General features: G+C 43.9%; 6 protein-coding genes across 9 annotated transcripts; 2 read left to right on the forward strand and 4 right to left on the reverse strand.

Annotated features, from left to right (window-relative positions):
* Positions 1-13606: 13606 nt before the first annotated feature.
* Positions 13607-36690, reverse strand: LOC146199568 (perilipin-5-like). Its single transcript, XM_084592783.1, has 5 exons — positions 36446-36690; positions 24506-24978; positions 16588-16899; positions 14771-15016; positions 13607-13957 (listed from the first exon to the last, which is right to left on the reverse strand). The coding sequence occupies exons 2-5, from the start codon at positions 24974-24976 to the stop codon at positions 13868-13870; spliced, it is 1119 nt and encodes a 372-aa protein (XP_084448909.1). The 5' UTR covers positions 24977-24978; positions 36446-36690; the 3' UTR covers positions 13607-13867.
* A 69670-nt stretch (positions 36691-106360) lies between these two features.
* On the reverse strand, positions 106361-108608 carry LOC146199569 (uncharacterized). The gene is made up of 4 exons (XM_084592151.1): positions 108503-108608; positions 107625-107774; positions 107348-107547; positions 106361-106869 (listed from the first exon to the last, which is right to left on the reverse strand). Exons 1-3 carry the CDS (start codon positions 108606-108608, stop codon positions 107369-107371), a joined length of 435 nt encoding a protein of 144 aa, XP_084448277.1. The 3' UTR covers positions 106361-106869; positions 107348-107368.
* A 1326-nt stretch (positions 108609-109934) lies between these two features.
* Positions 109935-113637, reverse strand: LOC146199570 (uncharacterized). Of its 4 annotated transcripts, XM_084595079.1 has the most exons (8): positions 112943-113637; positions 111603-111660; positions 111429-111542; positions 111269-111349; positions 111016-111204; positions 110710-110855; positions 110209-110537; positions 109935-110070 (listed from the first exon to the last, which is right to left on the reverse strand). In XM_084595079.1, the coding sequence occupies exons 1-6, from the start codon at positions 113267-113269 to the stop codon at positions 110761-110763; spliced, it is 864 nt and encodes a 287-aa protein (XP_084451205.1). In that variant the 5' UTR covers positions 113270-113637; the 3' UTR covers positions 109935-110070; positions 110209-110537; positions 110710-110760. The 4 variants fall into 4 exon arrangements, with proteins under 4 accessions (XP_084451205.1, XP_084451206.1, XP_084451204.1 ...); XM_084595080.1 differs by lacking the exon at positions 110209-110537 and having other exon boundaries at positions 109938-110070; XM_084595078.1 differs by having other exon boundaries at positions 109944-110537.
* Positions 113638-147098: 33461 nt separating this feature from the next.
* On the forward strand, positions 147099-161284 carry epsilonCOP (coatomer subunit epsilon). Its single transcript, XM_084595082.1, has 9 exons — positions 147099-147309; positions 148567-148733; positions 149916-150018; positions 151671-151720; positions 151870-151923; positions 152602-152683; positions 153294-153449; positions 159356-159424; positions 161098-161284. The coding sequence occupies exons 1-9, from the start codon at positions 147211-147213 to the stop codon at positions 161212-161214; spliced, it is 897 nt and encodes a 298-aa protein (XP_084451208.1). The 5' UTR covers positions 147099-147210; the 3' UTR covers positions 161215-161284.
* Positions 161285-165964: 4680 nt separating this feature from the next.
* On the reverse strand, positions 165965-187213 carry betaggt-I (geranylgeranyl transferase type-1 subunit beta). The gene is made up of 9 exons (XM_084595083.1): positions 186967-187213; positions 186599-186720; positions 185035-185099; positions 183263-183411; positions 181247-181379; positions 176765-176810; positions 175438-175622; positions 172812-172920; positions 165965-171349 (listed from the first exon to the last, which is right to left on the reverse strand). Exons 1-9 carry the CDS (start codon positions 187053-187055, stop codon positions 171168-171170), a joined length of 1080 nt encoding a protein of 359 aa, XP_084451209.1. The 5' UTR covers positions 187056-187213; the 3' UTR covers positions 165965-171167.
* Positions 187214-187349: 136 nt separating this feature from the next.
* Positions 187350-224174, forward strand: LOC146199573 (uncharacterized). The gene is made up of 9 exons (XM_084595084.1): positions 187350-187475; positions 188394-188547; positions 189041-189926; positions 199378-199820; positions 201493-201661; positions 203588-203689; positions 204250-204361; positions 205305-205387; positions 218182-224174. The coding sequence occupies exons 1-8, from the start codon at positions 187375-187377 to the stop codon at positions 205360-205362; spliced, it is 2025 nt and encodes a 674-aa protein (XP_084451210.1). The 5' UTR covers positions 187350-187374; the 3' UTR covers positions 205363-205387; positions 218182-224174.
* The last annotated feature ends 29559 nt before the right edge of the window (positions 224175-253733 follow it).

Below are 253733 nucleotides of genomic sequence, written 5' to 3' on the forward strand. Positions count from 1 at the left end.
TGAAATATTAGGCATAACCCCCCCCCCTCTTTTTTCTTTTTTTAATGGGGCTCGGCAGTGTTTACAAATTTACCAGGAAGCTCGTACGTATTATAACCAGTGAAAGAATAATTGTGATGTATTCTGTTTCAGTTTCTGTTGTTAGTATGTGAATGTAGGTCACAGTAATAATCCGATTACATCCTTTATGTACAATTTCAGCACATCGTTTGCTGTTCGAGCTGGAGATAAAGTGGTTTGCAGCTCGAAGTGTATCCAGACCTGTTCTCTTTATAAGCAATGCACTAGAAGTCAGAAGCTTACTATGCCGTTGAGCGCGGGTTAACATAGCTTGAAACAAAGACGCCCCTGTGCATGTTTTATAATTATCCGCGGTTCTTAACTGGGCATGGCTGTTTCAGGTTCACCCACCGAAATTAAGTGTTGGTAGAGCATATACAACAGAGCTTCATTTATATGTTCCCGGTTCATATGATTTCTCGTTTCATACGCTCAAAATCATGGCAATAAAAAAACCCTCCCAATAGTTACTATTTTTCTCCGGGTTAATGCGTTCCCAGGTAACACGATTTCTGGTTACTACGTTCGAAAATTTGACAATTGTGGTCATATAATATGTTTGCGATCAACCGGACATGTGCTAACGAAAGCTCGCAACATGAAAAACTGATGAGGTGCGCTCACCCCTCTAAGTTGATTTCTTGCACAGCCAGTTGCAATGTACGAAGCTTAAAGAAAGCCAGCGAGCCAACATGTGAGCTGCATGTTTCCGCGTAAACTTGACTTCGTGAGAAGAAACGTGGTGGCTTCTTTGCGGTGTCTTATAGATATAGGGGTGAACATTGATAAGTACAACTATTCGCTTACATACGAGCGGACTGAGTATGAGGAACGTGCCATACGCAAAAGCAAGGCTACTGTAAGCCATTAGAATGGCTCCGCCGCATTTTACTAATGTAAGGAGGCAAAGCATCCTAAAACACTCAAGGAAGCGATCGCGGCTGATCACTGCTTTGTACGATCCGATTTTCTACTAAATTCCTTCCGCGCTTAAAGTAACGCAAATAAGATCTGAATTATGCGAGAGCTAGAAAAATGGAGCTGTCCATACTTGATGTGTATACTCTCATATACACTTTATGCAGTGAAAGTCTCAATTCTAAATACCTTTGTACCACATCCAACAGTTAAATTTCTCAAATCAGGCAGTGGGATCATACGTTTTACTGATAATACGTTTTTCCGCAGTCTTAAAGAACGTATTAACGATGTTTCTTGAACACCAACCAACCTATGTGGCAAAGTAAAATTGATTTTGTCGAGTAGAGAAAGGCATATCATAACTATTATGACTTTATTGTTTTATTCAAAAAATATTCAGTATAAATGAGCAAGTTAATTTATGCACACATTTTAATAACCGCTTCGCAATGACATATTTGTTTCGATGAGTAGTTTTCGTCTTCTTTCCGCCGACGATGACGTCAGGGCGCGATGTGGTGCTGAAAAGTTCAACTGTATACTATTGTATATCCGCGGCTTGCGTCGTGTTTAGGCTGAGACCATTGTTTACTGGCGCATGCAGCCCGTTTCGGATTGTACCGACGACGGATGGTTCACGCCTAAATTGAGAATGCGAACGTAGCCGGTCACCTCTCCGAAGGAGAAACTCCAAGCGCAGACGCTACGCACACAAACAACGCATCCGTGTGTGGGAATACAGACAGGCGCGCAAGGAAACCCGCGCAAGTGCAAGAACCTATCTCCTGTAGCTATAATAAACCGCACTTGTGCGTCATATTCCTATCTTGACCCGCCGAAGTTACGTCAAAGCAAGAAAACTTCGTATCATCTATGAAAAGAAAGCAGGAGCTTTTCTTTAGAATGTCTGGTACACCTCGTATGCGCTCAAGAGGCCTCATCTGTGATAAAGGGGTGACGTTTAACGGTAGCCATTGGTTTTCACATTCTAATACTGTAGTAGTATGCTGTATACTATGTGATACTCTGCTATACTCTGCGACACTACAGTGCTTTAATAGAAACATATTGTAATCTGATGCTATACTTTAACTAGCAGAATCCTTAATGGTTTCGCGCAGCAACCCGTCACCACGTTTGACGCTGAGTAGCTGATATACAACCATAATTGCCAGGAGTATCCACATTATTCATTATCAGCGTAAGCTCTCTCTCTAACGTCATATATTGACAATTAAAATCCCAAACATCTCGGCCGTCGTCTCGTTCATGATTAAGACTGGCACCGGATGTGCAACTTAAGTCAGTTTATTCGACAAGGTCGCCTAATTCTTCGAATATTAATGTCCTTCCTTGAAATATCCTCAGACTGAACCTTACTGTAGAACCGACTCAAGCAAGTTCACCGTATTTGTAAGTTATGTTTTGTTCTTGTGACTTGCGTGCTGTGGGTGGCTAGTGATAAGCCTTTCAAAAGGAAGAGCCGGTATTTGCCAGAAATATTTTCGGGAGTGAGTGATTCTGCTTTAATCCAAGGAACCAACAAGTAAGTGCCTGTAAGTGCCGGGCATCAATCTTCATGCCAAAATATGTCATTGTTTCAAAAGCTGAAATGGTTATTTCAACATGCCTGACCTTCTTGTGCCTCCTTGACTTACATCTTTAAATCTCCGAAGAAGAACTAGGCTCCCGCTTCCTGGGCAACCGGAAAGGCGTAAAAAGCAAAACAAGAAAGAGCATAAATAGCTGACAAGCACAAATCTAAAGTGCGGGCACCAACCCGCATAGGTCCAGAGGAGAAACGCACTGCACTGCACAATGGTGGGGTGGGGGGCATTTCAATCCCAAAAGTTTCCGCGAGCTACGCAGGACGCCGTGTTGGAGGGCTGGCGATAAATTTCGACCCCACGGGTTTATTCAATGTAATCTGGCATTGCACTGGAAATGGGCGCATTTCGCCTTCACTTCAATGCGGCCGGAATTCAAACTCGTGGCTCGGCAGCGTGTAAGGTTCACACACTCCCTGGATATTTAGGGCATTAGAGCAAAAACACGCTTACGTCATGTTGCATCTGTTAATTAAGCGATGCATTTGCCATCGGGCGTAGTACATAAGACAAATGCCATCAATTATAGAAAACGAAAACAATTTGTTCTGCGCAATATATTTATGTAGGCACTAATAAATTATTTCTAACATTTCATAAGGAATATCAAAGGTAGCCAAAAGGTAGCCAGAAATTCAACCCAAATATTTATAGCCGTCAAACGCTGTACAGAATAGCCAGTTTGGCACAGTGTAGCCGCCAACAAAACGCCAACCTCATCTACCGCTGTCACTGTCAGCTGAAATGTATTTTCCGAACGTAGACAATGAAACCGTAAATTGTTAACCAAGAACAGCGAATTTATCCAAGAAAGTAAATATTCCCACGTGACGACAGAAAACTCTGTTAGCTCGCTTTGCATAAGTGTGCTCCAGACACAAATAAACTCGATCATACTTTCAGTACACGTTGAGAACCACATTATACTATGAAAAGCGTCTGTACAGGGTGACAAGTGGTATGCCGGCTTGTTTATTTTTGTCCAGTATGTTCATTTGTGTTTCCAACAAGACTTCATTTTTTTTTTTACTACCGTATGCTTAGAAAACCCATCGGCAAAAAACAAATGCGGCTTCGTTCTCATAATTCCCCAAAACAAAGCGCCGTCGTAAGACAAATTTACGACACTAGACAGGAATGGACAACAGCACGTTTCGATGTTTGCTAATTGCGCTCGACTAGCCACTTCTAGGAACCTTCGGAAAAATATATAACCACCACCTAGATCGCGCGGACAGAGGAAAGGTTGTCTGTAGAGAGACTTGTTGGAGTCCTCAAGCACAGCCATCAAAGAGTGACACGAAACTCGGCTTAAGGAAATCAATAGTGCATAATGACATCGCGTTGCCAGTACATGACGTAATACGGCGTCTGTGTCAGTTTTTCCTTGATTACTTTTGGCCGCTTTGTATCTCGTAAAAATCACCATAATATGACACTATGGAATTCTGCACGCTATCTGCATATTATGCAAAACATGTTTGCATTTCGTGGTGTCGCCATGACAAACGTAGGCTGCGTGCGTGAGTTTGCGGATCAATCATTGTAATACGAGCGTTGCGATAAGAAGTTCGAGATGGTCGAAGATACACATATGCAGACCCTAGACTATATCAGTCTCACGGAACTGTGATTTGTTAAAATGTTTACGGTATCCAAGTACAGTTACAGCATTTATTGCTGAACTGATGGCACTGGTGGCTTTTGCACGCCCCCCCCCCCCCCCTCCTTCCAGCAATCGTGCTTCAACCGACCGAGAGAAGCCGACAGGAGAGGTACTGCCTACGCTCCAGTATAATGTTTCTGCTAGTAAAAGGTCGACAATTAGACAGCGGAAGTACGCCAGTGTGAAGCATTGTCGATCAACCTTAGTCGACCTAACGTCACGCGGCCGCCGCGAGGCATCGGGATGCCCATCCGGTCTTTTAGGTCCGACAGCGGCCGCAGTCATTTTCGAAAACCTGTACCAACCCTAATTTCCCCCCCCCCCCCCCCTGTCTTATGTGAATATAGGAATATAGTATATCACAGCCCTCCAAGCTAATGAACTGTGAGGAGATGCCTTTTACTTACATCAAAAATTTGAAATGTCAGGTGGTCTTTTGGGCCTTATCTGTGGACTGATTAGTGAAGGCGATAACCCGTGAACATTTGAAACCAGTGGAACACCTAAGCGTAATCTGGAAATGCTAAGCAGCGCGCACCAGCGAAGAATTTCTTCTTGTCATTTCTTGACTAGGTCACGATTCAGGACGAGAGGCATGAAATTCAGGCAAATATGTTCGCTTTGGCTCACTTTTTTTATATTAAGATGTTCACATATAAGGTTAAGACGTCAACAATTCAAAGTTTGGGATCGTAAGCAATTGAACTGCTTCTTGTTTTATTGCTGTAAGATGCGAATCTATTTGTGTCGCGTATGAAAATAATTTTCATAAAAAATAGCATCTGAAGGCCGATCACTGAGGCACAACACATCAGCAAAAGGGTTCCACACTACGTCGCCCTTGCAAGTTGCGGTATAATAGCTAACCGAACGTCGCTTGAACATTCCAAACCAGTTGTTATACCTGCTCGCAAGCACGAAAGACTCTACTGCACCACTGTCCAGTCACGTGCGACAAATATCACAGTGGAAGCTGTAAGGTCCTTGTGGAAAGTAAAAAGATCACGGAGAACTTGACAGAAACTGACAGCGAGTTGTGCGTTACGGACTTCTGCAGTAGTTTAAGCACCGCAACGTTCTAGAGACTGGGAATGGTTGCGCCTTCTCTCAATAGCTTTATATCATCAGATTTACCGCATGGGCTACAGAATACGGCCTTATAACCTCAGCTTCAGTCGACCATGCATTGAGGACTCCACCTTTGGCACGCTATGCTCGACGCATAATAAGGTGCCTACATAAAATGAACTCGAAAACACCTGAGTAAACTTCGGGGAGAGGTGACTGTGGGAATTGTGTAATTCAACCGGGACTCGACTTAATGTCCACTAGTGCTCACCTTTCTGTCAGCTGCAAAGGGTATCAGACACACACTTTGTCGGCCGTCTCCGCCCATGGCTCCGGCGATACTGTATCGCACACTCCTGGTCACTCCTCCAACCTGAGGCACCTGAAGATTCATGGCGATCGCACAGCACCGCTTCTCGGGCCGCGATGGCGACGATACGGGGCAATGTGGACCAAAGAAGACGACGGCACGAACGCGACTACCACAACTGCACGTCCACCACAGTCACTCATTTCTCGCTTTCTTGAGCAAATGTAGCCAGGAGAACGCCCTTCACAGGCTCTCCCTGAAACGGGAGGTGACGCCCTCCGTGGCGTGCGAAGTTTTCGCAAAGCGCGGCATTTTCTTTTCTTTTTTTTTTTGCGACTCGGTTTTGTTAAAACGCACTCTTCTGTTGTTGTTTTTCTCTTGTATCAATGTCGACGCTGCGAGAAACTTGCGAACTTTAACCTCAGTGTAATGCCACGCGATATCACAAAGCAAGCTGTTGCGCACACTATCCCGTTCGCAACGAACCGAGGACCACGCACTCCTGGTTCCTCAACTTGAGCAGTGCAACAACTTCCACGAAGCCGCCTTGGGCTTCCGAAAATCAGCTGCTTCCCGCAGAAGACAAAGTAGACTGACGCTCGCGGGACCCTTCAGAGGAGCTTGTTGCGCGGTGACGCAGAAGCACCTGCCGTAGTCGCCGTAATCCATGGCCGGGGTACGCCGCCGCAAGCGCCGTTGGTCGTGGTGGTGATGGTGTTAGTCTGGAGCGCGAGTCGAAGACCGCGCGCGCGCGCGCACAGCTGCCTGCGCTCGGCGCCGGGCTTGAGACGAGACTGCTGGTGGTTCCTGAGCGGCGCTGGGATGAACCTGGGGCGCGCGCGGTTTGCGATGACGGAGGAGGAGGGTTCACCGCCGAGGACGCGATTGCGGCCCGGTTGGGGAAAGGGAGATCGATTGCGCGCCGTGCCTTACTTTCCCGGCTGGAGCGCGGGAAGTGCGTGTGCATGCGGGGAGAGAGGAGGATGGAAAGAACTGGGCACCTTTTTTTGCGTTAAAGGGAGGAAGTGGAGAGTCTCAGGAAAGCAACAGAGGTGTACCTATGCCGGTGCGCATAACGTTCATGTGCTCGCCTCTCCCTCTCTTTTTTTTTATCTCTCCTTAACTCTTTAGCCTCCTGGTTTATTCCTCTTTTTATCTCTTCTCTCTTTTAACACAGCTTCCTGGCTCTTGTGCGCAATGGGGGGTTCTAACGGATGCAGTCGTCAGTACGTGCCTGCAGAAACGGGACCATGTTTGTTTTGCAGCAGCTTTTCCCTCCGAGTTCGAAACTTTGGCTGGTGTTGCTATTGCGTGCGTTTTATTCGAGGATATAAAATGAAGTTGTACTATCGCTTCAGAGCAGCAATATTTGGAGTTTTTCTATCACGGCTTCCGTCGTCTTGGGAGCGGTTACCAGGCTGAAACTGGATGGGAATACCAAAACAGCTCGAACCCTCTGGGGGATAACCAATGTCGTTTTCTGGCCGAGATTTTCGAATTACATAACGTTTCGTGTGCCGGAATGGACGCACAGTGATTTTCGTTCTTGGGGAAAAGATCAGAGAAGGCGCCCTGCTGTTTTTCCTGAGAAAATAGCTCCTATTTGTGTATTTTCATGAATTATTTGCTGATCTTGGTTACTTCAGACTCCACCTTAATTTCAGGTGTAAGCACTTGCCTGTAATGGTCACTACGTCTCGCCGAATAATGCCGGTTTGAAGTTCGTTTTATTTCATTACTTATTTTCATTTGTACTTAGCTATTATACTATTTACTCGCACCACAGCACGCAGATGCCAAAACACTAGACAAGCAGCTCCATTAATGAAGTTTCGAGGCCATGTTTTTTTCTTTTTTTTAACATCGCCCCCCATGCATGCATCAGCGCTAACTTTCGACATTCATGTGAATATTCCCCGAAAAAGGAATATTCGCTGTTCTTAATACAGATAACAGAATAATGTGAAGGTGTCCTAGCTGATGTCCCGTGGGGGATTAAGTTGGATAGTTTTACTAGTTACAATAAATAAATGCCCTGATCGCAGTTAACTAGACATTCATGTCGCGGATTATGATGTAGTACATGGAATGCGCAAGTCGGAAAGTATTTTGCGATGGCATTTGTTACCACTTTTTGTTTCTTTTAGGTAGGAAGTCCAGCTCCTCCGCTTCGCTCCATTGAAATTGAATAATTTTTCTGGTCAATTGAAAGAAGTAAACATTGAATTATGGAGGCGAGCTTCCTTTACCCAGCGATCCACGTGAACTGAAGAAACGCTGCTTCACTACTAATTAGCATTCCAGCCCTGTGAAGGTGAAAAACATAACACGCTTTGTCTATTTCAGTATTTTGGTATGCCTTGGACTCCCAAAGGGATCTTCCGCATCAGGGACACTTGCAAAAGCAGGATGCCTCCCGCTAGATTTGATTGCCGTCCAAGGAACTATGCGCACCCATCTCCGACATGTCCTCCAAGGGAGGAAGCATTTCTTGCATCGTGTCCACCAAACTCACAGCAACTCTGGCTTTGGTCAAGCAGTACAGTTTCTGCCCCTCCCTACTATTATTCAGCCACGTAGTTTACTACCAGTCACCTTTCCTCCATGGACACTATTGTCTTTAAAGGTGAATATGTCTGTTCCTGGCGTGGATGCGAAAAACCGCATGCCACAGGCAGCACTTCTACAAGCCGCTCTCGCCTACATAGTCAAGGAATATACGCAGCACACCTACATATTCATCGATGGTTCAACTCCTCAAGACACTTCATCTTATGGCCTTTATGTACCCTCAACAAACCATGTCCTATCTTACCGGCTGCAGCGGAAGACATCATCTACAACAGCTGAGCTCCATGGCATTAAAGAAGCTCTCTCCTATATCCTGCGCCAAACTCTCGGAAGATGGGTTGGTTATCTTCACTGATTCCAAATCACCTCTACAAATCCTGAATAACCTGCTAAAGAAAAACAATCATCATCCTATTTCCCTTGAAATCGGGTATCTTCATCATTTGGCTATTGCCGCAGGCCACTGCATAACATTTCAGTGGATACCAGCTCACCGTGGCATTAAAGCCAATGAAAAAGCAGATGAAGCGGCTCGCAAAGGCCACCAACATCAAAGAAACACCTTCTTCACGAAATCTGATGCATCCCAACTGGCTAAAAAATTTGCTTCCGAAACAAAGTATCGACTTTGGAGCTTGCCGACGAATCACTACCAATTTCTTTATTCAGTTGACCCATACCTAAAATCAAGACTTCCTCCGAAATATCCTCGCCAACTAGAAACTCTTTACCACCGACTTCGTCTAAACTGTGCATACACAAATGGATTGCGCTACCGTTTCGGTGAAATGAAGAGCCCGTATTGTGACAACTGTGGCTCGATTGAAACTGTGGAACATATCCTACTTGAGTGCACTGCGTACGCTGACGAGCGTGCAAACTATGAACACAGCATGGAGAAGCTCTCCCCAGTGCCTTTAACAATGAACAGTGTTTTAGGTCCCTTAGCCTGTCCTAGGGAACAGAGACTCTCGATGAACTTTTTATTTACATATTTGAAAGACATTGGACTCCTTGACAAACTCTAAATTCACCTCGCATGTTTCCCTCAGGCATTTTGCAACCTGTGAACTCTAAGCACATTAGTCGGATCATGCATTTCATTATTTGATTTTATATCATTACTCTGCGAAGCACCTTAACACATATTTAATGGCCGTGTTTTATCTCCCCCTTCAATTCTATTATTTCCCTCACCATTCTTTTTTCAATCTTTCCCTCCCGAATTCCCCTACCCACACAGAGTAGCATGCCAGCGAAATCTAAACGTCGGCAAAATTCTCTGTTTTTCCATTAAAAGCTCTCTCTATCTCACTCTCTCTCTCTCTCTCTCTCTCTCTCTCTCTCTCTCTCTCTCTCTCTCTCTATCTATCTATCTATCTATCTATCTATCTATCTATCTATCTATCTATCTATCTATCTATCTATCTATCTATCTATCTATCTATCTATCTATCTATCTATCTATCTACCTATCTATATATCTATCTATCTATCTATCTATCTATCTATCTATCTATCTATCTATCTATCTATCTATCTATCTATCTATCTCTCTCTCTCTCTCTCTCTCTCTCTCTCTCTCTCTCTCTCTCTCTCTCTCTCTGGTAAGTCTAAGGGCTTAATGACAATATATACACAGACTTAAAGTGAATTTTATTACCGTTAGCAATAAATTTAGCACTTTCTAAAACAAAGGTTAGCGTTGCGCTGCTCACTCACGTATCCCCCCCCCCCCCCTTCCCCTGAAAAAAACACTCTATAGTACAGCTTGAAGCAAGTAAACTTAGGCCGATTCAGGCGGTCCAATGCTTCCGAAGATATTATTTCATGCTGTGCAATATGTCTTCTAGCGTGTATTCGTCCCTAAAATATCAGCTGCCGTTGCGCGTCTTCAAGCGTCGCCAGCCAGTGCCGGTTCTAGTCGCTACGGCCACAATTGAATATTTCCGCCATCGAATCGATGGGCATTTCGTGGTTAATTGACAAGTACAATTGTCTATATCAGAAAGAGGTCTAGTGAAGCTCGTGGTATAAAGTGATTCTGAACCGAGTGAATCTGCCTCAGGAATACCAACTGGAAATTCGATCGTCCATCTGTCTTTTGCATGTTATGCTATTCGGGCTAGTTTTGTCTGATCATGTGATGAGGCGAAACTAATTATATATTGATTTCACTTATCGACAGTGTCACGTTTACTAGGGGCTGCACTTTTCTTTTCTGTCTAAAGTGACGACAAAACATTTTGGGGCACTTAAGCTCCCTCCACCTTTAAGGATATGACTCCAAAGCGTTAATGACTTCCATCTGTGGCTCCCTCTGCGGATAAGGGTTACAAAAGATGTCATATTCTGGCTACTACAGAGGTCACAGCTCAAGTGACTTCAGGCAGCGCAAGAACAACATGTTATATAAAAACAGAGGTATTCTTCCGTGTTAAATAATATTTCACAGGAAGAAAACATTAAACCGTGTTTCGAAAAAGGGCCGTAGAAATTTTTGAAAGATAAAAACTGGGAATCTCAACTCGTACATGTAGCTAGCGTTCGAATAATGAAAATACCGTACCACGCAATATGCATCCCGAATATCATGAGGGGCGACGCAAAGCACAAGCCACGACAAGGGATAGGAACTACTCAAAGGATAAAGGAGCCTTCTTTGTGGATGCAAAGGCATCACAACAGCAGCTGTTATTCCTCTAGGCCATACGGCAGCGGGACTGACGGCTAAAAATAGACGTCGCACAGAAGGGGGAGGCAGAGATTTGCATTAGTCGCAACACACACCGATTCCATATACATCGTCACCAACTCTCAAACCACCTACAAAAACTACATGCGAGGTCGGGTTTCTCCCTTGGCCTGTAAAACATTATCCCGAGCCAGACACCAGACCACAGACGAACACTTAATATGAGTACCTGGCCATCAAGGGGTAGAGAGAAACGATTGTGCACACGCCGCAACGATTGTGCACGCGCAGCCCGAGCATTCCTCTCCAGGAGTCCCTCCCCCTCAAGTGACCACCCTCAGCCCCTCACTACATATCGCGAGATACTAGAACACGTCCGCTTAGTGAAACAAACATTCCCAGCACCTGCTAAAGGGCTCAATAAATCAGAGATCTGTCACCTCAGGCGTTTACAAAGATTGTCGTGCAAGAACCCAGTTAGACTTCACGCAATTAGTCCGGGTACGTTCTCAGCTGAATACACGTTTTTTCGGCCATAAAGCAGACCTTCATCATATGGTATAGGCTTGCTAAGAAAACCAAGCCGCACCTCGTAAAGAAAACCCAAATTGGGTGCATGTGGAGGTGGCCCTGTTCAGCTCCGGCCTTACGGCACAAAGGACTTTGCTAGCGAGAGCTCGGGCAGCGACATCAGCCAATGAAGTCCCGGACTTAGGACCAGTCCAACTGTGCCCTTAACGCCATAGTACATCTTCCCAAATAAATGTTTTATACTACGACCACCCGCATCGGCTAAAGCTAGGCCCTCATCCGAAAGTTCTTGCATGGAAGTGTTCAATGCTTACACTTCCCTCAGCAGCCGAGAATGGTCTATAACAGTTGTCAACTACGTACTATGTTTGGATACTCTTGTGTAGCCTTCTCCATCGCAGTGCGCTTAATCCTTACAGGCTTCACTCATTATTGTACTCAAGACAAACCACCTCAAGGAATTCAGTTCATTGATTTTTCCAATGAAACATGCCAGTGGTTCATTTTCGTAGGCATGTGCAAAATTTCTTACAAATCTTTAAAATATGTGGAAACTTCAGTCAGAAATTCAATATAGAAATGACATCAGTAGTCGCTACGAAATCTGAATGCAATAAAACTACAGAAGACAGTATACCACGCGTGCTGTTTTGATAAATATAATTTGCAGCGTTCGATAGTTACTATAAGAAAGCATACTATTTGAAGTGCGAGGAACAGTGAGTTTGAATAGGAATAGTGAATAGTGAAGAAAAATATGGCTTTTTTATTTTATTGTCGCGAAATGCGTGCAACGTCGAACAAGAGAAAACGGGTTACTGTCAGCACGGAAGAACTATTAGTAACTCCGTTTATTTCTACTTTTCTTAAATCCCCAGTGACACCTCCTTCTATTCACGCGATAATGGTACTGCTCGTGCTCGGATTACATACGGAACAGTGAGTACGGGATGAAAAGCAAGGTTTACGAGGCCTCAGGCGCCTTCAGACTTCTCCAACTTGCTCCCGCAAAGCGGGCTATGATGTTCTTTCGCGCTGAATACGGCAGTTTGCCGTGTTTTGCTTCGCCTTCAGGCAGTGTTGTTACGGTGGTTTGGTCCTCGCTGCGGTGGCGTTGCTGCTGTACGTGTTTTGAACATCACCGCTCGAGGCACCAATAGGCGCTCCTGTTGTAAAAGACAGTTACTTTTTTTCTCTTATGTGTTGTTCGGATGCTCGATGTTTATGTTCACGGATGTCTGATTTTGCCCTGAACAAAATGTTTCACGTTCTAAGTATTCACGCATTAGTGAGTAAATTTTCTGCGACTTTGACCACACACATTCGTTTCGCTCGCCAGTGATTTGGTAAAGGTTTGAATGTTTCATGGTGATGACTGTTAGTACGCTAGCGGGAAACTGAGGAATTTAATATAAATTTGCTTGAAACTGCCAGAAATAAATTCATTCATATAAGGTTCATATGCTGATGTATTTCACGTCAAGCGCTTGAAGGTTTATTTTTCAAGTCTGCAAGTGTGGCGGTTGATTTTATTCGGTTATAAAATATTTGCTCCTCGAAACAACCGTACAATAGAAAGCGTTTTTTTTTTTTTTTTTTCCAGCACCTGTTACCTCTCGGTGGCGTCAAAATGTTCTCTCTCGTGATGAGAGTATTTCATTTTATTCAATATAGTACAGTTTACATTCCCATTAAATCCATATCACATAAATCATGAGATAAACTTACTCAGCGGCTTACACTTTATATTCAGATACAGACAAGCAAATATCAAAGTTTTTTATCTGTAGCTTGCCAAAGAAATCTGTGGCTGTCGTCTGTAATGAGGAGCTAGTAGTCAACTAACGCAAGCATCGCATTGTTAAGAATTGTGAACGTCAAGGTTATTATAGTTGGTTCCTGATCGTCCATACCTTTTCTTTGTTTGCGTCGAAATTTCTGTATAGGAGCTGAGACTCAACTATTCCTGTTCGAAATCTCAAACAACTCGTTCGTGAACTTTTCATAAACAGACACTGCTTCCTAGTGTTCTTCTATGACGTTTCCACCAAGCGTATGCATAGTTAGTCACTGGCAAATCTGAAAGTCAGCGATTTAAATGTTTCGTTGCAAAACGGCTAGCAAAGCCGAAGAAAGAAAGGAATACAAGTAGAAAGGTCACAAAAATAAGCATGGCATTTATTTTTTTATTTTGCAGCGCAGTCCTTTTATTGGGCATTGAAAAAGTATCGAACATTTGTTTCGATTTTGAAATCAGTTTTTGTGATTTTCGTTGTTGTTTTTTTTCAACACAAATACAAGGTTTTCTGCGTGTCAATTTCTTACTCGTTGAGGCTCAAGTGCCTCGATTGATTGATAAAATCTCTAGTAGCCCTACGCGTGCGGAAGTATATATATACACTTACTAAAACGTACACAAACAATCGAGACTGAATTCGTCATTCATCTGAATCTGTCGACGTCTCGTCATCGTCATCCTCGTCGATGCTCTCATCTTGCTCTGCAGACTTTCTGACGAAAGGTGCAGGCTGTAATGGGAAGTGACAAAAGAAATTAAGAACACTAATTCAATTGTATGAAACGACCAAATCCGTGCTTCAAACGCGGCGCTAAAACAAGTGTCTCAACACGCTTATAGAAAATCCGGTCGACCTTCATTTAGAATTCACCAACAGACGAGTTGCTTGTTTCTAAGTCAGGTATCATCAGCGCAGAGCATGCATCCTGAGCCACAGTATGCATCGTGACCTATATGCTGGAACAGGCTGTGTTCTAAACTGGAGTTCGATAAATATTGCCATCTTTTCAGATTGCCCACAAACATGCACCGCGCGTAAAGCTAGCTGCACTTCAAAAACGTAGTATGTCGGCAAATGTGCCCACACGTGAGCTCGCTATTTTGTATATCGGCTTAACATTGGAGATATTTGAAACTATCCTCAAGCATATAGCAAAATATGTTTCATAAGCACACAAAATTCCCTCCTTTTCCGCCCTATTTTACAACCCTGACTACGTTAGACATGATTTCCGAGGTTCGCAGCGCCCAATATGAACGCAACGAAAGGTCACGAACTCCTTACTGATCACGCTTAACAACTGGAACTTTGTGTTACGTCTCAATAGAGCTCTTGTATAAAAGTTAACGTCATATCGGGCAGTGAGGTCCTTATACTGCGTACGCTATTTGGGTTGAGAACCGAGTCCTGCCAAAAGGGGGTTATTATCACGCAACCAAGTTATCTTTGCCCCTTCTGGCTCAAGATAGACAGAAAATTCGTAGTTTTCCTTTACTGGGTTCTTTACTTTGTGTTGCAACACACTGATGTGTTTCAACTTACCAGGTGATTCAGGAGAGCGTCGAGGGCATCGCGGAGGCTGTCAGTGAGGTAGACAAGCTGGGCGTACACCCTGGCTACCGATTCGGAGGCAAGGTGGCCGATGGGCGCGAGCCGCTTGTTCAGTTCGGGCGAGATCTTGGAGTACGTCTCCTGGATTCCACGGGCCAGTTTCGAGTGTTCGGTGACGACGGCAACGGCTTGATTCACGGCGTTTTGGGACACGAGCAGGACTTTGCCGGGCAAGGCCTGTGGCGGGGTAAGAAAACGAAACATGCCTGCGCGTCTAGAAACCGCCGTCGATTGATGCCGGAAGCGGCAACGCGTGATACTAACTATCCCCTCGGATATAAAGCTTAAGACATTATGAATGCGAAAGCATTTTCTTTTTGGCTCACGAGTGACGCCGTCAGAGCGTGTCATCAGTGCGCATCACCAAAGCCTGTAACCACAGTCCGTCGTGATTAAATGACACTAAAGGGAAAAGAAATCTTGTCCACGCCCAGGAATAGAACCACTGTACTTCCGTGTCCCAACGAGCGAGCTAATCACTGCACTGCGTCGATATGGTTTGTTTGTTGTCTGTCTGTCTGTGTCTGTCTGTATGTCTGTCTGTTTGTTTGTTTGTTTGTTTGTTTGTTTGTTTGTTTGTTTGTTTGTTTGTTTGTCTGTCTGTCTGTTTATCTGTTTGTTTGTTTGTTTGTTTGTTTGTTTGTTTGTTTGTTTGTTTGTTTGTTTGTTTGTTTGTTTGTTTGTTTGTTTGTTTGTTTGTTTGTTTGTTTGTTTGTTTGTTTGTTTGTTTGTTTGTTTGTTTGTTTGTCTGTCTGTCTGTTTGTTTGTTTGTTTGTTTGTATATTAACTCTACGCCGACTTCCTGCGAAAGTGTCCATAACTCTCCTTGTCTAGCATAAGGACTCCAGAAGGAGTTGAAGCAAACAAAAAAAAAGATAAAGCCATTTAAAAGACAAATTACTATGAATAAAAAAAAAACGAAACAACAAGGAAATGACGCAACAGCAACAACACCCACGATTTCGCATTTCTCCAGTTCAGGTTCTGCAGTGCTCTCAAATTCTCTTTAATTGTCTTTGCTCCGTGCACCCCACGCACGACCAGAAGTTTGTGCTTCGAGAATATTGCAACACCACCCGAGTGTTACGAAAGAGGGAGGGTGCACCCCCAAGATTCGGCGATTGCTTGAAGAATTACCTTACTACGAACTTCGTGCCGATGGGAACTCGTTACTTTAGTTAACATTTCATAGTTTCCTCGAAAGTTAAAAATAGTACATGCGTCGAAAAGGCTTTATCGATTGAAGTTCTTCGAGAGTGGGTGGACACCTAATAACAAACATAAAGGAGGGGGCGAGCTTCAAAAAGCGATACAAGTACAAAGGCACATTCGACAGTATCGGCAATATCGCTGTGTGAATTGACAAATAATGAGGTAATCGCTCAAAACAATAAACACACCTTATCTTTCAATTTCAATTCAGCTGTTTGCTGTTCATTAGGCACTAAATTTTTATTACAAGCGCTGAAGCGCTCGGAAATGAAGTTCATGCCAAAACTTCCGTACTATCGGTTTAACGGGAAATTGTGTTCACGCAGTATTTGTTCTCGGCATTCTCTATACCATAGAGGTGGTGGCTTCTATCATCGAAATTCGCATAGATTCTTAAGTCCCATGTCTTGATTTCTCAGCTGGCACCAGAGATGCAGACTGCTTTCGTGCTTGGTTACAGGGCACATACACTATGATTATATACAAACTATACATCTTGCTGTAGTATACGTAGATACAGTGTACAGTAAGAGCACCTTGACTGTCTCCGGGTTGGGGTCGTTGAGCAGAGCCTTGAGCCAGCCGGCGTCTGAGTGCAGTTCGTCGAGGATGTCCTTGAAGCTCTTTGTGTTGTCCAGTAGGCCATCCTTCATCTTGTTGAGCAGCCCCAGCGCTTGCTGCAGCTGGGTAGCCAGCTGCGAGGCGCGCTGCTGGAACAGCTGGTACTGCTGCTGGCTCTTGAGGGACACGTACTGGCGCACCTTGTTGCTCACATTGGCCACGCGGCGAGGTAGCTCGGAGTCCTCATAGCGGCTCTGCTCGACAGAGGCGCCCAAGGTAGCAAGCTCCTGCGACGGGCAACAAGCGACGAATATGTAAAAACTCATGCGGGTCATCGTTGACAAAATGCATAGCTGCCGATCATGGCGTGCGGCCATGGACAAAACTTTCTGGGGTGTGGATTCTCGTTACAAATTTACTTCTTCGTGGTTAGGAAAAGTAGCTCAATGAAATTAGCATGCACGAGGAAACATGTGAGCTTCATCAGCTGGGTTGAATAACTTGTTGGCTACAGAGGTCACGCAGAAATCATTTCTTTTCCTCAAATTCGCATCCCGCAAACATTTCTTGATGACTCTACACTTTGTTAGTCGCTGGTTAATTACAAAAAAATAACAACTTTCAAAGGCATTTTCCATTTCAAACCACTAAACCAGTCGAATAAGATTAATCCGACTCCATCAGCCCGAAAAAGAAAATTATCGAAGTAGCAAGGCCACTAGGAGAGATCACAACTGACCGCTCAGTACACCTCCGCTGACTACAAGGCGAACTGGACTCAGTGCGTCAACATTAATGCACAGAAGTAATAGAATGAAATATACTGAGAGGAAGCATCACTATACACTGCTAGCGAAGGTCTTTTTTGGTGACACGATAGCCTTGTAAAGCGCCGACTGTGGCGTTCGAACGACGAACGCCGAAGAAACGCTCTATAGAGAATAAAATCATATACCCTAGGCGCTAGGATTTTTAAATAAATAGTTCTAAGAACTCGTACATGCACCATCAAGTCACTTATTAGAAGAATATCTAGGTAACGACCTGTTTGGAATTAACTGCTCCATTTTCTACCTAGCATGGCTTCTAAAGGTTGAATTCAAGGGCCGGAGTGAAAAGCAGTACGTCGAGAAAACGCCCCCTCCCCAACTCCCTCCTCGCCTCCCGCAGAAAAAATACCTATACGCAAAACTATTCCAAGTACTTTGTGTGAGGACTCACTGATTAGCGGAAAAGTGCCCTAGGGCATGCTCTTCGTAGTTTTGATGGCCGGCCATGTTTCACTCCTATGCAAATTAACCTATGTACTGCTTTTACCAGCAAAGAAGCCGTGTGTAATTCCAAGCACAGTTCATATCAGTGCCACTTTTTCAACCCGATAGATGTCAGTAAAAGCAAAAAAAAAATGCAACTTATTGAATGCCAAAAGGTTAAACAACTGCCGAATAGGAAACACCCCACAGGGAAGAGAACACGACATGACTATTAATATAAACAGCGCGAACAAGAAGACACAGGACAAGATAACAGGAAGCCACAGTACAAGCGCGGTTCCTGTGTCTTCTTGTTCGTGCTGATGAAATTAATAATGGATGTTTACCAACTCGCCCAACAAAGTATCTTGGTAACACAACACGAGGCAGTTAGTTAGGCGGATGTTAGACGTAGGCCATTCGCCAACCTCGTATCGTGTTCTCTTCTTTAGGCAATGTTTCCTGTTCCGCTGTTATTTTACCTTTAATATGAACCAACTAGCTCAGATCCAGACCGTTCTGCATTATCGAATGCATCCAAGGCTAGCGTTTTCATGTGGAAGAGCGAGCATTAATGTATGAAGGCTTGTTTTTCACCCTAAGGCCACTATATTTGGACACATTCGATAGGTTCCCGGTAGCCTTGCCATGGATAAGCTTCTGGAAGACGCAGGTGAAAGTTGTAGAGCGTTATTCAGCAAAAAAAAGATAATCGTTGATGTTTGAATAGCAAAGCGATAGCGCTGTTTTCGACAACACTGGCCTGATACTGTCTGCACTGGCCTCATGTATGCACCTAGCTACGTATTCACATTCTGACGCACTCCGAAACGTATCCTTCACGTTTTCTTTACAGCCGTTTTCGAATCATGAATAATCTTCTTTGCGCGCTATCTGAACTGCCGACTAATGTGGCATACTTCTTTTTGGTTACTTCCCTTTACGATGTCTTAAGAAAATTAATTCCGTTTCACCGGAGCGTATATGGCCATGCAGCGCAAAATTGTGCTGGAACAAGATCGTCTTTTGCCATGCCAGAGATATGAAAAAATGAGCAAGAAGGAAAAACTACACCGGTCATCCCGGTAATAGCATTGATCCAGCTACCATTTATGAAATATAAGTCTGCCTCTTCGAAAAACATGTAGTTCTTCGCCTTGCGAGCCCTCAGTAAAGAGGAGTAAAGATTCGTGGAGAAATGTGGGGAATTAGATGCATAAATTTCCAAACTTTCGTACAGAGCGAGTTCTGGGATCCTCTTCAATTATCTTCTCCGCCTAACCTATTAGCACAAACAGGGAGTCGTATCGCTTTCCCGACGACAAATCAGTGAACGACTTAAAATTGTCTCGGCAACTTTTTTCATTATGGTTGTCATTAGGTGAAAAGTAAGAAGACTCAATTAGCTCCTTCATTACAACCTGCCTCGAAAACTTTCTAAAAAATAACCTATAAATTGCTTGATTAGAAGGCTCAGGTGTGTCCACGAAAATGGATGCCACCCGAATTAGATGTGGGAACTTTTGCTACCTTTTCAAAAAGAGAACCACGATCCAAAAAACTTTAAAAAGGTACTTTTCGACAGAATCTCAGTGCAGTCTTTTAAACGAAGTATCTAGCGAGTATGTGAGCGAGAATGGATAGCAAGACAGCTGGAAAGCAAGATAACGAGTGTGCCGGCACGACGTCGATGGGAAAGCTCTCACATAAAAGATATAGGAGAGCGCGCCACTAACGTCTGAGGTCACGTGACAACACGTCTACTTGAGCCAAAGAGCAAAGCCTTCGCTCCGCCTCGTGTTATAACACCACTTAAAACGTTTCCCTGGCAAAAAACTTCTTTATCAAACCGAATCTTTCTTCCTGTCGCAAACGCCGACAACTGCAATTACGTAATTAATATGCACGTGCGTGCCGCTTTAAGTTCCTAATTGTTGTGCCTGATATGGATCATCAGCGCTAACTATGCCAATCAGTTTTACAACCATTGATGACAGCAACATTTTTAAACTTTTTTTGTTTGCTTCCGTACTCCCTTTACATGCGTCACTGCCGATGATGTGAGAAGTTAGATAACTTGTTATTCAATATACAACTAGGACGCATTCAGCCGCATTACATTCGAATTTATTTCACTATCACCATGTTTGATGTAGTCACTTGTAGCTGCTTATCAGATAAATCGACTCCACAACTTACAGAACCTGGTGGTTCTTTTTGTGAATACCAAAGCAGTGAGAATTTTGCTCGCTGCAAATGGCATTCCTTTCACATTACCCTGTTATATTTTATTCCTTGTTGTAAGTGCGTGTTGCATTGTACTTTGTTATATTAATAAGTAAAGCTTTTTATTCTATTTGCTATATTGTTTGGTATATTAGTGGGATGCGGCATATCACAATGTGCTGCATTCTATTGCGTTGTGTCATTTATACTGTGATGCAAATAGAACTGTGAAATTTGGGCAGAAAGCACTTCTGTATGTCAATCAAATAAGGAATCAACATTGCAGTGTACTGCATCACATTGTATTATACTGTACTGTTCGTTAGCCGCTGATGATCTGCCTTCCTGAAATTGAATGAAAATTCAGAACTCCACGAAGCAACACAGACTGGTAAAAACGGGTTCGCTTAGAGTAAGAAGAGGCAACACAAAAGCGCAGTGCTTAGCCGTGAATCCTTCCCAACTCGCCCATCTAGCAACTGCCTTGAAAAAAAAAAAAAGAAAAAAAGAAAAGCCCCGAGAGAGCCGCCTCGACTCCTTTTAAGCCAAAAAAGACGCTATGACGTCAGCCTCTCTCTCTTCCCCTCCATCTCCCTTCCTTTCGCTGCAGACGCCAGTTACAGAGAGTCTATTCCTGTAAGGTCATTGTATCAGTCTCCATAGATAAGGACGATGCGGGATCATGCAGCCGACTGACTCCATGTGGAACAACGGTCATTTTCTTTGTATTCCGCCCTGAAACTACGCACAAAGCAAATTCCTCCACGTGCTCTTCCACTCCTCTCTATGCCCGCTTTGATCTCACCGAGAAATGCCAACCTTTCTTTGTGTGCTTTGTGTGCATATAAAGAAAGGTCACAAATTCTTTTGATCAGGGAGTAACCAGCCCGTAAGGCAGAGAGTATCTGCCTTTATGCCTGTTATCCAAGACCATTTGTGTCTAAAAGAATGTCCCAAATTGCATTCAGAACTGTCTCTTAATTGATAATTACTTCTAAATTTCTAAATATCACACAATGTATATACTTCCGATAGTTCCATGAGGCTGTATAAAGTATTAATCTCGTTTACTTTGTCGCTCGTCCCGATGATAAACGCTTTGTTTCAAGTATATAACCTACCTTGTTCTCGCAATAACATGAACTCTGATTTACGGGGAGAATTAATCGGAAAATGAAGTAACTATCCCCTAAACCGGTTTTCATGTAATGCTGTCGGTTCAGCGATTGCTCTAGCGTGTAATGCTGTCACATAAATTGAAGAACTTTGCGGGGTCTAGTTACGCATGCAACTATACTGTATGCAACCTAGCGTGAGCAGGGCGCGTTGATTGATGCGCGTTGCAGCAATGCGCAGCCAACATTGCATACGTTCGTACGTGGGTGAGACGTGGCAAAAGGCTTTGCATGGTCGAAACACCCATAAATCATAGTGGATTGCCTGTCAAGCATGACTCGCTTCAATCACGCAAGTTGCCTCTTTCCGAGAGTTTTCCCGTCGCGTGTCTCTATTTCTGTGTGGATGCTTGGAGAAAAACTGCTCAATCATGCGGCCCGGAAGTCCCGCTCCTTTTTGTTGTTGTTGTTGTTGTTGTTGTTGTTGTTGTTGTTGTTGTTGTTGTTGTTGTTGTTGTTGTTGTTGTTGTTGTTGTTGTTGTTGTTGTTGTTGTTGTTGTTGTTGTTGTTGTTGTTGTTGTTGTTGTTGTTGCTGTTGTTGTTGTTTTGTTTTGTTTTTTGTTCGGGCAAATATTGTTATAGTAGGACACACCTTAAGTAATCGTAAAAGAGACGCGAGAGCGGCGATAATGGTAGTTTTGCGGTATAGAAAAAGTTTCGATTTCATGTCCAAGCCAAACGCGAACGAATCCGAAATGATGTGTACTATTACAAAGTACCAGGTTGTATGGTGTAGCATTAATTAACAAGCACCTGTCCACCTCGGCATAAGCGGCAGGAATCGCACCTGCTAACTGCCAGCACTTAAAAGAGCGTTCACAAAGCTGCAAGTAAGTTGTGTTACAATTGTAAGCTCTCGGCACACTTCAGCAGCCACATGAGACCGCAGTAGTAATGCGGTATAAAATTTTACATACAATCCTGCAGCCTCTTGAGTATGTCGGGAACAGCACATTTTTCTGCCTCGCTGAACACGCGGCCCAAAGAAACTTTACGGAGGCTGGACAAAGAACTTTCGTTGTTTCTGGGCAAATTACAATGCAAAAGTTCTATGAGAAAAGCCATTTGTTAACGTTATTCTCTAACCATACTGGTGCGTGATAATTACCCGCTCTTCACACCTGAATTTCCCCGAGGTATCCTTGCTTCCGTAAAAAGCAAGTTAGAGCAGGCGCATAGCATATCTCTTAAAGAAAGGACTTCAATAATAAGGCAACTTAATTATGCAGCATTTCTGTTTTTCATGCATAGAGTAGAGACTGAAAAACTGTAGAGCACCTAGGCGCCTCTCACGTTTTCGCCCAATCAGCTCCATACGATGAAGATGGAGACGTTAAGAAAAGCTACACACAGCAAAAAGGGGACGGGTGAGATCGGGGCTCAGCCTTAAGTGACTCCCTGATCCCGCGAAGCCGCGTAATTGATGGCTTCTTCGCTAAGGCGAGGCGCTTAAGACGTCGTAAAACCCGGGATCCGCTTTACCCTCCAGCGAGTGATTAAAAGCGCCGTCCGTCTCGCGTTGAGTGTCGCGATAAATGAGCTGGTTCCGGAAGGCTGCTCGCACACGGTTGCCGCGTGACGTTCAGTTGACGCGCACTCACCGCGGAAATAGGCGTCTTCCGGAGAGCACGACCGAACGCTGGACTTTCAGCTCATCGATACGTATTTTGCGCTATAGCCTCCGTAAATGAGCATGTCAGTTCGTTCACCCGCAAAGAGTCGTCGGAAAGAAGAAAAAAAAAGGGGGGGGCTTAGTAGTCGTTGAAGCTTTATAGACCAGTGCAAACAAAGCAAGAACAAAGATGGTTCACTGTTTACCGAGTATGTGCATCGCGTTCAAGGCCATGAAAGTTCCCCAGAATGGCAGATTGTGGGATTAGTTGGTACATGATGCCCGGGAACAGCAACACCTCACAGGGCCCGCAGTACAAGAAATTCATCTCAAATAACAGATTGGTTAGTGCCTCTGTTTCTGGATGCCATGAAAGTGTTGCTTCTATGTAATAAAAGGACTCGACGGCGAAAGAAAAAGCCTTATAGTCATATTATTACCGAACTCTGCACGGAGGTCACGTGTCAAAATTATAATCCTTGAACGGCATTCAGGTCAGGCGTTGACTTTTTGTCGTGCCACTTGTGGTAGTAAAACGGAATGGTCATTTCCTCTCAAAACGCATGTAAGATGAAGAAAGAAGGATGCAGCGAGTCGCTGACTATGCAACTCATTCGCACCACCGCCTTCTAAGAACTGTCTTCAGAAATCAACCGGATCGGTATTCGGGAATCGAAATTGCGTGCGAAGGCTATAACAACAGGCCATTGGCTGCCGCTTATTCGAGGCATTCACTGAAGATGCGTGACTTTTGATCGTGGCTTCGTATTCACTTTTCCGAAACACCGAAACGCGTGGTACGAATAAATTACACTTAACGCTGCGCTTGCACCCCTGCCTTTTCCAGGAGGTTTCTATCGGCCCAAGGCGACCAACAGCGCAATATCCTACAAAGAGATAGATTAATTTAGAAGCGGTAGCAGACTAGAGCAATAACTACCCGTTGTATAGATACCCGTTGTTTTCCCATATACTCCGAGTTATTTCCCAAAGTTCCGAATAGTACCAGTGAAACCCTGATTTCCTTGCAGATTTATGAACCGAACACGGTGAACACACCTCGTCAAAGCAGGCCTCCTTAATTTATTCTGAATATACGCGCGCCTTGACTCTGCATCGTGTAATTCCTATCACAAGAAAAACAAATAATCGCTCTAACTTAATGGTTGTGCTATCATGCCATGTTCTTTTCTTTATGCTCGGCACGCTACATTTATAGTCCAATTTCTTGCCGCACTTTTATACGTAAACTTGAATTGTCATTCTCATCTGTCTCCACGTTCTTTCTACTTAGGTTGCGCAATATTTAAGGTTCTGAAAGAGTAATGCGCCACAAAACAAAGCTACAGTAGCGCCCCAGCAAACTCCTGCCAGATCTCCATGTAATTATCCTCCCCAAGATTCTCAAGCTTTCGCCATCTCATCTCCATCGTCTATGCTGCAGTTTTCAGCTAGAGCTGTGCAGCAACCAAAGCGGTAGCCGATGGCAACTCTTGCCTTTCCAGAGAACCCTTGTATTGTGTCCTCGTGTCGCCTCGTCCATACACAGCCATTAATGTAGCCTTGCCATCTAATCTCCGCATGTGTATACTAATGTTACTAACACCATTTAAAACAAGATGAATACCTTGTCCAAGGTGTCTTCCGCCACGGCCAGCGCGTTGATGGTCTGCGTGCGCGCTTGTTGGCTCCAGGCGTTGTACGCGTTGGCCAGCGTCTCGCGAGGGTGGCTCACAGCTCGAACGGCCTGCGAGGCCAGGCTGACGCCGTACTCTCGCGCGTCCTTGATGATGGCCTGCGGTGAGTTCTCCTTGACGGCCGGGTAGCTTTGCTCGATGCGGTCCAGCCCCTTGCAGGCCAGGCTGTCCACGTAGCTGATGGGCCCTGCCAGCTTCCCAAGCAGCGGCAGCGAGTGGCCAACGGCGTAGGCCGCGGACTTCTCGGCCGTGCTCAGTGTGTAACCCAGCAGGCCACTGCTGTCCTTGACGTGGTTGTAGGACTGCTTGGCCGTGTCCAGGGCACTCACCACGGCGGGAAGGCTGGCCACGCGGCTGACGAAGTGGCTCCGAATCACCGGCTGGCTCGTCGTCTCAGGCATGACTGCGGAAAGGAACAGTTCAGTATTGCTGTTGCTACTTCTGCTGCTGTTTAGTCCATGGTCGATTAAACTCAATCATTAAAAATGTTTTCTTTGTCCCTTTCTTGCCCAAAAACGCACCAGCTGGTCTGTTCTACTATATCTGCGCAATTATTGTTCATGCGATGCTAGACACTTGGCATAGTGTCTATCATCAAATCGTCACAAAACTAACTCATTATTTACAGAATGTATCGTCAGTGAGTTGAGCTTTTACTGATTGAATAAGTACCATACCGGAGAATAAATACACATCAGGTTACTGAATCTTCAGGCAGTAGCATGAACAAATAAAGTGGCTTCTTCAATGTGGTCAAACAAGTAAAAATCAGACTTCTCATAGCGTGAGCAGGTCCTTGAGCACCAGCTTTTAGTGTTCAAAATGTGCACGCTTTTAACGAAGAAATGAGAGGCCATTTTTGGGTGTGTTACCGAACTAAGAAGATTTATTTTCTAAACGCTTGTAATCATATTCTTTCTAATTCTCCTTTTCTTCATTGTAGTACTATTATGCTTATCGATTTTATTTGGTACTCATAATTATGTGGATATTTTATTTTACTTGCAGTTTGCTGTATTCTTGCATATGTATCCAATTGTAGCAGTAATGTTGCGTTTATATCATTATTGTTCCTTTCAATCCTTGATCCTCTATGGCTGAACCTGAGAGTAATATTTGTATTTGGACCAGCCACTAGCCTACTGAGCTATCAGTCCAAACAGGGTTTGTACATATTTGATTTGGTCAATAAATTTCGTTGAAAAAAAAAACATAAGTGCTGACCAGAACACATCATTCGGAACACAATTCGTTCCTTAAGATCTAAATTAATTTTTTTTTCGGTGTTTCCACACACTTGCGTTGGGGAGGGTTGTAAAAGGCAGCCACCTTTTCGCAGAAGAAGAAAAAATTGCGATAATGAACTGACCACGAGATACTTCCCACAGCACAGCTCCGGCTTCGAATGTGCACAACATATTTTGAAAAACAGCGAGTTATTACTAGTGACTATAAATGACCGCAACCAATATTACAGCCAAATCAAGGTGCTCCGCCACGGCGGTGCAGTGGTTAGGGCGCTCGACTGCAGATCCCGAAGGTGAGGTTTTGGTCCCTGGCTTGGCAGCCACGTTTCGACGGAGGCGAAACTCAAGGCGTCCGTGTGCTGTGCGATGTTAGTGTAGTACGTTAAAGATCGCAAGGTGGTTAAACTTTTCTGAGCCCTCCACTGCAGACTAGCATGACCTGCTTTGGGACGTTAAACTCTAAGAACCAAACCAAACCAGTCATGTCATGACAATCACATGCAAAAAAATGGAAAACATTTTTATATAAAGCCACATGATAGTAGTTTGTTTCGTGTTTATTTCAATCAATATAAAATCATGTGAGCTAATGTGAGTTATGCTGGGGAATTCCAGACGTTACCCGCCATTCCGGAGATACGAATAAGCCGCAGCAGCAACCCCATTGCTCTGTAGTCTGTAATACTAGCTGAGAAGCCTTGACGGTATCCACGGTAATAATGTGCTATGAATTTAATAGCGAGCCTGGATATGCAGCTCCAAGAGACGAGGACAAAGCACGAAAAATAGACAGGACTGCAGATGTAAACTAACGAGAATTTTTAGAGAGAGGGGAAGCCTTTATATGCCATTTATAAGCCAAGCTTAACTTAAGTTACCCCAAAAAATTCTATAAAGAACAGAACTTAGCAATTTTATTTCTTTTGTTTTCAGCGAGCATGCAACAAATCAGCGTACATGGACAAAGAAGGCGGAGTCGGACAAAGGTTGATGAACTACGGCTAGTTGTTCGGGAAATGTGAAGGTGAACTAAATTAAATGAACCTAGCCTGGATGAAAACAGTGACGTCGTAGGACGACAACTCCATAAAGTTTCAATGAGCCTAGCGCAGAGCCATGGGTTGTACAGTGAAGATAAACCACCAAATGCTTTAGCTGCCCATTTTCATTAGCTATTCAGGAAAAAGATAACAGCGCATACCACTGCACACGATAGTGTATCAGTCGTGAAAAACAATAATAAGAAATAACCGCAGTATTTTGTTGCACCCTGCATAATTACAAATTATTCAGAACAAAATAAATGAAACACCACTTATTTCTGATGCGTCAGTTATTGCTTACATAATTATTGTCCTGCCTACACTAAACGTTAATAAAATGCACATAATAGTTATGGTTCTTTTTATTACGGCATCGTATTCTTCCTCCAGAAATTCATCGATAGTATACTGCGGCTGGAATTAGTAACTATAGCCATGCAAATAAAAGTATTTATTGCCCGTAGGGTGTGCACAAATTGCAAATTGCGAGGCACAGCCGCTTTTCCCAGAACAGCACAATCAGCAAAGATTATCAGAAAAAAAATCAAATCATTCACAAGCTGGGCCAGTTAATAATTTTTAAAAAATGTATTTTCTGTTAGGGAACGCACTTTGCAACAAAACGGTGGTCCCCATTAGCTTCAGTCATTAGTTAGCGCAGTCGTGTCCGTTAGCCCATTTTACGTAAGGACAATTTGTCTGCGACTGACCCAGAACTCGGAGTGCTGGAAAGCGATCACGTGCATTACGTGTGGCTTGTGGAGTGAGATCGGAAGGGCCGCCGCCACTTCACAGACTCGGCGAAAAGGTACAGCGTGACAATAGGGCTCGCTGGTTGATAAAGCGAAGCTGGAGTCCCATGCAGCTAGGCGCAGCTTAACGTGTAGCCTTTTTTCCATACTCCCGGCGATAACCAATATCACCGCTCTTGCCGCAATGAAACTTCGCGGAAAAAAGGAGGAACGGCCTCTCAACGGGCACTCGAGCGCCCTCTTTACAACGCGCCGCTGGAACGGCAGAACTGGGTCTCTATTCCTGTTTTGATCGTTTTTTTTTCTTGTCCCCTCACCTTTTATCTCTCTCTCTCTCTCTCTCTCTCTCTCTTTCCATTCAGACATCGTCTATTTACAGCCAGAGCAGAAAACAAAATGTTTTGCGTTTCGCACTTTGTCATCCTTTGAAGTCATCTTCAAATTGAAAGGGGTAATAACTAGCTTCGCATTGTTCTGCCGATAAAACCGTAAAGTGAAACATAATGCACAAAAAAGAAGCCACTTAATGTAAAGCAAAAGAAACTGCGTAGAAAACTGCAGGAGCTAGAATCTTGAAGGAAAGCGCCAAGGGCAAATAGCGATCTGTTCAGCTTTGCTGTTGCTTCAAAGAAAGCACTTTAACGTAAAATTACTAACGATCTCAATTCTTTTTGCGCAGTATTAACGCCTTTATTTTTTTAATCGCACTTCCAAATTTGAAGATGCGCAGCTTCGTTTTCTTCAAAGCCTGTTATCTCTTCTTCGATCTTTTCTTCTAGTTTTTCCTCCAGCGGAATCCAATCTCCAGCACAATAGGTTGGTAAACAAGGGTGAAACAATTGAGCTTCTTCCAAAATACGTGTTGAAGAAGGTGGTTTCATTCTCAGAACCGAAACCATTTGGAAGAGCGCTAAGTGAAAGAACTCTTGAAGTGCAACAGTCAGTAAAATTATAGTTACTCTCGCTTTTTCAGAAAGAGTTTATGGCGTTTCATCATAGAGACGCCAAAACCGGTTTTTAAGCTCATAAAAGTGTTTTTTGGGGGCTTGTTCTTCTTTTTATTGAAATAATACATTTACGGCGAAGTCTCACACGAAGCGATGTCCATTTTTCTGTACTATACCTGACTCTAGCACAAACTTTCAAGACGAATAAATAGTGTCCGTTTAAAGATTTCTTTAAGACGGTTATATCAGCGAACAAAGAAGCAACTCTCATACTCATGGCCTCAAGTGAAATTCGATCTGACGGCGGCACTTACCGCTGCTTTAGACCACTTGGCTATCACCGTTTTTTTTTTTTTTGTAGTCAAAAAGGCGCGATATACTGTGCACTAGAAGCGTCAGCTGCATTGGACTGAAGTATAATAAATAAATTCTCCCAATTTTTTTATAGACCCAAAACTACTTTATTTCCGTAATATGCATAAAAAGAGGCTCAACTGATATAATTCAACATTGTTCCAGATGCAGCAACGGGGAAAATCGAACAAAACTTACGGTAGCGCAGAGGCAGGACTGGTAACAAGGGTGGGATTGCACAGAATGAAATGGCAATACAATACTAAATACAAACAAAACATACGTATTGGCTAGGGCATTAAAATACTGCTTAGGCATTCTATGGGGGCTGCTGCAGTCATGAGACATTGACAGGCAAGTTACTTTTTTCTGTGCACAGGTTTAACGTTGCACCATATCCGCAACAAAAATCGAAGGAGTGACATGCACCTGCTCTCTCATGCAACGCAAGACGCCGGTAGGAACCGTCCGAAAGGATTTTCCCCTCGCTTCCGATAGTCCAGTTGGGTGAAACAGCGCCGTTAGAAAGAACATAGTATACGCTTGGCCGAACCGATCCCGTTCCCTGGCCTCGAACGTGAGAGCAGCTCGGCGCCCCTTATCCAGCACCCCCTATAGAGCTCTTCGTCTGGTTCGATCACGCTCCGTGCCCACTCGGCTTTGGTAACAAAGTGCCGACACGCAGATTTCCGATTTTTCAGGTCCTCCATCACGTCTGCGAGCGCCCACCGAAGGCAATGGAGTGCCCGAACGAGGACGCAACTTGACGCAGTGGAGGACTCTCGCATGGAGCATTGAAAATAAGTAGGCCTTTTTATCCCATGTTAAACTGCTATAATAGGATACAACTCAAGTCTGCAGCAACCTCCACACACAGTCCCTCCTTGACAGAAAGTAGTTCGTTGTTAACGCTTTTCTGGTTACCTAAATAAAAGCTAACCATCAGACCAAACTATAAGCTCAAAATTTTTTACTCATCTGGCTTGTTTGGTATAGGCAAATAGTAAAAATTAGTTACTTTAGCTGTTCAGCGGAGGAATACACCTGCCGCTTGCCAGTGCCCATAGTTAGGAACTGCTGTCTTTTTTTTTTTCTTACCCAATCGTCGTCTCCACCCACTTTCACACGGGTGGAATGCTATCCAGACGAAAGAGTACGTAGCTACTTGCACGTTCCTGCACTTTACAGCTTTTCATCAGACACCTGACTAAACTTGTCATATCATTTCAATGAACTGGGAACTATTCTGGACGAACTTTTTTAATTCACAACTTGATAAGCATACTTCAATTGTGTGGGTTAAACCACCACCCTCCCGCGGTGCGGTACTTGTTGGCGTAGTTGCGGACAAAGCGCGCGGAGCACCCCACAAATCCTTGGCGCACGTTTATTTAACCGAGCGGGAGGGCGCCCCGAGTGGAAATGCTCACGAAATTGGGGTCCACTTGCTAACATTTTTCCCACCGCATCAGTCGCAGTGGTCTCCCGTAAATTTTATTACATTTATTAAAGAATGAGCTTTTAAGCAATGGAAAAATGGGAATGGGCTAAACTTGCTGAACTTTCGCAAATTCGTGTGATGTAAGAGCGGACCAGATAGGCACCACTGATGTTCTGACGGACAGGAGGCATATGGAACTGCAAGAGCAAGGATATGCGAACTTATTTTGCGTGGGCGAAGCTAAATGCTTGGTAAAGAAAGGGATCAGTAAGCATTCATCTTCCGAAGTAGACCACTCTCATAATTTTCGCACTAAAAGAGGCCTTGAAGGAGACCTCATGCCCACGTTTTTTATTTTCGTCTCAGGCTTTTTCTCTCGCTATATTCGTTTCTAACGGTCTAGAATACACAGCGACGAGGCACGAGAAACCACGTATTCACTTTAGCATATTCGCATAATTTGATTTCCAATGATGCTACATGATTGATGCTTTCACAATATGATCTACGTGAAGAGACTGAATATAACGAAAACAAGAGCCAAGGATAAGATGCTTCGAAAAACAGTGTCGGGCAAGTTGGTTCACTTGCTTCGCGTCTAGTGATAAGTGATAAAGAGACCTGGAATGGTTGCAGTAACAGAGGCACATTATAGTATGGTATTGTAAGCGCTGGATGCTTATTGAAAACAAAAACCACAGGTACATACAAGGGCATTATAAAGGGGCAGCAGCATTTAAAAATTTGTCATTACTTTAATTACCGATATTTATCGGCTTTCGCACTAGTACTGGCATTCACTTTTAGCGAATTAGCATAAAACCGTTGTTGTTGGATGGTGCTTCGAAGCCACATAAAAGCATAACAGCAGTAGCGGTAGTAGTAATAAATTATATTTCGCAGCGAAATTAAGCGCCAAGAAGGTCAGTGGCCTGCTGAATAGTGTCAGTTGATACAGTGAAGAGGACTCCAGCCAGGCGTGCCCAGAAAAAGGGGCAGGTTCAGGACAATATAGGGGCTGAATTACGACAGCGGAAAAGGCAGCGTTCCATATTAGCCTAATTCGACGGACACTCTGGAAAGGATATGTCTGGATGGAACTGGTAGAGGAAGAGTAGCGTGAAGCGATGCAGGGATTTGTTTGCATTTCACGGAGGAAGTGATAATTCGATACGGACAGGGAAGGATCAATAACACCTAGACTGAAGGATGCTGCATGGAAGACGTGTGAGATCATCCAGAAGCTGCCTGTAGACGGTTTTCGAAATAATTGCTTCATCATTCATCGGTGAGCAGTCCCAGGTGTGTGCAGGAGTCCAGTTGTGGAAATCGTGAACGACCTAAAGAAACAGTTCACATGCGGAAATGCTTCAATGCCCAGGTATTTTCTTTAGAGTGGCCTGGATGGGGTGTATTGTTCAAAAGGAATCGTGTAAATCATCCCGCAGATAGAGGACATTCTTTTGTATTTCATTTTATTTTTTTATTTATTTTTTTTCTTTTCAGAATATGGGGAAGCGTTTAGAGCTTTGGGGCAGTCCAGGATTCTTTTCTGCGAGTACTGGCTGACTAGTGAAAAACAAAAAGTAAACGTTGACTGCCTCTGCTTTGTCGCAAGGGCGTTTTCTTAGCATCGGTAGAGCTTTCTGGTGGTGCACCAGTATGGAAAACTGCAACATATTTTAACGCACTGCAGTGAATAAACGTAAACATTCATAAGGAGTTATGCATTTTGTCAGAAGTAAGGAACTTGGGCGTTGGGATTGAAAAAATCACGAGCATGGCGCTGGCAGCTAACATAGCCGTGCACTCACTGTACACAGGACAGCCTGACGTTACTTTTAACAGAAACTGCCAACTCGGGCCTCCCTTGAGTCTTATCATATGGGAGGGTGATATCAGAATAAACCTCTGTCAGGACCGTTGCATTTGTGTTATCCCTTGGCCACGCCGGCACGTTCATAAGGAGTGGTTAAAGCGGGGCTTTATATGTGGGCTGGTGGCCTACGCTATCGCGTCATACCCTTGAAAGCGGAGCGTAAGTGTCCCCCGTAATTTTTGGTTGCGTGAGGACGCGAGACTTTTTGTCCTTGAAAACATTTTGGCTGTATACGTTTGACAAAGGTTCTAATGCGAAAGCCCTGCTTGGCTCTAACGCTGCAAAAATGTTCTCAGGAAATGCTCACACGAACCGACACTGAAGAAAAATCTGTCTCCGCCGGAAATCGAACCACTATCCCTCCTATCTCCAGCCGAGTGCGCAAACTACTGCACCGCGCCGGGCTTTTCGTTTGTTTGTTTGTTTGTTTTTATTGCATGGGAAAACTTCCGAGCAATAGAGACTAAAACAGCGCATGCCTTAAATCACTGGACTGCATAATGCAAGTGCGTTATGAAGTTGTAATTCCCTATTGTAAAAAAAAAAAGTCAAATAAAAAAATATCTTTTTGAATTGCACACGCCCTCTGTTAAAGCATGGCTTCACGCTTAGATGTTGGTGCCATGCTCGGTGCATTTCCGCTTGTGTAACAGGCCAGAGTCCATTGACCACTTGTTTATTCAGCATCGTTATTATGTGTTTGTTTTTTTGGAGGGGGAGGACATATTGCAGCGGACGCTAAAGAAGGAGATTGAAATCACGCCATAGAGCTTGCTTTTTGCCGGTACAGAAAACCCGTGGTGTGCATTATGATATGTTTGTGTTGATGGGTCTATTCAGTTTGTGGAAACTTCGAATGATGAACTGTCATGCTGAAGCACCACGGTCATCAAATAATTTGTTCCGAGAGCAGTACGCTTTGTTGCGGGGAGTGTATGCTGCGCGGAAAGTGCCGCCTAGTTGGCTACCTCGTCTCGATGCTAGTGTGTGCCTCCCGCAATTTCGACATTCGCGCCACACCGGTCTAGTGAGAAACCAACCACAGTTCTCCTTGCCCAGCGTGATGATGACATTAGCGATGAGAATGACGATGCAGTAAGTGATAATGATGATAATAGGATAATAAGGACACTGCAGTTAGTGATAATGATGTTGTTAGAAGCAATGACAATGACGGGGCATTAAATTTATAATGATTATGGCAGCTATAGTCATGGTTGTGATGAAGAAAATGACAGTAAGCATGACAATTACGATGCAGTTAGGGAAAACAGTTCTGTAAAATGAATTTCACTATTACCGCTATTACGTAGACCTAATCACCGTCTTGTAAAATTTATCTATATAGAAAGTAATGTGTTAAATGAGACAGTTTATTGTTACTTTTGTTCTTCCTCCTTAACTGCCTCATTCCGCATTCTGCCACGCATTTGTTGCGAATGTGGCCGTCAATGATGCTTCGAGTAAAGAGGGTGACTACTGTTTCACATTCCTCCCTTCCTTTATGGCATAGTACATGTCTACGCGGAAAATTGTGACAGATACTGCGTCTTTTCTATCCTATAAATCAATTTCAAACGCAGTTGATGTCTGCTGTACGCCTCCCATCACTGTAAGGCCTATCAGTGTAACGTGCTACATTATTGGGGACAATTAAGCTCATCCTTTAAGGGTATGACGCGAGAGCGTAAGCTACCAGCCACCATATAAAGTCACGCTTTAACCAAGCCGTATGAACGTGCCTGTGTGTCGTATATAGGGGTAACGAGAATGCAAATGGTTCTGGCAGGCTGATTCTGATATCACCCTCCCATATGAAAGGAGCGACCCGAGTTGGCAGCTCCTGCCTGTGGCATAGGGAAATCAATGGCAAAAGCGTGACACTTTTGCTTACAACGATGAGCCATTAAAGACTTTCGCCTTCATAATAAAAAAAAAACTACCAGCCCGTCGAAGGAGGGTCTGCGGACGTGTTTTATATTATGCCCTCTTACAATACGTGAAAAAAAAAATTCAAAAACTTTTGTCCATACTTTTCCAAAATTTCTAGGTATAAAAGCTATTAGCAAATGGCTTGTTACTTGCTCGAAGGTTCATATTTATGGGCCTTCGCTTCACATCATCACAAACGATTGGCGCTACTCAGCACCTGCCTCTCACCCTCGAAAGAGTGAGAAGCAGCAACAAACGATTGGCGACACCGGATCGTCCGCACTTAATGTGAAAGCTTATAAGCACCAACCCTTCAACAACAAAAAATTAGTTGTGGTTGAACTCTGGTTAACCCTAGTTGAATTGCGATAGCAACGGCAGAAGCTTCTTTTGCCTGCTACCTTATTCTCCTATCACGCCCTATCAGTGTAAGGTGCTACATTAATGGGGGCACTTAAACGCATCCTTTAAGAGTATGAAGCGAGAGCGTAAGCTACCAGCTCCCACATGTAAATGAGAAGGGTTCAATGCTGCTGAACTGAATGTGGAGAGAAAGCACTAGCTGCGGGTGGCCGAGCGTTCTTCGTCTTCATCTTCTTGTTCGCGGCTGTTCAATATCAAACGTGGCCCTTCCCGAGACTGCGCGACGGACCGAAACCTGGCGTAGTATTGCTATCGCAATAATAAATAATTTCGTAGAACGAATCTATTGTAATGTTAACCGTAGCACCCTACTGTGCTTTCTGTTCAACCACTAACCTTAAGAAGTAAGCTTGAACTGCATGGACAAGTCCTTTTGCCAAACAATGGATGCGAAATAATTGATGCAAACGAAAGCTTACGGTCTATAGCACGTATTGAAAAGGTTGTTGAAATTACAATGTTTTCGAGACGCATTTGGGTCGTAAGTACGCGCAATACATGGCTTTAAATGAAGGCATAGGGATGGTTGAAGCGCGTTTGGAGCAGTGTTACAACGGAAACTTTTCTAAGCGGTGCTAGTTGTGTGAAGTATGCGAAGTTGACAAACATACTCTCCTATAAGGGAGCTTTCGTTTATACAGCACCTACGTAGGGTAAAGGAAGAGGAGGTTCTTAATTAAATAGCATATGTACAACGACAGCTCTACTCGCACCTGCGTCACTCATGAAGACGCGTTTTACTGCGTCTCGCAAATTCACAGTCGAGTGAAACTCCGTGCTTGAGGGGATGGCTTCCACGGCTGACTGGCGAACGCGGACGAACTGCAATCACCTCGCGCTACCGGCTTTCTCGAAGGTGGGTCGTCATGCACTGGCTGTTCTAAAAGCATCACCTATATTTTGGGGTAGCTTCACAACGTTCCAAAAACAACATATAGATAAATATTGCATCTGTCTTTCCAACAGCGATGGCAAACCGTCACGTAGTTCATTTTGTAGGCACAGCTGTCCTTCTGAGACTTAGGTAGGACGACAAACTGTCATTGTACAGACTGAGACTAGCTGTCTGGAGCCATTTTCCAGGGAGCATATCGCCCAGACTTGTTTTGCCCTCTTGCACTCATTTCTTCTTCCTGTTTATATCCCTTCATCCCTTTTTGCCCCCATGCAGAGTATTAAACCGGTTTCTTTTGCAGGCTAACATTTCCTTCTCCTTCAGCCACTTGCTGTTCTGTGGGCACTGCGCATCTAGCGATTGGTTGCAACCGGTGGTCGTGAAGAAAGGAAAATTGCACCAACCACGCCGCGACACGAGGGAAACAGAGAAAACTCGTGGTCACCACACTAGTCAATAGGGATTGTTCCATGCTATACTCGTTTCTAAGGCTACTGTTGCGCAACTTGCCGTGCGCTTCACACGCAGCCTCGTGTCTTCTCGTCCTTGCGCCCGCGCGCGTGTGTGAGTGTAGCTGTTATTTTACTTTAGATATTAACCAACTAGCTCAGTCTAGATTTTCCTACACACAGAATACGCCCTGACCATGGCTAGCAGCGCGTGTCTTTTAAACGTTCGAATATTTTCAGATACAGACTTTTTACAACGCAGCAGGACTGCTCATACTCCGATTTTCTCGTAAACAGAGTATCACAAAGCAAATTCGTTCACTCGCCCTCTTGAGACCACGCAAAGCAAGAATCGCGCGAGGAGACGGTTGGACAGCTTAGTTTTACGACGTACTAAACCTTGCCTTTCTCTCTCTCCCCACTGCATTGCTCTGCGCCTGCTTAATCCCTTTAGGCACGCACCGCTTACCTCTGAGCTCGAAATTACAACAAATGCAGGCGCACTTACTTTATCCAGTAGCAGTTGAAGCTCCCAACGAGAGGACTTGGAAACAACTTGTGCGTCCTTATCTGGGCGGGCGCGACACTTTTATAAAGCCGGCCTCAGAGCTCCGCCCACGCTGGGCAACACACTCGTCGTGTGGGGGAAACGCAAAGGCGTCAAAGAGGAGAGGCGGCACTGGGATCGCACTGGGGCTCTATCGATGAACTCGAGCGTCAATCGCGTCTTGCACCAAACTTTGTAGTGGGCAGCAGAGTGAGCAAAACTTCATCTGCCTTTACTGCCGTGCCTCCATCTCCTCTTTCTCTCTCACTTCCGTTCTTTCCTTCCTTCTTTCCATCTCTCCTCTTCTCGCTGTCAGTGTGCATGTGGCAGAGAGAGGAGAGAGCGAAAGAGAAGGGGGACAGCGATTAGTTACCCCGTCTGAGTGAGAGAGGAGAGACGATAGGCCGCGTTCAGACGCCCTTATCTTGGGGCTAGGAATAACCTTTGGAATGTTTTGAGCCTCGGCGTGTCGGACACCGAGCCCCTCGTACCCAGATATCGGCGCTGGGCCCCGACGTCCTTGGCGCGCCGCTAAAAAAAGCAGGCGGCCGGTGAACGTGCAACCACGCTGGACGTGCGGCGTTGCATGTTTCGCAACTCGCATCGCGTCGTAGTGGGCGATGGTTCGCGCATCGTGCGATGGAATTCCAACCCGCTTGCTTCGTGCGTTCATTATCTCGCATTGTTTCCATGCACCGCTAGAACGTGAACGCGTGCAGTAGTGCTACGTCAGTGGTGGTGGCACTTCAACTATATAGTGAGTAACCGAGGAGCAGAGAGCGTGGTTTTTTGAGGCTATTTCAAACCTCGCTGCGCGGAGTATCCCAGGCTGCATCGCTTAGCTCTGATCCAGGCCGGCAACACGCCATCACGGCCTGGGCCAAGGGGGTCGTCGAGCGCCATCGAGCGGTGACCACCCTTAGGCGCCTTGAGGAGAAGCGTCCTCCCACGAACAAAGAACACATCAATTTCTCCTCAATAAAGTTTCCTCCTCCTCCTCATCCTACAGTCACCCTCAGTCGAGGAAGAGCGGCAATAACTTTATTTGGTGTCTGGCAGGGTTTAACGTGACCGGACCTATATCTCCCATGTGGGAACGCCGAGCTCTTGTCTCAATCGATCCCCAAAAACATTAACCACTGTGGTAGCTCTGTACCTATGGCTTTCATACTATAGGTTTCGGGATAGATTCCCGGTTGTTACAGCAGCACTCCTGCTAAAGCTAAATTTTAAAATGCTACTCTAATTAGCTTAACGTGCGCTACAATTACTAGTTAAGCAGCCGTGGAGGACCCTAGTTGACCTGGAGTTCTCCACTTTGTGGTGCTTCATAATTCAGTGTTCAATTATGGGAATAAAAATGAATGAATTCTTTAGCGGTTAAATCAGCAAAAATGTCACGGTTCGTGTTAGGTCGTCACTGGCCCACGTCCTTCTATTGGCTAGTCGAAAGAACCACTGGCCAGTCACGTGACCGTCCCAAGCTTTCCTTTCATTGGCTATTTCACTTAGAACCGCGCGAGAATCATTCACAAGCCAGTTGTAGGTAAGCAAACGCGTGCGATTTAGGAAGCATTTCATTATCGTAAGCAAGGCAGTCGTGTCGACGGCTCTAATGATAATCATGTGCTTCCGCGGAGACCGCAATCACGTAGCACTATCTAGTATAATTAGTTCGGTGGAAAACACCTCTGGCGTGCATCTACAAGACTCAGTTAACTTTGTGCAACATTAGCTGTACCTTTACTTCGTTAATTTAGTTGGTTAATTATCAAATTTGACATGTTCGAAGCATAGTCACGCATAGATGTGTGGCTGTCTTCTTCTTGTCAGCGTTCACCCTTCGAAAGCTAGCAGGCGGGAAAGGCTGCGTACAAACGAAGACCAAGCACCTTTTTTTCTTTTCTTTCATTTCCGGGAAGCATGTTGCAACACGGCACCAATCCCTGCTTTTGTTCTGTCCCAACAATGCTTCATATTCGCCTGACAGCTCTTAATTCCTCATTTATCTGTAGCATTTCATGCATGCTATCATAATTATCACACGGGGCTGAGGTCGATTAATTCCTGCATGCCCGTTTCCAGCCCTAATCTCAACTTTATGTGTTGCAGTGTACAATGAATGCTACGAATGGCAACTGGTTTTGTCGGTGCGTTTAAATTTTTTTTTATCAGACTTTGTATTCTCACCTTCAAGAAGTCAACATACTGATTATCTTCGCGACAAGCAGTCACTACACTCATGCATTATGCGCCTTTTGCGTGCCACCATGTTTTCTTATTGACACCTAGCTGTTACGCATGCTTTTTTTTTTTTTGCAATGCTATGAGCGGTGAGGTTTAGCCCGGACATGCTTAGTAGCTGCAACGTGATGCATTGTTCATTTGTTCTGAATGCTCCAACTTACAAGTTCTTGTATACGTTATATATATTTTCTCATTCATTTACACCAACCTTCCTGCACAGGAAGCAATGGTGGAAACCGTTCCTACATTTCTAGAGCCTCGGGTGCGAAATGCGCAGGTCGTGGACTCGGATCCCACCGATGAAATGTGGTTGTTGGTTTCTCTTTCAACTAATTGTATTTCGGCCATACAATTTTTACATTATTGTTTTCACATTGATCAATATCTCAGAAATAAAACATATAATAAGTACTCTCATGTTTTCCTTCGTATCAGTGGTTGTTGGCACACTTCCTTAGTATGTCATATCTAGCCCGTCATTTATCAATATGTTCTGCTGAATACGCAGCCCTCATGCTGAAAATGACGTCATGCGTGTAATTAAAGTGACTAAATCATGGTGTGCATTTCAACATAAAGGCCAGTCGCTGCATGCCTCAAATGATTTAACTTTATATTAAAGACTTTCGTTTTATATATTTTTATTATTTGGTGTATTTGAGCTCACGGCCCTTGGGTTGAGCGTCGGACCAGCTACCGGCTAGGTTGTTTTTCTTTTTATTGGTTGATCAGCAAAGCACGTGCACGATTAAATATATCTAGCTAAGTTTTAGCTGAGGCAGTGGATTTAAACATTTTCATCACAACAAACTTGTCATTAATTTCAACTCATTTGAGTGACTGAATCACTATGGAAGACGACTGTGGCGACTTTCTCACTTTCTATGAAATTTGCTCATATTAACGGTATGTTCACGTCAGTGTTCATGGCCGCCAGGCGCGTTTTCCGGATGCTCTGAAGGCCCAGTTGCGTCACCATGTCGAACGGGCCTTGTCGCATTTCTGTGTGTACAAACCGGATTCCCTAATAATTAATAAGTGATTATTAATCCGTAAGCATTAATTATGTGTCATAGCGAGTTTGTCCGCACGATTACGTTATAAGAAACAGAAGGGTTGCATTAGATATATGATGAAAAAATCTCGCTGGGGAAAACATTGGTGCGTTGTGGGTGAATTACGTAATTGAATAGAGCCAATCAAGTCACTCAGACGTCTAAATATCCGGGAAGAGTAATGGGAACATCCAAATGTGATGACGTGATATTCGACTTCCGGTGACGTAGGTCTAACTTCCGGTGGCGGGAAATTTTAAAAGTTTGACCGTAAGCGAGCGGAAAAGGGCGTGATTTGCGTGCACAAATGGGTGGGAATGGTTAGAAAGTGTATAAAGAGAAATAATCAACCAACTGTAGTCTGAAATATTCTTAGAGCACTGCAGAATCTACAGTGGAGAAATGCGACAACCTAAGCGCTGCTGCTGCATACGGTACATCGCGCGCCCCTTGTCGAACACAACCAGCGTTCTGTTGAACGTATCAAACTTCACCAGAGTTCTATAGTTGTTTTACAGGAAAGGAAATACGCAGTACCTGTCCCTCCGGAATCCCGCTGAAAAATCTCGCGGAGAGCACAGCACCGCTCAGGCTTGCACATTTCTCCAATGCAGATCTTCAGTGTTCTCAGAAGTTTTTTCCTCTTAAGTTCTTTGTAGAATACCGCAGTGGAAAACAGGGTTCCTGCAATCTATAGATACGTCTTTTTTTTTTCTTTTTGCATGGTACACAGTCTATGGTCCAGGTATGAAAATGTATCATTTGGGTAGTTTGGTTTGGTTTATAGGGTTTAATGTCCCAAAGCGACGCATGCTGTAAGAGGCGCCGTGGAAATGTCCGGGAATTTCGTCCATTTAGGGTTATTTAACGTGAACTTACATCGCACTTAAACACGGGCGCCTTGCTTTTCGCCTCCATCAAAGAGCGGTCGCCGCGGATGTCAGGATTCGATCCCGCGTCATCGGCTACAGCAGATGAGCGTCCTAACACCTGAGCCACCGCTGCGGGGTGTGTTTTTCGCTTACCCATGTTTTCATAGGCAGAAAACTAGAATTATATTTTTAAAAAGTAAACTTTAACGGACATTCTTGGCATCTTTTTAATTGGTTTCGGGGCAACTTGTCTTGTACCTTCATTGTAAATGAATCGGAACAAGAGCGCGAACATAATATCTATCACGTCTTTATGCATTTCTTTTTCAGAGTACAACACTAACATACTATAACAAAAAATGTGCCTTAATACTTGAAAAGAACAGAACTTATCTGATAAAACCAGTTACAACATGAGTTGAGACCGCAAAGCTAGACACCACTAATTCTGGTAATAATTTTTCTAAGCGGGCTTCCAACACTGTCCGCAGCAACAGATCAGTTTGATCACTCTGAAAAAGAAACCTTGACAAAACTTGTCCCTTTAACAAATTGGAATGCCCAAGGTCGCCTCTTTGGATTGAAAGAAACCAATTTATGCAGCTGGCTATTTCTCAATTCGAGCTCCAAATAAAAACAGCAGACCCTCAGTGCAGTTCCTGCACGCTAGCATGTGCGAAAACGGCAAAAAATATCAATTTTGGCTATTAGATATACGTTGCACAGATTTGCAGCGCAAAAATGGATACGCCGCGTCCTTTCCATCCAGGCGCTTCTGATTTACTTTCTGCTCTGTTTTTATAATGCTGCACGAAAGCTCTAAGTCCTTCACAGGTAAGGTCGTCCGCTGCATGTTAGCAAAAGTAGCTGCTGTAGAGCGAAAATACGAAGCACTTCTTGTTAATTTCTCCAGCAGCGTCTTCTTTGACGCTTATCTGGTCTGCACAAAAACGGTGATGTCATCGAAGTAACCCAGTATTTATACCTACACATACTGAAGACCAAAACCGCAGATTCTATCATTAACTAAAAGAGATCCGGCTCAACGTAAATCCCAAAGGGCAAAGGCGAAAGTGGACAGCTTTGCATAGCTAAAGACCTTGAACGCAAGGCATGCGTGTACAGCTTGGGAGCGAGTGGGTGTGTATACCCATGTCGTGAGGTCAGAGAACGTTGCAGTAGAATTCTCGGGGAGACATTAATGGTTGAAATTCATAACACGCAAGTAGTTTTAAGTGTGCTTCGTAAATTTTGTTAAATTAATCCCGATACGGTACAGTGGCTCGGTAGGAACTCAAAAGCGGTACTTTCTGTTAACCGCCATTTCTCATTCAGCACTCGAGGCCGCTCTTATTAATAGCAGTATGCTCAGCAAACGTATAATAACTTTTGAATTTTCAACGTAGGCAATCGAACGACCTTAGGATACCAAAAATAACGTAAACGTATGTATCGCATCATCCATATAGGCGTATGTTTCAAGCCAAAAATATTTTACTGTTCCAGAACAGTACTCCACTTCAGGAAAATAGCTTTTTTTTGTACTGCAAAAACACAAAAACATCGCCACCATCGAGGAACTTTAGTATTGAATTGTGGTCTAACTTTCTCTACCTTAAATATGACTTTTAACATGTTCTGCCGTCAAGCATGCGTATTACCATGTTAACTATGTAATTTTGTCATCACTGTGCTAATCTTTGTAATAATATACTGCTAGATTAGCGCTTTCAATACTGCCGGTACTATTCATTTCTCTATATCCTACGTGACGTCGACACCGCATAACCCATAACTTCCTCCACACATAACTAAATACATGCGGGCTACGCAAGGCACAAACTTCACCAAGAGAAAGTCATTATTATTTAACAAGTTAATAATATATTTTGAAGAAAACTAATAATTTCAGTAAGTAAAATAAAATATTAAAAGGCACAATGCGCGTTATCCTCAATTACATTTTCTAAATCTGCCTATTCTGTTCCTTCTTCTGGCCTGACCATTCGTAAGCATTCTGACTTTGATGCCACCAAAAACTTAAACTAAATAAGCTTGCCGAGCTTCCAGCTATGACAACTGAATGAATTACGCACGCGCGATATCAAAACGCATTACTGGTTTTTACTATCTCTTACGACTTTATGACTGCCCTTTAAGCTCTATGCCGCGAAATAAAGGAAGCGCATGGACACATTGGTTTCTTGTCTTTCGGCCAAATCCGAACTGGTCGACTCTAGCCCAGCACTGAAATCAAGGGAGCACCATTGATCTCAGTGAAGGTGTATACTAGGCCACACAAGACCCAAGTAGCGGGAAAAAAATGGCTGCAGCGGTAGAAGTACGACACTCTGAGAACGGCCGCACCGGGTCGGATACGTGACCCAACTGTTTGAACGGAAGCTGGGAGCGCGTCGTTCGACAAGAAGGGACAAAGAAAGGAAAGCCCACTCGAAATCTAGGCTCGCAGACAACAGTGGCAGGAAAAACACAGCCGTGTGGAAGGCAAAGTGCGGGTCTGTTCGAGACCTGAGCAAATTGTGATCTGCGATATTTAAACCCCTTCTCGGAAAGAGACAATTTCTTCCACTTCGGTGGCCTTTCGAATTGTACCCGACCGCCTGCTCTGATTGACGGAAGATATAGCGCGGAAGGAATGTCGATAAAGGGAACACACGGCAACACAGGACGAGCGCTGATTACATTCTGTTTATTTTTCGTAAAACAAGCACGATAAATACATTCACGCCGAACAAGTTTTGTAGTTGGGCACATGGCAATGCGATGGGCGCCTTGAGAAAGAGAAGACTTCAGTACCGAAAGAGAACAACATCGTCACCTGTGTGGCTCAAACATGGGAAACACGACAAAGGCAGAATGATGTAAAAACACCGGCTCGTGTGCACGCCCCTCAAAGAACGTATGAGGGCGATTGCAAAACCAATTGAGCGTAAATAACGAACAAAAAAGCGCAGGAAGCGTAAAAGACGACGCAAAAATAAGTAAAAGACGTGAAAAAATGTGAGGGCGAAAAAGTGATTTAATGAAAGTAAAAGTGGAGGGGTGTGTACAGCGTGCGTGCGTGCGTGCGTGCGTGCGTGCGTGTGTGTGTGTGTGTGTGTGTGTGTGTGTGTGTGTGTGTGTGTGTGTGTGTGTGTGTGTGTGTGTGTGTGTGTGTGTGTGTGTGTGTGTGTGTGTGTGTGTGTGTGTGTGTGTGTGTGTGTGTGTGTGTGTGTGTGTGTGTGTGTGTGTGTGTGTGTGTGTGTGTGTGTGTGTGTGTGTGTGTGTGCGTGCGTGCGTGCGTGCGTGTGCGTGCGTGCGTGCGTGCGTGCGTGCGTGCGTGCGTGCGTGCGTGCGTGCGTGTGTGTGTGTGTGTGTGTGTGTGTGTGTGTGTGTGTGTGTGTGTGTGTGTGTGTGTGTGTGTGTGTGTGTGTGTGTGTGTGTGTGTGTGTGTGTGTGTGTGTGTGTGTGTGTGTGTGTGTGTGTGTGTGTGTGTGTGTGTGTGTGTGTGTGTGTGTGTGTGTGTGTGTGTGTGTGTGTGTGTGTGTGTGTGTGTGTGTGTGTGTGTGTGTGTGTGTGTGTGTGTGTGTGTGTGTGTGTGTGTGTGTGTGTGTGTGTGTGTGTGTGTGTGTGTGTGTGTGTGTGTGTGTGTGTGTGTGTGTGTGTGTGTGTGTGTGTGTGTGTGTGTGTGTGTGTGTGTGTGTGTGTGTGTGTGTGTGTGTGTGTGTGTGTGTGTGTGTGTGTGTGTGTGTGTGTGTGTGTGTGTGTGTGTGTGTGTGTGTGTGTGTGTGTGTGTGTGTGTGTGTGTGTGTGTGTGTGTGTGTGTGTGTGTGTGTGTGTGTGTGTGTGTGTGTGTGTGTGTGTGTGTGTGTGTGTGTGTGTGTGTGTGTGTGTGTGTGTGTGTGTGTGTGTGTGTGTGTGTGTGTGTGTGTGTGTGTGTGTGTGTGTGTGTGTGTGTGTGTGTGTGTGTGTGTGTGTGTGTGTGTGTGTGTGTGTGTGTGTGTGTGTGTGTGTGTGTGTGTGTGTGTGTGTGTGTGTGTGTGTGTGTGTGTGTGTGTGTGTGTGTGTGTGTGTGTGTGTGTGTGTGTGTGAGGGGGGGGGGGGCGTCCAGCGTGCCTTTCGGAAGTTAGCCGCTATCCTTCAAACTGTCTCTTCTACCGAATACGAGAGTAAAGGGCTATAGAAGCTAATGTAACCACAAATTAATCGCAATTCTTTTGAGGCCCAAAACCAATGCACGAGGAAGCGGCGCTTACTATTCGAACTATTCGAACACTGTCCAATTTCCATTGTCTTCGCCCTCTGTCGATGGCGCAACAAACTCATGTCTTTTCTCTAACTGAGGTGCACTGCTCTCACTGGACGTATGTGCATCTAAAGGCAAAGACGGAATAAGATTTACAAAATAAATTGTTATGTCGTAAGAATAGGTCGTGACTGACACCATTCCATACGCTCATCGGCGACTCATTCCCCTTCTTCCTCGTCCTGTCAGTGAAGTAGACACAGTTCACCTATACTGGATCTGACCGTCTCTGAACGCCGCGTGAGAAAATAGTCTGTTTCGATGCGGGCCGCTCCCAGGTAGACCGCCGGACGTGAAAGATTGGATCTGGAGGAGCCCAAATACCGAATCTCGCCAAAATTGCTGCTGGAATCAGGCATGCATGCACCCATATCCATACTCACAGTGCATCACCAACTCATCAGACAAGACAAAACGGAGACAAACAAGCACTGACTACCAGTGAGATCTGTTGAAAAAAAAACATATACTGCTGACAGCTATGTCTGTGTCTCCTGTCTATCCGTTCTATCCTGTCTTCGATGCGCTGTTGACATGTTATGCATGCTTACCAACACAAATGTCAACTTTATCTCTATCTGTAAACTATTCCGCCATGCCAAAATGCATGCTGCCGCAATAAAAAAATAAACCATTACCCACAATGCTTCCCATGCTTAACAGCGCTACCATAAAAGCCGAGTGATCGAGAAATGCACACACTAAAAATATGGGCCAAAGCTGTCACAGCTCTTTCGTATATTGGTTTATAGGAAAAGGAAGGTGCTATGTCTGTCACAGTCCTCGGTGGGCACCTGAAGCGTACCGTAAAGGAAGGGACACTGCCCCAAATACACGCCAATAAACTCCTGATAATTATCCTGCCACGTTCCAGACACTTCCCAGAACTCCGGACAACACCCGACCCGAAACTGGGGTACGGTGGATAATTTTCGCCCGAACGAGCTATATACGCCCTTGTGTTTTAAAAAGGCTTGATAATCAAAGCCCAGTGCAACTAAATAGGTCTGACGTTTGTTGTACTGCGTAGACGTCTTGGTGAATGTGGACAGTCGGTGATAGTACTCGATGATGGTCGATTATTGTTATTCCTGATCATGTTTCCTGCTCATTGTTCTCCGCAAAACCTAATAAAAAGATCAGGACTGCACTGGCATATTTTCTTCTCGTTTCTCCTGCTTTACTCGTTCGTATCATAAACGGCTCATAAAACCTTGCACAGCTCTATCACTGAAAGTCATCCCTTTCACTTCGTTCACTGATCAAAATCCGTAGGTTTAGGCCCCCTAACAGAAGAGATACGAGGCTTTTCCGATAAGTGCTCCACAAGATTTGTATATGTAAAAAGCGGTGCCTTCTGCACCGGTAAAGTCGGTAATGTGCCTAATCGTGAGTCATACCTTTTGTTTTCGCCCCCTAGATCGGCAGTGAGAAAATATTTCATTCCGTGATATGCAGCTTCGACCCGTATTGAGAATGGAAATGTTACATGGTTAGCCGGTTTACGAAACGTTTGCCACCCGGATGTACGGCATAATTATCAGAAAGAGCTCAAATGAATGTCAAGGCTTTCGAGAACGACAAGTTCAAAGGCGCCTATAGGTAGGGTTAAAGAGCAGAATACTATAAGAGGATACTGGAGAGCATAAAAAAGGAATTGAAAGGTACCTAATTAGTATTACTTGGAACATTTCGATAACACTTGTGTTATCGCAGTTCAGAGCTGCCATGGTAGACCATACGTACCATAGGCACCGTGCATTACCACGCACATAATTGACATAAAGGGGATCACCTCACGCATTTTTTGTTAAAGAATATTGCCACGTAACGATAGTATGTTACAGCTCTTAGTCGCCTCGAGCATTTCATAAAAGCAACTACGGCGAGACTTTCGAAAATTCAGGGTCTGGAAACTCAATCGCTACAACACGCGCGGCCCTCGATCACGTCTCGTGTAGGTTTCTCATTTTTTAACGTATATTGCATCGCGTGGGTCTGGAAACTCCCATTGCTGTTAAAATATATACCTGTATGTCTCCATAGGACTGCCGGCAATTGCAAAACCTGAAATCGAACTTGAAAAATATGCAGGCGCAGCGAGAAAATAAAAATTGACAAAACTGCAACCATCCGAAGAGGTGGCAGCATGCGCTATGCTCGGAAAAGTAGGTTTGTAAAATGTACTCGAGCTCCGGGAGAAGAACTTTGAAGAGAAGTGAAACGTCACTGTCATACGCTGCCATACTTTTTCTCCCTAAAGTCAGAAGAGCTCAGAACCTCCGGACACGCGTAACTTATCTTTTTTTTTTTTTTCTTTTTTTTTTTTTTAACGTAATATCATATTCGATGCTTTGCGGATAAGCGAACTCGTACAATATAAATGCCAGTTTTTTTAGCCACAAACATAAAGTTAAAACTGCTAAGAATTTGCCTATTGCCCACTATTACTTTGTTTAGTGCGATTCATTGAAGGATTTTTCATTTCAATAATTTATGTCATGACTCCGTTCATTTACAAGTAGGGTGGCACATGTTGCCTCAAAGAACCCACGATGTAGAAATATTTACCTGGCCCAACATATGAAACACTCGGATGGTCTTGCTTCTTTAACAGCGGAAAGTGCTCTCCTACGTTTTTTTTCGGCAAGACTGTCGTGAGTAGGACTTTATTTCAGAGCTAATTCTTAATTAGAAATAAATGTTTTTCATGCAGTGATCTTTCGCTCTTTCTCCCTGTGCACTGGTTGCACAAGGGATGAGCCAGTCAGAAAAATGCGAAGCAGTTCTAAAATATTCACGTACATCCCTGCGCAAACGTGGAGAGCCCATGAGAACCTGCAATCATTAATTTTCTGCATAAGAAAGATGCACCTAAATAATTTACTTGGGCAAGATGGCAAGAATACTAGCGAGGCTACTTTATGCATAACTTAGAAATAACCGCTTCACTTTGAGAAAAAGCTGGCGAGCAGTTTTGTCATAACGCGCGGTCATTCAACTTTTGCGCAAGGGTGTACATACGTCAACTACGGAGACAAAATGTAATATGGGATGTTAAAAAGAAAAGGAAAGAGAAGATGAAGGAAAGGGAGTGGAATAAATAATAACTGCACGGTAACGATTTGAGTGCAGTTTCCAGTCTTGTGCGGAAAGCGGCAAACTTTCGTAACCTTTTTGCACTTTCACCTCCTCAGGCTTCTTATATGAGCAAGCACTACCGCGGAAAATGTCTTTACTTCTTCCTCTCTGCTTTAGTAGTTTTCTACCATATCTGTCCTACTCGAGATCCGCAGCAGAGTTCCAGATACCGAAAGCCGCAGTTCTTGCTGCTTAGATAAGCAGGAAACTCTCGTCGCCGCGCTATCTAAGCGATAGAGAGACTACGAGAGGTCCGAACGCGAGTTGGCTCGTTGGAGGCAGGGCAGATGGCGGGTACTTCATTACTGGCTACTGCACTACAATAACTGTCAACGAAGCGTGGGTCAGGGAGAAGGGAGAAAATTCACGTTGCTAGGAGGGCCTCAGTAAACAAAGAATACGGGCGCGACGATAAGGGAACGGTGCTGATAAGACGAAGGTCAGTGACCTCAAAAGATAGCGGCTCCTGAATCGAGTGAAAAACAGCCCATAGCTTTCCGATCTGCCAAATTCCGTTACCGCTGCACCAACGTGATTTCCTAATGGATATTACCCGTGGGCTTTTGCAGAATACGGAGAAACGGCGGGTCATAAATTAACCTAGCCATGTAGGAGCAGCACTAAGGATGCTGCGAAAATCTGCCGATTGCACGTTGCAATGAGCCCATTTATATGCAAACGAGGTGCAGCAAGGGTGTACTGCGTTCGGACTGGAGCTCCAACGATGAAGCCTTCCTTCTAGCGTCCTGTGATTTTTGGACTGCGATGCGGTCATTGGCTGATCGTTCTTTCCCTGGAGCCGTTTTCAGGGTACGCTCGCCGGCTGAATGAAAACGTGATCTAGCGTAATTTTGCGGCGATGACGCTTGCAAGCGTTAAGGAACCCCGGCAAAAGCATGCTTCGACGCATCGAAAGTGAAACCTATAAAGAGGTCCGTGAACCCTGATTTGTTGTGTTGCTGCGGCAGTGGATCGGCCGTTTCGCAGTCCCAACATTAGGTAGAAACAAATTAAATACACTTGTACTCGGTTATTTATGAACTGTGCAGCAATGTTAACCAATACATCTTATTATTACTGTTATTGGCGTAAAGCTTACTACAGGATTTACGCCCTTATCCCATTCCCAAATCACTGTAGAATGGAGCTGAGGGGCTTCATCAGTTAAGTAAATAAAATGCTCGGTATCTAGATTCTTACTGCTTGTTTTGCTCAAGTTTCAGTCATAGGTGAATCTGAAACGATCTTAACTGCCGTTAAGGCCAACTGCCGTTTTCCTTAACGTCCGTTAACGTGCCCGTGTAACAGGGGTATAGGGACCGGACAGCTGAACGGGTGGCGCCGCCTCTCGGCGCATCGCTCAATCGCAGGAATGCGCCGGCCCCGGCCGGCACATTGCCAACGCATTGGAGGGTACTGTTTGTCGTTGGTTTGTGTGGAAATTGGAAATCCTAAGGTTTAGATGACGTTATGCCTGAATATATCCTCAAGAGAACAGAAAGTTGGGCTAGTTAATTGTGTGAATATGTCCAGTGAAATGAAGTCTGGTCGAACAAGGCTGGCGAAACGTGGTGCGTTGTTGGCTCCACTGGCAGCTACGCAAACTCGTCGGACGTTTTTAAGTCGATTCATTTCTACGGGTTTCCACAGAAGCATGAGTGGCGGGTGACCTGAGCATGGTTCTTTGAAAGGCAAAGGCACGAATCTACGTATTTAGTTACCGTGTGGTCATGGAAAGCGTCGAATTTTTAAAATTCCGCTTGCTACCGGATGCTCTGTGCCTTCTGTTCCCCAGAGTGACGGCACGAGAGTCTCGGAGCCGAAGCCGCACTCCTTCATCTGTATTCACTTTATTGACAATTGGAAATGGAAGTAACCCAACAGCGTAAGTTACAACGCTAGCATTTCCTCGCCTGTGTACAAGAAAATCCCAGCACGGAAAAAGAAAAGGCAGCTCCACCATCGTCGTTCGGGCTGCGTTACGATCTTCACTGATGGGCAGAGACAATGTTTGTGCGGATACTTTCGCTGACATAGTCAAAGATAATTTACTTTTTTCTCTTAACTGAAAGAGCAGATAGGAGACATGAACAATTCCTATTGCCATGATCTAGTCATTTTTCTTCTTTTCGTTTGTCAACCAATAAAAATGCACTGAGAGCTCTGGTTGATACTCTTAGAATTTGTTAACATTTGTTTGTGGCATGTCCATTTCGCCTAATAAAATCACTCATTTCACAGCTCAATCAATACCGCATTGTCAGAAAATCTGCTATCGGCTTCATATAAAAGTCGAACAAGAAAAAAAAAATACAATTTAATTTGTGGAAACGAGCAAAAACGTAGTATTTTTTTTTTAATTTCGAAGGCCGTGTAGCAGTTTTTTTTTTTTTTTCGCATTCACGTTGCACCTGACACGGCTTTACGTATTTTCTCAGCAGTGTCTATTTCCTGGCCCGCCTAAATACATGTGTTTCTCACCGGCGTTTCAGTGAACGTGAGATTTCCTGATTGTGGCGTAGTATGACAAGACCGTTTTACCTCTCTCAGAAATTGCTTCTAGGTGTGGCCAATGTAAACAGATTTAGCAGCAGTCCGGCAAGCTGCAGTGACAAAGTTGTAAAAGGAATGGCTTTCAGTTATCCGGATTCCTTTACGTGCAAATAGAAAACTACATACATGGTCGTGTCCTCTCACACTCATCAGGTATCGAGGTTAGCTAGGTATCGGCCCCGCAAGTTCGTGGTACGCTGAGAAAGTACACCACCTTAGCGAACGAGCCATCAGAGGGATTCATTTAACAATAGAACGCTCTCTTAGTTGTCGGTGGCTTATCTTACAACACATCACACTGTGCTTTTTTTTTTTCGATTGTATTTAACAGTTTGACAGTATTGGACTATTGCCTTCAGATGTTCAAGGTAGGTGCGGTCAATCGCATTGAACTTCGTGCGCTGTGAGAACGCTAGCAGGAAATTTAATTTTTTTTTCTTTTCACAACCTCCGCAGCATGTCGGGAGAAAGGCATGCATAGTATAATATTTTCTAAGTCAATTATATGTAGCAGCTCCGACGTGCTCAACAAGAACATTGCCGTATATGTAAAAATGATGCTGAGGTGGTATTACTCATTTGGCTTATATTATGATTAAGTTTGATGGTCTCAAGACCGGGTTCAGTGAGCTATTGTAGCGTAATTGTGCTGGAAGTCCTGGAAGTATATGTGTGTTTGCTATTCCAACCATAAATAGGATCCTACTTTTGTCTTGCTTGTTTATTTTTCTCCTTTTACAGCTCTCGTTGCAAGGTTGAAACTGGAATGTCATTTGCTATTATTCTGCTCTGAATCGTTTGAGCCTAGCTATTACCAAAAAAGAGAGGTGCAGCATCTTTTTCATTTTACATGAACGCTGACCATTACAACTACCACTACTACACGGCTACACGGCTCGGCGGTATTTGATCTTCAGGCAGATTCCGACTAGACCTAATATAAGACAGACGCGCAGTGCAGGCGCAATTCCCGTCTTCGAAGGTGTTCCTAGCGCATGGTGAAATCACGCGCGCGGCATTTTCGAGTATATAACAGAAATAACATGCGCCGGGCGGTTTAAAAAAAAAACACACGCACGCCCTGCCGAGAACGGCCCTTTTCTTTTTCAAGATTTCCCCGTCAAAAAATACTCCTTGCGATTACTCAAAGCAGCTCAAAGCTCTCAAAGCCACACCGCAAAACGACGGGTAGGGACAGGCTCAAAAACGCCTCGCAGAACGGAAACGACTGCGCCGCTCAGCTGCCTCGCCATTCCGCTGTTTCGGCACTCCGCCGCGGGCGGCGCTGTTCCACCGAGGCGACAGTGGCGCCATACAACGGGCGCCCGGTCCCTATAAGGCGATACTATTGCCGACGCAGTTACCTCGCTGAGCGTTTAGTTTAGTTTTAGTTTAGTTCAGCGTTATTTCTTAGTTTTATTTTTAGTGTTTTAGTTTATTAGTGTTTTATTTTTATGTTATTCTAGTGTTTTAACTGTTTGTGTTTTAGAATTTTAATTAACTAGCTTTTAGTTCTTATAATAATAATAATTGGTTCACAGGAAGGGAAAGGCGCTGTATCTGTCACACTTGCAGCTTTTCGTTCTTTAGTTTAGTTTTAGATTAGTCTCTACTTTCAATTTATAGTTTAGCTTTGTTAAGGCATTTTATTTTAGTTTTTAGTTTAGCTTTTAGTTTGTTTATTTTTTAGTCTAGCTTCTTATTTGAGTTTTATAGTTTAGTCTAGTTTAGTTACGTTCCTTAGCTAAGTTTTATAGTTCAGCCTTTTAGTTAAGTTATAGATTTTAGTTCTTAATTTAGTGTTTAGTATTATAGTTTAGTTATACAGTTTATTTTTTCATTTATTTCCTTATTTCAGTTCTTTAGTTCTTAGTTTCGTTCTCAGTTTGCTTCAGTTTACTTTAGATCTCGGATTCGTTTTAGAGTAACTTATTCTAGTCTTAGTAATCTTTTTAGTCTAGGTACTTAGTTTCGTTTAGCTTAATTTTTAGTGTTATAGTCCAGCTTATAATTTAGTTTAGTTTAGTTTTGGTATTTAGATTAGTGTTATAGTTTAGTTCTATAATTTGGTTTATAGTTTACTTTCTAGTTCAGTTTAGCTTTTAGCTTATCTCATATTAGAAGATAGTGTAGTTTTCATTGAGTTCAGTTTTTTTTTTCGATTAGTTGAGTTTTTATCTTATCTTAGTTTTATTTCAGTTTTATTTCTCCACTCTAGTTTAGATTTTATATCAGTTTAGCGTTTAGTTAAGCTTTAGTTCAGTTCAGTGTTTGTTTAGTTCTTCGTTTAGTTTTTATTTTAATTTTGTCGATTAAATTTGTAGTTCAGCAGCTCACTTTATTTCTAGCTTTGTTTAGTTTTTGTTTACACTTATAGTGTACTTTTTAGTTTATTTCAGGATTTTTTTTAGTTTCGTATAGGTTTTTAGTGGCCGATGACTAAATAGAAACAACTAAATAACAAAATTGTCTAAGGCGAGGGCACAAAACACGCTCCATCGCTTTCAGCCGCTCTGTCGAACGTTTCAGCCACTCTGTCGAACGAACGCTAAATAATATATGTAATTGAATTTTCTTTCCTCACCAGTTTTGGTACCGGTTTTATCAACCGAGAGTTAGCTGTGACGTAGCATTCAAGTCTGGTTACGCGCGGTTTCAAACAATATCAATATAATCGCTCACTGTTCACTTTTTTTTTTTTATTTCTGTTCTTGAGGCAGGCTAACTTTAGCTTTGTAGTGAATTAAAATGCGAGAGGAATAATTATATCGCTGTTGCTTTTTTTTTTTTTTTTCATCCTTAACATGACCTAGGCTTGACTTTGACGTCACAGCCATTACTCAGCTGTTGAAACCGAAACAGGTGAGAAAAACAATTTGATTATAGATCATTCACCGGTAGTAGGCAAATATAACGTTGTGGTCAATGTACAGTAATATCTTGCGCACCATTACCAACAATTAAACATGAACCCTGTCCATATTCCTTTAAGCTCTGAGAATGGTAATGTTTTACTGCAACTTGAATCAAGAGCGCAGTGTTTTGTTGGCCATGAAAAATTGTCCACCCCCCCTATCTTCGGTCCACCGCCGATCAGCAGTCTTAATCTCCATCTCCCAGATAAGCTCTGGAGCAGTTTCTCGCTCCTCCCCATTCAAATCTACGGAGGGCTCAACAATGGGCACAATCACCTAGTTAAACATTACAGCGCCTGTTCATCCGGCAGCTATTAAAGATATTTTTGGCTGAAATGGTACAGTCGCCTCCGAGTGGCCACTTAGCAAATCCTTTACTTTTCACTTTTCACTTAGCTAATCCGTTTCAGCCCCTCCCGGGGAAAGGTGCCAGATAGATACAGGTCTTTGTCAGTGATCGGCTATGGCATGAGGGCAGCCTTTATGTTATTTCATGTGTCGTTTGTTATCTTCGAGAACCACAGAGTGCTCAGCAAAGGATCCATGCGATGCAACTTGACATAGCTGAAACAACACTCAATGAAAATACTTCGCGCCTAGTTCAACTCATTAACATTGGTACATATCGGCAATAAAGAAAAATAACTCGATACTATGGAGTTATTCGATAGCTAAAACTCTTGACTGTGAGGTTGAGGGAGGGCTGACTTGATTGCAGGTTGAGGGTGATGGAAGACTCGCAAATTCTAAGAACTGAGGGTTAGGGTGAGGGTGGCCTAACGACTCAAAGGTGAGGTTGACGGATGTAAGGTGAAAGTGAGAGATTTTGCCCATTCTTGGCGCTAACATCGTCCGTTTATATTTTCTGCGGAAAGTCTCGAACCCAGTGCGTAACAAAAGGAGACAACGTATGTGCGGTATGATCTCGATCTTGACAATTAATCGAGCCAGACAAATTTTGTGTGTTTTCTGTAGATTAGTACACTTTCCTGTGGACATTACTTCTTTCATTAGCCTGTCGTCCAGCCTTGTACTGCTTTCAGTGAAATGGCGAAAATACGAGTGATCTTCGTGCAGTGTGGCGTGGTGTTTACACGACCGCCTTGTCCTGCCTTGTTAATGCAGATAGTTTGTTGTAGTGGATGTGCGGGTAGCTTCGTGGCAGCGTCTTGGCTGGAATTGATTGCGTACGTGCTAGCCTCTTTGAGAAAACAGAGCGGAACAGTTGTTAACGGACATGATTAACGACAGTCTTATTTGCACAGAAAGAAAAAAGAGGTTAGTTTACTCGCCAGAAAATTTATTAACGCGGAAGAAGGAAGGTAAGTAGTAAAAATAAAGTACGAATAAGTCGTGGTTTAGCAGATAATAAAGGTGTGACACGAAAAAAAAAAAAAAACGAGAGTGGTCCAATAAATTATTGTACTTACAGAATCAGTTCTCTCTGACATCCTCACCTTCAAAGTAGTAGCCTTCTGCATTCACACACTTCTGCATTCGATGCTGCCACTGCTGGTAACTGTTCTAGAACGAGGTTTTTGGAAGGTTCTTCAGGAGATTCCCCATTTTTGCCTGAACCTTTAAACTGACGTAAAATGGGTTCCCTTTAAACAAGATTTAACTTTAGGAAATCAAAAAAAAAAAAGTGGCATGGAACCAAATCAGGTGCTTAAGGAAGATTCTCTATCACAGTAATGTTTTTGCTGGTCAGAAACTGTTTGGCAGGGCCGTGTGAGCGGGTGCATTGTCTGGCGCGCAACAGGCATCCATCACTCCCCAACTGTGACCTTTTTTTTTCCTAATTTTTTCACGAACTCTTTTCAGTACTTCAATGTAGTAGTGTTGATTAACATCCTGATCACTGAAAACCCACTCAATCATTACAATTCCACTCTTTTTTCAAGCTGCACACTTAGTCTCGTTTCTTTTGTGTCACTTACGCTATTAGGTACGCTAGCACGTTTAGTCATCGTTTAGCTGAGTTTAATTTGGTTTAGCTTCGTCTAACTTTATGTGTGCGCTTTCCCTTGTTCTCATATACACGTACTTAGCTACTCGCTTAGTCACTCATCTCTTTTATGTTGTGCATCTAATACTTCACACTTACTCCTTAGCACATAGCCGTAAGCCGTCACATTGCAGGAAAGGCTACCCAACATAGATATAAAGGTCCGGTTTAAGCGAGCCGTACAAAGAAAGGGCCAATGTAGCATTTGTCTGAACTGTCTCAATTCAATTTATTTGACGGCAACACATTTATAATCATAAACCCTGATCTGCCTAAGCACTTACTGCTTGTCGGCTGGCCAGGCAGCGGGTGTACCATTTGCAATACGAGATTATGCAATACGTACATTTGTGCAAATTACCACTGCAGTCTGAATAAATGTGACAGTACAAATAATATATACGAGCCTATGTACGCGACAGATTCGTGCCTGAACTTTTTGTTCCCGATTTGCGCCCGAACGTCAGTCATCATCTTACTCTTGTTATTTGTAAGGCTGTAATCAACAATAATTTCATTCAACTATAGCTCCTACATAACAACTCCTCTTCTTCGCATAATTTGTCTAATCCTCTGATTTGAGATCTAAAAATTCTGGGTTCGATTCCCATCGCACTTTCCTATATCAAGAAGCTGTCCGATTTAGTAGCTCCTGGCAACCCGGCCATGTAACGTGTTTTCGTAACGCCGTCACATAACCGCCGACAAATCAGTGCCCAGTCCTCTCACCTGCCCACTACCCCTTGCCCAAAGATTTACAAAGATGCGCAACTGTATTTTCACTTGTGACTCCCTCTCATGTTTATACGACGTTCGAGTATCTCGACTGTTCATAAAGTAAAGAAAGTTTCCACATATTCGATCCCAACGTGGTGCAAGTGTATATCGCCATTCCCCAGTCAAAAAAAAAAAAAAAAGAAAAGAAACTACAGAACCACGTCCGAAATACGGCAAAATATTCTGAAGTTCTGTCGTAAAGATCAAAATTTTCTGTAACTTTAATACTTTTCTGTGGTATGTAGTCCTGCGGTACGTTTCTGTTGTAACTACATAAAATTCGAATGCTACTACAGAACGAAAGTTCTGTTGTCTTAACAAGTTTACTGTCCGAAGGCGCACAGAAATTAACAACAGAAAATTTTCTTAATCACGAAGATATAGCTTAATCTTGCGTATTCAGTGGGTTGCTCAAGACATGTAAGCTACATAGCATAGTGGGCATGAATTCGTATTGAATTCAAACCGACGTAACAGCGCAATTTAAACGAAGGACCATGGAAAGAAAAGACTTTTGAAAGGGGTGACTTCAACTTCTTCTTTACTCCAGGGAACGTAAACACGACGGAAACGAAAAATGTGTATAGGTTTTTAAAGCAAAACAAAAATAAAACACAAAAAACACATGCAAAAACGTAAAATAAAAATGAATAACCATAAAGAGCCCAGTGAAATGTCTATCCGCTGCGGGACAAGCTCATGTGATATTAAAAAAAAAAAAAAAAAGCAACAATTATTTTTAAGCACATTCAGGCACTCATTCGCTCTGAAAGTTCTATCTCACACTAGTGTTGATCACAAACTAGCCTACTTCTTGAAAGACATTATATGTCTCGACCATCTCACGCACTAGTTGCCTTTGTGGCGATACAGCAGCGAAAGATGGAAATTAAATTTTTGTCTTGTGACAGGCGTTCGGTGAGGCACCTGCCTGTTCTGTGGCTAGCTTTTGTTTTCTGCTACAAAAAAAAAAAAGCTGAGCAAGGTTCCGGCTTCACTGAAACGCGAGAGAAGTACTGATAGCGCCACAGAAGGGTGTGACATGCGTCACTGCGAAACTGGTCTCAGGCTGCAAAACCTGCCAGTGCACTGCGTATTTCGACAACACTGTAGTGCTGTATCGCGACCAAAGCCAACTATTGCTTGAAATTGTTGACGAATGCATACCACATCTTTCAAGAAGCAGACTCCCGTGTGAGCAGTACTTGCGCGGTCTTGACTAAGCACGACATAGGACCTTTGGACACCATGGACGCCTTTAGACACCTAGGAATAAGCAAAGCGTTTCCTTTTAGTGTTTTTTTTTTTTTTTTTTGAAAATGGCATGAGCTGGTCACGCGGCGGGTAGATATTTCACGGTGTCCTTGATGTATATATTTATTATATATTTCTGTATGCGTTTTGTTTGTTTGTTTTTATTTTATTTTATTTTCTAATTACATGTGTATATTTGGTTCTTGTGATGTTTACGTTCTTTCCTGAAGTGATGAAGAAGTTGAGGTCAGCGCTTGTGCCTTTCAATCTTTATTTATGTCGCTCTGGATTCACGCCATCGAATCTTTGTGCGTCATGTAATGACGTGGAAACAATTGCACATTACATCCTCTCCTGCCGAAGGTATGCTACTCGGAGAAGAAATTATTTAGAAATACCTCTTGCTCGCCTAGGACTGCCATTTACAGTTCCTGTCCTCCTCTCCTTTGGTGCAATTAACCGTCAAAGGGTATGCCCTAAAACCGGTGTGCAAGTTACTTCATAATTATAATATTGCTACTGGAAGACTTGTGTGTTAGCGCTGATCTGTCTGAATTGTACTCTTTTTTTATTATTATTATTATTATTTTTATTATTTTACAATTTTAATCCTTTTTTTTCATTGTTTTTTATTACTATCGCCTCAAAATTTCAAATTCTTTCAGCAACACTAACTCCTAATTATTAGGTTATCTATCATACAGTCAAATCGACATTATTAATTATATTACGCCACCCACAATGAATTCTGGCCAATCCCCCACTGTGGGTATGTGCCATTATAACGAAGAAGAAGAAGAAGAAGAAGAAGAAGAAGAAGAAGAAGAAGAAGAAGAAGAAGAAGAAGAAGAAGAAGAAGAAGAAGAAGAAGAAGAAGAAGAAGAAGAAGAAGAAGAAGAAGAAGAAGAAGAAGGAGAAGAAGAAGAAGAAGAAGAAGAAGAAGAAGGAGAAGGAGAAGAAGAAGAAGAAGAAGAAGAAGAAGAAGAAGAAGAAGAAGAAGAAGAAGAAGAAGAAGAAGAAGAAGAAGAAGAAGAAGAAGAAGAAGAAGAAGAAGAAGAAGAAGAAGAAGAAGAAGAAGAAGAAGAAGAAGAAGAAGAAGAAGAAGAAGAAGAAGAAGAAGAAGAAGAAGAAGAAGAAGAAGAAGAATTTCCCTACCATTTGTTACCAGGACAAGAAGAAGGTTCTTTCCCTGGTCATTCGTTTAAGTAGGGCTGTTACATCGGTTTCAGCCCTAAAAGCCAAAATCGGCCCCACCTCCTCACTATTCATGTCACGCTCCAGTGTTAGAGTCACCTTCACAACGCAGGAAGCTAACAGAGTGAAGAGACGCACACACCAAGACAACTGCACCCTTCTGCCCTGAGCAGGCACCGGCAGTACGTGGGCACAGTCGTCGCCTTGACCGACCGCTAATGGGCATCTTGACCATTGAGTTGTTTCCCTGACCCGGAAGCGAGCGGAGTCTCCTGATAAGAAAGTGAGCTTGGTTCGTCCCCTTTCTCGTTATTCTGCCAGCTGCCGCTTGAATCCGGATCCCAAAACTGGAAGGGCTTCTCGTCTAAGGCTATGTGTGGGACGACTACGACGCATTTGACTCTTATCTTGTTGTTGTTGACACTTGGAAGGAACCGTGCCAGAAAGACGCTCCACATCAGTTGTGACTGCATCTGAGAGGCAGATGTGTAGAGGAAGTAAGTATAGCGCTCTTCTGCTTCAGTTTAGACAACAAGAATAAGATATGACTGCTCCGATTTTTAACACGGCTCGACAAGCGATATTTTTTTCTACTTGAAGCAGGTTATTACCTTAAACTAAATATTTTACTCATTGTTCTAATAGCCCTCCGAAGAAAACAAAATGTGAAATATTGAAAACGCAGACTTTTTGCCTTTTTTTTTTTTAGGCCAAAAAATAGCAACCGCTTCGCCTTGGCCGCGTTTTCTTTTGTTTGGTATATTGGGCAATGGAGTCTCAATTGCAGCGGTCATAGAAGGAAATTTAGCGGCACATGAAGCTCATTTCTGCCTTCTTTAGGGCCTACTCCCCTGTATCGCGAGTGTGGTGAGTAATTCAGATCTCTCAGGTGCGAGAGATATGCCTATGTATCAAGGTAGGTAATGACTCCATCAATGTCTCGCTTTAAGGTGTCCTCCACTGTACCTGAATATCCAGCGGTGCGCAAAAGAATAAAATCATCGTCGTAGAATCTGTGTTTTAGGGTTCAGATGATTGCAAGATTTCGAGATAGAGGAGCCATTCCGAGGTTTAAAATGGTGGGTGATAGACTACAGCGCCCAACGGAGCACCACGCGTAAGGTGAAAGGGATCGGAGACAGAACCTAAAAGAGGGAACCCGACCATGCTTTTAGTCAAAAATGCACTCAGGTAGCCAACCATATTTGGCCCGTAGCCGGTAGAGACAATGATATCAAGGAGATAACCATGGGCAAAGTTGCACATCAAGCGCTTAGATCTGGGAAGAAGGGGCAAGCTCAAGCGTGAGAGCGGGAGGCGGGGGAGGGGGGAGGGGTGGAGAGGTGCTCAAAGGGCACAACTTTTTGAAAGCAAATGGGCCTCAATCCGACTACAGAGACCCATCCGTTCCATGGTCTACCCGAGGTAGAAGGTTGGCGGAGACTTTAAAGGCATTTTACCCGGCTTTCGTTATAAGGTTATAAGATACTGTTTCTAGGATGCCGAGGGCGGAAGGGGCGTGCCTTCTTCCCAATGAAATTTTATTTATGGTCACAAAGTATTATTGGCCCCAATCTGAAAAGTATTTAATTAGCGAGTAACCTGGTTTTCACTCAAGACGGACTTCCAACTTAGTTCTTCTATTGTCCACTCGAGGTCCCGGAAGATGAACGGCTCATCTAACTCTTGATTGGAAGAGTCCATACAGGGATAATACACGCTTGGTGAAGTGGGAAGAGTATAAAGATCTCAGAGTTTGGTTGTTAAGGCGTCCGCGCCTAGCAAGAAATTTCAACGCAAGTTATGTCCCTGCCCAGAGCCAAATAATCGAAATGAAGCAAACTATGTTTCAATTACATATTGGAACCTATATTACCACATCCTAAGCTTCTGCACAGAATCGGAGACACAATAAAGTAGGGCCTACCCCAAGCACACGCAACTATTTTGACCAGCCATGCCAAACTCACAAAACCACGGCCGCTCACTCCCAGTCTGCAATAACCTTCTCATTTGGAAGCAATTTTAGGCTAGGATATGATTTGACAATGAAAGCATTGCGACGCTGGATTCGTTTTCGCGTTTATCCTTTTTACACTGATTTGTATAGACTCGAATCGTATTTGCTCACGTCGTATCAGCATTGCATTGAATTCGTACACTTTTAATAGAAAAAGCCTTTAAAAGACCGGGGTGGAGCAGTGGTTACGGCGCTCGACTACTGTTCCCAAGGATGCGGGATCGAATCCCGGCCTCGGCGGCCGCTTTTCGATGGAGGCGAAAAGCAAAGGCGCCCGCGTGCTGTGCGATGTCAGTGTACGTTAAAGAACCCCAGGTGGTCGAAATTTCCGATGTCCTCGGCGTCTCTCATAGCCTGAGTTGCTTTGGGACGTTAAACCCAACAAACCAAACCAAACCAAAAGACTGGTGTCACCGCTTAGCCCTACCTCAAATCTATAGCGTCAGCCGTAAGACCTTAACAGCAAATAACTCAAATTTATTTCAAACTATGAAATTGAATCGATTTTGAAAAACTAAAGAGCACTGCAGAGTCTGCATTGGAGTAATGCGAAAGCAAGGATTCTGCTGTTGGTTGCTTCTGGTTGCTTCTAGTTGCTTAATTCACTTCTTGTTTACCCATTTTAGTCTTTGGTACTTTCAAATTGCGGGCCAATCCCTTCCTATGCCCTTTTTCGGCTCTACTTCTGGTTGAGTAACGTCACATCCTATACGTCACATTATTTCACTTCTTGTTTACCCTTTTTAGTCTTCGATACTTTCAAATTGCACGCCAATCCCTTCCTATGCCCTTTTTTAGCTCTACTCCCGGTTGCGTGACGTCACATCATTGACGTCACCCTAATTGACTGCCCCAACTACTCTAACCTTTGGTGCTCAAAAATTGCGCGACGACCCATTCTTATGCCCTTTTTGGGCTCGACTTCAGGTTGCGTGACGTCACATCCTTGACGTCACCTTAATTGACTGATTTAATTAACTATTTTAGTATTTGATACATTCAAATATGGCGTCAAGCCATTGGCTGAGACCATTTTCGCCTTTACTTTTACATATACCTAGTTAACTTATTGGCCTAATTAATTTTACGGGCAAAACATTACGTCCCCTTCTATCGATTCAAACCATTCGTTAACCTCTACCATTTCTCAATTACTCACAGCTGCTGCGGATAACTTTTACATTGTTTGCCTGTAATTAATTACGTAATTAACTTATTAGCCTAATTATTTTTTCGGCGACAACACCGTGTCACCCTCTATTGATTGACACCACTTATTAAACTCTACCTCTTCTCAATTACTCACAACTGCTGCGGCCACAATTTTGCTGACGCGGTCTGCGGACAGAAATCTGTGAACATAGCGAAGTAATGCTTTCGCATTAATAATATCAACCACCTGTCACTGCTGCCAGGTGGCAAAGTAGAAAGAGGAAAATCCTCTTCTTCCTTGTAAAGAAGATGAGGTAGAGGCTGGAGGTGGCTGACGATCTGTGTGAAGGGGAGGAGAGCAAAGATTGAAAAAGAGCGCGATGTGATCTCGACTGCCTTAGAGATAACAGCGCTGTCGTCATATTGCATAGCATGGAGAATATGCGTGCTTTTGAGAAGTTTTCGGTGCTACAAGGATAAACCAAATTTGCCCTGATTAATGCGCCTGGCTATATCTTTTTGTTTTTTACGTTTTAGCTATTAAAAATAATCCGAGACCAAAGACCAAAAAAAAAGTGTAAAATGAGCGAATTTTGTTTCAGTGCATTCGAAACAAATCGGCGAGGCTCATTTCAGATACTACGGCTACAACTGTTTCAAAGCGAGAACAGGCAGCTTGAGAGTAATAAACTAAATATGAGGTGCCGAATCGCCCTATATGCCCAATTTTAATCTGTGGCTATAGGGGAGTGCAGAGAGAGAGAGAGAGGGGATATGACGGTACGTTAATAATTTCCTCATGCTTACTGATGGCATGGAAACCGTTGAGCACGACCCAGTTCATGTGATTCTAGTTATCTATATTTTAATCGTCGGGAAACATAATCTAATTATACTGTTAAGGTTTATTTACAAAGTGGTTCTACCCCTTAGCCTGATGTGCTAACCAAGATAAAGTGAGCTTCCTCTTCTTTCACTTCTATTCCGAAGAGCCTCTTTTTGCACTTCCTTGTTCTCTTCTGTTCGCATGCCTGACATTTCCCCCTTCGCAGACGAAGCCCCTGGGCTGTCAGTCAGAGTCCCGAGCGAAAGTGGCAGCGCTTCATTCTTGCGACATGAACTACCTGCGTTTTCCGAGAGGGGCGACCTTGGGAACATTGGCGAGACACGACGTAGTTCAACTCATTGATGCGTTTGAGCACAATAAATGGGCCTGTGTATGCGACAACAGCTTCTGCGACAAACCACGCTTGCGGAGAGGTGTCCAGAGCCACACTAGGTCGCCGGGGAGGTAGGAGACATCCTGATGCCGACGATCGTAGCGCTGCTTAGAGCGGTCCTGCGAGGCCAGAGTGCGTAATCGGGCGACCCGACGAGCCTCTTCAGCGCGGCAGAGGGTGCTCGAAACAGACGGCTCGGTGTCGAGAGAGAACGGCAAAATGGTGTCAAGAGAACGTCGAGGCGGACGGGCGTAGAGGAGGAAAAATGGACTATAGGAAGTTGTCTCATGCTTCGAGGTGTTATAGGCGTAAGTAATGAAAGGAAGCACGTCATCCCAGTTCTTGTGCCACGAGTCAACATACATCGCAAGCATGTTCGTCAGTGTCCGGTTTGTACGTTTGACGAGGCCATTTGTCTGGGGATGGTACGGCGTAGAGTGACGCAACTGGCAAGTACAATAGCGCAGCTCCACAACAATAGCTGCTCCACAACATCTGCCGTAAACTGGCGGCCTCGGTCACTGATAATTACACGACGAGGCCCATGACGGAGGACGACAGCGTGGAGAAGAAAGAACGAGACGTCAGCGGCGGTGGCGGAAGGGATGGCGGCAGTTTCACAGTAACGCGTGAGATGATCAACGCACACGATGACCCAGCGATTGCCTTTGGACGAGCGGGGAAACGGACCTATGAGGTCAACACCCACTTACTCATATGGTGTGGTCGGTGGTGTCACCGGATGTAAGTGGCCCGGCGGAGAAGTCGTGGGGAGCTTGAACCGCTGGCACTGCACACAGGAGTTCACGTAACGCTGAGTCGTTCGACGCATATTTGGCCAGTAGAAACGTTCCTTAATGCGCGTAAGAGTCCTGGCAAACCCCAAGTGCCCAGCTGTAACGTCATCGTGCATAGATTGTAGAACAGAGGAGTAGAGGCTAGCCGGAACGACTAGCAGAAAGCATGCACCGCCAGACGAGTAATTTTTTCGATACAGCAAACCATCGCGATGCAGAAAGGGTTCGCAGATGCCGGATCACGAGCTTTATCAAAAAGTGCTACCAAGTCTTGATCTTTTCGTTGTTCTCGCTGGAAAGTGGCAAGATCCGGAAATTGTACGGAAACGGCGGCAAGATAGTCGTCAAAGTTGTCATCGCAGAGGGTAGTTGCGAGAGGCAGCCGCGAGAGGCAGTCAGCGTCAGCGTGTTGGCGGCCACTTTTGTACGACACTGTAAAGTTGAACTCCTGAAGGCGCAATGCCTAGCGGGCCAACCGACCGCAGGGGTCGCGTAGATTCACCAGCCAACCAAGTGAATGATGATCGGTGATGACTGTAAAGGAACGTCCATAAAGGTACGAGTGAAACCGCTGTACGCCAAAAACGACGGCAAGGCACTCTTGCTCCGTCACGGTATAGTTGCGTTCAGACTTGCTAAGGGTGCGACTTGCATAAGCGACAACGTGTTGGTTTCCGTCATGCCGTTGTATGAGCACAGCACCCACGCCGATGCCACTTGCGTCAGCGTGGAGTTCAGTGGGAGCTGTCGGGCTGAAATGACGCTGTATGGGCCGCGAGGTAAGAAGAAACTTGAGCTGGCGAAACGCAGAATCACATTCAGGAGTCCATTTGAAAGGAATATCTTTCTGCAAGAGGCATGTGAGGGGGTAGGCTACGTCAGCAAACTTAGGGATGAAGCGTCGAAAGTATCTATTTAGCTTTCAGAAAGTCAGTAATACTTTCTGAAAGCTAAATAGATAAATCGGCTCTAATAATGTGTCCTCTCCATGCGAAATATTTGAATAGTATTCATTCCATTCACACTATACAGCTGTACATCGGAGGTTATAATAAAAATAACAACAATACAACTGCACTGCATCAAATCGGAGGGCTTGTGTGTGAGTGGCGAAAGAGCGAGCGATATGCAGAAATAACGTATTTCAGGACTGTTCCGCCGTAATTCCTGCACCCGCTCTCCTGGTGTACTCAAACCGATCTGCACGAAATGAAATGAGTCGCCAAGCCCATTTTGCTTTTTCCTCTAATCGGTCACCAACTGTAACAGGCGATCGCTTCTAATTGTTCCGTACAGCAAGGCCAAGAGTACAGGCGCACCGAGATGGACTTGTCATCAGCCAGTATCTTTCAGGATACCCGCCCTCTACGGAAGCCCTACGCAAGCATGCCGCAGGTTAGTTCATCCGGATCAAAGTGCACTGAGGCATCGAACGTCAAGCTATGATGAATCTGTTATAAGGGAGTAATTAATTATTAGCAAGCCACAGGGGTAATGAACAAAGCTATACAGCTTTCATGCCAGCTTTGCTGTTAAAGAAAAATTCATCCTGGTCCGAGATTCGAACCAAGGACCACCGCCTCACCAGAGCGGTCGCTATACCAAGTGCTCAACATCTCAAGGTGGGAACGGTTTTGGTCCACTATTTGATGGGTCCACCAAAGTGGAGTAGGTTTTAATTGAGCGAATGAGTACTCATCAGCATCCACCCGAGCGCGCCCATAACCTTACACAGCAGCATCGGAAGAAAGAAAGAAAGAAAGAAAGAAAGAAAGAAAGAAAGAAAGAAAGAAAGAAAGAAAGAAAGAAAGAAAGAAAGAAAGAAAGAAAGAAAGAAAGAAAGAAAGAAAGAAAGAAAGAAAGAAAGAAAGAAAGAAAGAAAGAAAGAAAGAAAGCCATAAGAGAGAAAGACCAAACAAAGACAACAAAATAATGCTACAAGTTGGGAGATTTTACTAACAGGTGGGAAAGAGTCGTGAAAATCGACAGAGCCTGTTTCGGTGTAAAGAAATCACTCTTCGTCGCCATGGATGGATGGTTGGATGGAATATAGGAGCGTCCCCTTTGAAACGGGGTGGTAGCAGTTGCTATCATACTCACTTTTTCCCCCTATATCTTAATTATTATTTTAGATTGGTTAACTATACCATCATTCTATTTATTGAATTTTGTTTATTGCCATCGCCCCTTATAGAAACACCGCCTAGCGATCATTTAATAACACCTTGGAGCCGATTATGAAAAGGATGCCTTTATGAAATACTCTCCTAAAAAGGTCTCGACCCAACGTTTAAAGGTACTTCCAGTACTTCCACTTGGTTCAATAATAGTTGCAAATTGCGTCATTTTCAACATTGTGGTGCGGTTGGTCCATTTCTTCATCGGTTCATGAAGAGACAGAACGCGCACAGCTGCTGGTCCTGTACGTCCCATCTGTCTCTGTACTGCCTAAAGCTCTGTTTTCTTTACTTTATGTATCCTTCATAGCCCTTATTTCTACCTATGAGGGTGTGCCGCGCCTAATAGATGCTCAAAGCGAAGGCTTATTCCACCAAAGCTACTCTGCTGTCATCTTCGCCTTCCACGCGTTCATCCAAGCTCTACGGGCCTCTTGACGCATAGCACGACTAAAGTGACAAGGGTGAACGCCAAAAAACACAGGTTTAGAAGATGAATGCCAGAAAACTCATGTTTAGAAGCCTGTGAACCTATTGTAACAGATTTCTGCATCACAACCAACCGTCTAGTTGACCACCTGAATACAAAACTGCCTTTTCCTTTTTCCGTAAGCTCAGAGTGTGTGGAGTTATTGCGCATTAAGATTCAGTAGCACGATCTGTTACAATGCCGAAAAAAATTGCGCTCTGTAATGATGACAATTTTCAAATCCGCCAAAGACATTTTCGCTCTGGCGTTTTACACCTTTAAAATACTATCCACCTCTTTCTATGACACACACACTTTCCTTATAGTGACGTGCTTCTGCCGACATCCAGCGCATTTCTGTTATTTCGGTTACCTCCTACGACGAAATCCCAAGAGCCTGATACACTGCTCTAGCAGAGCGCATTACTCATTATTATTCCTGTCAGTTTTCCGATCCCCGTGAAGTTATGTGGAGAGGGGAGTCCTCCCCTATCGGACTCTACTAATTCTCTGTTTTCCGTCTGCTTTTCCGAATCATAATTGGAATATTTACGTCGCCCTTATTCGTTCCGCAAAGCTTGAACATCGTGCTTACCCGCCCGTATCAGCAAGCCACTACCATGCATACAGCCCCGGCTGAATGCATGCGACATCGGGGGTAACGAATGTTGGTATTTACGCGAGGGGTTCGTCGGACAGCGCTCTCACCTGGCACCGTCCCAAGCGCGAGTGGCGCTGCAATGACAGCACGCGGCCTGCAGTCTCTGGTGTCGCTGAGTAAACAGGCCGTGCAGCAGATCGCGCCCACCTCTCTTATGCATTTGCAAAGCTAGATCAGGCTTAGAGAAACATGCAACTCTGCGTAACTCGGCGTCATTCTCGAGACTGATGAGAGTGCAGTTGCTTGCTATGGGGAATTACTGCAGTCGCTGTCATCTTTATTACCAGCAAACATTGCAGCCATTTCCGCCACAAAAAGGCTCTCACGCGATTCAGGTGGAGGGTAGTTGTAGAACCGATTTCGATCAACTTCGAAACCAACCGACATTACAAGAAGAAAAAGTTATTTCTGTAAATAACTCTATCACCATGCATCAGAATAATCCTGCTATGGTGTGCAATGTTTAACGTCCCGACCGAAGCGACATGTGTGCTTTTATGGAAACCGCACCGCAACAGAGCACTGCAAATTAGTTTGCGTATCGGGGATTCCTTGACGTGCATCGACATCGCGTAGTACGCAAGCGCTTTTGCATTTGTGCTCCGTGGATGTGCGGCGCCGCGACCGGGATTTGATGTCGTGATCTTGGCATCAGCCGTCGAATGCAATTGCCACCGACGGGCTGCGGCTTAAAAGGTACAGTGGTGAATATTAAAAGGGGCCATTAATTCGGCTAGCGAATAATCGAGGCAACTGTCAGAGTCCCGTCCCAGACCGCACGGCTCCAGGTTAGACACCGAGAACAATAATGGCGATTCACCTGTACAGCCAAGCGTTCGCATGTAGGCTTCGAGTAGGCGTTTGTTGCTGTGGTGAAATTCAAAAGCACCGAAACGTGAAATCGAATATCCACCGCAGTGCTTGTTTGTTTGACGGCTAAAAGTTGTCACTGGCACTGGTACAAGTGTGATTTGACGTCATCTCAAAGCACCGGCTGTGACAGTGAAGTTTTTCTTGGCTGCATTGGGCCGTGCTTGTCTGAACTGACCTGAACTATCAGTTTCGTGGTAGAGAATTTGTGCAGTACAACGTTCATTGAAACAATAGGTGACTCTCTGGTATCAGTTTTATCGATGAGCTTCCAGTATGAGAGCCTGCAGATAAACGATTTCAGCTGTTTTGCTCATGCCTCGACAAAATAAAGAGCTATTCTACTTTGACTTGCTTTATACTTAACGTTGAAGCCGTTCCAGTAATGTGTGACGAAAGGGGGTGAGGGGGGGGGGGGGGGGGGGGGGGGGGGGGGGAGCAACGAGTTCACTGTCAGCCGCGTACTCGCTCGTAAACCGTCAGTGCATTTCCCTGCCGTGATAACAGGAAATGTCAGGTGCCAAAGCTACGCCCATGCGGTGCAGTATTTGCAGCATTTACAGAGCAATAGATTTCGACGTACATAACCTATCCAACGCGCCATGAAAAGAAGAAAACTGTACAGCCAATAGTATAGTGCTGGAACTGGGGTCTCTGGCGAAAATAACTACCAACCTTGAGAAATAGGAGTGTGCAGTTAAATTGAATTTGGTTCTATGAATAGATGAATGACGATTTGGTCGCCGTTGTACTTACCAGCAATATATGCAGGACGTCCCGGTTAAATGTAGCCAAGGTTATAAAAAAAAATAAATACGGTGAGCCCTAGCCAAGGAGAGTCAGCTAAGAGCTATTTATGGTGTCCTAGCTTAATCTGCAGTATTTACTTCATTCGCTAAATCTACATAACTAGTAACGACTAATTATCTAGCTTTTTAATTACTGGATTGAGGAAGAAAGCATCGATGTAAGTGTTTTCGAAAAACTGCTACTTATGCTTCGCAATCAAGCTAGCGTTTACGTATTAAGCAATACTTTTACTGCTCGCTCGTGCGAAAAGCCGTTGACGTCGTATAGTAGTATCAGCAATAGTTGTCGGCAGCGCGTGTAGAAAAAAATTGGGGGTTGAATAACGAAAATGATATCATGGTAATCTGTGGTTCTAGTGATTGATGATTGATTGATGTGTTATAGGCTAGGAGGAGTTAATGAAAGTATTGCAATTAATTGATGAATTAAATTACAATATAAAATTTGTACAAAGAGATTCAATGGTGCAAAAATGTTCAGAATGAAATGCGAATGCTTGATGATGGTAATTAAAATCATTTCGAATGTTTCGTTGACCAATTATTAATTTCAATTATTTAAAAATGAACAAGTGTAGAAAGGTGTTCAAATGTGTCAAAATGCTCAGAGTGAAAACCGAAAGCTTGCTTATGCTAATTAGAAAATTGTTGAGCATGCAATTGATGAAATTGGAACAATTGAAACCAGAAACTAAAACAATTCAAAAATTAAAATTTGGAAACGGGGGGTTCAAAGGTGTCAAAATGCTCAAAATGGAGAGCCAATGCTTTATTTTAATAATTAAGAAGATTAGTGTCTGTTTTTTTTTCAGACACGCGGTGCCGACAACTACTACTACTGCCATTACGACGACTACTGCTACTACTGCTGCATCCGCACGTTTGGTGAGATCCAACAAATGACTACTAGTGGCCTCTCCATTTTCGCACGTGCAACGGTGTGCAACACCTTTCTGGTGGCTAGAATAATGAACTTACTTCAAGTATTATATTGTGCGCGAGCCAATATCCGAAGATTTCGTCGCATTGTTGTGAGCATTGTTGTGACCTTTAGTTAGTCGTCCAATTGTGAACAAATAAGCAAATATAATCTCTGTCGGCGAGTAGAGGACGGAGGATTGTCGCCAATGCGTCTATATGTGCAGCAGTTAATTTGAAGGTTTCCTATTTTGCGGGATCAAAATGAAGCATTCCTGAGAACATTTATGAAAATCACGCTATCCAGTGCAATGTTCATTGTCTCTTCGTGTGCTGCTTGAAGGTACGCTGTGTCTCGCTCCCTGTGAGAAGTGGTCTGTCTTTCTGGTTCTTGTGTGTGCGATACTCGCTTGAGTACTTAGCGAGTGCAACGCCTAAAAGACCACACAAGGACCTAATTGCACAATTGCTCCCAGCCCCATTGTACAGAACCTTATACTGCGAAAGCTCTCTGAAAGATGTACTCAGGCGAGTTAAAAATATGACTTGCACCAGGTGTCAAAACTTTCTTTTTTAATTTGCACACAGGAACCCTGTCAATTAAGACATGGCTAGAGGAAAATGGCCTTTTTGTACCTTGGGGCTCAAACTGACTGCTGTGTAAGAAACGAAAAGCAGTAGATCAGGTGTTCCTGGTTTGCTGGGACGCGGTGTCCTACTAGGATGTTTTTGAAAAGAACCCTGAAAAAAAGGCTTGCTATTGACACCGTTTAGAACCCGTTACCTGACCACTGTAATGATGTCGCCCAGTATGGCCAAATCACGCTATTGGGTATCTACAGCATTTGGAGCGGTTAGAATGGCTGTAAGACACTGGGACTTGGACGCACGATCGGTGTGTGATTGTTTTGTCGGATAAGTGTATAAATTAAGACAAATATTGAAGCAGCAAGACACAGTGGATAATGTTTTGAGTCTAATGGATCTACTTGTGGTAATGAAAGTCCATTAGACAAGGCTGTTCTCCAAAAGGCATGACAACCACAATGTTTACTACTGGATTTTTGCAAGTTCCATGCTATAAAAAAAAATTTGTATGTGGTACCTTTTTGCGTGCATATATATATTGAATGCCCTTTGGACACGAATTGAACCGCATGCGGGATACTTGATATCTGAATTGGCGTTGAGCGACTCAGGCTTTTTTTTAAGACGGAACCTTACTTGGCTGATGGTGAAAATCGTGTGAGCGAGATCTGTCAGCGAGATTTGCCCGCGAGGTTACGCGGGATTCCGCGGGATTCCGCGTTATATAGGCGAAGCTCTGGCATATAATGACCGTTACAGTTAGTGATAGATAATTAGAGTCGCTGATGAGAGAAAGAGAGTCACTCTATTTCTACTCACTCTTCTCTCTCTCTCTCTCTCTCTCTCTCTCTCTCTCTCTCTCTCTCTCTCTCTCTCTCTCTCTCTCTCTCTCTCTCTCTCTCTCTCTCTCTCTCAAGGAATAAGGAATGTTCCATGGATCGCAACAGGGCGGACAAAAAGGCTTTCGCCCTGCTGCACGCAAGGGGATTTAGGTGCTCAACTGAAATTTTTCATTTAAACTTTAAATGACTGACTAATTATGCCTAATGAGTCAACTTTTCGTATAATGACAGCAGATCCCAGGAGTGATAGGCGAAGTTGTAGAACACCCAAAGAAACCTCTCATCAAATTGTTTCCTACGCGATACGTCTCACAGAGTTCTTTTTTCGGCTTTCCGATGAAAGCCCGGAAGTACAAAAAAAAGGAAAAAAGAGCATGTTACTGAGCGCTTATTTACTGCTATTGTCAAGAGAGCGACGAATGAGCAAGGCCGGTTGCATCATTACTCTGGCTATACGGAAGCGACAGGGCGTTTGGCCGAATGCATTTGGGATTCCAGCTCGTGTCGGGACGTGCTGTTGGCCGAGCGCTGCAGAAGCGAAAGCGTCTAAGACTGCGCGAGAAAATTTTGATTTTGTTTCCAAAAGGCTAGCAGCGTGCATTTCTACCATCATGCGACAAAATCTGGAGCAGCCCAAACCTACATCCGGGATACGGCTTTGTCGCTTCCTCGTGATCACTGTCACACTACAGCTGAACCTGCTCATTCGCTTATTCACGCTTGAAAGTAACACAATGGAAATGTGCTTGCGTCCGTCACATTGCTTTTTTTGTTATATTTCGCGGGCTTTCTTCGGGGTGAAAAAAAAAATAAAAAAGACTTATTTCGAGGTTTCTGAAGGGGCTCTACAACTTTGAGCATTACACTTGCATATAGTCTGCAGTCAATATTTAAAAAGGTGAGTGATTGCACATAATTATTAAGTCAGCCAAAGATAACAATAAAAATAGCCTGAGTTACTTTATACGCTGCCATGAATATTATGCATCTGCTTCAATTCGCGTAAGAAGTGCCGTGCATTTCGAAACCCTTGACTCAAGTCACGTAGGACAATCTGTATTTATGTGCCTGCATGTGCCTGCGCTCGTGCGGAAACGACTGTAATTGAGGTCCAATCGCCATTTTTGTTTTAAACCAAATGTTATGTGTGATGGACAGGTGTGTCCGCACCGCGAAAGTAGCCTTAGTTTTGCAAGAACCGTTGCAGTTCTTTCGGAAAAAAAACTTTATATTATCATCATCATCATCATCATCAGCCTGACTATACCCACTGCAGGGCGAAAGCCTCTCCCATATTTCTCCACTTAACCCGGTTCTGTGCTAGCTGCATCCACTTGACCCCTGCGAACTTCTTAATCCCATCCGCCACCTAACTTTTTGCCGCCCCCTGCTACGCTTTCCTTCTCTTGGAATCCAGTTTGTTACCCTCAGCGACCATCGGTTATCCTCTCTTCGCACTACATGTCCTGCCCATGTCCATTTCTTCTTATTAATTTCCACTAGAATGTCGGTAACTTGAGTTATTTCTCTGACCCACTGTGCACGCTTCCTATCTCTTAATGTTACCCCTACCATTTTTCGTTCCATAGCCCTCTGAGTTGTCCTCAACTTAAGTAGGACCTTCTTGGTTAGCCTCCACGTTTCAGAGCCATAGGTGAGTACAGGTAAGATGCAACTGTTATATATTTTCCTCTTTAGCGATACCGGTAAGCTGCTAGTCATAATTTGCGAGTGCTTGCCAAATGCGCTCCATCCCAATCTTATTCTTCTTGTTATTTATTTCTCATGGTCCGGATCTGCGGTTACTACCTGTCCTAAGTAGACATATTCGCCTACTACTTCCAGTACTTCGCTACCTAATGTAAACTGCTGTTCCTTCCCGAGGCTGTTGAACATTACCTTAGTCTTCTGCATATTGATTTTCAAGCCTACCTTTCTACTTTTCCTGTCTAGGTCATTAATCATTATTTGCCGTACATCCCCCGAGTTTCTTAGCAAGGCAATGTCATCAGCAAATCGCAGATTACTGACGTATTCTCCATCTACACTTATCCCTAACTGCTCCCATTCCAAGTCTCTGATTACTTCCTCTAAGCAAGCTGTGAATAGTACTGGGGAGATTGTGTCTCCTTGCCTAACACCTTTCTTTATGGGAATTTTGTTACTTTCTTTATGTAGAAGTATGGTTGCTGTGCAGCCACTATATATATCTTCCAGCACTTTCACGTACGGCTCGTCTACCCCCTGATTTCGCAATGCCTGCATCACCGCCGAGGTTTCAACTGAGTCAAATGCTTTTTCGTAATCAATGAATGCTATGTATAAGGGCTGGTTATATTCCGAGCATTTTTCTATCACCTGATTGATGGTATGTATATGAACGATAGTAGAGTACCGTTTCCGAAACCCTGCTTGATCCTTTGCTTGATTGAAGTCTAATGTTGTCCTGATTCTATTAGCGATTACCATAGTAAATACCTTATACGTAACAGACAGTAAGCTGATTGGTCTGTAATTTTTAAGGTCCTTAGAATCCCCTTTCTTATGAATGAGGATAATGTTTGCATTCTTCCATGGTTCCGGTACCGTCGATGACACCAGGCACTGCGTATACAGGGTGGCCAGTTTTTCTAGCACGATATCCCCCCCGTCTTTCAGCAAATCTGTAGTTATCTTATCCTCTCCAGCTGATTTCCCCCTTTTCATAGTTTGTAATGCTTTCTTGACCTCGTCCTTCGTCACTGGTGGAACGTCTAACTGTTTTTCCCTACCGCCCATCTCATTACGGTCCTGACTACTCTGGCTATTGTAGAGATCTGTATAGAACTCCTCGGCTACTTTGACTATCTTATCCATTATCGTGATGACGTTGCCCGCCTTGTCCCTTATCGCATACATATGGTTTTTGCCTATGCCCAATTTCTTCTTTACCGCTTTAAGGCTTCCCCCGTTCTTTACAGCATGCTGAATTTTCTCCATGTTATACTTCCTTATATCGGCCATCTTGCGCTTATTGATTAGCTTTGATATCTCGGCCAATTCTATCCAGTCTGTTGGATTGGAAGCTTTCATACTCTGGCGTTTCTTAATCAAATCTTTCGTCTCCTTAGACAGCTTACCGGTATCCTCTCTCACTATCCTACCGCCTACTTCTACCGCGCACTCAGTAATGATATCTCTAAAATTATTGTTCCTTGCTTCCAGGGTAATGTCGCCGTCCTCGGTTAGAGCTGAATACCTATTCTGTAGCGAGATCCTGAACTCTTCTGCCCTCCCCCTCACCGCTAATTCGTTGATGGGTTTCTTTCTTACTAATCTGTTGCGTTCCTTCTTCAGGTTTAGGCTAATTCGGGACCTCACCATCCTGTGGTCACTGCATCGCATTTTCCCGATTACCTCTACATCTTGCATAATGGCGGGGGTTGAACACATTATGAAGTCGATTTCATTTTTAGTCTCCCCGTTCGGACTTTTCCATGTTCATTTCTGGTTCTTCCGTTTGCTGAAGAAGGTATTCATGATTCGTAAGTTATTGCGCTCTGCAAACTCAACTAGTAACTCCCCCCTGCTATTCCTAGTACCAATGCCATAGTCACCTACTGCATTGTCTCCTGCCTGCTTTTTCCCTACCTTGGCATTGAAGTCGCCCATTAGTACAGTATACTGCGTCTTTACTTTTCGCATTGCCGATTCTACATCTTCGTAGAAGCTTTCAACTGTCTGGTCATCATAACTACATGTAGGTGCATAGGCCTGTACAACCTTCAGTTTATGCCGCTTATTAAGCCTAATACGATGCCTGCCACCCTCTCATTAATACTATAGAATTCATCTATATTACCCGCTATATACTTATTGACAAGGAAACCTAGTTGTCGCCTCTCTGGTAAACCTCGATAACACAGTACATGCCCATCATTTTTTACACTACGTGCTCATCCTTCTTTATCAAATATTACGTCTGTTTAAATAATTTAGTGGTATCCTCTAACTATCTTATAATATATACCACCTAGTTCTACCGCGCACTCAGTAATGATATCTCTGGAGGTATTGTTCATTTCTTCTACACTAAGACCCTCTTGCTCGGTTAAAGCCGAATATCTATTCAGTACAGAGATGGTACTAACACGCATCGAATGGTACCTGGAGGTATACCAAATTATCCAAATTTTATGTCCGGGTTTCGCTGTGGCCGCTCCTCTATCGACAATGTGGTTGACCTCGTAACGTCTGTGCTGCACCAAAAGGCTTTGAAAAGATCGACAGTAGCATTGTTTTTGGACATCAAGGAGGAGGAGGAGGAAAGGTAGGGAGCTCGTTAACCGGTAAAAGAAACCGGTTTGCTACCCTGAACGGGGGGACAGGGGGAAAGGGCGCCTACGACAACGTAACATATCAGGCCATTTTGAACGCCCTTGAAGCTGCTGAGATCGGAGGCCGCATGTTCAGGTGGATACGCAGCTACCTGTCAGAGAGGTCCATTGACGTCCAGAATCAAGGCGGACCAACGTCTCTACATCGAAGTTCACGCGGAGTTCCACTGGGTGGAGTGCTGAGCCCAACTATCTTCTACTTTACTCTCGTCGGCCTCGTAGACATTTACCATAATCTGCTCAAATCACCATCTATGCAGATGGTATATGTACAGTACTCACGGATTGAAATAGGACAGTCGGAGCGCGTGGCCGTCGCTGCATGCAAGGCAGTGTGGTAAACAACAGGCCGGCTTATTGGCGACCGGAAGGAGCAGTTCTGCTTTTTAGATGTTCTCCCCCTCGCGCTATACCACAATGCAGCACCTTGGTTCCATGAGCATCCACGGGCGGCGCTGCATGCAGCGACGGCCACGCGCTCCGAGTGTCCTATTTCAATCCGTGAGTACTGTATTTGATCATCCAGTGTGACTCGTTCCCAAGTTCATGCGAGGCTGCAGAAGGCTTCAACAATATTGACGTCGTATCTTCGTCAAGTCCTAGACATTTCGACCAAGAAGTGTTTCCTTGTGGCATCACACGTAAAACAATGTCACGTTAACCCATATGCATCAATGGCAAATCCAATCCCTACGAGAGAAGCCACCGATTCCTTGGAGTAGTCATTGACAGAAATCTTTTGTGGAGTCCTCATCTAAGAGAAATGAGAAGCAAACTTGTAGCGATTGTGCGATGTAGCGATGCTCCAAACTTGTAGCGATTGTCCGAGTTCTTTCCTTCCTCGAGGGAAAGTCCTGGGGTACACCAATGCACTCGATGCTCCAACTGTACCTGTCACTGTTTCTGGGCTACATGCGATACAGCTTCTCCATATTTAATAACATTAGAAAAACGAACCTCAAGACCCTTCAAAGTCTGCAAACTCAAGCTCTTCGTATATGCCTTGGACTCCCTAAATGTGCCTCAACAGCAGCGACTGTTCTTGTCGCCCGGGATCATCCTGTTTCCACACATATTGCTGTCGACACAATGAGAACGCATATTTGGCACCTAACAAGGGTCCCTAGTTGTCATCTAGCAAACTTTACAGTAATTAGACCAACCACTGCATTCGCCAAAGTTATAGAAGCTCATCGCACCTGTATTTATTCGCATTTCATCCCTGCTGTAAGGCCATGCTCCCCCATATGGAGTCTACATATGAACCAAGGATACAAATTTATATTCCTGGAATTACGAAGAAAGCCTGAATGTCCTCATTTGCTCTTAAACAATTGATATTGAATTATCTGCGCTTCAAACATCAAAATCGTATACATGTCTACACAGATGGCTCAGTTAATCTAAGCAGTTCCGCGGGGTCTGTGGTAATACCGGCCAAGTCAATCCTGATAAAGGTCAAAACGTCATAATGGACTTCTTCAACTGGTGCTGAACTAGCTGCCCTACGCGCGGCAGTTGAATTCCTTTGCAAAAAAGGTCCACATTGCTGGACATACATTATAGTGGGGCTGCTCAAAAATAATAAAAAATAATATGCCTCTGCCCGTGCCAAAATGTATAACGGGTTTCACATTACTGGACATATACTATGGTCAGGCAGACCAAATTTAAAAAAAAAAATAAAGTGCCTCTGCCCGTGCCACTAAGTATAACAGGCTCACATTACTGGACATATATTATGGTGAGGCTACCCAAAAAAAAATATATAAAATAATATGCCTCTGCCCGTGCCACTAAGTATAACGGGCTTCACATTACTGGGCAGTGTTCACAGATTCTAAAGCAGCCCTTCAAGGCCTGCAAGCGGCACTACGCTATAGTTCACATGAACAACTCATTGGAGAGATCCGCCAGTTGTATCACGACGCAGTATTGAAAGGTCACAATATTATTTTTCATTGGCTATCAGGACACTGCGGCATCAATGGAAACCCCCAGGCGGACGAGGCTGCCCTTTTTTGCCCACAGTGACAGCATTCCAGTCAAAATCGCAATATCGAAGGTTGACGCAGCATGTGCGTTTCACTCTTTGGCCCTGGAGATCACACTTTCAGCGTGGAACACGGGGAAGTTTTGCAACCGCCGCCTCAGGGCTCTGGATCCTGAACTGCGCCTCCGCCTTTCCCATAATATAGCGCGTCGAGAAGCAACGTTGCTGTGCCGTTTATGGCTCGATGTTGCGTTCACCAACAAGTATGCTTTCAAGTTTGGAACGGCCGACACTCCTGCGTATAAAAATTGCGGTTGTGAAGCGACAATCGAACATCTCCTATGAGACTGCCCTACATTCATGAGTGAAAGATATGAGCTGCGTTGTGCGCTGGACCACCTCGATCTCCGCTCTTTAATGGCGGATAAGATCCTTGGTCCGTGACCACGACTGTCGACTGCTTTCCAGGCAAACAGGGCACTCTTAAGTTATCTTACAGCCACCAGCTTGAATGATAAACTCTGTTCTCCACGTCCATTTTCGCTTCCCCTCTTTTGTCCCCTTATCCCTTTTCCCCAGTGTAAGGTAGCCACCTGGGGGCCTTTCTGGTTAACATCCCTGCCTGCCATTCTCATCCCTATCTATCTATATATTATACGTTCACTCTCATCGCTAGTTCGTTGATTGACTTTTTCTTTACTAACCTGCTTGTTTCATTCCCTCTTCAAATCTAGACTAATTCGAGATCTTAGCATCCTGTGGTCACTGCATCGCGCCTATCCGATTACCTCTACATCCTGCGTCCGAGTTAGAACACAGCACGAAGCCAATTTCAGTTTTAGTCTACCCGTTAGGGCTTTTCCATGTCCAAGTTGGGGTTCTTTCGTTTGCTAAGGAAGGTATTGATGATTATCATGTTATTACGCTCTGTGAACTCAACTAATATCTCCCTCTGCTATTCGTATATACAACGCCGTGGTCACCCACTGCCTGGTCTCCAGCCTGCTTCTTGCCTACCTTGGCATTGAGGTCGCCCATCAGTGCAGCATACTGCGTTTTTACTTTCCCCACTGCCGATTCTACATATTCGTAGAAGCTTTAAACTCCCTGGTCATCATGACTACATATAGGCCCGTAGGGCTCTACAACGTTCAGTTTTCACCGCTTATTAAGCTTGATTACCTGTCCTGCTACCCTCTAATTAATGCTATAAAATTTGCCTATGTAACCAGCTATATGTTTTTTGACAAGGAGCCCTACTCCTAGCTCTCGTCTGTCCTGTGAACCTCGACAACACAATACATACCCGCTCTTCATTACAGTATATGCCTCATTTGAACTCCTAACCTCACTTCCTTACCACAAAATCCTCGAAAAGGACTGCTAAACTAACCTCACTGGCAAGACGTCTAGCGTTAAAGGTTGCCAGGGTCAGTTTCTAAAGGCGGCCTGTTCGGAGCCCGACATTCTTAGCACCCTCCGCTGCGTCACAGGCCTTACCGCCACCGATGTTATTTTCTCCGCAGCCGCTGTTGACTAAATAAAGGCCGGTGATTTATCGGAGTATTCATAGGAGGTTACGGCCAATTACTACACCACGATGGCCAAATCTTGTTCTGGTGAGGGAGCCCGTTTCCGAAGGTGTTCACTGGCATCAGGTGAACACCCAAACCTGTTTATGAAACTTGATCGACACGTGGTTTTTTTTTTTTTTTTATCCTTTTTATCCGGTGGACAATTGCGCGGCGGAGGGATTCTAACCATGGTCCTCTTGCACGCAAAGCGGATTTTCTACCTCTACGCCACCAATGCCTAACACTTCTTAAATATCAGGCAGCAAAACGTACTGCATCATACTGTTTAAGATCATAAAAAAAAAATTAATACAAACCTGTGCTCGTGTTTCTAATAAATTGCTCAAGGCTACCTCCCAAAGAGAGAAACAGTCAAACTTTCAATTTAGTACCATGTGAATGTAGTTACATTTTATAACATGCAATATTCAAAGCATTCTCAATGTTTCTAATGACTTTTTCCCTTCTGAGTGTGGTTCATAAAATTTAATCTGAAAATAAATTCACTATTTCGCTTAATTTCTCAAGAGCAGGCCAGTTACATTCTAACTTTTTCCGAACCCAGTAACTTTTCTTCTTAAATAAATTGATATTCAATCAATCTGTTAAAAGTACATCATTTATTTGATGTTAAAAGAAAAAATAATGTACGTTTTTGAGGGAGACTTTCGGATGGCAATGTGTCTGCGGAAAGTTCATAGACCACATTTATAACGAAGGTGTGTCTTGGAGTAGAGTAGGTGGTGCCGGCTGAACCCAAGGCTGTTTTAAAAAAAAAAAATGAAGATAAGGATTATGAAAGAACCTAAAAACTTGTTCGCTTCACAGGTTGCATACCATCGAGACTGTGATTGTTTGAGCCGCACGAATGTTAGACGTTAGTTCGGGAAAAAACTGCAAAAGTTAATGAAAAATTTCAGAGATGATCAATCAATGAGATTCCAGCAGCATATATTGCAGATTCGTGAAGGAATCTTCATCGGAACGAGAAGGGAGAAGAAGAGGCTTTCGACTTGAGGTGCGCGAAGGGGACTGAGCCAAACATGGCAGTAATTGAATTACAGTAATGAAATTACTGTAATTTAATTACTTTGTTCGGTAATTTGTAATGTAATGAATTAATTTTTCAGTTTGGTAATTTAGTAATGTAGTGAATTACTTTTTGGTAGTAATTTCGCAGCAAAGTAATTAATTCCTCTCGAAATTACTTTTACTAAAGTGCGCCATCACTCTTTCAATAGACAGCAAAGTAGAGTGCGCAAAAGCAGGAACGACGTGCTGTAATCCGAAGCCAGCGTAACGGATAGGCAAAAGGAGACAGAATTGAGCAGAACTATAGTCAACTAGAATACTCTGGAGAACAAGTTGTTGTTTTCTTTAATAGCTTTACTTAGTTTTTGCAATTATGGAAACTAGAAAGTAATTTCAAAGTAATTGAATTACTCAGTAGAAGTATTTGTAATGTAATTTCATTACTTTTGGGGAGCAGTAATGAGTAATGTAATTTAATTACCTTTCTGCGATTTTCAGCAAAGTAATTAGTAATATAATTTAATTCCTTTTCAAAAGTAATTTTGCCATGTATGGACTGAGCGCCATGTTGCCATATAGGGAGCCAAGGGGACGCCGGGGACTAAACGCACTCAGAGGCGGCCTAGTGTCTGCCCTCTTTCTTCTATAACATATACGTTGAGCGTTACTTTGCTACAGCATGCTGCAGGATTACGTTATATCCTATGTAAAATAATGACAGACACATAATGCTCGTTTCGTAATCAATTATTGTGTTATGACAATTTCTTTGCAGGAATAAACGCCTCACGAATAAGTGACCATGCCAACTGCCAACCATGACACCTGCCTAGAGGCATGCTTGTTCATGTTGATTTTTTTTTTATTTTTTTTACGACGCTGCGAGGCTTCAAACGAGGGGTGCAAGGGTCCCTGTGTGTTCGATTGCCATATCACCTTTCCATATGAACAGAGCTGTCCGATTTGGCAACTCGCTCCAAGTCAACCACTGCATATGGTATTTTGATGTCGGACTTACAACACATCGGCCAGTCAGTGCCAGGTCATGGCACCTGTCACTGCCACCTGTCAAAGGCATACTTGTGATTTTGCGAAGTTGCGAGTCTTATATGGTCAAAGCTGCCGACGTCAATAGACAATTTTTTTTCAACATGGGTCACTAAGTCTCTGGCGTTAAGCTCTGTTCTCCAGCATTTGTCCTTGACCGGCAAAAAATCAAACGCCAATATTTCTAAACGTAGATTTCGGCACTACGTCATCTCGCTACACTCTGTATAAATTGGTGTAAATTATCCGCTTCAAAGTATGCTATCTGGAGCCGTCTACTCCTAATTCCTCCATTGGCAGTGCAGCTTGTCGCGGCGTCTCAGTGGCATACGAAACTGCTCAGCAGGCTTGCGGGAGATGGCGTGAAAAGTTTAGGCGCACCCGAACCTCAACGTCGAATAAGGTGCGTGTGAAAGCACTTCCCTACACGGCAGTTACGCGTCATACTTATGCAGCACTTTGTATCAACTGTACTGCAAATAAAATGCGTCACCATATTTTCACGAAAAGCCTTTGCAAACTTCTTAGTTTTAGGAAAATGGTATAACGATTTACTTGTTTCTGAACTAAAAATAAATTTGATAAAGGAATAATTATATTCCAAACTTGAAAAAATAAAACTTGTAGAAGACGTTATCTTTGAGGAGTTTCAAAATTTCTTTCTGAACTAAAAATAAATTTGATAAAGGAATAATTATATTCCAAACTTGAAAAAATAAAACTTGTAGAAGACATTATCTTTGAGGAGTTTCAAAATTTCTTGAATTTCTACATCTTTATTGAGGCGGCGAGGATGAGCGGAGATACCGAGCATATCCTTGCCAAGGGCACTTTTTAAGACAGAGAAAGCGCGAGACAACACGCAGCGAACACCCGCCGTCTACCGAGCCCACGGAGCCTAAAACACCACGAGCGTAGTGCGATGTCTGACAAAGTATTCGTGGTCCGCTGAGTATGAGTGGGCTGAGTAGAAGGTAGTCCAGGCATCTCGGAAAGGCGTATCTTGCTACGGAAAGAAGGTGGCAGCGCGGCATGTCTCAGTGCTGCGTCAACGCCCATGATGCTTTCTAATTTGAGAGTGCACCAAGCGTCATGTAGGTCTCTTCCGTGTTGTGTAAGCAACTCATTAAAGGGGTATGAGGAGCAGAAACGGACGTGTTGAAATCTTGTCTCAGCTACCAAGAAAAGCGCGACACGGCCATAAACATATACTGAAATGAAAACGGCGTCTAACGATATAGACCATAGTGTTAGACTTGTACAAGAGAGGATTACGAACTTTAAATATCCCATTATAGGAAAATACAAACTTAAAAACTGCACGCATGAGCTTCTGTCAAAAATGTAACCACATGCAGCCAGTATACTAAACCCAGCTCCTGACGGTTTCTCCTTGAGGGCAGCCATATAAGCAATTCCAAAGAGTAAAATAATGACCTTGGTTTTAAGGCGAAAGCTTTTAATGGTTCATGCTTTCGTGGACAAAATGTGTCCCGCTTTTGCGGCGGCTCTGATTGGCCGAGGCGGGATGACGTCATAGAGGTCTCGACCAATCACAGAGCACCACCACAGTATGCGCGAATGCGTGCCTTATATCGTCATATGTCAATGAACAAGTACAAATTAATTACATTACTTAATACTTAATTGCTAATCAATGACTGATTAAGTAATTACTGGTTTGTCTCTAATAATTTATTCCACTAATTAAATATTCAGTGACTAATTAATTAACTAATTACTGATTAGTACCAGTTGCGTAGCAGAATGCTGCACTCAGGCTTTCGCCTTTCACTACTTTAGTCGCTAAAGTCTCTTGTAGTTTTTGTGTGTTTTCTATTGTCCTTGATATTTGTAAACAAAATAATTCAACACTTCCTTGGCGCTATACGCCATGCGCAGCGCCTATAGGGGCGCCACTGAAAGCCGCGTAGCGGCGGCCATCGGAACCCGAGGCGGGCCTCATGCGGCAAGCGTGGCCGTAGTACGCACGTGCGATCTGCCTTTGTGCGCGTCTCGCGGGAACTTCCGCGGCGGCAGTGTGCGCAAGGGGATAGCCCTTTATAATAGTGGACATGTGGTCGATATCACGGCCGTCTGAAACAATACATCGCCTCCATATGCAGACTGGCGTCAACAAGGTTGTGTAAGAAGTAGAGCTCATTTTGAGTGGCCCGCTTTCATTACATCGCCACGCTAATTCGTTCATTCCTTGACCTATGAACCAATGCTCTTTCTTTGCTTAATGGTACAGGCTTGCTTCGTTTACATGCAATAAATTGCTACAGCAAACTAGTCAGCGTCGTCGAAACTGCGAGCGGTTTCGTACCGGTGCGACCGCAGGAAAAGCCAGCGAGCTTGCAAACCAGCATTCTGAGCATCAGAAAAATAGCTCAATATTGGGCTCCTGCAGCAAGAGTTCATATTTTTCATGATTGGGCTTTAACACTGCCTGTACAGGTTGGAGTTCACCTATTCCGTCGTCAAAAAGGCAGATCGGGTAGATAATTTCATGGGGGTGTGAGATATCAGCAAAGGCAATATCTGAAAAGCTGCATCACAGGTTAGCCAAGAGCATATTAGATTTAAATTTTATATCTTATTTTATATTTTAGTATCATCTTCATTTCATTTGTGTCACCCTCGCGTCCAACTGCAGAACTACAGCGCGCCCTATAACAAGCTCTAGAACCTTTAGACTGAATATCAAGTGCAGCGACATGTTATGTTTTCGTAATCTTGCCAGCCAACAGGAACACTGGCTCTGGTCTTCAAAGTAATTGGATGGCAAGTTTCAAAGCGCATATTGGAAAATGTCTGTTCAATAACCTGCCGCAGCGGCTGAGGCTACTGAGGAAGATCGAGTTATCGGGACCGAAGCTGACCGCGCCGCCAGCGTTTAAGTGAAGGGGAAACGCAAAATGCAACCGTGTGCTGTGCGATGTCAATGCACGCTAAAGATTGTCTGGCTAAGCATTTCATAAATCTAATGCGTATTGTATATTCCCGGCAGCGGAGGCAACCACGTTTAAACAAGAAGTGTTCATGGAAGGTGCAATGACAAGCAGAAAACACTGAAAACGTAGTTGTCACTCAGCCCTGCCACACGGCAAATTTAATACCTTTTTCCATCGAATGACGTTCGTTCAAAGTGATATTTGTTTGCTGCTACACGAGAAAATATAATGGCATTCGATGAAAACGACATTAGGTATCGAATGATTTTTGGGTACTCGTCCGAATGCGATCAACGAGGAAATGTGTTATCTCGACACCAGAGACTCGGTGGGAAGATACACCCACCGAGTCTAATATAATCTCCTTTCCCTCCAATCACGCCGCAAAGTAGCCCAGCTGTGCCTTTTTCATAAATTTTACCATTCATCACTAGGAAACTGTGCCATCATGCCTTGTCACCGCGTATCCCATCGACTTAATCACAATAAAGTAGTATACCCGCCATCCGCAAATACCACTGCACATCTAAATGCTTTTTTCGTCCATACAGCAAAGGACTGGAATCGCCTTCCTGCCGACGCAGTTCATCTCGCTCATCCAGCACACTTCAAAGCATTCATTGAAAGACTCCCCAATGAACTGTAACAGCCCACCCCTCATGTAATACCCCACCACGGGCATTTGAGGTATAAATAAATAAATAAATAATAAATAAATAAATAAATAAATAAATAAATAAATAAATAAATAAATAAATAAATAAATAAATAAATAAAATAAACTACGAACGTGCCACCTGCATTAAATAGTACTGTGCTCCTATAATTGTGCACCTAGTCGTGTTTGTGAAATATGCCAAATACCATCGTAAAAGAAAAAAAAGAAAAAAACAGGCACCTATCGCTGCACCGGGCGCCTGTTGTATGGCGCCACCGTCGCCTCGGTGGAACAGCGCCGCCCGCGGCGGAGTGCCGATACAGCGGAATGGCGAGGCAGCTGAGCGGCGCAGTCGTTTCAGTTCTACGAGGTGTTTTTGAGCCTGTCCCTACCCGTCGTTTTGCGGTATGGCTTTGAGAGCTTTGAGCTGCTTTGAGTAATCGCAAGGAGTATTTTTTGACGGGGAAATCTTGAAAAAGAAAAGGCCGTTTTCGGCAGGGCGTGCGTATTTTTTTTTTTTTTTTTTTTGAAACCGCCCGGTGCATGGTATTTCTGTTATATACTCGAAAATGCCGCGCGCGTGATTTCACCATGCGCTAGGAACACCTTCGTTAGGCACTTGTTAAGGCGACTTCGAAGACAGGAATTGCGCCTGCACTGCGCGTCTATCTTATATTAGGTCTGGTCGGAATCTGCCTGAAGATCAAATACCGCCGAGCCGTGTAGTAGTAATAGTTGTAATGATCAGCGTTCATGTAAAATGAAAAGGATGCTGCACCTGTCTTTTTTGGTAATAGCTAGGCTCAAACGATTCAGAGCAGAATAATAGCAAATGACATTCCAGTTTCAACCTTGCAACGAGAGCTGTAAAAGGAGAAAAATAAACAAGCAAGACAAAAGTAGGATCCTATTTATGGTTGGAATAGCAAACAAACATATACTTCCAGGACGACTTCCTGCACAATTACGCTACAATAGCTCACTGAACCCGGCCTTGAGACAACCAAACTTAATCATAATATAAGCCAAATGAGTAATACCACTTCAGCATCATTTTTAAATATACGACAATGTTCTTGTTGAACACGTCGGAGCTGCTACATATAATTGACTTAGAAAATATTATACTATACATGCCTTTCTCCCGACATGCTGCGGAGGTTGTGAAAAGAAAAAGAAAATTAAATTTCCTGCTAGCGTTCTCTCAGCGCAGGAAGTTCAATGGAATTGACCGCACCTGCCTTAAACATCTGAAGGCAATAGTCCAATACTGTCAAACTGTTAAATACAATCGAAAAAAAAAAACACAGTGTGATGTGTTGTAAGATAAGACACCGACCCCTAAGAGAGCGTTCTATTGTTAAATGAATCCCTCTGATGGCTCGTTCGCTAAGGTGGTCTACTTTCTCAGCGTACCACGAACTTGCGGGGCCGATACCTAGCTGACCTCGATACCTGATGAGTGTGAGGGGACACGACCATGTATGTAGTTTTCTATTTGCACGTAAAGGAATCCGGATATTCCTTTTACAACTTTGTCACTGCAGCTTGCCGGACTGCTGCTAAATCTGTTTACATTGGCCATACCTAGAAGCAATTTCTGAGAGAGGTAAAACCGTCTTGTCATACTACGCCACAATCAGGAAATCTCACGTTCACTAAAACGCCGATGAAAAACACATGTATTTAGGCGGGCCAGGAAATGGACACTGCTGAGAAAATACGTAAAACCGTGTCAGGTGCAACGTGAATGCGAAAAAAAAAAAAAACTGCTACACGGCCTTCGAAATTAAAAAAAAATGCTACGTTTATGCTCGTTTCCACAAATTAAATTGTATTTTTTTTCTTGTTCGACTTTTATATGAAGCCGCAAGCAGATTTTGTGACCATGCGGCATTGATTGCGCTGTGAAATGAGTGATTTTATTAGGCGAAATGGACATGCCACAAACAAATGTTAACAAATTTCAAGAGTATCAACGCAGAGCTCTCAGCGCATTTAATTGGTTGACAAACGAAAAGAGGAAAAATGACAAGATCATGGCAATAGGAATTGTTCATGTCTCCTATCTGCTCTTTCTGTTAAGAGAAAAAAGTAAATTATCTTTGACTATGTCAGCGAAAGTATCCGCACAAACATTGTCTCTGCCCATCACTGAAGATCGTAACGCAGCCCGAACGATGATGGTGGAGCTGCCTTTTCTTTTTCCGTGCTGGAGTTTTCTTGTACACAGGCGGGCAAATGCTAGCGTTGTAACTTACGCTGTTGGGTTACTTCAATTTCCAATTGTCAATAAAGTGACTACAGATGAAGGAGTGCGGCTTCGGCTCCGAGACTCTCGTGCCGTCACTCCTGGGGAACAAAAGGCACAGAGCATCCGGTAGCAAGCAGAATTTTAAAAATTCGGCGCTTTCCATGACCACACAGTAACCAAATACGTAGATTCGTGCCTTTGCCTTTCAAAGAACCATGCTTAGGTCACCCGCCACTCATGCTTCTGTGTAAACCCGTAGAAATGAATCGACTTAAAAACGTCCGACGAGTTTGCGTAGCTGCCAGTGGAGCCAACAACGCACCACGTTTCGCCAGCCTTGTTCGACCAGACTTCATTTCACTGGACATATTCACATAATTAACTAGCCCAACTTTCTGTTCTCTTGAGGATATATTCAGGCACAACGTCATCTATCTAAACCTTAGGATTTCCAATTTCCACACAAACCAACGACAAACAGTACCCTCCAATGCGCTGGCAATGCGTCGGCCGGGGCCGGCGCATTCCGGCGATTGAGCGATGCGCCGAGAGGCGGCGCCACCCGTTCAGCTGTCCGGCACCCAGCGCGGTGCGGTGCAATACAAGCAATTTTCTGCTATTAGCAGCTGCCGCCGCTGTGACGCAGCTCATCCGATTTCGTTCTCTAGCTCCGCTGCTAAGGCGTCGCCGAAGTTACACCTTCCGTTTACTGTAAGGCAATAGGCATAGCGACGACTAGGGCCTAGCACACGGCCAGAGCGCCGTCGTCGGCCGATTTCGCGGGCAGCGTCGTTGCGGTAAGCTCGCGGTATCCGATATGGCAAGCGTTACGAATTTGCCATATGCTTTCTTGACGAGGCCGAGCACGGGCATTTTTCAACGAGCTTTAATACGCCGAGCGAACGATCTGACGAAAACGTACGGGAGTCAACGGGGCTGTAGTATGCTGCGTCGTATGGCAATATTCGAAGGTTCTATAAAAGCCATATTTTCTTATTTAGTTCAATATCGAGGCTTTTCCCTTTGCGTCGTCTGTCCTCATCTCTCTACATATCCAACATATCTAATATTAGCGCATTGATACAAGTTCCTCACCGAGCTACAATATACATCAATGAAGCCAAAAGTGGAATGAAATTCCGAACAATTTTGGGACTGTTGGATGAAAATCCAATCATTTTGTCTAGTTTTTTTTTTTTCAGAGTGAGGTACACGCTGAGCAATTTTAAATATGCCTATTTTACGTGTTGCTCTTGACACTTGCTTTAGTGAGCAAAGTGTACGCGTTGTTGAAACTCGTACACGTTTCGCAGTCGAGCGCAGACGTGCACACCTTCCGTGCCCTTTCGTAAACAAACGCCGCTAACACTGCCGCTACCTTCATAATTGATAGTCCTAATCAACATGCTGATTATGCAAGACATGAATATCAATTTACGGCTGCTTTCGTTTACAGCGCAGTCATCTTCGCAACATATGGAAGGCGCACCAACAGTTGCATGTCAATCGCAGTTACCATACTTTAAAAATGGCATTAGCTTTGGTCGTGCAGCAGCGAGTCGAAAAAATTACATTAACCGGGACAAATGTCATTCGTGCGATTGCTTGCTTTCTGTGTCGAAAAACCGTGATTCATGGCCACCGTCGTTCTCGTGAAGCGTCACTGGAAACTTATACAAACGTGTTCCTGGCAAGGTTTTATGTCTGTTCGAAAAACCAACTACGCAGCAATTCTTCCCGGACATCACTAAAGTTTGACAGCGGCGTTATATCTGTTAAACCACAACCAAAGACGAACAAACGACGTGCGCGCATAGAGGCTGACATGAACAGCGCCCGACCGAGCCCGCTTACGCTTTGCTGCTTTGGCGACAGGCGGCGTTGTCGGCGTTTTGCGCATCGCGTATATTTACGAAATACTGAGGAGTGTGCAGAGCAGATTTTAATGAAAATTGAAGTTGTTCTTTTTTTAAACGAAATCAAAGTTTTGCATTTTTTATGTTCTTGAATTTCGGAAGATGTTGAAAGTGTTGTAGAGAAAAACCTTATTTGTTTAGAAATATACATTTAGCCTGAAGTGAAGAAAATGACCCGCAGAATACAGAAAAACACAAACAGGGGTAGGACAGGATTGCGGCTTCCAGTTCGCGTACATGTACTCGGCATATAAGAAATAACGATAGAATGTTGATTCCTATAACACCCTTCCCACGTCCAATGAGCAATACGAGTTGGCAGCTCCTCCCAACTTTCCGATATCACGTGGTCTCGTTACGTTGAACAAACCAGCAAAGATTCAGTGCTCAGCCATCCAACTACCACCTGACAGATACACGCCCGTGATTCTTCGCTCCCAGCGCCGACCCCATTGCCAGATTTCGTGGGGTAACCAGGCCTTTAGCGCTGTCGCCTTAAAATATTCAGCAGCAAGACCATGGATCAACATGTTAAATGACAGGGCTGAAAACTGACTTTTTGTCCAGCGTCTAGCTTCTTGAGCAATGTTCGCAATATTTTCCAAAGCACTTATAGCAAAAATAAATGTGTTTTGTATAACCTCTAAGAGTACAATTTGAATAAAATAAATTATTAAATACTGATGTGCGACCAAATTTTGGCATATCTCCAAGTCTGCAATTTTAAGAAATGGCAAAAGCGACGTTTTCCACCTCTTGTGATATAAGGTTTCTTTCCAAGATAACTGCAGGGGTTCTTGCAAAACTAAGGTTGTTTCCGCTGCGCGGGCACATTTCGCCCTCACATTTAAATATTTGACTGAAAACCAAAAAACAAAAAGGCGATTGGACCTCGATTACCATCGTTTCCGCACGAACGCACGTACAGGGTGATCCACTTCTAGCTGTAACATTGTCACTGCTTTCAAAGCATCATTGCGTCCGATCCGGCCATTCCATAAAGCTAGGCGGCAGGCCCTGTGATGTATCACCTCCGCGTCCCAATGTTCATATATCGCTTTGCTTCGATAAGCGCCTCCATCCGACGCAATGCTGCTTTGAACGCAGTGACCGTGCTATAGCTAGAAGTGGATCACCCTGTACATGCACGGACATCTGTCCCACGCGACTTGAGTCAAGAGTTTCAAGATGAAAGACAGTTGGGGCGCAAAAATTGAACCAGAATTGAAAGTAATATTACTAATATTTCTTTATACGCCAGCGCGAATATCAAGCTTTTTTTATTTTCCCTTTGGCTAATTTAATTATTCGGCGTAATTACTCAGCTTTTAGAATACTGGCTGCAGACTACGAGTGTGATAATCAAAATTGCGCAACCACTTCAGAAACCTCGCAATAAATTGTTTCGTACACAATCTGTCACGTAGATTTTCTTTTGCGTCCCAAAGGAAGCCCGCGAAATATGAAAAAAAGAATGTAACGGTGACGGGACGTTTGCACATTTCTATTGTGCTTCTCTCAAGCGTGCTACAAATGAGCAAGGTCGGCTGCAGCGTGATGGTGGTCATGAGGAGGCGACGTGTCTTTTGCCGGGTGTAGGTTTGTACCTCTCTTTTGTCGCACGACAGCACAAATTCATGCTGCTAGCCTAGCGTTACTCTTTTGGAGCAGAATCAAATTTTTCTTGCGCAGTCTCAGACTCTTTATCGCTTCTGCAACGCTCGGCCAGCAGCACGTCTTTTTTCTGTCAAGCGACACGAGCTGGAAGCCCAAATGCATTCGGCATAACGCCCTGTCGCTTCCATGTAGCACAGCCATACTGCAACCGACCTTGCTCATTCGTCGCTAGCTTGACAGCAGCACAATAGCAGTAAATAAGCGCCCAGTCACGTGCTTTCTTTCTTTATTGTTTTTTTTTTTTGTGTGTTTCCGATCTTTCATCGGAAAGTCGAAAAAAGAACTGGGACGTATGACGTAGTGGCGTAGGAAGAGAGACTTCTTTGAGTGTTCTAATCTTTGCCTATCACTCCTGGGGTCTGCAGCCAATGCTTGAAAAGCTGACTGATTATACATAATTAATCGGTCATTTAAGGTTAAATAAAAAGTTTCAGGGGAGCACCCAAATCACCTTATGGGCAGCAAGCTGAAAGCCTTTTGTCCACCCTGCTGTTATCTTTGGAATGCCCCTGATTCCTTCAGAAAGAGAGAGAAGAGAGTGAGTAGAAAGAGACGCTTTCTCGTCACTGACTATCATTATATATCACTAACAATCATCATCATCATCATCATCATCATCATCATCAGCCTGATTATACCCACTGCAGGGCGAAGGCCTCTCCCATCCCTACTGAAAAAGCAAAAGTTCTACGGGGCAATAACCTCATAATATCTCATTTAATCGCATAGCGTCTCATAAGGTGCACATCATTATCATAAAATATCGTACATAATTTCTGATAATGTACAAGAAACTATGAGAACTTATGCAATTATATGCGACTTGTACGTGATTTCTTATGTGAATTGAGTGAGATTGTGCGAGAAAATGTGAGGTTATTGCCCCTTACAGATTTTTCAGTAGGGATATCTCTCCACTTAACCCGGTTCTGTGCTAGCTGCATCCACTTGACCCCTGCGAACTTCTTAATCTCATCCGCCCACCTAACTTTCTGCCGCCCCCTGCTACGCTTTCCTTCCCTTGGAATCCAGTTTGTTACCCTCAGCGACCATCGGTTATCCTCTCTTCGCACTACATGTCCTGCCCATGTCCATTTCTTCTTCATAATTTCCACTAGAATGTCGTTAACTTGAGTTATTTCTCTGACCCACTCTGCACGCTTTCTATCTCCTAATGTTACCCCTACCATTTTTCGTTCCATAGCCCTCTGGGTTGTCCTCAACTTAAGTAGAACTCTCTTGGTTACCCTCCACGTTTCAGCCCCATAGGTGAGTACAGGCAAGATGCAACTGTTGTATACTTTCCTCTTGAGCGATACCGGTAAGCTGCTAGTCATAATCTGCGAGTGCTTGCCAAATGCGCTCCATCCCAATCTTATTCTTCTTGTTATTTCCTTTTCGTGGTCCGGTCCTGCTGTTACTACCTGTCCTAAGTAGATATATTCGCCTACTACTTCCAGTATTTCGCTACCTAATGTAAACTCCTGTTCCTTCCCGAGGCTGTTGAACATTACCTTAGTCTTCTGCATATTGATTTTCAAGCCTACCTTTCTACTTTTCCTGTCTAGGTCATCAATCATTATTTGCAGTTCATCTCCCGAGTTGCTTAGCAAGGCAATGTCATCAGCAAATCGCAGATTACTGAGGTATTCTCCATCTACCCTTATCCCTAACTGCTCCCATTCCAAGTCTCTGAATACTTCCTCTAAACAAGCTGTGAATAGTACTGGGGAGATTGTGTCTCCTTGCCTAACACCTTTCTTTATGGGAATTTTGTTGCTTTCTTTATGTAGAACTATGGTTGCTGTGCAGCCACTATATATATCTTCCAGCACTTTCACGTACGGCTCGTCTACCCCCTGATATCGCAATGCCTGCATCACCGCCGAGGTTTCAACTGAGTCAAATGCTTTTTCGTAATCAATGAATGCTATGTATAAGGGCTGGTTATATTCCGAGCATTTTTCTATCACCTGATTGATGGTATGGATATGATCGATAGTAGAGTACCGTTTCCGAAACCCTGCTTGATCCTTTGCTTGATTGCAGTCTAAGGTTGTCCTGATTCTATTAGCGATTACCTTAGTAAATACCTTATACGTAACAGACAGTAAGCTGATTGGTCTATAATTTTTAAGGTCCTTAGAGTCCCCTTTCTTGTGAATGAGGATAATTTTTGCATTCTTCCATGCTTCCGGTACCGTCGATGACACCAGGCACTGCGTATACAGGGTGGCCAGTTTTTCTAGCACGATATCCCCCCCGTCCTTCAGCAAATCTGTAGTTATCTGATCCTCACCAGCTGATTTCCCCCTTTTCATAGTTTCTAGTGCTTTCTTGACCTCGTCCTTCGTCACTGGTGGAACGTCTGACTGTTTTTCCCTACCGCCAATCTCATTACGGTCCTGACTACTTTGGCTACTGTAGAGATCTGTATAGAACTCCTCGGCTACTTTGACTATCTTGTCCATATTAGTGATGACGTTGCCCGCCTTGTCCCTTATCGCATACATCTGGTTTTTGCCTATGCCCAATTTCTTCTTTACCGCTTTAAGGCTTCCCCCGTTCTTTACAGCATGCTTAATTTTCTCCATGTTATACTTCCTTATATCGGCCACCTTGCGCTTATTGATTAGCTTTGATATCTCGGCCAATTCGATCTGGTCTGTTGGATTGGAAGCTTTCATACTCTGCCGTTTCTTAATCAAATCTTTCGTCTCCTTAGACAGCTTACCGGTATCCTCTCTAACTATCCTACCGCCTACTTCTACCGCGCACTCAGTAATAATATCTGAAATTATTGTTCCTTGCCTCTAGGGTAATGTCGCCATCCTCAGTTAGAGCTGAATACCTATTCTGTAGCGAGATCCTGAACTCTTCTGCCCTCCCCCTCACCGCTAATTCGTTGATGGGTTTCTTTCTTACTAATCTATTGCGTTCCTTCTTCAGATTTAGGTTAATTCGGGACCTCACCATCCTGTGGTCACTACATCGAACTTTCCCGATTACCTCTACATCCTGCACAATGGCGGGGGTTGAACACATTATGAAGTCGATTTCATTTTTAGTCTCTCCGTTAGGACTTTTCCATGTCCATTTTCGGTTCTTCCGTTTGCTGAAGAAAGTATTCATGATTCGTAAGTTATTGCGCTCTGCAAACTCAACTAGTAACTCCCCTCTGCTATTCCTTGAACTAATGCCATAGTCACCTACTGCCTTGTCTCCTGCCTGTTTTTTCCCTACCTTGGCATTGAAGTCGCCCATTAGTACAGTATACTGCGTCTTTACTTTTCGCATTGCCGATTCTACATCTTCATAGAAGCTTTCAACTGCCTGGTCATCATAACTACATGTAGGTGCATAGGCCTGTACAACCTTCAGTTTATACCGCTTATTAAGCCTAATTACGATGCCTGCAACCCTCTCATTAATACTATAGAATTCATCTATATTACCCGCTATATACTTATTGACAAGGAAACCTACTCCTAGTTGTCGCCTTTCTGGTAAACCTCGATAACACAGTACATGCCCATCCTTCAGTACAGTATATGCCTCATTCGGCCTCCTAACCTCACTAAGCCCTATGACATCCCATTTCATGCCCTCTAGTTCCTCTAACAGCACTGCTAAACTAGCTTCACTAGCTAGAGTTCTAGCATTAAACGTTGCCAGGGTCAGTTTCCAATGGCGGCCTGTCCAGCGGAGCCAGGCTTTCTTAGCACCCCCTGCTGCGTCACAGGTCTGACCGCCGCCGTGGTCAGTTGTTCCGCAGCCGCTGGTGACTGAGGGCCGGGGTTTTATGGAGCTTAACAATAACAACAATCACTAACAATAACAGTTATTATATATCAGAACTCCAGCTATATCCCGCGGAATCCCGCAGAACCCCGTGGGCAAACATCGCCCAAGCAATTTTCACCCTGATCCAAGTAAGGCTTTCGCCTTAAAGATAGCCTAGGTTACTCAAAGCCAGTTCCAACATCTTGTATCCGGCATTCGGTTTAATTTGTGTCTGGAATGCTTCTAATTTTACCCGAGCGGTCGCTTCTCCCTCTCCGTGACTTCTCATGTATATGATTTGAAATTTTTTCTCAAGGCTTTGTGCAATTTTCTGTCGCAGTCCCCATGTTCTGAGACCAGATACTGATACTGGCGGTGCTCTTCTCGGCCATATGCATGTTGAGAATCTTGTTTCACGAATTCATGGAGATCGTCCTCTTCCTAGTTTGTATAGTTTCCGCGTTTGTTTTCTTCGCGTCTGTTTATTATCCCTTCTTCTGTATTGGCTGCTAACGCGGTTGGCAAATACTGGACAAGGTGCGTAAAAGGGAGCAGCCAACGCTTTCTTTGTGTTGACTCTATGCAGGAGGGATCGGGTATCAGGAACCTTAACCCATCAGATGTGTGGACACCGGACGATGGGGCTGATGACCCGATTCCCGAACCGTACGTCTCGGACAAAGCAAACTTTTTGTAGGAAACCTGCTCGAGCATCTGGCTTTACTAGCTGCCGAAACCCGACAGACTGAATAGTTCAGGAGGCTCTTGCCCAAATCGAAAGTGTTCCGAGCTGCGCGCATTATGCCTAAGAATTAAGTACCGAGCTGACCGAGAGAAAACTTTTGTCGGTCCTTATGGATTTCATGGGCATGAAGCTTGAAGATGGCGGTCAGGGCAACCTATAGTAACGAGGTCACTGGTGTAGAAAACCCACCAGGTTTTTCGCGACTGCTCCAACGTGTAAAGACGTAACTTCAAGGCTGAGCAGGACAGCACCATGTATCCACGTGTCTCTTCACGTGTGCGCGTAGAAGGCTGTGAAATTCTGATTAATCGTATTTGGTATAAACGTTGCATCTAGCATGACTGTGCCTCTTGAGTGATGTCATAATTAACTTCCGCGAGCGCTGCTCATAAAAAAAAAAACATATTTCGCAATTTCAGCCTTGTTGTCTGTTTTCCTGGCACTGTGTTCTTGGGCAGCGCAACATGAGTGGACACCCTGAGCGATTGGGCGAAGCGAAACAGTCCTTGTACGAATGGGTCACTGCCGATGGGCTCTTGATTATGGGAAACGGGGTAATTGGGGATAAGTGCTGCCTCATGCAATATCGATAAATTCCAGACGCAATGTACACAAGTGCACGCATAATACTGACATCCGACCAGAACGAGAATGCATTGGAAATGAAAATACTTTTACATCATACTGTAAGAATGGAAGCAGTGTAATATAGAATAAAGACCGACTGTTTCAATTTGTCACGAGAGGGGGTGGCTGCGCCTGGCCCTACAGGATTGGAATGGTAGGCCCCCGCCGTTTTCGGCAGGTGCTCGCTTTCCACCGGCGGTTGTACCTGTTATAGGCCGTCATTGCACCCGCCACCGTTTCGGTGACGGACGACGGCTGGTTCTTCTTTTCTTACGAAAGCAACACTACGCCAGCTCTTCGGCCCTTCGCGGGGGCCGTAACGCCGCGGCCACGAATGACCTTGAGCAGTCACCTAGCAACGTCTCAGCTGGTTCGACGCGCTTCAACAGATGGCGCCACCATCGACGCCGCTGCCATCGCCGCTCACTCCGCCAGATGTGTGTTAGCCAGCGATTGCTCCCCTGTCGTAACGAAGATGCGGCTAGAAGTAGTGTCACGTCTCGAAGTGACTCTTCAACTGCGGAAGAGACCGGTTCAATTTCTCGAGAAGAATCTAAACGACAGCGTATGCGCTCGAGACAGCAGAAAAACGCGCCGAACAACTTAAGAAGCGTCGTAACGAAGTTGCGGCTAGAAGTAGTGTCACGTCTCGGAGTGACTCTTCAACTGCGGAAGAGACCGGTTCAATTTCTCCAGAAGAATGTAAACGACAACGTACGCTTAACCACAAGCTAGCAATGTCCAACCGCAAGCAAATACTAAGAGTAGTCATGCAGCCGTTTCTTTCGCAATTCAACTAGGTATAACCGGAGTTAAACCGCAGCCAATTTTTTTTTCTTTCTTTCTGCTCTATTTTCTCCTCTGTAAGTACAAGGCAGTGGAGGTGGCTCAGCTACAGAGCCAGTAGCAGGCCTGTGCATTTTCTTTTCCTTCTTCCTACAATCGCAACAACAGCAACTATTTGGCACTGAAAGTATAGATCAAGTTGATGCGATATATTGAAATGGAACCTTGTTATTATCAGTGTGGTCACCTCTTTACCGCATTTACATAAAGTATACGTTAATGACAGTACTTTTATTTCAGAAATATTTCTCATATTTCAATTTACGCGCGCTCAGAAAACTGCTCCCTTCTATATAAAAAGCAACGCTCTTTTACCATTGCCGATGAAAAAATTTCAGGGGAGCACTTCAGTCCCCTTACGTACACCAAGGCGAAAGCTTTTTTAGCCGCACACCTGCGATTCTTGGAGCGCCCTTGAAATAAAGAGAGTCTCTCTTTCTCTGAAATAAAGAGAGTCTCTCTTTCTCTTCTCTCTGGAGGGGAGAAAGGAATAGAAATAATGATAGGAAAAGAATCTTTAGAGAGAGCGAGAGAGAGAGTTGCATCACTATCAGTTTCTATCGCTAATTATAGCTATTTTAGTCCCTATACACCAGAACCCACCGATATAGATATAGATATAGATATAGATATAGATATAGATATAGATATAGATATAGATAAAGATATAGAAAGGGCCACATTATTTGGCTTTTGTTTGACGCGGAAACCAGGGTCTACTGAAACATCGCTTTGCCGTTTACAGCTTTAAGTTCGCGCGAACCTTTGTGTGACTGCAGCCCTGTCCGCGCAAATTCCTGTCAAATTTGCACCGGCAGTTCCTTGCCTTTCGAGCAGTCTCCTCGCTAGGGCTGATGTGGCTACAGCAGTCACCGCTGAGTGTGGAGCTTTTGATGCGTGCGTCGTATTTCCCCCACTATCACAAATACGGAGATCTTCGCGTCCACAATAGGTCCTCTTTAAACGACCTGTGCGATTGATCATGGTTGCGTGCGCGATAAAGAAAAATCTAAACGAACAGCTATGCGGCACAGTTAGAAACTGTTCAGACTAGTTAACGTTTTTCTTTTTTTTTTCTGTTCCCGTTGCATAGCTCCCGCGAATTAAGAAAGCGCCCACTCACTTTGCTATCAGTAGTATTTTATTCGTATCTTCTATTTGCCCCACACATACTCATTCGCCTTCGTTAGATACCACATTAATGGAAAGAGCACCGGAAATAAATACAAATCCACATAAGATTAATTAACGCTTTGAGCCATACGAACGTGAATGCGTGGCTAGGGACGGATTACAGGGTTCAAAGGGTTCAAATTAACTGGGCCCTCCGTTCTTAGGGACCCCCGAGAAGTTGATAAAATGGCGAATTTTGAGGTTTGCTTCGAAAAGAAAAGTCAAATCTTCTTCTAGGTTTACTACGACTATAAAATTAGAGCTTATATTTTGCAGTGTCAAATGCTTCAAAAGCTTATCGTTCCACCGTATGCATAATCTCAAAGCCAGCCTCATAGTTCGTCATTCAAAGTACAAAACTTTGCCCTCTCCCAAACAGATGAAAACAAAATTCAAATGAGTTTGCCTGGTTCTCCCTGATTTCGGTTGGTTTCAGCTTGAGCCATCTGGTGCTAAACTGGAGTTAACTGATTCCAGGTGCTTACCAGCTGAAACTCATTGGGTCCCAGTTGGTAGTCAAGTGGAATCGACGGGTTCAAGCTGGCTTTCAGCTGGCAAACCAACCAACCTCTGTAATTAATGCTATTGATTTCAGATGCGTTTTTATTAATATGGCGTAAGCAGTGAAATCTGTGATAAAAGCAATAAATTATTAGTTAGCGATTATCATCATCGCTGACTGCCGCATCAGCAATATGTCGCTGCTGAGAATGGAGATAGAGTTTTCCAGGTGGCTCAACGTTGAAGATCTCGTCAAAAGGTCTCTCTGCAAAAGTCTCGAAAGAGCTTAAAGAAGCGTAAATAATTTTCTTTTCTTCGCCTGACTGCCTGCCTGCGTTGCCTTGACTGCCCTGCCCTGCCCTGCCCTGCCTGCCTGCTTGATAGAGGCCACAACAGTCCTCTATGCCACGCACCGAGATTGTTCATGTCGCCCGGATGAAACCGCACTACCCCTGCCTCTTTCGCGCGGTGGTCCGAAGCCCTCCACTACGGCACCTCTTTCTCTACACATGCACATCCCATTCAAAACTTGAGCTCTTGTGAGATATTTGAGCTTATATTTCCTTCTTTGTGTAAACAAGTAATGGGCCTGTAAAAATATTAGAAGGGCGTATGCTTAAGCTTCGCTGTGTAGACACAATAGCACGGCTTGAGTGCTCACCCTACTTTAAAGGAAACTGCATGTACTTGAAGAAGCAACCGCAAAGGGAGACGGTCAACGAGAGCCATTAGCGCAGTTCCATAATACACTTAAAGGCGGAACTTAAGTGTCCACCCTATTTTCAGTGTCCACCCTTTTAAAACGTGAGCGTTAAGTGTCGCAGAAAAGCCGGTGTCGGCGTTGTGGTTGAAAATCAGAAGAAAGTAAAGAATCAATATAAGTTTTGCGGAAACCTGCCGAGTCAAACACGGTTCCTTTGCAGCGCGAGGCGAGCACGCAACCACTCCGGCACAGATTTTTTTTTTTTTCTTTAATGCCGACTCAATTCCACAGCCGAAAAGAAAAGTATAAGCAGACATCTGAGAAATAACAACCACACTTTGGCAGTTGTTAAATTACCAAAAGCGCTTGAGAGTAGCCAGCTCGTCCAACACAGAAGACCACGATGGTGTCTCCTTGAGCCTTTAAAACTTCACGTACATAATTACACTCTCAATAAAGTTAACTCTGATCGAATGTTAACATCAGCGTGGTGCACAGCCATACGCGTTTTCCTGATGGCAAGCAAACTCAAGGCCATAAACATGTCATAGGGCCTGCTCCTATCGTCGTCCACGGGCAAGAAACAGATACCACATGGCGTTATGGGCAGTTCTTTCTTTAAAGTGCGCTTAAGGATGTCCCAGTCAAAAACGGCATCCCAACAATCGAGAAAAATGTGATCGGCTGCTTCTGGCTTCAGACGAAGAAGACTGTTCACCGTAATTCCTTTATCCTAGAGCCAATGTTTGACGGGGAGCCTGTCACTAAGAAGTTGAAAAAAGAATGACTTGACAGAGGTCCGAGCAGGCATAATTTTAACTGAGCAACTGTGGACGGTAGAAACGCTCACAAAGCAGTCCCTGAGCATAAAAAAAGATATGCTTCGCATAATAAGATACGAACATTCAGCACAGGAATTAAATCACTAAAGATGCAAATATCATACAAGAAGTGTTTGTGGAATATTACTGTGAACTGTTAGGGCAGAAAAAGCAGAGTTTTTGCCCTTGATTCCGTGTTTCGAGAACGAGACTAAAATGAGACTGGAAGTACCGGTTAGTATCACTGAAATTGTAAATACTATTGAGGAACGAAGTTCAGGGAAGACACCTGGACCAGATGGTTTAGACGCAGCCTTTTACAAGGATTTTATCCGGAACTTGTCAGGGCTCTTCATCGCCTTATAACTGAAGCAAATAAAGAAGAAATACCACCATCCTTCCGCAAGGCATATAAGTACTGACCCGAAAAGTGATTACCCTGCCAAACTTCCATCCGTTCGTGCTCATCGTCCCATAACGATTACAAATTTCAATTACAAAATATTCATAAAAGTTTTAGCTAAAAGAATCCAATATGTTATAAACTGTTTAGTCGAACCTCGCCAGACGTGTAGTATAAAAAGCCCAATGATTACCACAAATGTTCACGTTGCAAGAAGCATTATCAAATGACATGATGATTTGAGAGGTCGAGTAACATTAGTGCAATTAGACTTAGAAAGGGCATTCGATAGCGTTGTGCACAGCATTCTTTTTAGTGCTTTAATTGCAACACGCCAATGTGGGCCCTGTCATATTGGATGGTATAAACCTAGCCTATAGAGAGTGCGGTGCTAAAACTATAATAAATAAAAAGCTCACCCGAACAATTTCGATTAATCATTCTTTCCGACAAGGATGTCCACTTATCCTTCTTCTATTTGCCATATATCTGGAGCTCTTCTACTAAAAAGTTACTCAAAATGAAAGGATTGAAGGTTTCAGTTTACTGTACAGTGAAGTAAAAATACTATCTTACTATAGATAGTTATCTTCTGCCGGAACAAAGCGTCAGCGAAGCTGTGCAAGTTGCGCGACTTTATTGTTGATGACAGACAGTGCCATAAATTGGGATAAGTGTACAGGCTTTTGGTACGGTATCTGCGCCAATACGCCAGTTCGTTTTGAAAACATACAGTGGTCACTTACACCGACAGATTACCTGGATGTTCCGCTTCATCATTACGTGAACCCTGCAGACTGCTGAAACAGAGCGATAGAACGAATCCGCGAGAAAGCATTAAAATGGGGTGACAAAAATTTTCCATGTTTGCTCGTGCAACGGTTTCTAACATATTTCTCGCGGCGAAAGAGTGGTATGTACTTCAGACATTATGTATAGCTAGAATGAATGTGCAAAAATTACACACTGTTTTCACTGCCTTTGTGTGGGCGTCAACTTGGGAGCGAACAAGCCACACAAACTTGTTTCGGCCGCTAAAGACTGGCGGTCTCAGCCTCGTCCATTTGTTTTTGAGGCAGATTGTATCGCGTGTTTTTTTTTTTTCTTCTTCTTTTTGAGAGACCAGGATGATGTGTTCTTGCGTGCCATGCAACAAGTCAGGCTGAGCGAATACCTACATATAGCTATGCTGTGTCATCGTACAGCGTTAATGGACAAGACTATAGGGGTTACCTCCTTGAAATGGTGGATGCTTTCAATATGCAAAGGGTGCGCTTTCCATTGGAGGATCTGTGTCCCGTAACCAGAGGGAAGCTTTACAGAGATCTTGTTGATAGCATATTATCAATGCCTATCTATAGCTTACTCGAAATAATGTATGTATGCCACTAATGACGTATTGAAGACCACTCCGCCACAGAACCGCACTTTCCGAATAAAGGTGGACATAATGTACGCATTACATTATGCCTGTCAGGTAATGTTTAGGTGTGTCTTTAGAAACTAATTACAGAAGTAATATTAGACGCCGCCCGATTTAAAGGGTTTAAGGACAGCGGAGAAAAAATAGACTGCAGACTTTAAAGGGACACTGCGGCACTTTTTGCAGAAATCGATATTTTAATGGCTTATAACAGTTTCTCACCCCGCGAACTCGACTATCTAATTAAATTTAGGGAGAAACAAGTTCCAATTCTCTTTTTTTTTTTGTTAAAATATGCGACCGGCACTGCCGGCACCTCGAGACACGCCGCTGGCCGCGCCGCCGCCTGCGATTGGTCGAGCTGTCGTGACGTAGTCGTGAGGACCCGAGACGCTGCCGATATGCATCCTGCGCTGCACTGTATATAGAAGGCACTGATGTAGATCGCAGCCGTCACAGCTTTCTGCAACGTTATAAAAGCTGTTGCGGCCCGCTAAAGTGACTATCTGGGTCTCGTCGTATGTATACGCACCAGACACAGCTGCAAACGGCGCAGCATCGACGAAGCGAAGGCCAGCCATCAGCATCGAAATGTGGCTCGGCATTTCGCAAAGCTGCATATGTTTTTATTAGCCGAAATTAGATGTATGTGTGGGAGCGTTTCTACGAAGAAACGCTTCTAACATTGCCTTTCCAACTTGGAGGCAGATTCAGGCGTCCCTAACGCTCTGCCCAGTAGAGAAGTGACGAAACCTGTTGAGGTGTTTGCTTGTTGCCTGGCTTGCTGCGTGCGAACCGAGTACTCCGTGTATTCTTGATTATGGCGTAGAGTGTTTTCGGTTCTCTCGAGACGTGGTCAGACCGATGATTCGGGACTGCATGTTCCAGCCACATATTTTGAACCTAGTAAGAGCAGCATATGCGGCAGTGGAATATGCCATTTTAGCTTTCATGTGTTAATCCACAGCAGTATATTCGAAATATTGCTTTGCATGATTATGCTCGAGTGGCAACTATACGGGAAGCTTGACGCAACAGATAGTCTAGGTAGAAACCCTTCTTCCGAGAGGGAACTGCCCAAATTCGCTCATGGTCAAAAAAAAAAAAAAAAAAAATCGGGTCCCTGCCCGCTGTTCGTCTGCGATTTTTTTCGCGTTAATAATCGTATTTTCGCTTAGGACATATTCTTTCACGATAGGTGTTTATATATTGCTAGAAAATAGCTCTGCCAGGTGCATTGCAGCTGCTCTCAGAATACAACATATTGAATTCAGCAATTGCAGTTTCCATTGTCCAGTAATAAAGCAACTAATCCACTAATTGGCGAGAAAACTGAGTCTACATTCGGGGAATTTACACAAAAACACTTCATTTATAGGCTGCTGAGGCATGCATTGTACTCTCAGCTTGTTGCGCTCATCAGAAAAAAAAGCCAGCCGATTTTACCAAGTTGCATCCAGAAAAGGCACCTTGCTCAAGGTGACTTCTGAAATTAACTGAAGATATTCAAGGTGAGGAAAAAAAAGTATTGTTTGCATGAAATGATAACTACCTAGCTTGGGCTAAGTTGTGACACATTTACTTGCCACAGCTGGCAGCTGACACCATACAAAGTAATAGTCATAAAGAAACCACCATGGCAAAAAAAGAAAAAACTTTATTTGACTTTATTATCAGGAAATAAATGTTTTCTGTTCTCACAAAACGTCGATGTTGTACATCCATCTGTGAGGAAGAGCACAACATCCTTTCCCAGACAGCAAAGTAGGACAACATAATTCTGCCATTGCAAAAACCTGCAAGATAAAACTGTAGATATTAAACATATGTAGCACTTATGCCCAAGCTGGCTGAATTTCATTCTACAAAAGGCAGTCAGTGATGATCCCTTGATGGTCAAGATTTCAGTGAATTATTTGTGATGGGCCAGTACGGCACTGGCTGGAAAATAGATGGGGATATGTTGAAGTAGCACCAACCTACAAGGTTTGACTATATCGATTAGTAGTAGCATTTCAGCATCTAGCTGCCACTGCCATCAAGGAAATATGTCCATTTGGCTGAACTTCATTTTTCTTATAGGAAGTTGGTTATGATTTACTGACATCCTGGGTTTGATGAGTCACATATGGCTGTCCAGTAAGACAGAAGACAAGGCAGGCACAAAAAAAGAGATACAAACTTTCAAGGTGCAACTGCAAGATTAAATGCATTCTAGCTTGTATAGTGAGCCAGTTATCAAATGCACCCTAGATAACATTACGTGAGCCAAAATAATTTCTAAAAAATTATTCATAAAAACGCAAGCATAAAAGCACCATCCAACAATTAAAAATAGGAAGCAAACGGATGAATGCAGAATAGACACTCATTCAAGGGACTAAAGAGAGAGAAAAGGCCTCTGGTTTATGAACGTAAATTACCGGGCAAGTTAGTTCATAGTGCTTACAAAGGTGGAATGAGTAAAGACAGATGCTTCTGGTGATATTGTGTGTATACCTCCTCTGTCTTATTCTGGGTCTGTCTTCCCTAGTTCCATCTTTGGTTAATCGAATACTCACAGGAGCAAGCTTGACCAACAAAATTCTAAACATGTCAGAAATGTTATGAATTACATGGAATAATATAAGCACAATGGCAGCCAAAAAATCCATTTTTGAAGGCTGCTTGCAGTGCAAAACCCCTTTATGTCAATGACACAATTGGAGGCATACTTTCCTATCTTCTCTTAGCTGGCATCAAGCTGCAATTTTTGGTGTAGATATTGTTTGAGCGAGTACGTCTGCAGTTGTTCATTCCAGGTTGCATGTTTGTACATTACATCCAAGGAACACGGGACACACTGATGAATGCAATGTCATTCAAATAAGTTTTGAGAAAGTTTTGACAGTACAGCGGTGGCGTAGCAGTAGAACATTCGCCTCGCATGCAAGAGGACCGGGGTTCAAATCCCGGTGCCGCGCAATTCTCCACCGGATTAAAAAAAATAAAAAAAATCCGCGTGTCGATGGAATTGCATAAACAGGCTTGGGGTGCAACCTGATGCCGGTGAACACCTCCGGCAACGCACTCCCTCACCAGAACAGGAGTTGGCCACCCCAGTGCAGTAATTGGCCGCAACCTCTCATGATAAGCTCCATAAACCCCCAGCCCTCAGTCACCAGCAACTGCGGAACAACTGACCACGGCGGCGGTCAGACCTGTGACGCAGCAGGGGGTGCTAAGAATTCCTGGCTCCGCTGGACAGGCCACCATTGGAAACTGACCTTGGCAACGTTTAACGCTAGAACCCTAGCTAGGGAAGCTAGTTTAGCAGTGCTGTTAGAGGAACTAGAGGGTATGAAATGGGATGTCATAGGGCTTAGTGAGGTTAGGAGGCCGAATGAGGCATATACTGTACTGAAGGATGGGCATGTACTGTGTTATCGAGGTTTACCAGAGAGGCGACAACTAGGAGTAGGTTTCCTTGTCAATAAGTATATAACGGGCAATATAGATGAATTCTATAGTATTAATGAGATGGTGGCAGGCATCGTAATTAGGCTTAATAAGCGGTATAAACTGAAGGTTGTACAGGCCTATGCATCTACATGTAGTTATGATGACGAGGCAGTTGAAAGCTTCTATGAAGATGTAGAATCGGCAATGCGAAAAGTAAAGACGCAGTATACTGTACTAATGGGCAACTTTAATGCCAAGGTAGGGAAAAAGCAGGCAGGAGACCAGGCAGTAGGTGATTATGGCATTGGTTCTAGGAATAGCAGGGAGGAGTTACTAGTTGAGTTTGCAGAGCGCAATAATTTACGAATCATGAATACCTTCTCCAACAATCGGAAGAACCGGAAATGGACATGGAAAAGTCCTAACGGGGAGACTAAAAATGAAATTGACCTCATAATGTGTTCAACCCCCGCCATTATGCAAGATGTAGAGGTAATCGGGAAAGTGCGATGCAGTGACCACAGGATGGTGAGGTCCCGAATTAGCCTAAATCTGAAGAAGGAACGCAACAGATTAGTGAGAAAGAAACCCATCAACGAATTAGCGGTGAGGGGGAGGGCAGAAGAGTTCAGGATCTCGCTACAGAATAGGTATTCAGCTCTAACCGGGGGTGGCGACATTACCCTAGAAGCAATGAACAATAATTACAGTAATTTCAGAGATATCATTACCGAGTGTAGTAGCAGTAGGCGGTAGGATAGTTAGAGAAGATACTGGTAAGCTGTCTAAGGAGAAGAAAGATTTTATTAAGAAACGCCAGAGTATGAAAGCTTCCAAGCCAACAGACCAGATCGAATTGGCCGTGATATCAAAGCTAATCAATAAGCGCAAGGTGGCCGATATAAGGAAAGGTGCCATAGCCGAGGGCCAGCAGACACTCCCGCCCTACCGCTACAAATTTTCCTTGCGTTACTTCCTTTGGCTTGCCAAATAATTCTAGCCAGGCCAATTAAGAATTGCAACTGCACGTTTAGCATGAAAATTTAGAGCAGAAGAATGTAAACAACATTTTTGCCTTCTTTACAAAAACTGACCATTCCACGAATCACAATGAGCGAAATGATTGAAAACTTCTCTAGTTGCAACCTGTAAGTAGTAGGGAGATGCAGAAGCATGAAACTTTTATGATGGCATAGATATATTGTCCTGTAATTATCAATGTGTTCATCGGTCTCTGTCACAGTAAAATAAAAAAATAAAAATGAATACATTTTCTGGAACACAGCACTGAGTTGTAATGTAGCTGTTACTGTATGCTGGTCTATATTTCATAACACCTTCATAGGTAAGAATAGTGAAGGTGGAAATCTTATGTGGACTTACTTTATGAAGCTCTTATCCACCACTGTAATTAAGTTTATGCCACTATGGGCTTTCTCAGAATAAAAAGTAGAAATAAAGGAAAAGCCTCAGTCCAGTGACCAACATTCCAACAAGATCACTTGCCTCCATTAAGTCAAGAGCGGTCATCACTGGCAGGGATTAGTTAGGTCCTTTGCTGTAAAGAGTAGGGCAGGGAGACTGTGACTTCTGAAAAAAATAAAAGGTGCAGGTTAATGGTGGTATTTGCATGGAAAAAAGCAAAAGAACCCCGAACAAAGCTAGTAGAATGAAAATGATAGTGGTTATAAAATGTTGAAGTGAAATGCTAAAAAAAGTAAGATAGGAATAGCTATGGAAAAGATTGGCAAGCATTAAAGTGAGTGTAAAGATTGCAATTCCTTCACTTATTGCAATTATGGCAATTATCAGCGCATAGCTTTTCTGGTGGCTCCAGTTTCCCATTGTGTTTTTCATGTTTAGCAATATTTTTTGCATTTTATTTCTATTAAACTGAACACTGTAATAACTAGTTACCCTTTAATCTGAAAAGGAAGCAATGATGACAAGCACAGAAGATGTTAATATGTCTTTTTCCCATTGTCTAGTTTCACATGGGCTCAATGAATTTGCCTGGTCAGCTCACATCCACATTTGACACATTAAACCTAACATACTGTATGCTTACCGCCACCTTCTTTGAAACTGCTCAAAGCATGTTGAACCTTGTTCTTCTTCTTTCAACCAGCTCCTCCTTTGGTACCTTTGGAAAACTGCTGCTGAGTGGTAGTCGAGACTCTGGAGCAATCTTCCGATATGCATCCCCATGATGAGGCCCCATGCTCTCAACCATGGCCACAACCGTGTTGAGGAGGTGTTTGACGTAGCCTGTGTGAGAATTTTATCGCAGCTTGAGCAGTGTTTTCTTTCTTGCTGACCAAATAAATAGGGTGTTGCAAGCTTACCATGACTGGGTGGCTCCTTTATTGGGCAAGCTACTGAGTCACCACCTGCCGCCTTTGGGTAACGCACACCCCATCGAACTGTGCCATCCTTTGTGCGTGCTTGACCGCATTCACTGTTCTCATTGTAGTGTAGTAATAGCAAGTTGAGTCCTGAAAAAGTTGCACAGGACGAAGTGAAAAATTCAGCTGAAAGCATTTCCACCCTGAACTTGCAATCTCTGCAGCAGGAATTTCCCCATGTATTTAAATTAAGATGTATCGCATTCTGGAGGGGGGGAGGCAGAGAAGTTCTGGTAATTGTGGCAGTCATAAAAAAAATCATAACTCAAAGCGAGTCTTCGAAACAGCAAAGGGGTGTTGGGAAATCATTGCTCTGTAAATACTATTGTAATACATTTCTCATGCAACAAAGCAGGTGGTTAATTATGTCCTTATACTTGAGAGCACTGTGACAGTGCATTGCGAGAACAGGGAAAAATAAAAATGTAGAGCACTTTTCAAGAATCAACCTTTACATAATAAAATACATTGGCAAAAAAACATCTAGAAACAGCAAAAACATAGCTGCCAGCTTAATTAGAAAAAAAAACACATTTCAGTAATACAACAGCCATTATAGACATGCTCGCATGAGGGTCGGCTTGTTGAATCCCTTCCGATTCAGTGGACTATATTTTTAATTTATACTGAGAAAGTAAGAAAAGGTGCAACTATTTCCAATAGGCCTAATACTTTTTCTTTCCTTATTGATGTGCCATGTACAATTCACTTTTTTCATAGATGTACATAGAAGGTTTACAAATGCTCAGAATTAATAATGCTGGTACATTAGCATCGTAAGGTAGCTAATATTAGGAAGACAAGCCAGCTTACCTTGCCTTCATGCCAGAATATGAATAGTGATGTCTTAGGTGCAAAAAGCTCAAGAAGGCTATGAAAGGCCTCTAATCCATAAGTCTGGTGCTGTGTTGACAGCTGTGGCATGTCTTGCAAAAGGGTCTTTGATGTTGCAATGTCTTTAAGCTTTTGGAAAGCCTTTTATTTTGGAATGAAACAGCCAGTACATCCTTCTTATACAGCATTGAAGATATGACTTACTGTATTCCCGTATAATTTTTAATGCTTAGTTGCCCATTGCAAATTTCTGTTATTTTCCAACACATTTGAACATTACCTCAGCCCTCTGCATTTTTTTTACCCACCTCCTTGCTTTAACCATTTAGGTCGCTGATCATGTTTTGCAGTTTGTCCTTAGTTACTTGGTAAGGACAGTGTCATCATATAATAGCAAATTATTAAACCACTGTTCATTAACTCTGCTTATTCCTTCCTAATCGAGACCTCTGAATATTTCCTTTGAACGTGCCAAGAATAATGCTAGACAGATGTGTCCTCCTGTATGACATCCTTTCTTACAGGAAGTTTATTGCATTATCTACTGTTAATAAACCTTGCTAATAATGATTCACTGGAAATTTCGACATATCAGTACAACAAAAATGTAATATATACCTTCTCTTAGCCACTCCCTGGGTTCGATGTCACCATGCAGGCATGTCGGGAACAGATTATGGTCGTGTGTGTGGATGTCCTTTGCTGGATGCTACTGCCTAATATAGGTGGTTGCACACAGCCTTAATCCAAGGTTCAAGCTCCTTGTAGCTTTTCTGTTTTACTACAGCATGCAGCTTTTTTGTGACACCTAAACACATATTAGAAACAAATAAATATGATGTATACTATTCCACAAATACAGTATAAACAACATGCAGTCAACTAGTGTAAAGCTGGCTGCTCGATATTTTTTGCCATGTGCCACACGTCGAACTTGTAGGTGGTTGAAGCTTTGTTGTTGCAGAGGAAGAACTTGATTTGTGTATGACGATCAATCACCAACATTGCAACGCTGATGTTGTGATCCTCCAGATAAGCAAGGCCTTGTTTCAGGCCCTCTAACTCCATGCGAGAGCTACCGCCAGCATTATTGGACTGTGGAGTGATAACGACGGAAAAAATCATGTTTCATGCACTGCTTGTGTAGCAATAAAACATTGCAAGTGTTCAGGCCTTTCCTTCTCAACTAGATTATAAGGCAGTGAATTTTTTATCGCTAATGACGGTACTGCTGCACGAAACCCCTTCAACGGGCATACAGATGCAAGCCTAAACACATGTGAATAATAAAAACAAATAAGCCTGATAAAGATGGATGATATTTAAGTTTGGTTGATTATTCTTTTGGCAGCCTTACTGAACTATAAAAATTTGTAGAATGGTGTAGTAAAATTTACCTGTATAAGTTCAAAGTGTTGCGTTCAACGTCCAGCAGGGTATATGTACCATATTTGGCGCCATACCCTGGAAAATTGGCACGCCAGTCTCCAGCAAGGTTCACTTTTAGTCCTTGCAGTTGTTGCGGCAACCTTTGTTGTTCTTCTTTCCAAACCTAAAAGAAATACTGGACAGTGAGCGTTTACCACACAAGGAAAGCCGCAAACTATTCTTTCCGATGGCTCCTCTCGCTGTATATTATTGTACCTTGTTTTTTGATGCAAAAATAAACTTTCAACTTCAACTTCCTCACCCTGTTGATTGCAGGCCATAGATATGTACACTGGATGTTAAAAAATGTCCTGTTGTTCACAACCGGTACACCAATCGATGCCAGAATCTGCAGTGTCACTGTAGGGTTGTTCCCTGAGCAAAGCAAATAGCTTTAGATTAAGCATTATTTGCTGCTTGGTCACATCCTGGTTGCACCAGTTGAGTGAATGGCCAGGTGGGCATTTAAATTTCACCGTGAGAGGTGCAAGGCAGTCAGTGCATAGCTGAAAAAGCTTTTGCAGATGCTTTTCCTGCACTAGAAAAATTCTTCCTTCAGATTCACCTGCAGAGTATTCAGAACACCCCTCACTGAAAAGAAAAAAAATAGGCACATTTTTTTTACTGCAGTGGCCAGCCTAACCAGTCTTATAAAACTTGTAAGAGAGCATTTGGTGTGCCTATATATGATTTTAGAATAAAAGTAGCACAATGATTTAAGCATGCAGTTAACTTTTTGTTGTGCTCTTCACAACCCACATACTTCTCTTCAAACTCTTCATAAGGGCTGTAGTCCTCATCGTTGTTTTCATCTTCACCTTCGTCTTCTGTGCTGCATTCGTCGATGCTGTTTTCGCTTGTCTCTAGTTGGGTTGGCATCATCCATCATGGGGCTACCGACCTGGATACCTAAAAGTTGTGTGGCACATGTAGTGGCATTTAGTGTTCACTACTGCTGGCACAATGTAGAATATGCAGATATTTTTGTAAACTGCCAACCTCTAAAGCATTTGCCACCTTCCTCCATTCCTCCACATATTTTCAGCCCACTGAATGTAGAGGCACATACCGATAGATGCAGTCTGTGATTTCGCTTGAGTGCGGCATGACGCTGTACTTCTTCTCACACGTGCCTGCACAGACGTGTTTTTTGTGGCTGGCCGCACTGTTGCTTGAACAGCCTTATGTGTTTTCTCATGGTAATGTACCAAGTGAATTTTCATTTTCAAAGCACCTCCATCACTTACACTTGGTGCATCTGCAATGGTATAACGGGTAAGGAATGGATGCTTTACTATATCAGTGCCAAGGCTAGCCATTACCTGTGAGGGCGTCAATGCTTAGTGAATTGTACGCACAACAGGTGTCTTTTGAATCCTCATCCATATTTTCAGCTGCATCATCTGCAACACAAGACTGAGACATGAGTCCATGCACATTATATTAATACCATGCAAAACGAGTTCCAAATGTGGTCATTACCTGTAGGGATATCTGGTGAACTGTCCAAGGTTGCATCTGGTGTACCAGAGTTTGCGGTTCCTTCTTCAAGCGTTCCCCCATCTCCAGCTTCTGTTGTGACATCTGCAACATAGACTAAGACGTGACTTGATGTAGGAGTAGCTATTGCATACAAGTTCTGAATGTAGTCATTACCTGTGGGGTTATTAGGGGAACTGTCTGATGTTGCACTAGAAAGCAGTTCTGCAAGGACCTAAAAGGACAGTATACATATATGTACATACATATATATGCGTACATGATATGCCAAGCAATGATGAAAGTATTGGTCAGTAACACAGCTGAATTGTTACTCAAAAAAGCCTCATGAATCGGGAAATAAAACCGTGTGTATGATATTCTTCTAAGCTATTGAATGATCAATGTAAATTTAAGTCAGCTTGATGAGAATGAAATTACGCACACCAGCTTTAGCATTTGCATAACCACGACAAAAAAGAGCTCCTAGTCCATCGCTCTAACAGGCACTGCATATTATCGGCAGTCAAAAAACTTCAAATACAATTTAATAATTATTTCGCTAACCTCCAAAGAACTGGAAATCTCCTGCTTCCTTTACTTATCGTGCCATCCCAATCCTAAAAGTCCTCAAAAACCATTCCAAGTCTACCCTAAAAGAACGCACGTAAAAGGCGTCAGTGGAACCTTGACTCGTATTTATGGAAATGACGGAATCCGCCAGTAAGCACACACTACCACCATAGGACGTTTTTCACCCCCCCCCCCCCCCCCTCCCCTCCCGCCGTTTAAAGAAAAGGCCCGGAACATTGTGCATTCCCTGCTCTGTGTGCCAGGCGACATAGGGTGAAGAATTTCACAGAGCGGGTCTACCGGCAAAAAGCACGCTGGTCAAGCAGTGCGAGGCACACTATTTGACCACAGGATTCACATTCATGCAACCACTGTACTAGAGACCGAGTCACGCGTACCGACCCCACACGTACAGAAGGATGCGGCCGACGCGGGAATGTTACCTGCTTCATCAGACCCTCCTATTGCACCGCAACCCGGCAAGCTAAGCTGCTAATCAGCCGAAGTCACTCCTTGACGATCAAACTGAATGTGTTTCGAACCTCGCTCAGCGCACCTCAGGCGATCTGGTCGCGCTTGTGCTAAGTGAGCGACCTATGCCTGAGCTACCTGAACCTCTACTAATGATTCCGCAAGGAGCTGCGCGAGCACGTCGGACACGTGATGCGGCAAAGCACCTCGCAGAGTCGGCACATGCACGGCCTCCGACACTACACAGTGGCGCACACGAAGAATCATCCGCGTGTTCCGTCGATGAGTTATGCGATGTTTATCACAGCCTGTAGCGTGTCCTCTTGTTTGAGAAAAGGAGACATGCATTGTCCCGGCCGCGCAGTTCGCAGTGCCGTCCCATCGCAACGTTGCTCTAGGCGCGGACTGCGCGCGCGTTCAATACTTCACGTAAAATTGTTACACAATAATTCAAATAAAAATAAAGTCCTCACCTCACGTTTCCTCCTTTTAGCAAAGGCGCTTCTTGGCAGTGGTGGCGTGTTTCTTTCGTGCGAAAACACTGAAGGTACCGCACCAGGGTTCAGCCGCGCATTTTTGACGGGAAGCCCTAGGGATCGCATGAGGGACAAGCTGCGCACGTAGTCGCTGTCATGAAAGTGTTTCGAACAGAGTGCGCTTGCTTTGGTCGGCGTGAACTTGTCCCTTTTCACAGAAGCGACCCACTGCGCTCGGAGCTTTTTGTCTTGCGGGAACTTGTGGAAACTGACATTGTCGCGACCGAAGGTGCTCGTACACCCGAAGGCACAGCAGTACCGCATTTTGGGACGGGTGCTCTACTCAAGCGACACGTTGCAAGCACTCCCATTGAAGCGTGCCAGCCATGGTGCCAGCCTAGGAGCGGGGCGCTTCAAAATACCAAACAAGACCGTGTACCAAATCTCGAAGCAATGTTGCTTTCGGTTTCGGTTTTTCGCATGTGTCTCGGATACACAAGCGCTTGCGCGAAGTAGATTTACCGGCATTGTTTAAAAGAGCGGAGGCAGTACCTGAAGCAATACAGAACGATGTTGCTCGTCATCAACCCACTTCTTGCGCTTCTTTTATAGGGCACGACAGGGGGTACATTCGATTTTCCAGTCTCGGACTACTTGCAAGGTAGATATATACCTTGCTACTTGCTGAGAGGTCTCGGCTTCCGCTTTGACAGGCAGCAGCGTAATGGTACAGTGAACTAGAATGTAATGGTCACATGTAAAATCCCTTGATAATTTGAAAGTAGCGACACTCTCCTCCGCGCCGCGCTTTCCTCCTCGATTCTCCTCGCGCGGCGGCGGCGAGCGCTGCGCACGACACGCTTTTTCTCCTTGGCGCCCGCCAGCCGGCCGCAGCAGTGAGTGAAGCGCGAGCTTTTAGGCCAGGTTTGCGCTCCAGGAGTGCACAAAATTTTTGAAAAATTGCGAAAAAAAGCATTGAGAATGCCGAAAGTAATGTTCATGAATTGATTGGTTTCTTCTTAGAACTGTCTGAATGGGGAATACTGATAAACAAAGCTTTCAGGCGAGTTCTGTGCTGCAGACACTTTTTAAGTCGCATGATAAGGTGTTTTACTTTGTGCACCTAATCTAGTACTGCCTCTGACTGTGTTTGTTTTTTCTAGAGCGTTAAATCTCGTCACCGTGGTAAAACTTCGGAAAACGATCCAGGCTGGTGCTTTGAACTTCAATATCAGAAAAGGTCAAAGCAGGACTTAGTCTATTTCGCTACTGTCGAGCTATCTGTCTAAGCATAGTATATGTCACGCGATCAACCATGAGATTGAATTATTGGTTAATTGTACATGTATTTTGATCAATTACTGGGCCAAATTAATTGATATTTAGTAAATTGCAATTAAAATCTAAATTTTAGCTGCAACATCGAACCGTATACCTTTGGAAAGCTTAGGCCGAGTGTAATGGCACTGTGCAGTTAGCGATCCACAATATTCTGCGTTAATTAGTTAATTTTGTATAAGACCAAACTTTGAACTGTTCCTTGCCGCTTCGAGGCAAGGAACAGGTTTGCCACGGCTGTCTTGATATGATGCTGATGGAGGAATTAAATAATTTTATCAGTACGCGGCCGCTCACTGACTTCGCGTGTGGTTAAAAGACAGCAGGGTACACTGGGAGAAGTGGTGGGCCCTATTGCCGACACACTGATGTTCTGGGGCGAGCATGCTGTGGCCTCATGCGCTATATAAAAGAGCGTAATTTCATTGAACGCAATAATCAAATAAAAAAGCAGGGGGCACATAAGTCTTCAACCTGAGGAAATGAGAAAGCATATAACTGCCAATTCATTAACTATCACTATCCTATCACTATATCTACTAATGTCGTCAAGTGACCTATCATAAATGTCGCTATTCGCAACGAATACTATCACCTCACTATCCGGGCCTATTACTATCATTTACTATTAATATCCGTAACAGTCACCATCATTAGCTATCGCTATTCATAACCATCACTATTTAATCTGATGCCGTCCCATGACCCACTGATATACTTCAATTTTCATTGACTTACGTTGTCAGTCATACCTCTATTACCTCATATCTGACGAGACAACTATGCATTGACTTTTAATTCTTATACTTTTTATTTTCTCACAAATGGAGGTGGGAAGAGAGCAAGCCACAAAAATAACTGACTACTATCAGCGCGAGGTTCATGTCTCTGTCGAGGAGGCTTCCTTTGCTTCAGGACAGGTCGGTGAGAGAAAATTGATGGAACTGCGTTGGGCCTGTTTTTTTTTTCGAGTTCGTGTAATATTGGCGGCTCAAATCGGTCTTCAGTGAAATGTAGCTAGAACATAGAGCGATGAGTTAATCACTCAGGCTAGGTGAAAAAAAAATCTCGCATACAATTGAAATGAGTAATATGTTACAGTGCAAAGAATTGTTGCTCGCAAAATGTTCCCCTATTTTTACATCGTAACTATAATCATTATTGATTGTTTATGTTTCGTAAATACAGAAAATTGATGCAATGATTCCGTATTTCTGACTACAGAAGTCGACAGCGTGTGAAATGATGGAGCCTTGGAGCCTCGCAGAATATTCAGCATGCTGCAGAGGACAGCCTTATTTTTATACAATGAACATGTTGCCGCCGCAAAAATATTGAGGAACAAGCAGGAATAGAAAACGCAGCGTCAGGTGACGCTTTATTACGGGGAGTGAGAAAGGCGCATTACGTCGCAAACAACCCGGTTCTTTCTAGGAATAAACTTCTTTCGACTAATCTTGTGAATCCGTTGACTCTTGCGCAAGCCGTCACGCTTGCTTTGAGGTATCATGAATACCGCATAACCATCTTCAGGCCGCTTGCTGCAGTTGTACGCGCAACAGCACGGCATAGAGCTTGCACGCTGCAATAAAAGCACAGCGCGCAATATAATATGGAGATGCGTTCGTGCCCCAGGGCGCAACGCGATTAAAACTAGCGATGAATGGGAGACCACGCTAAGAAGCTCCGACGAAAAAACACAGCGATTCGCCGTCCGCCTGGCGGCCGAGGCTGAAGACCTCTTCTCCTAGACGAGGCCGGGTGTCCTCTGGCCGCGGTGTGACAGACTGCCTCCCCGGACGCCTGCGTGCGGACTCGTAGGTGGCTGCTGCACCATATTCGGCGGAAATAAATGTTCTTCCTCCTCCTCCTCCTCGCTCACCGCGAAAAGGAGAACAATGGCGCGAAGGAAAAAGAAAACACAAGGAAAACGCCGGACGCGCGTTGGTTTCCAAGGGCAACGGCAGGGAGACCAATCGTCGCTCAGGAAATCGGGCGGAGAGCCGGCCTTCAGCGAAGGGGCGAGGAGGAGGCGAGGAGGTAGCGCGGTGGCGGCAAAGTTCAATCGTTGGCGTAGCTTTCAAAGTATCAAGGGGTTTTAGTCACATGACCTTGCCAGCTCCCTCCAACGGCCGTGCTCTTGCCGCTCTTAGCAGACGATGCCAACCAGCCACCACGACCACCACGACTGAGTTCTTTCGCAGTGACGCCACGCGCACGTTTATCTTTTGGCGTACGTGTAATACTAAAGATAGATAACAGAGACGCGAATCAATCTGTGCTCTTCGCGAACGGAGAGTGACATGCCTGAATGAAAGCATTTTGGAGACCTCAGTTTGGCAGAGTTTTCTTACCGTCGCTGCTCACAAAGTTTTCCCAAAAGCCTAGCTCACTGCTCTCGAAAGCAGTAGAAATTGTTTGCAAAATCATTTGCAACAAGCTTTAGCTGCCCCAACACAAAGCGGTTCGCTTGCGACGCTTTCAGAAACTGCGCACTGAAAAAATCACGAAACAGGTGATCATGAACTTCTGGGCACAACGAAAAAGCAATCCGTGCTCACTCTGCACGTTTCCGTGTGTAGTGAAATTCAAGACTAAAAGCGAAGACGCAACATTCAAACGTCTTACAGCTGTTTAAAGAGACTGTGTCATTATTAGCGCGCGATACGCAGGAACACGTACGAAAGGTACTCAGAATGCGCTCGGGGTCTAATTCAAAATGGGTCTAATTCAAGGCTGTGGCCAAGGTACGTCAGATGGACCCGATCAATTGTCTTAAAGGTACGTCCAACGGACTCGGTGCGTTTTTCTTCAGGATACGTCGGACGGATCCGGGAAATATTTTTCAGAGGTACGGCGGACGGACCCGATCGGTGGGGTTCGTCCGACGGACCCAACGCATTTTTTCTCCGATATGGGCCTTGGGATCCGTCGGGAAAGCCGGACGGATCCAAGATCCCCAGATTTGGTTTTAGCAACAACTTTTTGGTAGCCATATGTAGCCAAATTAAAGTTGTTACGAGGTGTGCGAGGTGCAAGAAGTATGTACTACCATATAAAAGAGGCTATGGTACTACATACTGCATGCATGAAATGTGAAATTACAAAGAATAGTACAGTGGCAAGAATAGTGCCTAGAATGGGTGATAGGCTCGTGATGACATGATGATTGATTTTCGTGGTTATACGGAATGTGGCTATACGCGTTCGACGTGCATATAGCCATGAGTCTGTATATCGAAGTCCGCCGTATCTTTACGAGAATCGAATGGGTACGTCGGACGTACCTTTAGACGCTTCGAATTCAAAAGGAGCTTTACTGGTGGGCGGGGCTTCTGGGCTGCCCGAGGAATATCGAACGCCGGACAGCTGTCAGAAAGTAGTCCCGGACAGTCCGGGACTGATAATCGGATGCCCAGGGACGCAAAAAGTGTTCGCAGAGGCATATCGGGGCCCCGCCGCGGGTGGTGTAGTGATAAGACGCCCGACCACTGTGCCGGAGTTCCCGGGTTCGAACCCGACCACGGCGGCTGCGTTTCGATGGAGGCGAAACGAAGCACAGCATCCGTGTGCTGTGCGATGTCTGCGCACGTTAAAGATCCCCAGGTGGTCGAAATTACTCCGTAGCCCTCCACTACGGCTCCTCTTTCTCTCTTTCCATTTTCACTCCCCCTTCCTCCCTTCCCTTACGGCGCGGTTCAGGTGTCCACAGAACAAGTGTTACAGATACTGCGCCTTTCCTTTCCTGTGAACCAATTATCTACCTATCATATGGGGGCTATAGATAAAGCAGAATTAACCCTTTGAATCGGGAGGTTGAGGCGCATGCTACCTAGCCGTGACAATTAATACGATTGTGTGAGCCCTCCACGGATCTTCTTTCATTTGTACATACCATGATCTTCTTCCTCTTGTACATACCATCATCATCGTCCCGCGGCGCCGGCGCCGGCGCGCGCTTGGGTTTTCTCCATCAGATTAAACGCTGACACGGCATACCTTGCCTTGCCTTCACGACCTTGCCGTCTGGACCTGGCCTTCTTTCACAAGTGGTGGAGGTGCGGGGTAGTGAGCACCATCATGGATATAGGGTGAGCCTCCACTATGCATGGCAGGGAAGTTCCTTTAGTCAGCACGAGGGATTCACGGGAAGTGTTCGTGGCAGCTACTATATTGCTGAGCTGCTGCGGAATCGTACAAGACTTGATGGGAAGGCGATTCCACGTGCAAGATGACGATGAGATGGTGCGATGAGTACATCCCCGTCACTGATGTGTTCGGAAACAACGGCAATAAGTGTTTCGCACTGTGGAGGCAATACAGTATCAGCTGCGGCAATGAGATGAGGAAATGATGCCGTGCAGAAATATCAGATGAAAAATCACTGTCTGTCATATGGATGACACGGTTGCACTTAATCTTGCCTTACTTTTAGTAACCAAATAATCTATATTTCGCTACAAATAAAGGAGCGGTGAAGTATGTCGTGAGGTAAGAGCATGAGCAGGCGATGCGAACGGGGCCCGATAACGCTATCGCGTTCAACTCTTTAAGGCGAAGATTAAGCGTCCTCCAAACTTTCTTTTTCAGACCGTCATCTAATGCGACAGCGCGGCTTCTCGGTGGAATGAGCGGCATGCGCTATCTCGTAAAGCGTAAACATATTTTGTGAATGGAAAGCAGAGAAAGATACGTGATGCATGCAAACGTGCTTACTTCTCTTTTAAAAGTGTAAATTACTTGCAAAATGTAAAAACACTGTCTTTGTAAATGTGGACAATCTTTATAAATCTTTATATCTCATTTTCTACAGACACCACACTTCGAAAAGGTTTGGAGTAATGAACATTATTTGTGCTGTACTTTAAATCAGCGTATAGAATACAATATCGCAGTTACTGTTAAGACACTGCCTTAGGTGAGCTTCAATTCGTGCTGCTGAATGAATTCGCAAAAAATATTAAATGATCGGTAGCGTATTTACGGTAAGAATTCGCGAACAGCTTAGAACAAGACCCATCTCTACATTATCTGTTCTGACACTCAGTCAATCACCCTATGTTATCCAATTACCAAAAACAATGACTATTCGAGTAATTTTTTTTTTCAAATACATATTCTGATTTTTAAAGGAGGATGTTGTGTGTCCTGTCATTTCCTAGAATATCTCAGTCTAAATGGCAGTCTCTCTGTGTGCTCTGCGAGAAAATATATGGCTCAGGCGATATGCTCATAAAAATAAGTTCGCAGATACTTCGAGTAAATGTGACGTGTGTTCTCAGTAGGAAATTCTAAAATGCGTCAAGTCTCAAACATGACAATAGAGGGGTAGAGTAGGGCTATGGGGGTAATAGGGGCCCGCTTAATGCTTTTTGAACCGGGCCCTCATCACTGTAAATCCGGTCCTGTGTGTACCATATTGCTATGCGTCTAAATCGAAATCCAAGGCATGGATCAGGCTGGATTCCAATCTAACCCTCCCATCTCAAAGGCGCGCAGCCTGATCTCACAGGGCTTGCCAGCCAGTGCAGTCATGTCACGTGGTCTCGTGACCACAGACTATAAGTCAGTGCATGACCATTTCACCTGCCAACCACTTCCTGTCAGAGCCATGACCGTAATTTTTTCACTCACAACGCTGAACGCCCAATTTTCTTGCGAACGCTAAAAACGGTGGCTCCTAAGCAAAGTCGAAAGGTTCAGACCTTGAAAAGGAAAGCTCTTCGAGCAACTGCCGCTTGGAAGAACAAAGCGATGTTGTTACATTAAGAAGACCGCACTCAGAAGTTTTTGTTGTTGCGTACTAGACACTCGGAAGTTACCGACCAAGGAATGGTTAACAGCACTGGTTGGTCTTCCTGCTTTGGGTCCTGTCGTTTAAACGGTCCACATATATTAAACCAGCTGAAATCAAAGCCAGCATTGAGCGGCCGTGGCAGTGCATGGCGGCGTTCAAAACACAGCTGAATGCTTCCGCACTAGCTGAAACAATTGTATCATATGACATATTTGACTGGGGGAGGGGGGGGGGGGAGGGGGAGCGATGTGAAATTAATTTCAGGTTTCTTTACAGCGCAGCAAACAAATTTAAGTGATACGACCACTGAAAAAAAAAAAACAGTGAGAAATAAAATTGCTCGGAAGGCGTAAAGACACACACAAGGCGGGACGATCGACATATGAGAAGGCGATCGCGTTTTTCAACTAGTACCATGTCGCTTTAATTCTTCTTTACCGTAGTTTTCTTTCTTATTTCTTTATTCTTATTTTACACGTTGCCGATTACACGACTTCATAGAAGATTTCGACTACCTGGTCATCAGCGGCCTACAAGGTTTGGGGTGCTGCCTGACCCCGGTGACCACCACCGGAAACGCACTCCCTCAATTAGCGGTATATATTGAAGGTTGTACAGCTGTACAACTTTCAATATATACCACTTATTGAGGGAGTGCGCTGTACAACCTTCAATATATACCACTTATTGAGGAAGTGCGTTTCCGGTGGTGGTCACCGGGGTCAGGCAGCACCACCTTCAATATATACCACTTATTGAGACAGTGCGTTTCCGGTGGTGGTCACCGCGGGGTCAGGCAGCACCCCGAACCTTGTTATGCAACTCCATCCACATGAGCATCCTTTTTTAATCCGGGTGAGAATTGTGCGCTATCGGGATTCAAACCACGAGAACCCTATGCACACATTAAGAACTGTCGCTGCACCGTAATAAAAAGCTGGCATGCAGTTCTATCTATATTCGCGTGGTCTCTTCACTGAGCACGGCGGTATGTCAGATTGTTCGCGATCAGGGGCCGAATTATGCTCCGATCGAATAAAAAAAAAAACTGTCACAAACCTGTCAATCAGCTCCCACTCCTATCGCTCGACAGGTCCGCAGGTCAGAATCGACCAATAGGAGCGCGGCTGGCCGATCGGTTTGTGACAGGTTTGTGACAGCTTTTGTAATGTGATTGGAGCGTAATCTGGCCCCTGTATTTTTACTAGTTCTAATGTCGATTGCGCCTGCATTTGTTTTTACTTTGACTGATGTTGCCACCTTTGCCACTCTGCTTGGCCCTCGAGCTGCAGTAATTTGTAAATCAATAGAACACGTGAAAAGACGACGCGTTGTGTTGTTGCATTGCCAGCATCGTTTAAATCACGCGCTTTGGAAAGAGGGTGCAGTAAAATATAAAAACAAGACACTCCAACTCTGCTCCTACATAAAATCTTATTGCTGCAAAAAGCAAAGTTTTGTTGTGCTTATAATAAATTTATAAGTATTGTTTATATATTGGCGGCGACTGATGACACGCACCGTGGCACCAGCAAACCGCTGCTGCCACGCACAAAATACGTCACCCTACGTCATCATAAACTAAGCAAAAGAAAAACTGCGCAACAGCAAGTGAAACATTTATAATACTAGTTTATAACTTAAAATTGTGGCTTAAAAAAGGTTATTGTTCATTTTCTTAATAATTTTAACTTAAGTAGGTATCGGCGGCGTTGGCATGGCGTTGGCGCGTTGGTCATGGCGTTGGTCGCGCGCACTTGTACTCATGGCTTATTTCCATGCCTATTTCAGTCGAAGCGTTTCGCGTACTCGTATATCAAATCCTCCTTGCTAATCTTTAGCAAGGAGGATTTGAGAAATCCGCGCTTGGTTGCTACAATCAAGCGCGGAGTTTGGACGCGCTTGATTGTGACGTACAGTTGCAGACGAAGTTTTTCTCGTGTAGTGCAATTTCTAGCTTCGCTCTGGGCTTCGGGTTCGGCTGTGCATTGTGCGCTTCATTCGACGCAAGGGAATTAGGCTCCCCGTAGGCTGCTTATCTCGTTGTTCTGCCGAAGGTATTCCGCCTTCAAATACGCAGTTGGTGCAGTGTTCTGTTCCATAGCTCTAAGGCTGTACGTTATGGCACTGCATTTATTTACCTCCGAATTCCTTTTTGCGGTCAGCTAGGCTACGCGTCCGCAATTAATAATTCAGTGTTTAATGTATCTGACAGGGACAGGAAATACAGGCTGTATGGCCGGTTAATATCTATTGTCAGAAAGGAACTGCAGGCAGCAACAGCATGGTGAATATTCGAGGTTGCTTTGGTTGCTTTTGGTACTTATATGAAACTATATATGTATGACCGCGAACTGGGTTTGCATTATGGCTCAGCAGTGTGGCTGATCAATCTGCAAGTCAGAAAAAAACGGTACATAATGGTTTTTGGAAGGTGCAGTTGTACTGAGTGTGCCCTATCTGAATTAACTCAGCAGTTTTCGTGGAGCCTCCCCGCCCATACTTCTATAGTTTCCATCTTTCAGAGATTTGTTCAAGTCAGTGCAGTGGCATCGTCTTTTGACTTGTTATTATGTGAAAGTTGCGATATGGGCAGTATGGTATGTTTTTCATCGAGACACTGGCCCAGTCAAGGAAAAAAAAATTGATTTTCAATTGAGGTTTGCAGTCGCAAAATTTCTAAATATGCTTTTGGCACAGACTCGAAGCACCAGTTTGAATAAATTGAACATTCCAATTAGACAGTTCAGCTAAGGCTTCCAGTTTTAATGCTTATTTTGCTGGCACTGACCTGAAATGGCAGCTCCAAGCGGGCGAGCATGCATTCATATGACACATAGACCATAGGAACACTATATATACCCGAAGAGTTGACACGGTAGTTTCTTTGTTGGGGCTTAGCCTCGCACATTGGACCCTCCTCTTGCATTCAGTGGCAGATCTTCAGGAGTCAGAGTTACTTCGTTTAATCACAACTTATGTGGTTATAGAAATTATGCAAACTACACAGCAGTTTAAGTTGTAACATTTTTTTATTGAATGTTCAACAGGGCGTTCCAATTGAATGTTCCGAAGTAAGTGCCAATCAGAGGTAGAGAAACCATTTGAGCTACCTGATTACATTCACAAGTCCAGCTGGCATGTCTTAATCTATTTCATTCCTAATAGACACATGGTGTCTTTTTTCCTGGGGTAAATTGGCAGCATACTTGGCAAAGTTACTGTTCAAAAGCAATTAAATTACATTACCAATTACTTGCTAAGTCTTAAAAATATAATGAAATTGCTAAATACTGCTCCCAAAAAGTAATGACATTATAATTACTTCCGCAGAGCAAATTCCTTCTCATTAATTACCGTCTGGATTTCATCTGTATATAAACTAAGTAAAGCTTGTGAACAAAACCTCTCCAAACACTAGAGCACATTCTTTCATCTTCCTGCCAAATTCTATCCAGTAAGACTATTCCCTCCCCTTTTCCTACAGAACAGGCTATTAAAAATATAAGACAATGGCAACAAAAACAATCATGGTCAAACACGCCGTGAACATTTCCGCCTGTCTCTTCCCCCAAACCCCTTTTTTGCCCGTGATGGCAAGTGTAACCAGGCGCCACTGTGCCTATAGCCAGTATGCAACAGTGAGTGCTACTGCACACTTTCAACTAGTTTTGACCTTCTACCATTTTGCACCATCTGTCACTTCGATGGACCCTCAACGCCTTACATGTATACCTTCTGCTTAGAGAATGGTTGTGATTTGGAGACACAGGGCAGGTCTGAGGCCTTGAACATGTAGTTCTACTCAATTCTTTGCTTATCCATCACTGTTGGACAGGCTTGCGTGTCATTACTGCTTTCTTGGCATCGTACCGGGAGTATATAGAATGAAGTATAGAAACAGCAGTGAGTCACTTTAGTAAAAGTAATTTTGAAATGAATGAATTACTTTCAGTGCTTAAATTCTGGCTCTATCAGAGAGACTCTAGAAATTTGAGCGCAATTATTGAGGAGGAACTAAGAGGGTCAGAGAAAGGGCTGGCGGCCTTTGCACATGTTTCTATTTAAATGGGAGAAATTTATATATATATATATATATATTAAGGAGGTTTTTGTGATCATTTTATGACATGCACCTGAAAAAGTGATTCCTGCACTCTGCCAGCATGATCGATGATCTGTGATGTAAAGCAGCTTATAGTGAAACAACAAAGTGTCAGCACTTGTAACATATGCAATATTTTTTCCTGAAACCGCTATCTTGCAACACAGTTCACATCGAGAACTGAACTTCTGACTGTCTGGTTGCGAAGAAAATTTTATAAGAGTGAATAAGTTTAAATAGAAATTTTGCAAATAAATGCATTCGAATACACTTTATAGAAGCAGCAAGAGTGCTATGTTCTTTAAAGCACTTTATATAAAAAGTACAATCTTAATTGCACGTTAAATGTAAAATCAACTAAGTAAAAAATATATATGCTATAATTTTTACACTTCAAGTGAACGCAATGAAAATTAGCAAAAAATTATTGTAAGAGCTACCAGCTTGGTTTGTCTGGTGACAAGTACATCATCTGAATAATATTGCGTGAGCATATTGACAATTTGCTCAGCTAGTACCAAAACACAGTGCGAACCGGCAAAACCGAAGAGATGGCATGTGAAAATACCTTAATTAGTTCCAGCCTGTGTGTAAAGGGACTAACTTTTGTTTTCTTCATCACAGGTTTTAGGAAATGCTAATTCTTACTAAAATTAAGTAATAATTCTTACAAAAACTTGCTGCAAAATTTTCCAACAATCATAAGCATTCTCTGATTGCCACTGAAAAGAATAAAATTCGAGGACACTTTGGCGACTAAAGTGATAAAAGGCGAAAGCCTGAGTGCTGCATTCTGCTACACGACTGTTGCGCATCTAGCGATGAGTGCTGCTACAAGTAAAGCGGGTGACTACTCTTTCACATTCTGCAAGTGCATTTATTCAGTGCATTCTGCTTGGCAGCGCAGTGACAAGATCGCGCTCCTTGTATCTTTGCAGTTGTTCTACATTTACTGTTGTGTGGTTGATTTTACCAGGTGTGTGGCATTAATTAGCAATTATGAATGAATTAGGCATTAATGTGTAATTAGTAATGAAATAAATAATAAGTCATTTATTTGCAGTTAGCCATTAATTGATTCGTAAACAGTCATTGATTGCCATATGGCCATATAAGCCACGCATTCGCGCATACTGTGGTGGTGCTCTGTGATTGGTCGAGACCTCCATGACGTCATCCTGTCTCGACCGATCAGAGCTGCCGCAAAAGTGTGATACTTTGGCTGACGACAACTATGAGGCAATAAAGGCCTTTGCCAAACGGATGCACCTGCTTCATATTCGTGCAGTGCTGGACACTGGATATATTCAAGTGTGGGGGGTCTCAGACCTCTCGTAAAAACTGCTGAGGGTTCTCAGACACAAGGACACCCCCCTGACTTTAAGTGATAATCTTTTCATGTGTCTAAAATAATAATGTGGGCTATTGTGAATTGCACCTTTATTGTAATGCTAGTGTAGTGCATCTGGCAAGTATATTCCCACTGAAATCAGGGCTAACAGCTGGTAATCGATATGCCTCCAAGAGCAAGTATATGATACCTTGCTTGTGACCATTGATGAGATAAAAACTTCAAAAAGGCTTGAAATTGAATCTAAAACAGCAGCAAAGGTAGGAAGAGAGCCTAGTGGATTAGTGAACCAGCAGGAGCTCAAAGGCTAGATATCCAACAGTTAGTTGTAAAGGAATGAATTTCAGGAAAAGATATATGTAACAAGGGGACCCAGATAGCCAGGTGGGCTGGTGAAGTAGATAGCTTGTAGGGATAAAGCAGTTTACACTGGAGAGGGTTAGTTGGAGAAAAACTATAGATGCCTTTGTCCTAGCTGTATTATAGTGAATGCGATTATGCTAATGATATGTAACTTGAAACTTACATGCCCAGGAGAGGCATGCTGTGTTGAACATTTTCATGCCTAAGAGAAACTGAGATATTTAATGTTTAAAACATCTGCATTGTACCCACATATATTTAATACAAGCTGTTTTCATAGGCAGCTGAATTTGACACACATTTAAGATGGCGCACATATCAAGCACATTAATTTGAGTGTACTAAAATTGCCCTTAGTAACTAGGTTTAGGTCGGTTATCCCCCATGAAAATAGACACCTAGTAGACTTTGTTCAAATCGTACCCATTTCAGCTGGAAAAGCACATTTCCAGCTGAATTTCTAGCTTGACGGCCATATTTTCCAGCTGGAAAAAAATGATATTCCAGATAGAGGCTTGACTGGAGGTAAATTTTCCAGCTGGAAATATCAAAATTCCAGCTGGGCATGATTTCTGGTTCCATAATCCAGCAGGAAATAGATGTCATTCCAGCTGGAATTGCTTTTTCCCAGCCAGAAATCACAGTTTTCTAGTTGGATAATTTCGGTACACGGTTCCATAATCCAGCAGGAAATGAGTGGTTTTTTTTTCGTCTGGGATGAGCTTTAACATCCTAGAGCGGCTCAGGCTATGCGACATGCTGTAGTGGAGGGCTAAATTTTTACCACTTGTGCACTGACATCGCATAGCACATGGCCACCTCCAAGCAGTCTCCACAGCCGTGAATCGATCCCATATTCTTCAATAGAGCAGTCGAGCACCCAATCACTGACCCATCAGGTTGGAGCGCTATTTAAATACTTATACTTACCATGTGGATTGTATATAGACATACGCACATCAAATGAAAAAAAAAATAAACTGAAGTTATCTATAGGCGGCAAAATGGAACTGCAGTTTCACTTCACTAGCTGTACCATGCATGTTCTGCAGCATACAGTTTTACTGATTCTGACAGAATGTATATGATAATATCGATAGTGTTAAATGGTAACTCATGGATGCATTTAGAAACACTGAGCTTTGTTCACCACTTGATGCAGCATATAACTACAGTAGAACACCGCTGTAATAAACTCGGATATAGTAAAGTGAAACTGAAGTCCCAGTTCATCTTCCATAGACAGCTGTACTTTTTCCCCCTTTAAGTAAAGATAATTTTGGTAAAAATCGGTTATAGTAAAGTGGGCCTGGCCGCGGCGACGACTCCCAAGACATGACATCGCCGCCCGCGTACTACCTAAAATCACGAGGAAAAGAAATATTTTTTTTGTTGTTTTTGTGTTTCAAGACAAAAATAACACCGAGTGTCCTTTTAAGGGGCTTTACCACCAGACTTAGCAGTATTCAGAAGAAGCCTACTTTACAAAGGCCTTGGAGCCACGAGGGAAAGCACGCAGCGCGTAGGATAAAAAAAGAAAAAGCTGTCTACAAACACGGAAAGGAAGCGGCGTGGTCCGTTCAGAGAGTAAAGGAGAGTAAAAGTGTACCAAGAAATAGCTAAGGGGAAGAAACGGACGAACATTCCCAGCGCAGCAGAAAGCATGAGGCAGCGGTGGCAAGAAGTGAAGGTGCAGCGTGTGTAGTTTTGCAGCACTTGACTGCCACTCACATTTATCATTTATTGCCTTTTAAAAAACAGAAATAGCAAAATGTGATGCCATGTTCATGCAAGGCTTTGATTTTCACTTGAAATCAAATTTGGCTGTATTCGTATCCACATCCTCATTCTTTAGAGGTACTTCCACTAGATGTAAAAAATTGTTGTAACTGAAAAAAAATTGCATGAAGACATGATAAGGGAGGGATGAAAGCTATTTCAGAGTGTTTTTTTTTTTTTTTTTTCATTAAGCAACAAGACATGTTCATTAAGTGCCCATTCAGCTACTATAGACAGCATCTTCAGGACCATATGTCATCACCAACAACTGATATAGCAAAGACCCTGATGCTATAGTGGCTCACACAGCAGTCAGCTCAACCTCCAGAATGTGTTAATGTGAAGATATGAAGCAATTTGAGAACAAATTCTGTGTTCCATATGACAAGAAATGAAGCTCATTAATGTAGCAGATTGAACATGTTTGTGTTGCATGAAGGGATGACAGCACACAAAAATGGATATGGGCACATATAGCAACAAACGACAAGATGAGCACTCATTTGTCTGGTCATTCCTTTAAGAAAAGGAATCACGAATTGTGTCTTCATCATTTCTGAGCTGTTCATTCCTGTCTGCCAAGGTTTCAATAATCTTTAAGGGAGGAGATAAGAAAGAAATATCTAACTATACCAATATCCATTCTATCCGATTCTTCAAAAGCTCTAATTATAGTTAAAAAAAACTGAGAACTCTTCAAAAAACACTCTTAATACTAATGACAGTCAGTTCAGCTTTTGCAAATGACGGTCCACTGAATCTGCTCTGCTGCTGCAAAAAGAAATTATTTTTCAGGGTACTGAATGTAAGAATACAACGCTAAGCATGTTTTTAGACTTTAGTAAAGCACTTGATCTCCTCAATCATAAAATATTGCTTAATAAACTTGAAAGGTACAGCATCCGCGGCTCCCCTCTTATTCTGTTTCGATCGTATCTGAGTCAATGTAAACAGGCTGTCTGTATTGATGGTATTCTGCCTAGTTTAAGAGCTATACAATGTGGAGCTTCCCAGGGTAGCCTTCTGGGTCTGTTTCTTTTTAATGCTTGTATTAATGATATAGTTATATAAACTTGCTTTCGACGTTATATATGTTATGTATGCTGATGATAAAAGCTTTTTCTTACTGATTCGTCCATATATAAGTAACCTATTAAAAATAATAATAATAATAATTGGTTCATAGGAAGGGAAAGGCGCAGTATCTGTCACACTTGCTATGTGGACACCTGAACCGCGCCGTAAGGGAAGGGATGAAGGTGGGAGTGAAAGTGGAAAGAGAGAAAGGGGAGCCGTAGTGGAGGGCTACGGCGTAATTTCGACCACCTGGGGATCTTTAATGTGCGCTGACATCGCACAGCACACGGACGCCACTTCGTTTCGCCTCCATCGAAACGCAGCCGCCGAGGTCGGGTTTGAACCCGGGAACTCCGGACAGTAGTCGGGCATCTTACCACTGTACCACCCCGCATTGTTCTTCAGTCACGGTTAAGATCAAATGGACTTGTTAAAATTGTCAATTGTAAGACATCTCTTTTGACTTTTAAACTTTAAAGTAACTTTATCAATGCCCATTTTATTTACCTTAAAAATTAATAACAGAATAGAAATTATCTACAGCTTTAAATCGTTGGGCATCATTTTTGATGCACATACGGAAGGAACAGAACATATTACATACATTGCAAAGAGAGTGCCCCAGTCTGTTGGCGTCCTTTGCAGATGTCTCAGAATTTTCTCCAAATCAAAAGTTGATAATCTACAACACAATATTTGAATCTTATCTTAACTATTGCCATTTGGTCTGGGCCACCACATCAAAAACTAACATTAATAAGTTACTAATGCTTCAAAAGAAAGTAATTAGATTAATTGTCGGGGACAGTTATACAGCTCATAACAGCAGATTTGTTTTCTTAAATATAAGATTATTTGCATTAATGTCCTCACTAAATACCAGCTAATATATTATCTGAGGTTTTCTCCCACAGCAGCTGCTTTTCTTGTGTCCCTCGCTAAATTAAAACTAAAAGAGAAATATATCTTCACCCGATACACTGATAAATTGGTTCTGTCACCCTTAAGAATAAATTATGCAAGACACTGCAGGCGCTAAAGTAGTTCTCATTGCCTCATTTAATTGGTAAATAAATATACTTCAAGGGTAAATGATTTCTTTTCCCCATCTCTGAGGGCACTAAAGTTGCATTTTGTCGTGAGTATGGTTGATGTACACCAACATTATTATTCCCTTATATATATATACATATTGCCGTGTAATTCGTTAGCTTTGTTTGCAAGCTCCCTTGTATGCCATTTTATTGTTTATGTTGCTTTTGCACTGGGTCACTCACTTTCAAGCTACAGAGTGGTAGCTTTTTCGTCTGCGGTCGCTGAGTCACAACCATATATTCTCCATGCAGAATTTAAGGTACGTGAGGCGTCGAGGGTCCGTCGAAGGGACAGATGGTGCAAGGTGGTTGAAATTCAAAACTAGTTGAAAGTGCTCAGCAGCACTCACTGTTGTGTCAGCTATAGGCACAGTGGTGCCTTACACTTGCCGTCACGGGTGAAAAGGGGGGGAGGGGTAGGAGAGACAGGTGGAAACGTTTATGGCATGAACATTGCCAACTGCAAGCTGCTGTGGTCAAGTGTAAAATATATAATGTTCATTCATTCATTCATTCATTCATTTTATGGATAAGGAGACATGAAGCAGTAATCTACTGCTTTTGAGTACTGCAATTACTTTATTTATATTTGCAGTCTTCTGAAAGTGAAGCTTCCAGTACAGCACTTGGAAAATATTATTTAAAATATAAGACTGTTAATTGGTACTGTGGTTGCTTCAAGTACAAATGAAGAGAAACAAGCCATATATATCTCCTGCTTGCTAACTTCACCTTGAAAATAAACTGACATCTGATGTACAGACCAATTATGGCTAGTCAATTGAACTGAATTGAGCATAGAACTTGCTACAGCAAACAGCTCACGGTTACATTTAAGGAAAACTCAAGTCCCAGTTCGTCTTCCGCAGACGACTGTAATTTTTTCACTTTTATAGTAAATACATATTTGACAAAAATTTGAAGTGTGTCTGGCCGCGCCGACGTACTTCCCATGAATTAAAATATACCTATAGAATCGCAAAAGCAAAAAGCAAAGTTTTTTAAACTCTTTACCACTAGGCTCAGCAGCTCTGATAAGCAGATATAGTAAAGAAATTTGCTGGTCCGAGTGACTTTACTATAAAGGGGATCTACTAGTACTTATTCAACCTGAATCAATGCTTTCAGGGCCTGCATTATACGAGCTCAGTCAAAAAAGACCAATTAGATATTTTCAACTGTAGCCATTTAATTTTCCAACTGGAACCAATGGTGTTTTTTGACACTTAACCCATTGCAGCCAATGGGTGAGACCAATTGCACTCAGTGGGTTCAATGAGATGTGCCAATGGTATGTATATACAATGGGTAACACTCATTGCATACAATGGGTCCAACGGAACATACCGAATGGGATAAAAGGTAGACTGACTTACAATTTGCATGGAAACATGCTTGATGGATATCAAGGAGTACAGGCAAGCATACGTCTCGCATAAGAAATGCAATACTGTACAGTTTCACAGATGCATATAACACAAGATTCCATACACGCAGCAAACATACTTCTTCCTACTCTCATGCTGGGGCCAGTCTTGCCATTCGAATGTAGTTATTTCATTTAATTTTGTAGGCGCAGCGATAGTAAGAGGAAGAATTGTGTTTTACAGGTTAAGCTATACTGATAGTCATATATCCAAACCAACTCGTCTAGTTTTCTATCTTCCAGAAGTTTACTGCTGATTGTTGTTATTTTGAATATTGTGTTTGTTTTCTTTGTGAAATATGGAAATGCTCCCATGGATACACCCAGTGCAGTTGGCCAGACCAATTGGACTCAGATGGTAATTGTCTCACTGTGTGCATATGGGTTTGATAAAGTGGGCTAACCAGTTGGTAAAGATTCATTTAACCGAGTAATCATTTGGAACATATATGAACTGATTAATACTATAGTTATGCACAGATGGCACTCTATAGACTACTTTGCACAAGTAGTTGCAGGATCCAAGTGACCTATCAAATTGGAACCTACTGGAATGAGATTTTCAAATGGAACCAAGTGTTCCAAATAGACTTTCCAGTGGGTTCCTATGAATTCCAACTGGAACCCATTGAGCCCAATTGGGCTGCCCACTTGAAAGGAAAATTCCAATTGCAAAAAAATTGAGTGCGTCAGTACCGATTGACATTCCAGGGGGTTCCAATGTTTTTTTTACTGGGGCCACTTTAACTCCCTCTTTGCCATCGCACAGATGAATCGTAAGTGTATCATACTTTCTTGTGGTACACTAGCTTCAACATTGACATTTGTTAGCACTACATGTTTACAGAATTTACCAGACAGAATTTTCAACCTCTAGTTGCTTATTTCATCTGGAAGTTTTCTAAATGACATGAAATGAGGAAACGTTTTGGTCATATATAAAAGACGAAAGAATATTTTCCAAGGGCCTTGAAAAGGTTATTCTAAGCCATCTCGACATAGTCAAGTACAATATTTTATCAAAATCTTGGCATGGCTTTCGAAAGGGCAGGTCGATCCGTCCTTCTATGGTTAAAACATTAAGGCTGACATATTCACTTTTGGCATTTTTGTTTTATTTATTATGCCATGTAACTCTTAATAAATTAGATTGTTATAGTGCCCATGCTCCTTTGCAATCATATCTAACCGGCTGAACTCGGTACATTCACATCAATGGATATATCATTCTAATTTTCTATGCCAGGTGAAAACCTTAATTGGTCTAACTGGTTTAAGGAACAAATTTCCAGTTAATCGCAGTTGAATTACAGTTGGGGATCCATTGCTATCCAACTGGTATGAACTGGAAATTTGTTCCTTAAGACGTTAGATAGATATGCACCTATGTTCCACAAGGCAGCATTCTTGGGCTGTTCTTAAATCTAATTTATACATAAATGATCTCATGCATCAACTTAAGTTTGTTTTTTAGCTCAACTAATAAACTTGATATGTTTGAAATGGCTAACAGCTAGTGCACTGTAAAAACTGCTTGAACTACCAGATAAACAGCCTAAAAATTGATGAAACTAAAATCAAAGGAATTTTATTTGCACCTAAAAACAAACATGTTTCCCCAAGCCTCAATTCAAAATTAAGAAGTCATGAAATGAACGTTGTGATACAGCATAAAATCCTAGGTGTATATTCTCAAGTCAGCTGACATGGGATAGTCATATTGAGCAGGTATCCAAAAAACTGTCCTGTGTTGTAGGTATTCCCTCTTTCAGACCCAGTATCAAGTTTACCATGTCATATTCTGTTCCCACCTTAACTATTGCACGCTGGTATGGAAGGCAACTACTAAAAAAAAAAAAGACATCAGTGCACTTCTGCCTCTAGAAAAAAAAAAGCCGTTTGTTTCATAAACAATGTACTGTCAAGCTTCAACAGAGCTAATCATTCAGTATCAAATTGTCTATCTATATTATTTATTTATTATTTATTATTACCATCTTTTTATCATTTGCACTTTGATGACGAAAAATGTCAGCAATTTATTAACCCAATCAGGGGCAACATTGTTTTAATATTTTGCACCTGTGAAAAAGGGATGATTTGACATTGCCAAACTAATTACCTCCTTTAGTCTTTTAACTTGTACAGTGCTGGTTCTACTAAATAAACTGCATTTTTTCATTATCAACCATGTGAGTGACAAAGTTTTGTGTTCAATATTTCTAGAGGGACCTGTGTTTTCTATCTTACTGTGCAATGCATGGTACCTTGTTCACTGAACCTATAAATGGGAATTTCGTGTGCATTTTGCGATGTTATTTTAGGAATAGTAATGTTGCATATTGGCGGTACTTTGGTTCATCTTTCATTTATATGCATGCGCTCAGAAAAGGCTGAATTTCTTTGTTAGAAACTTGTTGTTTGAACTTTTGATAATTCTGTCACTGCAGCCTCCCTTACCTCGTCCTAAACTGTCTCTATAGCTTTTTGTCCGAGAGTTCATAAATGAAATGTTCAGCATAAATTAGATGAATTTAATTAAAATAATTTGAATTACAGCTGGGTTTTTGAATGGGAAATCACTTCTTTCCAGCTGGAAACCATATTCCTGCCAGAATGACATAGTTTTCAGGCTCAATTATTGAACTACCTATCCATCTGGAATGTATTTTTGTTTCCAGATGGAAAATTTACATCTCCAGTCAAACAGCTAAACAATTTTTAGCTAAAGTGACTCCAACAAGTCATATAGTGACATATATATGATCCTGCAAAACACTAAACAACATATACAACTCGGTGCACTCGCGTCGATACCATGCATGGAGCCAAGCATATAATAACCAGGCCATAATTAAGAGGTGCTATATATATAGTACTTGGTTTTATATGCTAGTGTACTGATTGTGTTTGTGTGATATTATGTAGATATGTTAACATAATTGCTTAATGTCAGACCAGGTGATTCATATGAGTGGGTGAAAATGAGTAGCCGGAGCCCTCTGTTTATGTAAATAGAAAAAAAAAAGGGTGCCCCATGGGGTAGTGATGAATGGGTAGTAAGCAAACCTTTCTAACAAAATACTATATCTGTGCATGCGCTCTGTTGCAGGCAGAATTTAAGAGATTTAGTTGCAAAGTACTGTTAGTTAAAAATGTCTTCGCGGTAAGAGACAGAGGGAAAATTCTGCAACCCACTGCTTCAAGTATATTTTTATTATGTTGTTTTATAGTCATTATTAAACAGTGCATAACAATGTAGAGAAGACTATATCAAAGGGATTTTGCTTTGTAATGTTAAATAATGTTTATAATACAACATAATGATATTCTTTGATAATTTATAACAACATAATAATTGTAACATTGAAAAGACCAGATAATTACTTATGTAACACAAACAATAATACAACTTACACAATAGTTTTATTATTAATGTTGCTACCAGCTGAAGAATTATTTGGCAATTGCTGATTTGCTTCTTGTTCATTGTTTATTGGCATAGATGAAGCATGTATCTATGAGCGGAAACAGGTCTTGTCATCACCTTTGCATGCGGTTCACTCTGCGGGCAAGCAATTTACATTAACATGACCAACATATGTGCAGCAATCCCGTCCTTTGAGCTAAATTGTAGAATATATTTGTAGCAAAAGTTATAAATTTTCAACATGGATCTTTTTATCACATTAACTTATTCCTATCACTGCTTTGCCGGCTTCCGCCCACGATGCAGCATCACGGCCAGTGAAGAGGATATCGGGTACTTTTTTGTAAAAAAATATCATAATGGGTGGGCTTTACAGCAACACAAGTTGACATGCAGAGAAGCCCCCTGTTTGTATACTGAAAACGTCCTTGCATTCCATCATTCTACAGTGTTCCTTTTTTTTTTTTTCTCTTTCAAAAACAGCGTACCTGGAAAATCATTGAGGTGGGGCAGTAAGTAAATATTTTCCAGCGCTGAAAAATTCGGCAGATATAATATGTGCCGCGTGACTATAGTTCAACCCGCATGCATTAAATAAAGATTTTAGTTTTTTATTACTATTTTGCATAATCACCACAGCTCGTTTCGTAATATATTCAACCAGCTGTTACGCCCAAATGCGAGCACCCTGTTCTTTCTGTGGTACATATGTATCACTTGTAATATGCGGCACATATGATAACAGGCCGCGCGCACTACCGCGACCCTAGTGTGATTCGCATTTCATATAACCTAGAATTGCTTACACGGAAGCTCTACGGATAATATATAGCTACGCTTCGGCGTCGTTAGGTCGGATGTCCTGTTCACTGCAATTCTCTGAGACACTCGAAGTTGTATACTATCTCGTGTATGGTGTTCTCGTGTCTCCCAGGCCGCGTCGTCTGCCATCTCAGCTGCAGCCATGGATGGTATAACAGAATTGACAGGCGAAAACTAAAACACACCATCTATGCGGACCTTTATAGAGCCTGAAATTTAATTTTTAAGTGCAATATTTTCATTTGCGGTAGCTTTCTTTTTTTGTCAACAATTGGTACAGTGCGGCACTGCTGCAAGCTACTTTCACTGCGGGACGTATTACAAATGGCGGCGAAGAGATGTGTCGTTGTAGTAGTAGAGTCCCTAGAAGCAATATTTCTAGGGACCCTAGTAGTAGTGTTCTAACCACTGTAGTTATAGAGGCTAGTCAACTGTGCTAGCCTCTATAGTGTCATGTCTCTTTCCAGGGACCATATTACCACATTGAGAACACTTCCCGCATTGACTGTTTTGGTAAGGCTCTCTTAGCATTACTGAAAGTTATATAAAAAGAATTCACAGTGGATTTATTGCATCAATCATTTATCGTAAAATTTGCGCGTAGATACTTCAATCATTTGCGCTCCCGGTTTCTTCACGTCGTTGGGATACAAGCGGGACAGTGTGTGTACTTGCGAGGTTTGTGTACAGTGCGAGTTGCTTACAGCCCCTTCAGTCACGTCTTCTCCAAGTGTGCAGTGCTGTACTTAAAGTAGTACGTAGTACATGTTACTTTGGTGCGGTAGCTACCCGTATAGCTACTCGCTATTGCAGTATATATATATATTTTTTTATGTTGCTTTCCCGAGAGCTGGCCCTCATATGTAAGTGCATCGTTGTTGCTTTCAGCTGTTTTAGGCACAGCCTGCCTGTATGCTAGCACACCGTTTGTTGCGTATGCTTCGCCCCTCTGTACCTGTGCACTGCAGAGAAGCACCAGGGCAGATGATCACTGTATTTTAGTTCATGTCATGGGCCGCCGGGACTTCATGTTCTGCCTTGTTGTACATGCTTACATTTTAGTTAACTGTTAATTCGTAAAATATAAACAAAGGTTAACTTTTCTCATATAGCTGTAAATATTTCGTCATACTGTCAAGGATGCCAAATGAGTTGTTGAAATATCAGGATGACGCTAGAAATATATTGATCCTTGATTACCCTTTTGTGCTGTGCTACTACCACAAATTCTGAACAGAACCAGTCAATTCATTTTCTATTGCTGTCCAAAAGAACTTAAGTATACTTTCTTCATCAGTTTAAAAGCACTTCTGCTTGTGTTGCCTCATATATTTTTTGTTTTCACCCAGAACCTCTCCACTTTCCCCAGTACTTCAAGAAATAAAAGTAGTCACTGAGCCGAGCTTAATTGTCCTCTGCTACTTTCACTAGAAACACATGACCCTGCTCGTCCATGTTATGGGCACGGTTAATGCTGACTTTGCAGAGTATGCTTTTCTTGTCTGCAATATTTGGGCATTTTCAAAACATATTCATCATTGCTCGTAGCAGGCGTGCCCATGTGGACGAAAATAGACTCTTCTAGAAATGAGCCCCACCTTGGCTTATGTGTCATGACATCAACTGTAGCTGATGTTGGGACTTGAGTCACAGGTGCTGACTCTAACTACAAAAGGCCTCAATTCAACCGGGAAGGGCATTCTTACACATCTCTTGACTGTGGACCAGTGCACTTGTGCTATTTCGAAAACATGCAAAAATACAGATCAAAACAGGATTGCTGTGCTGGGTGTTTAAACGTTTGGTTACTGGACAGTAGGTGCAGCAATTTCGCAAGAGTCCATGTGCCTGGTATGTTGTCACAAGAATGCACACAAAGAGACATATATATTACTTTGGTTGTTTTTATTCTAAAAGTCTTGTGAGCTTGAAAAATTCCTTTATGCTGACAAAAGTATGTTCTCTGTGCGAGTTCAAAGTGTTGTGGTGGTGCCTGCTGGCCACAAGGTTAAAAGACGTGCACAGAGAGAGAGAGACCCTTTAATGAAGAACAGAGATTTTAGCCGTTTAAATTTCTCTCACATGCTACTCTGTGTAGGAAGGGGAATTCGAGAGGTAAAGATGGAAAAAGAATCCTGAGGAGATTAAAAAGAAATGAAGAGGGAGATAAAATGCAGCCATTAAGTGTGTTCTAAGGTGCATCGTGTAGTAATGGTATAAAATGAAATGATGAAATGCATAGTCCGATAAATGTGCTTATATAGTTCACAGCGTGAAAAATGCCACAGTGTGACATTCAAGGTGAATTTAGTTTGTCTAAAAGTCCAATGTCTTTCAAATACGTAAATAAAAAGTTCGTTGCGAGTCTCTGTTGCCTAGGGCAGGCTAAGAGACCTAAAACAATGCCCATTGTTAAAGGCACTGGGGAGAGCTTTTCTATGCTATGTTCGTAGTACGCACGCTCGTCAGCGTACGCAAGACACTCAAGACATGCACATGTTTATTCAAAGCTTTAGGCACTAAAAAAAAATTATTACTGCTTAGAAGTGTGCTTCCTGTCATAGCAGTATGCATACACATGCATGTCCTTTTAAGAACCAGCTGGCAGTAAATTTACTACCAGTAGATTATTATACCTACAGCTGTATGCGCTCACATTTTCTGTGATTCAGTTAACTTTCTTTTCAGCCGTATAATGTGCTACTCCTGTGTGGGTAAAGAAAGATCACTTGGGGTTTACTTCTTTAGTTAATGGGTTTAACGTCTCAAAGCATAGTAGAATAGTCCAGAAATTTCAACCACCTGGGTTTTATAACGTGCACTGACATTGCACAACCCAAGGGCACCTTGGTTTACCTGTCAAAAAAGGGGTCGCCGCGGCATGGAACTTAGGGTCTACCTCAGTCTTTTTGTGAGCCCAAGTATTCAATGTAAGTGTAGTTAATGCAAAAATGGTCACACTTAGATCTGTACTGTAACGAAGAAATCCTGCTCTTTTGCTGTTATATAGACCTAAAGAAAATGTTTAATGTGGGAAATTTAATAAAGCAAGCAGGAACACTAGTTTGGCGTAGTTTATTTTGATATACGTGATACAAGGTGTATGTAGATGACTTTGTATCTTCTTGCCTGCTGTTCCTTGTATCGCTTAGCGCATGTTTCTCGGCATTTGACAACTGCCACAAAGGACCAGGCCTGCTATTTTAAAACAGATTGAAGATCAGGACAGTTTGCATGGTTAAACCACATGAGAACATATGTCGCTGCTGATGTCACACGCACATTTAATGCAGCAGGCAAATTTAAGACAGATGATGTCACAGAAACAGCCGAAAAGTGGCAAGGCATGCCACCTGCCAGAGGCATGCTGTGAGGTAGGCCGTAATGTGTAATGCAAGAGGCATACTCAAATAGTTGAAGACAAAGGCCACGGCATCAGACATACCTCACATCTTTATTTACCCCATGCTTTTGCAGTAAATCTGAATTCGACATAATTTTTTTGCTTTTTCTTGGTTATTGAAAAGTCCTATCTTTGTTAAGAAACGAAGGTGCCATTTAAAAGCACTTTATGAAGCAGAATGTATATAATAGGTCACAATCTTTTGACTCTTTTGAGGCACAAATAGCCCGAAGCTCAAGATGTATGTAAGGTGAGGATGGGTCTTGTCTGCTTCCCTGAGAAACTTTGGCAGCTTCACAAGTTCCCCATTGTGCAGCTTAACTGCACACCCCAAGGCATGGGGTCCTTTGACCAACCATGCAGGTAACCTGCATGCAACAAGTGTGCTAAGAAAGCTTTAGTAAAAGTTCACGAGGAATCTGTGCTTGGCTTATTGACTACTGCTGTCAAGCCTTATGGGCCACAATGTCATGCAAAAGGTGCTGTCACAGATACCAAAGCCAAGGGAGTAAGTAGACTGGGCATTGCGACAAAAACAAGCATTTTTGAAGAGTAACAAAATCATAGGAAGTGCCAGGCAACTCTACTCTTTGCTCTTGCAGAGAATCAGGGTCTGCCATTATGGTGGGAGCAGCGGTGGCGTAGCGGTAGAACATCCGCCTCGCATGCAAGAGGACCGGGGTTCAAATCCCGGTGCCGCGCAATTCTCCACCGGATGAAAAAAAAAAAAAAAAAAAAGAAAAATCCGCGTGTCGATGGAATTGCATAAACAGGTTTGGGGTGCGACCTGATGCCGGTGAACACCTCCGGCAACGCACTCCCTCACCAGAACAGGAGTTGGCCACCCTGGTGCAGTAATTGGCCACAACCTCCTATGCTAAGCTCCATAAAACCCCGGCCCTCAGTCACCAGCGGCTGCGGAACAACTGACCACGGCGGCGGTCAGACCTGTGACGCAGCAGGGGGTGCTAAGAAAGCCTGGCTCCGCTGGACAGGCCGCCAATGGAAACTGACCCTGGCAACGTTTAATGCTAGAACCCTAGCTAGTGAAGCTAGCTTAGCAGTGCTGTTAGAGGAACTAGAGGGCATGAAATGGGATGTCATAGGGCTTAGTGAGGTTAGGAGGCCGAATGAGGCATATTCTGTACTGAAGGATGGGCATGTACTGTGTTATCGAGGCTTACCAGAGAGGCGACAACTAGGAGTAGGTTTCCTTGTCAATAAGTATATAGCGGGTAATATAGATGAATTCTATAGTATTAATGAGAGGGTTGCAGGCATCGTAATTAGGCTTAATAAGCGGTATAAACTGAAGGTTGTACAGGCCTATGCACCTACATGTAGTTATGATGACCAGGCAGTTGAAAGCTTCTATGAAGATGTAGAATCGGCAATGCGAAAAGTAAAGACGCAGTATACTGTACTAATGGGCGATTTCAATGCCAAGGTAGGGAAAAAACAGGCAGGAGACAAGGCAGTAGGTGCCTATGGCATTGGTTCTAGGAATAGCAGGGGAGAGTTACTAGTTGAGTTTGCAGAGCGCAATAACTTACGAATCATGAATACCTTCTTCAGCAAACGGAAGAACCGGAAATGGACGTGGAAAAGTCCTAACGGAGAGACTAAAAATGAAATCGACTTCATAATGTGTTCAACCCCCGCCATTATGCAAGATGTAGAGGTAATCGGGAAAGTGCGATGCAGTGACCACAGGATGGTGAGGTCCCGAATTAGCCTAAATCTGAAGAAGGAACGCTACGGATTAGTAAGAAAGAAACCCATTAACGAATTAGCGGTGAGGGGGAGGGCAGAAGAGTTCAGGATCTCGCTACAGAATAGGTTTTCAGCTCTAACTGAGGATGGCGACGTTACCCTAGAGGCAAGGAACAATAATTTGAGAGATATCATTACTGAGTGCGCGGTAGAAGTAGGCGGTAGGATAGTTAGAGAGGATACCGGCAAGCTGTCTAAGGAGACGAAAGATTTGATTAAGAAACGCCAGAGTATAAAAGCTTCCAATCCAACAGACCAGATAGAATTGGCCGAGATATCAAAGCTAATCAATAAGCGCAAGGTGGCCGATATAAGGAAGTATAACATGGAGAAAATTGAGCATGCTGTAAAGAACGGGGGAAGCCTTAAAGCGGTAAAGAAGAAATTGGGCATAGGGAAAAACCAGATGTATGCAATAAGGGACAAGGCGGGCAACGTCATCACTAATATGGAAAAGATAGTCAAAGTAGCCGAGGAGTTCTATACAGATCTCTACAGTAGCCAAAGTAGTCAGGACCGTAATGAGAGTGGCGGTAGGGAAAAACAGTCAGACGTTCCACCGGTGACGAAGGACGAGGTCAAGAAAGCACTAGAAACTATGAAAAGGGGGAAATCAGCTGGAGAGGATCAGATAACTACAGATTTGCTGAAGGACGGGGGGGATATCGTGCTAGAAAAACTGGCCACCCTGTATACGCAGTGCCTGGTGTCATCGACGGTACCGGAACCATGGAAGAATGCAAACATTATCCTCATTCACAAGAAAGGGGACTCTAAGGACCTTAAAAATTACAGACCAATCAGCTTACTGTCTGTTACGTATAAGGTATTTACTAAGGTAATCGCTAATAGAATCAGGACAACCTTAGACTGCAATCAAGCAAAGGATCAAGCAGGGTTTCGGAAACGGTACTCTACTATCGATCATATCCATACCATCAATCAGGTGATAGAAAAATGCTCGGAATATAACCAGCCCTTATACATAGCATTCATTGATTACGAAAAAGCATTTGACTCAGTTGAAACCTCGGCGGTGATTCAGGCATTGCGAAATCAGGGGGTAGACGAGCCGTACGTGAAAGTGCTGGAAGATATATATAGTGGCTGCACAGCTACCATAGTTCTGTATAAAGAAAGTAACAAAATTCCCATAAAGAAAGGTGTTAGGCAAGGAGGCACAATCTCCCCAGTACTATTCACAGCTTGTTTAGAGGAAGTATTCAGAGACTTGGAATGGGAACAGTTAGGGATAAGGGTAGACGGAGAATACCTCAGTAATCTGCGATTTGCTGATGACATTGCCTTGCTAAGCAACTTGGGGGATGAACTGCAAATAATGATTGATGACCTAGACAGGAAAAGTAGAAAGGTAGGCTTGAAAATCAATATGCAGAAGACTAAGGTAATGTTCAACAGCCTTGGGAAGGAACAGCAGTTTACATTAGGTAGCGAAATACTGGAAGTAGTAGGCGAATATGTCTACTTAGGACAGGTAGTAACCGCAGATCCGGACCACGAAAAGGAAATAACAAGAAGAATACGATTGGGATGGGCCGCATTTGGCAAGCACTCGCAGATTATGACTAGCAGCTTACCAGTATCGCTCAAGAGGAAAGTATACAACAGTTGCATCTTGCCTGTACTCACCTATGGGGCTGAAACGTGGAGGCTAACCAAGAGAGTTCTACTTAAGTTGAGGACAACCCAGAGGGCTATGGAACGAAAAATGGTAGGGGTAACATTAAGAGATAGAAAGCGTGCAGAGTGGGTCAGAGAAATAACTCAAGTTACCGACATTCTAGTAGAAATTAAGAAGAAGAAATGGACTTGGGCAGGACATGTAGTGCGAAGAGAGGATAACCGATGGTCGCTGAGGGTAACAAACTGGATTCCAAGGGAAGGAAAGCGTAGCAGGGGGCGGCAGAAAGTTAGGTGGGCGGATGAGATTAAGAAGTTCGCAGGGGTCAAGTGGATGCAGCTAGCACAGAACCGGGTTAAGTGGAGAAATATGGGAGAGGCCTTCGCCCTGCAGTGGGTATAATCAGGATGGTGATGATGATTATGGTACTCTCGGTGGGGTGGCACAAAGAAAACATGGGGGAGAATACTGCTCTTCATGAACATAATTCAAAAGAAAAAGCAAAACAATAGTAACAATGAGAGCTTCACATGCTTACCAGGAAGGAGGCATTATATGAAAGTGTTCTTTCTGTCAGGGCCCGAAGGGGGCTATCGGATAGCTTTGTAGATGGTGCCCGCCTGCCACCGTCTCTCGCCTTCCTTCGCCATAGTCATTGCATACAGTGCATTAGGAGTGCACAGTAACTGTTCAAGCTTTGCAACCTGTCACCAAAGTTGCAAGATCACTTGACTGGGTGGCAGCAGTGCCCTGAGCACTGCATGGGCTAAGATGGCCTTAGAGCTTGGGTTTAAAGTTGCGGCTCCATATGCAGAATTTCAATGTCTATCTATATGGGGTTTTATGGCGCATAAGCAACTGTGGCTATCATGCACCAAACACAAATGTCTTGGCTTTTGATTCATTATTGTCAAGTGAAGTAAACTTAGGGTGTTACAGCAGAGACATGGATGAAATAAACTATAGTGTGTGCCAAGAAAAAAGTCAAGGTTTATATACCTATTTTTTTACTTTTACCCCGCCACAGTGACTCGGTGGTTAAGATGCTCAACCACTGAACCAGGGTACAGTGGTTTGAGCCGTGGCAGCCGTGTTTGAATTGATGCAGAACGCATAGCACCCGTGTACTGTGAACAGTCAGTACCTGTTAAAGAAGTTAAAGGTTGATCCAGAGCTCTCCCCTACAGTGTAGCTCATAGCCCAAGTTGGTCTGGAATGTATACAGCTGTTGTGCTTTTCGTCCGGTTCGATCATGAATTCAACCCGTAAAGCTATTGATTAAAAAATATAATTCCACTGACTGCGAGGATGTTTTAATATTTAGACATAGTAGGTAAAAAAATATGACTGAATAAACATGTTTAGTAAATGCTAAGTAATTTAACTGCATGTGTATGCAACATTCCCCATTTAGGCTCTTGGAACGTCCGATCACTGTTAAAAAGGGAGCTGATCAGTGTCGCGCCTTAACAAAGGAACACTATTTAATTATTTTCATGGAAACCTGAAGTAAAAGCAGATAACCTTGTTGGTGGAAAGTCGTCCTAATAAATAGCGTCGCAGGTCAGTTCCAGCCCAAAATGGGGAGACTCGACTATTCCTCCAGTAGGTGCGCTGAATAGAGCGCCTCTGCAACTCCGGCCAAGTAACAGGCCTACTGGTAGTCTACCAGATATGGTTCCCTCACCATCTTGGATACACAATGCAGTGCCTGCCTATAACAATCGTTTGTGTGTAGAAGTTGAGTGGTCTGGCTTACATTAGCTGTGTACTTGTTTTGGTCTCACAGGAGAATGGCGAAGAAAGCAATTTACGCCAAAGGCTTGCTCTGGACAATGCCGTAACCTAACCGGTCAAGTGAGTTGGTAAATGAGAACATAAATGTCATTTGCCCCGTGCAAACATTTTTAACTATTTCTGTCTGCTTCTACAAAATCGTGACTGCGACATGAAAAATATTGGTCAACGTAATTCACTGTCCTAGTCACCATGCAGCCACCACACGACACGCTATTTGAAGGTGAGCAAAAGTAAGGAACATGCCTTTATCTTGCGTGCAACGATATGCACAAAAGGCCAGAAGGGCTATGTAATATATATGCAAAAGACTGGCTCATTCCTACCAAATGCCTATACCTGAATTGAGCAATACTTTACATAACCAACTACTGTTCTGGAGCACCCGGGTTCGAACCAAAGAAACATAATGCAACTTGTAGCGTAGACAAGACAGCAACGCAGCAATTGACTACTCTCCAGCCGTTCTGTATTTCACTTCGTTTTCTTGTGTACACATGTGCAACAACATCGTCTTTATCATATTTCCACCGCACTTAAAAAAAAAAAAAAAAAAAAAAAAAGCCTTGCTGGCAAATAGCTAAATATCCTCTAATACATCACAGTCTTTTAAACCTTGCGGGAAGCTTCTTTTCACATTTACTTCTGCGGAGAGAAGGAAGAGGAGTAGTAGTTGCTGCTGTTGAGGCACACTTTGGTTGAGGGGGGTCTGTCGGTTCTGTGTTGGGCAAAGCCAGGAAGGAGGAAACTCCCGGGCTAACATCTGCATTATTGGGGTTATGAGAGGCTGGACTCTGGTCTGCGTTTCTGGTACGTGGACTGGTCGACACTCGGGTGCAGTCAGTGGGCAACAAAATGTTAGCGGGGAGAGCCATCAGAGCCGAAGGCACAGGTTTGCGCTGAACAACTGCTTTTCTAACAGCTCATAATTTGGACGAGTGCCACACTCGCCCATCATCCAGCAGGTGTGAGACTGGTTCAATTCGCTCCACAACTCTTCGAGGCCAGCTTGCCTCGCACAATCGGCTTGCAAACTCGCACATAGTCGCCAATCTGAAAGTCATAGTGTTTGGTTCCACTCCGCTGGTCTGCATAAAGCTTATATTTGGCTTGCTTCTGCTCTAGCCACTGGCAATAGAGCTTCAGCGCTCTTGTACGATCAGTCAAGAAGCACTGATCCGGGCAGGCACACAACGTTAAATCTTATGCAAGGTATCTGGCCATGAACATGGCTAGTGCGATTCCTGTCGTGGAATGTGGCGCACAGTGGTAGACACAGAGTTATAATAGCGGACATAGGTCACGTTGCTCGCAAAGAGCCATCTGAACATATGCCCTGAAAACCCTATTAAACTGTCCTACAAGTCCATTGGGTTAAGGGTCATAAACTGAGGAGTAGCAGTTACGTATACCCCGAGGATGAGAATTGTGGTCCGTGATCCGACACTATTTCCTCAGGGTAATCCTCGTGAACAAATGTACCTGGAAGATATTCTAAAACTGTGGCAGTTGTGAAAGAAGCCTCTGGCCATTTACTGTAATAGTCAATGAGTGTTATTGCAAAGCGACAGTTACTAGGAGCTTGGTCGAAACGCCCCACGATGTCAATAGCAGGCTTATCCCAAAGCTTGCCTGGCAAAGCAACAGGTTGCAGAGGAACAGTAGAGACCTGAACAATAGCAGCACTGCTGGAAGAATCATCTTCGACTTTCTGCACTTCACTGGAACGATCAGACGACGTGCAGACAGATTCCAAATAGCCCACTTCGCCGCACCGACGACACTTTCGTTTGCGAGCTTGCCATGTGGAGTCGTTCGACAAGTGGGCAGGAGAACCGCAGCGATAGCACGAACACTCCGGAAGTGCAGATGAAGATTTACATAGGTGGCAACTGCATTTGATGCAAGGGACCTGAAGGACCCGTTCTGATGTGCACTCGCATCCCACGCGCTGTACTGGTGCGACCTCTTCTGATAGCTCATTTGCTTCACAGGAAGCTTGCTGGCACTGTCTAGCGCGACAGAGTCAAGAAGGAGATGGCGTTCACTGAAATAGTGACTAATGGTCTTCACCAGCTGGTCCCTGATGATGTCCGCGAAGCTCCCAAAACCGCAGTCACCGACAAGGCTGCGAAGGACAGCGATGTACTCATCTCTCCGGCAGTTTGTACTCGGCAGTGAAAACGGTGGCGTGCGGCGATCACATTTACGGAAGATTTGTAATGCGTCGCCAGTATAAAGATAGCGTCGTCACCGGAGTGTGAGGCAGCAGCGGTAGGCGCTGAAAGGGACGACAGCGACAATGCATAGAAAATTCGCTGGCAGGATAGCCCTCTCCGGTTAGCAGAAGTGTGGAGGTATCTAGTGGAGGCACCAGACGCCAGCATGTAGTTGTGGAACGCCAGCCTCCATTACTCCCACGGAAAGGCGGGGGCGGCTGAAGACCTGAAAAGCTCATGATGGACGGTCAGCAGTCTACGCCGAGGTCTTGGATTAAGCTAACATCCTCGTCGCCAAAATATGTAGTATCTTACACGAGACAGGAACGCAGCAATTGACTTCTCGCTGCGCGCGTGCGACACTTCGCCTTTACCGCACAACTCACAACACAAAATAGCTCATGCGTACCAATAGCAATAATTAACACCGCCGCAACAAAATTAACGCCTTTAAAGCTATGACAACGAGCAAATTTCACACAGATGAAACGCCACTCGGCTACAGTCTTAGTACCACGGTGGTACAGAACACTTGCAGAGCGCCATTTTAAACGGAAGCGCGCACCCACTGACGTCATCATGCACGGGTCACGTGAGTGTGACGTATTTCCGTGCGTGGCAGCAGGTAAAACGTGTGTGGGGGCGGCTGCTGCCACGGGCGTGGCTCTAGCCTCGGCCTTATATATTTACATATCATTATACCGGAAGTTAACAAAACTTGTTGGCTCCCACCAGCTCCACTTCCTGCTCCGATGCTGCCGATGCCACGGTGTTCGTTTTGATTCATACTGCTTGCATTTCGAGTTATTCCTTAAGTGTTTAGCTTTCAAAGTTTGTAATTTTATTACGATGTCCGCCCAGAATCAGCCTGATCCGCTTTTTGACATCCGAAATGCGTTTTACATCGGAAACTACCAGTACTGCATCACCGAAGCTCAGAAAGGAAAGGTAAGCAGACCGCTTTAATAAACTGGAACCGCCTTGCAGACTCCCAACAAAACTGGTGGTGTGCACTTGCGTTTTCAGTAAGCACGGTTAAAACGATATCGTTGTTAAAATATTTGAATGCGTCTTTCATCTGTCAGTATGTCGTATTGTGGCCTACGGCACGTCGAACCCAGCACGGCGGCCAGTTTCGGTGCGTGATCAGTAGTGAAAGTTGACGTGTATGAGCAGCAACCGTCGTCTCAAGGCTGATAAACGCGCTTTTGTGTCATCTTTCCTCTGCCGTAGTTTAACACATGTTTGTCACTGGTCCACGGCTAGTTATTTCATTTCAGCGACTCAGTGGTTCGTAGGTTCGATTCCTGGCGACTGCACATTTTAGCGGAGGCGAAATCCGAAAATGCTTGCGGGCTTCACCTCTGGTGCGTGTTGAAGCCATGGAATCGAAGTCACTCCGAAGCCCTTCACAGCGGCCTGCTTCATACAAAGTGCGGGTGTGCTATATGTGCTCAAAGTCAGTTATTAATGTATAATCCCAAGACATCTAACCTACCCTCGGTGCAAAGTAAACCAGGCGAGAATGAGAGGTGGGCTAAGCTGGGCTGTGATGCCCAGAAGAAGTTGGTAGAAAATTCCGCCATTAGTAGACTAATATAGCCCCAGTACGGTGAAGTCGACATTTGCGGTCTTCGAAAAACATTCACAAAGACAGTTCGAACGCCGCTAGCTTTATCCAGCTGACGTAGAAAGGTGTAGCTGTGGTATGCAGCCGTCCAACAAAACGCACGATTCAGAATGTACCCATTGTAGGGTGTGTAATAGATCACCCTTTTCTGAATAAGACCAGACATGCATCATCTGAAATGAAATTGGGTGAATTGCATGGATGGCTGTCATTCGTTCTTTTTTTCTTTTTTTTTAACTCATGAAATAGCATGAAGATTCTAATGAAAATGACAAAATAAACCTACGACAAGGCAGGTACTGTCGTAAGTTTGACCTTGTTTAAATTTGTGTTTTCACTCTATTTATTCAAAGTTGAGAAGTGGGATTCTGGCTGCTGCACTGATTTTGCAAAAATGAAAAATCATCTCCAAAATAAGGGTGGGCAGCCATTTAGCGCACCTGTCAGGTTTTATGGTAATCTTCTGTCATTGTTGGCATGGTCATCATCCCTTAGAAAAAAGGCTATTGAAACTAGCAGGCCAGGCACAGGTCAATACATGACTTTCTGCTTGCACTTTTCTGAATGATGTGCAGAACGTCAGTCCTGAGCACAAGCTGGAGAAAGACGTGTTCCTGTACAGAGCTTACATAGCGCAACGGAAGTACGGCGTCGTCTTGGATGAAATTCGTTCGATGGCTCCTGACGAACTGCAGTGCATCCGTATGCTCGCTGACTACCTGTCTGGGGACATGGCTCGAAAGTGAGTAGGCTACTACTCAAGTATATTCTAGAAGCTGGACTTCTTGCATTCACTAATTGAAACTGTTAAAGGGAATGCTCAGCCCCTGGGTCACTTTTATCAATATATAATTGTCATTTATTTGGTCATTGCTTTTGTTACCGAAGGATTATTTCCGTAGTGGAGGACTCCGGAAATTTCGACCACCTGGGGTTCTTTAATGTCGGTGCACGTTAAAGAACCCCAGGTGGTCGAAATTTCCGGAGTCCTCCACTACGGCGTCTCTCATAGCCTGAGTTGCTTTGGGACGTTAAACCCCACAAACCAAACCAAACCAAACCGAAGGATTATTTGCACAGGCTTGAATCTAAGCGGCGAGTGTAAGAACTTGTCCTCACTCATGGAGCTCGTTTCTTTCTGGGGCAGATTTCTCAGCTCAAAAGTATTCATCATTATTTGGCACTAATTACTGTTTGCCTATTTGTCACTGAACTAAGCTGTCTGACTAGAGTGTCATGTTCCGTTGTCACTGCCTTTGTAGACCTGCCCAATGGTGAACTTTGCAAGCAGCGTCGTCTCTCTCTCTTTTTTGAATGTTTTATTTTGTCTTTTGCACCTCTTGTTCTGGAAATTGAAGAGCCGCATCATTGTTTCAAAAATTTCTTTTAAAACCACATCTCACTGGCGTCACCATAAGATCATGTCTACGATTAGTACAGAAATCTTAATTGCTCTTATGGCGGTGCATTTGCAGCGCGTGTCAAGTAATAACTTAACATAATTTTACTATAGCATAGCGAAGCAGCATAGCTGAGAAGGGCTCATCAGACTGAAGCGTACTTCCAAAAATTTGCCGAGCCACCTGTGTACTGCGTATTGACAGTGCAAGAATTCGAAGTGGTCGTAATTATCCAGAGGTCCTCACTATGGTGCCCAGTTTAGCCTTAGTCACCCTGGAGCATTAAATCCATAAACGATAAACCAGTCTTACGTACACACCACCACTACACAGATGCTTCTTAACAAACCCCGCACAAGCTTTTCTGTGCTACTGAGCTGTACACAAAAAGAAAGTGCATTCAGACATCCTTACAAAATGAAGCTCTTTTCACCTTGAGAAGTAGCAGTAGACTGAATAGGATACAGTGTACGTTGCTTGACACTGTACAGTGACCTTATGAGAGCGTCTTGAAATTCGTAAAGGGACCAAGTGGTGAAGCAGCTTGACCAGAAGCTATCCAAGAGCCTGGACGTCAACAATGTTATTCTCCCACTTGTGGCTGCGACCATCTACTACCACGAACTGGTGAGTTCCCACGAACTGTTATATTTCTTTGGCACATAAAACATTTTTTGTGCCAGAATGCCTCCAACAAACACAGAGGACGAATTGAATTTGGCCTGTGTCAATCGATCATGTTGTTCAAAAAAAAAAAAAATAAAAAATAAAAAAAAAAAAAGGTGCTGCTTTCACTTGAAACAGAACTTTATAGAGTTGAAAGGACAGAAAAAACAAAATCCAGGTGTTGTCACCACCAGCTAATTTGTGCAGCAGGTAAATTTCTTACATCAACGCTGTTCTTTGGCACAGGTCATCGAGGCTAGCTACACTGCCACTCTCTTTGAAATGGTGATCACCGAGTTCTTTTCAGTGTAGATAACACCAGAGTGGTGAAGAAAACTTTAAATGCAACTTTCTTGACAATAAATGCATCGTTTGCTACCGGACGAACGTCAGCTTAGGCAGAAAGGTCCATAGAATTTATTTCTGCTGATCAGTATTTAGAGAGGGCTTTTAAGCCCTCACTTTTTTACAATAAATTGCAATTACATTCAGCTGCTTGGGCAATGAATTGTCCAACCAGCTGAATATATGCTCCGAAGTGTTTGCAGCTTCTGCGTCTCCAACGTTAATAGTGTGGCGTGTCACTAGCTGGAAGTAATATAAACGAATCTCATTTAACAAGCGCTAGTGTCATGAGTTACCAGATTCTTACTATTTTTAACAACAATCTTAGAAGCATGAAATTAATTGTCTTATTGCCTTGAGCAAAAAGTTCGTCCTCAGTGTTTTTAACATTCAAACTACATGACATAAATACACTTCTACTTTTTAGAGCCATCTACAAGCATCAAGGACTAGATCAGACTTTGCAAGATCTTTGAGGTAACAGCTTTATGCTGTAAGCCCATAGTCCTATGAAGATTGATGACAAAAATAGCGCAGAAGCAACGAAGTGACAACAAAACATAAGCTCTCTGTTGTTGTTGTCATGTCAGCACCTGTATTGTGTTGTCACCTCATTGTTTCTGCACTGTAATTGTCACTAATCTTCAATGCACCAACTAGCCCGCCAAAATGTCCCCTTGAATCATAGTCCGTTGCCTATATACTGGCTATTTGCTACGTGTCAGTTTGTATGCCCTATTTTGAACAAAGGTGAACAATATGGTACACATTTATAATACCCTAACACAGGCAGTCACTGTAGTTGGGATTTTGAAAGATGACACATTTAGTACCACATGCTATTGCCATGTATTTTATTTCCACATTGTTGTTCATGTTTGATCTTCTCTTGAGGTTGCTGATTTGTTTTAATAAATTTATACGCCTTCGTTTGGAAGGAATACTGGGTATAGTGCAGATTTGATTTTTGCTGTAATGAGACACAGGTGAGCGTCTATCTCACTGTAGCCTCCGCAATTGCTTATCTTCACACAAGAGGTGTACTGGACGTAGAGTTTTGCCAATGGTTGCTAATTTTCATTTCGTTTACAGTCCTAGCAGCAGACTTGCTGACCCTTCAATATTTTCATGCTTATCTGTTTAAGTTACTGGCAGTGTGGCAGTTGCTGTTATGCTCTCGAAGCATGTGTGTTTCAGCCTGAAGCTTTTGCTAGCAGCTTTTGCAATTGTACTCATTTTTTCATGCATTTTCTGCCCACACTAAACAGAACTACGATGCGGCCTTGCGAGTGCTTCATCAGACTGAATCCCTTGAATGGTGAGTGTTGACATCGCAATGTGTGTGTGGAAATACAAATTTGCATTCACCCTTCAGCTGCTGAATTATTTGAGAGATAGCAGGGCCCCTTTCATTAGGTGTCTCTTTTTAGTTTTACCTAAATGTACTGACCTGCATTTCTGTTCCAGCTCTGCACTGACTTTGCAGTGTTACCTGAAATTGGACAGACTGGACTTAGCCAGGTGTGTATGTGAAACTGTGACACATACATTCAAACCAGAATGGCTCGCTTCTAGTGTCACATGTTGGCAAACCCTGAATCACCATTCCTGCAAGATGCGGTTGATATAAAAATGCCCTTCATGTATTGCAGTGTTTCATGGTTAGACAGCCATGCTCGTGTGTAATGGAGAATATTGCTCCTTCACATTTCATGCTTCCATAAATTTTAATTTTGTTACAAGGCTTCGCAGGTTTCGGTTGCAAATTTCATAGCCTTATTACTGCGCAGGTTGTATGTGTGGTGAATTGACTGATACAGATGCAAAGGCTAGTTGAAAATGAGAGGTCTGAACTCAGGTTTTCTTAATATTAAGAATCGCAAAGTTTTCCCAACCTGTGACACACACTGAGAGTTCTTCAGCACCTTGTGTGTGTGTGTGTGTGTGTGTGTGTGTGTGTGTGTGTGTGTGTGTGTGTGTGTGTGTGTGTGTGTGTGTGTGTGTGTGTGTGTGTGTGTGTGTGTGTGTGTGTGTGTGTGTGTGTGTGTGCGCGTGTGTGTGTGTGTGTGTGTGTGTGTGTGCGCGTGTGTGTGTGTGTGTGTGCGCGCGCGCGCGTGCATGTGTGCATGTTTGTTTGTTTGTTAGTTTGTTTCTAAGGAACAGAGGTAATGGAAGAGCGTTTTGCATTTCACATTTCAGAAAAGAATTGAAAAGAATGCAAGAGAAAGATGATGATGCAACTCTGACACAACTGGCACAAGCTTGGGTTAACCTCTACCTGGTCAGTACTGCTCTGTACTAACAACTGCGCTAAAACGGTGATGCCTAAGGCAGCAGTAGAGCCAATTTTTCTAACAAGAAAAGCAAGTTTAACTCGCGTAACATGTATTAGTTTACACAGTGCAATTAGCCATGAAAGTTCACGGGATATGAATGTGCTGGCAGAAATGTATTCGACCGTGCGCAGTAAGACAGATTCGCCTAAAACGTCTGAATGGTAACAGTATGAGGTGGCTGGGTCACAAAACAGAGCAACAATCTTATTTTTTTTTTTCCAATAACTTGCATCCCTTCAAATTTTGTGGCTAGTTGTATGTAAATTTTCTTGTGATTGAAGTAGATGATAGTTATTGAATTGCTTTTTTGTTGATTTAAAGGTTGGTCACTAACTAAATTTTTATATTAACGAACCAGTGGCTTTTTATATTGTCTACATATTTTGTCATGCTTGTAGATGCAATTCTGTGAATTAATCCAACGCAGTGGCTGAAGTAGAGGTCTTCTAAAATAAACTGGTGCTGCATGCGTGACATTTAATGCCTCGAGTAATTGATGCTTTAGTAAACAAGCACAGTTTGCATCACTGAAAGCAAATGTTCCCAAATTTTCAGGGTGGAGACAAGCTGCAGGAGGCCTTCTACATCTACCAGGAGCTGGCTGAAAAGAATGCAGCGACGCCACTGCTGCTTAACGGACAGGCAACTGCCCATATTGCCCAGGGCAAATACGAAGAAGCAGAGGCTTTACTGCAGGAGGCTATCGAAAAGGTATTTAATTTTTTTCTTCTTAAAGGTTATGCACTAGATTGGGCCTTTAGTATACTTGGTACATAGTGGGAAAACAATGGGTGCCAAGCCATAGTGAAAAAAAGCAAAAAAAAAACTTGTGTTTCCTTTCCGATCGGCCTCTCCTTTGATACATCACTGCATGCAAACATTTAATAAGAACTGTTACAAACAGACTTGTTAGGACATGCTTCTCAATTTCCAGCGATCAAACCAACTCATTAACATGGCTCTCACGATTACTATTGCACTTGTCACTTCAAAATTTATTAACTTTATTCAAATATTTCAGTACTCCATGTAATTATGTTTGGTTTTCCAAACGGCATGTCCAAATTTATACATCCTCCTGAAGTAAATTTGTGCTGAGCGGCCTGCTCATCATGAATGATGTGCACGCTGTTCCAACTTATGCATAGTCTCTGTTGCTGCATCTTTAGGAGTTTCATTTCAAGGTTAATTTGAATACAACACAGTTCATACTAGCTATGCTTACCAGGAAAAGCTCATGAGTTAAACATGTGTGTGAAATATTCAGTTCTCACGTTGCCCAGCTGTTTGCCATGAAAAAGAGCATCACCTTGCATCCCAGCAATGCCATTTCTCCTCACACTTGAGTTTCTTTCAGAGTTTGTCCCTTCCTTTTTCATCTTTTATTTTGAGCGCATTCAAGTTAAAGCATTCACATCTGTGTTTTGTGTTCTTGGTTGATATTCGCTTTGTCAACATGCACGCAATCACCTTGCCCCTGAATTCGTACTGATTTTTGGCTGAACCTAGTTATCTGTCCATGTTCACAATAAACAAGTACTAGTAACACATTTGTACACTTGCAGTATTCGTGGACAATTTCTTTACCAATTTACATTTCTCTTAATTTATGAGGTGAATGTCCTGCAGGTGCCTTTCAATGTGATTTTTAGCCTGTAAGCTCTACTACAATGCAGTCCACTTATAACGATGTTGAGAAAACTGAAAAATTAGATCGTTATAACCGATTATCGTTATATCTGGACCGGCAAAAAAAAAAGGAAAAACAAACAAAAGGCACCCACTCACATATTTTCCCATGCATGTAGGCTTGCCTACTTACCGGCAATGAGTAAATCAGGTTGAACAACGCTAATCATCGTAAAGTGCACGAAACACTTTGCTACGGGATACGTCAATAGCCACAAAATAAAAAAAGTCGGAAATTCGCACTCGCTTCAGCAGCAGCTGAAGCTTGAAAACTGTTGTGAGCATCGCTTCCAGTAGCGAGTACGTTGGCTGCAGTCCTTTTTTCCTGCGCGAAATCGATTAGCAACTGGATGAACTGCATGACATCCCCAGCCTTGATGAGCATTAAAATCGTAGAGTGCAAATGCCTGTAGTTTTTCGCAAGGCTTCCAACTTCGAAACCCTGTCGGAAATAGCGATGAATCTGCTATTTCATCTCCAGAGCTATCACGCCATCGTTGTGGTCAGCCCCATCTTCTACAGACGATGATGATGATACTGATGCGGCCACTTCCCTTTGCAGCGGGGGAAAGAAAAACAAAGGGCAGTCCTTCAACAGTTTTCTCTTTTACGCCACCAGTCTTCAAGGCAGCACTTTGTCGCCTCTACTGCCCTAGCTAGGTGGCCTCTTCGGGTGGTGATGTTGACCGCAAATTGGGTGCTGTCAAAAGAGTCTCCATCGGTGCCTATGTCACTGTTGTAGTGGGAGCGGGCCACAGTTTTGGGCACTCGATCACAACGTGCTGTATGGTTTCATTGGCCGCATTGCAGCTGGGGCACTTGGTATCCAAGCCTTTTGTGTGCTTGTTCTTGGCCATCTTTGTGCGTAGAACACCACCACTCCGTGTCTCGCAAAGTAACCTGCTCCCTCATGTGTTGTCATAGATGTTCTTTGCGATGACGTGTTTTGCGCTAGAGTACACCGCCAGGGATGACTTTGCCCGTGCTTCGCTGTGTCATCTTTTCGGTTCTGCTTCCCGAACCCGGCGGATCTGCTTTCTCCACGCGGGCTGTAATATCTCCGACAGGCCGGCTTGTGCAATTCCGTACTTCTCTGCCATCCTTCGCATTCAAAGCATCCATTGGCTGTTGGAGCACTTCAGCACGATGTGCTTGTGTACCTCTCTGGACCACCTACTGGCCAGCAGAACCCTTAGCCGGCGTTGCATGGCAAGCTTGGCGGTGGTCTCACATGCCTCAAAGGACGACCATCTGAGGTCGTCTTGCACGGCCTCGCTTGTGACATCTGTGGACCCCCAGCGCAAGGCGGCTAGCCTCGCGTTGCCAGACCTCGAGGGCCCCCCATGTTGCTGAAGGCATACACAGTACACAGTTTTTGTAGGTGAGCCTAGGTATGGCCACCTACTTCCACAGGGCCTTAAAAACCTCGAAACGGCTGAAAGCCCACAGTTCCCTTGAGCTGAGAAGTGCTCTCATCGCCAATGCCATAGCGCAGATTTTTGCCTCGTAATCCGTCAGATAGGCTCTCTCAGCAGCCAGTTCAACACCGAGGTGCCTGTAGATCCTTGTCCAGGTCACTCTTTTCCCTGCAGCCGCATGGTTGTCTCCTCGCCCCCTGCATTCATGCTACTGGTCTTCAGGAGCACCAATTTTTTGGAATTGAAACTGAGGCCTAAGCGTGAGCCTTCCTCTGAGCATATATCTAGTAGGGACTGGAGATCCGGAATTGAGTCAGCCACCGAAACGATGTCGTCAGCGTATATTAGAGCTGCGATGCGTCAATATTGAGAAATACCATTTTTCATGTAGGTAAGATTAAAATTCACACCACTGTCTGTGAGCCATTTCGTCATATAAAGCACATATAGCGTGAACAGTATGGGCGACATGGGGAATCCCTGTTTAAGACCATGAGATACTGACACCGGCTCCGAAACCATATTGTCCCAGTGTACGATAGCCCAGTTTTATTCGTATATGGCCTCCAGTAGCTGTAGCCATTCTTCCGGCATCTCAGTACTCCTCAGCACTGCCCACAGGGTTCAGTCGTTAATGATGTCATACGCTTTAGAAATGTAAAGGAAGCCCAGTGGTAGCTGCCTGTCCTCTTTTGCTGCAATCTCACTGGCCTGGGTGACAATAGAAAGGTTATCCTCGATGGCCTGATCCTCGTCAGAATCCATTCTGTAGCTCTCCAAGCACTTCTGAGTTCTGAGTTTTCTGCCCATCTGTGGAGCCGCGAGTTGGCAATGTGGGCTAAGAGGCGGTAAAGCACTAGTGTTACCGTGATAGGGCGATAGTTTTTCACGGATTTCTTGTTGCCACCTCGCTAGGGCACAAGCCGGACTCTAGAGTGTTTCCACTCTTCAGGGATGGAGGCTGATGCCATCACTATGCCCAGGGCATCTCTTTGGAGCCCCCTCGTCTTGGGCCCTGCTTTTTTTATTAGCTGGATCGGGGTGCCATCTGGGCTTGCTGTTGCGCTTCATGCATTTTATGGCTGTGTCTAGCTCTCTCTGCGTGATGAGGTCTCTGTTTCCTGGCTGGATTGTCAGTGCTGTTTCCATTTCAGACTTATTGGTTTGTCATGCTTCCAACTTACGGGCCATGTATTTGGTCACATATTGTAAGCACTCCTTCCCCTTATAGACTTCATCTGTACTTGATTCTTCCAGTTCTGTATAGGTTAATGGTTTCGCTTTGTTCCTCCTTATATGCTGCCAGAACTTGCATGCTGCATCAGGGCCAGCCTCCTTGAGGTCGGTCAGAAGTTGAGGGCTCATGTGGTTAATTTTCTTCTGAATAACAGACATACAATCGACAATGGCGATGACAATACGACCACATCCTTTGCGCAGCGATAGCGATGATAACGCTCATTTCTCCGCACCGGTCCATTTTCGCCGCATATGTCGAGTTTTCAGTCATTCTCCTTTTAGTATTTATTTATTTTTATCAAACGTTCAGACAAATTTTTGTGGCAAACATCTACCAGACAGCAATAAAGCTATCGTTGTATCCAATATACGGCTAATAATCAATCGTTATATCGGGTCTATTTTTACGTAGAGGCAATGGGAAAACAGATAAATTTGATCTTTATAAGCTATATATAATTATATCTGGTATCATTATAAATGGACTGCATTCTACTTTGGGTGCTATATATAATTATATCTGGTATCATTATAAATGGACTGCATTCTACTTTGGGTGCAACTTCAGATTTCACCTCACTGGGTCCGAATGACCGTGACCTAATGAAGTGTAGATGTCCACTAAAAAGTGAGGCAGATGCTGCGCCTTCCTCACCTCAAAAACCAACTTAAAGGGACAGAGCATTAGAATTTAGGTCTCAAATTTTTTTCGCCACAGTGGAAAGATTGTTCGCACTGCCAATTCCTCTATCCATTATCCCTCGGCTCCCGCGTCGTGTAGTCTGACATGCACTATCAGTACGGGCAAGGTTGCACTTTTTAGACCGCATATTTCCGGGGCTTTTACCGGGACCACGTTGAAGGTCCCATCCCACAGGCAAAGTTGTGCCCTGGCAGCAAGAGATGACGCCACTAGCAAGCCACTGAGAATGTTTCGCCTATGTCTAAAATGTTCGATTCCATAACGTTTTTGTTAGAAACGCTGTAGAAAATTTTACCGAGGATTTTTTTATCAGTGCATGCATCCATTTTTATGTAGTCCGATGCTGGAAACCATGAGCAGCGACCGTGATGCCTATTGGTGGTCGACAAAAAAGACGTACAAACCTTTCACTTGCCAGACAGTAATCAGACAATTTTTGTGTAGAATAACATCCTTTTCAGTTTCACACTCAATGCTGTTACGGCACAATAACGCACGCCTCGTCGACGAAAGTTTTAGTGGGCACTATCATCGCTTCATTCATGGAATTGCAATCATTGTGGCACCATATCTAGTGGAAAAATCTAAAAGCATACCTCTCGCGGTGCGAAAGGAGGGGTGGTTTTTATTTAAAGACGCACTGGAGAAAGCGCAAAACATAATAAATTATGGCCAACACTCCTAGAAGAAAAAAGAACAATGTGCAGTTACGAAAATCGGCGATATTTTGCTGACACGTAGTCACGTGGGGGGCTACACTGAAAGTACTAGGGTTTCTCTGCTAGATAGTGCCTCAATTTTTCTTATGCAATTTCCAATGGCAAATTAAAATTGCAAAGCCTCTTTTCTTTGATACTGTAGTGCTGAATTTGTACTATATGAAGCAAGGTATTTTCATCTCCACCATAATCTCATGACATATTTTGGCCAGTGTTCTGTCCCTTTAAGCAAGAAATATATTTAAAAATCAAGGAATGGAAAAGAGGTGCGATATATTCACCTGATTAACTGTAGCTGTCCACCGAAAAGTGATAAAGCTACTGTGCCTTCCTCTCCTTAAAGAACAACTTTAAAAAAACATATTTTTTTTAAATTCACAGAATGAAAAGGTAGTGTTGAAGGTGCCAACGCATCTACTGCTAAGGCGAAGCTTTGGCATCCCCCTAATTCCCGTTAAGCCATGTGCAACCTTGGGAAACCATGCTTAACAGAGATATTTCTCGTATAACTAGGTTCAAGCCATGCTTAAACCGCCACCATATTTTTTTTTATTATTATTGAAAAGGAGCTCCTGTACCTGCTTAGTAATATGAAAAATTAATGCCACAATAAAAGTCTAACATGGCTGACTTAAGGCACATTGTGAGATCACAAGCTTACCTCTGGCTGAACTTGTGTGAAAATGTCAATTTGGTTTTTATTTATACTAGTATTGCCTTGCTTAGATTGCTAGCACACCGCTAGTACTGTATATGCTCTTCTCCGCCCAATGGTTGGTAATGGTTGGTGGTCGGTAATGGTGGTAAGAGTTGTGGTTGACTGTGTGCCACACTGAATGTGACTTGCAGGATAGCAACCATGTGGAGACGCTGATCAATATGGTGGTGCTCTCTCAGCATTTGGGAAAGTCTCCAGAGGTATTTCATTTCAAAACTTTCTGAAATGTCTGCATGTATGTTGCTTGCTCTCATTGAGCCTTTTTTTTTTTTTTTTTACAACAGTTTTACTGCTCTGATTTTCTTTCTATACATCAGCTGCTGCTGAGCAAAAACAGTTTCTGCAGCTGCTCTAAAGCCAATATACTGATGAATATATATTTGCAGTGCCACTTTTTTTCAGTGTATAAAAAAGATGAAAACCTGAAATTGCAGATGGAATACTCATTGACAAGGTATATAGATGTGCAACAAACAGTCATGGCTGTGAACATTGGTTGTGCTCATATCTCGAATATATTTATGACATGGATTTACCTAGCTACAACCATTTGTAATCATCATTGTCTTGGCTGTAGTTCTTGTTCCCTGAAATGGCTTAGCAAGTCTTACTTCAGTCATTATCAGTCACTGGCGTTGCCTTTGCAATTTACCTTTTGCATTGTCACACTGTGTCTCTGCACGACAATTTAGCTGTGTTATCGACGTCAGTTTCTTGAAAGTCTGCATCGCTAGCCATGCATATAACATGTTTTTATCAAGATCTCTATCATGGAAAATCATTTTCACACTGTTTTGATCACTTGCACATAAGAATATGCCAAGCTTTAAAGGTCACATTTCCACTCTTAAAATTTATATCCCGTAGGTTTGCTTTTTGTTTTAAGCATGAGAGAAACAAAAGCAGCGTCAAAAGATGTACCCAGACTGCACTTTGTGTTGCAGTTGCATCGTTTGCTGCCCTTTGTGAACTGTGGGTGTTGTGATATATTACTATAGCATCTGTATATTAAATAAGGTAAAATAGGCAATAGATAATTAGCATTTACTCATGTGCAGCCATACGGTTAAAGGGGCTAACTTTGTACAGTTGAAAAAAATTTGTTCTCATCTAGGGATTGAATCCGAGACCACCACCTGTCCTGAGCAGCTGCTTTGCTTTAGTAACAAAACTAACCGAGACTGCCTGTAGATTGCTGAGCCAAGCATAGGGGTGTGGGGACTTCATATTCCACAAGCAATTGATTGTTGATTAATTCTACTATCTGGTCAGTTTTCTCACAGCTATAAGAGTGTTATGCTACTAATGTGCAATTAACTGACACCACAAATTTTTTAAAAATTCTCCCATGCTTTCCTTGGCTTCAGTGACTCTCTGCTTGCGTAATAAATGCATTAGGCCTGCCTGTGTGTGTGTGTATGTTGTTCACTCTGTTTGTTAGAGCTTGGAAAGCTTTATTCCAGTTAAATCTCCCAATCTGCTCTGCAACTTTCAGTGCAAAAAATGCATATTGATGTTTTCATTTGTTTGAAAGCTTATCTTTGTGATGCAGGCACTTTTTGATGATCAGTGCAGTTTTTGGAAGTGTGTAACAGACGGTAAAAATTTTTCAATGCACCATTTGAATGCTCTTTGGACAGCAGCATAGCTCACAAAGCTAGGAGTTCCTCATTAATTTTACTTGCATTGTGAAACACACCGTTTTCATCATGTCGGTCAACTATGAATGGCACCTGTCTGGCTCGAAACGGATGAAGATAGCTTTAGTTAAATCCTTTCCATTTGGCATGGCAGCATTTCATTTGGAGACTGAATATTGTGACAGCACTTTTAAAATGTGTGTGCGTGACACTTTTTCCTAACTCGCCTGCAGGTGACAAGCCGCCTGCTGAGCCAGCTTCGTGACACTAACAACAGTCATCCATTTGTGAAGGAGTACCACAGTAAAGAGCAAGAGTTTGACAGGCTGGCCAGGCAGTATGCGCCCTGAGCAATTATAAGTGCATTCCAGTTGTTTTCAAGTCCTCACAATAAAAGTTCCCAAAATAAATCTCTGCAAAGCCTTTGTGTGCTCTTGATGACATGGCAGAGGTCAATAGCCTGTCACACCAGTTTGCAAAGATTTATTTGTTTATGCATGGAAAGCTAAGCTGTTTAAAATGTGCACACAGTTAAACTCAAATGCTGTCATATAGGGAGCAAAAAAACCTGCCATCCTGTAAAGAGGATGGCTCTTTACCAATTTCTTAACTCAGTTTACATTTATGGTGAAGTTTAACTGCACATGAATAGGGTGCACACCAACTATAGCCCTTTGTTAAGAAATCAATGAAATTCCCATAAGGAAAGATGTTTAGCAAGGAGACCCGACCTCCCCAGTACTACAGTGTTCTAGAATTCTAGATCACTATACCAGTACTCTGCACCATTTGCTTAGAGGAAGTATTCAGAGACCTGGAATGGGAATAATCAGATCTGCTGGTGATTTTGCCTTGCTAAATAACTCGTAGGAAACATTTCAAAGAATAGAGGCTTTACAAAAGTTAGCGCCATCTAGTGAAAGAAACAAACTGCGCGGCGGCCATGTTTTGCTCAGTCCGCCCGCGCCTCCCATCGAGTAAGCTGTCAATGTGCGCCTTCGTAGAACCCGTGCATGCACCGAAAGGTGCATTGGAATGCTCACAAGCGATTGTTTCATTGTTTAACATCACAGCAGTCGCTGTTAGCTCCAAGCTCTACTCAGAATGATGCCAGCATGTTGTTGCATGCCCTTCTGCAGCCAGCGCACCGTCATAGACGCGCACGGAATCAAGGTATACGCGTGTATGCGACCGTTCGTTTGCAGTCCTAATCGGCTTTACAAGGGCCACTTGCATCATGTAAAGCATTACTGCACGTCCCTCTGACTGGGAGCTAGCTCACAGATGTTCTATCACCTAAAACAGCAAGGTTAATTGTTTTGCGCGCTATGGAGCCTTGTGAACTTGAAGGATAAACTTATGCTGCGATGGAGGACACGGGAGAAGGAGCAATGCATGTGTAACGAATGCTATTGTGCAAATACGTTGTTTAAAACATTTTGTACGTAGGTTACATTTACCATTGTGTATTTGATTTAAGACACGCGGGCATGATTACCGAAACTACTTTTTACAGTCGTACGAAATGGTAGTGCTTGGTGCAGAGAGCAATACTGTTGTCTAGTGCGCCTGAAGTGTGTGTTTCACGCTGCAAAAGCAAGCGGCTGCCAAACCCGCGGCGTCTAGAAAAGCAGGAAAAGATGACATCCCACTAGTGTGTTGTAACATGCTCACGTACAGCCCGTTTCGACCGGTCCACGTCCAGAGCGTGCAGCTCAGGTTTTATACCTGCCAGCGTGGCCGATAAAATAATGAAGCGTGCGCTTCACTTTTGTGTTTTTTCGAGTCACCCGATGGTTCGCTAATTCACAGCTACCTAAAATTCACTGGAATTTTTAAATATGTCGATTTCTTGTTTATTCCCTCTGTCAGAAAGCAAACATTTGAAGCTGTAATCTCATATGAAAGCGCTGACATTGGAAGCTTCGAGGAACTCGGGGGAGGAAGAACTCGGCTGAAACGAAAAGAAATTTGGAAAGTCAACTCACATTACTGTGAAGTGTTTGTGCTTTGTGCAACTGGCTGTGTTCATAAAATCAGATTTATATTATATCATATCGTTATAGAAAATTAGGGGGTCACTTAAGCTCCGCCGTTAAAGGTATAACGCGATAGTGTCTCTGTCTCATACACACACGTGCACGCACGATGTTTTTTTTTCTTCGCGTGTTATATTTTAGCTATTTTATTTATTTATTTATTTATTTTATTTACCAAATACTGCAGGCCCTAACTGGGCCCTAGCAGGAGGGGCGAAAAGAATACAATGCAGTGAAATATGAATTCGTCAACGACTCATAGAGCAATTTGTAACTGCGCTCGGCAGCGCAGCCGGTGGGCCCCGCCATGTCTCGGCTGTCAAAATACGCTTCTAGGCGTCTCTAACAGAAACCGCCAGGGACCGAACAGAGGTCCAAGCACAGCACACTAGGTTAAAACGTGAAAAGCGCGAACAGAACGGCGAGCGCTGACGGACGGACACAAAGCGAACGGATAAAGCGAACAAAATATGGCGGCCAGCGCGGGATTAGGGTGCCGCTCACGGTTGCCAGACGTACTTTTGTAAACCCTCTATTATTAATGATCTAGACAAGCAAAGCAGAGTTGTAGGCCTAAAAATTAACATGCAGAAGACTAAGGTAATGTTCAACAGCCTTGGAAAGAAAAAGAAGTTTACTATAGGTAGCGAAGCACTGAAAGTGATAGGCGAATATGTCTACTTCGGACAGATAGTGACCGCAGATCTGGATCATGAAAGGCAAATAACCAGAATAAGATTGGGATGGAGTGCATTTGGCAAGTACTCGCAGATTATGACTAGCAGCTCACTGGTATCGCTCAAGAGGAAAGTATTATGATAGTTGCATCTTACCTGTACTCACCTATGTGGCTGAAACGTGGAGGCTAACAAAAAGGGTTCTGCTTAAGTTGAGGACAACGCAGAGAGCTATGAAACAGAAAATGGTAGGTGCAACTTCAAGAGATGGAAAGCGTGCAGAGTGGATCAGAGAAATGATTGAGTTAATGACATTCTAGTGAAAGCAAAAAGAAATGGGCATGGGCAGAGCATGTAAGGCAAAAAGAGGATAACCGATGGTCGGAAACAGTAGTAAATTGGATACCAAGGGAAGAAAAGTATAGCAGGAGGCAGCAGAAAGTTAGGTTGGTGGATGAGATTAAGAAGTTTGCAAGAGTCAAGTGGATGCAGCTAGCACAGGGCCGGGTTAATTTAAGTAATATGGGAGAGGCCGCCGCCCTTCAGTATGTATAGTCCGGCTGATGATGATGAGTAGAGTCAATGCTGTATGGGCAGGCTAGTGCGAGAGACAGATATGTGGGAGTGAAAGTGGGTGGCATGCTGAGGGGTAATGATGCTAGATGAAGCCCACATAAAGATTAACTCGTGTCAGGCGTCATTATATACTGTCACAGATGGCAATCACAGAATGCTTTGCAGGCAAGCAATGCCATCAAGGAATTTTTTTTTTTTCTGAGGAGTAGGGGAGGTCTCTCCTACTCTCCTTTCTTGGCCCAGTTATATTGGTTACATGTTCCCTTACCTTTCAGAAGAGTACACATCCACTGACCATTTTTTTCTTTCTCGCAGAATTGCCTTTTAGCCTTTATGAAGTCAGCTGTACAGACAGTAAAGTACACACTGAAGTTGCAATTTGTTAGTGATTCACCAAAAAGTTTACTTCCTGTATGAGAGACAGTGCTAACCAATGAAAATAATATAGTTGAGCTGAAAGATGGGTGAAACCACCAACAATTAAAAAAAAAAAACAACTCGGGAGGCCTTACAACTCGTTGCATGTGTTTGTACAAGACACAATGACTCGAAGCAACACTGAAGACATTGAAGTTGGGCACATCGTTGGATTATGATTTTGTAATGACAAAAAGAAACTTGCGTTGGCATCTCCCGTAGTGCATATGCAGATTCAGCACCTTAAACTCCAGTTACTGCATGCCATTGGAAATGAGTAATCCGAGTATTGTATGCAGATTTCTGTTATGCAATACCGATATGCACTTCCAGACGGTAACTGTGCAGTCTTTTTCGGTTTTGGTGTTGCAAATGTGAACCGAATGGCACGAGAAAGATTGTTTTCAGAATTATTTCTTAATAAACTGCCAGAGCTTTAAACTCAATTTTCATAGCAATGTATCCTTACTGCCGAGCAATGATAAGCATGGCTGTAGAGAACCAAACTTTCAAGTACGAAAATTGTACAGAGTTGCCCTCAGTGTCAAGTGCAACTTTGTTTCCTGTTCTTGTGTTTTTAATGCTCAGTACTGTACTGCATTGAAAGCTAATGCATGACCCTATGCTACAGTCATGGCGTTATGAGTATTTAATGGAAGAAAATGCCTTTAGAAGCTTTAAAATGCTAGAAAAATGTGCAAAGAGTCTTACCAAAAAAAAAGTTTAAAGAATTCCACTTCAGCTTTTCATATATCAAGTCACCTAGTACACTTGTTCCATTTCCATATACTTTCCCTGAAGCGCGTGTTTGCAAAACTATCTTTTTTTCACTAAGTTTGCTAATCTTCTGCTTCCCAATTCCCTTAATCAAAATAATGCAGCTGCAGCTCAAGGCCTTAGGTTTATGAAATAAACGCAGCTCAAAACGAAAACGGGAATTAGAACCTTTGAGAATCAGCATAATTTTCATCCATTCCTTTGTGCGCACCTCTATAGGAATAACATGGCCGAGATTGAGCTTCACAGCCACTGCCTTTGCAGCTGACGAGTCACACGACTTAGTTACTTAGGGTGAGCACTGAAGACACAACGATCAACCACGGAAGCACCGACGGAAAGATGCCGCAGTGGCAAATAGGTACCATGGGTGCGAAGGTATTCACCCCGAGCGCATAGATTTACTTGGAATGATGCTGCCGATACCCTCAGAATTTGTATTCTGATGTTCCAGTATGTAGCTCTGTTACCACTGTTCTGGTAACCATGCTGCAAATAATTTCCTGGATGTCTTACACACGGTGCATCAGACTTGAAATAAGGGCCAAAAGAAGCAAAAGTACAAAGCCAGGTCACTGGCTTGGATTTACTAATTATGCATTTAATTTATTAAAATGCTGGCTATTAATCACACCTGCCTACCACATTTGAAGTCCCAAGCAAAGTCACAAGGTTTAATAAGACACCACTAATAAAAACGCTGATCACATTTTAATGCTTCCGGCATATTTTATACATAAAAAGCGCGGTTGTTTCACAAAACTAGTCACATATTTGTTGGTCTAATGAAGCAAACATCTCCTCCACTGTTCAGATAGCTTATATTCTACAACAAACGACATAGAAGCATCAGCACACTCTTTTTTTTTTTCAACATTCAGCACTGACAACTTGAGTAAGATCCAACTTGAGCTGCTGAACAAAACGTGTCCATAGCAGAAATTTATAGAGAAACATTGCTTAAAGCCTACTTAATGCATTGATTTCAGGAAAGACATCCTGTAAAATTGCCACACACAAGGATGGTATATATCGTTTATATAACATACAACATTTCTGTACAAGGCAGTTAAGGGCGAAGGGTAGGCTGAAATTGAAAAAAAAACGTTGAATTTTGGTTTTTCTGTCAATCTCGAAGTCCAAAACTTTCGTGAACATTGCTCAGTGATTCGTACGCTTTTCTGCCGTTGATCTGCATGCCTGTTTTGACAAGTCGATTAGTGTGTCCTCTGCATTCCTCAGCTGTCGCCATAACCTCATTTCTCCTAGAAGTAGACCTCTTACTTAAGCAAACAAATATGCTACATTATTGCCACTATTTATGGTAGTCACTTTCCATGGCAACCACGCTCCTGCCGGCCACTTTTCTTCCATCGCCCTAACCTCATCCTTCTACGGTAGTCTGCCAACTAAGGCTGGTAGCGCTGCCAATGACTGCACAAAACCGATAAATATAGAGAGTGCTAAACCTATAAAATAAATAGCATGTTCCATTGAATGAAAGAACGTTTTACTCGATACTGTTCTTGCCTCCTCTGAGGCACGCAATTCCTTCCTGCCTGGTTATTTTGAGTTTTTTTTTTCGCTTCTGGTTAGAGATTTGAAAACACTTGCGCAAGGCTGTTTGAGGAACACAATTCCCCATGTTGGTTGCCTGTGTGGCCCTTGTCACAGGTTGGATTCGATACACTTGGTGTGCATACAAGAGCCAAATGATGAACAATCCTTTTTTACATAAATATTCGGGTAAATGACCATAAAGAATTTTGCACCAACCGAGCCAGAGGTTGTCGAGAAATCTACCAGTTACCATTTTAGACTTGGCACTGACATTTATTGATATTAGCATGGCCAAATATAACGGCATGTGATAACCAAGGAATTTGGTGTATCAGCTTGGTGCTATTTAGTGATATCTAAAGTTATTTTACTTGGAGATATATGCACAGCAGATCATGAAGGAGGTCACATAGGGAAACTGACAAGCAAACGAGCATAAAATTTACACTGCTACTAACTAATGGCTAGCGGCTACTAAATATATATTTTTCAAAGCATGGTGTTAGAACCCAAAAATTAGTAAATGTGTGTTTTGTGTTTGACCTTGAATATACAATTCAAGGTCAATGCTACAATTGTCACTTCGGCTACAATGCCGAAGTGACAAGAGTGACAGAAAAAGCCATGGTTTAAAAAGAACTGTGAATATTTGCTAAAAAACATTTCTAGCTCGGTTAAAATGAGATAGAATGGAGAACAAATTAAAGCAAACCAAATAAGCTACGAGTCGCAGCAGAGACAACACACCTTGATGTGCCTCAAAACATGTAGAAAGCACAAAGCCTACCCTGTGCTCTTAATGCATTAAGTTCTTTTGAGGCCTTTCGAGTGCATTTTACGAATTGCCACACTTTAACAGAAACCGGTAACAATGTGCATAGACTCACAAAGGCATAACCCTGGTTTCGTTCTAATAAACTACTCACAGTGCAGTATTTACAACAGTTTGGCATAATAGACAACAAAGCATTTATGCAAGGAACACAGTTGTCCAGCCAGAGTTCCTGGCAAGGTGGAGCTACACACAGCAAATGGTGCTTCTTCAGTAATCGCTGTTACCACTTCAGTGTCATCACAATAATTCTGTACCATGTGCAGTAACAAGACAAGCACTCTCAGTGACCACTGTGAACATACATTCCAAAACAACATCACCCATAAGATGCCTTAAGTATGCATATTAATAGGAATTGTCACCATTTATTTTAAGACTGATATGTTAAAATTTTGCACCTTAGAAAAATAAGAGAAACAGGCTAATGACACCCCTATTGTGAGATGTCACTATCGTAAATATGAAACATTCAGTGCCTCATAAAGGGAACAGCATACCAAACTTGCATAATTGCAGTTAAAAACCAAGTAAAAAATAAAAGCCAAACTCTTGCAAATCACATTCAGACACACATAAAATTAAAACCTTGGTGATGAAACAACTTCTTGGGGTTAAACAAGACTCCTCGGCAAGAACTACAGATACAGAAGCAATAATACAGCTCATTCATATATACAACTCAAGTACGAAGCGGTAAATGTCCTTCAATGGTGGCTCGATTTGGTTTTATTGGGTTTAATGTGCCCAAGTGACTCAGGCTATGCGAAAAGCCATAGTGGAGGGTTTTGAGTAATTTAGACTACATGGGGCTGTTTAATGTGCACTGACATTACGCAATACAAAGCAGGCCTTAAGCCAATAATATTGACCCACTATCATAACATTGTGCTCAACACCCTTGCACACATTTAGTATGAAGTCTTGCAGGTGCAAGGTGCTCACAACAAATTGTACAGATTAAGCACCATGTCACAACTAGCAATCAATGCTACCCACTGGGTGGCCTCCTTCTAAAGGACATTTGCTACTTCGGTTACAAGTTGTATTTGACTCCAGAAGTGTTTAAGAGGGCTCACCAGTTCCAAGACAATCCCAAATTTGAACTTTTTGTGTTGACAGATGGCTCCACTTACGTACCATAAAAAAAAAAGATGGGAATTGTATCCAACACAAAAGTCTTACTTCTTCTGCATAGGCAAAGGAGAAATGTTTGAGACTTGCCCAGGTTCATTTCAATACACGGTCAGTGCTAGAGAAACTGCGTTATGTTGTAAGAAGCCACAGTACGGCCATGGGGGGTACGTGGCACAATAGCCACAAACACTACTGGTCATAATGTGGTGGCCGCTTTCAGAACCACGGAACAAAAAGTGACAAGGATTTAACCCTGATTACACCCAAGATCAAGCAATAGCTGTACAATATGTATTTTCGGATTCTACCTACCTAAAGCTTTTCAACAATATATGACAATGTGCGCGTGTATTCTCTATGGGGGCGCTGGCACTGGTGTGGTGAGCTCTCTTAAGTAATGTAAACATCACGACTCCAATGACAAGCACAAAATTAGAAAAAAAAAAACATTCACACAAAAAAAAAAGCATCCACATTATCTATATATGTATATTGTTAACAGAGAGACCCTCACAAGCCCTGTGCTTGAGAAGACTGACATAGTGACGAGCATAAAAAGCTAGAACAGCTGACAGATAACCAGAGTGGCGCAATGCACGGTGCTGCTAGTTTAAGGGCATGCCAATAATGAAGAGCACTAAACTACTCCCACTCTTCAGTTTAAGGAGAGCCCGAATGAGTTATTACCTGCAAATAATTTTTTTTCTCAATAAAACTCTTGCTTAAAATAAAAGCAATAAAAACAGTGCTGCTCTCGGCAACTGCACTAAAAAAAAAGTGCCATGTGCAGAGACGCGCATGTGCAGACACACCTGTCAGCACAGTGGCACTCTTGAGACTTGGGAAGCAGCATGTTTCCCAAGTGTCACTGTCTCTATTAGCGTGTTCACAATATGCACTGTCGTGCAGTACGTTTCCACCTTTTGAATCGTCCATCAGTCGTGCTAATCTTTCTTTGCTCGCCACTGTACATTCACTGATATAATTATTGTCAGCAACTCTACAGGCAACTTTTGTTGCCACAAAGTAAAAAAGGACTTCTAATATGCACATAAAAATATATATATAAAAGCTCGAAGCATCCACTTCAGAGAAATGGATCATTTCCTTCCTTTTTCTAAGCTGTGGTAACAATGAACTGCTTCCACAGGAAGAACAGTTGTACATTTGTGCATCCTTACAAAATACTGTGCGCGCTGCAGTGAAACCTCATTGATAGGTTTTTTCTGATGCGCAAAAAAACAACAACAAAAACAACTATTATATATCTGGAAAAATGTGTGATCCAAACTTCCTGGTTTTGAAAAGTGCAACTGTGTAAAGTGTAACAGCGCTGAGCACTGCATGTCGTACTTTCATAAACTTTTACCTGTGAGCAATGAATACAGAGGACACTGCTGTTGTATTGCCCTCTTAAGGTGCGCAAAGCAGTTTCAAAATTTTATAGTGCATTACTACTGAGGCCCCCAGTCACTGATTTTTCTGATCTTTGCTGGAAGTCTGACCCTGAAACCCTAGACTCGACCCTAAAGCGAAATGAAACGTGTCGTGCTAGGGCACATACTTCGCTTCTGCCCAAATTAGCTAAATCAGCTATTATTTTCATATTATGCGCTTTCAGATTCAGCCCTCTCGTACGTTGTTAGCATGTGTGCGATTGATCGTCAAATGTGTTATACGACCACAATGTGTCGAAATTTTAAACATAGTAACCAGGAAATCGTGTTACCCGGAATTGCATGAACAAAGGTCTACATACCTTACAATAAAAAGCAAACAGACTAAGAAAACATCACATTACATGGGCTCATAGCTCAAGTATATTGCAAACCTGCTCACAGCCTACAAAACTGTGCACACAGTGTCTGCAACACCCTTACTTATACACAAACCCAGCCTCGAGTAAACGTTTTTTCTTATTTGCTTTTTTTTTCACTGTCAGTCATATTCACAACATAGGGACATTACATGAACAGTGCCTGCTTGCTACAGACCAACTCACCACACACGCAAAATTGAAAAATATTTGCATTCTCAATATTATGAGTATAAATAAACAAAACCTACTTGTAAAACCCGATCGTGCAGAGCCTTCTCGCCACTTATTACCTGTACCGCCAAACAGGTGCTCCTCTCCTCCCTAAGATTAAACAAGACAGAACCCCTGTGTCCAGGTAAAGTAAAGTAAAAACATGATATGTCAGCCCAGCCTTTAAAGTGGCTATGGCAAAACACATGATATATTAACAGCCATCACTAGCAATAATAGTATACTAGCAAGTACATCATCATCTGTCTCCGGCTCCACCGGCATCTTCGCCTTTGTGCTCCAGTGAATCCCAAGAGAGGTGGACCCTCTCCATATGCTCCGCCGCCCTCTGGCTGATGTTCAGCGCCGGTTGGAGTGGCGCTAGCTTCTCCATGCCCATGAGTGACAAGCTTGCGATGCCCATGTACGCATGCATGGGGTCTGCACAAAACGAAGTGGGTCGCATGCTTAAACTCGGCCAAGTCTTGAACAAAAACAAAAGTCAGATTTAGTTTGGTTTGCATAGCTCAACATCCCAATGCAGTTCAGGCTATGAGGGATGCCATAGTGGAAAGCTCCGGACACTTCAACCGCCCGGGGTTCTAAAGTTTGAGGGACAGAGGCATTAAAAGATGGTACGGATAGATATCCAGTTCAGTTCACTTTTTATGCTTGAAGTCCCCTACTTCAGAGGGTGTCAAATAAGAGGTGGGAATACACTTGAAATAGGAAAAAAATCTCGATGATTATATAACATTTAAGATTATCATTGATATCAAACTGCTTATCATCCCTGCTAAAAGAATTTTTGATCCAGCATGTGTAGTATGAGAGGTGTGGCCACTGAAAAAAAAAGGCCTCCACATTTTCCCTCTCGAATCATAGGCAAGTCTGAGCGAGAAAAACAAATATTATGGACCGATATCACTTTGCCTGTGTAAGCATTACCAGCCAACAACCCGGCTCAGTTTACTTTCTTTTTTTTTTTTTCCTTTTTACCGCTTGCTCACCCGCAACAGCTAGACAGTGCAGGAGTGAGTGGAACGGGAGACGCGTCGCGTTCTCCTGCCTTGCCAGGCGGACACCTCGCTTTCTTCGCTGCGGCGAGGGGAACCAATGATAGCACTCTGCAGCAGTCTTCAGTGCGGTGCCGCTTGCATGCAATGATGCACTGCATGGGACCTCGTTCGAGCGCCTGGCACCGTGGGCCGCTGCGCGGCGTGAGAGCGAGAAGTTTTAAATATGCGTACCAAATTATCGCATTACCTTTAGCAACTGTAAGTGGTATACATGCTTGGTAGCATATCCTCTACATAATGCACACATATGATGGCCACTTCTGAACCCCCCCCCCTCCCCCTTTCGGGGACCTTTTAAGCTCCGCCTTTTAAAGGTATGATGCAAAAGCGCTAACGTCTCTTGTCTGCGGCTCTCGTTACTGACCCTCACTGGCGTACATGCACCTTGCAACTTGCTTAACAATGAATCCTTCAATTTCTGCCTCAACCACATTGCACATACTCAGAGAGATACAGTCATAAGCCACTATATTGTCTACAATGCCTGGAATAAGCGAAGTCACAATCATAAGTGTTGCACTACTGCCAACAAGTTTTCAAGTTTATTTTTAAATGAGAATAAAAGAGAAGCAGTGCCTGTAATAAGTTAATAACAGCACTGCACAAAAAGAAAATAAATATAAGCAGCGCCAAACACTGCTCTCAAGTACAGAAATTATAAAGGTTATCCGCAGCACAAATCTGTCCTCCTTCACAGTACCAGCATATTATGCGCAGGCACGGCAGAAAAATGGAAAGCAAGCTGAAAGGCCCTTTTAGCCTACCAGTGTGCAATTTGAGTTGCAGCACTCGGTGACAATACTGAACCATGCTAGTACACATACCAGGATCACTGTCGGGCCACTTGCAGAAGCCACCAGTGATTCCGTCCTGAGTCGACTGCAGGAACTCATAGTTCTCCTTGTAGTCCACGAATTGAAAGGCACCTAGGAGCTGTGGAAAGGAAATGACAGCAGAGAGTTGTGCCATGGACTGTGTTTCTGTGAATACAACATCTTTAGCGTACCTCAGGCTGGCGTCTGCTAGTGCGCTGTAAATTAGTGATCCCATCGCAATTTGCAGTCTCTTCTTGTTCCTTAGTGTATAGAAACCTTTCACACACCTTAGCATCACCATTTCTTTATGCACTCCACACACATAGTTATACAACCACCACATTTATTACCCACACAGGTTCAAGCATTTCGTTCCCTTTTTTCTCGTGTAAGTCAATTATGAAGGTTGGCACAGGAGAAATTTAAATTTCTTGAGATGGCTTTTGAGCTAATGTGCAAGAAAGAATCATTCAGTTATTCTGAGGAAATGTTTTGCTAACTGGATGGCTTGGAATGGCTTGGAAATTGACTTGAAGGCAAGGAATTATATCTCCTGAAAAACGCTTCTAATGTTGGTGCCCACTGCCTTGCAGTTAAATAATACAATCACATCTTATATGCTGCAGCTAAAAAATGCAACTCTCCTTTGGCATAATCACCAGCAAGCAGAAAAGCAAACAAAACAGGTCACCTGCCATATAAAATTAACACCATGTAATGTAAACAAATATCAACTGAATAAGGGATTCACTCAGTCAGTCCCATTGAAAATTTCTGAAAAATAACAGGAAAAACGAATGGTTTTTAATTTATGAACAGTACCATAGCCTCCTTTATACACTCTGTGCCTGGCAACTCCGCGCTCCGCAACTGTCGCCGCCGCTTCTCTTCCGTTGACAAGTTACGCCGCTGGCTGCCGAGAGATGGCGACAGCGACGTAGGGTCACCCTCGCCAGGCGAGTGCCGAGTGCACCGTGTTGCAAAGCGGTCCGGATAGCCATGCGCTGCCGCTTTCTCGCTGTTTCGTGGACTGATTTGCAGTGTGCAAAGTCATGCTTCTACTTTTCTCTGCCTTCGCGTGCTGCAGGAATACAACATTGCACCAACTGGTAAGAGCCAGCTTTGCTTTGTCCTTCCGGCGATCGCTGCGCAGTGTTCAGCTGCTTTGAGGCTTGTGAAAAATAGTGACAGCACCAAACACTGTGTTTATTAAGCCTCAATACTGCAATAGTAATGTTAGATGTGCACCTGTGCTTTCTGGACTGCAATGCTATTTGCTTCTGCCTAGCTCGTCTGCGTATTGTGTTAGATGTGCTCCTGCGAAGTTGTTTTTTTGCAGAATACGCTAATTACGAAATGTTGTGATAAAATATAAACACAAGATTTACCTATTGTGAAGATGACTACTTTAAAGTGAGTTAAACCAAATCGTGGAAAGCCTATATTATTTTTCCTTGTCAACTAAATCGCGGTCCCTCTCTACATCGGAAACCGCAAAACTCGTACTCAACCGCATAAGACCTGTGAAAAATAATGACAGCACCAGAGGTGTGTTTATTACGCGTCAGTAAGGTCATAATAATATTAAATGTGCATGTGTATTTTCTGGACTGCGATGCTAACTTCCTCCCTGGTTAGCTCGTCTGTGTGGTATGTTACATGTGCCCCAGCGCAGTATTTCTTGTTTTGCTAACTGCGCAATTCTGTGAAAAAATAAAAACACAGGCTTTGCCTATTGTGACAATTATTTTGGAGTGATCAAAACAGAAAGATGCAACGCGTATATTTGTCTTTGTTTGTATGACGCGCTGAATCATTGAAAGTAACAGCTGATACCAAAATTGTTCTCCTTACAGGTCTCAATGGCATACTGTGATGCAGTTGTTCCAATCACGTGTAAATCAAGCTAGCTTGTGAAGAGCTATCAGTGACAGCAGTCACCGTGAACATTTTTCCCTACTTGTGGCAACTATTAATCACACCACTTCTACATGGTACTCTTGTAGCACAATTGCTGTTGTGAAATGTGTAAATAATTGCTGGTGCCTTTCTTCTTAAATTTTGTTTTATTGCAGTGTAGACTAGCATTGTAATTTTTCTATTAACATTGGCGCTAGCGGAGCAGTCATGCAGTTTTTCGAGCCATGCGCAATTTCTTGAAACTGCCTGACATAAAATGTCATATAGCGTTGGTGTTATTGCCTAACAAGTATCATGATCACTTGTTATGCTTAGTAGATGTCGGCCTTACAAGTAAATATGCTGAATATGCAGGATTCATGCTTAGGAACAGTTATCCTGCTAGCGAATAACAGCGCTCTTGCCCCGCGCCGACGTTCGTACTTGTGCGACCCGTGCGCCTCAACCCTTACGTCAGTGGCGCCCTCAGCGAGGGGAGCGGCAGCGCTGCGCCGCACAACTTTACCCGACGGCGCCGCTCTATTGTTCGCGAGGTGCGTTGATAGGCACAGAGAGTATAAAAGAGGCTATGACAGTACTTGAAGCAAATGGAGGGAAAAAAAAGAAAGAAAATCTACCTGGCAGGGAATGCAGCTTCAGGCTAAGATGGGTAAAATTAAAAGCAAAATTAGCATTCAAATTTCACGCTGGGAAGGTGGGTAAAAATGGTACGCACCTTAAGTGCCCCGCCCACCCAAAAGGAATAACAGGTGTCGATGGGCTTGTTGGGGCGGCCTTGGAACCCTGACAGCTGCCGGTTGAGACACCAGCGCTGCAGGCTGCGCAGCTGACGCTCGCTCAGCGCTGAGTGCAGACTCCCCATCAGGATGAGTGAGGACACCGCACAGTAAGTGGAGCCACCTGCACACAAGCACACACTGAGGACACCGCACACTAGGTGGAGCCACCTGCACACAAGCACACACTGAGGACACTGCACACTAGGTGGAGCCACCTGAGTTGAAGTTGCCCGCACCACATGCCCATCGTGCCACCAACAAAATGGGCACAGAGGCTTTTGCTGTCGGCTCATTAAATTCAGGCACTAGTATACCACTAAGGCACAATATTCTACCTGAGGTATACTTTGCTAAAAACATGAGGAGTGTCAGTTACAGCATGTTCATTTTTTTTTTATCTAAAATATCGCACCACTGTCTACTGGTCCATATGATTCAGAATGCACAGTTTCGAGTAGAAAAAATTAAAGAGTACTGCAGAATCTACATTGGAGTAATGCAAAAATGCGGATGCTGCTGTTGGTTGCTTCTGGTTGCTTCTAGTAGCTTAATTCACTTCTTGTTTGCCCATTTTAGTCTTTGGTACTTTCAAATTGCGCACCAATCCCTTCCTATGCCCTTTTTCATCTCTATTCCGGTTGCGTGACGTCACATCTTCTACCTCACATTAAATCACTTCTCGTTTACCCCTTTTAGTCTTTGGTACTTTCAAATTGCCCTCCAATCCCTTCCTACGCCCTTTTTTCATCTCTGGTTGCGTAAAGGCACGGCATATTTCTTTCCGCTTTCACTCCCACCTTCCTCCCTTCCCTTAGGCGCGGTTCAGGTGTCCACAGAACAAGTGTGGCAGATACTGTGCCTTTCCTTTCCTGTGAACCAGTTATTCTAATTAATTACCTAATAACCTTTTGGCCTAATTATTTTTTCTACAGCAACATTACATCAGCCTCTATCGATTGACACCACTCATTAACCTCTACCACTTCTCAATTACCCGCAACTGCTGTGGACAATTTTGAGGACGCTGTCTGCGGACAGAAATCTGTGAACATAGTGAAGTAACGCTTTCGCGTTAATAAGCTGCCACCTTTCACTAAGACAGTGAAACCCTCATGGAAGAAAAAAAAGCAAAGGAAGGCAACAGGACATATGGTTGTACCTCTGTTATAATTACAGAACCCCAAAAAACAGCTGGTACAAGACGGCCCTCCTTAAAAGCAGTTGCACATACTATAATGCAGAAAGCGCATGTGATTCTCTCACCATGTGATTCTGTTCCAGGGTAAGGTGATATTCCTCCATCATAGCCCTGTAAAATAAAGCAAATTTGTTTAGAATGCTGTGCACTTACAGCGTAGGCAAGAGTTATGACTGTTGGCTTTACACGGATATTTAGTGTCATTTCACTGCTCAGTAGGATTCTTTTTACTATTTCTTGATTGCCTAACATAATTAAACAACAACAACAATAAAAAATTTAGGACCAAAATTCAAAATTCAGAATGGGGCTTTGCTGTGTTAAATGCGCAATAAAGAGAAATGTCATACAAATTTCTACAGCATTGCCTTCACATAATAGTATCGATATGCCGGTTGCTTTCGTATTCTTGCGTGCCTTCTCCATTTTTCCACGAGTCCTCAACTGTAGTTAACTTGAATTGAGCTCCTGATATCAGGGGTGCAACAGCTAAAATAGGATTTGTAGCAATTTTTGGAGCAGCGAAATGTTAGTTTCAGAGCAGCAAAATCCATATTTGGAGCAGCTCAGAGGTGAAAAAAAAACGAACAAACAAACAATAAAAAACATTTTGCCCTTTTATATTATTATTATATCACTTTTCAACATGAATTCAAATTTTGAAGCCATTAAACTTGAAGGAAACCTTACTTTCGGCAGAAAAAAAGTGAAGAGGTGCGAATATCGGACTGTTTGAATGCGATCCAAAGGAAATCTAGCAAGGACCACCTATCACGGCGCTTAGTACACTTCCTTTAGGAATTCGGCTTGTGCCAATTTTTGTAAATAAGCGTCTTGCACTGCAAGGCATGCTATCATACTAGAAAAAAACAAAACAAAGAACATGAGCCATAAAACCAAGGAGGTTAAGTTTTCAAACTTTGGGATCCGAATAAGAATGCAAAAAGCTAGAGAATGTGCAATGCTTTTCTTTTCTTTTCTTTTTTCTTTTTTTTTTTTTTTTGCATCTAGTGCAGTTTGACAACCTTTATCACAGGATCTTATCTTGCTCCCAGGACTCATAAAACAATGTTTTACTCTCTGCGAAATCCACAGCTTGTGCCACGTGAGGGCACCTCGAGAAGAGCCCAATTCGAGTCCGTGGCTGCGATCGCCTGTGCCCAAAAGTGAGCATTAAAGCAAAACAAAAAATAAAATGTCAATTATGAAACAAACACAAGAAAAAAAAAAAGACTAAAAGAAAAGAAAAACAGCGGCCAAAAGGCAAAAGGGCAAATGCCGAAATCAAGTTGTAAGCAAAGAAAACTGACAAGCGGGCGTGTCTTCAGCCCTTGGTTTACGCTTTCTGTGCACTAGCAATGACTCGTTCATTTTGAATCGATATTTTGATTAAGGGGAGGTGGGCGATGACTAGCGATATTAGGTTATATATTACGTGCATAGAGCAGCAGACGTTATAGCATTTCAATGTTCCAGCATCTGTAAATGTTAATTTTGGCCGTCTTGGGCTCCACTGCCGCATTATGGAATTCAAAATCTAAGGCTGCTGCGCGTTTCCCGACCTACTGACGGCCGAAATGAATTTCACATGTACCACCTCACGTTATATTAGCACGAACACAGAAGTCATATCTGATGCACTTCCTACACTATCTGACGACGAGAAAATGAGTATATCAACGAGACAGCACAAAAACGACCTTGCTGTACATAATTGGCCCAATTCAAAATACTCAAAACTTCCAAGAACCACAGACACACAAAAATATACATATATATATAGACACATCCATTAAAAGCATGTGGCACTTAAAACACAGTGTTAAAGTATTGCTCCAAAATCGCAAGTACAACAACGGCCATTTTCGCAGTAGCAGTGATGCCTCTTTACAAACGGCCCCTTTGCGTTATGGGGATGCTTCACCGCATGGACTGTGACCGGTGCAGTGAAGCATCCTCAAACCACAAAGGTTCAGAATACTTTAAGAACGGAGAAAGCATGTGGATGCAAGAGAGAAAAATATAAGTAGGCGTTATAATGATATGTTGCCATTTCAAAATAAAACTAAAAGGCCAATGACATGCACTGCAGTGCCTAAAACGTTGTGACTGGCTATATCACGGCTGCAGAAAGTTGTCCCTGAGCATGGGAAACTTTTGCGGTTAGAAAGGACATTTTGGTGCAGCGTGGCGCAAATTTAACAAATTTCACGCTTATGGCACAGCTTGGCGCAGACATATACAGCTGTATAAAAATGGCGCAACTAGCACAGCTGCTGCACCTCTGTGCTATAATTGTTTTGTTTTTTTCTTCTTCTCACTTTCGAGGTCGAAAAGAAAAGTGCTTTCCTCCTAGTCCCCACCCCCCCATTATACATTTATGGTCATGTTATGTATATACATTAAGTTGCATATTCCATCGTTGAGAACGATTCTATCAGGAACCCACGCTTTTGTGTAGTTAAAAATGCTTAAATGTAGTATTTTGAACTCAAAGATGCCGGCTACCTAACAATTTGCATTAAAGAGAAGTGTTTTGTTGACAGATTACAGCATTACTGACCATGCTGATTTTGCCAAAAGAACTAATAAATCAATCTACTAAGCCATCAGAGTGCACCATCGCCAATAGCCTAGTTTCATTTCTGAGGTTTCACATCCCAAACCAACTCGGGCCATGAGGAATGCAGCAATGGAGGGTCCCAGAAAATTCTGACCATCCGTGGTTCTGCAATATGCAATGACATCGTGCAGTACACCGGCGCCTTGCATATCACCTCCATTGAAATGCAGCCGCCACAGCTGAAATCAAACCCGCACATTCTGGATCAGTAGTCAAGTGCCCTAACTACCAAGGCACTGCCTACAGCATTGAGCTACTGGGTACAATTTCATGGATTCAACCCCTACAATGGCTGCATTTCAATGGCACCTTACTACAAAAGCACTTTAGCATTTGTGAATAAATTTGATCCAGTGTCGTCCAATACGCCATACTCCATCATACACCACAATACACCATGGCTCAATTTGCGCAAATGCAGTGATAACCAGTGCTTTGCGCCCACTGGTTATCACCGCAAGGTAGCTCCAGCAAACAGAGCTCTATTGGACGGCAAACTCCAAATGTGCCCTTTAATTGCAGCTTCCGGTTATTCAAAATTTCTACCAAAAATAGTGCAATTCAATATAGTGCATCAGATATCCTTCTGCATTCAATTTGAGGAACGAATCAAATAGCCCATGCTCAAAGTTATTCGTAACTGCATTCTCAGAGCTGTTTTCGAGTGCATTTATAATAGTTAATGTGATCAGACTGTGCGAGAAGGAGGGCTCAGCACCATAATGTGGCCCATTCGTGCGGTGGCCTTCAGAACACTCGTACAATGTCTTCAAGGTTGGGAGATGTGCCGGGGTTCAGTGAGGTTAAAAAACTCCACCTAAAACCTGACCTTGAAGGCCATGCCTCAAGCTCGTGTTTCTCTAACCTACTGAGATGTAGTACTTGTTTATTCACTGCCGTCATCAGGAAAAATTGCTAATTTTCCTACGCATACAACATGAACGTACGACATGACAGCTGTACAGAAAATACACTTGACTCCAAGTTGTGTCTAGCTGGTGGAGATGAATGTTGATATTTTGATAGCCATAGCTAAAGCTTCATATGTTCTATGCTACTGCATGGCAATATCACTTCATTGTTTTTTGCTCAAGCACCACAAGTAGCAAATATAGTCATGTGAATATTCTGTTTGTAACCAAAAAGACTTTTGGCCACACTATTCAGAACTGATCCGGTGGCAAGCTTGGCAAAGCTATGATATCTGTACTGGCTTAAGTTCTTGCTATAGCTAGTTGGTTCATGTTCGAAGAAGGGAACAACTGCAATAGAAAAAGGAAACAGTGCAAGTGTTGGAATTTACCCGCAACACAAGTTGTAGCTGAGCCGATTGGTTTGCCACATCTTAAGTGCTGTTGCAAGACTGATGACACAAGATAAAGCTAACCACAAGTGAGACGACACAAGATACACTATCTCTCTTGCAGGCTCGCCCTAGAAAACTGCCGCTTTGCCGCAGTGTTCAAACTGCGCTAACAGCACTGAAACTTTAGGCGTGCATGAACGATAGTTTTCTATAGTTCCTAGACCACCAGGTTTGCTGCTGAACCGACCTGCATAAGTTTACTCACCACCCTCGCACTTTAAAGCTCTGGAGGGACAAGGAAGAACACTCTCTCCACATACAAAGACTAGGAACACGAAGGATGCTATGTCAGCCACACTGCAGTGGTGGGCAGAAAACATTCGAAAAGGGTGGTATGAGCAAAAGGCACGAACAGTAAAAATGAGAAACACCCCCTAGATTTTTTTTCGAGAATCTCGCCTGCATCTGCGTTCGTAAACAAACACTTTAAGCTACAAGGCATGCTATCACTACAACAACAACAACAAAAAATTATGGCAGGGTTCTACCCAACTGCCAGACAGTTATCTATCGGCAAAGTAAATTCAAATGGGCAGTTAGGCAGTGTGGTGAACTCACATAGCAGCTCTGAATGAAGCCCACAGCACTGTCCTTGTTGAAACCAGACCAGTCGTGCAAGAGGGAACATATAGCAGCAGCACAGTAGACAAATCGCATGTCATCTTCGCTTCCATGGATGCTGGCTGTAAAGCTACAAGGAAAAAGTAAAAATAAAAATCAAACTTAAAGGGCCAAAGTAGTGATAACTACACTACAAAAGTGAATGACTAAATCAACTGTGACCTCACCCACTGATGAAATGTTTACAAAAATCCTTTAGTTAAATATCATTCTTTTACCTGGTTGCAATGTCGAACTCTATGAACAGCTTTAACCAATGTACTGAAATATTTCAACCTCAGACTGGAACAATGTATGTTTTACAGATGCAGTGTGACTAGAATTGTATAAATTTGTATCACTTCATTTTTGTTTCTTCACTTGGACCCCCACTTGGACCCAAAGGTCTGCAGTATGTAACAAGTAAATAAATAAACTTATTCAACTAAGGTTTAGTCACTATTCCAACTTCTTCACTACTGAATCAAATAATGCAGAATTTGGTCCGATTTCAAAATTAATGGTACTAACCTTCGACCTTACATATTCCCAAAGCTAAAGGCAATGAGAACCCAACTGTCACATCATGCCACATAAGACCTGAAGTGAACTGAAAATTAATGCATTTTATAGTGCAGCTCTCTGACGCCGTTCCTGCATTTTGCGTCGTTGTCAGCCTCGTAACCTGGTGATGTCATTGGCCGTGGCGTCATGACCATGGATGTGATGTCATTATGATGCCGCATTCGGTCATGTCTAATAACCAAAAGTGATAATAACGTCACATCCGGTCATGGCGTCATGACTGGTGATGACGTCACCAGGAGATTCACGCATACGAAGCTGACATAGCCGGGCATTCGATCCAGGCGTCCGTATGGCGCCTTTCATTTGGCACTTCCTAAAACGACACACAACAGAGCATATAGAAATAGATGCAGTACAGCAGGCATCAGTGACGTTTAAAACTGGTTGACATCAAAGAAAAGGCACAGTATCTGTCATAATTCTGTGCGGACACCTTAACCAAGCTGTAAAGAAAAGGACGAAGGTGGCAGTGAAAAAAGAGAGAAAGAGGCCCTAGTGGAAGGCTTCGGACGATCACAAAGCTTCTTTCATGACAGTCAAGAACTGCTAGTGAAGTGTTTCTTGAAGGAATACGTGTGAAATTAAAAAAAGTCTGTAATTGTACATACATGTCTTGCTCGAAATGTTTGCCTCAATCTACTGAAAAGGTGAAACAGCTGATGAGCTGCGCTCAAATTTCACATTAGAAAGTAATATAATCGTCGGCAATCTTTTTTTTAACATTCAAAGAAAAAAAAGAATATAGCTTGCTCTATTTGTCTCTCCAGTGCACTCACAACATTAACCTCTCTTGGCCACTGTTAAGTGCTGTTAAGAATGCTATAACACTGACATCATATAATGATTTCACTGTCCCTTCTTGAACATTTGACAAGCATAGAGTTTATGTGGCCACAGAGACAAAGGAAAATAGCACTCGTATAGTTATAGTTTCAAATGTGGATATATTATATACAGCCTGCTTTCAGCTCCACTTCAGGAATGACAACACTCTGACAACTCTCTAAACTTTCATTCTGAGCATGATTTAGGGTCTTTCCCTCTTTCCGTGCCTGTGACTTCAAAACATTCACTCTGACCAGAAAATTGCTCATACAAAATAATTATCTGCTTTGAATTCACTTCAATTTTAAAAAAGAAAATAGTTTGTACATGCTCAAAAGCAAATGCTTTCCTCCGCACCATAAGAAGCTGCCAGCTATGCATACTATGGCAGAAATGTTGTGAAATCGAAGCGCTACATGCCCATTCTATAACACTGTCAGTGATCAGGACTGTTATGCCCCCAAGTCTCAGCACTCCCTCCGAGACAACGCTTAGGGAATGAAGCTCGCCATCTTCCACTCTATATGGGGACAAAAACATAGAAGCATGTCTCAAACCTACCTTCCACACTTTTGCTGCAGAGCTTTGACACCCTGCATGACTGCGTATCGGTCCACTCTGCTTAGGTCATCACCCAGTATAATGAGGGTCGCCAAGGCTGTGTAGGTCATAGCAATATGGCCACAGTTGAATTTGCTTGCACCGTCATCCTATAAGAGGAGGAAAAAAGACACATCTCAACACGCCCTTTTTAAGGGAAACAAGGTGCCTCCCTTTTCTGCTGCAAACTCATGAACAGGCTGCGCAATATTCATCAGCTAAATGCACGGTCATGCGCATCTATGCTAATCTCAAGTCCAGTACACAAGTTCCTTTTTCCTAAATGGAGCCTGAAAAAAAATGCAGCAAGAAAAAAAAAAAAAAAAGAAGCCTAATAAAAATTACACATTAAAAATAATTTCACAAAATACATGAATGTCATGAACTTGTAAAATAAAGGACAACCAAACCTCTGCTTTGACCACCACAAGTTGGGTGTTTCTCTGTTCTTAGAAGATAAAAAAAAAAAGATAGTGAAGCTGTTTACCAACTAGAAAACACTTTTTAATGCTGAAGTGCTCTCCTAAACTGCATGCTGACACAATGGGCAGCAGCCCAAGAGCAAACTTTGTGCAAAAACAAAACAAAAAAAAAGATCCTTTATAGTCAGTGCACAAGTGTGCAGCTGCTACCTAACCAGTCAAATATGACTCAACTAACCTAGCAACATACCCTGTCCTAAGCAAGGTTGGTACTAGCAAGACCAAATCAATGATGGAGTCAAGCTGAGTGGTACTATTACTGGTTGGTGTGCACAAACAGATTCGGGATAGGAGTGTGGAAACAGCCTTTGCCTGCAAACAACGTTTATGTATGCAACTTGACGAAAGGCAAAGGCACACAGGAAGACACCCACTAGGGAGAAGACGACACAGAACAACTTGAGGTGGCGGAGGTTGATGTGAAGTCTGTGACAGCAGCACATTCTGTAGCATGTCGCTTATAAACTCACTGTTTCATTCACTGGGCACTAAATGATGAAACAAGGAAAAAAAATAGCGTGTGCGCATTGGAAAATAATCTATGGTTCAGTTATGCATATCAGCCATGCATTTTTTAGCGTCAGGAAGTTTTAGACACATGGCCCATCTGTTATCTAACACTGTGGACATGATCCGCTGTCTCCAAAGGCACGTAGGACAAAACACTACTCAGTCTTTGTTGCTCTTCTTATACTGTTTACTTCTCAGAACCGAATGCTTAATAATACACAACTAACTGGGCATGTCACATACTACTTTGTATTTTAAGCTAACTGCCTGCTGTTCCTAGGCTGAATTATGTTCAAAAATATTGCACCTGTGTTGCATCATCCGAGCAGGGCTTATCGAAGTTCAATTACCTTACAAATTAACGCTTTCGCAACCAACATGGTTCCCAAGTTTCCACCATCAGCTGCCAGCCCTCAGTACTCCCTTTCTTCATCACGACAGTGCAGCCATGACACGCTTATCCACTCTTGGATGGATAATGAAATGCATGACATTTAAGTGAATACCTTAATACCTTCAACAAATCATGACTCACTAATAATCAATATGTTGATGACATAATACTGACGAAGCTAGCAGTGGTATGGGTCGGAGCACTCGCATTAGGCCAGCGGCCAATAAATTGTCATCTAATCATCACTGCTAAACAGACTTGCACAAAAAATGAAAGAAAGAAAGGCAGCACATGCATACAGATCACTTAGAAATCATTAACAGCATTAAATAGACAACAGAGCTCACCAATTTGTCGCGTCTGCAGCCAGTTGCATGAGATCCCTTGAAACCACAGCAATCAAGATTACTGCCTGCAATAATTCATTCAAATGCGTAAGTGAACAGAAAAGTAGGACTGGTTAACAGTCTCTGATGCATATACTTTTGCCTGGCACTTCCATTCCACGGGGTTATAGGGGGCCCCTTAATTTTTTTGAACCGGGCCCTCATCACTGTTAACCCGGCTCTGCGCATCCTTGGGCACAGTATTCGAGCATCCTAACCCCTGCACCACCCCGGCAGGTATTAAGCATGAAGTCAGTTATTTATGATCCATCAGCATGCATGATATATTATTCGATGAATGCTATATGCTGTATGTTGCCCTGAAGAAGGATTTGGGTCCAGTCAAGCTACTTAGTAAGTAGGTTTTTGCCCGGGGCTCTTTTTCTATCTGAGAGTTAAGAATGTTTCGAATTGAAATAATAAGCATTTAACAGCACCATCACTGAGACGTGTCATGCAGCAAAGTGAAAACCAATGGTCTGTTTGAGTAGCACGGTGGCATCTAAGGCAAACATAACCAGGCGTAACCAAAACTCTGGCAAAGGGACAAGGTTAAGAAGATTCCCAGGAGAGAGTGGCCAGTGCGGGACAGGAATAAAAGAAGAGCATAACGAGGAGCCTGTTGTCCCACAGTGAACATAATTTGGTTGATGATGATAGTGGTAACCCTCAGCATCATTGCAACGGTGGAGGCATGCGACATAAGAAACAAATAGAATTCACTGAATGTGAAGAGCAAAACTGGATGTTAGCCGGAGGAAGCTTAATATTAGCACAGCGTAATTTCACTTCGGAAGCACGAAGACTGCCTTTAGAAGTGTGCCACCCGGCGATGTGAGCTGGGCACTTTTGTTTCTTTTTCTTTTTATCGGCCCACCCTACTATCTGTTCTTTAGAAGTGTTATTAAAGCTCCCTTGCACTTCCTCACCAACAGTCAATACTTCTATGTTTTTGTGTTGGCATTTTAGTTCTCCTGTTCGCATTTTATTTGTTGCTTATGGTACCTTCAACTAAGTAGGCTTTATTTAATTCATTTATTTGTCCCCTGGAAGTTTGGAGGCATTATGCATTTCTTCTACAATAACAGCTTTTGCCTTTGAAAGCCATTCACTTAACACAGCGAAATTATAACGATTTCGCTGTTAAGATACCCATCGGTAGAACAAATTCTCAAGGTTCCTTCATGATCAGCTCAGAGAAGATATATGGAAGTCAAATCATGACCATTATAAAGAAAAGAGCTACCACTTGGGGATGCCAATTAGGTATTATATATGCTTGTAGCAGGTTAACGTCAACAGCTACTTGCACTGCGCTTTTTAACACCAATAGATACCATTAATTACTGTGCAAAATATCCACGCTGGTCTTATTTTCAAATACGGACGATATCAGTCATTATCAAAGGAATTGTTCTCCACCCAAACTAGAGCGACGGTCATGAAACTTCCTTTCATTCAGTCATACTGTTCAAAATATGCACAATAGCAAAACAAATGTCACCTGAATGAATGGAATACTTACGATCGCTATTAGGCAGCACTTGTAACGAATATATCCATTCAATGATGCGCTGCTTGTTTTCTATCGTGTCCAGGGCGTTTAGTAGGTCCAGTCCGGATACCGCGAAGTAGGCAACAGTCACCCTGAAACAAAGGCAGGAGCACGGAGTCGTGGAATCATGTGCATTCTGACTTTTGAGTTCTGCAGTCACAATTAAGGCAAAACGAAGTGGTAGTAGCAATGCAGTGAACCATGACATCTCCGCGCATTTCAGTCAAATATAGTTAAAGCCGATCGGCCGTTTCGAAGCATAGAGCTGCTAACATTAAGTACGGAACACACTGTTAATGTTCAAATAATAAACCTGTTCTCAGTCATTTTCACCTTACCTCATTTCGTCCAATGATGACATGGCACAGGGGAGAACATTGAGGCACCTTTGAAAAAACTTAATGTGCTGAGCCCTCAAGAAAACCATGGTGGAGACTGTGAGCCTTAACAGTATTTATGTACGAAGCTTCAAAAAGCAAAGCAATCGACTGGTAACCGCATAGCAGTTTATGCGAGCAGACCGATCTGAAACCAACACCCAACGCACGTTTCTTGAGCTCGTGCGGCTCGCGCTGTTTGTGACTGTTGGTGACTGGTGCTGCCACCTCGGCTTTTTGGCCTGCTGATGTTACTGTGCGTTATTTTTTAGATAGGTAATAAAACGTATAGAGTAATACTTTTAACATAAGTTTAATTTTTTACTTACTAAACTGCTTAGAAAGTTCTCAAAATTAATCAATCTACAGATGGCGAATTATGGCTGGCGCGAACTAGCAATGGCGGCGGTCAGTGCCAGTAGTATGTTAGAGTTTGTCCGCCGTATTTTTCGCGAACGTCGGGATCACGGGTGCGTACAACACCTGAATCAACTCTCTTAACGTTTCTCGACGTGTTCGCCGAACAATCATTCTCGCTTCATTTGACTAGCGCCCAGCCTTTGCTTGCGAACATTGTGATAATGTCGCTCTCTGTGCTGTGTTGTGGTGCTTGAAGTGCCACTTTTGACGTTAACAAATTCGTTCTGCCGGAATTTTTAGTTCTGTCAGCTCTGAGTCGACATTTAAATGCCCCTTCTTTAGTTCCTGGCGGCCGTTTCTGGATCCGATAGCGCTAACAAGTTCTCTCTTAACCGTAATCATTCCTTCGTCGCCAAACCATTCGTGCTCTACTTTCAAGGGAAACTAGCCTTCCGCATTACGTAGGCGAACAAGAACGGTATTTGCTGATCCTCCTCTGTGATGCGTTTGTTTCTACCGTGAGCTGCATTTCTGCAGTGGCTTTCTTCGGCGATATTAAACATGGTAATGACGCGTCTATATTACATCGTGAAAGCGAGCCACGTATGCGAGAAGTTAGCGAAGCGCCAGGAAAACAACCGAACGACGCGTATTGTGTCAACGTTGTCGAGAGGCTCACCGGCCTTAAATGTCATATCTGTATAACGCGAGCAAGATTGCTGCGAATCCTAACGATCTTCTCAGGCTTGTTTCGTTTGCGGATGATCGGGATCTGACACGCGTCCTGGTTAGCTTCACGACCTGGGAAATTGTGTACTGAACGCGTGCTTCGCGTCACACAGATTGCTAAGCTTGATTTGAAGCATCAATTCAGGTTTAAGTCTCCCTGTTCGTACAGCGAATGTAGCTGGGACCGTTTTACAATAGTTTTCATGAGTTGCGAAAACATGTTCATCGCTCAAGCTTACTTTCGTCGTCGTTTCTTAATCGTGTTCATGATTATTGCTTTTCTTTGGCCATCAACGCAGCATGCTCACAATCAGGCAGCTGCGGACACTGTACACGGACGAGCTCAAAGTGAAGCACTTGTCTTCGGAAAACCGTGAAGTGTTTGCCTCTATTGTCACAACCGTGTTCAAGGAGTTTGAAGACTTGGCTGAAAGCAAAGACAAATCATCCCAGGTAGCGAGATATCTTTTTTTGATACCTATATGCAATTAACTTGACCACATGCACACTTATGCCCTATAAAAGCATGACACAGGTCTTCACACCCTGCGTTAGTGTGTTTGTAAAATAGCTTTCTTAATTTTGTTAATAAAATGAATGCTGTTGTCAGGCTTTATTTTATTATATTGAAACATGTTGTCACCTTAGCAGCAACAGGAAGCAGGTGTTAGGCAGCTTGCACCTAATGTCACAGGTGCTGTGATGCTGTACCAGGCATGGTGTCTACAATGCAAGTTGGAGCAGGTAGCGATACGCAGATTGGAAAAGAAAAAAACATTTTTCTCTGTGCTCATATGTCCCAGCTTGTTAGCCACTGCAATGTTAGTTCAGTCTGAATTACACTTGTGTGATGGCTTTAGGCAAGGAAACTGTGAACAGCCTTTTTACATCTCATCTGAAGAGCTTTCACTGCACCTTATCTCCTTGCATTTTCTTGTTTGTTCAGGGCGTCAAGTCAGATAATGACACCTTTGCGGACTCGGGGGACATGAGTCCACTGCGTTCGGTGCTGCCACAGAATGGAAATTGCAGCATTGACACCGATTTGCCCTTCAAATGCCGCAATACCAAGAATGTTCAGTGCATTGTCGACTCAAGCAGTGACTCTGATGACGATGATGTGATTCGGGCCGTAAAAGAAACTCTTGGAGTGCAAACACGTCGGCGAACTCAACCGAAACAGGCCTGCGTGCCCAGTGTCACTTTCATCACCACCACAACAACCAACACCGCCACCTCCACTATCAACAGTACAGCTAACACAGGTGCCAACACTACATCCTTAGCCATCACATCCGATTCATCACACATTTCTCTAAAGGTTCCTCCAAGTGTTTCCTCAAGTGCTTCCTCAAGTGTTTCTTCAAGTGTTTCCTCAACTGTTTCCTCGAGTGTTTCCTCAGGTGTTTCTTCAAGTGCTACAAGTGTTTCTTCTAGTGTTTCTGCTGGTGTTTTGTTGAGCTCAGCTTCCAGCGTAGCCTCAAGTCTAGCCTTGAGTGCTGCAGTCAGAGAGACATCTCATGATGAATCCAGTGCTGCTGCTTCCAATGCAGCAACAAATACAGTGTGTGGTGCCATTCCGACTGTGGTGTTTCCTGTGGTTTCGGCGGACAAGGCTGAAGCCCCTTGCGGAGGCGACGCATCCGACTCCTCAGACTCTGAAGGAAAGTTGATGATTGCAGAGTCTCCCATGTCTGCTGAATCTCCGCGGAGGCCTTCATCAGATGGTGAGGGTAGTGCCAGGATTGGAGAGTCAGCGGGGAAAGTGAGAAGACCCTCTCTTCCTGTTGAAAATAAAAAGGCAAAACCAGTCTGCAGTAACCGCAGTGAAGGTAGGTTGTGCCCCTTACTTTTTGTTGTTGTTGTTGTTGTTGCTTCGCACTTACACTTGTATTGTTGTGTTTCGCGGCCTTACTAAAGCTGCGTCTGTGCCAAGAAATGAGCATCAATTATCAAAAACCAGCCTTATTGAAGTGAGAATCAGCAGTGAGTTCAGAAGACTGTGCAGAGCATGTGTGAAATTATAGGTATAATGGAAATGTAACTAGTTAAGGTGATGCAGCAGCAGGTCAGCTGGGTTGCATGATGTTTTGGCTGCCAGCATGGGGGCCTTGTTCATAATAAAGTAATCACCAAAGTAGTTTGTTTTCATTTAGTTCAAACAAGCCATATTTTACTAGCACTTCATTGTGAATGAGGTTCTTGTTTTCAGAATCAAAATGTCAGTTTTGAGTTAATTCAAACAACCTACTTTAGTAATCACTTTGTTGTGGATTAAGCCCATGTTGTTGGAATCGGAACATTCTTTTAAAGCAGCCGATTGGTGTCTGTTTTTTCTAATGTAGGAGGTTGTAATGCATGCTAAAAATTAATTGACACATTTAAGGTGTTTTTTTTTCTTATGAAAATACCAGCAGTATTATGCTTTTAACATTTCTATATTGATTCCACACATAAGGGTGCAGTTAAAGTCCTATTTTATTTTGGGCAGTCTTATAAGTAGCTTTGTTGTAAGTCAGCCTTTGTCAAGATGGCTTGTAAAGGGTGCAAGAAACAATGAAAATTTGTAAGTAATGTGGGCAAACAATGTCCATCAAATTTACTGCATGAGCTTGTATGAATAGCAACGATGTCTTCATTTGTAAGGTCAGTGTACAAAAGGGCAGGCTGCCCGTTTTCTTTTTCACAGAGTAGCCTGGCTGAAATTGTGCTTGGAAAAGAAAACATACGGAGCTTTTACTTTTTTGTATTCCTATCAGCTTGAACCTTTTGCAAATATGCAAATGTAAATGTATGCAAATATTGTCAAAATGTTTGCATTGCAAATGACAGGTTAGCTAAATTTGGGAATGGTTTATGATTTTTACTTTAATGCTTGCAAGTAAGCTAGCACTTCTTTTTTTTTCTTGCAATTATGAGTGGAAACATGCTTTGCATTTTTTCATGAGCTTGTTCGGGAAAAGTGCGGTGATTCCAGATGGTATGCTTCATTAAGATTGATACAACTTATTTCCGTAGCGAACGTCATTGTTAACAGTATGCAAGTGAAAGAAAAATAGCATTTACATAAGTCGCTGCTCCAAGGGGTCTTGCATAACAGCTCATTAAAAAAGACATCCGAAAGCAAGTTAATAAAGGCAAGCAATGGCAGCATATAAAGGATGCTTTCCTAGGTTGTGTGCTTTTTGAGGCATGTATTATGCATACAATTTTGAGGTTTGCATTCTGTATAATAGGTATCATGGGCATGTCAAAGGGGCATCGGGCTCTCTATTGAGATTTTCCCTACCTTGAAGAGCTCATCGGAAATGCATTTTGAAGCATATTGAATTTATGATAGAAGCTTTGTTGTATGAACTATGGAAAATGTTCAAATTTATATTCTGATGATTGAAAGAACCACTGCTCTGATCTGATCTTAGTTCAAAATTTTACGTTTTGAGTACATTTTGCTCACACGCCAACATGGAATGCCTCGAGTACCTTTGCATCTGTCGGGGGTGGAGCTTGTTGGATTACCTAAGGTAGTACATACAAGGCACCGATATCTGACACAGAGGTCTCAGCACTATGTCATCTAATGCCACCTATAGGGGCTGGCAGAGGCTGAGCAACATGGTACACATTTCTGTGGAATCGGAGGCTGAATAACTCTCTGTCTTGTAGTAGTATTTTTATGGGGGCAACACATGCAGTTACAAATAATTCAGCTTCGCTTCTATTCACCCTGTTTTGCTCCTTTCAACACTTGCCTTCGCCTGTGCAGCATCTGGTACCTCGGCGAAAATGTGAAACCACAGGGCAAGTACAAATACATGTTGGAACCATCACCAGCCTCAGCCTTACCTACCTCAGCCAGCACTAACCGTCGGTCCAATATTGGAAGTGTGTCGACGTTGTCTGCCCCTACACCGGGCCAATGAATTGGCAGCATACTCCAATATTGGGCTGATGGTTTGTGCTGCCTACCTGTTTGTTACCGGTTGTGCTCATCCTTGACGCCCCAGCACTTACCCTCACCACACTGAGTTTGGCACCTCCGTGTGTTGTGGGCTGTGCACGCTTATTTTTCAGCACTGATAGCAGTGGGGAAGTCAGTGCAGCTTCTGGAAAACTAACAGGTCACATGTGATCCTTCATATGTTTTTATTATACTGTTGTGACCGTTTATAATAAACACTCACTCGGTACAAGCGAAGGAGACGTGATCATCGCAGTAAATATGATGGATATGGCGCTTAATCTTAGATTTAATGTGTCTGTGGACACAAAGCTCAGTGAACACAGAGCTTATAAGCAGTGAGCCTACAGGCACCACAAACTTACTTTAGGAGCATGGTGTGTGGCCACCGCCTTCATCATGAACATACATAAGCATCGAAACTTTGCCCTTTTTCTTTTCATATGGAGGCTGTAAGGCTGTAAAAATTTGTAGTGCTGCAGAGCCAAGAAACGTGCTCTAACATCCGTCACTGTAACATTAAAGCCCAGAGTTCCAGCGCAGCATTGCCTTATCGTTCGCACACCGTTGAGGTCGATGTAGAGCTTTTCCACCCGGTGGAGTGGCTAGGCACTGTCGATGCCCCTTTGACATTGACACTGTCGTGGGTTTCAAAGGCTAGTTATTCTCCCCGTGAGCCATGGGACCTCCAAGAGCCTTTGTGTGGTGCTCCGTAGAGGAAGATTTTGTTATTCGGAATGAAGCTTCAACCGCAAAACAGCACAATCTCATTCACTCTGGTTGGAAGCAGTTCATGCTGCCCCACCACCTTCAAAGCAGGCCAAGCGGCCCCCATGGTCAGAAGGCCCCAAGACCTCTGCCCACGAGGCAAGGTCTGCTGCAAATGATCACGTACAGCATGCACGCATGTCCAGCGTCTCTGATGACGCAATGGACACAACCTAAGGTAGCTCTCTGTTGTCGCAGAGACAATGGAACTCCTTAGATCAGCCAAAAAAAGACAAGGCCCAAAACAACTTAATTCTTCCCTTTCATACACAAATATGGCGTTCCTAATTCATTGAAATTGCAGAGGAATTTTAAATAAATTAATTGACATAAGAGACATTCTAGCATCATTTGCTCCTGTAGCCCTAGTGTACTAAATATATACAAATTCTTCTGCCACCACAGAGAGCAGACAGACAGGCTCTCTCAGGAGGGGGAGCTGTGATTGTTCAAGAAAGCATCGCAGCTCGTGACATTGAACTAAAAACCAGGTTTGAAGCTGCAGCCGCCACCCTCCTTACATATAAGACCATTATAGTATGCTCTATATATTTACAACCACACCTGAAAATAACTACAAGAATTGGAAAACCTTTTAAGCCAACTAACAAAACCATATTCGGTAGTTGGGGATTTTAACGCACATTCTGTATTTTGGTGAAGCGAAAAAACTGACAGCAGAGGCGAAATTTTATAAGAACTTATTCTTTCCAAAAACGCTTGTTCAACTCCGGTAAACCCTTGTACTGCTCTGCATCATCTGGCAAAATGAGCTGTTTAGACTGTCAGTTAGTTCACCATCTGTTTTCAGCAATTTTATATGGGACGCTTTAGATAATCCATATGGGAGGGATCACTTGCCTGTTTTTATTAATCTATCATCATCACTTGCAGTCGTCCCAACGAAACCGCAGCGTTGGAAGCTGTATTTAGCAGATTGGACAACTTTAAAGAAAAAGCTAGATTACACGGAATATATTCAGAAAATTATGCGTTGATGAACTGAATGAAAAGTTCACAAATTTTATTCTCGCTGGAGCACAAATTGCCATCTCTCAGTCTTCCAGAATAGTGAAGTGCAACCACAAAATTTGGTATAATAAAGAATGCAGGGAAGCAAAAAAGATGCAAAATAAAGCTTGGGGAACTTTCAGGAGGTACCCAATTTATGATAACCTAATAAATTTCAAAAAAGCAAGGGCCAAAGCATGGTACATCTGAAAAAATGCTGAAAAAAACTTGCGGAAAAGTTATGTATCGTCTATAAACAGCTTAACTACGTAAAAAACAAATATGGGCACTGGTGCAGAAGTTAAATAGCGGGCTCTCACCATTTACAATTCCTCTATTAACAGCACCTAATATTCAAACAACTCTGCTGTAACAGGCAAACATATTGGGCGAACATGTTGTGGCAGTTTCTGGTTGTTTATACTACATGCAGTCATTTTGAAAATACAAAAACATATCTGAAAAACAGACTTCCAACTGACAGCACAAACAAACCTTACAACTGAGAAATTGCAATCCATGAAATCAATAGAGTACTATCTGCTGGTGAGCAAACAGCCCCAGGGCCAGACAAAATACACTACAAAATGCTGGCCCACCTTTCTGATTCTGCAGCAGAGACACTTTTGAAATTCTTTAACAGAATATTCAGGTCGGGTAAGATACCTGAGGCTTGGAAAACAGCTGTTATAGTTCCATCACCTAAACCCGGAAAGCCGCCTACTTCCACTAGTAGCTACAGACCCATAGCTTTTACAAGTTGCCTTGCCAAATCTTTCGAAAGTGCTTTAAACATTAGATTAATCTTTATTTTAGAATCACACAAACTTGTGGACATTCATTAGTGCGGTTTTGAAAATTCTAGGGGGCACTTTGGACCGCTAAAGTGCGATGAGGTGAAAGCGTCTATTGCACAGGGGTCCGAAGCCCTCCACTACGGCATCTCTTCTATCACTTCCACCTTCCTCCCTTCCCTAAAGGTGCGGGTCAGGTGTCCGCAGCGAATTGTGGCAGATACTGCGCCTTTTCATTCCTGTAAACCAGCTTGAAGCGCCGCTGATTCCTGCTTTACTGTGTCTGCTTCTATATGCTGTTTGGTGCAGCGTTCGAGGAAGTGCCCTCTATATGCTTGGATTGGACGCCAGGCAGGGTCAGCCTCGTGTATGCGTGAATGACGTCATCACCGGATGTGACATCACGACTTGTCATGACGTCATAGTCACATTATCATCACTATCACTATAACTACCACTATCGTTTTCGGTCACTATCTACCACTAACTAGCAGTGATGGTCTGCATGGCAACTGCACTGCGCGCTGGCATGACGCTAGGCAAGGAGAACTAAGATATGTTTCTCATTTATTTCGAGGTATGACATACTACACCACTATTGACGTCATCATTTATTTCAAGGTATGATATACTACACCACTGATGATGTCATCATCAATTTCAAGGTACGACATACTACACCACTAATGTCATCATTTATTTCAAGGTACCATATACTACACCACTGATGATGTCATCATTTATTTAAAAGTATTAATTCCGATAAGTAACAAAATTCCGATGAAAGGTGTTAGGCAAGGAGACACAATCTCCCCAGTACTATTCACAGCTTGCTTAGAGGAAGTATTCAGAGACCTGGAATGGGAGCAGTTAGGGATAAGGGTAGATGGAGAATACCTCAGTAATCTGCGATTTGATGATGACATTGCCTTGCTAAGCAACTCGGTTGATGAACTGCAAATAATGATTGATGACCTAGACAGGAAAAGTAGAAAGGTAGGCTTGAAAATCAATATGCAGAAGACTGGGGTAACCTCGGGAAGGAACAGCAGTTTACATTAGGTATCGAAGTACTGAAGTAGTAGGCGAATATGTCTACTTAGGACAGGTAGTAACCGCAGATCCAGACCATGAAAAGGAAATAACAAAAAGAATAAGATTGGGATGGTGCGCATTTGGCAAGCACTCGCAGATTATGACTAGCAGCTTACCGGTATCGCTCAAGAGGAAAGTATACAACAGTTGCATCTTGCCTGTACTCACCTATGGGGCTGAAACGTGGAGGCTAACCAAGAGAGTTCTACTTAAGTTGAGGACAACCCAGAGGGCTATGGAACGAAAAATGGTAGGGGTAACATTAAGAGATAGGAAGCGTGCACAGTGGGCCAGAGAAATAACTCAAGTTACCGACATTCTAGTCGAAATTAAGAAGAAGAAATGGACATGGGCTGAACATGTAGTGCGAAGAGAGGATAACCGACGGTCGCTGAGGGTAACAAACTGGATTCCAAGGGAAGGAAAGCGTAGCAGGGGACGGCAGGAAGTTAGGTGGGCGGATGAGATTAAGAAGTTCGCAGGGGTCAGGTGGATGCAACTAGCACAGAACCGGGTTAAGGGGAGAAATCTGAGAGAGGCCTTCGCCCTGCAGTGGGTATAGTCAGGCTGATGATGATGATGATGATGATGATAACATACTACACCACTGATGGCATCATTTATTTCAAGGTACGACATACTACACCACTTATGACATTTATTTCAAGGTATGGCATACTACACTGATTACGTTATTCATTTCAAGGTACGATATACTTCACCACTGATGTCGTCATCATTAATTTCAAAGCACAACATATACACCACTGATGACATCATCATTTATTTCAAGGTACGACATACTACACCACTGATGACATTAATTTCAAGGTACAACATACTACACCATCGATAACGTCATTTATTTCAAGGTGCTACATACTACACCACTGATGCCGTTATCATTCATTTCAAGGCGCGACATACTACACTACCGATGGTGTCATCATTAATTTCAAAGCACAATATACTACACCACTGATGATGTCATAATTTATTTCAAGGTATAACATCTACACCACTAATGACGTCATAATTTATTTCAATGTAAACATACTACATGTCTAATGACGTCATTTATTTCAAGGTGCAACATTCTACACCGCTGATGACGTCATTTATTTCAAGTTATGACATTTACACTGCTTATAATGTCATCATTAATTTCCAGGTACGACATACTACACCACTGATGACATCATTAATTTCAAGGTACGGCTTACTAAACCACTGATGATGTCATCATTAATTTCAAAGCAAGACATACTGCACCATTGATGACGTCATCAGACTAAAGCATTACGTACAGACGGATACGATCGTGAGCATGAGCCAATAAAGGCTCCCTTTAATGGCCTTAAAAAAGCATGCTCGACGACAGACTATCTGCTTAGGCTTGAAAACATTCTTGAAGGGCATTTATACACAAATAACATTGTCTTGCCGTCTTCTTCGACATGGAGAAAGCATATGACGCAGCCTGGAGGCTCAGCATTCTGTGTTACCTAGCAGATATATGTATCTGTGGCAAAATGTTAAACTGCCTGAAAGAGTTTCTGCTGGGTACGAAGCTATATTGGTATCCGCGTCAACGAGAGAGCTGGCACATGTGTCGCAGCAGCTCGTAACTCTGAAATGCAACTTTTCAATTTGCCACGTAGAGATGTTATGGAACTCGTTAAGGAAAAACTGAGAAAAATGGCAGGCTTCATGGAACAATAAAATGAGCAATAAATCACACTTTGTCAAACCAGTCGTCAAGAAATGGACATCGTCCAGCCATCCAAAAAGCTTTGTTGAAGTAATTCTACGTCGCCTTCGCATCGGACACACGCACCTAATACATAGCTTCATTCTGAAGAAAGAAACCTTTATGTGAAGGGTATGAAGGCAAACTAACAATAAATTACATTTTAGTGTCATGCACTAAACTAGAGAATTTAAGAAAAAATTATTTTGTACAGTTTTACAATGAACAGATCCTTTTCCATCCCAGCTTGCTTTTAGGAGAGAATGCACTGGTTGAAATTTCTCACATTTTTGGGTTCCTAAAAGAAGCAGTGCTCCTCAACAAGCTATAAAAACATGAAATATAGATTAGTCCTTTTTATACCGTAAAAACAAACCACCCTGTTCATGTTGCATGACAACCTTAGTTGCTTATGCGCCAAAAACCTCAACATCATCAACATACATCAGTCGGTGATTTCTTAGAAGAAATATTAAGCATTACCTTTGAAAAAAGCTTGCACGTCTACTTCACCAGATCTGTGCGATTGCAAGGTGGGTAGGCATCAGCTTTCACTGCCCGCAACAGCTGTACCTTGCAAAGGCACTTTCTTTTGCGCTTCGTCTGCGCTGATTTTGTGCAGCTTTGCTGCCTTTTTTCATTTGGTGCACCATTGAGCTCGAACCACACAAGTTTGGATGTCTCTGTGCGGTTTCTTTGTGCGACAACTTGCCTTTGCCGCTCCGTCTGAACGCAGCGGTAAATCTGATAATCTTCCACCCATCACTGTTCAGAAGCCGAGGCAGTGCTGTGCCTTTGAAAAACAAAAAAAAAATCTTTACATCGTACATGATGCAGAAATTGCGAAATTTGTGGAGACAGATTTCACAACTGGCTGGCGCTGTGCCGTGATAGGAAGCAAACTTCGATTTGTGCTAGATTTAGACACATGCCTCAGGATGGCAGTCATAATCTATCAATAATCATCTAATGATCATAATGTGTGCATTGCTTTTTTTGTAGTCGGTAGCAGTCTGTAAGCTAACCAAGCCAATAGGAACACCCCCACACGTCCCATTCTTGTAGTAATCTGACCTTTCATGTCAGGCGCGCCTACTGGAAACATCAGGATGTAACGAACAGGCAGGACGTGATGCTCAGTTTCTTTATAAGCAGGCTACACTGTATTTTTAAGTTTAATATGATGTGCAAAGTGGTGATCTTTTATCTTTACATGTGTGGGTGACAGATGTGCTGTGCAGCACACATTGCGTGTTATTTTCTTGTCTCATGGATAGTAAGCAGGTCAGCAAAAGGTAGGTAGATGCAGTATATGAATATACTCCCTTCTAGTTCATCACCATATAGCACCATGGTATGCAAATCGGTTTTGTTTGGAAACTAGCTTTCATTATTGAAGAATGATATAAGGAACCTTGTAATTGTAAATTTAAGCACATGGTACTTTTTATAAACTCAGACCCCCCAAAATGGGCTGGGCAGTTACGTAAGATTGAGATGCATATAGTTTTCGCGCGGACAGTTTGTCTGAAACAGTTTAAAAGAAAACTTGAAGATGGGTGGGGGAGGTCGAGCACTTAATTTTCAATGTACAGAATGGTGCACTAATAAATAATGCACATGATGTCTGCATTTTTGTCAGCCATCATGTGATGAAGGCATTATTGTATCAATAATTATCTGATTTTGCAACAGTAGAGGTCCTTCCTGAAAATAGGTGTTACAGTCTTGATGCAGGCATCTTTTTCTCGTAGTGCCATCCATCAAAGCAAAGAGTAGCAAGCTCAGAGGCATCACAATGACATATTTGAGATTTTTCAATGTGACTTAGTGCATGCCAGATGATAATTTGTTAATTGCCTAGGGAGAAACATTTTTAAGAACCACACACTCCCTCCACTCAGGGTCGAAGACACCAACCCAGGAGAGCAACGGAAAAAACCACAAAAGCATGGATGACATGCCTCTATTCACTCTGAAACTGACGAAAACCAAAACAGGTGGGTGGATTATGGTCAAGCCAAAGAGTGAAGAGTCCGATGCCGGTGATGAGATGTCTTCTCAAAAACCCGCCGTGATCCGGCGAAAACGTGTCGCTGCACCTCGGAAAACTAAGGAGAAGATACCAGAAAACGCCCGTGGCATCTTCGACTCGAGTGATGACGAACCACTGTCAGAACTGCGCAACAGGCCACCAAAAAAGAAGCCTATCTCTCCTCAGCAGGTGGCAACAGTGGCAGTGACGGAAGGTACCGGCCTTTCAGAACTGGAGCAGAAGCTTGCCCGTACGCACAAGCGTCGGAAAAAACCAGCTGATGGTTTCCCACCTCCTAGCAAAAAGCGCAAGGTAAGATAATGTATGCAGTGCTACATAGTGCTCCTATTGCATGTTAGCTTAGAGCAAAAGTAAATATGTGTGAAAGTAGCTTGTAAAGGCAACAGTGCTGCTGTGTATGAAGCGGAAACACAGGACGGAAACCTGTTTGTTGCACTGTCGCCTTTACAACGCATCACCAACTCACTCATCTAGTCATTGTGCCAACAGCTGTTTGGATCAAATGAAAGGTCCCTTAACTACTCGTGTCAACTTTTCGTGCACCTCCAGCACACTCATGGTAATTTGTCGCTCCTGTTACATCAGAGCACCGCTGAAACTAAATACTACCATTTGTTATTTTTCTTTGCTAGGAATTGACGCAGATTCTTATGAGCCCATTGCGCTTAATGACGATTGGGTAGCTTGAAAAAATTGGAAGGACAAGTGAGCTCCGTATTTAAGGGCCTTACACGACACCGTTAAAGACTCCCATTCCTGGCAGATCCTCGTTCGCGTACATGCACTTTTCTACTTGTTTGGTCCCTAATTGCTTTATTTGTGCCTCTTTTGAATCACACGTACTCCTTAACATACAGTCCTAAGCTGCCACATTGCGTGAAAGACCACCCGACACAGATATAAAGCCCCGCTTCGACCAGGCCTTATGAGCATGCCTTGGGATCCAAGGGTCCCGACGGGCTTGATTTCCTTTCTCACTCTTTGATCTCCAAGAAGCTGCCTCAGTTGCCTGCTACTGCGACCTCGGCCATCAAAGCATATTGCCTAAGATATAATAAATGTGCTCATTTTAGATGCTCTTTATATGCTCTAAAGAAATTGAACTTATTATGGTAGCAGCCCATTTCAGAGTGTAGCGTTCGTGCTGTCACTCTCAATGAAGATTGGGTAGCTTAAAAATTAGTTGTGCGTTACTTAAGATGTAATCAATGTATTTGTCTAAAATGCTGTGGTAGTATCCAACTGAGGAATGCAGCTTTTGCACTGCCTCTGCGCCGTTGACCTTCTATTATTGACCATAGACAATTTTACTTCACAGCTTGGTCAATGCTGCCTTCAGTAAACAGCATATTGTGCATGCGTGGTTCACCTAGTGTTTTAGCTTTCCTTTTGCTTCCAGTTATTATTGCTTTAGTAATGCTTGTTGATTTGCGATGCGCAGTTGGAGAAAAGGTGCTTAATTTCTTGGATGAGTATAATATTCAGTGACAGGTACAAGGCACAGACTCTTCAAATAGTGACATGTGAGCTGCAGTGGTCACATCAATAGTAATCAGGAGTCTTTTCTTTGTGACATCTTGTAGCTAGCTCTGGAAAATACATAACCTGTGATAATGAACTAGCTCTCAAACCTTTATTTTAATTTTTGTGTAAGCACTGCAAAGTACTAAAGTCATTAAATATTGCATAGTTGGTTTATATAGTTGCATAGTTGGTAGCACCTAAATGACATTTGATTTGTGGCATTTGTTATTTTGCAAAAAAACTGTTATCGCCTTTTTTCTTAGAGCTGGTAAGAGTATCGGATGCTCTTAAGTTTTGTCTGTGGGTCCACCGCTTTAGAATTCTGTGCTTCTCTGCATTTTTTTTTTTTTTTTTTTTGGCTTGAGGAAGCACCGCTTTATGTTTAGTTTGGAAGAGCAAAACAAAGAAAGCGGTGTTTGGCTCTTTGTATGTGCTACAGCCAGCAGGAAAGCCAGCGACTGCCGAGAATCCAGCAGTAGCAAGGCTCAAGCGATGCATTAGCACTGCTGGGCTGAGGGTCCGCTACGTTCAGTTGCTAGAAGAAACAGACACCGTGGAGCAAAAAGTGGACAAGCTCATGAAGGTTCTCAGGGACGCTGGGCTTCAGGGTAACCCTTCTTTTTGCACATCAGTGTTGTTCATTTTCAACTTTTGTTGTGCTCACTGTGACTTCTGGGGCAACTGAAGTGCAGCAAGATCTTGTGTACAATTGTAGGCTTCTCGCAGCCTTTGTACATTGTGCAGTTTTGAAGACTGACATCAGGAGCGCACCTCGGCTGCCCAACTTTGACCTCATGTGGCAGTCCGATCGCAGACTTTTTACTTTGTGCATTCGTTTTGCATTTTGTATGGAAAAGCTGAACAACAAATTTTTTTTGTACCTTTCAGGATTTCCTAGTCTAGGGCCATGCAGTAAGTACACATAGATAACCTAGCTGGTTCTGGCTGCATGGAATGGAGATAATCCTGCACACATACATCAAACCAGTACATATTGAAAGCCCCGCCATTGTGGCTTCGTGATTGGGCATTCAACAGCTGATCCTGAAGATGTGGGTTTGATTCTGGCCACAGTGGCCACGTTTTGATGGAGGCAAAACGCAAGTCACCCGTCTACTGATGTCACTGCACGTGAAAGAATCCCATCGGGTTAAATTTCCGGAGCCCTCCACTAGGGCATCCTTCATGCTGGTGTCCTGATGTCGCTTTCGGATGTTAAACCCTGTAAATTAAATGGAAGCAAACCAGTATATATTGAAAAATAGATATTAAGTGAGATTGGTCACAGAATCTGGAGTAAAGACAAAATAATTTTAAAGAAGGCAGCCATGTTGTTTACTTGCTCAAGTCTGTCAAAAATATCACTACCATCTAAAACAGGATCGTTTGACACAATAATCAGGTTGTAGAAACCAACAGCATATAACATATCTCAGCCTTATTTCTTATTGAGTAAGAAATATCATAATTGCATCTTGTTGGGAAAGGTCTATGTATTTCGGTGCTGATATGCACTAAATGTCGCTTGCTGTATAAATTTGAACAGAAGGAACATTGAAGTTAATGCCGCTTCATGCGTACCTTTATAAGGCGATAGAGAGTAGAAAGAAGCAAGTTATTTTTTTGATAACGTTATTTGTATGATGCATGCAGTTCTGTAACGGCATGCAACCATGATTGGCGTTACCTGAAGCACCTTGAAAAATTGTCTGTTCGCAGTGTTTTTGGCATGTTGAAATGCGCAGTTCACTTCTGTGGAGTGACAGACTTTTTCGAGGAACTACTGTGAATAGGCATAGCTCCATAATTCAGCGCCACATTTGCAGTGACAGTGAAGATGTGCGTGATGAAGCATGTGTCTGCGTCTGCTTGAGTTCAACAGCATTAATGCTTGGATATGTGGCACTGACTATTTAAACTGATGGTGTTATGGACACTAAGTTTTGTCGTGCCACATATTTTCCCCAATCCATCTCTCCCCTCCCTCCTTCCTGGTGCCACAGTATGGTTTTAACGATAATTTGGAACAAACCACTCTTAGTTTATGGAGCAAGTAGATGTGTGGCTTACTCCTTTTAACAATGCCTTCACAGAAGAGCCTATTTAACCACTGTCTTATCCCTGTGCCAGGGTGCGCTAGACTGCTGCCATTAGCCCTTATTTCTACCACCTGTCCTTCTTATGGTGGTAGCAATGTTGGGCAGTTGGAGACGCTGAATCATTACTAGCAGGATGATTGGATCACTGAAAAAGTCAAACACAAAAATGACTAATATAAGATCCAATATAAGGATGTATAAGAGGCTGTTTAAGCATTCCTCTTTTTCTGAGACAGCCTTATTGTGAACAAGGAATCCATACAGGGCTCAAGACATTTTCATTTTTTACTTGGTCAGTGAACCAATCTTTATGCTAGTAATGCTTCACCCTGACCAGCAGCAGTGTTCCATTAAACTGTGCATCATTTTTGCATCAGTTATGCTTATTACATACACAAAAAGCTGAGATGCTAGTCACTGTTCTTTTCCTCTCAGGCAAACCAACACTGAAGAGCTGCAAGGAGCTGAGACAGAAGCGTGAAGAAGAAAACGAAGTTCGGAATCTTGACAAAAGCTGCATTGTAGAAAACTCTCAAGGTAGCTGTGTGTCTCTGCTTCTTATGTTTGCCAATTGAAGTTGAAGTTATTTGTTCCGGTAATTGCCGTCTTCTTGATAAACCGGCTGCTGCACTCGACACAGTAACGGAGAATTTTACATCTCAAAGTAGGAAGTTGTGTAACACCACATTTGCAGTCTGTGGCTTAATTTTAGCAACCTGTAGACGACAAATAGGTGTTGCTAGTATTGATGAACCGCCACATCCAAAAAACAAACATGCTACTTTCGCTGAAGATAGAACTTTTGTATTCTGGAAGAGGTTGAAAGATGGAAGGTAGGCGTCACCACCATTGCCAATTTTTACAAACGAACTGCAGTGCATCAGGTCTGTTCTGTTTTTTTGTTGTTGTTTTTTTTTCACTCAAATTTCGAATTGAAATTAAATCCTCAGTTACTTCCAAATGGGGAGAACGAAGCCTGCTTTTTTTCTTTCTTTTTTTCTTCTAAATAAGAGCAAAAATTCGACGAGTCATCTCAGGTTTCCCTTTGATGTGCACCGAGCTTGCACCAATTGGCCGTTCTTCAAATTTTATTGCAGATGGTGCAACGAAGCGGACAACTCGGAGTGCAGCCATTTGTGCCGTCCCAAGTGCCACGCCCCCCGAGGAGCCCCAAGAGGAGGTCGACGAACCACGCAAGGTCTTCTCAAGGTTAAAAGACATCATTGACAGCGAGGACAGTGAATGATGATGAGACGATATTGTCTACCTGTACATAGGCAGTAGAATCACAGCAGGCCAAAGATCGCAGTGGCTCTTCTCACACTTCCAGCATGGTTGATCACTGCCGTCGCCCACAGAAGTTTTTGATGTGTCAGTTGTGCCATTTGGCCAGCCATCTGCTGCGAGCAGCAGGGATGTTTCACCTGCTGAGAAGAGCGACTGCGAGTCTTTGGTCTAACCTTACGTCTCTCTCTCTCTCCTCCTCCATCATTTATATACCGTGTTTTTGTTTTTAAATTGTTTTTTACCTCTTCACAGTGTATTATACAGTTGTATACATAGTGTATATGTGGGTTGTGAAATCCCAGACGTTTGGGATGCGGCTTGCAGTGGCCACAGAGAGATTCTGGCATGCCTTGTCTTGTCTTATTTTGTTCATAGTGAAGAAATCCCTTTACCCAGTGCTGGAAGGTCAACACACCTTCTTGGCTTACGCACAGCATACAGGTTACAAGGTGAACGGGTGGTATAGGGGCCGTAAAAATCTGCCCAAACAGTGCTTTGTTCTGCCTTTGCATGCTATGGGCGGCAATGTCCATATTGAAGATAGCAAAATGAGTTTACAAATAACTCAACGAAGTCACCTTGCTAGTGACTCGTACGCTCGTTATTATGTTCTCCATTTGTAGAACATGTGGCGATTGGGATGCTCGGGCACCTGCCTTTTTCTTGCGAGGATATAGTTATGCTAAATATGTACATAAAGAAAAGCCCGCTGCATTAGATTGGCGCATTCTTTTAGCAGAAATTCATGTGTTGAAGCACAGCTGTAAGTTTAGCGAGTAGCAGTTGTTGCCCTGCTTTTTATTGTTTCAGTTTTTTTCTATCATTAAGGACTTTTTACTTATACCATATGTTTCTTTTTGAACAGGATGCAAAGCTTATGCCAGAAATTGGTCAAAGTTGCATGTCATCAACATTTGGAGTAACGGATTTGATAACTTGCAGAGAGAGGTTGGTGACGATGAAATATTCCTGTTTTATTTTGTACACTGACATCATGCAGCCAAGAGCAAATTTTCAAACAGCTTTTTAACTTTGCCATGAATAACAGCACCACTGGGAATGTTATGAGGTTAAGAGTTTCCTCTTGAACTCTATTTCATGAAAAGGTTGTGAAAGAAATGGAAACTTGTTGAAACCTGAGGATAAAAAATTAGGAGGATGCTTAAGCTTTGTCTTAAGAGTAAATGCAATAGCAGCTTTAACACTGCCTTTTCTTTCTGTGATTTTTCATTTTCTTTATACCTTTAAATTTTTTAAAATTATTACCGCTGCTGTAGCATCAATACACATCCCAAACACATGTTAATAAGTCTTACGCACCACAACACGTCCACTAGATGTTTGGTACACATTTGGTACGACCAACCCTTTGTGGCCTATGCGTTGCATGCCTGCCTGGCATGCAGAGGGCCGGGGTTTGAACCCTAGTGGCTAATATTTAATTATAAAAAAAAATTTATTTCATTTTTTGAGATACCTCTATTAGAGGAACATCTTCACCTATTTTGGCTTCATTTGCTGTGGAAGAAAGAACCTGTGGATGGAAGTGCAAAAAATGCCAAGTACCACCAATGATTATTCAAAATGCCGTGCAATTGTGATCAGTTAGTAGAGTAGTCAGCCTATTATCGGAGACAAGGCCATCCGTGTTTCACTGCGCTTGCTGTAACGCACACGTCAAAGGTGACCGGTGAACTCTGCAGCATGCAGTTCAGTTTGAAGAGGGCTGTTTTGACGGTCACTTACGGTGCCACTCGCACCTGAATGCGACGTAACCGATGGGAGACCCTTAGTGCTATCCGGCACCTTAGTCTTATATGGACATTGGCTCGGACTACATGGTGGCATGACATATCCATATATCCGAATTAACGAGAGTCAAATTAACGAGCATTTAGTTGCAAGTTTCGGAGGTTGCATGGAACAGAGGGGAGGTAGCTGCCGGTCACGGTAATGGTTTGACTTTACCCATTCATCCATGTTTTTGCCAGGTATACAGGGTGTTACAGGAAAGACTAAGTAATTTTAAAAAATGGGCTTTCAGAGGTAAAATTGTTTTTGTTGCACGAAGTTATCAACGGTCTGGGCGGGTTCTATAAAACGGGTTAGATGTGCTTTTCAGTGGAATAATTAACTAAAATTTGTTAACTCTTTAAGTATTGCAATTAGGTGCATGATTGTAATTTGGAAATTGTAGAGAATCATAAGTCGACCAGATATCCATCGTTAGATTTACGAAAACTTTATTGTGCGGAGAACTGCAGCGCTCAGAAACTCAGCTTTCCAGACGCGCGCAACGGGCTCCGGCGGCAGCTGCGCGCCGCAAAGTCATGCCTCTGCGTTGACGTCAATCACAGTTGTACAAATCACAGGCTAGCCGAGCGTTATCTTGGGCCGAGCAGCGGCAAGCAGCGTTGTGGCCATCATCTGCTAAAGCCTCCTTGCTCGCCCAAATATGACTTGTCATCACGAGCGCCAAGTGCGTTCACAGCCCGCGGTCCCGCGAATGCATTGCCCGATGCATAGTTTTGCCATATCATACTAGGAAGGCCGCTTTTGAAAAGCTTTTTACGGCTTATGCGCTCCGAAATCTAGGTGTCGATTAAAACTGCCAAACATACACTGTGATCGCAGTCATGAAATATTTATTTCTTCCAGACCGCTGAGGTGCTCACAGCAAATGCTCGAAATGGTGGGTTTGCATTCCAATACATAACTGCGCACGAGCTCTTACTGAACGTACCGAACGCACAATCATGTCACCTGGGATGTTTGCCAGCTCTCTGGTGATTCGGTCCTTGAGATCTTGCAGGTTTGTTGGAGGTGTTCCATACACTTCGCTTTTCACATGCCCTCAAAGAAAAAAGTCCAATGGTGTCAAATCTGGTGACCTTGGCGGCCATGGAACGGGCCCGCCGAGTCCAATCCATCGTGAAGGAAAGCTCAAGAAAACGCACAGCACAGGAAGACGAATGTGGTGGCGCTTATCGTGTTGGTACCACATCGAACGCACAACGCTGAGGGGAAGTTCCGTTGCGAGGTCTTCAACCGCACCCTTTAGAATGCAGTCTGTGTAACGCTTGCCTGTCATGTTTCTGTCAGCAAAGTATGGCCCAACGATGCGGCCCCCAAAAATTCCACACCACACATTTACAGAAAACTGCGACTGGTGCCTGTGTTCTCGCAGCCATTGTGGCTTTCCTACAGACCAGTAGTGCGCATTGTGCAAGTTGACTTCCGCATCTCTGTGGAAGTGCACCTCGTCGGTCCAAGGCACAGTTTAGAAAGTGTTCATCTTGGTCGCACTGGATGAGGCACCAATTGCAAAAATCTAGCCTCCGTTGGAAGTCATTGTCCTTGAGTCCCTGATGCAGATATAGGTGATAAGGTTAAAAATGATGCTTAGACAACACTCTCCAAACTGAAGCAACATTGCTTTGAGGTGCGTCAACGATTTCCCTCACGCTCGCTCGCCTGTGGCTTCCAGTTAAACGTAGGCCAAGACGTCGGACTCAAAATCTTCGCTCAGGACATACTCATGTCTTCGTCTTTGAGGATGCACCGCTCCAGCCGTGCGAAAGCAATTGAACACCGTTTTGAACGAAGGAAGTGATGGTACGCGACGACCGGGGTGTCGTGCAGCATACAGACTTGCTGCTAAACTGAGGTTAAAATCCACGTTCACGTATGCAATTACCATGTCGACTCTCTCAGCCGTCGAAAAATGGTCATACGCAGCTGCAGCCATGTTAAGTAGTGGAAAGAATGAAACAGCCAACGCTAATGCTGTCCAAAAGAATTTGATATCGCCAGCTTCAAGACAAGTTTTTTTTTATAAGTCACGGATACGCACCCTGGGCTCGAGTAAATGACAAGTCACAAATTTAGCGGTGGAGGAGGCTGCACGCAGACAGCATCCACGGCGAGCCACTTTTCTTTCGAACCACAGATAAAGCGTGGCGCGCGTGCGATGTGTACAACTGTAAGTGACGTCAACACGGAGGCGTGACTTTGCGGCGCTCAGCTGCCGCGCTGAGCCCGTTACGCGCGTTGTGAAAGCTGAGTTTCTGAGTGCTGCAGTTCTCTGCACAATAAAGTTTTCGTAAATTTAACAATGGATATCGGGTTGACTCATGATTCTCTACAATTTCCAAATTACGATCATGCACCTAATTGCACCTAATTGCAATAAGAAAGTTAATTAACGAATTTTAGTCAATTATTCCACTGAAGAGCACATCTAACCCATTTTATAAAAATCGCCCAAACCCTCGATAACTTCGTGCAACACAACCAATTTTACCTCTTAAAGCCTATTCTTTAAAATTACTTAGTCTTCCCTGTAACGCCCTGTATATTATTAGGCTTGTTGCCAATATACTAAGTGGAATGCAGTGCAATTCTCATTGCTACAATTCAGCTTAGTCCTAAAAGTGTTCCTTGCTTGGAACATTCGTATCCTAATGAGAGACTACTTTCCAGCTCTTTCATTTAGAAGTCATTTGAATGGGCCTCTGTTAAAATCCATATTTTTAAACTGCAGAATAACTATGAGGTATGGAATATATATTTGGGATTTTTAATTCTGATAATTCTTGTAAAAATGTTCTACAAGCATTGCAGCAATTAGAGAACAGCTGCGAACACAACAATAGAAGCAGTGGGCCAGTGAGTCTAGCTTCCCGTGATAACAGCTGAATCATTGATTGACACCATAGCTTTGCTTTTGGACAGGGTTTGGAAAAATCATTGACAATCCGTTTTAATTAAGGGTGTGCAAGTATTGAAATTTCCAAATACGAATATGGGAACGAAATGCCTTTGATCATCGAATTGAATATCGAGTATTATCTGATCAGTTAAAGAATGAAAATTTATAAAATAACAAACGTCCGCCTTGCTTATTTCAGTAACCACGGGGTATTTGCAAATAAAATTATATTCGAACTGCAAAGAGGTGTGTAACCTATAAAAAGCACAGTACAGTCGAACCCGGATATAACGAACTCGAAGGGGATCGCAAAATAGTTCGATACGATATACAGAAATCGGCTTGAGACGCCACTTGTGATCGTAAAAATGATACTGTATTTGTCGCGTAATCAACGCACTCGCATAATGAACCCACTCCCCACTTTTGCCCGAGAATTTGAAAATAAAATTAAAAAAAGCGTTCGGTGCCGCATCCCTCCGTTTCGACCATCGAATCCACAGTTCATTTATATGGCGTGTTTATCTTTTGACTATACTTTTGACTTCAGCTCCTGCGGTGGCAGGGAGTGAACTTGGCAGAACGCCCGTGATGGCTCGATTGCGTGAACCTGGTTCGATTTATCGCGCCGCGCGTTGGCCAGGCGTAGTTCACTGCCAGAAAATAATTGGAAAGCGTGATAGCTGCAAATGCCGTTTGAAGAGAACAATGCTATAAGCCGGTGTCATGATTGCAGCTGACTGCATGCTTTCGCTGATTCATAGATGCAAGAATGAACGACTGTCGCAAAAAAAAAAAGATCTGCCGCTTCTTAACATCTGCAGCCACCATAGCTTACGCTGCGCCGCACATTCAGCACGACAAGTAAGGACGACTCTCGCAAAAGAAAAAAAAATTGCTGCTTCTTAAAGTCCGCAGCCGCCATAGCATATGCTACCGTCGCACATTCAGCACGACGGCAAGGATGAACGACTCTCGCAAAGAAAAAAAAAAATATATATATCTGCCGCTTCTTAGCATCCGCAGCCGCCGTAGCTTACGCACGTTCAGCACGACAACAGACGCGGCGCGCAGAGCGTTCACAACACACACTGGAGAAGCGTCTGTCACAGGCTAAGCTGGCTTGTCCGCACATGCGTAATGCCTGCTGCTGCGAATGAAGACTGGGAAAGAGAGAGGAAAGGGAGAGATAAAGCTCGGCAGAAGAGTGGGCACACCCTTGCGCTTCGCTCTATCGTGTTTTTCCCGTCTCCCGAACACCACGGCTGCATTGGTTCCCTCTTGTTCCTTCACGCACGACTTGTAAACGTCACATGCTGTCGAGCGGCAAACGATCACCGTAGATGCGCACGCCTTTGGGGAAAGGGCGCGGCGCTGCCCAAGACCAACCGTCGCCGAACTGTGCCTTCATTCCTTCCACGCGTGACTTGAAAACATCACGCGGCAAACGGTCGAGGGGGATTTGATTATCTTTGGGGAAAGCGCACCGTCCAATGCGTGGTGCGGAGTTCAATATATCGAACGACTGGTTAATTGAGTTCGATATATGACGCAACTTTCCTAAACATTTACATGGGATTTTCAAGGGCATATTCCGTGAGTTCAATATAACCAAAATTTGAATTATCCGAGTTCGATATATCCGGGTTCGACTGTATAAAACAGTCTAAATTTTACGCAGGGCTTCGTATGCCAGTTTTGTACAGGGAGGACCTCCATGAAGTAGGGTGAAGCTGTCAATTCGCTACTGAATGCAGTAAACTGTAGTTAATTCATACATAATAATACAGCGACCAAAAAAAAAATTCCAAAGTGAAAGCTCGAATTAATGATTAGGCCTAAAAAACAGCTGCAGAAAACAGTTTGCATCACAGTAATTGCATTTGATTAACTGTTAATCAAATACAATTACTGTGATGGTGGTTGTCTGCATTCGAGATGAAACTGGGATGAGAACAATGTTTTTTTCCCGGTTTCGTCAAGTGCTGCTTTGCTTTGCGCACACTGTCGGGAAGGCCACAATCTGTAGGCCCAATATTGGTCCTGTGCTGGCAATGTCCGGCCCTACATAGGACCAAGGCATTGCCAACAAACTGCAATATTGGGCCCATGCTTGTACTGCTTGGGTCCTGACAAAATGGCCCCGTCACGTTTTTTTTTGCCTTTAATGCTTCATCGTTGTTGACAGAAATTTGTCAGCAGAGGTGTCACGCTTTTGGGAGTGAGAGTTAAAAATAAATTATAAATCTTGTCTCCTCCTGGAGTCAAACCTCCATCCCTTGTATCTCCAGCTCAGCGCTTTACCAACTGCGCCATGCCCCATATCGTGAAGCGCTCTTCATAATTCCTCTTGTCTACCCTGAGGATGATAGCGGGATTCTGCGAGTAACAGATACTGCACCTTTCCTTTCCTGTAAACGAATTATAGAACGCCGGTGAGCTTTGATGCGTTCAATGAAATGCTGGCTGTATTCGACAAAGGGTGCGCGATGTACTGTCACGACAGGTCATAATGTCACCAAGCGATTCATGCATATACGAAGCTGACCCCGCCGGGCGTCCAATCCAGGCGTCCGTGTGGCGCCTTTCATTTGCCTCTTCTTCGAACGCCGCATCACACAGCAAACAGAAGCAGACCCAGATGTCTAGGAGGCGTTAGTACAGCAGGCATCAGCGGCGTTTGAAATTGATTTACAGGATACAAAATGTGCAGTATCCATCACAACTCTCCGCGGACACATGTACCACGCAGTAAAGGAAGGGAGGAAGGTGGGAGTGAAAGAAGAGAGGAGATAGAGGTGCCATCCACCGCACTATAATGGCTTCTGCCTTATCGCACTTTAGTGGTCCAAAGTGCCCTCTAGAATTTTTTTAAGATGCTTTACTGCATAGTCCACGCGGTCAAGAATTGCGGTGAAGAGTGCAGTGCAGTAAAACTTAGGTGAATTTGAAAATTGTCAAATGTGTGCAAATTTCAAATATCAATTTTTCAAATACGAATATGAATCAATTAACAAACGTAGTGGATTTGTGTTCGAAATTGCAAATATTTGCACACACCTGCTTGTAATATAATATAGTGCCATAATTTGTCACACTTGTTAATCAGACAGCTTTGGAATACTAGTTACACAGATGTCGTAGTAACATAACAGCCTTCCATAATGGTTTAAGATATACATGTATGAAGCACCGCTAGAAGGCATTACTGCATTTCTTTCTAGTTTTGAACTATTCCTGCCTGATAGCATTATGCTTCAGTTGTGAGAAAGGAGCTTTCGTGAAATAACAACAGCAATGAGAATTTATTCTCCACAGCCCGGCGAAAGAGTTCTGAAGTCATTCTCATTTCGGTGCCCTTACGGTTACAAAAACATCACATGCTTTGCTCTATTCCTTGTTTCACTAGTGCCCATTTCTTTCACACTGTCTTATATTTACCATATTGTTGGCTGCTGAAACCTTATCTGTGCAGCTTCAAGCACATTAAAAAGTAATTTGTCTGGTTTTAGGTCATTTTTGACTATTTTTTTCTGTGACTTTGCCACAAAAGTTCAATCTTAAATATTCTGTGAAAGGAGCATTTGAATGTGTGTGGAACTGAGCCATCATGGCATCTGTGCCTGCTCTCTAGGTCATACATGCATTCTGATACAATGAAATACACTCGAATCTCGATATAATGAACCTCGATTTAACGAAATTCACGATGTAACAATTTTTTTTCCCAATCTCTGCCACATTGAAAGCCATGTATTTTTTCCGCGATTTAGCATCTGCACTTTCGATTTTACAAAATCCTCCTGCATCGTATGCATGTACCAGCAGCCACCGTGACAATCGGATGAGAACTAAGACTTCAGCCCTGACACACTGCATTTTAAATCTGCCCTTTTACACGCCAATTTTGCCAGCAGTCTGGAATCTGCGAGTGAAACAAAATGATGACAAGGGCATACCGCCACGCCATTCGTCACGTGCATACAAAACCCGTGGTGCGGAAGTTTTAGAATGCATCATGCCACGACGTCACTGGCCAGTCGAAATGACAAAGCACTAACAGGAAATACTGTATTTACTCATGTAATGAAAATCGATGTGAGTTTGGGGGTAAGATTCAATACGTGAGAAAAGTTGATTCTTTCTTTTTTTTTTTTTTTTTCTGCGAGTGAGTCGTTTATCCCAGCCATCAATCGTCAAAAAGCACACAGCCGCGATCATGACGCTGGCTGACAGGATCGTTCGCTTCAAAAGACGCTTGCTGTTATCACATGTTCTAATAATTTTGTGATAGCAGACGGCGCACATCCACCCCAATCGCTGCGTGATAAAACGAATATGCCCAAAAACACCCACTGCAGGCACTCCTGTCAGGGCCGCGGCGCTGGCACTTTACCAAGTTTGCCTCCCCCCCTTTTCACCCCACCACTAGAGCTAATGCCAACAGACACATCGTGATTTTCTAGCTGCACAGCACCGTGGGCACGCTGCCAAGAAATACACTGGACTCTGACGGCGCGAAAGAGAGAGAGACGTGCTAACGACTAGCGTGTTTTGTTTTTTTCCCCAAGTTCTCAGTGGCAAAAGTGGAAGGTGGGCTCTTATGCAAGTAAATACGGTACGGTACTTGAGCAAAAGATTGCCACACCCAAGGTTAGCTGCGCCGGCACGGCACGGGCCCCGATGCGGACATAGGCTAATCTAGTTCAATATAATATGATAGCGTCCCCGTTAAATTCCCTATATCAGCTGATCTAGAAACTTGTCTCCGTTTGCAAACTTTGAGTATTAGGCAGTGCGCTCGATCTTTGTGCACACGGAGAAAAATTGTCAGTTCGTGCCCGTTTGCTATCACTCATTATGTGCTCCTGATATACAAAATAGCATCCAGTGCCCTTGTTAGAGCTATTGTTGCCAGATTTTCTAGCTTATTTTCTGAATTCGTAATTTACAAGTTCTAGCAGTGTTCCACAAACCTGTTATATGTAAAAAGAAATTAGCACTAATACTTGGACAGGGACAGAAGAAAATGCACGTGACGATTGACAAGCGCTTCATTTGGGCAGCTAAAACATAGCAACCTCGACGTAACGAAATTTGTGATTTAACTAAATTTTTGGCACCAAGTTTGACTTCCTTATATCGAGGTTCAACTTTACTTTTTATCTAATTGGTGCTGCATGAAATTCAGAAGTTAAAGTGTTGTCTGCCATAACATTCTTTGCATGCAATGATGGAACTGCTGTCTGGTACATTGCCAAAATGGCGCACTAGCAACAAACTTGTTCCAAAGAAAGCTTAAAGAACAGAAAAGTCTATGGGAAAAATGTGTCACCAGAACTAGAAACGATTAGTGTTTTTCTGCTGTGCACTGAATGGGTCTCAGAGTTGCAGTAAACTATTGGTAAAAAGCAACTGCATTGCTTTTTGACATTCGCATATTCGGGTAAAAATTTTACTGTAGGTTTTCCTCTCTGCTCTCACGCTTTCTACCAGATTTGGGTGTCGTGCGATAATTCATTCATGTGCAACTCAATTTTGAAGTGTGCAGATTTTATGGCCTCAGCTCGGACGATTTCTGTGGGCAACACTGCGTTTGTGACGTCACAAACGTTATACCCACGCTAGTGCCCTGTCTTCGCGTGATCAAGAAATTTTGAGGCCTGTGTTAGGCTATCCCAGGCATTTCATGTACTGCATCATGATTTCCAGTCTTCATTTCCACCATGCAACGCGCGTGCGAATGTTTTTCGAGTACTGTATGCGACATCACTGATTCGTCAACTGGAATGTCATTTGCGGCAATGAAACCAGCTTAGGTTACGATTTGCTGTTCTTTCTTTTAAAGAACAGTTATACTTGCAAATTCGAGGTACGGTTCGTTGTCTGGGATTGTGTACACTCTGAGGAATGTAATGCAATCAAAAATTGAACAGGGCGAAAAAAACCCACAGGAATTGTGCTTTAACTCATATTTGCATGCCTTTAATGCTGGTCAAGTTGAATAACTTTCTAATAGGTTCTGCGTGTGTTTATCACTGCTTGTCTCGAAAGGCTATGAAGTCTGGCCTGTGAAAATTCGCGTTTCTGAAGGCAGTGGGCAAGGGAGGGGGGTATCGGACTGTCGATCAGGCCTGCAGCTCACTCTGCAGATATACACTATTAGTCACCACCATGTGCCAATCTGTAGTTTGAACAACGATTCTGGCAGTGACATGTTTTAACCCGGTAGCGTTAAGGGCCCCGTGTCGCAGAAAAGTCGGTGTCGGCGGCCGCCGTCCCGCGTCTAAAAACGAGTAGGAAAAATCCCCGACCTGAGGAATCGAACGTGGGCCTCTGGGGTGCGAGACGAGCATGCTAACCACTCCACCGCACCAGCTAGATGGTTTGAAATGGACAAAGGCATGTCTATTAATTGCGGTGTCCCTTAGAGAAGAGTATTGTGGCGTATAATAATAATAATTATGAGCACTTAAATTACAGAATTACAGAACACGCAGTTAAGTGAGTGGCAAAAAACTTTTCCGCTGTACTTCCTCTTCGCTTGGCGTGCAAGTAGCGCCATCATGCGTGTGGCGCACGGAATACGATAGACAGCGCATGGCCGCCGAGATCTTCATCGCGTCGGCTCGGATCGGCAACGATGTTAGAACAAGTAATTATCAAACAGTCATGCTTTGGATGAGTTAACGAGTGTTATATCATGTGAACTACGTCTGTGTCACTCAAAAGCGTGACAAGCAAATGAGTAGACAGTGCGAACGGTGCGCGATAACGCTGTCGCATTCCATTCTTAAAGGCGAAGCTTAAGCATCCTCCAAATTTTGCTTCCGCTGTCAAATGTGAAACTATGGCAGACCTATTTACTTGGCCAAGCAAATCAAGAGAGAGGACCTTGGAAGTAGCAAACACCACCAAAGAAGCTCTTAGTCTAAAAAGCGGAAGCACAGAGTGGCAGTGTCTGATATATGGCACAGATAGCGGTTGCCGCCTCATCCGCATTATCAATGCGTAAGCATTGTATGGCTATGTAGGCGGATTTCGCGTGGGCATGGCTTTGTCAGCACTGTACAGGGGAACTAGTTGGTATATCGAAAGAGGAATGGTACCATAGGATAGGGCGTCGAGGAAAGGTGTGCAAGTGGCAAAATGGTTGATGTGGTTTATATTTGGGTCATTAATTAGAGCCAGTAACAACAATAAATTGTTCACAGAAAAAGAAAGGCGCATTGTATTCACACCTTTTCTGTTCACACCTTAACTGTGCTTAAGGAAGGGAGGAAGATGGGAGTGAAAGGGGAAAGAGTGAAAGGGGTGCGGTAGTGGAGGGCTTCAGAGTAATTTAGATCACCTAGGGAGCACAGGGACCCCTCTTCCTCCTCCATCCAAACTTAATTAGAGCCACTTGTGGTTTACAGGAAAGGGAAGGCCCAGTATCTGTCACTCTCCGAAGAGGAACTAGTTGTTATATTGAAAAAAGAATGGTACCATCTGATAGAGCATCAAGGAAAGATGTTCAAATGACAAAATGGTTGGTGTGGGTTTATCAGGTAATCGATTAGAGACAATTAATTGGTTTACAGGCAAGGAAAGGCCCAGTATCTATAACTTGCTGACAACACAGCAATGCTTAGGCTTACGCATTTCTTCAGTGTAGATTCTGCAGTGATCTCGGAAAATTTCTTTTAGCACAGTTGCACATTCAAGCCTTGCATGCTACATTTGCTATGTTTTGTTGGCCATATTTCTTGCAATCTTTTACACTGGTTAGCTTATCTTAAAACTGGGTGCTTATGTAGGAAATTTTGTTGTTTGTTCAACCTTGAAACGGAGGTCTGACTCTATGTTTGACAGCAGAAATGACACCCGCACAAAGCTGGCAGCTGTAGTTTGCTCATAGTAACAGAGGCAACTGTCATCTTTGTAGCCTTTCCTTGCTCACCTTTGAGTCACCAGCATGTGAAAGTGAGGGTGCTTGTTTCTCCTGCTGGTGCGGGTATTGCTTAAATAAAAAAAGAACCTGCTTTGTTTGCATAGCCTATGGGCCTAAAAAGAAGTACTGTGGGACTCTTTACAGCTAGCAAGTAATGGACAGGAGGTATCAGTGCAGTTTAGCAGTGATAAATAGTCATTCCACAGCTGCGCATAATATGCACGCACAACAATTAACTATGACGAGCACATCGAAATGGGCTAGATGGAAAAGGCTTGACACTAGTGGAGACTGCCTATCCGCATGGACAGTATGCACAAGCGCCCCCTATGCACAGGCGCAAAATGCTGCTGTGGAGGGGTCTTTGTGCTCAGGCATTAGAAGTCAGCCAGGACATGCACACGCACACTTATAAAAGCAGTCGTATTTAGCAGTTATGAATCCATAATGGTTGGCAGTAGTATTCTGTGACCTATTAGTGGGGCTGACATAGGTGACTGCCTCCTTGCAGAAAAAAAAATCTCTTCGAGCTCTTTTGTTCTGCAATGTGTGCTGTCAGAGGCGACATGTTGTGAGTGGATTAGAGGACTAGGTGTCCTGGTGTGTTATAAAATTTGTTGACCTATTGGGTTGTAGAGGAATATCTTATCACTAATTCTGCTTGTCAGTATACAGTAGGTGGTTCTCATTTGCTAAAGGCAATAAATCAATAAAGGACACGTAGCATGTAAATATGTGTATAAATGCATGTAAAATCTTGTACCACAGAGTAAGCATGTTTCGCTTGTTGCACTATATATATATATATATATATATATATATATATATATATATATATATATATATATATATATATATATATATATATATATATATATATATAAATGCTAAGAGGTCAAACAGCAGTTCCATCACTGCATATTGAAGGGCAGGCACAGGTTTTGAGTAATTAGTAGAGCTGTTGCTGAGTCACATTTCCCAGCACCGTGATTAGCTACCAGATGTCATGTGCATGTGAGCGGTCTTCCTTGTCTGAAAGGTGTTTTAATGATGCTCAGAGGTGCGTAATTGCTCTTCCATTTTGTTCTTTTATTGCAGAAGCTCCTTTCACTAAACCTTGAGATGAGTTCTGTGGCATATATTTAGAAGACATGAAATACTACTGTACTGGCATACCTCTCAAGCAACTGATGAGAACAGTTTGAGTGCTTCCCCTTGCAAGCAGTACAATAAATATTTTGTAGATTGTGGTGCTTGAAATGCACATTGGACTTATGGTGTGTTTTTGTCCAGTCATGCCAAATTTTTTATGGAGCACCCGTGCCGCTACTTATAACTGTGTGTGTGATGTTCCACCATATGTCGTTTGCCTGTGCATAAGAAGTAACCTGCAGCTAAATTTAAGCTTTTTCGAATGTTTACTCTTCTTTATGTTGACTCCTAAGTGCCCCTCATGTGACCGTAGTTTATAGACCTAGTCGTTCTTAGCAGAGCACATAGATAATTATCGACGATGCTTCATCTGCTTGACAGAGGAGGTGGAGGCCATTTCGACGTATATTGTAAAGCGCCATCTTAGAGTAAGCAGATCTGACCTTGGTCCTGATTTTTGGTCCTCTACATTGGCATGAAATTTGCGGTGCAAATTTTAGAAACAGTCTAGTTAAATGCCTCTGTGTTGGTGTACACAGTAGACTCCCTTAAGACCTTTACAGAACTGCTAATAATATATGAGTATGCTAGTTGTATCCATATATATATATACACACACATTACTTTGGAACAATGATAAATATTGGAGGAACACTTAAGCTTAGCCGTAAGGGTATTACGCAATAACGTTAACGACTCCTATCTGCGAGTCTGCTTCCAGATCTTCATTTGCTACATCCACTTTGCTACTCGCATAATCACTAATCCCTTAATATGTACAGTCTTTGTCAAAATTATACGGTCCAAGGTCGATCCTAAGCCCTGTAACGGGGCTCCTGTCAGCAGTGCTCCAATATAAAGGTAAGCTAGAGGAGAATGAGGATGAGATTTTGGTATTTACGAGAATTGCATTACTAGAATTGCATTAATTGTATACCTTTGTCAAAGACTGTACCTTTGTTATCTTTTTACACACCTTAAGCTACCCAATTATATGAAAGACTACCTGACACAGATACCTGGGAAGCCTCGCTTTAACCAAGCTGTTTTGGCATGCCTGCGTGGCCTAGACATAGCATGTTTTAGCCTTTTCTCAAGAGTCCTGGAAGGTTCGGTCTTCGTCTTACTCTCCCATCTTAGAGGATCCATCTCGATATCAAGCCCAAGTTGCCAGCACCTCCCGTGTCATGTCATCTCGTGATGTCACACAACCCACTGACCAATCAGTAACCGACCATGTCACCTGGAAACTGCCACCTGGCCAGAGCCATGCTTGGGATTTTTTGCTGACAGTGCCAACAACACCGAATCTTCCGCAGGACGGGGCTGCCGTTAAACATGCTGCCGTTAAAACGGCAGCATGTTAAAAATAGTCTTTCAAAGAGAGGGTAATTGCAGATGGAATCACTTATTGGGTACAAGAGCTGAAAGCAGAGCGTGAAACGATATCACATTATCCTGCTTGGAAATGGTATAGCTACCCTTTTTTTGACACTCTTCCTTCTTGCTGTAGCCGATAACAATTGCCGTTTTTGTTTTTAATGCGGTAGCATTCAAGGCCCTATTTCCCAGAAAACCCGACGTTGCCATTGTAGGTACTGCAAACCAAATGCTATCACGGGTATGCCTTTGGTGGGCGGTAGTTGGCCAGTGACATTACAAGGCACTAACCGCTCATCAGGTTGTGTGGTGTCACGAGATCACATGAAATGGCTGATTTGCAGACACTGCCAACTCGAACTTCACCTTTGGTATGGGAGAGTGAGATAGGAAGGTAGCCTTCCAGTACCCCTGGATGTCAAGTTTGACGTGCTACCCCTAGGTCACGCAGACGCGCTTGTACAGTTCGATTATAACAGGGCTTTTTGCCAAGTGGTTTTTAGAAATTTAGCGCTACTGCACAGATTCAGCAACTTTGGGGTGATGCTGGAATCGACCCTTGACATTACCATTAAAACAGGAGTTTGCCTCAGCTTTGAGACAGTGTGCCTACCAAGTGACCTCATGCATACCACGTGATCACAACATTATTCTATAAGAAAGTGAAATAGTATATATAATAAAAGAAATAAATCAAAATTGAAAAATCAAAAAATTAAAATTGCTGCAACATTGTGCTAATAGATGGCACCACCCATCAATTCGCATAGATCCGACAGATGAAGGACTGATATTTCATAGTGTTTGATGAGCTAACGCTCTATATCCATGTTCGACAGTGTGGAACAGCTTTAAATTTTAATTGTATAATCTGGCAGCTTTCAACTATATGTATGTGTAGAGTAATAGAGGCAGAAACCAGGGGGACACTTAAGCTCAATTTTTAAAGGGCCCAGGAAAAGCTACATGCCAAAACTAGAAAATGTGCACGAGCAATAGTTGTCCCATTAATCCTCTCTGCAACACAAAATTTTTTTATGCTAGAATTATTAGCACAAAACATATGGGGAAGTGAAAATTATGCTCCTCCTTTCCCTCTCGACTCATACTGCGACGGCGCCCCACATTGCTCCGTCCCGCCTGCATAACTTGGGATCGTCCAGTGAGTGGGCGTGTCCAGCAAACCCCATTAACGTCATTGGGGAGGTTTGCGCGCAGAGTTGTGTAGCCCAAATCGATCGCGAGCGGTCGTCGAGAGCACCTTTTAAAAATTATTTGTAAATTATGGCTTCACGCAAAGCTTTTAAATTTGACTCCAATACTCACAAAGGCCACCTCTATAGATCTTTTCAATTAGAATTTTACCGCAAGTAGCATTTCAGCGGCCCTGTAAGGGTGTGATACTTCAGTAGAGTTAGTTGTTGGGCTAGTTGGTATTCTAGATTTAAGAGCATAGCTTTTAGCGCAAAGGCACGCGGCCAAAGAAAAGAAAGGATGCAATAGCATCAATGGCTCCCGTCTGCAGCTCCTCTCACGGTTCCTTGTTTGGTTACATGTAGTCTTTGCTCACATATTTACCGATCCCTTAATGTAGGCTTCAGGTATATTATATATTCTCATCAGCACCAGATTTTCTGGAGAATAGATGCGCTTTCTTGCATAGAGGCATTTTATACTTTTAACGTGATAGCATTAAAGGCCATGTCCACCGAAAATCCGGCTTTGGCATCGGTGCTGACGGTGTTGTGAGCGAAGAAATGGCGTATATGGCGCTGCCAGGTGGTAGCTGGCAGCTTATGCGGTCGTGCACTGACTGGACGTACGGTTGCCTGACGTTACATTTGGCTGGAGCTGCCAACTTTGGCCTCTCCTTCCACGTGGGAGGGTGGTATCTGAATCAGCCTGCCTGGACCCTTGTATTCATGTCACCCCTAGGTCACGCAGCGACTTTCATACGGCTTGGTTAAAGCGGGGCTTTATATGTGGGCTGGTCGCCTACACTATCTCTTCATACCCTATAAGGTGGAGCTCAAGTGTCCCCCATATGTTTTATTTCCTTGACAATGCTGCTTGGATGCCCAGGGAGTGCTGTTACGCCATGGTTCGCAGTTTCTGTGAAAACTTGCCTTAACTGAAAGACGAGCAAAACAGCTCATCTCAAACAGACTTTATTTATTATCTTTGTTGTTTTTTTTGCATTGAGTCCTGTGGAAAACCAGCATTGCATTGTTTGTATTATCTTAAAATTAATTTTTATCAAGTTCGCCTTAACAGGAGTCTACTGTATTGCACCTGTATTTTAACTTTCATATGCCGCTCACATTGCACAACGCACATTCCATTCCCTTAGTTGTATAGCTGCCAGCATGACAGTGTGCATGAGTCATTGTTAGGTTTAGAGTGAGCAAGGAATGCGAGGGACTTGTTTTGCACAATGGGTAAGCTTTGAGATTCCTTTTTTTTTTTTAGCATATAATTTGGAGCGGGAACAGCACCAGCCAAAAATAGGAAACACCGTCTTTTTTTTATTGCGCACAATTTATTTTCATTCATCTTACTTGAGATGCTGCTTGGTGAGATAAAACTATCATCAGTGGCATTGTTGTAACGTGCTTCTGTGTTTGTGCCTGAGTATTGTAATGATGCTGCCTGCAAACAGTATAGTTTTCTTTATCATGTCTGGTGATGTAAGTTGTAATCTGCAAAAGCTGCTTCACTGGACATAGGTTGGTATGTGAAAAAGAACGATTCTTTTGTGCGCATTTGGAGGTGCATGTTTGTCTATATCTGCAGGTGCTGCATGTGGCGAAGATTGAATTTACTCTAGTGCAGTTTATTACGCTGCTGGTGGCATCGAAATGTTCTCACATGCTGTGTCAGTGGTACCACGTTCTGAGGCCACATTCTATCAAGTTTCTTAGTAGGCCATCTCATTTGTTTGCTGGTCACATCGGCTCATACCGAGGCCTGATTTTATGAAGGCAATGTAGAAGCAGGGTAGTAAGTTTGGTGCCTGCTACTCTTGTGCAATGCATTCAGTGTCACCAACATGAATAAGTTTTTATTCACACCCAAAGCACTTACTGCATCAAACGAGTTGCTGCTCAAAAATGCTGCTTTTCTTAGAGTAAATTTGATTTATTTTGATGCTCTCTATGCACTTGATAACTAAGGCGTGTTCCCAAACCATGTCTGCCCTTGCTACCCTTTCCTCCTTTTTTTCTCTTTGCACTTTGCTAGCTGCCATCTTGTGCAATGCAGGTTGCCACATATTACCGTTTGCTACAACATTTTGCACTTCTCGATGGAACTGGTTGGCACAAAACAAAGGCAAATAACCCCTGGACATTGAAGGTAGTCATGCATCTGCTAAAGAAATTTTTTTCTTTCGTTTCTGCAGTTGCTTTTACATATCTGTAATCCTCTGGAACCTTGTGACTGAAGAATTCATTGCTAAACCTTTAATTTCCCAGTGTGCTGACACTACTCGCACTGTCTTTTAGTTGTACAGTATAATCCACTGTTAAAGGGAACATGAGACTGCGTGGTCTTCGATCTTTATAAAGCACTCCCAAGAGGAATGGGCGAGAGACGATTGCACAAGGCGCATGCGTAAAAGCCACGGCTGTCTGCTCTTCCCAAGCATGCACATGATGCCGCCCATTCTCATTAGTTATCGGTGGCAATGCTTTGCAAAATGTTTTGGCCACATGACCCACGTTCCCTTTAACAGTGGAGCCTACTGTACATGGAGTACCACAAACTTAGCTCTGTGGTTCTGTGCACTGGCTTCCATGCCAGGTAATGCTCTTTTGTTTTGCAGGGCCTGCTTCTTAGTAAATCCAAGGTAATTGGGCACTCACTGTTTTACTACTGCTTCCTGCCCATCACTTCAACATGCAATGAAATTTAGCTGGTGGTTCCTTCTGATGGCTTACAGTCTGAGTTAGCATCATCTTGTCATTTATACACTATCATGTGTTTCTACTATGTTGGTGCTTAAGCATAATCACATCTGTAGTGTCACTCCCATGGTGAACGCAGGCTTCCATAAAACCTGTAGAGTGTGCCAACAGTGAAGAAGTGTGCGGCAGAGGTGTCGAAGGTAACGGCTGTACATATTGTGATACCATCAGTACCTTCACATAACTGACTATGCTTTGCTTCGGTGATGGGACCTGCTGTGTGAAAGCTGTGCTGTGTGAATGTGTGTGCATGTCAGCTGCCCGCCTTGGCATTGTCGTAAGGATTCTGTGTGAGTGAAGTTTGTGTATGATGGTATGTGATGCAGTGCATTTTTGTGCATTTGTATAGGAGCGTATGCCCATGTTTAATGGTATTCAGCCTGGTAAAATGTGAGTTGGTGGTGTGAACTGGGCAATTCTTTGTACATTACGCTTTTCCTGATCTTCCATCCATACTGAGATGTCTGGGAGAGGGTTCACGCTTTTAAATGGCGTTGATATTTCTGTTTTAAGAAATACACTTGCATATATAATGCTCCACTCATCATGTAGAGGAGGAATAAAGCAATGACAAAGGCACCTGCTTTTTGTCATTCTTCAAAGTGACTTGAAGGTGTTCACTGCTTCTCATGGTGTTAAGTGCTTTTGTCAACTTGTTAAACCTTAAATGGAAAGGACTGCAACAGATAGATGGTCAGAGACAAAGGTAATGGAAAGCTCATTAAGTGCAAGAGAAAGCCGCGCATTATAATGATATTACCCTATTTTGATGGCTATTCAGGCGAGAACCTCGCTTAGCTCATGGATGGTGTGGACAGGCATCCACAGCAAACAAAAAAAAAAACCTCATCATGCCTCGCTGGTTGCCATAACGAAGTGGCGAGTGGGACAGTAGTATGCACAGAAGATGCCCCTGTGGCAGGGCATCGCTAGGGGAGGAGGTATGGAGGGGCGCCTTAGGGAAGGAGTAAGAATACAAAGGGCATCACGTAACACGACATGGGGTTAATAAAATAAATTTCAGGCACATTATTTGGAGATCATCAATAATTGGCCTCGATGTCAGCATTGTGCCAGCATCAAAGCATCCTGCACTGACAACTTATGCAGCTCTATCTCTTGCACTGCATTGACAAATGAGGCAGGAACCTTAAAGGAACAGGACACCAGAATTTAGGTCTCAAATTTTTTTCGGCGCAATGGAAAGATTGATGTCTAAAATGTTCGATTCCATAGTGGTTTTTGTAGAAATACTGTAGAAGATTTTTACCGAAAATTTTTCGATCAGTGCATGCACCCGTTTTTATGTAGTCCGATGCTGAAAACCGTGAGCAGTGACCACGGTGATGACTGGTGGTCAACAAAAAAGACGTACTGAAAAAAAATATAAATTTCACTCACCAGGTCATTTTTTCATACGACATTTCTTTGCTTAGAGCAACGTCCTTTTCAGTTTCAAACTCAAGGTTGTTACGGCACTATAGCGTAGGCCTCGTCGACGAAAGTTTTATTGGGTACGGAATTCCAAACACTGCGGCGCCATCTAGTGGCAAAACCTGAAAACATGCCTGCGAATGGAGGGGTGGTTTTTATTTAAGGATGCAGTGGAGAGAGCGTACAATATAACGAATTATGACAAGCACTCCTAGAAGAAAAAAGAACAGTGTGCACTTGCGAAAATCAGCGATATTTTGCGGACATGTAGGGTACTACGGGATCCGGTAAAAACATCCCTGGAAAAAAGGTCCCCGGAGGAAATTTCTCCATAAAAAATGTTTCCGGAATAAACGGCCCCGAAAAAGTCAATTTTTGCTAAGTGGGAAAAAATGTCTTCAAACGGGCGAAGTCCAATGTATCCTAACATCAATTTTTTGCCTGACCTGGGGCTCGGCTTCTAGGAATGAATTGCTTCGAAAAAAGGCGTTTGGCCTTATATAGTGTGAAAAACGGCCGCCTTACACTATGAATAAGCAAGAGGACGCTAACGATGTCGCCCATGTTTGCTTATTTGACCTTGCATCTTATTTTATGATTTTAGCTTGAACCAGATTTGATTTTTTTTTTCTCGGCATGTTTTCTCGTTCCACGCGCTGTAACTTCTGATTGTGCTATGAAGACGTAGACTGTGATTCTATATATACATGACAAGTTGCAATTATGTATGCTCATGCGGGGCGTACGCAAAAAAAAAAAAAAAAAAAAAAGAAAATAGATCTCTAGCGGAGAATGGCGAAAGCCTATCCTTCCTCTCCTATCGTTTGCCTCATTTTTTGCCTTTTATCGGCGTTCGTTGCAGTGCTACATATAATTTGCTTACGGGAAAGCAAAGGCGCGGTATCTGTCACACTTGGCGGCACACCATCGCACCTGTCGCGAGGCGTTCCTTGGCGCGCGTTCAAGTGTGGGATTGCAGATTGGCAGGAACGCTAGACAAGATGAGACCTTTTACCGGCGTTACATATAATTATAATTAGTTTGCAGGAAAGGAAAGGTGCAGTATCTGTCACATTTTCTCCGACAAGTGTGCGTTTGGACGGTGCACCATCGCTCCTGTCGCGTGGCGTTCCTTGGCGCGCGCGTTCAAGTGTGGCATTGCAGATGGCAGGGACGCATCCCGCCTCAGCCAATCAGAACGCCGCAAAAGCGGGACACACACAGCATGAGCTATTAAAGGCTTTCGCCTTAATATGATAGCCGCGGGAAAGAGTGACCAAGGACAAGTGCGTATATGGATTATTCTGCGCTTCAACAATGTCACTGATTGAAGTGTCAACTTGTAGAAGGAGTTATGCTCTTTCATGGCTTGACCTGCACTTCATGATAACCAAGGACAAGTGCGTATATGGATCATTCTGCGTTTCAACGTCACTGATTGAAGTGTAAGCTTGTAGTAGGAACCTGCTTTTTCATAGCTTGGCCTGCACTTCATGATCGTGGCATAATCTGGTACTTCGACAGCGGCCTCATATTTGTCTTGTTTGCGCGCTGGCCCCCAGCTTTAGGAGGAGGAGGAGGACAAAACATCTTTATTTAATCAGCGGATTAGGGGGGGGGGGGGGGGGGGGGAGGAAAGCTCAGGGCGGACGCTGGGAATAGAGCTTCAGGGCGGCCATCCTAATTTTCCTATCCTCACCGACAATGCAAACCGTATACGGTTTGCATTGTCGGTGAGGATAGGAAAATTAGGATGGCCGCCCTGAACCACCGGAACGGTTGACCATCTCGTCACTGAAAGATCTGCGAGGGTGTTTCAGTAGCGCTTCTCTTGTTAGCGGTTACTCAAGGCTACTAATCCGGCATCCAGAGGACACAGCCCCTATAAAGTCGGCACAGAATGCAATAATCTGTTTTTTTTTTTTTTTTTTTGGCCAAGTGATATTAGAAGGTTATATTCTCCAGACAAAATTTCGTCTTGGAGACCTTTTCTTCTAGGAGCCGCTTCCTCAGGGGCCTTATTTTTCCGGGGACGTTTTTCCCTCCCGGGTACGTTTTTACCTACACCCGGGGTACTACACTATAGGGTTTCTCTAGATAGCGCCTCAGCTGTTTTATATGATTTTCAATGGCGAATTAAAATTGTAAAGCCTCTGATATTGTAGTGCTCGACCTGTATATGAGGCAAGGTCTTTTCATCTCCACCATAATTTCATTACATATTTTGGGCAGTGTACTGTCCCGTTAATCAAATGAACTAGTAAGACTAAAAAATCAGCAGACACACGACCTCCTACGCGTATCAAGACGAAAGCTCCCTCGCGCAGTGCCCTGACTCCCGCACATCCTTTGCGGCACGCGCCACTGCGTGGCAGCTTTCGGCACATTGGAAGCTTGTCAAGCAGCGGACCTCTTTCGTAATGCACTGCAAAAGCTTTGCTAAGTTCGAGCCGAGTTTCGTCGTCGCCAGCAATTTGACCTTCATTTGACCGCAGCTGCGCCATAGCATAGCCATAGCCTTGGCAACACATCACATGACTCGCCGCCGCTAGCTTGGCGCATGCGCTCTCCGAAGCTAGTGTTCCTGTATATGCTCCCGCAGGGAGCACCCTGCGGGAGCATATACAGGAACACTATCCGAAGCTGGGTCGCCGCCTGACCACGTGACTCGCAGCGCTTGCCCAGTGCCGCGGGAGCATGAGACTGAGCCGTCGTCGGCACGCGGCGTCTGACCATAGAGCAAGCTAACTGATAAGAGAAGACACGGCCATAGTACCCCAGCGAACAGCTTGCTTTAGCCGGCTTTCGACTTCGGTCTTCATCGCACCTAGCGGAGTCTGCGAAGCGCGCCAGCCTAAGAGATGGGCGCCTCAAGTCCGCGAAATCATGGAGGTCGTAATTTTACTTTCGGTTCGGTTTTTAGTATGCATCGCGTAGTTTCGTGAAGGCGCTTGCGCTGAGTCACCGTTTACACCTTGTGAACTCACTGGAACGGAAAATTCTGTAACAGCCGAAGCCGCGCCGCCGCTACTTTTTTCTTTGTGAACAAATGGATAGAAGGCTACACCTTTTGAATGGGGCGGCGGCGGCGCATGGCACCTAGCCGTGACTACTATATTATGTTCTTAAATCTTGCCTTGATTTTGGCATTCCGATAGTTCTATTTGGTTATTTCGAACTGTCAACAGTCTACGTATTTTCCATTGACATTAAATAAAAACAGTTATTTTTAGACGCAATGCCACCTGATGGGCCATGGATCGTTGAGCTGGCCGCGAAAGGGCCCGAGCACGGTCTGAGTGTCCCCTCTTGTCTGTTAGCTTACTCCAGTGCATGGTTCTCAGCCGTGGATGTGCTGGGGACTGCTTGTGTATTCTCGTACAATTTACCCTTGTGGTCCAGTGGAGGTGGTGGGGGAGTCCAAGAGGAGAGCGACATGCATACCGGCGCCGACGCATCGCCTCTTTTCGCCTCCATCGAAAAGCGGCCGCCGAGGCCGGGAATCGCGGTATCGAATCCCGGCCTCGGCAGCTGCGTTTCGATGGAGGCGAAAAGCAAGGCGCCCGTGTGCTGTGCGATGTCAGTGCACGTTAAAGAACCCCCGGTGGTCGAAATTTCCGGAGTCCTCCACTATGGCGTCTCTCATAGCCTGAGTCGCTTTGGGACGTTAAACCCCACAAACCAAATCTTCCCAACGTCCTCTGCATTTGATGGTTTACCTGGTTATCATTATCAAGTGCGCGCTTTTAAAGGCCAGTTTAGCCTTGACTCAATTTCAATTCCGTGAGCTGCTACCGAAACTGTGGCAGAAGTCTGCAGGTGGTCTAAAATCTAAGGTCTAAAATACACAGAAGGTCTAAAATACACAGAAGGTCCTTCTGCATAGAAAATGCAGAAGGTCTAAAATGCATTTTTCTTGAGGGCCACCCGCTAATGTCTGAGGTCACTGAGCACGGCACATCGGGCGGGCCTCCGCAATAGCTCTGTGTACATTCCACTGTTTACGACGCCCGCACGCTGCACACTACAAAACACTGGCGGCCGACGTGGGGCGATCGGCCGTCATCGTCCGGAATAGCACACGTGGAGCGTTCGGTCACAAAGCGCACTATCTGGCGAGGTGAAATAGGCGGGACATCAAGCCCGCCTGTTCAATGTATTCACACAGGCTCACATATGTGTTCGCTCGTGGACGCACGCACTGTCCGGCGGCCACAGGAGCACAGCTACGGTGTCCGAGATTACCCCCTGCGCTCACGGCGTGGTTCGGCTAGCGCGGCGCAGTACAGCAGATGTTCGAGAGTTACAACCGCGCCACAGCCGTCACACACGTCACTGGTGGCGCATCCGTTGTTCCCCAGGCCACACACATTCAATACGCGCACGGAGGATCATTGCGTGCTGCAGCCGAGTCAGCGAGCGGCCGCTGACACTGTGAATGCGCTCACCACTTGCGATGCGTGTGTCGGGGTGCTGCGTCCGGAGGTGGTCGTCGATTACCGCACGCACGTCCCCCAAAGCGAGGTGCTCGTCGCTAGGAGGGAGTTCTTGTGCTGCGGTCGCGAGCTCATCGGCACGTTCGTTGCCCTCGATGCCGCAGTGCCCGTTGATTCACTGTGCCCGTATAGCGCAGCTGCGCTCCGCCAAGCGCTCGAGAAGCGCGCGAATCTGACACAGCAGCGGAGTTCCCCGGCCGGTGGCTCGAAGGCGGGGCGGCACGGGAGTCGCTTAGCACGGTACACCTGGGTGGCGGCGGAGTCAATTCAAGCAGTACATCCAGGCCTAGGCGTAGGCCCAGCAGCTCCGCCGTGGTGGAATAACCCAGGAATGACAGGTGCAGCTGTCTGTGCAGTTGCAAGGCGGGGATGGTAGCCGCCGCTGCTTGCGAGCAACTACCTCTAGCCACGGAGCCGTCGGTGTAAACCAGGAGGTGGCCACCCGGCTACATCGGATACCACTCCCCGACAACCTGTGAGGAGGTGACCTGTGCTGCAATGCAGTGCCTTGATCCTCAGCACAAGCCAGGGAAATCTCGGTGTGCGATTTATGTGCGGCGCGATGTCCAACATGTCCTCGTTGACTCGGCGGCGGAGACGAGTGCTGTGCAGGAATGTGTTGTTACAGTCCGCGTCAGTGGTGTGGACACGTCTGTGACTAGTGTTTACGTGTGCCCAGCTGTGCAGTGGAACGCCCAGTGGTTCAGTGCAGTCTCTTTGTGCCGTGCCCCCGACATATCATCCTCGGGGATTTCAACGCCCATCATTGTGCGTGGGGCAGTGGCCGAAACACCTTCCGAGGAGACCCACCTGCACGCCAGGGCAACGCAGCTGGGATTCACACCGCTCAACTCCGGCGAGCCCACCATCAGATGACGCGGCACACCCGGCTCTTGCACTGACGTTGCCGTCGTGTCCAGCGGCATCGAGGTGACCTGGCATCGTGCACCATCGCTCTGGGGCTCTGACCACTCCTCCATCCTCATTGAGCTGACTACTGTGCTGGAGTACCTGGATTCGAACCTGACCACCGGCGGCTGCGTTTCGAAATTACTTCGCAGCCCTGCACTACGGCTTCTCTTTCCACTTTCGTTCCCATCTTCCTCGTTTTCCTTACTGCGCGGTTCAGGTGTTCACAAGAACAAGTGTGACAGATACTGCGCTTTTCCTTTCCCGTCTATTTATAGAACGCCGGTGAACGTTAATGGGTTCAATGGTACGCTGATTGTGTTCGACAAGGGGCGCGCGATGTATACCGTGTGCGGCAGATACAGCAAAATAATGTTTAGTTGTTGCGACTGTAGGAAGAAGGAAAAGAAAATGCACCGGCCTGCTACTGGCTCTGTAGCTGAGCCACCTCCGCTGCCTCGTGCGGACAGAAGAGAAAATAAAGAAAAAGAAGAAGGAGAGGGAGAGAGACGCCTGTCGCAACAGCCGTCGTCTACCACCGAAGCGGTGGCGGGTGCAATGACGGCCTACAACAGATAAAAGTACAGTGGCAGGCTAGCCCCCACCGCCAGCGGCTGTGACCTACCAGTCCCAGCCCCGTAGGAGTCTAGGTGGCGTTGGTAGGGCCAGGAGCAACCACCCCTCGACTATCGAGACGCAGCAAACAATCCTGTCAAAACGCTCTTCTGCTGCACGATATTCCGTGATTAACTGAGCTAAGCGGTCTGTATTTTTAAATATTTATTTATGTGTCGTTTGTAACTACATGTTCCCGCTAAGCTTACCAGTGCAGGCTCAAGTCTTGCTTCGACGTAACCCTTCAAGCCCAAAATTCATTTTCCTTGAAATGCGGCGTAAAATGGCAGCTCGTTAATTTCGACAACGTGATGCAGTAGCACTCGTGAGAAAGACATCACAGTTGTGTCCCAATTAAACTTGTCCCGTTTCGATTCATTTTTTAGTCCCAAGAACTACGGTTCCCCCTCTTCACTATACGTCACTGCAAGTCTAACGGACTATTTCTAATAAATAACAAACATCAAACGAAAGAAACCAATAGAAAAAACAGTTCCTTTGAAACATCACCAGGTTCACTGTCCTGAGAATGGTAGCGCAGGTATTTAGGCACCATATTCTTTTTATACCGAAATGTGCGTAATGAAACTTTCGAGAGCACTGCAGAATCTGCACTGGAGAAATGCGAAAGTCTGGGCGCTGCTACTGCACGTGATGCGCCCGGCGCCGTCCAGGGCGCCCCAATTCCATAACACGCCTGGTCTACGCCTGTGTGAAAAGAACTATTGTAAGCAAAGGGGGCCACATCCTTCAAGCAAGTCCGCAAGAAGCGCTAGCCCTTCGAACCCTGGGGAGCCTTTACTATGCGAACATCGACCATGCTCCTATTCCACTTCGAAAAGCAGGGCATGTGCGCAGGAAACGGCTAGGCCACATCTGAACGCCTTTCTGCGGTTTTGCACTCCAGCGCCCAAAAGGCCTTGCTCGCCGGGCTCTCGAGTAGGCTGGCAGCTTTCCGAGGCGGTATCCGACGTGGATAACCACCTCCTCCACCTCTGGGAAGCTCGGCATTGCCTTATCCGCCGCTTGCGCCGATAAAAGCATAACCGTAAACTTAAGGCTCTAGTTTTTGAGCTCACCCAGCAGGAGGTCGAGTATGTGGCCCAACTCGCAGACGCCAACTGGGTGGATCGTTGCAACACGGTGGCGCTGCAGATGTCCAGCAGGAACACCTGGCGGCTCTTCCGTGCTCTTATCGACCAAACGCAGGCACACACAGAAACTCAGAAACATCTGCAATGTGCCATACACAGCTTTCAGGGTAACACAACTCAACTAGCGCACAAGTTGCGGGACCAGTACTTGTGCACTACCCAGGACCCCCCCGGACTGGCGCACTCTTATGCAGGTTCGGAGAACGCTGAGCTGGATCAGCCGTTCCAGTTCCACGATCTGCGGGCGGCCCTGGCGAAAATGAAACGGGGCACAGCCCCGGGTCGGGACAAAATTAGTCAAATTACTAACTTACCCGACCCGGCCTACCAGTCCTTATTGGATTACATCAATTCAATTTGGCTTGGGGACGCGCCACTGCCCATCGATTGGAAGAGCGCTCTGGTCACTTTAATTCCAAAAGCTGGCCATCAACAGGTCCGCAGAGGATGTTCTGCTACAACTTAATCGGGACGTTCTTGACCCGGTCGAATGCCCCACAACGACAAGGTTGTACTACTCGCCTTAGACTTTAAGGGAGCCCTCGACAACGTTACTCATGAGGTAATACTTACTCAGGCGCAGTATCTGTCACACTTGTTTCTGTGGACATGTGAACCACGCTGTAAGGGAAGGCAGGAAGGTAATACATAACTTTTCAGTCGGCTTCAATATCGCAAGTAAACGTCTGGATATTCATGCGTCGGATTTTCTATATAAGATTAGAGTTCCAGAAAACAGCACATAATCTAAATCAGTTTATGAAAAATCAGAAGCACTGCTTTTATTGTGCTTTTTTACCATCCAAACGCACATTTGTCGGAGATTGTGTGACAGATACTGCGCCTTTCCTCCAGAAGTCTCATCTTGTCTAGCGTTCCTGCCATCTGCAATCTCACACTTGAGCGCGCGTCAAGGAACGCCACGCGACAGCCGCCGCAAAAGCGGAACGCACTTTGTCCACGGCAGTATGAGCCATTAAAGGCTTTCGCCTTAAGACAGCAGCACTAAGTTTTGAGGTTTTAATGATCGCAATTTAGTTTAAAGTCCGCGCGCACTAAATGTCAGTGATACCGTGTCCCTACTGAAAAATCTGCAAAGGGCAATAACCTCACATTTTCTCACACAATCTCACTCAATTCACATAAGAAATCACGTACAAGTCGCATATAATTGCATAAGTTCTCATAGTTTCTTGTACATTATCATAAATTATGTACGATATTTTATGATAATGATGTACCCCGTATGAGACTCTATGCGATTAAATGAGATTTTATGAGGTTATTGCCCCGTAGAACTTTTGGTTTTTCAGTAAATCAGGTAGTATAAAATACGGTTCGACTTACCCGGGGTGGTGCAGTGGTAAGACGCCCGACTACTGTCCGGAATATCCGGGTTCGAACCCGATCTCGGCGGCTGCGTTTCGATGGAGGCGAAACGAAGAGGCGTCCGTGTGCTGTGCGATGTCAGCGCACGTTGAAGATCCCCAGGTGGTCGAAATTTCCAGAGTCCTCCACTACGGCGTCTCTCATAGCCTCAATCGCTTTGGGACGTTAAACCCCACAAGCCAAACCAACCAACCTTACCTTAAAAAGAAAGTTTGCATAGATATGGTTTATTAATAATAATTAATAAACCATAGCTATGCAAACACTCTTTTTAAAGTAAGTATCGAATACACATAATCTCGGAGTATCTCGGTAATATGTAGCGTTAATGATGCAAAGAAGCTGTCGACAACAACTAGTAATGAGGAATATTTGCCTTACCGCCGATCGCTTTCCTGGTGTGAAATCGGCACGATGGAAGGCTTTTATCCATTGAGTACTTCTCACTGGATCCGATGGGAACGTGAAGACGCTCACTGTATCCCGGCCACCATCATAGTTTCCGCGGCACCGCGGTACACAGCAATGTCCAGGTATTCTCAAAATGTGCATACTTGATGAAAACACTGCAGCATCAGCACAGACCTGACACCGTCACTCATCCAGTGCTTATTTCTAAAAAAAAAAAAAAAAGTCAGCAGAAGTTTTGCGACACACGTTGCACAAAGGCAAAATCTCGCACTGCAGTTGGAGCATGAACCGCGAAAAAAGTCGAACAAGCAACTGGTGTTTACTGCACTGCGGATGCATTTGGCATTAGAAATTACTTAAATGGGAGAAATCTCGTGCATAAAGCAGTTTAAACGTTTCAAAATTCCCGTTTAGCACAAAAGTGACCCTTTGGCAAAAAATATTTATTTTACCTGTCAGACAGCAATGAAATCGTTAACGCGCGTCTACGAAAACTCTGCTTGCTCAAACTCGCGCATGCGCAGCCGCGCCACAGTCGTGACAACCGGTTTTAACTGGTTTCGGCAGGAGCGGGGCACCTTTCGCACCCCTCGCACCCGCTTTGATCGATTGATTGATTGATTTATAGGAAGGGAAAGGCGCGGTAACTGCCTCACTTGTTTTCTGTGGACACCCCAACCACGCCGTCAGGAAAGGGAGTAAGATGGGAGTGAAAGTGGAAAGAGAGAAACAGGAGCCGTAGTGAAGGGCTACGGAGTAATTTCGACCACCTGGGGATCTTTAACGTGCGCTGACATCGCACGTTAAAGATCCCCAGGTGGTCGAAATTACTCCCGGATATGCGTAACACCTTCTCGAGTTAAGAGGGTGAGACGGGAGGCGACCAAAGAGCTCCGTCGTAGTGTGACGACGTAGGCGCGAGGAGGAGGATATGGAGAGGGCTTAGTTAGTCTAGGTGGTGTTAGTCTAGGTAGTGTTCGGTTCAAGTTGTCCACAGAGCAAGTGTGACAGATACTGCGCCTTTCCTTTCCTGTGAACCAATTATTATTATTATTATTATTATTATTATTATTATTATTATTATTATTATTATTATTATTATTATTATTACACATATGCCCCTCAGTGGCTTGTTATGCTCACCGCTTCGGCTTTCCCGCCGGGGTGATGCAGTGGTAAGACGCCCGACTACTGTGCCGGAGTACCCGGGTTCGAACCCGACCTCGGCGGCTGCGTTTCGATGGAGGCGAAACGAAGAGGCGTCCGTGTGCTGTGCGATGTCAGCGCACGTTAAATATCCCCAGGTGGTCGAAATTACTCCGTAGCCCTCCACTACGGCTCCTCTTTCTCCCTTTCCACTTCACTCCCCCTCCCCCCTTCACTTACGGCGCGGTGGAGGTGTCCACAGAAAGCAAGCGAGACAGATACCGCGCCTTTCCCTTCCTAAAATCAATCAATCAATGTTCCCCTCAAAAATCTGAAATTTTACACATACGCCCGCCCCACCGGGGGGGGGGGGGTGCAGTGGCCAGACGCCCGACTACTGTCCGGAATACCCGGGCTCGAACCCGACCTCGGCTGCTGCGTTTCGATGGAGGCGAAACGAAGAGGCGTCCGTGTTCTGTGCGATGTCAGCGCACGTTAAAGATCCCCAGGTGGTTGCAATTACTCCGTAGCCCTCCACTACGGCTCCTCTTTCTCTCTTTACACTTTAACTGCCACCTTCCTCCCTTCCCTTACGGCACGGTTAAGGTGTCCACAGACACAACTGTGACAGATAGTACGCCTTTCCTTTCCTGTGAACCAATTATTTATTACACATACGCCCCTGACCAAAGTGTACAGCCAAAATTGAGCTCTCTGGAGACAGGACCAATTCCTGAATACATAGAAGTCCGGGCACTGCGGCCAGGGACACTACCCTGGCCAAACTCCGTAATGTGGGGAACCAGGTGGGCCGCATGGTCCGCCGGGTATCTAACAAACGGGGGGGGGGGGGGGGGGGGGGGGGGTTGCGGTGTAAAGACACCTTGCCGTTAGCGCATGCATTCATGACCAGTTGAATCCTGTATTCGACTCCTTATCTCCACCTTCGGAAACAAGGCGAGGATGCACTCGAAGTTATCGTGCGAAAAAATTTTGAGAGCCGTCGATCTCCCCGTGAACACCTCCAGCCAGCGTCTGCTAGGCCTAGGTGTGATAAACACGTTCCGGGAGATCCGAGAGGCTCACTTAACCAACCGATACACACGTCTTTCTGAGACACTGTCGGGTCGCCGCCTCCTTGCCCGGCTACACATCTAACAATACCACCCTTATGGAAGAGCGTGTACGTCCCTTTCGATTGGAGATGCACCCTCCACATACGCCCTCTTCCTAACATGACACGTGAAGACCACAATGGTCGGCGTCTGGCGAGGGCGGAAGACCTGGGCCGCAATTATGGGTCTCAACCCGGCACTTATTACGTGGACGCCTCCGGCTTCCACCATGGGGTATGATACACGGCCGCAGTGGCCCACCAGTCCAACACAGTTAACGGGCTTACATTCTGCGTCCGCGACATAACTCACGCGGAGGAGGTCACCATTGCGCGAGCTGCTACCCATGATTCCAAAATAGTTGTCCCACTCGCGAAGGGCCTGTCGGAACGTCGAGCAAGGCTGGGCTCCATGCTTAGCCTAACGATAACTTCAAAATTGCACCTATACTGAGCACCCCGCTCACCGGAACATAGTATGGGCTACTGCTCATATGGGTCTCGAGGGGAATAAGGCAGCCGACGCCGCCGCCCGCGCGCTCTCTTTCCGGACTTCCCATCTCGACCCCCTAGATCAGGATCTCGAATTCGAACTCGCGTATTCTTTTAAAGACATTGTTCTTTATTATCAATCTTGTCATAGCCTTTACCCTCGCCCGAGTAAAGGTCTATCTAAGACTGAGGAGCGGCTTCTACTCCGTCTTTATACCAACACTCTGCTGTGCCCAGCAGCACTAAAACATTTTAATCCCTCCTTCACGGGCAGTTGTCCGCACTGTGCGGAGAAGTCTTCGGACATCTACCACATGGTGTGGGCTTGCCCATCCAACCCAGCTGTTCCTCCTCACCCCAACCCCACTCGGGAGGACTGGGAGGCGACCCTGCTCGGCTGCTATGACCTGCAGGCCCAAAAGGCCTTGATCGAGCGCGCCCGGGCAGCGGCCGATGCCACTGGGGTCCCGTACTAGGGGCCCCATCTAGTATTTGTAAGGGCGGGATCTTGAAGATCCGGCCCTTACAACTACCACCGCCCAAACTGGGGCTGCTGACCAACTGAGGCCGGTGTTCACCATCTTCGCCTGCTCGCGTCCTCTTTGATCGCAAGAAATAAAACGTTCCACAAGCAAGCAACGCACAGCTCTGAACTGTACCACCGAAAAGATGGACCTTCCGTGCGCGCTGTTTTAAAGCCCTTTGTGAGGGGAGTTGCATTGTAAGGAGGCCGATAAACCTGCCTTTTTGTTTCTTTAAGATTACTTTGTCGACTACGGTACAGTCTAAAGGTGAGGGCAGTAACGTGTTCCTCCGCTTCACCCTCTCTCTTGAATGCTTTCTTTATCTACAGAGCTCGATCTCCCTATCTTGTCTTTTGCGCACTAAAAAATGGTGTTCTGCACGCATTTTATAGTCCTTAGTTCGCTAAACAAGACAAGACCATCTTGCTTAAGAGGTTTGGTTTGGTTTGTGGGGTTTAACATCCCAAAGCGACTCAGGCTATGAGAAACGCCGTAGTGGAGGACTCCGCAAATTACGACCATCTGGGGTTCTTTAACGTGCACTGAAATCGCACAGCACACGGGCGCCTTGCTTTTCGCCTCCATCGAAAAGCGGCTGCCGAGGCCGGGATTCGATCCTGCACCCTTGGGAGCAGTAGTCGGGCGCCGTAACCACTGCGCCACCCTGGCGGGGCTTGCTTGAAAGGGGCGGAAATCAACTCAACTGGCAATTAATTACAAGAAAATGAACCCCCCTTCTCTCTCCCCTCCCTCTCCCCTTGCGCGGTAGTGCAGTGGTTAGGGCGCTTGACTGCTGTGCCCAAAGGTATACGGGACCGAATCCCGGCCGTGGCGGCCGCTCTACGATGGAGGCGAAAAGCTAGGTCGAAATTTCTGGATGCCTAGCTCTGGGACGTGAAGCCCTGTTACAGGGCACTGTAACGCTGTAAACACGCCCACCAAGAAAACGAGCTCCAGGGCGTCAGCGCTCCAAGGAAACGCCGCTGTTGCCCGTGGTTGGTCGGCGCCGTCATGGTGTCATTCAGGGATCTCCGGCAAGGCGCTAGGACTGCCCATGGGTACCTCGAGCGAACGACTGCTCGAACTCGGGGTGCATAACACGTGGGCAGAATTGGCGGAGGCAGTGCGAGTCTTCCAATTAGAGAGACTAAGCACGACCGAGACGGGCAGGGTAATCCTTGCAAAAGTAGGCCTCAACCCAGACAGGGGAGTTAAAAAAAAAGTGACAATTAATAGTGAAATCAGGAATGCCTTGGTAGTCCCCCCCCCCCCCTTCCCTAGGAATATGCATCCAGAATTTAATGTCGAAAGAAGGGCCAAACGAGCCGAAGCTCTAGAGCGACGGTCCAAGAACATGGGAGCAAAGGAAGTAGTCTATGTTGATGCGGCAAGTGGCAGAACAGGTGCGGCGGTACCTTCGGTAGTCGATGGCCGAGGGGCACCGGTATCCGCTGCAGCCATCAGAGGCCGCAACATAGAGACTGCGGAGGGTGGTGGTGGTAAGAACATTTATTTACACAAGGATGTTTGGATCGGCCCGTAAGGGGCCGGTCCTTACAAACACTAGGTGGAGGTCCCTAGTTGGGGACCCCAGTGGCGGTTGCCGCCGCTCGGGCGCGTCCGACTAAGGCTTGTTGGGCCTGTAAGTCGTGGCAGCCGAGCAGGACCGCCTCCCAGTTCTCCCGGGTTGGGTTGGGGATGGGGGGAATAGACGGGTTGGAGGGGCAGGCCCACACCATGTGATAGATGTCAGAAGACACCGCTCCACAGTGTGGGCAGCTGCCACTAAAGGAGGGGTCAAAATGTTTTAGGGCTGCCGGGCACAGCAATGTATTGGTGAAAAGGCGGAGAAGGAGCCGCTCATCCGCCTTTTTGAGACCTTTACATGGGCTGGGGTAAAGGCGATGACAATTTTGATAGTACGTCGTGATATCTTTGAAGGTGTAGGCCGGATTAAAATCGGGTTCCTGATCGGGTAGGGAGGAGAAAACAGCCCGGTGAGAGAGCGCGCGGGCGGCTGCGTCTGCTGCCTCGTTTCCTGCCAAACCCTGATGAGCAGGGGCCCATATAAGGTAGCGGTGTGCGGGGTCCGTATCCCGTATGCAATTTAAGTAAATTTTATAGGCTAGTAAGGGAGTCCAGCCTTGTCTGACGTTCCGACAGGCTCCTCGCGAGTCGGTAATTATGTATTTTGAGTCGGAATGAGAGGCCGCGAGAGCAATCGCCACCTCTTCTGCGTGTGTTGTACTGTGGGCTCTGAAGGTGAGACCGTTAACCGTTTTGCTGTTGTGAACTACAGCGGCCGTGTACCATCCCCCGTGGTGAGGGCCGGAGGCGTCCACGTAGTATACTCCTGTTTTGTTGCCATAATGTCGGGCTAGGGCTTCCGCTCGTGCCAGGCGCCGACCATTATGATCTTCGCGTGACATATTCGCTGGCAGAGGTCGCACGCAGAGGGCGCGTCTTCACAATTCTGGGATGCGAAACCTGTCTTCCATGAGTGTGGTGTGTTGGATACGGAGTCGAGCAAGAAGGCGGCGACCCGACTCCGTTTGCGACAAACGCGTGTACTGATTTGTAAGGTGGGCCTCCCGGAGCTCCCGGAAAGTATTCACCACCCCAAGGGCCATAAGACGCCTGTTTGAAGTAGTGATGGGGAGGTCCAGGGCACGCTTGACAATTTTACGAAGGATAACCTCAAGGGCATCCTCCTCTTGTTTCCGTAGGTGGAGATACGGTGTCGAATATAAAATCCGACTGGTCACGAAGGAGGAAGTTGCTATAGCGCTAGCTTGCGTAGGAACAGAAGCCAAGTTCATAATTAGCGACAGCAAAACTGCCATTCAAAATTTTGGGAAGGGGAGGATATCGCCGGAGGCGGCCAAAATCCTCACCCAAAGAACGATAAATAGGAAAATTCAGTTAATTTGGACACCCGCTCACGGACGTCCCTGGCAACGAGGCGGCTCACGAGCTAGCCCGAGCTCTCTACTTCCGGGTAGCCGTCGAGCCCCCCGAACACTAGGCATACGACGAGCGTCTGCAAAATTACGGGGAAATCATCGACCATTATAAATTGGGACGTAGACTGGTACCCCCGCCAGATGTTAGACTAAATAATAGAGAAGCTGTCGCGTGGAGGCAGCTACAAACTAATACGTTCGTGAACCCGGTCTGGCCGTTTCACGCGCTACCAGACCTTAGCGACAATGATCTCTGCAAACACTGTGGGGCGAGAGGGACCCTCGACCACATAATTTGGGAGTGCCCACAATCTCCAGGGATAGGGCAAAATATTACAAGTACAGAAGCCTGGGATACCCTGCTGCGAAGCGCGGACCCTGCGATCCAGCACCACACCGTCCATCTGGCGGAAGAGGCCGCAACAAGCCAAGGGCTACCTGCCAGCCTCTAATCCGCGGGCGCACGACTCCCCGTTTCCGATGGAATTAAAAGTTGTACAACCAACCAACCAATCCGGCCGGCGCCGACGGCGTTGCTTCGTGCGCGTTGATTCAGGTGACTTGACAGCTCGATTTAAAATACTTTTTATTCGAGACAGCTTGGACTCGTAGTAAGCGTTCGAATAACCAGAAGTGAAACGGCGTCCAACAACGCTTTCGAGTGCGTTGACAGTGAAAGCGAAGTTATAGTGCTCTAGAATATTTTGGCGGCGAGCGGGCGGCGGTCTCGCGCACGGCGGAAGGAGAGTGTCAGCACCTATAGCATTCCTACACCGTGAGCGCAATCTTTATCCATAGCGCTTTTCTACAACCTTCGAGTATCGCCCGACAGTGCAGCAAAAAATGCATGCGTACAGCAGCCCTGTCCCGTCTTTGCAGCATCGTTTGCGCGGTGTTGTTAAACGGAACGACGAAAATGCTCCGAACAGCCGCATTGGGTTTGAGTAGCGCTTCAGTAAGCGGCCTACTCACAGAAGCACCTTAATGGTAATCACTTTGCCTCAGACTGAAATAAAGATACAGCTAATTACGGCGCCGGATTAGGTAAGCTAAGATAGTAGGCGCCGCGAAGTGAAGCTTGCTTGTATCGCAGTTATCACTCCTACCAGTGTAATGTATCAGTCGCGCATGCGCTCTGGCCGTTATCATGCAGCCGCTTGTAGGCTATAAATACCAGCATGCATCTCGAATAAACGCTCTTCGTCTTCTTGCTTCCACGCTGCTTGTTCGTTGTTGGACGCTGGAACAACCAGCACCTTGGTACCAGTCAGAGATCCTCAATGCGGTTTCATTTTTTACTTTCCTTTATCCCTGGGCTTGTTATCGACAAAAATAAATTTCAGCGCGCTTTTTTGACGCTGGCGCAAGAGATCCACGTTCGCCTTGCGGGAGGCGCGGTGACCTCGAACAGTTAAAGTCCCTGCAAGAGCGCAGTGTGGCCGCGCGGGCGTCTAGCCGCGTCAGTCGGACGACATTCCAAGCACTGCGTTATAAATTACTACCAACGCAGCTTCGTTCTGCCGATCACCGCGTCATGAATTTCGTTTGTAATCGGTAACGGTTGCCGTAACAGAGAATAACGGTGAGTTGTGCATACAACGGTGAACCGCGACTCAACCGCATTTACGTTCGGCAACCTCGGTTAAGCGTATAGACGGTGAAGTCAGCCGTGCAGGGTAAGTATAATCAGGGGCTAGAGCAATGACAGCTAGTCAAAAAGGCACCGATATTCTGTTGCACTGATTTAATCGGAATTTCAAGTGCCACATAGCTGCCAAGCTTCGATAATTGTCATCGGCACGAAAATCATCAGAACACAGCACAGCTGGTTTCGAAGCTGAGCCCCGTCGCGGTGGTGCAGTGGTAAGACGCCCGAATACTGTGCCGGAGTACCTGGGTTCGATCCCGACCGTGGCGGCTGCGTTTCGCTGTTTATGACGTCACGCTAGGAGGATAAATGGGGCTGTGGCTTGGCTCCTCGCAGAAGTTGGGGCGCAGCCGCCGAACAAGGCGCAGCTAAACGGAAAACGGAAAGTGAGATATTAGAAGACTTGCTCGCGTCAGGCTTCGATCCAGCGGGGTGGTGCGGACGTGGTGCATATGCACTGGGACCCCGCCCCGGTGGGAACAGGCCGGATTGTATGAGCCCCTTGGCTGGGAAAAGCCCGCTCCCCGAAACAAACCCCCCCCCCCAAACCTTATGGTGCGGGAGGCCTTGCCTGGGGTAGCCGTAGGATGATGATGGTCGCAGGTTGAGGTCTTTTCCCTCACAGGAGGATCGCACCTAGTGCATCCTTCCTTCCATCTGACAAGGCAAGGGTATTAATTTCGCAATCTTCCAGGCTTAACCAAGCTAAGCCTTCAGCCAACTTTTCTCTCCCTCTTCTTTTTCTTTCTTCTCTACTTTCTCCCTTCTGTCCGTACGAAGTAGCGGATACGACCCTGCCTCTGCGCAAAGGTAGCGGAGCAGCGCACGTTAAAGATCCCCAGGTGGTCGAAATTACTCCGTAGCCCTCCACTACGGCTCCCCTTTCTCTTTTTCCACTTTCACTCCCACCCTCATCCCTTCCCTTACGGCGCGGTTCAGGTGTCCACAGAGCAAGTGTGACAGATACTGCGCCTTTCCCTTCCTGTGAACCAACCAATGAGGTAGCGGAGGTGGTTCAGCTACAGAGCCAGTAGCAGGCCCGTGCATTTTCTTTTCCTCCTTCCTACAGCCACAACAAAACCTAATTCACGAGCCGTCATCCCGGCCTCGGCGGCTGCGTTTCGATGGAGGCGAAACGAAGTGGCGTCCGTGTGCTGTGCGATGTCAGCGCACGTTAAAGATCCCCAGGTGGTCGAAATTACTCCGTAGCCCTCCACTACGACTCCCCTTTCTCTCTTTCCACTTTCACTCCCTCCTTCCTCCCTTCCCTTACGGCGCGGTTCAGGTGTCCACAGAGCAAGTGTGACAAATACTGCGCCTTTCCCTTCCTATGAACCAACAAACGAGCCGTCAGCGTCACGGAGGTTTTCACCTTGAACAACCTTGAAGGTCAAAGACAGATACTGCGCATTTCCTTTCTTATAAGCCAATGTACAACATACAAGAAAAAAAATATGAATCTTGACCTGGTTAGGCGTACGTATCCATAATTTCATGGAGTCCACTCCAAAAGCCCCGCCGGGGTGGTGCAGTGGTGAGAAGCCCGACTACTGTGCCGGAGTACCCAAGTTCGAACCCGACCTCGGCTGCGTTTCGATGGAGGCGAAACGAAGAGGCGTCCGTGTGCTGTGCGATGTCAGCGCACGTTGAAGATCCCCAGGTGGTCGAAATTACTCCGTAGCCCTCCACTACGGCTCCTCTTTCTTTCTACTTTCACTCCCACCTTCCTACCTTCCCTTACGGCGCGGTTGAGGTGTCCACAGGAAACAAGTGAGACAGTTACCGTGCCTTTCCTTTCCAATAAATAATCAGTTTTTTTTAATCAGTTAGCGTTGTTGTTGTTGTTGTGGCTGTAGGAAGAAGGAAAAGAAAATGGACGGGCCTGCTACTGGCTCTGTAGCTGAGCCGCCTCCGCTGCCTCGTGCAGACAGAAGAGAAAATAGATAAGAAGAAAAAAGGAAGAGAGGGAGAAAGACACGCGCCGCAACAACAGCCGTCGTCCACCACCGAAGCGGTGGCAGGTACAATGGCGGCCTACAACAGATAAAAATTCGGTGGCAGGCTAGCCCCCGCCGCAAGCGGCGGGGCTAGCCCTGATGGGGCCTGTCCCAGCCCCATCAGGGGCGTACTGCCACGAGGCGGCGGAGGGCCACGCCGGGGTGGTGCAGTGGCAAAACGCCCGACTACCGTGCCGTAGTACCCAGGTTCGAACCCGACCTCGGCGGCTGCGTTTCGATGGAGGCGAAACGAAGAGGCGTCCGTGTGCTGTGCGATGTCAGCGCACGTTAAAGATCCCCAGGTGGTCGAAATTACTCCGTAGCCCTCCACTACGGCTCCTGTTTCTCTCTTTCCGATTTCACTCCCACCTTCCTTCCTTCCCTTACGGCGCGGTTGAGGTGTACACAGAAAACAAGTGAGACAGCTACCGCGCTTCCCTTCCTATAAATCAATCAGTTTAGGCAGCGGAGGTGGCTCAGTACGGAGCCAGTAGCAGGCCCTTGCATTTTCTTTTCCTTGGGTATTGAAGGAGTGGGGTGCAATACAAAAAAGAAGTAAATATAAAACAGTATGAACAGGCTTCTAAGATTTTCTCTAACGGTAGTGAACGAATATTACCTGGTAACGAATTTCAAAATGGTATGAAAAAAATAATAATAATAAACTGTACATCAAAACGTTAGTGCGCTCAAACATTGTGGGGTGGGGGGGGGGGGGATGTTCAGTACGTTGTGGCTCCTTGTAGATTAAGGTTTGGAAAATGTGAGATAATTATGTAGCGAAGATAAGCGAGGAGGATTGACTAAAATGTACATGAATTTCAGGCATTCAAGATAACGACGTGCAGCAAGTGTACCGTGGAAGAAAAGTAGACGGTGAAAAATATATGCCGAATCTCCTGCGAACAAAACGCACAACCATCTTCTGTACAGACAAGGTAGACACTTGGGCATGTTGGTTAGACATTAGAGAGCTCTAGCTTGCCGCAGACGTACTAGCGTAGAGGTATAGCGGTTTACGGACCCCTGCTGGGCACGCGAATTGGCAGGGGTGGGTGCAATCACGGCCAGAGCGCCTGCGTGATAGTGTAGGTCTCCTGCAAGCTAAATAAATCTATCTATTATCGGTGCAGCGCATACGATGGGGATGAGAGGATGTGACACAGACACAGCGCTGTGCTTCCGTCTCATCTCGTCTTTGTCGTATGCGCTGCACCAATACTGTTATTTTGTACAGATTCTAGTTTGTTGATGTCACAATGGGTATAAGGATTCCAAACAAAACAATCGCATTCGAGGATGGGGCGAATGAGTGTCTTATATACCAGGAGCTCAGTTTCTTGAGGAGCAGCGCGCAAGGTTGCGATGTATCTTTGTTTTTTAAGGTCCTTATTCCGGATGACATCAATGTGTTTTGGCCAAGACATGTGTGTTCGCAGATCACCGAGATACCTATATTCGTAAGTAAGTAAGTAAGTAAGTAAGTTGACCGTAATATATGAATATGTGAAGAAAGAAGGGCATGGACGTCGTGAAAATGACGTGCAGACAGTCTTAGAAAAGTTGATGTTCATCTGCCATGTGTTGGACCAGTCGCAGAAATCAGCGAATGAATTGTAAAGACTAATATGATCAACTGGGGATTTAATGGTTCGGTACATCAATCAATCAATCATTTTTATTTCAATAAATATAGAAATTGCAAAAAAATGTTGGGCCAATAGCCGAAGCTAGTTGAGGCCCGTACATACATACATACATATACACAGCAGTGGAGACACGCTAAAGGACATTTAACAAATGTTTTCAGGCTTATACACAAGCAAACGTAACAATCAATGAGCACATAACAGCAAAGAAATGAAAAGCAGGCATGCACATACACAAATTATTTTAGGCGACTTGCATAATTGAGAGATCTCGGAATACAGTTCCGTATGTGAAGAAAATGAATACAACCAAGACATACACATTTGGTAGCGCCAGAAATGTAAGCATTTTTTATCTCTTTTAATTTGTGTTATAATAATATAATTCTGTCAAAATAAAATCTTTTGATGGAAAATAAAAAGTTATTTGCCATTTTAATTTCAAGTGGAATATTGTTCCATATTTTTACACCGACATATTGTATTAGGCGCTCGCCGTAAAAGTTTCTTGTGATAGGAAGGTTAAAGTTAATATTGCTTGCATTTCTGGTGTTCCTGTTGGGTGTAACAAATATTTTAATTGGTAAAGGGTGAGTATTCAGGAGAATGGCATTTACTACACAGCAAACTTTCATTTCCGACGCAAGAGTAAAAGGGAGTATATGTAGCTCTGAGAACAATAAAGGTGTAGATGAGTGCCAGTGCGAGAAGGTCATTATGCGTACGGCTCTTTTTTGAAGACGAATGATGGGATCTAAGTATGTCTTAAATGTGAATGCCCAAGACTCGCTGCAATAGATAAGGTGAGAATGAAATATGGCAAAGTAAACCATTTTTAATATACGGGTACAGAAATATAATCGTGTTCGAAAAAGAATATAACAAGCTGAAGCAAGTTTCAAACACAGATTTGTAATGTGTTCTTTAAAGTTCAACTGGTTGTCAATTGTAATACCTAAATATTTTATTGATTTTGTCTCATCCAAGGCTGCTCCATCAATTAAAATATTGAGGCTAGAAGAATTAAAGAAGTTATTTCTGGGACGAAATAGAACAAATTTTGTTTTTGATTTATTTAGCGTGAGTTTATTGCAGTTAAACAATTCGTTTATTCAACATGCTTCGGAATTAATTACTGCTTCCAATTCAAAAAGTAACTTGCCTGAAGATATTACTGCTGTGTCGTCAGCGTATAGAACATCCTTAGATGAAGATAAAATCTGAGGGAAATCATTAATATATAAAGAGGACAAAATAGGGCCTAGAACAGAACCTTGGGGAACGCCTGTTTCAACTGTTTGAAGGGGGGAGGAAAAACCATCAAGATAAACGTATTGCTTCCTTTTTGAGAGATAACTAGCAAAAAAGTCAAGTGTAGACCCGAGGAATCCGTAGTGTTCAAGCTTTTTCAACAGAATAGAGTAACTAACAGTATCGAAAGCTTTTCTTAAATCAAGAAACAATACAACCGGAATTTCATTATTGTGTAAAGATGTATATATAGACTGTGTAAGTTCGAGAACCGCTGTGGATGTAGATCTATTAGATCGGAAGCCATGCTGACATTGAGAAACAATATTATTTTCTTTCAAATAATGGCGTACTTGTAATGCTATAGCTTTTTCAAATATAGTATTTATTACACTAAGCACAGATATTGGACGATAGCTGCTTGGATCATTGTTATCATCGTTTTTATATACAGGGATGACTTTTGCTATTTTCAGTATGTCGGGATAAATACTTTTCTCTATTGAGTGATTAAATATATGGAGCAAAAGGGGTGCAACAATCTCAACATTATTTTTCAAAACTTTCACTGGTATTCCGTGTGGCCCTGTAGCTTTGGCGCTACTCAAGCTTCCAATTATTTCAGTAATTGTATCAAGTGTAAGTGCAGTTAATGTAAAGGTACTAATGGCAGGTCCCGAATGCATCATCCATGGAGTAAGTGGTATATGTTGTGCCAGCTGTGGGCCTATGCTGGTAAAATATGTATTAAATCTCAATGCTCCTGCAGTGGTCGGCATAAAAGCGTAAATTTACTGAAGCGTTAAATGGCAGGTAATTAATGTACAAGAGGAACAGAATATGACCCAGGACAGAGCCTTGGAGTACCCCATGATGAGACATTAACTGACGATGAGTTGATAGAGTTGAATTGTGAGCGCTGAGAAAGTTTGATATCCAGCTAACCAGGGACGGATATTTTAGTATAACGAACCGCTTAAGCATTAGTTTAGGTTACGAAACTGTATCGAAGGCGTTTGCAAAGTCTATAAAAGTATCATCAACCCTGGTCACCTACAACGAGTGAACTGCTGTTGTCATGTACGAATTCTGTCAGTTACGTTACGGTACTAAAGGCACGACAAAATCCATGCAGGAAAACGCTTAGCATATTAGTCTCGAGAAATTCCATATGATTAAAGATAATGTGCTCCTAAATTTACACGAATGCGCTGCTAATGATATATTATATGTAAAGAGAGAGAGGGGGGGGGGGGGGGGAGTGAGCATCTTTTTTCAATGGCTTAACGTTGAGTACATTTATGAATTTTTAAGCGCTCATTACTGCACTTCTGTGTTATTTTGCGGACCATGAAAGACAAGTGTTTAGAATAAAACAAGCATCATTGTGAAAAAAAGAAAAAGAATGCAGAGTGAAATTTGGCCGACAATTATATGAGACCCGGTAATGCGAAATTTGAGCGCAGTTCCTCAGGCAATTTAGTTTTGCGATATGCGGAGGTAAACATTTTGAAAGAGGCATGTTTTCATATATATCCAGTTAGGGCCTACTTGTATTTTTCCAAAACTCGATCCTTAAACTGACGCTCCATCATTTCTCAGTACTTGATTGCTATAGAGGAGACACCGGCATGTATCCGATATAAAGCCCGTTTCAGCCAAGCCGTTCGAATAAACCTGCGCGGTCTGGATTTGCATGTCTGAATCGGGATCGAAGGACTCTGGATTCGATTCCCATCCACCTTCTCAAATTGGCAGCTATTAAATCTGCTAGAAGTCAGTACCTTCTCCATGCCTGCAATCCTTGCGGTCCGCCAACTCCAGCGGCATGCTCGCGAGTTTTCGCTCACAACGGCCACTACAACACCGACACCAGTATTTTCGCAGAACTGACGTATTTAACTCTCCCATCATCCGGGCCAACGAAAGCGCGACTACTCTCTCCCACCACGGCCATATCCTCCTCCCCAACTTCCCCCCTACACTTCCACGTTTCCCTCTTCCAGCACTGATATCCCCCTCTCAAACCGCATTCCCTCATCCGCCTTTAATTCTCGCCCCTCCGTATTCCTGCGCTATATATAGCAACCATTTGGCTCTTACCACCCCTCAGGCTGCACATATTTGGGTCCTCATCATAGACTGCTCCTTCCGCGGCAGCCATCCTTAAGTAGCCACTCTACCTTATGGTTCTACCCGCGGATACCCTATATATTCCGCTCGCGCCACTCTGCTGAACGTCCTCTCCGTTGTAGTATCGTGGCGCGTCGTCAGCACTGTGGCGTACTTGGCGCGAAAATCGCCCGTAATTTCATAGGAAATAAAAATATGGCAACAACGTCTGAATGCGCCGTCAAAGCGACACCAAGCCATTCCGCGCGCTGCCAATCCTGCTGAGAAAACAGTTCGCGGCTCCGCAGCAGGCTGTCGTCGATTTCGTAAAAATCACCAATATATTCCGTAGTTTCAATGCTTCACCACATCGATTGCGTATATTTTCAAATACGACATAACTGTCCGCTTAATATTGCCACGAAGGTTACAAATAATTATTTGTTGTTTTGAACAACCACCAGCATTCGGCCTTATCACTGTGATTGTTGCGCATGGAACAGTCTTGTGCCCTTTGTTCAAGCTCGGCGTCGCGAAACGCGGCTTTAACAATTTATTTGTGGCGCGGGATGCGACGAGATCCGTCTTAAAGGTCTACAGGTAAGCACATTTTACGTATTTCAGTATAATTTAGGGGTTTATTTAAGTAATTCTGCGCCGATTGAGAACTGCCGAATGCAGCGGGCATTCTTAGTTCGACGACCGACGAGCACGATTCTCTGCTATCGATGCCTCCCTGTTTCTTAATTCTCTTTCGGGTGCAAGACAGCTCACCAGTTTAAGTGAAACTCTAGATTCTTCGTTTCTCGCCTATGGCATTGTCATCACCACGCGACAATATCTATGACAGCGCTTCAATGCACGGTGCGTGTTGACAGCCACACCACATGACTGATTTCAACACCCTGCCTCTCTAAAACCGAGAAAATACCACAGCTTATCACAGAATCAGTGCGCTTATCTTCTTCTTCTTCTTCTTCTTCTTCTTCTTCTTCTTCTTCTTCTTCTTCTTCTTCTTCTTCTTCTTCTTCTTCTTCTTCTTCTTCTTCTTCTTCTTCTTCTTCTTCTTCTTCTTCTTCTTCTTCTTCTTCTTCTTCTTCTTCTTTATCATCATCATCATCGTCGTCGTCTTTATTATCGTTGTGAGATACAGTACATGATTATCAGTATTACAGAAGGAGTTCCCTAAATATACGCTATCCGGGGGACCACCTATGACAAAATGAATAAAATGCATGGGTAACGTATCGGGCAGTTAAGTAAAGAATATACAGGCGCGCAGAAAAAAGCTTACAATACAATCCTGACGAGAAACACTATGGAAAATTCTAAATAATCAAGAAGTACAAACAAAAATGCAGTAATTGCTGAAATCTGAAAATGAAAATAAAGGAAATACGAATGGAATAATGTATAAAGAGAAAATTTAGATCCAGAAAAACATACTCAGTCATGGCACAAAGCAAGGTAGAAAATAAGTAAGTCTTTAATTAATGACGAAATGAATGAAGGGTACGCTGTGATTTGATTTCAGATGGCAGTGAATTCCATAGAGATATGCATGGAAAGTATATAGTTTGTTTTCCATACTTAGTCCTGATCTTCGGTAATAGTAGATTACGATGTTCAGCAAACCTGGTGTTAATATTGTTAACGAGCTTGCAGTACTCAAAACTACTAAGCATGACATGATTATTATGCGTTTTAAAGATAATTTATGTCAACCTAAAGTTAAGCTGTAGCGACAATGGAAGTATGTAAGAGTGCGATAAAATTTGAGAACGGAGCACGGTGAGGGCTGAAAGTAACCATTCGGTGTGCTTGATTTTGAATATGGCGAACACATGAAAGGTGAGTGTTGTATGTGTTACCCCAGGATGATATATGCAATACGAGAGAGTGGCTATATACGAAGGAGAAACATAACATGCGAAGTGTAAGTAGGTCGAAGTAATGCTGGGATTTAATTATCACGTGCGTACCAAAGGCTGCTTCAGATTTAATGAAATTGGTGTGCTGATGAAACTTAAGTTGGTTATCTAAAACGACACTAAGAACCGTTGTGGATTCGGATGGGTAAATTATGTCCGTGCTTAAATGCACCTGAAGGGCAGGAACTATCTCCTTGTTGCATGAATGAAAAACCATAAAGGCGGCTTATTTTGGATTAATTAGTAGATGGTTATTTTGGCACCAAGTATGAATACTCGGAAGGTCAGTGTTCAAATTGGCGGTTAGTATAGAAACATCACCAGCGGGGAAAAATGGTAGTGTCGTAAGCGTAAAGAATTGAACTAGAGTATTGGGGCATTTTGGCAAGTCATTAATATAAATAAGGGAGAGGAGAGGACCTAAAATGGATCCCCATAGGATACCTCAGTTTATTAGCTTTGGGTTAGAAAATATGCCACCAAATTCAACAACTTGAAGTCTGTCAGTCTGATAGCTACGGATTAGGCTAAGTGTAGACCACAAATGCCAAGGCATTCTAATTTTTGAAAAGGGATGTTATGAGTAATTGCGTTGAACGCTTTTGTTAGATCAATAAAAAAGGCGCCAACAAAGAAACCACGATCAAGGGAACGCTTAACTTGGTCAGTGAATTCTATTAATGCATGTTTGGTTGAGTAGTTCGGCCGGAACCCGAGCTCACCAAGCCCATTCTTCCCGTTCTTTCGACAGAGTACTCTACGCAAATCGTTGAATATGAACCCCCTCCCCGATGCCGAAAAAATATTACAGGAATGTTCTTAGGTCTGCCTAAGAGCTGAAATGGGAAAGCCTTCTCCTCCTCCTTCTTTCGTCTGCCACCGTTATCACTAACTGTCACCAACTATCATTCTAGCACTATCGGCCATTGTGTATCACTATCAATTACGATAGTTACTCTATCACTATCCTTGTTTGACTGCACTATTTGTCATATTTGATTCGTTCTATACCAGTATCGCTATTTTACTTCACTAATTATATTTGTCACTATTATAATTTCCTGTCTGTCACTGTATATCACTATTCTTTACTATCTATCCTCCTGCGCTGGGCACACCAGGCGGACGGACACGAAAGTCACCATGAGCCTAGAATGGATTCCGCCTTCAAACCTTGGCATTCTCCGCAATTCACATCACCGCGAGGACAAATGTGCGGGCAATGCTGCTTTCTGCACCGTTCTCCTGAGAATCTTGCGTCGGCGTAGTGAACGAAAAAAATTAGAAGGGTTCAACGCTGCTGAGCCGAATATGGAGCGAAAGCATTAGCTGCGGGAGACCGAGCGCTCTTCTTCTTCTTCTTCTTCTTCTTCTCCTCCAGTCCACATATAAAGCCCCGCGGTAACCAAGCCGTTGAACGTGCCTTAGTGGTCTATAGGGGTAACGTGATTGCCAGGGTCCTGACAGGCTGATTCTGACATAACCGTCCCATGTGAAACGAGAGACCCACGTTGGCATCTCCTGCCAGCCCCAATATAAAGCCCCGCTTTAACCAAGCCTTATGAAGTGCCATAGTGGCCTATAGGGGTAACGTGATTGCCAGGGTCCTGGCAATCACGAGACCCAAGTTGGCAGCTCCTGCCAGGGGACCACGGACACGGCACACAGCGACGAGCGGTTAGACCTGGCGTAGTATTGCTTTCGCAATAAAATCACGGGCATGGCTCTGACAGCTAGGTGGCAGTTGGAATGAGACGCGGCCGTGCACTGACCGGCTGTCCTGTTATGTGGCGTCAGGAAAGAATACGACATGACCAAGCTATCTCACACTACCAGCTCGGGCGTCGCCTTTAATATTGCAGGATGAGACTGGAATTCAGCCCTCCAGGACACTTGGATCCCGAGTTGGCCCTACAAGCTACCAAGCACGTCCGTACGGTTGGAATAGAGCGCTGCTTTGTGTCTACGTTGTGTTGTCTTTCATATAATCCGGTAGCTCACTACTCTATGCTAATCAGTGCGTGGAGACATCAGACAGAAACTGCTAACGCCGCCACTGCCCCCTAGTTTTCTTTTTCAAGCCTTTCAAACGCTCATATAGCTTCAACCACCAGTTTCATTTATTCGAACAGAGAAATTTTGGCTAGTTGGTAAATAGTATTAGAACGCATATTGCAACCGAGCGAAAGGGCAGCGGGCAAGGAGGAAACCAACAGGACGGAATGCTTGTTTAAGTTGCGTCGCGCGAAAGGACAACGCAGCTTCAGCTCTTAAGCACTCCGTCCTGTTGGTTTCCTCTTTGTACGTGGTCCTCTTGCGCGGTTGCAATATGCGTTCAAAAACTAATAAATTAAATCTGCTTTCTTAATTGTTGTTTCGTTCTGCTGCTCAATACGAGCTCGCAAGTGTGACAGCGACCGCGGCATTTGAAATTTTACGCAAGCAACTTGCGAGAGCTGCCGCGGATTTGTTCAGATTTTCGCAGACCTTGAAGGACCCGAAATGATCGATATTAATTCAGAGACGTCCACTCCTTGCACTTTGCCTTGTTAGTTATTGCCGAAGATGCAGGCTTCGTGCATAAAAACCCATCTATTAAGGTAAAAGTCTTTAATGGCTCATGCTGTCGGCGTTCGTTCGCCCGGTCACACTACAGCTGTTGAAAGGTTATCACTCGAAACCGAAACTGACGTTATCAAAAAAATGAAAATCTGGTCTTCAGCAGTGATCAGAACTCTGTCCCTCGGATATCCAGCCGAGCACTTTAACCAACTACGTCACACCCGGCATCGTGAAACGCACATCATAATTTTCCTTGTCTACTGTGAGGATGGTAGTCAAAAATAAATAAATAAATAAATCCTCTCTCCACCGGGAGTCAAACCTCCATCCCTCGGATCCCCAGCCGAGCACTTTAA

The sequence above is a fragment of the Amblyomma maculatum genome, chromosome 2 (assembly GCF_055883805.1).
Source record: "Amblyomma maculatum isolate TAMU_Amacu chromosome 2, ASM5588380v1, whole genome shotgun sequence".
Lineage (NCBI taxonomy): Eukaryota > Metazoa > Arthropoda > Arachnida > Ixodida > Ixodidae > Amblyomma > Amblyomma maculatum.

Bases quoted from the DNA above. Each gene is read 5' to 3' on its own strand.
- LOC146199573 (XM_084595084.1), top strand. From the start codon at position 187,375: ATGGCGAATTATGGCTGGCGCGAACTAGCAATGGCGGCGGTCAGTGCC. The intron at 188,548-189,040 runs GTAGCGAGATAT...TTGTTTGTTCAG, and splicing joins GCAAAGACAAATCATCCCAG to GGCGTCAAGTCAGATAATGA. The intron at 203,690-204,249 runs GTAGCTGTGTGT...ATTTTATTGCAG, and splicing joins CATTGTAGAAAACTCTCAAG to ATGGTGCAACGAAGCGGACA.
- LOC146199570 (XM_084595079.1), bottom strand. From the start codon at position 113,269: ATGCGGTACTGCTGTGCCTTCGGGTGTACGAGCACCTTCGGTCGCGAC. The intron at 111,661-112,942 runs GTGAGGACTTTA...CTGTCCTTTTAG, and splicing joins CTAAAAGGAGGAAACGTGAG to GTCCTTGCAGAACTGCTTTC. The intron at 110,856-111,015 runs GTATGTGCCTCT...CACAACTTTTAG, and splicing joins ATCACAGACTGCATCTATCG to GTATCCAGGTCGGTAGCCCC.
- betaggt-I (XM_084595083.1), bottom strand. From the start codon at position 187,055: ATGGTTTTCTTGAGGGCTCAGCACATTAAGTTTTTTCAAAGGTGCCTC. The intron at 175,623-176,764 runs GTGAGAGAATCA...GCTTGTGTGCAG, and splicing joins CCCTGGAACAGAATCACATG to GTGGCTCCACTTACTGTGCG. The intron at 172,921-175,437 runs GTGCGTACCATT...TCCTTTCCACAG, and splicing joins GGGTGGGCGGGGCACTTAAG to CTCCTAGGTGCCTTTCAATT.
- LOC146199568 (XM_084592783.1), bottom strand. From the start codon at position 24,976: ATGCCTGAGACGACGAGCCAGCCGGTGATTCGGAGCCACTTCGTCAGC. The intron at 16,900-24,505 runs GTATTCATCTTG...TGCCCGTCGCAG, and splicing joins CGGAAGACACCTTGGACAAG to GAGCTTGCTACCTTGGGCGC. The intron at 13,958-14,770 runs GTAAGTTGAAAC...TTCCCATTACAG, and splicing joins ACGCTCTCCTGAATCACCTG to CCTGCACCTTTCGTCAGAAA.
- LOC146199569 (XM_084592151.1), bottom strand. From the start codon at position 108,608: ATGCCACAGCTGTCAACACAGCACCAGACTTATGGATTAGAGGCCTTT. The intron at 107,775-108,502 runs GCAAGGTAAGCT...CAACTTTTTCAG, and splicing joins ATTCATATTCTGGCATGAAG to GACTCAACTTGCTATTACTA. The intron at 107,548-107,624 runs GTAAGCTTGCAA...ATTCTCACACAG, and splicing joins AAAGGAGCCACCCAGTCATG to GCTACGTCAAACACCTCCTC.
- epsilonCOP (XM_084595082.1), top strand. From the start codon at position 147,211: ATGTCCGCCCAGAATCAGCCTGATCCGCTTTTTGACATCCGAAATGCG. The intron at 151,924-152,601 runs GTGTGTATGTGA...TTCACATTTCAG, and splicing joins GACAGACTGGACTTAGCCAG to AAAAGAATTGAAAAGAATGC. The intron at 159,425-161,097 runs GTATTTCATTTC...ACTCGCCTGCAG, and splicing joins ATTTGGGAAAGTCTCCAGAG to GTGACAAGCCGCCTGCTGAG.